Source organism: Cyanistes caeruleus, chromosome 20, assembly GCF_971803275.1.
Source record: "Cyanistes caeruleus chromosome 20, bCyaCae1.hap1.1, whole genome shotgun sequence".
Lineage (NCBI taxonomy): Eukaryota > Metazoa > Chordata > Aves > Passeriformes > Paridae > Cyanistes > Cyanistes caeruleus.
Window position 1 is genome coordinate 5,645,679 of NC_141720.1, and position 203,147 is coordinate 5,848,825.

Below are 203,147 nucleotides of genomic sequence, written 5' to 3' on the forward strand. Positions count from 1 at the left end.
GGGCGCCGTGGCTGCCCGGGGAATGCCTTCGGCGGCAGAGCTCCGGAGATACCGCAGCCTCCCCGGGGCCGGGCTCCGGCGCTGGGGGGACACGGCAGGGCATGGTTGTTATTGCAGGGAGACGGGGGATCCACGAGCGGCCCGCGATGCACACCCGGGCACGATTCCCACGGGGCTGTGGGGTTGGGGGCCCGGCGGGCTGGTGGCGGCAGCCGGGTGAGCCCTGCCTTGGGGTGAAGCGGGGATCGGCCCTGGGAGCGCGTCCCACCCAGCCCGTGCTTGGGGACCCTCTCCCGGCATTTGGGGGAGCAGCCCCGGAGCCTCCCGGTGCTGCCGGTCCCGGCCGAGGTGCGGGAGGCAGCGGGGAGCCGAGAACGGTCGGGGCCGGCTGCGGGAGGCTCAGCCCGTTCCCCCGGGGCTGCGGGGGCCAAACGCCGCCGGGCACCGGGAGCTGTCGGGCTCGAGGCCGCCGATTTCGTTGTGGTGCTCAGCGGCCCCAGAGCAGCGTTTCAGTCTCAAAACGAGCGCGGGGACCGGGTGGGGAGCGGAACCATGGCCAAAGGTGCGGCCCGTCCGTGGAACAGCGGCGGGGACAGCCGTGCCCGTTCCGCTGCTGTTCTGCCATGCCCGGGGACAGGTGCCCGCTTTGGGTTTGCCCGGGCCGGGAGGTGCGAGGGGCCGAGCCGGTGCGTGTGCGTGTGTATCCGAGTGTGTATATGTGTGTGTGTATCCTGTGTTTGTGTGTGTGTGTGTGTGTGTGTGTGTGTGCTCGCCGTGTCCCTCCCTCCCTCCAGCCACCCCACCCCCGGGAGGGGAGGGAAGGAGGAGATGGGAGGGGGGGGCTCCGACGGCTCGCCTCGCTCCGGCAGCCCCAGTCTCTCCGCCAACGTCAGGGAGGTCATTAATAACCAATTAGGAGGGTCAATGAAGCTCATATATAGCCGGGCGGGAGCCGGCGAGCCGAACGGAGCCCAGCCCGCCGCCCGCCGCCCGTCGCGCCCGGCCCCGTCGCGCCCGGCCCCGCCGCCTCGCCCCCATGATGGGCTCGGTGCTGCCCGCCGAGGCCCTGGTCCTCAAGCCTGGGCTGAAGCCGCAGGGGCTCTCGCTGGCCGAGGTGATCACCTCCGACATCCTGCACAGCTTCCTCTACGGCCGCTGGAGAAACGTCCTGGGCGAGCAGCTCTTCGAGGAGAAGAGCAGCCCCAAGACCGCCTTCACGGCCGAAGTCCTGGCTCAGTCCTTCTCCGGAGGTGAGTGACCCCCCCCGACCCTCCCGATCCGCTCGGTTTCCCCCATGGGCCCCGGGCCGGCTCCCGGTGCCCGGCGGCGGGATGCGGTCCCGGCGCCCCGCTCTCCCCAGGCGTGGGACTAAGGGAAAAGGGCTTTAAATTCATTTGGTTAACTTGGGCTTGACCTGAGAAAGTTCCCACTTAAACCGCGGGCTGGGGGGGCCGGGGCCGTCTCGCATTCAGCCGCCCGGGACAATATCTTTTCTCTCGCCCCGGCATCGCCGGGGCGTCCCAGCTCCCTTTTCCCCCTCTCGGATTTCTGTTCCTCTCTTAATTTACCATGAAGGCTAATTCCATTTCCATTCACGATATGTCAACCATCTCATCTCCCCATTTTGTAAGAGGAATTCCTGGGCCCTTTTAAACAAGCCCTCGCGCCATTCAGGCACAATGTACCGCTACAGCATTCCTAAAGGACTAATGAATTTAGAATTAGCAATTTCTTTCTAGTTGAGTTTAATGAATGCAGATCACTTTAACAGCATGACAAATTGCTGGATGGGCCGAAATAGACACCATTTAACCTCCTTTCCCAGCCCCGCTCCCTCGCCCAGCCCGGGATGCTTTTCCCAGGTACCTCCTCAATGCCCCGGGGGAACCTTGTACCGCTTTGTGGGAGCCCGGCTGGGCGTTTAAAAGGCTCAGCCCCGGGGTCTGCGCTGGGGCCGGGCTTGGGCGGGGTCCCCCCCCTCTCCCCCAGCCCTGTCCCTTTCTGAGCCATCTCCCCCCTCGCAGAGGTGCAGAAGCTCTCCAGCCTGGTGCTGCCGTCGGAAGTGATCATCGCCCAGAGCTCCATCCCCGGAGAAGGGCTCGGCATCTTCTCCAAGACTTGGATCAAGGCTGGCACCGAGATGGGGCCGTTCACGGGCAGGGTCATCTCCCCCGAACATGTGGACCTGTGCAAGAACAACAACCTCATGTGGGAGGTAACGACTCCCCTGAACCCCGAGCCCGGACTGGTCTGGAGAGAAGTAGGGACGGGGTGCCGGGGCTCTGTCCCGTGCCTGGGCACCATCGGGCACCATCCTCGTGCCTCAGTTTCCCCATTCATGCAAATATCTGGGCAGGTGGGTTTAGGAATACCTTGGAGGAAAAGGATGAGGTTTCCTCAGCCCTCGGGGTGCAGCCAGCCCACAGAGGAGCCCCGAAATGCTGTTTCTCGTGCCCCGTGCAGCCAGATCACACCCTGCCCTGCCCACCCTGTCCTGTTGAAACACCCGACTGGTTGCTGCCTGCACTGGCCACAGTAGGCAAAAACAGCTCTGCCCTGTCCCCTGCTCCCTGCTTTGCCCCAGCCCTGGTGAGGTCAATCCCAAATCAAACTGTGGAATTTGGGGGGATCTGAGGAGGACAGGATATTGTGCACTAATGCACAGACAATAGACAGGGTTTTCCTATTTTTTAATTTGTTTGACTCAGACTTGCACTTCTTAATTATTGTTAATTATTATTATAATTTTATGCCTAACAGAAACTTGCCTCATCTTTTCTGGCACCCTGCCAAGCATCATTCCAAGCCTGGCATGCACCTTCCCTCTCCACCCAGGGATTCTCCCTCTCCCACAGCAGCTGCAGGAACAGCCCCTTCCTCTGGGGCTGAGCTGCTGGTGGGGCTCTGATGAGAAGGGAGATTAAGAAAGGGAGCTGGGTTTTCCAGGGAGATAGGGGCTGGCAGGACCAGCCATGCCAGTGAGAGCTGAGCACATTCCTCAGCCCCGAAACAGTCCAGCACCATGAGAAGGAAGGGTTTGGCATCTCCTGGCTGCTGCCAGGATCTCAGCCCCGAGGCTGTACTGGCTTTGAGTTTGTCCCTGTCCAGGGGCTTTACCCCAGAGGCAGGAGGTGGAGGGGCTCAGCCCACTGGAGCATCGCTACCAAGTGCTCTCTCCCCTCGCAGGTGTTCAATGAGGACGGCACAGTGCGCTATTTCATCGACGCCAGCCAGGAGGATCACCGCAGCTGGATGACCTACATCAAATGTGCACGGAATGAGCAGGAGCAGAACCTCGAGGTGGTCCAGATTGGGAACAGCATCTTCTACAAGGCCATTGAGGTAAGTGGGGCTGAAGGGCAGCTGAGCACCTGCAATAGAGGAGCAGGGTGGTGGGATCCACCATCCTACAGACTCTCCCTCCCTTGTTCTTTGGGTTGTTGGTGGGGTGTCTGTGGAAGGACATGGCAGCTTTTCCATCCTTGGAGCTCAGATCCACCAGCAGAGGTAGAAACCACAGGGAAGGGTCATTGCATGGCCTTCAGGGCGTAATAAAGGTCCCTTCTCCTCTCTGCCCCCTTTCTGTGGGCTCATGGAGTGATGTGTGTTGAGCAGAGGGAGAGTAGATCCTTGTTTGGGGTGTAAAGCATGAAAAGAGCTGCAATTCTGGCCCATGTGGAGCTTTGGGCAAGGACAGGGCTTGCATGCTCTATTAAAAAAGTGGGATTTTGTGCAGAACCTTCTTCTTTATAGCAGGGTAAAGTTTGGGGGGGTCCTGTGAAACCCAGGTGCTGAGCACAGGCTGTGCCTGACTGCACTGCTTTGCCTGGGCATCACACTCCAGCTGTGCAGGGAACCACGGAGTGGGCAGGAAGTATCTTGTGCTCAGCACTGGATGAGGTGCTGGTCTGCGCTGGTGTGGCACAGGAGCAGGGTCCCAGGGGTGGTGCAGCTGCTGTGCAGTGGGGTGATGGCTGAAGGGTGCCCACATCTCCCTACAGGACACTCTGGGATGGAGGTGGGTGTCTGGCTCCCTGGCATTATTGATGACTAATCACACAGTGCCAGAGCAGGGGGAGGGTGGAGACCAGCCCTGCTTATGTGCAGTGTCCCCGTAACCCAACGCTATTGCAGGTGGAGAAAGGTGGTGGCTTGGGGAGGTGGCCCTGTGCAGCAGCTTTGGCTTAAAGAGTCACAAGAGGAAACACATCCCAATTCATCCCAGACCAGCACTGTGGGATTTTCCCCCTCCAGTATTGGGTTCAGAGTCTCACCTGAGGAGCATTTGCAGCTGGGAGAGGCTCTCAGCCGGGAATGACCGTGAGTGCCTGCTGGTTCCATGGGCATGGGCAGCTCCCAGATCTATCCAGGCTCCTGCACTGGTTTATGGAGGAGCACAAACTCAGGTGATCCATGGCACAGGACCACAGCACAAGCAGCAGGGCTGGGTTAGGGATTGCTGCCATGGGGGGGCAAAGGAGAATGGGTGGGTGGGAAGACAATCAGATATTCTCTCCTACTGCAGGAGACTCCTGTGTGCCCCTTGGGCTCTGCCACCTTTCCCAAGTGCTCCAAACACTTCCGTTGTTCTCATGCTGGACACCCCTTCACAGGCTTCAGATGTTTCTGGTTTTAAGACCTGATATTTTTGTGGACATCTGTGCCTATTGTGATAGCAGCTTAAGTGCTTTTACAATTGTTCTTAAATTATGTAAATGAGTAGAATAATTGCAGGTATCCATGGTGTACTTAGGAACATGACTGTGCTTTTTACACCTTGTGCAGGCATGGACAAGGAGGTGGGTGAGGGATATTTGGGTATAGCCATGATCCAGCTGTAGGCTTGTTCCTGGGGCTGAAGCAGTGAGCAGTGGAGCAGGATGAGTTTAATTCTCTTGGCACAAGCAGTGAATTTGAGATGCTGAGAGTGCTGAACCCCAAGTGATGTGTGGGAGGAGGTGGGCACAAAGGGTCCCTGCTGTCACGCTGCTCCCCAGGCTCAGCAGGACACGCACACACCGACCCGAACTTGAGCGCTGTCCTGCTCAGGTGTCCATGTGTGCCATTGTCACCCTCCATCCCCCACCAGCCCTGGTGGCTTCCCCACCTCCTGTCCCCCTGCACAGCCTCCTGCCCATGCCTGCTGTGCCCCTGTAGTGGTGGCACAGTGAACTGCCTGGTTCCTATTGCTCTGCACCCACCTCTGCTGAACCAGGGCTCCAAAAGCATCTCTTTGGATGTCTTTCTCACCTTCATGCCAAAAAGTCAGATTTATTTGGTGCTTTTTTTTCCTATTTACCTTTGATATTTTAATGTGCTTTGCCCATTCCTGCCCTAATTTGCTGGTTTGTTTTTCCGATCCCCTTTCTCAGCAATACCAAGTTGCTGCTGCTGCAAAATAAAGTGAGGGCAGGAAGTTTTGGCCTTTGAAGCTCACAAGATTCCTGGGGGGCAATTTGAATTTGCTTTGGGGTGTATGCACATGGGTGCTCACCTGCTGCTGGCTTGGCTGCAGCAGCTTCAGCAGAATAAAACACACACCCATGTATACACTCATGCAGGTTGTTTTATCCTTTCAACAATATTTTGTTTGCTTGTATTAAAAATTACTAATTTTCTGTTAAGAGTAAATAACCCCAAGAAACGGTGTCATCAATTTGTGATGCAAAAGGATATTGGCTTCCTCTGCCTCCCAAATTCCTCCTCTGCAGCCCAGTGAGGTCTTTATGCAGATGGACAAAGATAAGAAGACAGATTACTATTGATTTCAGATGCTTAAAATTCAACATATTTTTAGTGTTGAAATTGAACTTAGCATCTGTGTTTCATGTGGATGCTTTACTTGAATCTAGCATGCTCAGTGTACAGAAAACAAAAAATCCTCCGAAACGTAGGACATTCCTATTTCTAAATTAGGTTCTTAACAGTAGGAACTGCTAGGGAAAATATGTATTTTTTTATAAAGTGATGTTGTTATTAGTGTTGTTTGGACTGGTCTGAGAGGATCCATCTTCCCAGCCACGGCTGCTGCACGAGGGGAGCCTTGAGTGGTGTTTCCTGGCTGCTCGCCCCAGCCATGCGGGACCACGACAGGAACAGCAGGGACAGAAGTGCCATCGCTTCAGGGAAATGGGAGTGTGGATGATGCAAAACCCTGCCCTGCTCCTGTAACTGTCCTTGGGCTGTTGCAGGCACTGCAGCTCTGGTGGGAGATACAAGCAGTGTTTCACACCTGAGCCCTGGTCTCTGACAGCAGCCCCGAGCTCTCCTCTGCTCCACGGGCTGATAAGCCCTTTGCTGGTGGATCTGCATTTCCACCTTCTAAAAGCAGCCCTGGCAGGGGTGGGTGGGAGATGCTGCCTGTGCCCTGCAGCTGGAAGGTGCTGATGGCTCTGTCCAACAACAAAATGCTCTCCTGGAGCCCTGAGCAGGGACTCTGTGTCCCATTTGTGGTCTCTGTCACTTGTGCTGGTTGTGGCTCCACAAGTGGTTTATTTCTTCATGTCTCTGTGTTTTATCCTGTCCTGGTCTCCCTGCGCTGCTGGGACCTCTGGGTCCTGCACTCCAGAGACTCCAAATCTGTCCCTGTGCTCTCATGCTGGACACCCCTGCATATTTAGCTGCATATTTGCCCATAATCCCATTTGTGTCCCAGCTTGGGGGAGAGCCTGGAGTGGGTCTGTGCTGGTGCTGGGTGGTGCTGAGCTGTGCCATCACCTCCAGTGCTGCATCCTGGGCTGTTCCATGCCTGCCTGTGGGTGTTGGGGACTGCTAGACGGTCCCAGATGGCAGCAGAGTCTCACAGAAATGGGGCACAACCAGGGTAGGTCCAAATGGATCAGAGCAGGGATGGATGTTCATTGCCCCTCCCAACTACCCTTTTTCTATCTCTCTTTCTAGATGATTCCTCCAGACCAAGAACTGCTGGTCTGGTATGGGAACTCCCACAACACCTTCCTGGGCATCCCAGGTGTGCCAGGGCTGGAAGAGGAGCAGAAGAAGAACAAACATGGTAGGTAACATCAGAAAGAGTCAGGGGCACAACATCCCTGCCAGCTCATCCTGTGCCCAGCACTGAGGCCATTGGGTAGCCACAAGGCAGGGACACCCCAGGGGTATGGCAGATATCCCAGTACTCTGAGGACAAGCACAGAGATGATGAAATGATCCATACAGCTTGAACAGGTCCACAGTAATTCAGGGCGATGCCTCCAGGCCAGTTTGCCCATGGCTGCTGCTGGTGGGGTGTCTGGCAGTCACTGCCTGACCCAGCCAGGCAGGGAGGAGCAGGGCAGCGTGCGAGTGTAAGGCAACCCCAAAACTCCATGAAACACCAAGTGAATGCAGTCTCTACATCCTCACTCTGCATTTAAGGGATCTTAATCACCAACACAGGAGGCTTTTCTCTCCTTGGGCTTTTGCTCTCTGCTTGTCTCAGTGGCTCCCCGTGGTGCTTCTCTGTGGCACAGCACAGCTCAAGGCTGTGTTTGGAGCCACTTCTGTGATCCCCGACTCTGCTCCCCACTCTGAGAGAGCCATGTTTGAGCAGAGCAGAGTGAAGGGAGAAGCTGGGACCAGAGCAGGGGCTGGACAGTGTGGCTGGGGGTTCCTGAGAGTTCCTGCACCCACCCCCTCCAGCTCTGCTGCAGCTCAGGGAGGGGAAAATTGATTTCATGTCCATCTACAAGGGATTCATTCATATCAGCTTGAATGTTCCCCTTACCTAAATCTGGCTGAGCCCATTCCCAGCACTGGCTGCATCCCAAAATCCTATGAGCCAACCTGGATGCCAGTCTCTCCAGGATAGGTGACCTCAGCAGCAGGGAGCCAGTGAGAGGCACTGAGGGCTTTCCAGGGCACCCAGCACCCCAGGGATTTGGGGTGGGGTGAGCTGCTGTGCTGGAGGGCAGCATCTGACTGTCCCCTGTCATCCCCAGAGGATTTCCATGCGGTGGAGACGGGGGCCAGCACAACGGGCCGCATGCGCTGCGTCATCTGCCACCGCGGCTTCAACTCCCGCAGCAACCTGCGCTCCCACATGCGCATCCACACCCTGGACAAGCCCTTCGTGTGTCGCTTCTGCAACCGCCGCTTCAGCCAGTCCTCTACCCTCCGCAACCACGTCCGCTTGCACACGGGCGAGCGGCCCTACAAGTGCCAGGTTTGCCAAAGTGCCTATTCCCAGCTCGCAGGGCTGCGGGCGCACCAGAAAAGCGCCCGCCACCGGCCCCCCAACGCCTCCCTGCAGGCCCACTCGCCCGCCCTGCCCGTGCCCCACCCTGCCTCGCTGGCCCATCACATCCCCACCATGGTGCTGTGAAGTCCCGGTGCGGCAGCAGGATTTGGGACAGCAAAGACTGATGCTGAGACATGCAATGAACTTGGGGGGTGGCCCTTGGCTGAGCTGCTTTGTGTCTCGGAGGAGTGTTGGGTTGTTTTTGGGCATTGCTGACTTAGAGGGTTTGGCAGGAGGGGAACCCCCAGCTCTTCAGCTGAGTTGTGTGGGGTCATCCCCAAGGAGATGTGGCACAGGGTGGGCTGGTGGCCCCTGGGGTTGGCAGAGGAGAAGGGATGCAGTGGGATGTCCTGTGTGAGTTTGCCAGTGGACTGGGGAAGCCAAAAAGCTGGGCCTGGATCAGTTATGGCTGGGTTTTACAGATAATTTGGTAGAAAGAAAAATTCCTCTTATCCATCCTCCTCTGCTCTAGCAGGTATGTGCCCTATTGAAAGGTTGGCACAGCCCTGATGCGACCACCCCAGTCATACCTGTTTTCCCCGGGAGTGGCTTTGGCCACGGTGGCTCCTTCTAAGGGACACCTTTCCCTCCCTGGGAGACCTGAGTTGGTGCACATTTGCATTTTCCAGCACTTGAGCTCCCTCTGCCCACCCTGCCTCAGCCCGAGCCCTGTACTGGGGTCTGTCACAGCTCCAAGCGATGCTGTGGGCAGAGGGGATGAGCCATGTGCCATGGGGACACTGTGCCAGCTGGGAATGCCCATCCACAGGCAGGTTGTGCGGGGAGCCTGAGCTCTGCCGGGCTGTGCCTGTTCCAGCCCTGGCAGCTCTTCTCCCCATCCCTTTCCCAGCTGTGAAGGAACATTTTGGTTGGAACTGCTGCTGCCCTCTGGGGACAGAGAAAACCTGTCCCCGGGCCAGCTCTGTCCCCAAGGACAACTCTAAGCGCCCTCTGGAGTCGCCACATTGCGGAGGAGGGCTGTGTATCATAAATCTTAAAAGAAGGTATTCTAATATTAATTATAAGTCTGAGATGTATAAAGTTCTCACAAACCGTGTTTCACTTCCAGAAGAAAATAAACAAAAACAGAAGAAAAGAAAAAAAACCTGTCACTTTAACTTTGTAAATATTTATGTAAACATTATTTACAAGACTTTGATATTATATATTATTTGATTGTATATGTACACAGTGTAAATACATTTGTACCTCTCTTGTATTCTAAATAAAAATTACTTGGAACATTTATCATTTAGAAGAGGGATAGCATGGAAAGCTTTATTTTATGTACCAGGGCAATGATGTGGGTACTGGATGAGTGAAAGCCCTAACTGACACAACAGTCTGTGGGTGAGGAGATGCGGTGTCATCTGTTGGACCAAGAAGTGCATCTGGGAGGGGAAGAAACCCAGGTTTTAGCTAAAAAAGCCCTTTTTCAGGTCTGGAAGCTGGGCTAAATGCTGGCTCACTCTGGAGCGGGTGGTATCTACTAATTCTACCCTGCCAGTCCCTCTTCTTATGAACTTGTACAGTCCCTCTTTGAAGCCACAGCTACTGCTATCGTTTGATACATTCCATGAATTAGTGCCCATATTTTGGCTGTGATGCCATATAGGTGCAAGCCCTGCTGGAAGGAAGCATCATACATTCTGACTGTCATCACGAGCTGCTTTTCCCGTGGCATTTCCTCCGCAGCTCTGAGAGCCGAACCGGTGTGTGAGTGGATAAAACTTTCATGTATGTATCAGTTCCTGCTGGCACAGGTCGGCCGAGGGGAAGGGGTCAGTCCCGAGTCCCGCGGGGATGTTTAAGCCAAGCGTGAGCACCGGCCAGCTGAGGAGGGCATCAGAGGATTGCCCTCAGAGGGACACCTTGTGTGAGGGACACCCAAACTGGGGGTGCTGCTCCCCGCCTCGAGCGCGCGGGCTGCGGGGCCCGGTGAGCCCCGGGGCAGGCCCGTGGCGTCCCTCCGGTTTGCCGGCCGGGTTGTGAGGGAGCCGGGGGCTGCCCGAAGAGTGGCACACCTTGCCCGCACTAAAGATGGCCGCACCCTCCCCTTGGGCTCCGTCGGGGCGAAGCCAAACAGTCCCTTCGCTGCCAGAAACAACCATGGCTGCCCAGTCACCGCCCCCACCGCCCTCACTCAATATGGCGCCGGCGGCGGCCTCAGGCGCGCTCTCGCCAGCAGCCAATATGGCGGGCGGAAGGCGCGTGCGGCGGGGCCAAGATGGCGGCGGTCACCATGAGGCTGCCAGCGGTCCGCGCCCCTCTGGATTCCAGCGCGCCCCGGGGCGGCGAGAAGCACCTGGTGGCACCGGGGGACACGATCACCACGGACACGGGATATATGAGGTGCGGGCAGCGGCGGAGGCGAGGCGGCGGCGGGGTGGCGCGGCTTCGGGCTGTCCTTAGGTGGCCGCTGTGTCTCCGCAGGGGCCACGGTACTTATGTGGAGGACGAGAAGCTGATCGCCTCGGTGGCCGGCGTGGTAGAGAGGGTGAACAAGCTGGTGTGTGTCAGGGCGCTGAAGGCCAGGTGAGCGCGGCCGCGGCGGGTGCGGGGCCTGGCTGGGCAGGGTGAGGTGTGTGACCGCCGCTCTCTGTCCCAGGTACAACGGCGAGATCGGTGACATCGTGGTCGGGAGGATTACGGAGGTAAAGTCCCGTGATTGCCGCGGTGCCGAGGAGGAGGGTGGTCGTGGCTCCATCCGACTCTAAGCGCCCTCCTGGGATCCTAAAACATTGATACACATCAGTGTCCCCGCGCAGGGTACTGGGAGCGTGTTGATTTTAACCATGATGAGGCTCGGAGAAGCCACAAGAGCTGTCCCCTCTTGCAGCTTGGTGAGCTGCAGCTCCCATTCAATTTTTGAGTGTGTATCCATAAGTTTGGGTGGTTTTTTCCCCCTTAGGTTCAGCAGAAGCGATGGAAAGTGGAAACAAATTCCAGGCTGGATTCAGTCCTGTTACTATCATCTATAAATTTACCTGGTGGGGAGCTGGTGAGTGTAGCTGGTTGTTTTGCATGGCATCCTAAGGTCTCCCACAATCAGCTACTGATGTAACTTTTCTTGTGATGTTTCAGAGAAGGAAATCAGCAGAAGATGAGCTTGCAATGAGGGACTACCTGCAAGAAGGGGATCTCATCAGCGTATCCTTTTGCTGCTCCCATTGACAGATGAGCCAAGAGCATGGGAAGAACAGGGAGAGCTTGGCTGGCCTGGCTGGGGGTGAGAGCTATGGTGGGGTGGCACTGGGAAGCCTTAGGGACCCTGTTTCCTTAAGTGGCACCGACAGGCAGAGGTTCAGTCTATATTTGCTGATGGGGCTGTATCACTGCACACCCGGAGCCTGAAGTACGGGAAGGTGAGTTATTCCAAAGGCCTTGATCCTGGGTTAGTTCTGCACCACCTGACTTGTATAAGGCCTTTTGGTGGCTTTTTTAAGAAAAAAGCTCTGGAGTAGAGAAGGACGTTGTTATAACCCATTCCTGCAGGACGGGAAGACTCTCAGCATGAGAGCACCAGGTAGAGGTGGTGTCCTTGAGTTGCCCTTTGATCCACTGCTTCCCCTGACTGCAGTTTCAGCCTGCTAGATCTATTTTCCCCACTAACCACTTGGGAATTAAATCCTGGGGAGAGATCTCCTCACTCCTCTTCAACTGGCTGTTGCCCCTGTGACTTGTTCCTCTCCCCAGGGCTCTATTTTAGGCTTTGTGCAGTTGGCATTTATCTCTGGTTTTGTGCATTGAAATAAGCCAAGGGGCTGTTGGAGCGTAGGCTGCAGTTTGGGATTACCAGACCGAGGGTATTAGCACTTAAAAGATGAAAGGAAAGTGTGCTTATTGCACAAAGGGTGAAGGACAGTGATTGGATTACCAGGGAAAGTGTTCTGCTAAATTGGGCCACTGACTCCTCATTTTTCTGCAGGGATGGTTGATGTGTAGTTACAATCAAGATATTATTAACATTCATGCTAAGCACTTAGAGTATTCTTCATCTTCAAAGGGATGCATTAGCTAATCCTCCCAGCACTCCCAGAGGCAGACAGGTTTTATATTCACTGTTTCACAGGAAAAGATGTTAAAACAGAGTTGTTCCTAGGCCAGGAATGGAGTGAGTGTGTGTCAGTGACTTGGTGTTATCTGTGGTGGCTCATGATGTCTCTCATGCTGAGCCTCATGGTCTGTTCTCCAGCTTGGCCAGGGTGTGCTGGTTCAGGTCTCTCCCTCTCTTGTGAAACGCCAGAAGACTCATTTCCACGACCTGCCCTGTGGTGCATCCGTGATCCTCGGCAACAATGGCTTCATCTGGATCTACCCAACTCCGGAGCAGAAGGATGACGAGGCTGGAGGCTACACCGCCAACTTGGAGGTGAGTGTTCAGGAAGGTGAGCCTTCTTCTACCAGTGATGGTTTTCAGTCTGACAAATTCAGAGGCATGTGCGTAACCTGAGAGTCTCAGGATCTTGTAGGTTCACAGGAAGGCTTTTTTACTTATTTCCCTCTGCATTCATCCCTTTTCCTCTGTCCTTCCTCAGCCAGTTCCCTTGTCTGACCGGGAGGTGATCTCACGGCTCCGAAACTGCATCGTGGCTCTGGTTACTCACAAGATGATGCTCTTTGACACCAGCATCCTGTATTGCTATGAAGCATCCCTTCCTCATCAGGTATAGGAACCAGTAGTGTTTATTCCACACTGAGGGGAGGGAACAGAAAGGCTGCATCAGTTGCTGCTGAAGTCAGTTTCCTTTCAGCTTACCAAAACATCCTGTAGTAAGTGACAGTACAAACTCTCACCTTCTACATAACGTAAGTTGCCTTGCACAATTTCAGGGATAATTTGAAGGGTTCTGCCTCTGGCAAAGTCTAGCTATTCCTACAGAGAGATCAGTCCCTTTTTTGATAGATGTTGTGTATCCCTTGCTGGGATTATGGACCCTTAATTCCTGCGAAGACAGTGTTAAATTTGGTATTGTATGAGGGTACAGTGCATTTTATGAAGCAATGAAAAAGTAAATGTCATGTATTGTACAGAGTGCAGTCTCATGTCTGTATCCACTGCTGGAAGGCTGCCTCCAGCAGCCTTTGACCTCTTGCTGTACAGCTTTTCACTGTGATTCCTGCCAGCACAATCATGGGCAATTCTCTTCCCATAAATAAATGAGATCTGAATCGTCTTCCGCTCTCATTCTCAATGAGGTGTTCATTTGAACTATTACTGTGTTTAAATCATTTCTGCCCTTCCCAAATACAGTGTGTGTCCTTGAAGGAAGAGAGGAGGGTTAGTAGCCTCTTTTTTGATTTCCTCTGGTCTCTGTAAGAATTCCCAACTGGCAAAGTTAATTTTGCCTTGGACCTTCTGCCATAGGTCTTTTTTCACCACAACCCTCTAAAGTTCCTTGCTGGTCACTGCCATGTGTCAGGGAGCTTTGTTTCCCCACAGAGTGCAAAAACAGCAGTTGATTCCTGGTGCTCATATTGCTCTTCTTTCCACTGCAGATCAAGGACATCCTGAAACCAGAAGTGACAGAGGAGATCATTCTGGAAGCTCGACAGAGGTTGCTGGATTTGGAAGGATAGAGCATATGGCCAGAAGCAGTCATTTGAAATCCCAGCATGGCAGCTTTGAGTCTCAGTATTATATGTTTTTTCAGTGTTCTAGTTCCCAACATTCATTCCACACTTCAGAAACCACTGAAATTCCTCACTATTAGGATATCTCCTGTGTCCTTTTAATACAAAGTAGTACTTAAGTACAATGGCCTTTTAATGCAACGGCCTGAAAAATTGATATCTGACCTTTATAAAGATGCAGATGCAACTGGGACATGTCTCCTAGCACCTGTTGCTGTATCTAGTGCCCCAGAACTTTGTGCAGAATGACAGAGAGGAAGGGATATGTTTTGTAATGTTTCTCTCTCCCCAGAAGGTGATTTGGATTTTAATTTACTTGTGATACACATCTGCCAGTCTGTCCCCTGACTGAGAGCCCTCATTTTTCCAGGCACATGTGTTTAGAGAACAGGAGTATCCACACCCTTGCTAACCACAGTTTGGGTCTGGCTGTTCATGGCTTGAATATCTCAGGGGTATGAGATGGGATGTGGCTGTTGCTGTCCATATGAGCCAGGAGCTGTGAACATACAGTGTCCTGGTTTGTGTTATCCTGCTGGTCTTTTTTTTTTTTTAATGCCTCTTCTGAGGAGGCACCAATATGATTTTGTATTAAGTATTTTACATTTCAATAAATTTTTTGAAACAAATCAGTCCTTCAGCAGTGTGTGCATTAGCTTGTTTTCAGTCTAGCTTGAGAGCTGTGGTTGGCTCAAGTTTCCTTGTGCCAGGACACTTGGAATGGTTACACTGTCTTATCTCCCCTTCAGCTGCTGCCCTTCATCCCAGCAGGATCTGACCTTCGTCTTCAGCCCTTACAGGTTCATCTGTAAGGATTCCTGGTGTTCACAGTGCCTTTCCAAGCATTGCCTCCCTGCAGGATGCCTTGGAGAGGTGAGTCAAGCAGAGGTGACTCAAGTGACAGTGGTTAGAGGTGGACATTTTGAGCCAGGTGTTGGCAGGCAGTCAGTCACGTTCTCTGTCAGAATGTGATGCTTTCTCTGGAGAATCCTCTCAGCTCCAGGTGCTATATTGGAGCTGTTTTATTATATATGTTTTCTATGTGTATTGCAAATCTATCCTTGTACCGCAGCACTGTAATTCTTAGAAAGGATGATGAAACATCTGCCCCAATTGTTCCTGAATCCAATTGCACGTTACAAGTTCACACTCTCGCCTCAGGCACAAGGGAAAATTCTTTGCTGTGTGTTTTCCTGGGAAGTAGAAATTCCTTTTGTTGCTGTCCCTCCAGCTCGGGCTGCTTTCCCTGTGGTCTCGAGCAGGCACTAGATGGCACCTTTGGATCGTGTTTGTGGCACTTCCCTTCGCCAGCAGCTCCGCCTCGCTGCCCTGCCAAACAGCAGGGCCTGGATGGCTGCCACCAGCGCTGCTGCCCAAATCCTGAAGCATAACGGGGCTAAGGACAAGCAAGGACATGGCTAATCCGTTCTCTTGCTGCACAGCTGCCCGTGCTGCCTCTGAAAATAGTACTGAACTTGCTGGGGGTATCGCTGGAATGTTCCAGATGTGACCTGGGAATTGTTGAGTTTTAAGAGGATTTCCTAGTAAGTGTTGAAACAATCACATCCTCAAGATGACTGGGGAGAATTGAAAACCAAGGCTTAATGGTGACAATTTCAGGTCTCATGAGGCTTCTGGTGGCCACATAACACATACCTGCATGGACAAAACGGGTTCAAAAAGGCTAAAAAAGCTTTAACAGTCTGCATCTATTACTTAGAAAAGTACTTTTCTTTCCCCCCCGACCCTTACCCAAGTGCTGTAGTTTAGCAGCTTATTACCACAGGGGGAGATTCAGGGATTTCTGCTAAAAAAACAGCTCAAGGTCTGGACTGCTGCAGCTCTGAGCTTTCAGATTCCTCCTCCTTGCTGCAGGGTCCCTGATATTTTGACATTAACGATGTGTTAAATGGGGGAAGCATGTGACTCACTCAGTTCTCTTATTCCTGAATACTTCTGGTTTTAAACCCAAGAAGAAAACCATCTGGTGAGGTTTGGTTGTGGATCTCTCTGATGGGAGAGAACCAAAGGTCTCAGCATTTTTCCCTGTGACCATGCACATTCAGCCAGTGCTGTTCCAAGACCTAAATTCTGTAACAAGGCTTCAGCAAGGTCATTGCTGGCTGTTCCTGCAACTGCATCCAGCACAGCTCTGCAAACCAACAGGTAACAACAAACCAGCAACAGCAGTGTCCCTGTAAATTCTTCAAACAGTCTGTGGGATTTTGCTGGAAAAAATCTTCTAAGCAGGAAGGGTGAAAAGGAAGAAACTATGGCTTCTCTGGTTTAAGAAAAAAACCCCAAAACAGTAGTTGAAAGCAGGATGAGAAAAACCTAGTGAGTGTTCATTTTTATACGAGGAACTAAAAGGCCCATGCAGGCATTAAAACAGCTCAGACCAACCCGATTTCTTTGTTCACCAGTGTCTGACACTGTTTGTAAAGCAGCTGTAGCACCTCCTGTGCTGCTTACTCCAGGGCTGATACATGGTGCAGTTGTACTCAGAAGTGGAGTTGGTAACTAGTTCCCTTGCTGGTGAGTGTTGCCTGTAGGAACGAGAGCACATCACTCATCTGCAAAAAGAATTTTCTTGTTTCTTGGTGCCAGTGCTCATGCACTAATAGGAAGAATTCCTTTACTCCTAGGAATAACCACTGAGATTTAAAATTTGTGCTAATGGGTTATTAATCCAATTACTGCTGCTTATTGCATTACTTCTGTACCATCCGTGCAGAGTTTTGCTGTTCAGCTGAGAGTGGTACAAATAAAAAGCTTTGCACAGACCTGAGAAGAGACTGGAATCCCACTGAGATTAGAGACATCTTGAAATGGTTCTCAGGTTCCTAAGGACTGTTAATTAACATGCTAAGTTTTATTATTTGGAGAAGAGGTTGAAGCTTTTAAGATATTGTTATGGAGAAAACGTCACTGCAACTGTTGGGTGAGAAACCACACTTAATGGGAGGTAAACAGAAAAGTACTGAAGTATCTCTTAGGAAAAAAATAAATGGTAGGATGTATGCGGGTTTGATTGAAAAAACACTCTAGCTTTTTTTTTTTTTAACTTATTCTGTATTCCTACAACTTTTCTGTCTGTGTCTTCTCTAACAATTTCTGAATTTACTGGGCAACTTCCAAGTTTAACATGAGAGTCATGTTCACAAGAACTGGCAGCAGGGTTGGGAGCAGAAAATGTAATACCCTTCAGGAAGGGGAAGAAGGCAGGTATCTCACTATGACATTTGGGAGTGACCAGCTGACTCATCTGCCTGTGTATTGTCCCACATTAACTACAGCAGTGCTCTGGGAAACAGGAAATGCTTTTGGAGAAACTGCTGAGTGGAGAGGCTGGAAATTGCTGGCAAAGAACCTGTCCCACTTTGCTGCCTACAATTGCACAGCATCAGAAGGAAAAGCTGCCTGTTGGCCTGAATGATAAACTCATCTGGTTTGTTAAATAAAAAGTGCATTCATCTGCACAGTTCTGTGATTCTGTGAGGTCTTGCATATTTGCAATTACTTTTGCTTAATTTGGTGAAGGTTTTTCTGACTATTGTGGACCCACGGTTCTCTTCTGGAGTTTACTCTGCTTCAGCACTGCTGTGGTAGGAAAGATTATCCAGGATGCTCCATTCACACCCAGAAGAGAGTGACTTTTTCTGTGAAGAATGGTTGGTATTGGGTTTTGCAACAAATTTCTCTTGGGCTGCTTGGCCTGTGCTGACAGCTTCATTTCCTCACTTTCCTTCAATCCATGGGAGCAGAGTGGGGGTTATATCACCTTGGTGAGAAGCTGATCTCTGTTACTGAGATAAACCTGGAGAAATTCTGCAGAGTTCAAGAGATGTGACCCTGGATTTGTCTCAGCACAATGTACCAGAATTTCTCTCTCCTGTGTGGGTGTGTGTGCAGCACAACCAGCCACAATACCTGCAAATTGAGCCATTGATGGAGAAATCCAATAGAAATGGTTTGAGCTCAGTCTCCTGACTAAGAATCAGTGATGTAGCAGCAGCCTGGCACAGCAGAGATGGAGGATCCCACAGGGCTGTATGAAGTGCTACATTTTGGATGCTATTGTTAGAAGATGAAAAATTCAGGTCTGCCAGAGACCTTGAATATGGCATAGGAGACACAGAGTGTGTTTGGATTTGTCACAAGGGAGGAGTCAGTATAAACAAGCTGCTCTGTGTCCAGATGGTTTCCCTAAGCAGGAGGCTACAGCACAGAATTGCAATTGTGTGTTCTCCTGTTGTCGAGTGGGAGCAACCACAGACCTTTGACCAAAACACCCTGACCTCAAGCTGCTGCCTTGACCTTCTTCTATCCCCAAGGTGAACTGGAGAATGTATGAAAAACTAAATATCTTCAGCATCATGGTCTGCTCTTCAGCTCAGGGAACTCTCAGTGCCTGCCGAAGAATTCAGGGGTTTAACTCCATCTTTGTACCAAATGGTGCACAAAAATAGATCAATAAAATATTTTTTCAATTGTCACTGGCCTCTATAGCTGGTTTTGGTATCAAGTTCTGTGTATGCTGAGAGCATTCATAAAGAAGTGAAGTCCTTCGTGCAAGCAAAGGGTGACAGATTCCTGGCTGTGCACACAGCTGATCCACTAATCTCTTCTTCCCTGCCATCTCTGCAAGCATCCAGTCAGAGCTGGCCAGAGGCTCTGAGACCCCTGCAGTCAGATCTGCAGCCCTTCTAAAGAGGTGAAGGATTTCACATGAGCTTTTTGAGGCCTTTTCACAGTTTTTATTCACAAAATCACAGATTAATTGAGGTTGGAAGGGACCTCTGGAGATCAATGCAGGATCACCTGGAGCAGGTGACAAAGGAAGGTGCCCAGGTGGGTTTGGAATGTCTCCAGAGTGGGAGACTCCACGCCCTCCCTGGGCACCTGTTCCAGAGCTCTGCCACCCTCAACCTAAAGAAGTTCTTCCTCATGTTGAGGGGAAACTTTTTGTCTTTTAGTTTATGGCCATTGCTCCTCATCCTGTCACCGGGCACTGAAGAGAGTCTGACACCATCCTCAGACTCAGCGGGGAGATATTTCCATGGATTGCTGAGATCCCCCCTCAGCCTCCCCTTCTCCAGACATACCCGGCCCAGCTCCCGCAGTGTCTCCTCATCAGAGAGGTGCTGCAGCCCCCAGATCCTCCCTGTGGCCTCCGCAGGACCCTCTCCAGCAGCTCCTTGCCCATCCCGTCCTGAGGAGCCCAGCACTGGGCACAGCACTCCAGATGTGCCTCACCAGGGCCGAGTGAAGGGAGGATCCCCCACTCGCCCTGCCGGCCACGCTCCTCACAGGCTTCTCCCCGCCCGGCCGGTCCGTGAGGGGGAGCGGGGCCGGGATCGGGCAGCGCGGGGCGGGAGGCGGGGGCGGTGGAGGAGGAGGGGCCGGAAGGGGATGTGACCGCCCGCCCGCCGGCCCGGGGGTTCCGGGATCTCCCTCGCCGCCTCCGCCGCCCCCCGCCAGTCCCGCAGCTCCGGGGTACCCGCGGCCCCTCGCCCCGCTCCGCCCGCCCGGCCCCGCTCCCGCCGCCCGCCCGCCCGGGGATGCGGCCGGCGCGGTCCCCCCCGCCTGCCCTGGCCCGGCTGCTGGGCAGGAACCGGCCTCCCGGAGCTCCCCGGCCTCGCTGCTCCGCTCCCAGCTCCGCCTGAAGCAGCGGGCACGGGGCGCCGGCCCGGCCGCCCCAGCGCTGCTCCGACGCCGCCATGGCCCCGCCGGGCCCCCCGGCCCCGAGGTAGCGGCGGTGGAAGGAGCCGAAGCCCGGTGACCGAGGAGCCCCCGTCCCATCCCCCAAGGAGCGTACGGAGCTCGCCCGGAGCTGCTCCTGCTTCGCCTGGAGGGCTGACATGGTTCCACTGCACCTGACCCTGCTGGACTTCAGCGATACTTGAAGCCAAATCCGTGGCTTTTTGGCCTTTGCTAACTCAATGCTATGCAAAAGAAAAGGAGGAAAAAAAAAAGAAACCTTGACACTAGTTGTGGTGGGAATGGCTGTTTCCTGCCCTGGGTGAGCCCACGTGTGGTTTCTTGCTTGTGAGATGAACTAATTCTCCTTTACCCGGTGGAAGACACACTACATATGGCAACCTGAAACTTAGGTAATGCTTGGTCATTCCTGAGCGATTAGAACTTCTACTCCTTTGTTGTTTTGGGTTTTTTTGGTTTTGGTTTTTGTTTTTTTTTTCATAAAGACACCTAAGGAACCTTGTTGCTGTCTTCAGGAGCATTGGAGGAATTTGTCTTAATTCACCTCAAGTGACTTTATCCCCACTGTGAGTGCGGCCAGTGCACTCCCCTGAATACCTTCTCCTTCAAAACTCCTTCCCAGCCTGGAAGATCAGGGATCACAGGCTTCTTCGAAAACTTCTCATCCTGGGAAAGGCTGCCCATAGTTACTTTATGGGGCAACAGCCTGGAAAAGTTCTTGGGGACCAAAGGAGGCCAAGTCTGCCTGCCCTGCACTTCATCAAAGGAGCAGGGAAGAAGGAGTCATCGAGGCATGCGGGCCCACACTGCAATGTCTTTGTGGAACATGGTGAGAAGTTTCTATTGGTATTTGGTTGAATTTTGGTTTGCTGAGCTAGCTGCAATATGGATTTATTCAAGACCATGGAGCAGATACAGACATGTACTTTATGGAAGTCTTGTTTTCTTTCTTGCAGTCTTGCTGCTTAATGCAAATCTTCCGTGATTGTTTATTAAGAAAATAATTGGGTCAGATTTCAAGCAATCTGAGGAGAGGTTATTGTACACTTAAAGGTGAAATGCAAAGGAAGTAACTTCTTAACATTGTAAAAGTTTCTCATTTCTGCCTTGGTTATGTTCTGGTTTGCAGTCTGGGAAAGTGTCTGATCCTTTTTTAGTACAGACCAGCCTCTGTCAGTGGTGATGCTGTGGTCAGGGACAGGTATTCTTTAATTATCTTTTCCGAAGGGACTTTGCTACTTGGAAGAGAAAAAAAAACCCCAAAGCCCTTATTTTGGAAAGTTTATGCACTTTCTGCTGTTGTGAAAAGAGTTTATTGGTGCATTTGGAACACCTTTGCTTGGTGGTTTCTCAAAGCTGGTTAAACCTTCGTCCTGTGCTGTGATGGATTGAAGTGCTTAAGGCCAAAAGTGTGGGGTAGAGCAACCCTGTCACTTGCTGGGCTTCTGCAAAGTATGGGGGGAGTTCAGAGTCTCAGGAAAGAAGCCAGATGAAAGTCTCAGTAGGACTCAGAGGTAGCTTTGGTGTCTGCATCAAATTCTTCATTAAACAACAAAAACCAAACCAACAAACCCCAAAACCAAAGAAACTAAACTAAAGGCATTTCTACAGAAGTGAGGTGCAGAAATGCATTGTTGTGCTTAAACTCTTTGGAGTAATCCTTGTTTTTGCGCAACACTTTAAAAATTCTAATGTTCTTTGAGATGACGTGCTGCTGGCCGCTGTGGTTGGCTGGAGAATGTGATTTTGACAAAGCTTCTGCAACCGTTTTGTCATATAGAGGAAGTTTATCTATGAACAAAACAAAATTACATCTGTAATCTTCATATAACTAAAAATTGATATATTTGCTTTGTCTGAGAACACAGTCTAGTTAGAGGAAAAGTTTTGATTTGGTCTTTCTTTCTAAGGGCTTTGATTTCAAACTTTTTCTCATTCTGTGTTTTTAGAAGGGCCCAAGAAATTCTCTGCAGTGTTCAACATACACACAGAGATCCCGTGTTTGGTACTGCTCTGCTGAAATACTGTTTTGGGTTGCTTCAGTGTTTTATTTTCCCATACAATGTTTCTGCACTGAAGAAACTTGAGGTAATTAAGGGAAGGTTAGAGAATATCAGGGCTAACTTGGCCCTCTGATGTTAAACTTGCTGCTGGATTTTTCCTTGCTTTCTGTCCTGTGATATGCCCACTTCTTCGCCCCCAGTTTGTTTCCTGCTTTTACTGCTTTGGACAGAATTTCAAGGTCAGATGAGACACAGCCAGACCACTTGCTGCAAGCAATACAATAGTCTTAGTCCCTTTGGTGTTTTGCTGCAGCAGAAAAGCCAGAAACGTTCCTTTTTGATCATCTAACAGCAATAAGCAGATGGTAACTTCTTGCCAATGTGACCTGAGGTCAGCAGATCCCAACACATTCAGGAGGAAAAATGGCATCTCTAATGTCCCTGTGCCATATGTCCACGAGAGACCTTGGTGTCCTGATTTAGAAAAGAATAAACTTGAAAGAGGACATCAGAGCTAGGATGCCTGTTAAGAGAACTGCAAAAGATTGGCCTTGCTTATACACATGAGGAAAAGTTTCTTCCTTTGAGTGGATGAAAAGGTTCTTCCAAGTCCTGGCAGTAGAAGGCAGTACCACCATTGTTTATTTAGCTTTCTTCTGAGTTTGGGCTGCTTCTGTCCTGAAAAATGCCATATTAAAAACCTGAACAAATTAAGAGGGAACAAAGTTCATTTAAAAAGTTCTTCCTTTTCCTTTCAATAATTTGCCTTTCAAATACATAGACTGACATACTTTATAATTAATGAACAGATCAGTATTTAATACCTTCAGTCCTATTCAGTGATTGTGCCATGGGCTGTAGTTCACAGAAAAAAGATTGGTGTTTTTTCAGGGCTTAAATGTTTGCATGTTTCCCTTTCATAGCCATTACAGAGTTTCCTCTAAATACTAATCACTGTATCTGGTTTCTCTGTTGCACTGTGGGAACTAGTTTGTCCCAGGAAAATCATGTTTCTGGCTTTTCATAATTAAGAAATGCTTAAGGAGAAATTCCATGGTGGACCACTTAACCCCCTAGAGACAGGTGAATTCTTAAATGTGCTTCTCTGAAGTTCTTGTGTATTAAAGGCCATGATAAAGGAGACAAAAGAAGTGGAACTTTTGGTAGCAGGGCTCTCCTTTTAGGGTTGTGTTTTTATAAAGATATTCATGATCCTGTTTTGGTGGCACCATTACCCGTGAACTTCTGCTGAAGCTCATTCAGCAGGCATTTAGTGGAAGATCTGGATTGCTTCAGAAGTATCAGATTTTGGCTGAAAGGGTTAGTGAAGAATATCAGATACTAACAGTGTAAGGCAAAATAACTTTCAGGAAAGTAATTCCATTTCTCGGTCATCGCACTCTCCGTAGCACCCAAAGCAACACATCGAGAGGCTTCTGAAAAGCCAAGGAGGCAACTGGCCAGAAATCAGCTCTGCTGGTGCTCAAATGTTCTGTGAGAATAATGCAGAAAACCTCTAAATTTTGTCATGAGCTGACAATTGAGGAGTGCCTTAAGGGGAGAAAAGTAATCTATGGGCAAGTTTTGGGCTTCTCTCTTTGTGCTGTTACTTTCCCCACAGAGGGAGTTTCACAAGCTGGAGTTCGTGCTTGTGTCGTTACCCTGGGCAGCAAGAGTAGCCCTTGCTGGGATTTTACAAATTTCACCCTGCTGCAGATTACTCTAGCTCACAGTTTGCTTGCAAGCTTGAACTTGAGAGGAATTATAAAGGCAAAGTTTTCTTCTTTTTTTCTGCTTTTCTTGGTGAGAAATGAGTCTGTAGTCACTGCTTTTTGGGGATATCCAGCTGAGAAAAAGGTGTGGTCAGTAGATGGTTAAGGGGAAAGACTGTCCCTGCACCTTGAAATTTGCACACTAGTGTATCTTACGCCTTTCCAGAATGTTAATTTCAGCAAAACTCAAACTTCTGAAAAGAAAGGTGTGTTCTCAGAGGGCTCAGCTCTGATCCCAGAGTTGGCAGGAGTTGACTGGAGCGATTGGCAAACACCACACCTTCTCTGACTGTCTCTTGGAGGTGATGCTGTGCTGAATGATGAGCAGATCCCCTGAAGCATGTTGGTAGAACAGTATCTCCAAGCAAAAGCAGCACTCGAAGGCTTAAAAAATGAACTCTAATCATTACATACATGTAATGATGCAGAGATGAGGAAGAGATTGATAAAGCACTCAGTCAAAAATGGCATTTTCATAGTCTTTCTTAGTAAGATAAAATGCAGTTTTAGAGTTTCTCTTCCAGCAGGTGAGTGATAGGGAAGCTTAAATGAGCTGTTTACCTCACTGTAAAGAGAGATAAACTGCAGAACTGGATCCATTTTTCTTATACATTTAGTGCTGAATATAGCTGAAGTCAGCCAACTACAGTCTCTGTCATATTAGATCTGAATTCTTCTTACAAGGGTGCTGAAAGTTTTACTGCTTTAATTAGGAAGCAATTGTGCAAAATGGATCTATAGCACCAGCTTGCCACAGCTTCCAGTTGGAGATGTGCCCTATACAGTTCACTGTGAGGAAAAATCCCAACAATTAAAAGTTTCATTTCCTTTATTATTGATTAAAAATAAATTTTAAGGATCTTTATGTTTAATAATCTATCTTGTTTTATGCTGTTAAGTTTCATGTTTCAAGTACTTGAATTGCGAAAATTAATAAATGACATTATAATCAGTTCTAAGCATATCCTGGGCTCATCCCACAGTGTGGGCAGCAGGGCAAGGGGGCAGATTCTCCCCCCAGTACTCCTCTGTGCTGAGACCCAGACCTGCAGTGCTGTCTTCAGCATGGGAAGGACACAGAGCTGTTGGAAAGAGTCCAGAGGAGGCCATGGAGATGCTCCAAGGGCTAGAGCCCCTCTGCTCTGGAGCCAGCTGGGAGAGCTGGGGGTGTTTCGCTCAGAGGTGGCTCCAGGGAGACCTCAGAGCTCCTTCCGGTGCCTAAATGGGCTCCAAGAGAGCTGGAGAAGGACTTTGGAAAGGGTCTGGAGTGACAGGACTCAGGGAATGGCTTCAAACTGACTGAGGGTAGATTAGATATACAGAGAGTATCACACTGTGAAGAGTGGGGAGGCCCTGGCACAGGTTGCTCAGAGAAATTGTGGCTGCCCTGGGATCCCTGGAAGTGTCCATGGCCAGGTTGGATGGGGCTTGGAGAAACCTGGGGTCGTGGAAGGTTTTGGTACAAGATTATCTTCAAGGTCTGATTTTTGTACTCATTATCTTTTATCCTACAGGTGAGCTCAATATGTCTTCCTTATATGCAATATACATTTGTTAGATAGTCAATTGTCCATACATGGAAATGATTTAAATGAGACTCCTTCCATAGTAGAAGTGTTTCTTCAAACCCCTGTACTTAAAACCCCTGCATTTATCTCTTTCCATTGTACCTCAGGGCATTTTTATACTCTCTCTGCTTCACCAGCTGCAAAATCTGAGACTTCAGAGAAACTTCTTTACTACTCCTGACTCCACTTTAGACCATTCACCTGAAGTTGGGTCATTAGCACTGTCCTAATTGGAATTCATTTTTTAGAGTCTGCCTTCAGTATTTCAGGTTTTCATTCTGAACTGACAAAGGTTGGAGATTTGGCAGCTCCCAAATTTCAATTTCCATCTCTATTAGGAAAGACTTATCCCCAGCTTTTGGGATCATTGCTTATGTATCCAACTTCACTGTGCCTCAGTATTAGCCTGGTTAATGCTGACATCTGCTGCATGCTGAATGCAGATTTGTTTGCTGCTTCTGACTGTATCCCTTTTCATCATGAAAACCACTTGCTGTATTTTTTACTGCTCCAATTATCAAATACCACTGGGTTTTGCTAAGAAGCTCTTCCACAAAACTTGATCTATGGTTGGAGTATGTTTGGAAGGAGACCTAAGACTTTTTAAACTGCTTTTCCACAGGCCAAGGTGGATGATAATGATGATGATGGAGAAAGACTAATCCCTTTCCTGGGCAAAAGCAGTTCTGTTTTGTGCACTGAGTAATCTTTGATAACTTGCCATATTTAAGCTCTTGAGCTCCTTCATGACAAATAGGTAGCAGTTGCTCGTATGCCAGACTCGCATTAGCAGATTATGCTAGTTCTGCATTCTTATTTACAAATTTTAATAGGAAGGCTATGGTAGGAAATCAGGATAGGGGGAAGCAAGAGAAAGCTGTAGGGTATTAGCATAGAAATCTTTCCTTGTAGGCGATCATTTTCTTTCAGCACACTTCAACATTTACCATCAAACTCGCAGTATTTTACATTAAAAACTTTAAATCTTAAGCTTGAAAGTGAGGAGTTGACACAGTCCTGTTGCTGAGCGTTGAGAGTCCTGAGTTGCATCCCTGGTGCTCTCAGTGTCAGGCTCTGTGGCATGTGGCAAAGCATGAGGGTGCAGAAAGGTGAAAATGGCCTTGGAAAGCCTTGTCTTGTTGACTCTCACTTCAGGGTGGGGATGCTGTTGGGTTGTGCCTTGGAACAACAGGGATGTGTTTCCAGCTGTGCTTGTAGGAACTGTGATAAAGCAGACAAGAAATAATTGGGAAAGTGTTTTAATAGCCCTGGTGTGGATGGGACTGTAACCAGCGCTGTGGCAGGTGCCAGGTCAGGAACACTCTGAGCTGACACCAGGCAGTGGGCATGCAGAGCTGCAGGACTTAGTCCAGCTCTTAACACCCATCTGATACCAGTGTTGTGTTCAGTGAAGGTTCATAGCATCCTGCAGTGAGTTTTGGGCCTTGTTTGGAGTGTTTCAGCATTGCCAGGACATCCCTGCAGCTCCATCAGTGTACTTGATCCACCCTATAAAATTTAAAACCTGGCTGTGGCACTGTGTGGGTGGACATTGGGTGTGTTGCAGGTGCTACCTCTTTCAGCTGTATAAAACACTCTGATTTGCATTTACAAAGACTGAAAGCAGTTTTTGAAACACTAGTGACCTTCTGGGGTATTTTTGCACATGGACTTTCCTTTTTCTTTGGCGGGGGAAGGAGCTGCCTTCTCTCTGCAGTGTCTGTTAAGAGCCGTGTGAGGAGCACCAGTGTCTGCACCCAGCATCATTCTGTCAATTCAGAACAGAGCTGAGCTATTCTTGTGAGAAGCAGTCTCCTTATTAAAGGTCTGTTGTGAGTCCCAGAAGTCCTGTGCTGTAGGAACATCCAGAGTAGTTCCAGCAGAAGCAAGAGAGACTCTTGCTTCTTTGCATCCATGACTCTCTTATCAGTCAGCTCTTTCTCTGCTCTATGTTGATTGAAGATCAATCTAAACAATCTGTAGAGGTTATTAATCTCCTTTCCAGAGTGTCCATTTAATTGGTTTAAGGAGGATTCTTGGGCAAAAAGGTAATGCATGTTCAATTTTAGTGAGTAAAGCTACCTAAGTCAATGCCTTTCCTTAGTTCTTAACTAAATTAGTTCTTACTTAGCTCTTAACTTTGGTCTTTCTTTAAATGTCTGTGTTTAATGCCAGTGTTGCAGTTAGATATTAAGCATAATTTTTTGTGAGATGGCTGGAAGTTTTATTACGCTTGTGGCAAAATGTGATATAATTCTGCTAAAATGGTGTGCTGTACTCTGGGAGGAGTCCCTTTCTACACATCTCCTTGTAATGCCGAGGCAAGTGTGTCCTGAATACCAGCTTGCTTTAGTTTTTACTTAAGTACTTTCTGAAATTAGTGTTGAAATTAGATTTAGGGGGTTTTGTGAGTGTTTTCTTTTTCCCCAGCATTTTTTCCTGGCTGTTACCAGCTGGGTTGTGAAAAGCAGGAGCTTGCTTTTATGCAGAGTGATTGTTGCTAATTTACATGGATGCGAGCAAGCTCATCATTCTTTCATGAGTGAGGAGACTGCCTGATTTATGTTGTGTCATCTCTGAGCACTGTTTTTACCTAATGAATAGAGTTTCACAACAGATTATTAATCATTAAGACTTTGGTTTCATTGTGTGTATTAAAGAATCAATATTGCTACATGTTGCCTGCCTTGAGAAGCTGCTTATCCATTAGTGCCGCTTTTCTAAGGCATTTTGGTGCATTTATCATTTTGGCTGTCTTCAGTTCCTACCTTATTCCTGCCACGTCTTCCCAGGGCCTGAGCTGTGTCCAGTCTGCCTCTCTATAGATTCCTCCTTTGAAGTGCTGTCTGAGCAGCAGCAAATGTTGTTTGGTCCAGTCTCTCCTTAGAGCTCATAAAATAGTAAAATGCTGAACCTTCCTCTGCTGTGCTTTGCACTCCACATTTGCATCAAAGAGGGAGTGATGGCGTCAGAAACTGGGAATAATGTGGGATGAGAAGTATATTGAATTACATTATTGAATTACATCCTCTGCTGCCTGTTAAATGCCTGAGTTTTGGATGGCAAGGCTTGCTGGAGGACAGGATTCCCCATTCTCTGACCTGCTGTTTGTTCCCTGTCCAATGTCCATCTCTGTTGGAAGTACAGAGTGCCCTGGACATGTTCCCTGTGTTTCCCATCATGCTGATGCTGTAGAGGAGGAAATTTCCCTTGCTCTGTGCATCCAGAATCCAAAACACACTCACATGAGCTCTGTCAGGTTTGTTAGTGACCCCAGTGAGCTGATCTCCTGCCACTCCACACCTGGGGGAACTGATGGCTCTTTCATGACCTTTTTATTGTGTGTGTGTTCCCAGAATAAACAAGGCTGTTTTTCCAGGGGCTGAATGTGTGAATGGTAGTGGGATAAGGACATGGAAATTTTAAATAGGAAATTCCTTGGGCTTTCAGGAAATGTTTGCTCTGTCATTCGTGTTCAAGTTGCCCAAATTCAAAAGCTGCTTGTTAGGTTCTGCCTCATTTAACATACCTGGTGAAGGGCTGTTCCCAAGTTCTCAGTTCCTGGCCTGACCACAGAGGGTTATCACAGGGCTGTAATGCAGTAAACACAACTGTTTTCACTTGTGTTTTTGTGAATTAAATTATTTAATTAACTTAGTGTTAAAAAATATTTACTTAAATAAAATTTAAGCTTTATTACAAAGGTGTAAAGCAAATGAAATTGTCATTTGGTGCACTGGCCACCAGATGTCTTCTGTGACTCTTCACTAACTTGCTCCGATTAAAACAGTTCCCACAGTGAGAATCGTTTTGGAAATGAGTAAAAGTTTAATGGTGAGAACCAGGGTCAGAAGTGACAACTGCGAATTTCAGAAATGGTGGCTGCCAAGTCTTTTTAGATGCTATTAGAACCTGTAATCTTTGTGTGCTTGCTTCCTGATGAAAAAAAGGTTGGTAGGTGATGTTTGCTTTCACTGTTAATGGGAAAATCTTGCTCCCTCATCTCCTCAAGCTCCATTTCAGCCCTTTCTTTGTTTAAAAAAGAAAAGAAATAGTTCAGTTCTGCATTCCTTTTCACTTATTGATGTCTTCTGCATTTGATCTAATTCCTCTATTTCTTTTGTTATGATGCACGGACTTTTTAAAAATATAAATACTTTCCTAATATTAAATATTAGATTCTTCTCAGTATAGAAATTGATTTGGTAAATCCTCTTGTAGCATTGAGTTCAACATGTGTGAAAATGAGCTTTTTATGGCAGGGATGCTCAGGGAATATCTGGAAACAAATTCAGCCTGTGACCCTTATTTACACAGTTGTTATCTGAATGTCAGAATTGCTCTCACAAAGCTAATTGTGGAGTTAAATTGTTATGAAGTCATAACAATACTTACAAAAGCAAAGCCGCAATTTAATAATACTCCATTTTATTCAAATCTCTTTTGGGTGGGAGAATTTTACAATAATGAAGAAGATTTAGTATATCTAGCAAAATAGTTTAAGCTATAAATATGTATGTGAGAATGGGGTTTTATTTTTATTATTTTTATTTGCTCTAAGTTCTTTTCATTCCTGATATAAATCTGACAACACATAATGTTAATTTAAAAACTACATCCCATTTTAGCCTGAATAACTGGAACAGCTATTAGAGCTATTGTTGTCTGGCTACACCTCATGTTTGCAAATAACTTAGGAAAGCTCAAATGAAAAGTTTTGAATAAATGCCAAGCTGTTATTTCTTCTTTAATATATTTAGCTGGATGGATAAGAAGCTGCATTTAAAAGTCTCTGCAATCAAACTGTTACTTCTTAAAAGATTTATTGATGGATTGCACTAAACGTGTTTGCTGTATACATTCTTTTTTTTTTTTCTCAATATGCAGCTGTTTAATAGAAAATAAATGTCCTTTACAGGAAATGAGCTGGAGGGAAGACAAAGCTCTTCCCATCATTTGATACTGTTGATGTTCATATAGAAGCTGTAATTTCCCTGGGCTCTGCAGATTGTCTGTTATGTCTAAATAGTGCCTTCCACGCAGAGGGTTGGATGTCAAGGTGCTATCATGTTCCAGGTATTAAGTAGTAATTATTGTTATGAGGTGGTCACATAAGACAGTGTAAATGTTGCTCAACCTTTCAAGTTCCATGTCATTAGGAAAAAAAATGTGCTGGGGAAAAGTCAGTATAATTTAGCACTCCCTGTGAGAACTGCTGGTGGTTTTTACTTTGCTCTTGCTGAAAAGCGGGTTAAAAAAGGCTTTTCATGACCACGGGTACACCACCAGATGTGGTGTGGGTTGTTGTGCTTGTTAAATACAATTTGGAGACATAATCTGGGAGTTAATTCTGGACTTGCTGCAGCAGCGGGTCTGGAGAGGGCCAAATCCTGAAGGCTGTGGCTGGTTTGCAAAACATACTGAGCTACCTCTTAAGCAGGTAATATTTAAAGCCAAGAAAAAAAGAAGAATTAGAATAAAAAAGGTTGGATTTTTGGAGGCAAATGCTAGCTTGAAATGCTAATATAATCATCTTGGTGAGTGCAGTTTTTCCTCTGCAAAGCAAAGGCAACACATGACATTTCATTGAAGACCTGCTGCAGTGTTGATAAGCCGACCTCTCCTGAGAGGAATTGTGAACTTCACTGAGCAGCAGCGTGGCTTTGTAATGGTGGTTAAAAACACAGGATTTGAAAAACCTTAAATGAAAATAGATCAGTGTTGCATTTATTATCAGGTAAGGATTCAAAGAACCATGAAATGTTAACTCGAAACATTTGCATTCCACTCATAGGAATAAGCGGCACAAATCGAGTGAGGTGTTTTAGTTGTAATTTGTTAACTTGGGCTACTTTTCCCCAGAAAAGTGAGTATTGCATGGTGGTGGCCGTGTCCACATCATTTAGTCTTGCCTAACTACAGAGGCATTAAAAACGTGGAGGTGAAAATCACAGGCACCAACAGAGCAGTCGCTTTCCAGCTCAGCCATCGCTGTCATCTGCAGCGTTCCCAAATTAGGAAGCGGTGGAATTCAGCAGGACTGGGGAGTGGGATGATGTGGAGCCTCTGGAATGAGACACATTTCATGACCATGGACAGTCTTGAATCACCTGGTGCTGAGGGTGCCTCGTCACCCCCATGCCCTGAGTCAGGGCGGCTGTGGCAGAACTTTGCCGGGAGATAAAAGGGTGGATGTTGTGGCTGAAATGGGGAGATCACCAGTCAGCCACTTGTGAAATAACTACACTGTGTGCTAGCCAAAGTGCTTGGTTGGGCTGAAATATCTTGGCCATTCTACCTTTAAATTGCTCCATGGATGTCATGGTTTTTTAAATTCCAGTTTTGGAAGGAAGGTGGCTCTTCTGTGCTTATGAGGCTTTCGTCTGCTGAAGTTGTATTTCAGAAAGTTGATGTGCTGCTTGTGAAATGCTCCCCTAAGGCAAACAAGCCCTTTAGGGAGGGGGACTGAGGGGTGGAGTGAATCAAACAGGCATTTTACATTTCAATTATTAATACAGTACTTTTTATGATGCTCAAATTGGAATTGCTAGCAGCTGAATTTTAAAAATGTACTAACTTCTGAAATTTTTAGGAGTAAGACTAACCCTGTGCACTTAAAGGTGCTATCTTCTACTCCAAAACCTCTTTACTACAGCCTTGCACAATCAGACTTGGATTTGAGTTCTCTTTATCTTACTGCAGTGTGTTCTGTTTGTATCCATGGTCAGCCATGTGGAGGTGTCCATAAGGGATGAGTCGAGGGGAGCTCTGCAGCCTCCTCTGGAGGGTAAGGTCTTACCTGAGAGGACTCACACTCAAAAGGTAATTGCAGGGTGCATTCCTGACTTGTAATCAAATTCTGATTTATTGAAAATGGATCCAAATAAGCAGTGCTGTTAAAAATTAGTATCACAAGGATGCCGAATGCAAAGCTGAACAAATGGATTTCTTTAGACTACAAGAAATTGGATTAGAGTATGTTGGACGGTTCCCCTTGTGCCTCTCTCCCCATCAAAAAGGGTATTTAGAAAGCCAATCTGAGTGCAATGCTTTAGGCAAAAAAGGGATAGAGGAGGAGGTCTGTGAGAGAGCTTTTGCTGAGAAGTTCTGTCAGTGCACCTACACCTTAACTTCATGTCGTGGTGGGGATGAGCTGTGTGAATACAGCTCCAAACAGAGCCCCACAGCAGCCAGGGATGCTGGAGTTCACCTCCTTGTGCCATGCAGCACTTCCAGCTCGTCTGGAGTACAAATTCCCTGCCCTGACTCTTGATTTCAGAGGCTGACATGTCAATCTGAGCATCCAAGGTTTGCGGCTATGGTGAGGGAATTGCTTTTAGCCTGGGATCATACCTGGGATGTTTTATAAAGCTTTGGCTTGAGGAGCTGGCCTTGCCAGGGGTTGGCCTGGGGGTGTTTTATGAGATGCACAAGTAAAAGCAGATAGCAGGGATGGGGGGGTAGAGCCATGGAAATGTTCATGGCTTCTCCAGAGCTCTTCTGCCACGTCCTGCTGCAGGGGTAGCTGCAAGCCAACCTGGGTGACAGAGCTCCTGTTACTGTGAGACCACAGATAAACTGCAACAGGGACTTTGGATCCTGCTTTTCCTTGTGCCACCTCCACTTTTCCTTCCACATCTGGCCCTTGCACACAGTAGCCATGTGCTACCAAAAGCAGACCAAATAATGCAGAAAGAAAAGCAACTTTTTGTTTGCACCTGCCATCAGTGTTATGTTGCAAAGAATAACTGAAATTTTTTTCAATAATTTCTCCTCCCTGTTGGGGGTTGTCTGTGGATAAATAAAATGTATATTTTCAGGCTGGGTAATTGAGGTGTGTGTAGGCAGTGATTCCAGGGATGCACTGGTGCTGAGGCAGATAAAATCCTGCATTATTCCTTGTAGCAGGGAATAGCATCACAGTTAGTTAAGTACCTGCTTGGATTATTCCTAAGTCAAAACCAGATCCTTTATCTATGTTCTTTATTATCATAAACCTGCAACTTCTTGCTCTATAACCCATATAAATCAGTAATAAGATTTCTTCATAAGAGGGGAAGAGGGTTGAAAGTGTGGAAGTGTTTGAAGGTCCTCAGAGATGGAATAGTTTGTGTTTGCTGGTTTAAATGGGAAGCTCTGACTTTTGTACAGGTACTGATGCCAACATGGAATACTGTACACGTTTATTTGGTTTTGATTTATTCATTGGAGTGGGAGAAAGATTAAATTCTTCCTGGATAATGCCTCTAGTAGATGCCTATCCTATAGCCACCCAAATTTGATCCTTTTTGATCCTTGAGAATCTGTGTTGTATATCCCTGGTATTTCACACTCATCTTGTAAGTGCTCACCTTTTGTCTTCCAGTGTGCTAAAGCTGTTTACTTTTGTTTTGATTATTTTGGTGTTGTTTGTTTTCTTTGTCTCTATCAAATTGTTGATTTTTCTCTTTAAGAAATAGCTGTCCATTTTCAAATTGGATGCTCTTGCAAGGTTGAGTGATTGCTTTGTATTGTGTAAGACTATGGAAATCCTGCAGTTGAGCTGAAGCAACTGAAATCCTTGTTTAGAAAGGAAGTAATAATTTCTTACTGCCTGCTAGAAAAGCTTTTGGCCTGCTCCTGCAGGTGACCTGCCAAGGATTTAAGAAAGAAAAATTGGATTTTATCCTCTTTTTTCCTGGTTTTAAGATGGTCAAAGCTGGCATGAAAAATGGTGGTTTTCAGAGAGGGGCTTTGTCTGCCCAAAGCAGCAAAAAAGAGCAAACCTAATCTTGTTTTTCTTCTCAGGTCAGCTTTTAAGTTCTTGGATATATTAGCTTGCTATTGAAAATAGTATTTCTTTCTTTCTGCCCCTTTGAGTAAAGGGAGATGTCTGTTTTGCCCACTCAAATTGATATTTTGGCATCTTTCTATAGTTGTTCCTTCTTGTGTATTTTGGGAGGACAGTCCTTAGAGACTGGCAGTGTCCTTTATGGGACAGCTGGACTTGAAAGGCCGGTGGCATCCGGATAAGGTGACATCCAGATGTCCCTGACATCCCTGCTCTCCTCTCCCACCACAGCCTGTGACCCTTGAGCTATTGATCACTGCTTCTGTAATTAAACATGTGAGTTGGTGTAACTCCTGAACAGCCTGATGGTAGAGAACACTTTCGCAGTCTCTAAGGTGCAAACTACTACCTCCAACAGCTCAGTGGAATCAGAAAATCAGACGTGTTCTTGGGAAACTGGCTTTTCAGCTTTCTTGAGGAGATGGATCAAAGCTTTTAGCCAAACTCATCTGTATGACTGGATCACGCTGTCTGAACGAAGCCTGAAGGATTATGTGGACAGGAGGCTGTTGTGAGTTATAACAAGAAGCTTTGTTTTGAAAACCTGTGTTTTTCTTCTACATTGCAATTACAGGGGATGGGGCTTAGATTTCCACTTTGTTCTCACCAGTTGTTGAGGCCTGACCTGGAGCTTGCTGGGAGGTTGTTGGTGTGATTGCAGCACTTTGGAGCAGGACAGACACTTGGGACTTCCAGTTCAGACACTTCTTCTCATCCAGCCTGCAGATTTTTATCTCTTTTAACAAACAGTCGCAGAAATTGAGCAAACAATGCACAGGTTCACGTCTCAGCAATTTCTCTTCTTCCATGAACCCTGACCAACACAGCAATGGGAAGGAAGGAACATAATTGTAGCAAAATGTTATCTGTGTCTCCTTCATTCTGCAAAGCCTATATTTTAGGGAAGATTGTATTGCTGGACTCAATAGTCCAGAAACATTGTCCTTCCATTTCCTCTACATTGTCTCTTTCCTTCAAGTATTATTTTCATAAGATGCACTCTGAATTAATGCCTCTTTAAAAAATATATGTCTTTTCTGTGTCATAAGATAACCATTCCAGCTGAGATCGAGTTCATCCTTCAGCATCCATATTCAAAGGAAAAGTCTTAAGGATTATCAGAAAGCTAAAGCTGGAGGAGTCCATCTTGCCTTCATGATCCTTCGGGCTTTGAGATTTTGGTTCGGAGCATTTGGTATTTTTTTTACCTCATGTCTGGGGACATTTTATCATCCTCCTCTTTCCTGTTCCAAGCAATTACCATTTATTTTATCTTCAAGCAGCAGCCTGTGGCAATAAATTTTAGGAAATTCCTTCCCGCCCTTTATTAAGCCCTACATAATAGCTTCCGCTACTCACTCATACATTCATTAGGAAGAATTAAACGAGTGCTGGCGCCCATTAGCAGAACGTTTAATAACCTCTCCAAGGGAAGGTGCAGCAGATTGGAATAAATGAACAGGAGCAAAAACAAATGAAATAACTTCAGAGAATATGCTCAACTAATTTGTTCTTAGAAAAACTACTTATTTACATGAACGTAGCACTTCAAAAGGTGTCAGTCTGAAACCCCTGGCAGAAGAGTCCCTGAAGATCTACAGGCAGTGGCAGTGAGAGTGTGGCTGTGGTGCCTGAGGGAAGGGTTCTGGGTGTTTTAGGGAGAGAAAGGGCATTTTAGTGTGTCCTACCCCACTTCCCCAGCTGCTGATGCTGTCAGCAAGGCTGATGGCTGTGCTTATGGACTGCAGGGAGGACATCTGTCCTGTAGGAACTGGGCCATAACTAATAGCTCATCTCATCTGGTAGCAGCCACACCAGAGTCCTTGGATGCCTGTGATGGCTGATCCCTGCCAGGATGGGCTACGGGGAAAACACAGACCTTGTACCAGTAAGGAAATTACCCCTCCTCCACTGGTTCTTAATTATTGTTTTAAAGAACATTCATGCTCAGCTGACAGTTGGCATAGGAGAGATCAGGGTCTGAATACTCCAAAGTGGCTTTTCCAGAATAAAGACAGTATTGGAGGCATTGCTGTAGGGAATTTCCTTAGGAAATCTCAACTTGTAAAGCACCAGGACTACAGATAGACCTGGAGATGCATGTTACAGACAGAGCTTTTCCACTAATTCTAGTACTTTCTATTATTTGTCAGTATTTTAATTTTTATGTTTATGGTCTGATCCATGCAGATGAAGGAAAACTGCCTGGACTCATGTGGATCCAAGTGCTCTTTTGCTGGATATGCATTTCCTCTTGTCTTGGTGGAAAACAAGCAGAGCTTTAAGATCCACTCCTGTGTGTAACTTGTGATAGCTCCATACCCTGGTGTAAAACAAACATTGTACCCACGGTGGGCTTGCAGTGTCACAGCAAGTGTCTCTCAGCCGTGTTCAGCAGCCTTTCCTCCTCCAGGATCTGATACTGACACGTTGTTTTCACACACTTCAAAGCTTCAGACTGATTCTCTCTTGAAAAAAAAGAAAAATCCTAGTAAATAAAGCAAATGAAAACTCTACAGTAGCAGTTTTTATGGCTAACATTTCATAATGGTGGTGCTGACAACCTTATTTTCATTTTGCTCTTACCTGTTTTGGAGACAAAAATGTCATTGTTCAAATGTAATTCAGGTCTTGTGGATGACAGATTTTTTTTTGAGATTTTGTGTTGTTGGGTTTTTTTCTGCAGTCATTTCTGATCTCATTTGAGGAGCTCAACGAGTTGAGAACAGTGACACAATAATTGCTGTTATTGAACCAAAGATGCAGTTTAAGACTTTTACCTGGATCACTACATTTGATTGATATTTTAATTTGTTTTTCTGGCAGATGAAAGATAATGAGAATCAGCTTGCAGTTGGAAATGTTTGCACTGGAGAATTCCTAATTTTTTTTTAATTATTGCTTTTTCCCTGCTTATAGTACATGTGCAAGTTTCCTGTTTGAGACCCCTCATTATATTTCAAGCATCAACAGTATCTGAATGGAAGGAATCTGCACAAATCATTTCAATATGCTGCTAATACACTCAGAATATCTTTTTTTAGTCTCTGTGCTGGATAATAGCTCAGATAACAGCTTTCAGACACGTAAATAACATTGCAGAGACATGGTGCAGACTCCTTAATGGATAAATGTATTTATGAACCTGGTTATTTGCATTGCTTTTTAAATGGTCTGATCACCCTTCATCTGAGGGAAGAAGTAACTCCTGTAGATTTTGATCAGATTGGTTTTGGCTGTGTCTCCTGCTGTGATAGGTGGACAATGAAGTGTTACTTCGAGCAGAACTGTACCTGCAGAAGAGCAGGGTGAAATGCTGCTGATGAGCTGATTTATTCCTGCGGGGTCACTCCCCTGCTAGTAAATAGCAGTGTTGGTAATTCTTGCAATTTTCTTGCAAGTTTGCAGTATTTCTTAGTTGAGCTCTGGCTACTGAATAGAGGCAATAAAAGCACTGATCACAACCCTCCAGCAGTGCTCCCTCCACCTCCAGCTTTTCCTTTTCCCCCACTGCTTTCCTTGTGGTGCCAGTTGGTGATACTGGAGGAGATCTCTTTCCATTTTAATTACTCTGGGAGCTTTTGTCCCGCATTTGAGAAACTTGCTTAAAGGCATAAAGTAGATTGCAAATGGTTGACCTCATGCTAATATAAGCTAAAAATTGTAATAATATCTTTATCGCCTTGGAACAATTCCCTGCTCCTTCTGTCCTCTCGAGCAACAGAAGCCATTCAGCGCTGTGATATTTGATCAGGAGTTCAGGCAGAGAGGCAGCTTGGTAATGGATTTCTGATTGTTCTCCTGGTCCATTCTCCTGATGAATGGTGCTCTGGCAGTCCAGGGAGCTGATAGAAATGCTCTGCCATCATGTCAGTACCTTTTTCTGGGAGAGGACAAGAGCAGGTTTCCCCTCCTGTGGCTTGCTCTCCTGCTCAGTTAGAGAGATAGGGAGGAGCTGACTCCCTGTTCGAAGCTGAAATTAGTTTTACAGCTTATATTAGCTCTTTCCTGGGCACCTGGTGGAATACCTCTTTGCTCTGGGGAGGCTTGAGCAGGTTTTCCTATGGCTGTTCCACTCTGTGAATGCCTTAAAGCGCTGCTATTACAGAGCTGTATGTGAGAGGTGTGTTTTGGGTGGGGGTTTCTCTGCCTCCTGGACAAAACACCTTTTTATGCCAAACCTCTCCATTTCAGGCCAGGGAAGACAGGTTTGCCTGGGTCATGTCAACATGCAGGGCCCCCCTGCAGAACTGACTTCAATAGGGCTTTTATGCAAGGAGTTCTTAAATGTGCTGTGACTGTTGCTTTAATGACTCAGAGTGTGTGGTTTGAGATATCTGCTTGAGGGCCGGTGGGAAAATTCGGGGTGATCTCTTTATTTCAGTTGTTACAGGACAACAAACATTTTAAAAATAAAGTAACACTGTAGAAATAAAAAATTATACTTAGGAATGATTAATTAAAATGTTTTTATCGACTTAAAATCAGCATTTGTGGCCCCTTTAACAGCACCAAGAACCTGAACCAGCTCATTTCTTTCTCTTGAAGGATTGATTCCCTTCCAACAACTCCCAGAGAGCCATGAAAATGAATTTTGGGCTTTGTAATTAAGGTATCTTGAGTTATTTCTGATTTGTCGACATGACTGATGAAAGGGGTTATGCATTTCTTTTCCTTTCACTGATATACTCTTGCACATGGAGACATTTTGGGGGCTTTGTGGGTGTCAATCTGCAGAGTGCCAGCCTGCAGACTTCACTGCTGGAGCAATGGCACAGCTCTGCCTGGGGAGAAACCCTTCAGGCTGTGTACCCTCACATTTTGTTTTCTGGAAAACGCCAGGCTAATTCAGCCTGTTGAAGACAGCCAGTGATAAATGGTGTTATAACAGACCTACATAACAGACATTAATAGTACCTTGCAGGATGTTTTATTTCCTGTGCATCTGAGAAATACCTGCTGAGTGATCTAGATCACATTCCAGCAGAAATTCATCCCCCCTCCCTCCCCCACCAGTTTTAGAAAAATTAACTAATGAATTGTTGGCTTAGCTCAGTTTTGTGACTTAGAAGTTCAGGCTGTGCATTTCTTTCCATCACAATCTGATGGATATCCCACAGCTGCCTCTGGCCTAGTTCAGATAAACAGTATTAATTTGTATTTAACCCCAAACCCTGTGTGCATAGGCTGTGCTGCCTTTCCCTTGCTCAGGTGATTTGTACCAAGGTAAATCCTTTCCCTGCAGACAGCTGTCCCTTGGGAGAGCTGATGGGCAGTACAGGAGTGCCCCACCATCTGTGGGTTTTCAGGAGCAATTTTGATTGGACTCGTCTTCTTGTGAGGAGAATACGCTTTTCTTAGGACTTGCTGTCTTTTGGTAGCATTTTGAAATGATGCTCTCATAGTTCTAAGAAGCTTTTCACCAAGATCTTCCCGCTTCTCTAGGAAGGAGAAGGCCAGTTTATCCTCCTCTCTTTCTATTACTCACTTGTTTTGGCTGGTATTATCGCTCTTCCTGGTTGTTTTTCCTGTTTCCATGATCCTTCTGCCTCTTTGAAGTCCTGCAGACCTAGTAGAGCTTATGGATCTGTTTCAAAGCCATCAAGTATGGACCTCCTGGGCTCCTCACAGGAGGGCCAATGTTCAGGCCACAATACCTGACGATGTCACATTGCCCAGTCCTGTCCCTGCTGAGATGTGCAGCTGGAGCTCCCCTCTCTGCCCTTTTGTTTGACTCCTCCAGAAAAGCAAGTTGATTATTTAAACTTGTGATAGTTATACCCGTGTCCTGCAGAGACAGGCTAATACCAGGTATCTGTACAGGCTTCCATTATCTCTTCATTCATAGTGCAGAAAATGGGAAGAAATGTGTGGGGTTTTTCCTCCTGTCAATCTGTAGTGCTTTGGTTTAGTAACTAGTTTGGGGCCTTGTTTGCTGTTCAAACTACTCCATTTGGTTTTTTTAGTGTTTTTTTGAAAGCATGCCATCAGAACAGCGTAGTCAAGTGTTTCCAAACTTTCCCAATTACGTAGAGAATAATCACTGTGCCAGAACCACCAGGAATCTTTCTTATCATACATGTTTTTTTTCCTTTGATTACAGTCTTGCTGAAAGACAATGTTTAGGCAAACATTCCTCTTTGTGTTCCCTGGGAAGGGCTGTCAGTTTGTTAGGCTTCCAGCAGTCCTGTTTATTCACGTGTGCCTTTGGAAGAGTCGCGACACAGCAGGCCCATTTTGCCTTTGTTCACTGCTAAATAATTAGAAAATAATTTATGGCTTTGCTTTTGAATCTCCTAAGAAGATGATGGCATATTCTTACCCCAAGAGCTACAGCACTGAGCCCTTTGCATCAGAGAGAAGCTGTTCCTCATCTGCGTTGGCACAGCATTGGGGCACTCTGCTGATGATTGGGCCATTTGCCTGTTACTTAGAATTAAATGAATAATGAATTTTCCCATTCATCCAGAACCGGATAAGTGTTAGAAGTGATGTATGTGTTAGATCCCTGCCTGGGAGCAGCAGTGGCTGAAGAATTGAATGCAGTTCAAGCAGGCTGGACTATCCATGAGTATGTGTGATCATTAGTACTTTAGGGTCCATCTGCCCCCCACTCACAGGCAGTTGCTGTGTCTAACAAGCAACTGAGGTTTTATCCTAACCCAGGAAAACATTCACGTTGTGGGTATGGAATTAGCACCTCAGTTTATTGATCATCTAATAACGTTGTCTTGGGCTGTTCAACCTGTTGAAGGTTAATTAAAAAAAGGAATGGCCAGCACAGGGACCCGATTGTTAATCTGAGTATGACTGCGCAGAAGCAAGTTCTTTATGCACTGAAATTGGTTTATAAGCCTTTTCTAGATTGCTTTCCCTCCGCCTTCTGCTCTGTGCCTGGCATTTTTTTCCCAGCCTGACATAAATATTTGGCTAAGGCTAAAGGGATGAACAGAATTACGTACTATCAGCAGAATTAGAGGGGGAAAAAAGGTTATTCTGCCAATCACATCATGTGCTGGGTAGAGCAAAGACTTGACTTAATGCATCTTATTGTATTTGTCATATGCTAAGCAGGATGAGGATCCAGTGGGTGCAGGTCATCGCCCACTGCCAGTTTCCCAGGCTTTGGGAGAGCCCTTCATCCAGGAGTTTCAGGGAGCTGCGGGCTGGAACGAGTGGCATGTGTCGGTACCCGCTGTGCAATGTGACCTCTGCTGCATTCCCCAGGCTCATTCCTGGCATAACTTGGCTTCTCCATCCCCACCCCCTGTCCTGGCTGGTTCATGGCCAGGCTGGAGAACCACGGTAACCCCAGAGCCAGACGTGAGGCCTGCTTAACTGTGTGCCTGGAGCCTAGAGACCAGCTCAGGGTCTAAGCCCACCATGGCACAGCAGGAATGATGTGACAGGAGTGGTGGCACCTAGAAAAGACTCATCCTGTGACTGATGTGCTAAAACAGGCAGCCAGCACTGCTGTCCCAGCAACACAAGCTTTAGACATGTGTAGTCTTCGCCATACAAAGATACTTAACCTTGTTAAGGATAGGGTAACCTCTTCCAAAGTAATTTAAACAGAAAAAGAAATCTGTAATGCTGGAGTAAGTGTAAATTACTGGGTTATGTGTCTGTACGTGTGACCTTTGGATTATAGCAAAGTGTCTAACAGGCAAGACCTTTTGCCTTGGGTTTTCTTCTAGAGTGTGCTCATCAGTCTGAGAACAGCTGCAGGTACAAGATATAATTAAGGTTTAATTGGAGATGTCCACTAGGAGAATAGAGTGAGGAACACTGGGAGAAAATAAAGAGAATAAACTGTGAAGGTTGAAATGAAGAAGAAAGTTTAAAGAATACTAAACTGGGAAATGGGAGCTGATGCAACATTGGTGCAGTGGAGGAGAAAAGGAAAGGGCTGAGGAGCCACGCTGGAGCCAGAGGGCATTAGAACAGCTGAGCTGGCAGAGCAGATCTCAGAAGTACAATTGCCTGAATTATTCTGGGATAGAAGAGAAGAGGAGCTGAGGAACATCAGGGCATGAACTTGAAGAGCTCGAAAGTGAAAATAAGTGGGTTTTAGATGGCAGAAGTATAAATGTTGAAGGGCAGGAGGCCTGTTGGGGTGAAATGATGAAGTGGAAGGTCTTTTGCTGGAGGGCCCTGCAGTTCTTGGAGAATGGATTGTAATGGTTCTGCCCCAATGGATGAGAGTGGGTGTTGAATTACTAGCAAAATGCCTTTTCTTCAAAATATCATTGTTAGTCTCTCAGTATCAGTGCTGTGTTCAAATAGGAGTTTACAGCCCTTGCTTTTGTCTTGTCAGTGTTTCGGAGGGGGTTGTTTATGTCAAGCACTTTGGCAGTGGCACAAGGGAGGTGAATTGCTCTTCCAGTGGTTGGTGTCTCTGGGACAACACCACCAAACATCACAAATCAAAAGCTCTGCAGCCCATCCAATGCTTCAGAGCCCTGCTTAGCAGAGCAGTTTATCCACAGAGAGTGGAATTGTAGGGGTGGGAAAACCTCAGGGTGTAGTCACTACCTTCCTTATGGCTCTGCAGGATCAGAGGCCTCATTGGATTGTCCTTGGCTGTGCAGGGAATCCAGCCTGGGATGAATTGAAGGCTGATGGTCATTATGGAGTGCCTGGGATGTTTCACCCTATAAATTCTAGCCAAAATGAAAATAGTTCCTTTTAACAAAATATTTAGGCAAGCTCTATTTAAACATCCCCTGCAGTTCCCTTTCTTTTATATTGCTTGCCTAAGTAAGTTTGAAATTCTGTTGTTGAAAATGGAAAACTCCACATTGGCAGTTTCCACTGAATCTTCTAATTGTGAGCATGTGCACTTAGTGCTTTCAGATTTTCATCGTGCCCTTTAGCAGGGTTGCTTCAAACTCATTATGGAGGGAAATGCCTTTTCCTAAGAACCGGGGAATGTTTGAAATGTTGAGAACAGATTTAGTATCTTTTGATGAGAAGGTTAGCCTGGTGCTTAGAGCAAAGTCCTGGGAGCTGTAAAAGTGCGGGGCTATTACGCCAGCGGAGCCAACTGACTTTCCTCTCTACACGACCTCCAGCAAGTCCTCAGACCTCTTTGCATATCATTCAACCCAGCTGGAAAACCTAAGTAAACAGCAGGAACCTTGCTTCAAGCCAGAAGCCTCAACTGACTGAGTTATTCTGGGGAAATGGAATAAGTCATGAATTAGAATCAGGTAAATAACTTGGAGATTGGATTGCTTTAAAGAGAAAATAATTTTGTAAATGTCCAAAAACAATTTAATTTGGCTTAGTTTGAATGGGTGAAGTGATTGCTTTGTCCTACTTTACAGTAAAGGAAAAAAAAAATCCACTTACTTGCAGTTTCTGTTTTCATCAGACTGTTTACAGAGTCTAGAAATCGAGTTAATCAATATTTCTATTAGATACATCTTTGGGCCCTATGCCACATGCACACATTTTTTTATCCCTTCAATCTTGTATCATTTATGGAGATGGTATTGTCAGAAATAGTACTGTAAATAATTTATTCTGCTGCTAGTGCTTTTCTAAAGGTCTCTAGGCATGAGGCAAGATTTCCTTCAGGAGCTGTAAAGCTTCCAGATCAGTTTGCCATGGCAGAAGGATTTATTTTTTTGAGAGAGACAAGAAGGATGGTGGAAATGATGGGGTATTTTAGGGAGTGGCTGGCAGCTGTTTCTTTTGCATCATTTTTGGGATCTAGAATAGAGCAATTAGTAAAGTGGATTCATTGTTTTGTGGGTTCTGTGGGACAAGCTGGGTTCCTCGGTGCTCCCAACCTCCCAAATCCGCAGATGTCCCTGTCTTTGTCTGGAGTGTGGGTCTGATGGGTTCCCTGTGGCTGTGCCAGCCAACTGGTGCTGGAAGCAGCCAAGGGGCAGCTAAATGGACCTGTTTTCAGCCCTGCCATGAAGGTGTGCTGTGCTGTAACAAATACCAGGCTCAGCCTGGCAGACTGTGGTTTTCACTGCATTGTGCTGCTACAGCAGAAGCGCAGAGACTCCTGTTTGCAGATTTGATGTCTTCCTCTCTCAGGTGATGCTGTTTTTAACCACACTGCCAGTTGCAGGGGAAATGTGGCACTGTCTTCTCTTTGTACTGTTCAGAGCAATTCTTTTGTGGGCAGCTGGTAAATCCAGGCCCATTGCAGCTGGGCCTGCCAGCCTGGAACAGAAGATGGAAATCTGTCACACTTCTGTAACTTCTGAGAGACAGGAACCTTTGTTGATTGAAGAGAAAACCCTATAGCAGGCCTAAGTAAACATCAGCTATGTCCTGGGAGGATTGCAAAAGAGTCACTACCTCAAATTTACTCTTGAAAATCTCTGCAGATCTTTAACTGTTTTGGATTTCTGGGTAATGAACAGAGACTGCAAAGAAAATTTCATGTAAATTCACTTGGTTTACTTCCCAAATAAACTAGAAGGTGAGCTCGTAACAGGAAAGCAGGCACAGGTAGCCTAAATTATTTCCAAGCATTGTTCCAAGCTTGTTGACCCTTATGGGGCCCTTCCAATTCAGAATATTCTGTGATTTACTGCAAGTGTAGACCTAGAGAGATGATGTGGCTTTAATGATGGTGCATCAAAGCTCTTTCTGAAGCACTGACAGCAGTTGTCAAGAGACTACTTGGCTATCACGTGCTCCATCATTGTGCTCTGATGGTCTCTGCTCCCTGGATGTAGTTTGTATATAAGCAGTAACCCAGAAAGATTGGTTGTTGTTGTTGATGTAAATCTTGGTGGTTCCTGGCAATGCCCTTCCCTGTCTTTACTCACCTTCAGTTACACGTAGAGAAATCTACATCTTCAATTTAATTTAGCTTGGGAGCAATTTAAAAGAGGAACTGTGACATTTTGCTTGGAGGAGTAACAAAAATAACAGCCTGGCTACTGTTATAGTGCAGATGGCTACTCACAGGTATGGGATGAAACAAATCAATCCTGTACTTCTGTATGGATCACAAGGTGCCTGATGCAGCTGAGGAGTCTCCCATCCCCGTGGGTGCAGTGGTAATGCAGTTTGCTAACAGCTTCACCAGCCAGGCTCCAGCTTGATTAATAGATGAATCCTCAAATGCCTGCTTTGCGTAGATGTATGTACTCTTAAAAATTGCCTTTTTGTAGTACTTTGGGAAAACACTAAGTATAATAGTTAAAAATAACTTGTATCACTTCATGTCAGGTATAAAACATTGCATTTTGACTCAAACTGCAGATTCAAGTGGGAGGCTGTGTCTTTCCTTCTTTTTGTTTTACAGCCCCCAAGGTGGCTGTTTCACATGAAACAGTGTCATCAGGCTTTGTTGTCAGTGATTTTTGTGCTTCAAAGGAAAGGATCAGAAACTGAATCTACCAGGTTTTTTTACTGGCAGAACAAACCTCACAGTATTTGAAGTTTCCTTCTGTGACATTTTTTTTCCCATGGCTTATTTTAGTTTAGTTGCATGATCTATGCAAACATTTCCCTCAGTGTGCTGAGATGTCTTGGGACAGTGGATTTTTGGTTGTCTTGCGCTAGCTGATGGTGTGTTTGCAGCTCTGCTGACCTTGTGCAGCCGTTCAGAGCTCTGCCACTTGGTGACAGTCTTCTAAAATAAAATCATCACCACTAAAGGGAAGGTTTGAGTTCAACTGACCTGTGTGTGTTTCTCCACAGCAAATCTCAGAGTAAAGAAGGCTGGACTACAGGGATTTATTTGCATGTGAAGTAGAGTGCAGGGATTCAGCTCCTCAATGTCAGTTTGCTCTGAATGCCACGTTATCCCTTCTCATTAAATCACTGCCTGCAATATCACCTGCTGGTAGGACTTTCTGGAGCAGTCAGACGCAGTAAATGGCAGGTGTCCACCACTGCAATGTGTCTCAGGTTGTCACCAGGGGTGACACATATCCACACGTTCACACCTTGTGAGCAGCCTCTTAAAGGCTGTTCAGACTATGCTGCTCATCTTTCCATGGAAAAGCACAATCCTGGTGCTGCTGAGATTTTTGCTAATTTATTCTAGACAGTGAATCTGTTAGCTAGACTTTTTTCAAGTGAAGAAAATATGTTTCAGGCCGGTTTCCCGTGTAGTGTCTGTGTGGTAGCTGGTCCATATCTAATAACTTGCAGCCAAATTTAATCCAGGAATAGAGGGAGAAGCAGGGAAAGCTCATCTATCAATCTTCCTGCATAGTAGAAGCTGGTCAGACGACCACTTAATGTTGTACTGGACTAACTACAGAATATCTTCAATAAATCATTCCACTTTATCTTCTCTTTCCATTCAAATTTGGCAAAATGTTCCCAGAAAGTCAGGGCAGTAGAATAAAATAAAAAATTGTTTGCTCTTTTTGTGTTACTGTATGGCAACACTTCGCCTGTTGAAACATTCATGAACCCATCTAGTATTAAGCTATTTTAGTGGATTTCATGCTGCTGGTGCCAGGAGAACCTTTCTAGTAGCTATAGTCCTGAAGCAAATCAGTAATCTCAATAATTTGGGATCAGTTTTCTTGGGTTCTGAGTTCTGGTGTGCTGCAAAGTGAGATAATTGTTGTGTTCAGTTCAGTGCAGAACTGTGGAGGTACCTGGTAAAATCAAAGCACTGGTGCTTTTCACAGAATTACAGAATAGCTGAGGCTGGAAGAGCCCTCCAAGATCAAATGCAGCCATTAATCCTGCACTGCCAAGGCCACAACTAAACCATGTCCCTTTTAGTGGTTCTTTTATTAATTTGCAGCTATATCCCAGGATTATAAAACAGACAGAAAAATAAAAAAAAAGGTAAAGGCAAATTTCCTCTAGAATAAACCTGCTTCATGGGGTTGCTGAAGGCAACAGAGAGATTTTTGACATTGGGCCTGCTCCTCACCTAGTGCAAACTTAGAATAAAAAGTTTTGATTAAACATTACAGTGAAAGTTTCCTTATTGTATTTTGCTTGTTTCTTAAATTCCCATGGTGAGAGCATTGTTGTTACAGAAGATGATTTTCCATTTTCAGCATCATGATACCCCAGAGCTGTTTCTGAGCTGTGTGACCAGGGACTGCAGGTACTTGCACATCACTGGCTGGGTGAGCAAGATTTCCCTTAGCTGAGGGCAGGTGAGCAGGAGAAATCCGGATTTTGGAGCCATGACAGCAATCCCCTTATGTTTCCATCTTTTTTCCATCTCTCAGTTCCAGACAAAAAGTCATTCCCAAGACAAATTCTGAGGGATACTTGTTTTTGTGCAACCTGAGCTGCAGCAGCCTGTCCGGGTGGTGTCTGCTGACTGTCTCTGACACAGGAGGACAGCAGTCTCTCTAAGCCTTCTGTCTCCAGCAGCAGCAGATCCTCTGTCTGGGCAGAGGACCCTGTCTGCAGTGCTGCCTCAGCTGCTGCTTTCAGACAGTGTCAGCTCTCACCTTCTGATTCTTAATGGTCTGGAGAGGATGGAAGTGGGAGAAAGGGGCAGAAATCTTCAATATTCATAATTTTGACACAGCACAATTGGTAGAGCTTGCTTTTTTATGCTCTGTGTTTAAGGCAGGGCATGGTTCCCTTCTGTAAATTCTCTGATGCAAAGAGCAACACTCAGAAAATTCACCTTTCTTACTGCAGGTGTAGGATGCTTTAGGGTTACATTGTTAAGCTCCAAGTTTCCAACAGAATACAGTGTATTTCTGAGAGCTGTGGATCAGCAGCACCGAGGGTCTGACCCTCTTTCACTAGGCTGGTACCTAGTTTTGGATTATGTAAGTAATTAATTTGGGACCCATAGCAGAGAACCATAGCCAGAGGACAATATACTGAATTATTTAGATAGCTTGATGTGCCAGGGACATGAATTTTGACTTCATTCCTTTCAATCTTGCTCATACACTGGAGGAGCAGGGGAGCAGCTCCAGCAGCTCCAAGCTGGCCTGCTCCAGCTGCCCCAGAAGAGCTCTTGGTTGTGTCAACACTGGAGACTCAACTCTCTTGGAACCCAGGTCATGAAGGATAGCATGAGGCCTTTTTTTTCTGAGTTCTTTTCCTTTTCTGCAATTCCTGAAATATTAATCAGCCTTTTTGAAATAACTGCCGTCGTTTTCCAGCCTGGGGGTGTCTGTGAAGCAGTGCTCCATCACTGGCCACGATGACACTGCTTGGCATGAGTAGCTGCCAGGTGAGTGAAAGTTGATCTGGAGCTGTGGAGCAAGTGGAAATAATGTGGCTCGAGACATGTGTATACAATTTGTGCAGATGATTCAAGTGAGAGCCATGGCAACTGAGATAAACAAAGGGAAAGATACTGGGAAACCAGCAGTGGCTTCATTTTAATAGCACAGCCTCGAATCCAGACAGCTCAGATGTTTACTAGAAGAGCTCCATCTTCCTGCATCTCTTCCTCCCCACCGCCCCCACTGCTCTGCATGCACTTAGTCATGAGATCAGAGGGCTGCTTGGATGAAGCACTGCAGGCCAAATTCCGCTGTTCTTACTTGAGCAAAAAAAGCCATTGCCTGTCTTCAAATATGGACTGCAGAATTCCTCTCTGTTTGCACACCCCTGATTCAAAGCACCCTCATAAAAATGCGTCTTAGAGCTTCCCATGGGACAAAATGAACTTTCTGAAAGCGTTGCAGATTATTTGGGCGAGTGCTGAGTTTGGGATGTGCTTTTGCTTGATCTATAGCTGTTGGGCAAGCTCAAAGCCTGTTCTGTCTAAAGGTAATATCTAGAATGGAAAGAGTGGAGGACAGCAGGATTAAAGCACAGCAGTGCTGCTCTTCCCATGTGAAGTCAGAGTGAAGCTGGCTGATCTGTGGCTGTTGAATAACAAACAGCTCTTGAGAAGATCAAGTCCAACTTCCATGCCAGGGCTCCATCGCGTGCTTGGCAGCGGGGCTGTGCTGGTGTGTGGGCTTTGGGCAAGAGAAACCTCAGGCTGCAAGTGGAAACAACCCAGCGAGAGCAGCAGGCGCCTTGTGCTGTTCCGCCGGGAGAGGGTTGGGAACGAGGACCTGAGTTCTGTCTCCAAGTAAATGATCCTATGCTTGCTGCCCAGGGTTGTGTAATCTGGCATGGGGCTGCACTTTGGGTATGCTTATCCCAAATCCACCCCCCAGGGGAGCTGCTGGTGATTCACCTCTCTGAATCATAATTCCTGACGCTTTTCTAATCGCTGTCCTTAGTGTGTCCTTGGTTCATGGGCTGCCAATCCAGTCTGATTGGAAGAAAAGAGCTTTCAAGCAGTTTAAAAGTTTGCCAGCTTCCTACACCAATGCATTAATCCACGTCAAGACTCTGTGGCTCATTTCTTTTCTCTGTTGCTTTAAGAGTGAAGCAGAAGACGCAAAAAAATTAGAAAAAGAAATTTAGTTAGCTGTAGAAATGTGATAAATTACCAGTAATTTGATTGTGAGCAAAAGCATTCCTTGTATGCAGTTTTCAGTTCACAGTTTATAAAACAGAGTGTGTTTGTCTGTTTAGAAAATCTGCTCTTTTTGTTAAGAACTGGCAGGATCCTCAATCCTCTTTCCAAGACATTGCAAATACTAATTAAAAAAAATCTATATCTAAATAAAGTTGTTTGCATATATTAACACTAGATATCTTTTTCACATATGGTTCAGTATAAAACCCCCAATTCTGTTCAGAAAATATGAAGCTTTTCTTTTTATTCTTTTTTTTTAAATGAATGAATGACTGAAAATAAGGATTAAAGTAAATTTTGCAGGTGCCCTCCAAGTCCTCGTTTTGCAGTAGGAATGGAGCCAGGGCACTGATTTCTGAACTCTTGGCCTGTGTGAAGCCATCCTGCACTTAGCACATGCATGCTCCAGTCCATGTGCCTGCTCTTCTGCTGCTGGCTCCAAGCTCCTCATGTGCTCCAAATTGTTGGTGTGGGATATTGCAGTGTTTGTGGTAACATGTGTTACTCTGCAGTGTGAGGAAATGAATGTTAGGTGCTCCCCATGAGGCAGGAATCAGGAATCCTCTGCTAGCAAAAGGCTTCTGCCTTTCTGCTCTAGAGAGTGACTTGTGAACAGGTTTGTCCTAGACATTTATCTTCCTTAACTTGGCTTGAATGGAATGAGCAGGCTCTCCAGCAAGAAGGCCTTTTCCCTAAGATGTGTATTACCAATGTTAGTGGAGATGATAAAACAAGACACTCATCTTTCTCTCTGAATTTATTCTCCACTTCATTATTCAGTTTTACATTTTTATGTCACTTCCAGTTCTCTTATCATGGTGAAATCTTTCAGAGTGGATAAAAGCTGAAGGCTACAAGCAGAAACCAGAATTTTTCTATCAAGCTGCAAACATCAGTCAGAAGCCTGGTGTTTCTTTTGCTTTTGTTACCATTCCTGTATTAAAAGAAATGTACATAAAAGGGCTGTTTGCTGACTTGCAGTAATTGGGAGAACACAAAGAGCTGAGTGAAGGAATTCAGAAGGAAGAGAAACAGAGTTCAGTCTTGAGTCATGGCAAATGCTTTAACCAATCCAGTGTTTTTTGCATGCATCTCTCCCTGTGGTGGTTTCAGGTCCACCCACGAGCACGTGTGCATAACCTGTTGGAGTGTTCCTAAACATTCCCTCCTGGAATAGATTTTCTCTTCTTTTACCTGCCTGCCCTTGCTGGGAAGATAGAACCTGAGAAACTGGGAATCAGCTTGGAAAATATAGTGCGATTTTGAATCTTCGGGGTGTTCTGAAAAGGGTGCAGCTTGAGAGCAGAGGTTTGCACTCAATAATAGGGCTGGAACTATATGGGAGAAGAGGCTGAGCTGGATGGGTCAGAGGAAGTGGTAGACCAGTGCTCACAGGTGTTCTGTCAGGACCAAAATATGTTCTACAGGATTCAGAGTGGAAGCTTAAGCTTTCCTAGAAGTATTCCCAGGGAGAAGAAGTGCCAGTGATTATTGGAAACAGATTAAGGATAGGAACTGAAGTTTGCCCCCTGCTTCATGTGGTGATGCCTGTTCAGGAGGAGCACCTAATTTCCATGGTTCTTTGGTGGCCACTTTCTGCCTGGAAATGTTTGGAGCCTGTTTTGAAGCTGTGCAGAAGAGCATGCTTGCGTCATCCAGAGAATGCTGTGAGTCAGTGGAGTCCTGAGGGAGCTGTAATGGCTCAAACAGAAACTTGGAAAATGAAATGGAGATGGATTTAAAGATACAGCATTTGTGGCTGCTGCTCTGTTTAGAGATGGTCTGCACTCATCAGAGGCATTGGTGAGGAAGGGGTTCAGCAAGGACTTTGCTGCTGTAAAGTACAAGTGGAGCCTTATGAGTGATCCACCCGGGACAGGGTGTGGAACTTGGAAGAGGGTGTTAAGCAAGTTCTCCTTGTCATTATACTCAGTAATTTGGTATTCAGGGAATCTCTATGAATTCTTCATTGATATGTGTATTTTGGTATGTTAATGAATAACTTATGGGGATGGGCAGGAAGGAAGGTGGGGGCAGCCTCTTGGTTTGGCCCCCACTCCTCATTTTCCTTTACGTTTTCAACCGCCTTCAGATTTGGGATGGTTTCCACAGCATTACAAGCTGTGTGTTGCTGCAGTGCAGCTGTGTTGGGATTGCTCTTGGCCCAGCTCATCTGACCCAGGAGATGTCCCAGGTCCTGTCACAGAACCCAGTGTGGTTCATAAGGACGTGCCCAGGTCCTCGCTGGGCTGTGTCACCACCATGGTGACACATTTACTGTCAGTGCATGCTGCTCTTTCTTTTTGTGTCCACCCACAGCTGGACAAAGTGGATATGGGATCTCTCCTTCCTCCAAACCGAGCAGGGATCCACAGCAGGACATTTCAGAGATTAGGTGTACTTTCCTTAAAATGCTTTCGGTTCCTGTCATAGATGAAATAGCCAAGGTCTGTCCTGATACCATTGGTGTGTTGGTTGTTTTATTTGAAAGCTTTCAGGGGCGTGAACCACTGTAGTGTCTCCAACCCACAGATGAATTCATCTTTGTGGTCTGTTTCTGGAGGAAAAAAGTACAAAGAAAAGAGGGAGAATGGCCTAGCAGCAGTGAAAAATACAGTGTCTTGTGCTTACGTATTTCCTGTCGGTTCTGCTTCAGAATTGAGAGCTCGTTTTCCTCATTTACCAAACCAGCAGAATGAAGCTGTTCTTCCCAGCAGAAGTAGCAGAACACAGCAAAAATCCTGAAAAACTTCTCCTCCAGGTAGGCTCTTTCCCTGCTGGGACAGAGTAGCTGGAGATGCTGAACTTTGTTGGTTTATCTGAGCAGGGCAGAGAAAGAGGCATCAAAGTGAGCTGGCCCCTTACAGGTAAGGTGAACCTCTAGGTTTCTGTATATAAAAGAACCAATTTCTGGAGAGCCAAGAATGAAGAAAAATGAGAAAACCTGGCTTTTCCCATTTATTTGTGGTTTTTTGAGCAGGGGCAGCTCAGTCCCTGGGCACCCTCAGAGCTATTCTGACACTTTATTATCAAGAACAGAAAAGCACTTTGTGACTGTGATGTGTATGCACCTTAGCACTACAGTTTAGCTGTTTTATTCAGACCAGGAAAGCTTCATTAGTTCATGTTGATTGAAGTGATATGGTCCCCAGCCATCCTAATGCAAATTGATGACTCACTTATATCTTTAGAGTTTAATTTAAATTTCTATAAAATTTTAGACTTAGGCAAGTAATTGCATTACAGTTTTTTGTGGCTTCTATGAAAATTTTTATTTTTTTTTGCACCTAAGGCCATATTTCAAACCTGTGACCTCATTCCCATAAAGCAAAGCTATGTCATTACATCATAGCTGTGCAATTTGCCTTCTGATAACTGGCATATACATTTATGTTGGATCCATTAAACATGTCCACTTAAAGAGCTGTCAGGCATTAACGTGTTAGCATGTAAATACTAATTTTAAAAAAATTAAAACTGCTATTCTTTTGGCCTTCTTGCTGTCAGTTTTGTTGAAAACGAATGAAGTTTTCCCTTCCATCATCGTCGTTCTTGGTTCCCAGAAAAAATGATTAATGAGCTTTAGCCTTTGCAGCTGCAACACTTGATTGCAGTCTGACTTCACTAGTGATGAATACAGAAATATTTCTGCAGTTAATTGGATGTTATCAAATCCACAGCAGGTGACTAAGACCATACTCAGATGTAGTTGTTGCAAGGAGCAGGATCTTTGAGGGCAGGTTTCCCTCTATGGCATTTTACCCCTTGGCATAGTGATACCAGTTCACTTTATATGAAATAAATACTTGAGGAGCTTAGTGTCCAAGATTTGCTCCGTTCCCTTTACTTTGGAGGAGCTTAGTGCCCAAGATCTGCTCTGTTCCCTTTGCTTTGAGGCACTGAGGTTCCCCTGCTGCTCTGATTAAAGTTAAGTTTCAGGTAAGTTGGGTGGATTTAGGGTGGGAAGGGATCAACATGTATTTGAAACAGTACAATGTGTCAGTCTCATACAAGATGCCCATTTATAGGCTCCACGTAAATGTAGAATATTTTATCTTAGTATTTATCCTTAGCAATTGTTAACTATCTTTGAATCCCCCTGAATTCCATGCTCAAATGGTTTGAAACATATCTTTTGTAGCTCTGCAGCTTTAAATTGCTTTTTTTTGTTTGTTTTTCCTTCTCTGAGCCTCTTCTGTCACCTCTGTTTTGCCAACAAGTCTTGTGAAAGCAGCATCCGTTGTGATTCAGATCAAATGACTGTCTGGCAGCAGGATGAGGACCATCCTGTGGGGAGCAATCCAAGACCAGACCCCTGCCCTGGACCCCTCACTGCTTGGGGAGGATGCTCTGTACATGGAATTGAGCAAACCTTCCTCCCAGGACACTGGGAGAGGGTAGCACCAAGATTAACAGGAATATTTCCTTGGCACTGCCAGTTTGGGAGCTGTGGAGTTAAATTCCTTCCTCAAGCTTTCCCTCCTTGGTAACACCTCCAACACAGTGATGTTAAAAACAAAAACAACAAAGGGATAATTGCCCAAATTTTGTAAAATGGCTATTTATGCACATTCAGCCTCAGATGGCGTTTGACCCTTAATAACAGATGGTTTCACTTAATGTATTTTGTTTCAACAATCCTTGTTCCTGGAAGTGGTTTCAGAATAGGCTGTTCCTCATTGCTGTTCATGTTTGCTTTTTCTTATGATATTATAAGAAGCTTGAAGAGAGTGGATTCAGAAAAGGGCAGTAATCAGTGTTCACAGGCATTTGTGAAAGCCTCTGTATTTTCCAATTAATACAATGTTGACTCCTCAGGCTTTCAAGACTGGAGTGGTTTGGAGCACTTCTGTCCTCAGGCTGTCGAGCTCCCTGTGCTTCTGCTGTTCCTCTGTCTGTGCTAAGAGACCCCAGGGAGTCCCAGCACATTTCTGTGGAGCAGCTTTTCATCTGGGATGCCTGGTTTTCCTCCTAGAATAGGCTTCTTGGTGCTCCAACACATGAAAACCTCCTTTCTCTTGGATGCAAAAAAGTGTTTCTGTGCAAAGGGAGAAAAAATGTCTGTTGTGCTTGGAACTGTCTCCTTTTCATGTCTGTTAGAATTTCTGCATGTGCAGACATTTTGCAGGTGATGCAGGGTGTGTTGGTGATACTGAGCACACCCTGAGTGAGCTGTGAAAAGCCTCCATCAAATTCTACATCAGGAGTCTTAAAATCCTGCCCTGTGCCACAGCCATGAGAGGCAGCTCCACTTGATGGAAAGAATGTGAGTGCCCTTGAAGTACATGAGAAGTGTGGTTTCTAAGCTGGAAGTTGGTGTGATGGGTGTGTTACTGAATGTTTCACGTTTGTGTAGTACCTTCTAGCAGTGGATCCCAAGGCTGGGGTCTGATTTGTAGTTTGAAGGTTTGTAGTAGTTATATTTGGGAAAAAAAATTATATGCCAAGTCAGTTAATTGTTTATCCACAGTAATAGGAGAAGTTTAAAGAATAGTTGGAAATAAAATTATGGCATGTCTATTCATATGATGAAACAGAATAGTTAATTTTCCCTTATTATATTTCTTTATTTTTCCTAAAATTATTGTTTTCTTAAAGTCCAGGCTCTGCTTGAGGGGTTGACAGTGTAAGCAAAAGTGACCCAAGCTATCATCAGGTCTTTCCAAAACAATAACCTGCTAATCCTCCTGGTGACCTTATGATGTCCTTTATGAACACTTCAGGTAGAATTAACAAATGAGAGCTCACATGCTCTCTGGGGCTTTTCCATTTTATAAATGGTGTGTTTAATGGCTTAAAATCCTTTTGTGTCACCTTCTCAATATCATCTATTGTCCATGCAGTGCTCTTGCTTCATGCCCCTTGACTCCAGGGCTGCTGAAGATTTCTAGTCCTGATTCTTTCTATGAAGGTTCCTTCACTTTGAGATTAATTTTAAAATAGGTTCTCCTGGCACCCTGACTGCTGTATGTGTGGGAGGGAGGGATTAGGAGAACACAGCAGCTCTTTCACCATCTGAAAATCCTCCGGTCACGCTGGACTTGCAAAGACTGAGTTGAACCAAGGAAGGGAGGAAATCAGGATGTGCAGCCCAACAAAAAACAGTTGACTTTTGCTCTGGGTATTCCCACCTGATATCAGCTCAAGCCAGAGCCTTCCTTCTCTGATGTTCCAGGCTGCTTTTGTTATTTCTAGTCTTTATTGCAGTAACTCAGTATAATATCTCTAACTTGGCTGGGCAGGCCAAGTCCTTAAGCTTGCATATCACTGGCTTGAGACCTCAGTATGAACTGGCAATCAATAAGAAATAGGAAAAGCTGTGAGTTAAATTACAGAGTTGTGGTATCTTCTGTCTGGAGCTTCATGGAACAACCCAAGAATCAGGAGAGGCTTAGAGTGGAACTGCAGAGGAACTTCTTGCTCCAGAAAGTTTCTCACCAAGCTGTGTTTTCTGGGACTGTCTGTATTGCAGCACTACTGCATATCTGGGTATCTGTCAGCTCTCTAGGAATTCAAGGCATTGCATTCCCTAGATCCAGACTGGAGTGCAGCCAGTTACTTGAGGCTGGACAAAGTACTCGCATTTCAGGTGGAAGTATGTCTCCCAGCATGGAATAACTGTGGTCTGTTTGAGGGTCTGTGAATGATTGATGAAGTCCATCTATAGCTGGTCTAGTTCTATATTCACATTTGTTTTTTTGGGATTTGTTTGTAGCTCTCTCAGTAGGAAAGGTTGGTGAGATTAAGCTGTTTATGCAGCTTGTCAGTACAGATGGTTTACTCAATATTTTGAATTAAGGACCAGCTTTGCTGGCCCCCTCATGATGCCAGCACTGTTATTTGTGTGAACATAAACACTGATGAGACTCTTCACATTGCTGAACTGGGTCACCACATGGTTGTGTGAGCACCAGTGCCAGCAAGAGGGAGAAGATGGGAAAGGTGGGACCAGGGCACTGTGTGTTTAGATGGGGTTAACTGGCTGAAGACCCTCACTCAGTGTCAGCAGGATTTCTTTCCAGCTCATCTCCATGTTTGTCTGGAGCACTTTCCTGCTTCCTGCCCTGCTGCTCCATTGTTCAAGTTTTCAGAGCAGTCACAGGTGTTTTAGTTTTGTGTTTGCTTGTTTAAATATTTGTGCACATTGTCAAGATCCTCTTCTCTCCCTGAACAGTGAAGTGACTCAGCTGAGCCTGACATGGAAAAAGTATCTAGCTCACCCTTTGGAGCATGGCATGGCTTGGAAGGTGCCAGTGGTTGTTATTCCTTGATGCTTGGCACTCCTCCCTGTTTTCTGTCTGGTATGTGGGCAGACAGAATCAGAGGGAAACCTCAGACCACATGTTACCTATCTGCTCTGGGAATGGCTCCGATTAATGATGGGCAGGTAAAGAGGGAGTGAATACAAAGGAGCTTCTTCGGTTACTGGAGATGAGTAGCACTGATTTCTTTTTTACACCTTCCTTTATATTCCCACTTTTGCCTGGAAAGGCAGAAAACGTGCAGAGGTATTGCACAGTCTTGTGCTATTTTCTAAATCTAAATTCAGATATGACATGCTTGATTAAGCATACTAAAAAACCTCATCCTGAAAGAGCTTAGCTTAATAACTTTTGCCCCTTATGAATTCAGCACCAGTCTTTTCCTTTGTTTTAATGATGCAACCTAGGGAGAATGTTTCCTAGCTTTTCCAAAAAAGTCCAAATTAAAAAGCTTCTTTCAATGTGTTTTTATGTTTAGGAATTGAAAAAAGAGTGTTCAACCTTTGTGAGAGTTTAGCATTTGAACTGCATCCTTCTGTTCTCAGCAGTGCATGAGTAAACTAGAGATCCTTTTCCTGTATCCATGCTCCAATTGGACCAGGGCAGAGGTGTATATATACATTTTGCTTTTGCCTTTCTTCATGGTGAAGTAGCTTATTTCTGTCTGAAGTTTCTTCCTGTCGCCCCCAACCTTCACAGGAAAAAATACTGGTCCTGCCTTTGCGTCATAGTCCCAGAAGGACTCTTAAAACTTCTTATGTTGTGTCCTGACAACAAAATAAAATGCTGAACTGTTTGGAGGGAACCATTGCTGCAGGCAGTTCTAATTAACTGGAAGCTTTTCCTTTCTGGGAGCATATATTTACTTTCTTACACTGGGAATAATAAGCAATTAGTGCTATGGAGCACCAGGCACTTACCTGCACATCTGAGGGAGGCTGAGAGTAGATCCTGGGGGTGGATAAGTAGAGTAATTCAAATCAAGTGACTGTAGATGGCTTTATATAGTGGGTTTTATGCTTTTGTGGATGCTTTTTTATTTCTATAGTTACAAAGGGCTTCTACTGCTTTCTCAAAATAATATGTATTCCCCTGTGGATGAATTAGTGATGTCTGGAATTCCTGAGCAGAAGGCACTGGACTTTGGGGCTTTGGGTTGGTTTTTTGAGGGCTTGGTTTAATAAAAAAATAAATAAAAGAAGAGAATAAAGCACACTCATTGCAGTGTCAAAACATCTGTATGTTGTAAAGATTTCTGCCCATTGATATTGATAGTGTTCAAAGGCACTAACTGTCTAGGATTAGGTCCCTAGAGAAAAATGATCTCTGCAATCGAATTTATCCTATTTCCTTGTGGCTCTGTGTGTGTTACTTGAAATTTTCTACATTTCAGCAAATTAGGATAACCTTTGCTGAATTCAGTGCTGAAAAAGCTTAGATGAGTGAGTACAGAAATGATGTATGGCTGGGAAGGGAACCTTCATCTGCCCTGAAATGGCTGTGAAAATGTTAATACTGCTGCGAGACCTCCTTTGTGTGATCAACTTCAAGGCAAATTGCTTTGATGGATTATTTATTTGTGCATCATTATTTGCTCTGCATGGCTTTTATCCATTTGCTTTTCAAGTCCTTTGGTGATTCCCACACCTGTGGCCACAGCAGGACACTTTCATAGATCCATGCCCCAGACTAAACTCTCCAGCCAGGAGAGAAAATGCAGCACAACCATTTTGGGTGGAGAGAGGCAGCTGGAGAAAGGAATTCCAGCTGGTCCCATCACTGGAATTCCATAACTGATGCACTGAAGCTTTTCCATGCTGGCCAGGGCTCAGGACAGGGGAATGTTGAGGTGTGGGCATGGATCAGGCGTGTGTTTACAGCCAGTGCTGGATAAACCTCTCCTTCTCCATGTTTCTCCTGATCCCTGCTGGGTCTCATGCTGCAGTGGTTCAGTAATACTTGTTTTCTTTTCTTCTTCTCCCCTTCCACCCCCTCCTCATGTGTAATTTGATCTCCGAGGCCTGCTCTTCTGCTTTGGCAGTTTTTTCTGCTCTTGAATGGAAGAAATTAACCACTTAGTTACTGCCAGGACTAACCCCTGTTCACTGGTCCCTCTGGCTCTTCCTGTGGACCTGCTTGGACTTCCACAAGAAAAGCCCACAAAGTCATCAGCTCTGAGCTCCCCTTTTAACCTTTACTCTTACCTCTACTTTTTCATTTGCTTTTCCTTGCCTTTCATTTAAAAGAAATACGGAAATGCTCCCACTCAAGGTCTGAGTCAGTACTTGGCAAAGATATTTCTCTAGAATTTGTTTGCTGATCCTTTCCAGGCATGTATGTTTTCTGATTGTGTCCTGGCTGTGATTCCTCCTGTCCCTGGGCTGGGAGAAAATACGGAACTTAAGCAGGATCCCTGAACTGATGGAATTCTACCTAATGCACAGGAACTTCCAGTCCCTGCTACCTCTTTCACAACCTTAATAAATTGCCTGGACAATGGAAGTTTAGTCGTTAATAGTCAGTAGGATTTTATGCTATTTTTGTGTCTTTAAGGTACACTGCTATTTCTTTTCAGATCTGAAAAGTACAAGAAGCTGCTTTTTTTTTTTTTTTTTTCTTTTCTTTGCAGATGTTTCAAAAAGCATTCAGTGGAAGAGGCCCAAAACTTTTTCCGTGATGGCTGATGAGCCCCTTTGGACTTGAATTTAACCTTGCAGGCTTCAAATGCTAATACTCCAAGCAATTCCCTGCAGAGCTCATGACCTGTCTCGTGTTTTTACATGAGTACAGTGAATACAGATCACCATTGCAGGAATTTAGTAGTACCTTCTGCTTTGTTACTGCCTTAAAAAAATAAGGATTCTGCTCTGTTGCTTGAAAGGAATTTCAAATAGTTGAACATTCCATCTCTGAAATCCCACCACTTCCCAGCCACCTCCTTTGCTCGTGAAAATTGCAAATAACAAACATCTGTTAAATCAAGGAGAAAAACCAAGAAATGCACATGCTTTATTGCAAAATCCTTGGCTTTTCCGTTGATGTATACAGTGGACTTTCTGTAACCTGACTTTTCTTGGTTTTTTGAAGTTTGTACTGATAAGAGTGGGACTTAGTAAGTCCAAGTACCAGAAGTGTTTAGTATCTCCCTGTACATGCAGATACCTCTCTGTGCTCTTGCAGGACTATTCCAGTTGTGCTGGATGGTGACTGAAGGAAAAAAAACTCTCTTTGTCCTCAGGTGCTAACTTGCCTTTGTTCAAATTTATGTGTGGGTTTTTTTTAAAAATTTTATTTACAATAATACCTATTGTAGAATGGTCAGAGTAGTACCAAGAGGCTTTTGTTTTTAATATGCTGTTTTAACTAGCTGTTGTAAACATGTCAGCTGGATCTAGAGAAGAGCTTAAATAGAAAGATAGAACAGTGGTCTCTGAAAATGGTTTGTGTGTGAATTGGAAAAGGAGAGACAGAGGTTTCTACATAAAAAGCTGGACGAGAGACACTGGCAGCACTGGTGGAATTGTTCCAAGTCAGGGCAGCGGTGAAGAAAGGCTGGCATTTACACACATCTCTGGCACAAAGGTTCATCTGGGCAGAGTGGGAAAACCACTTGAGCCCTGTTTGTCTGGGTGTGCATTCCTAATGCCAGTGGTGTTACAGGTTCCTAGAGCTCACCAAATAAGCGTAGGTGTGGATCCCTCAGTACCCTGGTTGCTTGGGCTTTCTCCTGCAGTGTGTGAATACACTTGGAGATTTTACCAGGCTGATATAGAGCACGTTCTGTGTTCTCAGCCTCTCCTCATTACATAGCACATATTACAAATGAGTCCCAAATGTCATTGCCTTCTTGTTTAGTGCTATCATAGCCAAGAAGTGAAGAACCTTGGAGTATCCTGGAAGAATTAATTGTTTTCACTTGTCCTTTGGAGTAGCTACAAGGTATCTGAACAACCACTTGAGACTAAGAGGTGATGGACTCAGGAGACAGTTGTTTAAATCTGAGGTGGCTTTTAACTGGCTGGGTGTGGGATGTGCACTCAACTCTAACCCTGCCAACCTTGGGCTCACCTTCTGCTGTGCTTTCTTTGGCAGAAGGAATTTCTCTACCATAACAAAGCTCTCATGACTCAACGTGCTTGACTCGCTAAAGTTGTTGTATTCACTGTAAACAGTTCTGCAAGACTCCACCAGAGTTTTTGTGCTGCACGTGTCAAGAAGGTGGTCTCAAACATTTGGCACTTTTTGTCTGAGAGTGGATGAAGTTGTTTAAGGTGGAGGATCTGAAAATCCAAAGGAAAACTGGAACCTGTCAGACAAAGTGGGACTAACCCCCAGGAAAGCAGGCAATGCTGCATTTGCTGTCAGATCAAAACCCAGCTTTGTTGCAGCTGCATCTGTAGCCTGTGCTGTGGTCATTTATGGATTTCAACATAGGCATCTTTGATTATTTGCATATACACACATACACATTTTTTATCAGGTAATGGTGTTAAGGTGTGTTATTGCACTATGTGAAAAATGCCATCAGAAGAAAGCTGTGTAGCTGTGGGAGTGTTCTGTGGCATGGATGTATTTTTAATCCTAAAGACAGTGACTTATGAATGCCCCAAATCACATGGAATATTACCTAAGAAAAATACATCTCATAAATTCTGTGATTCTACATTTTACATTGCTCCAGAGACAGAAAATTCTGTTTTACAGCTGGCACTGAGTTAGTATTTATCACCTGTGTGGAAATTCTCAACTGCATTTATAGAAGAGAAAGGTAATGCACAGGTAATTGCAACTGTAAGCAATAATTTATTCTTTTTCTGGCACACTTCTTTAATCTTTTGCTTTAACCACTGGTTTGTGATGCTTCCATTTCAAGTGACTTTTTCCATCCCAAATCAGCTGAATGTGCCTATCAAAAATTGCCCACACTTTGGGACTTGAAACTTTCCATGTTTCAGAAGAGGATTTTAAACCAAAATTAAGCTCAGATTTTAAATGGGTGACAAACACTCAAGCTGTTTTTAACGGTATCGCAACAAAATTCACTCCAGCTGCTAACATGTGAGATCATGCCAAAACTCACTTGCTGTTCATGGAGTCCAGTTCTTTTGCTGCTGCTTTCATATGTCTGTGTGATCATTCTCTTTTGGATAAAAATCGTCCTCATATTCTGGGTGGCATTAAGAACATAAAGAATAAATATCTGTCTGCTAGAAGCAGTTCAAACACAAAGGCCATTGGCTAAATAGGTTTATGCTCTTGTAGGAGCATGAACAATAAAGGCTAATGGATACTGGATTGCATTAATGAGAGCAGAGCCAGCAGGTCGAGGGAAGTGATTATTTCCCTCTTTTTGGCTTTTGTGAAGCCACATCTGGAGCTCCTTCCCCTGCAGCAGATGCTGAGACCCTGGAGGGAGCTGGCAGGGGCTGGAGCCAGCACTGCCCCCAGGGGCCAAGGGAGAGAGGGGATGGAAGGGGTCCCAAAGCTTTCATAACCACCCAACTGGCGGCTGGAAAGACTCTTCTCAGATGTAAAAGAGATGCAAAATCTCAGATTTTGCACAGCAAAAGGAGGAGAAGCAACACTTAAAACTAGCAACAAGACAAAACTGGGTAGGTGTGAGAAGATAAAGTGTTTAACTGCCCAGCAGACTCAGTCAAAGTTTAGCTGCATAGAGCCTGGAAAATCCTGATGTAGGGAGACAGCCTCCCTCTGAGCAGGAGCTGGAACTGGAGGCCTTCTGAGCCTGCTCCCAACCAAACTATTTTGTCATTCTGCAGCAGAGAGCCTGAGCTGAAGGTTGCATCAGTCACTGCAGTCCAGAAATCTGCACATTTCATGACTGATCTTGTTTTGAGATGTGTATATGACCAACAAATGTGAGAGGGATTAATAGCTGACAGCAGTGAGAGTGGCAGAGGTTGTGTGACACTACTAGTATGGCTTTTATTTCTATATCACTAGTTAATTTCATGGCATTCAGGAATGGCAGAGGCTATTTGCTCAAAGTATTTACAGCCCAGTTTGCCATGACACAAAAGAGGAAATGTTGAAGGATGATGTTTGGAGCACAGGGACCACACAAGCGTGTCTGCCTGGAAGCATAAAGGGAATTAATTTGTTTATCTACAGAGGAAGTTATTCCGGATAGCTCTTTGTGTTTAACTCCCCAAGTGAATGTGTTTCTCCTGCAGTGAGGTTCTTCTGCAAGCGGGTTAATTTAATTTGAGATGAGGCATTCTTCTTCAGGAATAAGAACCCCAGGAGTTCATCAGAAATGTAATCCGCATTAATTCTGCTGGCACTCATTGTATTAACCTTGATTGTAATGGCTGGGTGGTGTTCATGGGGGGCAGCCTTTGTGCTGCAGGGAATGCTTTGGGGATACTGTGTTCCTAGAGCTGCAGGAGAAGCAGGCTTAGGGATGGGGATGCTTGTGTTTAAGGAAAAGAGTTGCTTTCAGGATGCTTGGTCTGCTCTTAAAACCTCATTTTATCCCAGTTCCCTAAACATGACACTGGGCTGAAACATGAGAGGACTGAGCTCCTCCTGTGATTTATGTAACCTTTTTCCTCCAAAACTGTGTTTAACTCCTCTTTTTTTTTCTGGTTGTTTTTGTTTGTTTGTTTTTTCTCTCTCCCAGTGCAGTTGCACACAAGTTCCCTGTTAGGCAGGCAAGGAACAAATGTTGTTTTTTCTTAAAACTCTGGGGCTTTCATAAAATATAAATTATCCAGAAGTGGAGAGAGGATAGGATAGAGTGGGAAGAACTGTATTGTTGTTTTCCCAATATCCATGAAGGCTGCCAACAGTGGGGATGGGAGCCTCAGCTCTTTGCTGAACTGTCTGAATTGAGGAAATGTTGAAGTTCTCTACCTGCTTTCTGGTGTATTAAATGGGAATATCCATGTTCATGTTTTCTGAGAGAAAGGTGAAAATGCTTCGAACATCACGCTGTCCTTATATTTCTTTGCTAGAAATGTGACTTGTGGTATTTAAAAAAACAAAAAAAAAAAGCAAGTTGTCTTATTGCAGTTCACTATAGGTTGAGAGATCAAGGATTTTTTCCCCAGTTGTCTTTCATGTTTTCACCCCATGGATCAGAAGACTGAGGCAAAGTGATGCTGTAAAATAATGTTTAAAGAGTCTGAGCAATGTTTGCTGTTTCGGAGGCACAGACCTCAGATGCTGGAAACATGCAGAGTTTCCCCTAAAGTATTCAATGTTTGAAAACGTTGGAGGGCAAAAGAGCACAAGCACTAGTCAGAAACCTTGCCAAAATAAACTGTCAGATGTGAAGGCAAGTTTTCAGGGACAAAAATGAAGATCTGCTGCTCTGTTGACTCTGTGTGTGACACACCAAGGGTTCCACACGTTGTGGTGTGCTTTGTGCTGGGATCAGCCTCTGATCTGTGTTTTGCACCCCTGTTGCTCCAAGCAGCAAAAGCAGCCAAGCTTTGGGAGGTGAAAGGGGATTTTTGAGTGGAAATAATGCAGTTGTATCCGTACCCAACATGATGCCTCCTTTGGAGATAGATAGGTAGATGGGTAATATGTGTCTATATAACAAAAATGATGCTTGTTTAAATGGGAAACACGCAATAATGCCAAATAATCATCTATAAAAATTGTATAAGCAGAGATCATTAATTGGTGTGTAGCCTTGAGAAACATGCAGGGGAAAAGGACACAGTTTGCAGGGGAAAGGAATACTGGGCGGTGGGAGAGTGAAAACTTGTGGGCCCTTGTGCCAAAGGAGCAGCAGTAACAGCATTAGCCGAAACCCGAATCCCTGTGCCTGTAATTAGCGCAGAGATGCTCAGACAGGATCCCTGGGCAGGAGCTGCGGCTCCCCCGCCGTTTTTATGCCGGGTTACAAATGGGCATCGCTCTCGGGTTGCCTGTCCCCGCCGCCGGCCGTGTTTGAGCAGCCCCGTGATGGGCTGTGAAATGACGCGCTCGGTGCAGTCCGCTTCCCCGGCCGCTGCATCCCCCCCTTTCCTCCGCTTGCCCAAAGCCGCTGCTTCCCCCTCGGCCTCGGCGGCGCCGGGAGAGGCTCAGGCAGGAGGAGGTTAAGGATGGAGGGCGTTGCTGGATGCCTGATGTCACGGAGGCCGGCGGCGGCTGAGCGAGGGGCCCTTTGTTGGCAGCGGAGCCCCAGCAGCGCCCGGCGGCTGCCGCGCACGGCCGGCTCCGCTGACTCTGCCCCAGCTTGCTTGCCTTCGCTTTCCCCACCCCATCCCACTTCTTACTGCTTTTATTCTTTTTTTTTCTTTAATCCCTCCACCCCCTTCCTCTCTCTCCCGCCAGAAGAGTTGGGAAGGAGGGAAGATGGCTGGAGTTAACTCCCCGGGAGAGGAGGCGCGGGGCCCCTGCATTTGCCGCCTCTCGGGCTCGTCCTTGTAGTGCTTTTCGGAACGCTGGATTTCGTCTCGTTTTCCTGGATATTTCGTTTTAGGCTTCTCCTGGATACGTTGTTTTAGACTTCTCATGGACTTTTTTTAGACTTTTACCGGATCTTTTTAGACTTTTTTGTTTTAGTCCTCTAACGGATAATTCCACATAGAAGAAGCTGAAGGAGGGGGGAAGGGAAAACAGACAGCCGAAGCCAAACTCTAACAAATGAAAATGTTGGAGATTTGCTTGAAATTGGTGGGTTGCAAATCGAAGAAGGGGCTTTCCTCCTCCTCCAGCTGCTACCTGGAAGGTGAGTACCCTCTTGGGCCGGGGTTGGGACGCGCTCCCGGGGGGCACTGCCCGATCCCATCACCAACACGAGTTTTATCCCTGGATTCCGAGCTGGGCCAGCTCTGGGGGGATGTTTGGAGCCGGCCGGGGTCAGATCCGTGAGGGGGTGCAGAGCCGAGCGGTGTCGGCGGTGTGCGGAGCCAGGTGCCTTTCATTGCTGCACTTCCTGAGGGAGCGCGGCTCTACCATTTATGGTTGTAAAATGTCAAGTGATCTTATTGCCGAGCCCCAGAAACAAACCCCTGTCTTCAGGCCTTTCTTTTTTCCGGGGGGGTAGGGAGAAATCTTCCTTATTTTGGACGTGAAAAAACCCAACTCCGTACTCAAGAAGAAAAATTAGATGAATACATCGGTAAAATACTTTCAACGTGTGTTAATATGTAACACTTTGGTTATTCCCCCTTAGTGTGCTTTCCACAGGCATTCGTTTAACTAAATTTTCCTGCACGTTTGCTTTTAAAAAGTGATTTTTGAGTCACATCCATGGTTACTTGTAGAGATGTTAAACATATGGACTCAACTGGTGTGGATGGAAAGCTTGGACAGGGGGGACTTTGGGTTGAGGTCTTGGAGTGACCTCAAGCAGGATTTACACCCTGCCGTGGCTTCACACCCTGCCTGTGGCACAGCCTTGTGCTCCCTCCGTTCATCCTCTTCTCTGCACTCCCAGCGCTCTGTCCATCCCACAGGTCCCCTTCAACTTTTTTTGTGTTGCTGGATGTTGTTTCAGTAAAAATAATCCTCCTGCCAGGAGGACCGTGCTAACTCATCAAATCAGAGGCACGAAAGGCAGCAGCTGATTTCCAGGGGCCTATCACAAGTCGCTGTTGCTCAACTCTCAAATATTCAGTGCAGAAAAAAATTCATAGGTTAGGAATCTCAAAATCTACAAATGGCTGCTTGAGGCAAACTCACTTGAAGAAGTTTTGGATCAAAAGTCTGTATTTATTGGATACATTCAGTGATTCTGAGGAATTTTCTGCTCTTTAAAACCAAAGAACAGTTTCCAGAGGACTTTTTCTGCTTATTTAAAGTTTCAGAAACCAAATGGTGGGCAGATGCACGAATAATTTCGATGTTTTTGTGCAACTGATCATTCTTCTGTAATCTCTTGAGTATAGAAAACCTCTGTCTGTGTCCCTGCCTCTGGTATTGCTCAGGGCACATGTGGAGAAGGAGCCCCAAGCTGTGCTGGGCCTCCTGTCTGTGCTGCTGGATCTTTCAACACAGCCCCGGGAGAGCAGGCAGAGCATCTGGGGCCTCATTTCCCTCTGCAGAAATGAATGCTGAAGGATGATGTTACAAGGGTGTTGCCCTGACTCTTTTTTGCAAGTTTTCTCTTTTGTGTTCATTTACAACCACTCCCCCCCCTCCCCAATTTGCAATGCAGTTTCACAATAGGATTAGAGCATAGTTTGACTTGGCAGTATAGGCAGTATGAGTTAAGAATGTCAGACACAATTGATATTGTAGTATTTCCACCTTCTGCTTCCCTGAGACTGTGGTTGCATATTTGTTTTTGATGATGGCATGGGAAATGCATGTTGAAATGACTTTTACTCAATCTCTCAAGGTAGCTGAGTCTCACTTCTCAACACAGCATGGGGCAAACCCAAAGCCAGTGTCAGAGTGGATGTACAAATGTGACAACTGCAACCTTAATGTGGCAGTCGTGACATAGTCCATAATTAGCCCAGAACCCCCACAATTGATTTGGGAACTCCTGGAGAGCAGGGTGAGATACTCATTTGAGGAGAAAGAAGTTTTTTTAAAAAAAAGGATTTTCTATTACTCCTTTCTAAAGCTGAATGTATTCCTAGGTAGCTTTCTTATAAACATTACTATGAGGTTGAAATCATTGTTGAGGACTCCTCCAAAAGAATGGTGGTGGCTTGTCCCAAACTCTTGAATTCCAAGAGCACAAGTGAAATCCATTTGCTTGTGTTGCCCTTAAGAATGTAACAAGTTTATGCATATGGATTTGTTATTTTAAGCTTGGCAGATCATGAGAAGGGGGTAGGGTTGTGTCAAGGGTCAGAAACTCTGGATCATTGCTCCTGGATCCCTGTGAAGAGCCTGTGATGGCCAGGCCATTTCCATGCACATCCCTCACCCTCTGTGAAGCTTCTAAAAGAATTAATGAGATGATGGTGATCACATTGGAGGATTTAACTCTGCTGTTGTCTGGAAAGCTGAAAGTTTCTTTACTGTAATAGAATAGGAAACGTCAAACATAACTGCTTAAAGGCAGAAAGGTTCCCTTAGGTGCTTGGAAAACCAGTTGCAACCAGAAGGATAGATGAAATTTTACTTAATTCCTTATTTTTGTATTCATATGCTAACAAATAATTCAGTTCTTGGTTAATAGGTAGCATGGGATGTAACAAAATCAAGTCACACCTTTTGAGAATACTGTGCTGCGTCTGGATTTGGTGTAAGGCTGATTTGGTGTCAGGCAAATGTGCAGATGGACGTGTCCTTTGACCAAGTAATCAGAAATGTGATTTTCTTTTCATGGTGGTCCCTTCTGAAAGGCTTTTATGGTCTATTAGTTTGCAGGAATGAGGGTTGTTTGGAGATGCTCTGTGTGTGGTGTGGAGGGCTGGCAGGTGCTGTGGCCCATGGCTGTGTGCTGCTGTGCAAGGGCAGACTGTCCTGCTCCCTGAAAAAAAAACTTCTCTTAACTTGATCAAAAATAAGTTTAAACTGCTTCTAACAATGACTGAGTTTTCATATTGATGTTTGAGCTGGGCATTTCTTTGCCCTCCTTTCTATTCCCACTAGTAAATATTATTTTAAAATGTGACAGATTTGAATTTTTCTCCTCTGCTTTCTCCTTTCTGCCTTTGCCAAAGTGAATAATTCCTCACCCACTTCACACCAAGAAAGGGTAAAGAGTAGAAGGGAAGAGGCACAGCAAGTACTGCTGCCAATCTGATCAGGAAAACAGAACGTGTCCATGTCCCAAATAGGGGCTGAAATAGTCTTGCTGCCTTTTTGGGCTTTGCTCTACCACTGAAAGGCAACAGCCTTGTTTAAAACCTGTCAGTGTTCTCTGTGAAGTTTAGAAACATTTTGGGGACACTAGTAAAGTCCTTTTGTTTACTGATTGAAAAGACTCCTGGTCCTGCCAGCTGTCAGACTGTCTATTTTTTTTTTCCCCACCCCCAAAATTTATTTCTTTTAGTGTCTCTTGTTACAGTCAGGGTAGACAAGCCTGGGGAGGAGTGGCAGCCTGTACCCATTGCCCTGTTCCTGGAGAGGGACTTTTGTAGTGCATTTGGGCAGATATTAAGCCAGACCTAAATTGGCAGCACAGCCACTCATCTGCCCCAGCTTCAGTGGGATCAGCAGGCAGGGGTTTGGTCACTCTGTTAGGGAGAGCAAGTGCATTAACCTGGAGTTGCTGCTTCCCTTCTGTTTGTTTCCTCTCTTCCCTGGCTATTTTCTGCTGCTCACCTCATGACCTCTCCTCTACCATCACTTAGTAGAATTCTTGCTGTTATCCACATTTCTGGATTTGTGGTGGCTTCTTAGTTTTGTGTTTGTTCCAGTGGTTCTTCTTTGTCCCATCTTTCTTTAAAAATCTGGTTCCTGGTGCTTGCTACAGTTTCCCATGGGATGTGGTGAGGAAAAATATTACCATTTCACAGGAAAAGTGGTAACTGTTTTCAGACCTGAAACAGATCATCCACAGATATGTCAGTCCTTCCCTGAGGAGTCTGTGGGACTGCTTAGCAAAACAAGGGAATATAACAGTAAATCTTGATGATTCTTGCTTGGTGCTTTCCCTGCCCAGGGCACAGAATCAGACAGACTTCCATACTTCAGCTTCTTCAGTAAGGAAACAAAACCAAAAGCTATAAAAGTAAAGTTGTCAGAAATACTGAAGTGTCATTGAAGTTCACTTGAATCTAGTTACTCTTCCCCCTTCCTCTCCCAGAGGTTATTGCCTAAGGTCAGGCAGAACTTAGTGGCAGATCTGGGAGTAAAGTTCAAATTTCTGTCTGCCATACGCACAGTTCCACTCCATCCATCTACAGCTATGATTAGCTGGCTGGAGAAAGATGTTTGCCATGTCACTAAGGGGTTATAAATGGAATAAATTCAGTGAATGAGCTCAGGTAGGTCCTACAGGTCTGTGTAAGAGTGAACTTGAAGATAAACCCAAAACAAAACAACCCACAAACAAACCAACAAAACAAAATACAACAGTAAAAGCCCCCAATTTATGGAATCATCTCTTGGAGGAGTGGGAGATGCCACATCACCAGGGATGCTCAGACAAGATGCAGCACTGCAGCTGATTGTGAGGGTCTGTTTGAGCCTGGACAAGGCAGCAGGAGCCATGGGTGCCCTTGTTCTCATGCTGGTATTCAGCAGTCTTTGGTTTTAGGAGCAGTGGAGATTCCTGGTGTTCCTGTGGAAGGAGCACAGCAGGAGGAAGGTGCCTCGCTGGAGGGGAAATAGGGCAGCACAGCTGGGGAGTGGGACTGGATCAGTTTCTGCACCACATCATCTCTGTGTATAAATACACAATGTTTAAAAAGTGGTATTTATCCTCATGTTGGCTCTAAGGTGGACTTTCTAAATATTAGCCAAGAGCAGAAAAACCAGCAACTGTCATTGTTGTAGAAGGATCTGTGGCCTGGGCTGTGGAGTGGATAATGGGAGAGGCTGAGCCTGATCTCACCAGAGAGATGAGTCTGAAATAAAACATGAGTCCTTCCTTCTATTTGGAAAGATCTGGTTTGCAGGTTCTTTAATTTTATATTTAAATCCATGTTCCATCCAGCACAGGGAATCTGTGAGAGCTGCTAAGGAAAAACACTGAAACAGAGAGGCAGCCTCTCCATCATATGTGCTCAGAGTTGGAAACATTTGGAAGTATTAAATCTGCATTGCAGTTCTGCCATTTATCTAAATTTCTTCCAGGAGAAGAGAAGAGGGAACCTAGAGAAAGGAGAATGCCTAGGTGGCATGTGCTGTGCCTCCAAAGAGATTACTAGATGTGTTCTGCACTCCTTTGCTCTCCAAACCTTGTGGAAAAAATGCCAGTACAGTTTGTAAGCCCACAGGATGTTTGTTTTGTAGGGAGACAGGAGGTCTCCTCCTTCCCTTGGGACTGCCTTGAAGTCAGCTATGGGGGAGCCAAGTGTAATTCTGTGCTTCTGCCTGTTTTCCAGCCCTTCCCTTGCACTGTGAGGGAAATATGCTTGCGTGGATCTGGACCAGAATTGTTCACATCTGAGAAGTTCTCACACAGCTCCTAACAATGATTCATGGCTCTGTATGAACAGTAATGAGCAGGAGATAGTTACAAAACCTTTTAGTGTGCAAGCATAAATACCTTCCGGTAAAAACTTAATTTAGGGGGGAAATGATGACATTCTTATGGCTAATGCCTCAAAATACAAGCTGCTGTTGTCTTATTTCAAAGTCTGCACCATTTTAATTAACAGTAATCATTTAGTTGATGTTAGTGGAAAACTGAATTACAGTCCTGCTTTAGGACTTCTATCAGGAACCCAGGTGTTATCCAGAGCACGGTATGATCAGAGTAATAAATTGCAGCCTTGCTGGGATGCAGCATAAAACAAAGTGGATGTGTGGAAGGAACAACAGTGCAGCGATAACAGATTGAATTACACTCGCTTCCTGCCCCATCACCATGCCAGGATGGCCTCCTGTAGGTACAGCAGCCAAGGTTGATTTATTAGGAGGAATCTGGCCCACTGAAGATCTCTGCAGTGCTGTAAAACTGTAGTTAAAACCAGCAGTAGGAGGTGAAGAAGCTGTGTTGTATTGAAAAAGACCCTCGATAGGTAGGAACAGCAACATCTAATTCCTGCTCCGAAGGACTGGAATGTCTGGGCAGATTTGCTGGAGAATTGCTCAGAGGGATAAATGCTGCTGACAGCTGGCTGTACATGGCTCCCAGATGGACATGTCCTGACTGCTTCTCTCGCTTCATGGTTTTGTGTCCTCAGTCTGCTGACAGTCTCCTCTTGGGGCCCAGACCTTTAAAAGTGTGTTTTGTCACGGTCCATCAAGCTTCTGCTACACTCGGGTCACCACAATTCTGCTCTTTCCTTTATGCTCTTCTCTGTGTTGACTCAGGGCCTCATCCTCCCTTTCTGGACACTCTTCAAGCTTCATTCACCAGTTTCCCCACCCCAGTTCTTAGCTTGGGGTTCTTACCTTCTGGAAAAACTAGTCCCTCTCAGCCCAAGGGTTGTGTCTGGCATCTCCCCATCGTGCTCTCCTGCCCAGCACGTTCACACACAGCCCACACCTCTGTTGTGGCTGCACAGGAGGGTCAAACTGGGAGAGACAGAGGGTACGAGCATCCTCTGATTTCACTGGGAGACTGGTGTGGTTTTCCAGCTTAGCAAATTCTCATGTGTGTGTTGAACAGCCCTTGCTCTTGGTGGTTTTTGGTTCTGCAGGCGTTATCACTGAGTCAGTGTCTGTAGGAATGTCATCGAGCAAGAGCAGCCTTCCCTGACTCCCGTACCGCAGCTCGTGGGTGTTGTTGGTGGCTGGCACGGTGTTGTCTCACAGCTGAATCGGAGCACATACCTTGGCATCCGTGGGTAGTGAGTCAGTCCCAGCCTCGCCACAGCCTGGGCACGAGGGAGGGATTCTTATGGAGCTCTTGGCTTTGCTCCCACATCCCCATCCCTGTCTGTGCCTGAGCCATCCTCCACGAGTTGGAGGGGAGCCTGCCTTGGATTTCCTGCCTTCCTGTCGAATCAGTGCCCCGTGTGGGAGGCATTTTCCTTCCTAACAGAGGTTATGGTCTATCCCACGGAGCAGGGGGTGCTGCTTTGTCCAATATTTGGAGGAGAGCATCACAGCATTGCTGCTTGCTGAGGTTGTGTGTCTGCCGCTTGCAGCTCTGCTGTGTGTCTGTTCCAGGTGTTCACTGATGGTTTCACTCCTTGGAGTATCACCAGTCACTGCAGTGCCCTGTGTTTGATAAGGGAGCTTAATGAGCTTGACAGGATCAAAGCATTTTCATGGTAAAATGATTATAGCTTAATTTCTGAAAGTGGATTTTCTGTTCCTTTTTTCATTGTCATTCTCAAGGGAAACCCAGGCTATTAAAATATATTCTCCTGTGGGACACAGGAAGAAGAAGCCAGGATGTCAAGGTGCTTTAAAATAACCACCCAACACACTACCACATTTTCTGACTGTGGATTCATCTAGAAAGTGGAATTATTTAACTGCTCTGATTCACTATGGAAATATATCTCCCTGCAGTTACAGTTCGGCTAGGAAAAAAGGCCCAGCAGCCCAGCAGCCTCTGTATTTTCTATTTTGCTCACATACATGATATACATTTTCCAACAAATACAATAGTACTCATGTACATAAATGACCACCCAGAGAGCCTTTACCAGTGGCTCTATGTGTGAACCAGCACAGCAAGGATGCCAGATTGTCTTTGGGTAATTAGTGGCCACCACTACTATTCACACTTTCGCTATCAAAGAAAATATTAGAAAATAATGTGTATTGTTATGATTTGTAGGGTTGAATTTTGGGGGGTTGGTGGGATTTTTTTTTTAGCATTTCCCCATTGGGAGATAAAATATTTCCCAGTCCACACTAAACTTCCATGTCTCTTCTGGTGCCAGTTGCATCAGTTCTTCACAGTTTACTGGTACAGCTTGTACTGAGTTTCTAAGCCAAACAAATGGTAGCATTAAAACCATTATTTGACGGGATTGCATCTGTATAGCAGCACAGTGCTACTGAGTATTGCAGGTATAAAAAGAGTACTGTGCTCCCAGGTGACCTGACAGTCTAGAAAACACTTGGCATGGGATTTCTGTGACCAAAGCCCTGTCTGTGCAGAGGAGAGGTTCAGCAGACAGGGGATGATGCTGTGTAAGGTAGGGCAGTTCTGTGGCGCAAGGGGCTGCTGTGACAGTGCTGTGTTTCCTGCTCCCAGAGCCACACTGACACAGTGGTTTTTGTGCAACACTGTGACCTCACTCAACAAACTCATCCAGATGGAGAATGACCCTTCAAAATACGAGAGTTTCACAGCTTATTGTCCTGGCTCTGTGCCACTGCAGTCAGACATGGTGCTGCCAGCCCATTTGGGGGTAGTGTGGTAAAGAGTGAGGGGGCACAATTATCTGGAGCATTTCTGCTCCAAACTCCACAATCATTCACTCCAAAGTGAAGGACTTGCAGGAACAACTGCAGTAGAATTCCCTGAGGTATTGGGACTTGCCTGCTACTTACTGAATATTACATGCCTATTGTGCTGCAGTGTACAAAAAACTTTGGAGGTTGGTTTTTACTCATCTATTAAGCTCAGTTTTCAGGAATCTGTGTCTTTAGAGGTGTCTCAGGGTTCCTAAAATGTATGAAGTATGCTCAACACTGCTGTGGTTTGAGAGTGATGGGCAGGAGAGAGGGCAACAAAAAAGACACTGCCTTGTCCTCAAATAAGAAGAGAAATGATTAAAAATACGGTGAAGAGCAGAAAGACCTAACTCTTTAAATACCATGTCTTATAAATCTTGCCCTGCTTGGCTCCATTTGCTGCACATTCTGGCCATTTCATTTATAGGATAATTAAGGGATTTACCTTTTAACGGTCCTGGGTTTGTTTTCAGATCTAACCATTCCAGCAGTTAGGTATGAGCCAAAGGATTTACAGGCAGCAAACAGCCTACGTGAGCTGCATTTACTGGAGGGATGGAGAGGGGCTTTCCCTTTCTTGCATTTCTTGAAAGGCAGGAGCTGGGGGCTCTAGGAGGGCTGGGGACAGCTCTGGAACAAGAGTGTCCTGCCTTTGTGGCAGGATCTGCATTAAGGCACTGTCCGTATCTGTCCTGTGATGCACGAGGAGCACACGTGTCACAAAACAATGCAACTTAGGAAGTCGGAGTGCGTGGGCTGGCCAGATGGATTTTATCAGCCAAAATGAACCTGCTTTTTCCTTTCTCTCCCTCTTTCTCCTCCAGAAGCCCTTCAGAGACCAGTAGTGTCAGACTTTGAGCCGCAGGGTCTGAGCGAAGCAGCTCGCTGGAACTCCAAGGAAAACCTTCTCTCCTGCCCTAGTGAAAATGACCCCCATCTCTTTGTTGCACTGTATGATTTTGTGGCGAGTGGGGACAACACTCTCAGCATAACTAAAGGTAAGGTCACTGGCCAGAAATCCACTGGGAGTGTGGGAGAAGGTGTAGGAAGGAAAGTCGTTGTGAAATAATTAAGTTTTACACCAAACCCTATTGATTTTTTTACTGTGGGAAATTATCTTAAACAAATACAAACATTTCACAAAGTCATGAACTTTTTAGAGGTTATAACTGTCTTTTTTTATTGAATTGGGCAAGAAAATTTGTCAAAACTAAAGTGTCCATTAGGAGCAAGAATTTGAACTGAGAGATTAAGCTGATTTTGGAGGCTGGCCTCTTATTTTCACAGTTCTCCAAAACACAGTCCCTTTATGAAAAATGACTGTACAGATATAAGGACCAGAAAGATTGAGTAAGAAAACACTGTATGTACTCCAAGTCACATCTACTTACCATCCTAATTGAAATTATTTTTTTTTTTATTGTTTATCCACTCTAGTTCTTTCCTAGCTCCAAAAAAGCCAGCTCAGTTCAAATAAAATTTGCTGGATTCATTTTTTAAACTCAAGCAGTATTGGAGCTGGTGCAGAACTGCAGGAGAGCCTAAAAATCTAAAGCATGTGACTTTATTTGGCTTGGAGAGGTCCACTCAAGCTTGAAGAGAAACACATGCTCCCTGCTGAGTCAGATACCTATTCTTACAGGAGATTATTTAATGATCTGTTAGGCAGAAAGAACTTATCTTTGTCCTCAGCTCCCAGGCTTGCCATGTCTAAATACATTCTCTTTTCCCCAAGGTGAAAAGCTGCGTGTGCTGGGCTACAATCACAATGGGGAGTGGTGCGAGGCGCAGACCAAGAACGGGCAGGGCTGGGTCCCCAGTAACTACATCACCCCGGTGAACAGCTTGGAGAAGCACTCGTGGTACCACGGGCCGGTGTCCCGGAACGCCGCCGAGTACCTGCTGAGCAGCGGCATCAACGGCAGCTTCCTGGTGCGGGAGAGCGAGAGCAGCCCCGGCCAGAGATCCATCTCCCTGCGCTACGAGGGGAGGGTCTACCACTACAGGATCAACACCGCCTCCGACGGCAAGGTGAGCCCCAGGCTGTGCAAAACCTTGCTCCGGGGTTGTTTGGTCTGCACGAGGTCAAGCGGTAGCAGTCGAACTGAGCGGTTCTGAGCTCTGCTCGTGGGGCTCGTCATCTGTAGTTACAGTAAAACATGAGATTGTGACATGGGCTGGGACAAAGCAGTTCTATTCCTTTAGCAAACTATGTAATCCAGATCAGCAGTGAAACACTTTAAGGGAGAAAATAGTACAGATAGAGCGGAATCTAATAGATCATTAATAAGAGATTCTGAGAATTCTTGTCCCTTATGTTCAAAAGATAATCTCTTTGACTGTCAAATCAGAAAAGTTAGAGCCTGTTGCTAATAATCCTATAAGTATTAGGGACAGAATGCTTTCTGAGGTATTCTGCAGTATTTTTAACTACTATTTTGATTTCTCTACAGTATTTCAGCGTGATCATTGGAGACGGGTAGGCACTTTCACTTTTATATGGGCTTTGTCCCCAGTTCCTTCATTTTTTCCCTAGATTGTTGTGTGCTGTAGCAGTGTTGCAATGCTGTGCTTTGTGGATGCTGCAGAGAAATGTTAGCATAAAAGTGTAGTTTTCCAGAGATTTTTGCTATAATTTCATGGAAACATTTCTTCTGGCATTGGATTTCGGAAAATGTTGTGTTTTAACAAATCTATTTTAAGCAGTGTCTCTTTAGATCCTGTGCAGAAGTTGAAGTGTGAGTCTGGAGCATGGCTGCTGAGGCTCTTCTTGCCAGCATCTAATAGATGACAGATTCTGTGCCATTAAATTTCTTCAAAAGAAAAAAATAAAAGTAATCAAGCATAGTAGCAGCCCACTGTGCCAAATTTTCCTTTGTCCTGTGAGAGCTTTACTCTTCTTGCAGCAATACTGACAGCAAAACCTTTGGTATGAAAACACAGGGAACCAGTACACTGTGTTTCCTATCTATCAGATTCAGCACTCTAAAACACCCAATAAGATAACCAGATTTTGTTCAGTGATGAAATACTTTTAGTCTGCTTTAGCAAACGTGTTATAATTGAGACAATTCTGACTGTGTCATTTAAGGTAACATATTTCCAGCTTATGGCATTTTGATTCTTCCTTCTCCCTCCCATGTAGACACTCTGTGGTCAGCACCAGCTCTGTGAAGTGCTGACATGCAGCATACTTGAAGGACTACATGGCAGTCTGGAATATTATTCCTCCTCCTGTCTCTGCAGTGGATATTCCTTCTATTCCCATAGATGCTGGCAGATGAGCAGTGCTCACACATGAATGTTTTGAACCGAAGGCTCCTTGGGTTGGTGTAAATAAGCATGTGTCCGTGAGGAGATAGCACATGTTCTCCATTTGAGCTGTAATAGAGTTTGGCATATGAAGGCTTTCATCCCAGCAGAGCTGTTTTTATCCCAGAAAAACAGTTCTGCAGAGCTCCAGTAAGCCATTCAGGTCTCTGTTAGCCAGGTTAACTGTTTGTTTTCCACAAAGTTGCCTGCATTGGTGTTTTTGAGAAAAAGTGCAGGTTGGAACAATTCACTAAAGCAGATTTGCAGCTCACAGTAGTTGTAAATACAAAACTGAGCAGCAGTGACCTAGACCTGTGGCTTTTGGGCATTGCAGGATCAAGCAAAGACCTGTGCCAAGTGCCAGCATCCTTGCAGAAGGGGCAGTTTGCCATGTCCATGCATCATGTGCTGCAGTTGGCAGCCTGGCTGTTAAACCTCATCGGTTTCAATTTGCGTTAATGAGCTGGGCAGTGAATTGCGACATCTTAGCGGCAGATGTGCTGCTGGGCTGGGAACACTGTGCTCTCCCAGCACCCTGTCCCTGGCTGTCGAAGCTGAGGAGCTGGGAAGAGAAACAGCCAATATCCCAGTTTGTCCCTCTGTGGAATGGAGACTGCCGGAGCAGGTCCTGCTCTGAGCTGCTCGCGTTGCGCTCTGTTTATTGCCGGCTTCACAGCAGATCATGGCTGTGCTGGAGGAAAGCTCTTACCTTCACTGCCTTGAGCACCTGGGGCCCTCTCAGCCTGCTGTATCATTAGTCAGCCTGTCCAGGGAATTTAATATCTCCCAGTGCTGCAGTAAGGATGAATGGCTTTGGTGGGATCATATCCTGTGCCTGACAGAACACGCTTCAGGAGGAAAAGGTATTAGAGGAACATGTGGAGCAGCTGCTGCTCAGCATGGTGGTGTGTCCTGCATTGCAAAGCCTTACCCAGACTTCTCCCTGGGGGAAACCTGAAAGGACTAGAGAGATCAGAGGTTTGTACATCTTAATTTTAGTACAAATTATATTGTACTAAATTCCATTGGCGTTCAACAACTTTAAAAAAATTTTCTCTTTATTTCCCACTTAAATATGTCATATTTTTCTGGACCACCCTCTAATGTTTTGTTTTGTTGGTTGGGGTTTTTTTGAGGCAGGTATTAAAAGTGACCTTTCTTGATTTGGCTGGCACAGTTCAGCCAGTCATCTGGTAAACCACTTCTGTGGTACAGAGGACTTGGTTTTCCTGACTTGATAGTACTTGAGGGAAAACCTCCTATTGAGTAACCCAAATGAATAAACACCCTTGTCCAGACAGTTCTTCAAATTCTGCTGTCCTCAGCAGGAAGGAAGCAGGACTGGGGTCCTGCTTGGGTCTCTTGGATCCTCCGGTGACTGAATTGGATGCAGACTTGAACCTTCATGGATTTTTTGTTGTGGATGTTCAGTTTTCCCTGCTGAGTGAGGAGTGGGACTGCCATAGGATTCAGAATTGTGTTGAGATTAGCATGGGCCAGTTTAACACCTGTATAAAATACCCCAGCCAGGAAAAAGAGATGTGGGCTGGTGGCAGAAGTGCAGATGAGCCGCCCATTTGTGCAAGCAGAGCCCATTGGAGCAGAGCTGGTGTTTATGGTTTGTTTGATACACAAAAATTGACCAAATAATGTCTCAACAACATAGCCAGGAAGCAAACTTGAGTCACTGTAAAACTCAGGTGCTGGGTCTGTCACCTCTGTGGGGAGTACAAGTCAGCAGCACTACATGATTTTCTTGTTGGGTATCATCAGTGAGAGGTTAGAAAAAAACCTGCTGACAAAATAAGCACGTTTACTTACTGGTGGAATTTTATCTTAATGTAAATGGAAAACTTCATGAGTGTTAAGGCATGGAGTGTTGTTTTTGTGGCCTGGACAGGGCAGTCCTGTCCTCATCCTGCTGCAGGTTTTCTCTGAAATCTTTGGCCATTTATTTAGCTTCTTTCTCTTTCTATAACAGGATCATACAATCTGTCACACTAAATACAGATAGCTCTAATTTTCATGAGATATAAGTTGTCATAAAACCATGGGGGAGCTTCCTTCTCCATGCTTCTCTAATGCTTCCAAGTAATCCTGGAGTTCAGCTTTTTCTACATCTGTATTTTTAGATTTCAGTTCTCAGTGTAGCATGGGAACTGCTCATACCACTGCAAGTACTTCAAGTCATTCCCAGACAGGCATGGCTTGTTTTAAATTTTGATTGTACTGGCAAATGCTTGGTCACTCACACCAAGCAGTTGTAACAGCCTCTTATGTTGTCACTTTTCTGTTCCTGTAACATCTGCTTTTAAGGTGATTTCATCTGTCTGATCATGAAGAGTGTTGTAGGTTTTTATAGGGATTTTTTTTTATTTTGAGAGGTTTTAGCCGTAGTGTTGAAATGAGATTTGATCCAGTTACTTTACCAATGAATATCTGATTAATTTTGATAGAGAGTTGTGAACATGCTCCCCAGGAGGTTGCCATTATTTTCTAGTCTTCATTAAAAAGACTTCAATCAAGTTTGAGGGTATTTTTTTCCCTTCCTGCAAATGTTTTTTTCTCTTGCAAACACAGCTCCCTTTTTTTGCTGGGGATACTCTCTTATTGCTGGAGCTTCAAAGATGCATTTTCTTTTTCCATCCACAAATTCTGTCTAGGTAGAAGAAGCAGAATTTGATTTTAAGGCTGGGATTTTTGGATGCCTGGCAGCCCTATTAACTTCCCAGCCTCCTGAAATCCCAAACAGATGGCCACTGCACATGCAGAAACTGTTGAGTACACATCCAGTGTGTCCGAAACATTTGGGAAGTTTGATCATATCTGTTGGCATGTGCTGTGAGCAGTAGGACTAGTGTGTGGACTGGACAGGAATTTGGGCAGCCTAACATGGTGCTGCTCTTCCTGCAAGCTTGTCCCTTACCAAACTTTGGTCCTTTGTGAGAAATGGAACTCTTCTGTGTTTTAGGCTAGACTAGGATGCAAAATGTGCATTGATACAAAATGTCTCCTTGTCCTTCAAATGTAACCAGGACTTTTCAAATAATGAAATTTCTAGCTTTTTTCATCTTGCCTGGCAGAAGACTGGGCTTGAGGATGAAAACTGGAAACACACAACTCTGGTGGGAGGCAGTCAGATGTCCGTTATCTTTAGCAGGATTTTAGGCTTAAAATGGATCTTCTGTAGAAGTGTTAAGAAGGTAACAAATATGGGTTATCATGCCTCGCAGCAGGTTTTCATTCAGTGGTAATGATTTTCCTTCTGTGCTATTGATCAGTGCCCATCACAGGGATGGAGCAGACCAGCTCCTGACTTCAAGCCAAACCTCTGCAGAAGCTCAGGCCTAAAGCAGGGAAAACTCTGCTTTGCCCATTGATGCTTCAAGGAGAAACTAGGCAGGTGAAAATATCATAACCCAAATAGTGATAGTGAAGTTGAGACACTGAGGCTGACAAACCCCCCCATACTCTCCAGGAAATGTCCCACAGTCTCTAATACCAGACTTTTGAAAAAAGACATCTCAAGCAACAGCATGTCAGTCTAGTGCTATTTGCAGCAATTTCTGCCCTGTTGTTTTGGCAAAGTGCATGTATTTTCTCCTGAATCCATGCCTTTCCTATGTAAGCATTGATTGTTCTGGGCTCTGGAGCTGGGTACAGAGCTTGTGAAGCTCACAGTTCCATGGCTTCAGTAGAAGCAGCACCACACTTCGCTTTCACAATTTTATGATTCAGTTCCTGTGTACAAGCTCTCCAGGGACATTACCTGAACGAGCTTTTCCCTTCCCCTTTGGTTCCCAGCTCTATGTGTCTTCAGAGAGCCGCTTCAACACCTTGGCAGAGCTGGTCCATCACCATTCCACCGTGGCAGATGGGCTCATCACCACGCTGCACTACCCGGCACCCAAGCGCAACAAGCCCACCATCTACGGCGTGTCCCCCAACTACGACAAGTGGGAGATCGAGCGCACCGACATCACCATGAAGCACAAGCTGGGTGGAGGCCAGTATGGAGAGGTGTATGAAGGAGTTTGGAAGAAGTACAACCTGACAGTGGCTGTGAAGACTCTCAAGGTAGGTCTCAAGCTCGAAGCGTTCCCCATTCAGCTGAGAGCAAGTTCACGCTGGCTGCGTGCCCTCAGCTCTAGTGAGGTATTTGATGGCAGCCCTCCCTTTGAGTGCTGTATGCTGGAAATAGAGTGTTTTAAAAAGAGCTTGATCCTCTTATTGTTTATGTGATACCTGTAACTCTCATATCTAAACAAAGGAGGATGTTAACAGCACAGTTTTTATTGGAGAATGGATGAAAACTTAGAAAAGTAAATAGTGCTGTGGTGTCTCATGTTCAGGGTGTGGTAAAGGTGAGCTGTTTGTGGATGAACACACTAGCACAAAATGCTTTATTAAGGAAAACTGTGGATTGTGAGTCAGTCAACATAAAATTCAAAGGCTGTGCTTCAGGGAGGCTTTACATGTTTTGATTTTCTGTCTTATGTGGCATCTTTCCCGAAAGACAAGCTCCCTGTGTACCTGGAAGTCTTAAGCAACTGTTCTCAGCTGCTTCTTATCAAAAGACACAAGAGGAGGAAAAATGGTATGCAAGCAAAGGTATATTAAAATTCATAAGTGGCTTTAATGAAGAACTGGATAATCAGTTCTGTTTCTGGCACTGCTCCCTGATTTCTGCATCTTGGTTTCCTTGTCTCTTGAAATGCAAATAGTGCTCTGTGAGTTCATAAGGTCATTGCTTAATTCATCTATGTTTATAAAACTGTCTTGAGATCTTCTGGCACCATCTGCACACATTGCATTTGATTGCTTAATAGGAGTTTATGTGAACTTGACACCATGTTCTCAGTCCTCGAATGGGGACGTGGTTTGGTTTTGCAGACAAACAGAACCAAGGGTTTAATTTATTTCTTTTTTGATTTTTTTGCAATGGAAATTTTGAAGTGGAGAGAACTGTATAGATGCTTCGGTGTCAGGGGAAGAACCTTTCCTTGATTTGGGAAAAATATTTCTTCCTTGCTCTCCGAGCAGCAGCTGCCTCAGTACTTCTGGGTTGCCATGGCTGCAGAAAGTATTTTCATTTTGGCCTTTTCTGTACTCTGGAGGTTCCTGCTGCTACTCCCAGCGGGGGAGTCCAAGTGCTGCTTGCACAGGGAGCGAGTGACATCTAGTGTTGTCCCTGCTCGGGATCGCTCGGAGCGCTGCGGTGCAGGTGAGCTGGGATGTGACCAGGTTCAGCAAAACACCTGCTCAGACTGAGGAGAGCTCAGCTCTTTCCTGGAGCATGGCTTGCAGAAACATCTTCCTGCTGCTGGTTGCAGTGTGAGGATTCCTGATGCTTTCAGACTTCTCATCTTGCTCCAAAATGAAGTTGTTGCTGTCGTTCTCTTCTCCCTAAAACCCATCAAGAAAGACAAATTGCATGTTATCCCATCAAATCTGCTTGTGCAGAGGAGAAACCTTAATACAGACCATGGCTGTTTCAAATAAATAAATATTTAATGAAACATGACTAAAAGTGGTTCATAATGTAGTATGGAGCAGCATGTTCCACTGGGGAGTGTAAGAACAAGAACTAAGAAGAGAGTTGAGAAACACTTCAACCTGCAATTATGCACGCTAAAACCATCCTTAAAAGCAAATTTATAATCCACCTTCTTTAAATCCATTAGGCTACTTCCTGACAGGTGGGATTATAGCTTTCTTCAAAGTTTTGGGAAACATTTTAAAATTGCATTTATATCCCAGTTCTACTGGGAAAAACAAGCCTTTTGCAGCTTCTGCCCAAATCTTCGGATGACTCATTTTATTTTCCTCTGAGAGAATGTTTTTCAAAACTTGGTATGATTCTTCTCGCTCCTTCCCCATCTGCCTCAGATACCTCTGTAGGAAAGATAAAGGAGAGTGAAGACTAAAAGAGAGGAGGAGAAAATTCCTTCCAGCATCTTTTTGAATAATGGTGCTTACGAACACCCATTTGTTGTTCAGTTTTCAATCAAGTGTCTAAAGATAGCTCATGGCTGGCACAGAACTGGAGGAGAAGCGATTCACATGCTGCTCCTCAGTGTTTACCTGGAGAGGGCAAGACTATGTTTTGGTTATGAGAGATGTTGCCTGTTAAAATCCATCCCTGGCAGCTCTGTGAGTTGCACAGGACACAGCATTTATCAGGGGCTGTTATAACAGGACACACTGTGAATTTGTGTTTTTACCCCCAAATTGGACAGGAGCACGAGGCAGTGGCTGCAGAGCTCTGTGACCTGCACTGGACCAAGTGTAGCAGTCGTGACTGGCCACAGCTGGTTCTCCTGAGGGCCATTTAATATCTGAGCTGCTGTGAGCTGGTCAGCTCAGCACATTTCTTACTGCTCACTTTGCCTCTGCTGCCCCTAGGACTGCCTCTGCTTTTTCTTTTGTTGGTTTTTTTTTCCTCCCTCCTTTATTTTTCCCCCAGCAGAGAAGCCTGTGTTTTAAATTAGGCAGCATGTAACCCTGGTGTCCCTTAATGCCATGGCATGGCTCTGTGCTGTGCTGGGAAAATGCTGTACAGACAGAATGGTTTTATTTTTGCCATGGTTTAGTATAGTGGGAGCTGGAAGCCAGTTAAAGCTTGGTCCTTTCCACGATATCAGGTTTTCAGAGAGGTCATTGCTACAGTGGTTCTCTGTATGTGTCCTTCCTATTAATATGGTCACTGAGGGGTAAGAAATTTCAAACTGTGGAGCAGCTATGCAAAGGACAAACCTTCCAAGGTTTGTGTAGCATGAATAAGACAAAGGCATATTTAGGATAATTTTGCAACCTGGATTATTAACCCAGTTTCCTTTGCCAAAGAGAACAGTTTAAGGTTCTGCTCACAAGGACCTTTGGACTATTAGCTTTGACAGTGTGTTGAGCAAATCGCAGCTGTCAATCAAGCTAATTGGCAATGAATAGTAAATGATTGAATGGAAGTGTTGGAAAAATGTTCTCAGTGCTAAGTGCAGAGCAGGGAGCTGGCTGGATCTCACAGTGGCAGCCCACTGTTATCGTTCTCACCAGGAGCAGTAAATCCTTTCCAATCCTTCCCTAAAACACTTTGTCCATGTAACCTGTCAGCATTAATCCATCATTGAAAAAAATATGGATATGGAAAGAAACATTGCTTTAGGAATAGATCTGTATTTTTGCACCGCTCTGAAATGACCTTCTGGCCATTTGGGGCATATCTGCTTCAGAAAAATATGTCTTTTGAGCAAGATCGTATCTTCCTTGGTTTTGTGCTGTGCCAAGTAACTTTTTGGCACCCAACAAATTGGTAGAGACACGTCTGCCCAGAATGGATACGTCATGGGTCAGGCTCTAAATGCCAGAAATGAATCTGTGAAACCTTAGGCTTTCATTCACACAGCGGCTGCTGTCGGTCGTGCCTCCCTGACTCAGAGAGGGGATTTCTTGTTCCTGCCCAGTGAACCCAAGGGCCTGCCTTTCAGCAGCCTCTCAAGCATTTGATTGTGGTGTATCCTTTCTTTTATGTTCATTCTTGTTCCTTTTCTGTACTTTTTATTTTGTGTTATCTTTTTTTTTTCCCCTGTTAGGAACAAGCTTGTTTTTCCTTTTCAGCTCCCAAGCGTTCTGTGAGAGACCCTTCACAAAAGGGATATGGATTTTCTTGCCCCAGAAAGCTCAGCTAGTATGAAAATACAAAAATGTGTATTTTTAAAATCATACAAAAAATTAATGTTTGTAACTCCCTGTCTTTGTGTTGTGGCTACAGGGGAAAATGACTGTGTGAGAACTGTGGCTTATGTTGTCAGTTTGCAGTTCTTTTTGTGTTCTCATACAAAAATCTGTTCCTCCTTTGTGTACACTGCCTTTGCCAAAGCTTTGCCATTGTTCTGCAGGAGGATACCATGGAGGTGGAAGAGTTCTTAAAAGAAGCCGCAGTAATGAAGGAGATCAAGCATCCGAACTTGGTGCAATTATTAGGTAAGTGATAAATACCAAGCAGAGGGATTTGAACTAAACCCTTGTGCAGTGATATGGATGTTAAGGAGCAGATAAGCAGCTTACCATACCAAGGCTTTAAATACAGACACTTATTGTCTGGCAAAATTCACAATTTGTACCACTAATACATGATTTTTAATGATCTCGTCTCCCTAATGTTTAATTTGCCAGAGCCTGAAGCAGAAAATTAAACCCCTCTATTAACCACTTCCAAGCAGAATCCATTCTTTCCATGAGCCAGATTTTTCTGCCTTCTGGAGGTACAAATTGCCTTCGAGGATGAAACCTGAAGGTTCACTGATATTGTCCAACATTCATTGTGGATTTTATGTTGTTCCCCAGGGGTGTGCACACGGGAGCCTCCTTTCTACATCATCACAGAGTTCATGACGTATGGGAACCTGCTGGATTACCTGCGGGAGTGTAACAGGCAGGAGGTGAATGCTGTGGTGCTGCTGTACATGGCAACTCAGATCTCCTCAGCCATGGAGTACCTGGAGAAGAAAAACTTCATCCACAGGTAGGAAGGACAATGAGCACCCTTAAATCTCAAGCACAGAACAATCCCTGATGTATTTTCCTCCCTTTCAGGCAATCCCAGCATTGATTGGTGTCATATATTTGACACACTAGTGCAAATCTGGCACAGTCCATTAACCTGTCCAAAGGATGGGTTTTCTCTCGGGGTTTTTCTCTTGCCTTTGAAGTAGATGCAGGTGAAAGACACATCAGTACTTATATATTTCGGGCAAGGCCTTAAATGTGAATTTAAGCCCGTAGTAATGGACTTCTAATGGACCAGATAAGCCACTTCCTTGTTTCTAACAGCCTTTCAAAGCAGCTGCAGTTGGTGATGCTGATGGTGTGGGTCCCCACAGCAGAATCACCCTCTGAGCGCCGCCTCAGCCCGTTCTTATTTGATTCACTTTGTTTTCCACCGCAGGGATTGTTCCATGCTATCGTCCAGATTGTGTATTCACTTTAATAAGCATCTCTGCTGTCTTAAAAGTCTCAGGGACTCTGACCTTTAAAGTGTGCTGCAATTATGGCTGGAGCTTTGCGTTCCTTGTCTGCAGAAATGGGCTCCTGGCAATGTAATGACACATCCTGTGCCAGGGCTCAAGAGTGCCTGAGCTTTGTACAAGATGCTCTCGGTGTCGTAGCGTGACCTTTCCTGCCCAATTAACTGGAATGTGGAATTAGCACGTGTTTTTTTCATAGAGACAAATATGAAGATCGTGTGTAAAGTTCTAGGTGCTCTTCTAAGCCATGAGTTGCCTTTGCTGCTTGAAAGGCCTGGTTAAATGCTGCCATCAGTCAATAAATTGAACAGTGATGCTGCCAATTAAAATTTCCAGCCTTTGATTTGCTCTGTTGAAAGGATTTTGTCCCTTCAGCCTGCAGGAAGTAAACTTTAAAAAACTCCTTTGTGTGAATCTCATTTGTCTTCTCTGCCGTTCATTTAATTTCCTCTTACTTCTGATGACCCATTTATCTAAAATAAATAGTAGCGTTTTTCCTTATCAGCCACCCCCATAACCACCTACCCAATTATTTGAAGAGTGTTGTCACAATTCACATCCATGGATTCAAATGCTGTGCTCTGACCTCATTTAATGAATCAGGAAGGAGGAGGAATTTGATTATGGAGAGGAGCTTTTATTTAGATACACATTGTAGTAATCAGAATTGATAAGAAGGTACATTCAAAAACATTATGAAATTTAAATGGGCATCTAGTAAGATTTACTTTTTTTTCCTGGTTTTTAATTTATTCCAATTGAGCCGAAAAAGCAACAGAAACAGCAGTGTCTGCCTCATATCTAAAGATCTCACAGGAGCTTCCTGGTACAATCAATTTTTAGTTCAATGTGACATACTCTGGAAAAGTGTTTTTAACAAAACCTAATATTAGGAGAAATGTACTTCTGTGCTTTGTTTTTATCCTCCTGAAGCATTTCCAAGGATGCAAACAGCATGTACAAGCCAGGGAAGTGGCAAATGCAATGTGCACATCTCTCACCTGCCAGGGTGAGGCCAGTGGTGGAAAAAAATGTGGGGAAAAACTTAAATCTGCTCATTGCCCAATCCTTTGAAAATGGCAGCACTGACAGCAGAGGCTCCAGCAGGTTTGCAAAGGCTAAATGCTGTGTTGTAAAAAGTGGCACACCTGGGAGGAGGAAGAGCAGGGCTGAGGGCACTCATCCTGGTGCTTAAGCAAGGACTGGAAAAGGAGTTCTGGAGAATGACTGGTGTTGGCTGGGGTGAGTGAAGCACTACAGAGGTGGGCAAGAAGTGAGGAATTGAGACTCAGTTTATTCAGTGCTCATCCCCAGCTATTGATAACTGACATTTCTTTGAAATATTTTTATCCTGAGGGTGGCAGCTTTTATTGAAAGTGAGGGGGCTTCTTGAAGCTCTCACTTCAAATTAGAAGAGAAAAAAAAAAAACTTTGGATGACAGTCTTACGAAGACGGACTGGAAAATAACTTTCCCTCTTGTGTGTGTGCGTGTAACTCCAGAATTTCTGTGTAATATTTGGATCAAAATAATCACACAGGCCCAGGTTTCTTCAGGAACAGCAGGCTTCCTTGCTATCGCTAAAAGTGAGATGGTAAAGACTTCTCATTGCCTATTTTTGGTCTTCTTTTTAGGGACCTTGCTGCCAGGAACTGCCTTGTAGGGGAGAACCACTTGGTGAAGGTGGCGGACTTTGGCCTGAGCAGGTTAATGACAGGTGACACCTACACAGCCCATGCCGGAGCAAAATTCCCCATCAAGTGGACTGCACCAGAAAGCCTGGCCTACAACAAGTTCTCCATTAAATCCGACGTCTGGGGTAAGAATTTGCATGGACAGATGAATGCAGATGATAGTCTTCTTCTCCAGAGCTGTGAGACAAGGCCGGTGTGGAACATTTCAGGAGGGAGCAGCAGGTTCCCTGGTTTGAGCCACGTTGTTCTGTGAGCTTGTCAGAGTGCAGGAACTAGTCTCTTGGGCAGTCTCAGAGCAGAGCACAGAGAATTTGTTCCACGTGATTTTAAATATTTGAGTTGTTGGCAAATATGAAAAATAAGGGATACTGTAGTGTTTATAGAAATGTATGAAATGGGGCTGAAGGGCACCAGTGCTGCTGCCTTGACAGAGGTCTGGCACAGAACTATGAAGTGATGCACTATTATATAGAAAAAAACTTTCTAACTACTTCAAGGAGTAAAGAATCTGGTTCTTTTTATGTTAAAAAAAATAATTATGTGTATATCTGTCTAGTGATAGCTCCAAGCTTGTCTTTCTGCATTTTAAAAGAATAATCTTTGGAATGAGATGAGGAGAAGTAGAGGGAAAATTTGATGACAAATGGTTATTGAAGAGCCCTGAAGTGCTGGTGATAAGAGCAGGCTTAGCTAAATGGAGCTCTATTGTATCAAATCTGACCACAGAAAATCTCACTACTTTTATCAGCCTTTCTTTGGGTTTTATATCTCTGCCATAGCTGTTGGTCAAATTCTCAGAAGTGCCCAGTGACATGAGATAGAAGTTTTTGGAATGTGGTCCCAAAGGCATTTGGAAAATGATATCCTGAGTGTCTTCTATGTATAAACCAAGACAGTAGTGAGGCAGAGATGAAGTTTTCTGCAGTCTGGGGGGAAAATGTATAGAGAAAGTTTTTATGTTGAAGAAACTTTTAGGTAGATGGCTGATGTAAAATGTTTTGTAGATGGAGGAGGAAAAGCCAAAACAGCCTTCCAAGGAGTGTGTGATTGCTGACCAAGGTGTTTCTGCTGATTTGGGTTTCCCTGTGGTGTTGGCTGCTGAGTATCTGCCACAGTCTTAGGATGTTGCTGTACTGCTGTGGTGGCAGCAGGATCCCTGGTGCCTTTCAGTAGCAGAGTACTTGGGGGAGGAAAGATCCCAAAGGAATATGGGGTATCTTTAGTTAGGGTTAATGTAACCTCAGGAAGCAGAATTGGGGCAGTGGACTTTGAGACCTCATCAGAGATCAGCTGTCCCCTCAGGCCAGGGCTGCTGCTGGGCACACTGGGGTTTAGATGTTTTCACCTCACTGCCTCAAGACAGCAATCAAAGAAAATTGTGCACAGAAATGTCTAATGTAAATTGCCCTTGGTGGTGTTGCCATGTAATGTGATGTGATTTCCTTACTTATGCAGAATTGTAATCGCTTTCTCTTCAGGTTAAGAACAGAATAGGGTGACTGAACTAATTACATGCAGGTTGTTGAACTGGTGTTGGGTATATTCTGTGTGCCTGACTCCTGGGTTAGCTGCCTGACCCCGCTGCTGACCTGCATCCCCACTGACTGCTGCCACTTGAATGCCTGTTTCAACACCCTTTTTGTGCTCTCCCTTTTCCTATTCAGCTTTCCCTGGGACCAAAATGTCTCACCCTCACCATATCTCATTGGTACCAGCTGCTGAAACTTCCCTCTCACTGCTGCCTCCCAGATTCCCCTTGCAGACCACACTGCAGCTAAACAAGGGCACCCCAAAAACACTGAGCTATTAAAATGTGTGAGTCCTCCAGGGAGAGGTTGCAAATGAGAGGAGCTGTCACACTGAGGGAGCGACTGCAGTACAGCAGTGAAGCGGTTTCAGCTAATCCACTGTGAAGTCTCTTAATTGTGCCTCTAATAGGACTTGAAGGATCTCAAGGCATTCAGGTTTGAGACAACTGATACATTGAAAATTAGTCTAATTCTACCCTGTCATATCGCAGGAGACTTGTCTGTGCTGACGGAGAAGCTTGTTATGCTTCTTTAACATTTAAGCTGCTGCTGAGCATGGGATCTGAGCCACCCAGGGCTGGTCTAAGTGTGCAGCACTGTTTAGTGACTACTCCCACTAAACATCCTCACAAATTCAAGATGAAAACAAAGCTTATTGATTTTTTTTTCCCTCCCCCTCCTTTTTTTTTTTGTTTCCCTCTTGTTCTCTACTGCAGCCTTTGGTGTTCTGCTGTGGGAAATTGCAACCTACGGTATGTCCCCTTACCCTGGGATTGACCTGTCTCAAGTCTATGAGCTGTTGGAGAAGGACTACCGTATGGAGCGTCCTGAAGGCTGTCCTGAGAAAGTTTATGAGCTCATGAGAGCATGTAAGTGTTTCTCAGCCCTGCAAGGGTGCAGTAAAAGTGCAGGGGTCTGGCTGTGTACCTCAAGGCATGAGAATGCCCTGCCAGTTGCAGGGAAGGTGCAGTGCTGTGTGGAAGTGTTTGGTTAAAACTGCTTTCTCTAGAAGATGAATATGCTATGAAACCAGCTGTTCATCTCTACTGGGAGCCCACAGGCCCAGAGAGGAGATTTGTTCTCTTCAATGCTTCCCTTGTCTCCTTTTGCCTGACAACTTAAAGAAAAGCTTGTGCTCCAAGGATGAAGCTGGAGCTTTATTTGGCTTCTTGCAGGACTGACTGTGACTCTTCACTGTGGCCTTTTGGTACGTGACTCAGTGCTCTGCACTTTTCCCCAGCACTGCTCAGCACCTACTGTCACACACTGACACCAAAACCTGATTTAGGGAGTGCTGGGTGTCTGCAGCTGTCACTGAGCCAAAGTGGTTGCAGACACTCAGCACCCTGTAAATCAGATTTTTATGTCAGTATTTTATCTCAGTGTACTGGAAGGGAACTGTGATTTCTGGCTCCTCCTGGTGTAGGGTATTGAGTGTCTGCTGCTGGAGGGAAGTTTTGAGTGGTGGTGTGCTTTTTTTCAGGCTGGCAGTGGAGTCCTTCTGATAGACCTTCCTTTGCTGAGATCCATCAGGCCTTTGAAACGATGTTTCAGGAATCCAGCATATCGGATGGTAGGTCTGGGTCGCTGTTGGACCAGCAATTCCAGGGGTGAGGAAAGGGCTGACTGCATCCTTAACTCTGTCTGTTATTCATAGACTGCTTTGCAGTGAAACTGCAGTTTTCACAGTCCTGTGTTATACTACCTGTGTAAATTATGTAGAAAGCAGTTATTGGCTTACATGTGGGTATTTTTTTTCTGGGCAAACATCTCATTTTAATGGGCCAAATGGCTAAATAACCCCAAGGAACCCCTGTTTTTCATTATTTGCTTTTCTTTTGTGCTATTAATTCCAAATTGAGCAATAGTTTTTTATCTTTAATAGTTGATTGCAGTGATTGTTTTTCTTCTGTGCATTGCAGAGGTGGAGAAGGAGCTAGGAAAGAAGGGCATGAAGAGTGTAGTGAGCAATTTCCTCCAAGCCCCAGAGTTGCCAACCAAAACGCGAACATCGAGGAGAGCTGCCGAAAGCAAAGATGCCAACGAGGGCTTGGAGACTGCACATGCTCGAGGCCAGGGGGAATGTGGTAGGTTTTAATTAAAGTCATTATTCCTTCAGGAAATACAGGGGGAAACAAAATGCACATCTAGCTCCAGGCCCTCACGTAGGCAAAGGCTGTGCCTAATAACAGGTGCCATCTCTCTGTACCAGCGCTGTGTTTCTGGGTGACAGGCTGCTGAGTTTGCTGTCCTGGGTCCAGAACTCCTTTTATTAGTTTTTGCAAAGGTTGTTAGGTTGTTAATTCTGGAGCCAGATATACACAGCAGCTGGGAGTGTGAATCCTTAGCTAGCTGAGGGACTGGTGATCTCCCTGCTGTTGCTTAGAGAAGCCCTTGGAGTTCTTTTAACTTAATGGCTGTTGCCTGCAGCTCCCTAAAGACCAGAGCCTGAGCACAGAGCTCTCTGATCATATCCTCTTCCCATTCCCTGGCAGGAGCTATCAGTGGGATCTCCCACTGCATCTGAGTGCTGGGTAATCTGCTGTGTTCAAGCCACTTTACACTACCACACTGCATAATTTAAAGCAGGGTGATAGCTTGGGTTTAGCAAGCCCCATAAGGGAGGTTTCTTCACTGTTCCATCCTACCAAATTCGTGCTTGCAGCACAGAAGAGTATTACTCTTGGCAGGCACCAAATATAATTTCAGCGAGGGACAAAGAGGTATTTACAGACTCTTCCATAAAATTAAACTTCCAATCAGTTTTTTCAGGCACTTACCTTCCATTCCAAGGTAATAAAAGCAGTGGTAAAAGACCGAATGAGTACAGGAGATTTGTATCTAGCTCTGTGTTTGAAAAACAAGAATGTCAAATGAAATACAGTGGGGTTTTTTCCAGCTCCTGTTGAGGCTGCCTCTTCTGATCATTTGTGTGACAGACCTCTTTTGTGTAATGTCAGATTCACCCAGTAGTACGTGTTTCAGTAACCAATGTACATCTGGGGGGTGGGGGAAGAGGGGATTTAAAATACTGGCAAAAGAAAGTACCAGTGACTCAGGAAGGAAGGTTATTTACCATATATAGGAAATATAATTGCCTATTATTACAAGCATTTGAAGTTAAAATAATTTCATTTTAATACTTGAGAGCTTTGAGAAATTCAAGTACAGCAGGCATAATATGATTTTAACATTATGCTGGGAATCATTTCACTCTTTACTGTGGAAGAAATTTTTTCACAATAAAGTTTTATTACGGTTTCCCTTCCAATTGTCAGTGTTTCCATAGCAAGTTCAGCAGCTGGAAGCTGATCCTAGCTGCTAGTTTTCTCTGGATTTCTGCACCTTTACTGTGTCTATACTCTGTGAGGCCGTGGTCTGGCTCTTCTGGCTGTCCAGGTCCCCCTGAGTCCCATGGGAATGGTGTAACTGCAGTGTTTCTGTGCAAACATGTCCTCTCTAATATTTTTTTTTTTTTTCCCAAATTCTCTCCCCTCAACCAAAATCCATTCCTCTGCCAAAATCCTACCCGTAGCATGATGATCACCAATTAGTGACTAAGAAGCATCCTTCCTTATGACTCTGCTTCATCTCTCTTCTTGCTGCCTAGTCAAGCTGTAAATGTATATGCTGCCCTGCAGGCATTCCTCCTTTGGATTAGAATGCCACTGGAGTGCCTGGCCTGGGAAGGAGTCCCTCTGTCAGTCAAACACAGAGACTTCCAGGACTCTGTATGAATTTATTATAAACCATTATTCATTTTTAAGTACCGCTTGTAAGTGGAGAGAGGGTCACCCCATCACTTCCCTCTGCAGCTGAAGGAGGCTGGTACTGCCCCTTTTCTCTGTTGCTGTACAAAGCTGAGCATCTTCGCAGTGGTACGACCTGAAGTGTCATATCTTGTTCCTGATTTCTGCTCATGAAACAGTTCTTTCCATTCCCCACAAAGGATGACATCAGGAAAATGAACAAGGAGCCTGGGGATGGAGGTGGGTTACAGAGGTGCCTTAGTAATTCAGGGGTCAGCAATTCAAAAGACAGCAATAGCACAGGGACTAAAGCAAAGGCCTCTTTGCTTAGGAAGAATTTATCTTCTTCATGGTGTGAAGTTTAGACAGGTCTCCAGATGTGAGGAGGGGAATCTGAACACAAACTTTACATGTCTGTGTGTCAGAAACCCACAGGGAAAGTAGTTTGGCAGCCACCTCAGGAATGGATGGATGCAGGATCATGGACCACGTTCAGTGCAGGCTTGGGTGTGGCTGCACTTACTTTATATCTGCTCTGAAGTCGTGTCTGTTTAGAGGACCTGCACCTTTTGGAGGAGCTGCACTGGTTTGATCCTGTAAGAAAATGGTTTATTCTGGCTCTCTGAGAAATGCTCAGAAAACTTTCCTTTTCCCTTGCAGACCCCCTGGATCATGAACCTGCTGTTTCTCCCTTGCTCCCACGGAAGGAGAGGGTGGCCCTGGAGACCAGTTTGAATGAAGATGAGCGGCTGCTTCCAAAAGACAAAAAGCACAACCTCTTCAGTGCCCTGATCAAGAAGAAGAAGAAAACTGCCCCTACCCCTCCGAAACGGAGCAGCTCCTTCAGGGAGATGGATGGACACTTGGAGCGCAGGGCAGGCGGGGAGGAGGAGTGCAGGGATGCTGGCAACGGAGCTTTCATTGCCCCCCCTGCAGACACAGCTGACCCCTCCAAGTTCCAGAGCCCAAGCAATGGGGCAGGTGTCACCAACGGGGTTGTGACTGGGAACTCTGGGTTCTTATCTCCCCACTTACGGAAGAAGTCCAGCACGATGAGCAGCAGTCGAGGGGTGGCTGGTGAGGAGGAGAGCAGTTCCAACTCCAGCAAGCGTTTCTTGAGGTCCTGCTCAGCCTCCTGTGTGCCCCATGGAGCGAAGGACACAGAGTGGAAATCCGTGACGCTGCCTCGGGATTTGCAGTCCACGGGGCGCCAGTTTGATTCCTCCACTTTCGGGGGGCACAAAAGTGAGAAGCCAGCGCTGCCTCGGAAGCGGGCAAACGAGGCCAAGGCTGACATTGCTGTCAGGGGAACAGTGACCCCTCCTCCACGGCTGCTTAAGAAGAATGAAGAGACTGCTGATGATGTGTTCAAAGATGCAGAGTCAAGCCCTGGTTCCAGCCCTCCCACCCTGACGCCAAAACTTGGCCGTAGGCAACCTGCTGCCCTTCCTTCCTCCAGCGGGCTCCACAAGGATGATGGAGTCAAATCCAGTGCCTTAGGTACCACTGTGATGATGGACCAAGGTTCTGCTGCCAAACCCAACCCTGCTGGGTTCGTGGGGACCAGCAAAGCTTCCTCTGAGGAGCCACGCCTGAGGAGGCTCAAGCAGACCTCGGAGTCGGCAGGGAAGGACAAAGGGAAATTATCGAAGCTGAAACCAGCCCCTCCACTCCCACTGTCTTCATCCTCCATTGCCAAGCCTGGGAAGGTTTCTCACAGTCCCAGCCATGAAGCAGCAGCAGATGTGGTGTCTGGGCCGAAATCCAAACAGTTGACTCAGGTTGGAGAGGCTGCAGGCGGTGATGCTGTCAAGCCAAACCAGTCAGGGGAAAGTGTGAAAAAGCTGGGGATCCCCTCTGTACCAAAGCCACAGTCCTCTACAAAGCTGCTGCTGAGCACAGCAACCCCAGCTGCCTCTTCCTCATCCGTACCCTCTGCCCCAGGCGGGGACCAGACATCATCCACAGCCTTCATTCCCCTCATATCCACCAGGGTCTCTCTGCGGAAGACCCGGCAGCCCCCGGAGAGGATTGCCAGTGGCACCATCACCAAAGGGGTGGTGTTGGAAAGCACCGAGGCTCTCCGGCTCGCCATCAGCAAGAACTCCGAGCAAATGGCCAGCCACAGCGCCGTCCTGGAGGCTGGCAAGAACCTCTACACCTTCTGTGTGAGCTACGTGGACTCCATTCAGCAGATGAGGAACAAATTTGCCTTTCGGGAGGCCATCAATAAGCTGGAGAACAACCTACGGGAGCTTCAGATCTGCCCAGCGACCGCTGGCAGCGGCCCCGCGGCCACCCAGGACTTTAGCAAACTGCTCAGCTCTGTGAAAGAAATCAGCGACATTGTTCAGAGGTAGCAAGAAACCAGGCTGAAAAACAAACAAGTGAATCAATCAATCACAATGGGCCAAAGCCAGCTGTGGAGAGAGTAACGTGTGGACTGACAAAGGAGTGGGGCGTTCAGGTCAGGACTGTGCCAAGGACACAGACTGTGAATGGATGCCCCAGCTCTGAAGGCAGGGCCGTGTTCAAGAGGCACTTCCCACCCTCTGAACTCAGATTCCCTGTGTTTCATATACTTGTAATCATTTTATCTGTGGAGTTCTTGCCTTGTGGACTACAAGTCTAAATGCTGATGTCACACCATGCCTTTTTATTAATATTTTATTGTTTGGGACAGACCATTAAGACTGAAGCCAGACTGGTGGACACTGAGATACCATCCTCCTCAGGAGGATTTTGTACTGCATTTTTGTCCCCTTCCCCTGCCCCCATGAGGATGAGTGTTTGGATAGCAATATACCCACTGCATTTCTTGGGAGAGTTTGCCCAGCACATGGCCCTGGCCCAAGTCTGACATTTACCTGACACTAATGCAACAGATTTGGTGCTTGGGAGGGAAGGGGGAAAAGTTATTAATGTAAGGGTTTTTTAATGACAGAATGCTACAAGTGATGATTGCCCAAATTCTTCCTCTGATTCCACCTGCTACCTTTTGTTTCTGTGTTTTCAGTAGTTTCTCAGTGTTGTTGAGCTCCAGTGAATTGCTTGGGCTTGCTGTGTTGGAGGCAGCACCCGCTGATGTCACAGCCCAGGAGCCTTTGTGGATCTCCCTCGGCAGCAGAACAGGCCTGGAGAGGGTCTGGAGGAGGCTGTGCTGTGGTGATGTGTGACTCTAACCAGGCTGTGTTTGGGGTGGGGGATCACAGAGCTTGGGCAGTGGGAAGAGACAGCTCGGGGTGAGCTCTGAGACACTGCTGAGCCTCCAGCCCTGGCTGAGCCTGCACATCTCAGTGAGTGAGAGCTGCTGAATTTCCAGCTTTTTGTTTTGTGAAGGAAGATGGAGCCTGGCCCCTGCCCTCCTGCAGAGCCCTGTGCTTTGAGGGGCTGTGGTGCCTGCCATTCTGTGCCACTGGAACCCCCTGGGAGGAGCTCCAGTGCCTGTACCATGGGGTTAAAGGCATTTCTACCTTCATGCCAGCATGGTTCCATCCAGCATCAAACAAGGATCTGTGGAGACTGCAGACACTTCTCTGGGGTGCATCTCCCAAGGAAACTGCCACAACATGCTGACAGCAAGACTCCTGGCCTTCCTTGCCAAGGTCCTGTGACCTGCCCAATTAATGCTGGGAACTAACTGTGACTCGTGACAATAGTGAAAGAACAAGGTTTAGGGCTATTAACAGTGCAATTTAACTCCTCTTAACAGTTCAAAACATGAGAAAAACACATTTTCCATTTTCTGTTCCCCTGTAACTCATGACCCCTCTTGTGTATCTTAAACACTAATTGCCTTCAATTGTATTTTATGCTGTTCTCTTTGGAACTGTTTGTTTTGTATATGATTTCTAGTAGTTCACTCTTGTGTGTTCATGCCACTTCTCACCCTCACAAACAGCCATGACTTAACACGTGACAAATGTTCAAAAGAAAATACACATTTCTGCCACAGGCTGCCTTTAAAAATGTAAGAAAAAACCCAACCCTTGAATCGTCTCTTTCCTGGAGGTACTGTTTTTACTTTGATAACATATTGTGCCACTATATTATACATTTGTATCTTGTTATTACACACTTTTGTAGACTTGTCTTTTTTTACAGTGTGTAAATAGCTCTGTCCTTCATCTCTGTGATACTTAAGGGGGTCGTTTCCCCTTTAATTTAGTCCAGTACAGATTGTTTCTGTACGTGACTTTCTATTCTTCTCTCTTTCTCTATTTCCATTTTTTTGATTTGTTTTTTATTCCAGTCTCTCTTGCGTAGTGTATTTAAAAATAAATCAATGTTGAGGAAAACTTGTGTTTGTCTGTTAGTCTTTTCCAACCCATTTGGCTCCCCTGAGACTCTTCATCCAAAACCAGGAGTTCCCTGTTTGGGTGGTTCAGTGTGACCCTTCAGCACAGTGGGATGGTCAGAGCCAGGCCAGCAGCCCCTTCCCATGTTCCTTTGATCTGACTCTGAAAAGTCAGGAGAGAAAAGAGATGCACAGAGTAAGACTGTGTCATCACCTCTTCTGAATCAAAGACTGCTGTTGTCTTCAAGGAGATTTATATCAGAGGTTTGACTAAACTTCTCCTCTGTTAATGGTTTGTATTCTGTAATTCTGCTGTTGTGTTTTGCTTCTCCTCTGCTGTGAAATGACCCATGAGTTTCTCTCCTTATACAGTTCCCTTCATTTCTGGTTGCCCATTCTTATTTTCTGTTTCCCTTCAGCCTTTCTAGTAAACCTTGAGGGAGGGACATTTCCAGGTACTGAGCAGCCTCTAAAATGAGCCACTGCCTTGATATAATGAAGATGCTAAAGACTAAAAAAGGGTTGAGAAGGAAACAGGGCAGTGACAGTGTGTGGTGTGTCTGAGGTCCCACACTTCCACTGTGATGTTTTAGGTTGTCCCTGGTGAAATCTGTGAGTCCTGGCACCGGGATCTGCTCACTCCTGGGTTGGGAGAACAAGGCTCATGGGGAACCTTGGCCTGCTGTGACAACAACTGCATTGGGCTGCTGCTGGTGAGGCTGAAGAAGATGAAGGAGAAGCAGGAGGATGTGCTGAATATAAACAAAATTAGTGGCCTGCACTTGGCAAGGCACAGGCACAGCAAAGGGGTCTGCAGTGAGCAGAGCTGCAGCACCCTGGGGGAGTTCTGGGTGGGATTGTGACCCTGGCAAAGGTCAGTGTCCAAACCTGAGTTTGGTGAGTAACTGTGGAAGATGGAGAAGCTACACCTGCCCCTAAGAGCAATCACTCCTGGTGGTTTCCATCTCTGCTGCCTTTGGCACTGCTCCGTGGTGTCGTGGGAAGGCAGAGGCCAGCTGACCTGGCTGGGGAAAGCCCCCAGATCTGCAGTGTTGGGAGTGAGAGAGAGGGGATTAAGGGCTAAATTTAGCTGAGTACAGTAGGAGTTGATTTAACAGATCGATGCATTTAACAGTTTGATTGCTCCAATTTTCAAGGCTATTGAGCTTGAAAGTGAGAGTGCTCTGGGGGAAAAATAGCTGTGTTTGTGGTTTTGTTTTGGTTTTCATGTCTTTTGAAATTACAATGTTCACTCTTTTAAGTTTTCCTTTAATGTCATCTTGCTTTTTGTTGAGAAGTTGCTTGTCAGAGATGTAAAATGTGGTCAGTGTTTTACGCTCGCTCTTTTTCTTACAAGCCCCACGTTTTTATGGTCAGGCTGGGCCAGAGGTGTTTTCAGGTGTGCCAGACCACTGCCCCAGCATGGTCAGGGACAGCCCACAGCCTCTCCCTTGGCTGGTGTTCATCCTTCCACTACTGAAAAGAGGGGAAAGTTACACCTAAGCACAGCATCACCTCTGAGGAGAGGCTTCCTGTCATCACCTGTGCCTCTAAAAGCAGGCTGGCAGCAGAGTGGGACACACTCCTCGTCCGAGGGTGAGACCTGGCCTGGGTGGGCTGCTGAGAATGATGCTCCTGGATCAATTCCTCGTCAGTCCTGATGCCTTGGCAGTGCCAATGCCCCTAAAGCTGTGGGTGAGGGACAGCCCTCGGTCATTTCAGTGTTGAGGCCGTGTCCTCCCTGGCAGTGCTGCTGCTCAGTGCTCAATGGTAGATGCACTCAGCAGAAAGCTGACCTGTAAACCAGGCTGTGCTGAACGTCTTCCCAGCAATCCTCAACCCCTGTTGAGGGTTCTGTGTTTGTCCTACCATCTATTCTGCTGGTAAAAGTCCCACCTGTGCTCCTGCAGCCTGCATGACCCAGTTATGATACACAGAGCCTCTTCATGAGTCCCTCGGACACAATTAAACCAGGCTCTTCCTCTGCAGAGGGTCCTGTGGGTTTCTGAGATTTTCTGTTCTTGTTGTGTGTGTTTGTAGTGCTGCAGGTGTGCCCAGGGTGGAGGAACCTTGAGGGGCAGCCCATGGATGGGGGCAGAGGCCAGGGGAGGGAAGGTTAGTGGGGTGTTCCATGGAGAGTGCCAGCAGTGGTGGCATTGCCTGCATTGCTGTCTGCTGGCTGTTTGATCCAGCTCCTTTTGGATTGATGGGTGGGTTCTGAGCTCTCCACCTCTCAAAGGAGTTTGGGGTCTGGGTGTCCCCTCAGGAGCTGCTCCCCACATCAGGAGCAGAGGAGCTGGGAAGGGGTGTAGCTTCCTGTGGGAGGTGGGTGGGAGATAACCGTGTCCAGTGTGCAGGGATGGGCTTTCCAGCCCCTCAGGGGACCTTCTTGGCATCTTCCTCCCTCCTTTCTCCCAGCCACACCCCCAGGCTCCAGGCAGTTATTTTCCATTCACTTTTACCTCCCCTCCCCAGCATTAATCACCAAGGAGCAGCAATCAAGAGCCTGGAATGCTGCCTCTTCCCAGGCACCCTAAGATGTTCTCAGGGGAGTTCAGGGATGCCATGGCCCCACAACTGCCCCGTGTCACGGCCTGGCAGGAGCCCCTTTCCTGACAGAGGGTGAGGATGGTGATGGCATTGCCCTGGTGGCACCGAGCTGCCCATCAAGGAGCCCTGAGGTGTGGGGGCTGAGCTCAACTCTGTCCCACCTGCCAAATAAGTGCTCCAATTTTCAGTGAGTTCTACAGAGGTTATTGCACATCAATCAAAGCCTCGTTATGTGTGAGCTTTTATGAGGCTGTTCTGAGCCTGTTCCTCTCTGGGACTTGAGTGCAGGAGTCGAGGCATCCCCGCAGCCACAGCATTGCCCAGCAGGTTTCCTTTCCCTTTCCCCAGCAGTCAGTGCCACTTTCCCCTGCAATGATCCATCACAGAAAAGCCAGGGATTTACCAGCCCTCACTAACCCAGAGTTACTCCAAAACTCTTCCCCTTCCTCCCTTCCGTCCCTCCCCCCGACTCCAGCGCAGGGTAAAATTGATCAGTGCGTGTTTATTGATGGTTTGAACACTCGGAAGAAAGGGGTGGGGGAGTCGTTGCCATGGAAACATCGATAAAGCTTCATCTCCTCTGTGCGATGCGAGCGCGGCGCCTGCGTCCCGATCCGAACAGGAGGCCTTTGCTGGGGCAGGAATCTGAGAGGATGGGGATGGGTTTGGGGGTGCCCGGGGCCTGTGTGGGCTCAGCCACCCTGAGTGCTGCCGGGGGTCGCTGCTGTGCTCCCCAGTGTGGGATGGTCAGGGCTGCAGGGGAGGAAATGCCCTTCCTCACCTTCGCAGCCATCGCCATCCTCGCGTGAGGGACAAATCCTGGCGCTGTGTCCCTGCGAGCCTGGGGTCCCTCCCGTTCTGCAGCATCCCGGGATGAGCCTGGTCCTGCTCCTCCATGGCTCCCTGGACCTGCTGCCCCACGACTGTTTTCCCCTGGGTTCCAGCTCCTCCATTCAGCCACTGCTCCTGCTGTCAGAACGACTCACGCAGCACTGCATTAAGTGCTCTGTCTGCTTGATGGATATTACAATGCACCTCTTGCAGCCTGATTTAGGGGTTTTTTTTAAATCTTTTTACTCCCCCAACCAAGTCCTGCCACGGTCTCTGATTTTTGAGGGTGCAATTTAGCGCTTGCAAATCATCTCCCGGCTCATTTTTGTGCCTGCAATGAAATATCAGCAGTGGCTCTGTGTGTAAGTTGCTGTTAGTGCCTGCAGCAGGTAGTTAGAGCTCTGATTGCTGGTACCTCTGGCAGGCACAGAGAAAACTGGGATTGGCAGGGCTAAATCTGCCCAAAAACGAGGAGGGCAGTGGCTGGGCAGCGGGGCTCTTGCTGTGCTGGCTTTTGAGGCTAATGGCTCCCAAAGCTGCACCACAAGTGACTGGAGCACCAGTGACACCGAGCACCTCCCAGTGGTCCTGGTAGGTGCAGGAGTTCTTGTTTCAGTCCTTCTGCACCCCAGTTCCTCAGTGGCTAGGGCTGGGGTTAGGTGGTGAGGAGGGAAGGCATCGGGAAGGGCCAGGCTGTCAGGCAGGAGCTGGGGTGGTGTGACAAGGGCACTGAAGGTCAGGCATTGCCATCCCACCCTGGTGAGGAGTCTGGGGGCTGGGGCATGAGGGGGCACTGGGACTGTGGCAGGACTGCTGGTGCCAGGGCAGGTTCCGTGCTCGCACCAGGGGCTGCTAAGGACAAGATTTTCTCGAACCCCGCTGCTCTGCCCTGGTTTTGCAGGCAGGAGCTGCCTCGTGTAAGAGGCATCTTGACACTAAGCAGAATTTGCTGCCGGAGGGACTTTTCCTTAATAGGCAGGAGAGCAGCAACTCGGTGGAGAGCTCTGAAGGACCCTCTCCTCCCTGACGGCTGGCCCTGGACTACAGGCAGTCCCTGGGGACTGTCACCACCGGGACTATCCTGCTGTAACCCTCCAGCCTCGCTGCCTGGCCCTAGTGGCACTGGCCATCCCCTTGTGCCATCCCTGCTCTCTGCCAGCGCTGAGAGCAGCACCAGGCCCGGCAGAAGCTGTGCGTGATCAGGGAAGGGATTTGGTGATTTCTCCTCAAGGCACCCTCCTCTTCTTACATTGCATGGGTCGGGAGCAGGGATGGGAGATTGAGAGCAGAGCTGGGAGTGGAACAAACGCAGAGTTCCCCCCTCCCCAAGGCAACCCCAGCAGCAAACCCCCCCCACCCTTTTGTCCGAGCAAACCCAAGGGAGACGGAAGGGAAGGAGGGACGGGGTGACCCGCAGGAGGTGGGGAATCAAGTCCAAGCTCTCATCTCCCAAAGCGGAAGGTGAAGCCCCCTTTTTTCCTGTTGTAGCCGTTGAGTTCCTCTGCCAGGTTCCCCAGGGCGCCGCTGCGCTTCTCCCCTGCCATGGGCAGCAGCTCGGGGTCCCCCCGCCTGCCCGGCCCCGCTCCGTATCCCCGCAGCTCCCGGGCGATGCTCAGCAGCGCATCCAGCTCCTCGCTTCTCCTCCGCTTTGCCCCTGCCCTCCAGCCGGGAGCCCGGCCCTCCGCCGCCGTTTGCCAGCCGGGAGCGAGCGGAGCCCCTTCCCCGGGGGCTCCCGGCTCCCAGCGCTCGCCTGGAGGGAAGCAGGCTCCCAGGCTCAGGAGGAAGAGGCAGGACAGCGAGTAGGGCGCTCTCATCTGGGGGAAGCACAGGGAGGAGAAGGAATGTCAGTGAAGCATCCCGGGCAGCGGCGGAGGCGGCAGCAGGGGCTGCCCTCGGCAGTTCCCCATCCCTGCTGCAGCACCCCCAAAGCAGCCCTGCGGCCCCGCTAGAACCCCCCGAGCACCCACTGCTCCTTCCGCAGCCTCCAGCACCAGCTGGGGCTCTGAGCTCCCCCAGAGCTGCTGCCCTTCATCGGCACAAATTCCGCCGGGCTGGGCCGGGCTGGGCCGAGCCGGGCTGGGCCGGGCCGGGCTGGGCTGGGCCGGGCTGGGCTGGGCTGGGGGCTCCGGAGCTGCCCGCTCCTCCTGGAGGCGCCACCCTGATGGTCCCCACGAGCGGGTCCTGCCCGCTGTGCCTGGCTGGGACAGGGAAAGGTGCTCGGCATCCCTCGGCCTCGCGGGGCTCGGACCTGCACTGGCAGAGGGGTCTGAGCAGAGCAGAAGGGAGTGAAGTCCTGGGCCTCGTGCGATGCCACAGGCAGTGGGTGACCTTCAGCAGGGCTGCTCTGCCTCCCTTCCTCCTCCCACAAAGGCTCAGGAAGAGAAAACGGGTTGTACTACTACTACTATTATTATTATTATTATTATTATTTATTATTATTATTATCATTATCATTATTATTATTAATAATAATAATAATAATAATAATAATAATAACATTATTGTTACTATTCCCTGGAGATTTTGCCTTAAAAGCTGCTGCAGGTGCTGGGGGCCAGGCTGGCTGCTCCACGCTTGCCCGAGGGGGCTTTCTCACTGAGTTTCTCACTCCTGTGCCAGACCCAGGTGCACTCAAGCTCCTGCCTGCCCTTCCCAACACCCCACAGCCCGGAGGCTTCACTTCGGGCTCATCCCCAGGTTCTGCACACCTCGCCTCTGCTCTGCTCTCCCCCCTTTCTGCACCCCCTTGCCCATCGCGGAGCCGAATTGCTGAGTCCCGTTCTGGGGGGGCTGGTGGGTCCCCAGCTGCTTCCCCCAGCCTTTGGCTCCTGCCTGCCTGTGCTGCCCATCGAGGCAGGGGTGTAAAGCAGGGACAGACAGACAGACAGACAGACAGCAGTCACGTACCTCTGCACCTCGGTGCTGCCACCCCTGGCACCTCTCCTGTGTCGGGATGAGCGGGCAGCCCGCCCTGGGCCATTAAATAGCCACAAGCGCTGATTGCCATGTCAGCCCTTGGACGTGTGGCCACAGAGAGAAGAGGGTGGGATCCTCGGGGAGGGAGCTGAGGGGGATGGAGGGGACCGGGGTTGGTGGAGCTGCCACAGTGGGAACACAGCAACACCACTCATTAACGCACCGCCTTCATTAGCTGCCTCATTTGGAGGAGCAGCTGGGAGCCGGCCTTGTGTCCCTGGCAGTCGTCAGGGAGGCTGCTGGGATGGAGGGTCTCATCTGGGGACCCAGGTGTGTCCCCTTCATCTGCCTGCTGTGCCCTTGGGGGTCCCACACACAGATTTGTGTGTACAGGCACCACTGGAGACTCCAAACCCAAACTGGAGACCCCTGCACCCCCAAACCTGCCTGGGCCTGGCCCCACATGGACATACCCAAGTGCTCCCACCCTCCCTGGTCAACACATGCAGCCACCAGTGCTGGAACTTGGTCCCCAAAGGCACCCTGCTGTCCCCTCCAGGTCTGTCCCGGGCCGTGGCAGTGGAATGTGAAGTGGGCAGCAGAGAGGGGCTGGGGGCATCGCTCGGTGCTCTGTCCATCGGAGCAGGACCCCTTGGCACAGACACCTGCCACCCTCCCCATCCCAGCCCCAGGGCCACCCCAAGGCCCTGCAGGGACTGGTTTGGGCTGGAGCCCTGGGAAGCCCCCCCAGCCCCCTGGGTCTCCCCAGCTCTTGTGTTGCAGAGCGGTTTCAGTGCGGTGGGCAAGTTCCCAAGGATGCCGTGCCACGAGCCCTGGCACAGGGAAGGAGCACCAGCACCATCCCCCAGCACTGGAGCTGCAGTGATTCAGTGCCACTCCCTTTGCTGTCACCAGAGCAGGTCCCCCAGCCATGTCCCCACGCTGCAGCACGGCTGTCACACGGTGGGTAACGATGAGATCCTTTTATTAAGGAGTTTAGAAAGTCCACATGTACAGCATTGGACACACTCACACACGACCTAGACTTCACAGCACTGCTACACACCATGGCCTGGCCCAGGGCTTCTCTGGGAAGGTTCATGGCCACACCCCAGACCCCTGGTCACCCCTGCCCACCCCTTTCCAGGGAGGTGTCACCACGGGTGGGTTTAACCTAATCCGTGGCCGTGGAGCAATGCATGAGCTCTTGGGAATAATCCTGGGAAATCCTGCATCTTGGCATGGATTAAATACCTCTCGTGCAAGTCAAAACAAAGTCTCTGGGGGGTCCTGGGTGACACAGGCAGTTACACTGGGGTGTGCTACCGACAAACCAACACACAACGTTCCCACCCCAGCATGGCACAACGCCAGTGGAGGGGTCTGGGGGGATGAGCCTTCCCACCCAACACGTGGTTCCATGTGCATTCCTGCCCAAAGCATCAGAAAACCCAGCTACAGCTAATCCACCAAAATAACTGATTGAAAAGTAACGATGGGTGCAGGCAGGACCCTTTCCAGAAAGGTCCAGTGGAATACAGGAAGCTCCTTGGAAGCTGTGCTGAGAAATGCCACTGCTGAGTTCCCCCAGGTCCCATCGTTCCAGAGAGCCAGCCTGGCCAGCTGCTCTGGGCATGGATGGAGTGCACAGAGCTGAGTGCCCTTCTCAGAGCTCATCCCCACCTGAGGGCTCTGAAGAATCTCTCTGGCAGAGTAAAAAGCTGTGGTGATCCCAGTGCATCTTTTGTCCATTTCTCTGTCAGGGCAGACAGACAGGGACTCACCCAGTAGGTGTGAGGGCTTGTCCAGCACAAGATCCGAGGTGGGGAAGGCTTCATAAAAAGAATCACAGAGGGAAGTACAAACCTGGCGCAGTTGGGAAGCTGAGCCTTTGATCTCCTTGTGCTTTAAGCTCCCCTGGAAATGGAGACAGTGGGAGTTTTCCTCCCCTCCTCAGTCCATCTGTATGTCTGATGGTGTTTCTTGGGGCCAGGGCTCTGCTGTAGCACAGGCAGAAAATGATGTAAAGAGTGGCAGGGTTCTGTCTGTCCCTTCCCCTCCTGGTCCAGAGTCTGCTCACATTTGGTTCTCTTTTTTTTTTGGACAAAATCCCCCGTGTGAGTCCTTCCAGGGAGCCAGCAGGAGACATCAGTCCCACACCCCATGGCAGCTCCTGCTTGGGCTGGCTGCTGCTGCTGCCCGGTTATCAGGGCCCTGCAGATGCTAAGCCCCACTCAGGGCTTCTTTTTTGCAAAACCTTAACGGGATTTGAGGAAATGAAAGGCTTTGGATATCTGCAGGTGCCGAGCCAATGCTGCAGCTCGGGCAGGATGAAAATGAAAGCGGGTGCCCAGGCCAAGAGTGAGCGGAGAGGGCTCACTGGGAGATGTGGCTGAGCTGCCCAAAGGGTTTGGGGGAAGGTCACAGCTTTTGGATGGTCAAAATCCGATGTGAATCTGAGCAGGTCTGGTTGGGAGGGAGGGGCTGTGAAATGCAGGAAGAGCTGTGCTGGGAAGTGAGCCTTCCTCACCTCCTCCTCTTCCTTGTGCTCCCCGTTTCCCCAGCACCGCCAAAACAGCTCCATGCTGTGCTCAGTTCTGGGTGTGTGTCCTTGCAGCACACTGTTGTTGTGTTCTGGCTGACTTTGGGGTGTCCTGACTTGCTGGGAGACTCCAGGGGTCAGGATAGGGACAACAGGAACTAAAGAGCTGGTGGTCATCCTTCCCCAGCTGCGTTGCTCTCACAGGGGCAGAAGAGAGCGTTCTGCAGTCCAGAGAAGGAATTGCTGGCATGGTCACAGCTGACCCAGCTGAGCCCTCCCCATCACCAGTAGCACCATGGGGGGAGCTGGAGCTGTGGAGCCGCAGCCTCATCCCAGTCCTGGGGGTTTGGGGGGCCTGGGGTTCCCCATGACAAGTGTCCCCAGTCCCTTGCCAGCTTGGCAAGCCCACTGCCAGGTGTCAGTGCCCAGAGCAGAGGTGACCAGAAGTGCTCAGCCTGCCTTGACTGCTGCATCCTTCCCTCCATCCCTCCCTCCTTCCTTCCCTCCAGGCAGCCCCTTTCCTCCCTTGTGTGTCCCTGCTGGGCACCTCTGCCCAAATACCTGCATCCTCTCACGAGCACAGGCCATGGGTCACACTCTGGCCAGGACACCTCTTCTGGCTGCAGGGGAGCCACAGCAGCGGGAAGCAAAGGTCTGGCAATGTTTGTGGGTGCCCAGGAGCCAAAGTCACTGTCACTGGTGACAGCTGCTCCCCAGGGGCCCCTCAGAGGTGGGCAAGCCCTCAGAGAGGATGGAGAGGATGGCAGCTGAGGGAATGGGTCTGCAGGGTGGTGGGGAAGGGCAGGGGGCTGGGCACGGTGGCAGGGAGGGGCTCATGCCATCAGCTAATTCTCCTCCCGGACGGGCCGGATCTTCATCTCGGTGAACTTGAGGGAATACTGCCAGCCGGTCCAGGAGGACCACTCGATGCCGTCGGCGTAGGAGCTGTGGTGGCCCTTGAGGTACTGCCCGTTGAGGTTGGAGGTGTGGCAGTTGCGGTACCACCAGGCGCCGTGGTAGAAAGCGGCGCAGTTGTTCTCCGAGTGGTCGTTGTCCAGGTCCTTGGTGGTGAACTTCATCCCGTTGTGCTTCAGGAAGGAGTCACCTGTCCCAAGGGAAAGGAGTCCTGATGGGCTCTTCCTGCCCTTGGGCCGGGTCCCTGCCCCGTGGGGCTCCCCTGGGCACCCCGGTGCGGCTCCTACAATGGGGCTCCTCCAGCAGAGGCCCAACCTCAGCCCACCTCCAGCTCCCCGAGGTCGCAGGGATGCAGCCGGTGCCAGAGGACACTGGAACACCCCAGCAAAGGGGTTTGGTGGCTGTGGGCTCCCCATGGGCCCATGTGTGTCCCCCCATCCTGCTGCCCTACCTGCTGTCCCTGAGTAGTCAGCGATGGTGATGGGGTACCCGTCCTCCTCGGGGTCGACAGAGAAGAGCCCCACCCCGAAGCTGCCGTAGTGGGCGAAGGCGGTGCCGTTGTCAAAGTCCTCCAGGTCGATGCGGAGCTCGTAGCTGCCCTGCACCGTCAGCAGGTGGATCCTCTTCAGCCCTGGCAGAGGGAAAGTGTGCGGATGGAGAGGCCAGGGGTCCAGCCCCTCCCTGCCTGCTCAGACCATCACTCCCAGGACATCAGCGCTGTCCAGGGGGGTCTCAGTGTCCCCTCCATTGCAAAGGAAACCCCAGGCCTCCCCAGGATGGAGCACTGCCAGCCCCACACACCTAGCCAGTGCTCTCCTGTCAGCTTCCCAAAGCCATCCCGGTAGGCTTCCCAGCCACGGAAAAAGTTCACGGAGCCATCCTCCCGCCGCTGAAACACCTGGGGAGACACAGAGAGCATCAGCCGTGGGGCTGCTCCCAGCCTGCATGCCCCAGGCAGCCCCTCTGCTCCCCAGTGTGCTGCCCACCTCTCCCCACCACCGCCTAATTAGACACCAGCGCAAATTAAACCCTGTGGGCTTAGTGATGAGCCAGGGATGCTGGGGAGAGGTCACCGGGGAAACGCTGGATCATTGTCTGCCGGCTCCTAGGGGTGGGTGAGCCGCTTCAGGTAAAACCCTTCACAGGATCCTCCGTCTGGAAACGTGAGCAGAGCTCAGGAAAGCTGAAGCTCCTTGGGAAGTGGTGGGGGATCTCTGGAGCTGTGGACACCCAAACAGCCGGGGTGTGGTGCCCATGGGAGCAGAGACACGGACGGCGTGAGCCTCACTCAGCTCTCCTGCCAACACTGGGTGCTCACAGCTGTGTAAAAACCCAGAGACAGATTTCTTCACCCTGGATCTCCCTGCTCTCCTGGGCAGGCACCCCATCATAATTCATCGACTCTGTGACCACCTCATTAGTCTCCCAGAGAAATAATCTGTGAGGCACTGACTGCCCTGAGTCCTGCAGAGCCCCCAGATCCCAGCCAGATCCCAGGGCTCAATGCAGCTTTCCTGCTCGGAGCCTTTCCCTTTTCCTCTCCCATCTGCTCATTGGTGTGTGTGCCCTGTGTGTTTCATCCCCTTTTATCCATAGTTTTGGGTTTGATTTATTGACAGTGATCCAGAAAATGCTGCTTCATGCCCGACCATTTGAACTTAATTAAGCCTCCAGCCCTGCATTAATTGCATTAAAGTTGGCTGAGCAGGCCTGCCCCACTCCCGCCGAGCTCCGTGCTCCCAGGGCCATGGTGGGGACAGCTGGGGCACTCAGTGATTTAGGCAGAACCCTCCCAGGCTCTGGCAGCCCAGGGGCCAGAGGACCCCATCTTCAGAGCTGGGCTGTGTTGCTGAGCTGAGCTTCCAGCATCCCAGGACTGGGGAATGTGGATGAGCCCTGAAGTCAGCTGGGAAGCCACCATGCTTTGCTCCCCCTGGCTCTTTCTGCTTTCCTGCACAGAGTTTCATGCTGGCATGTGAAGCAGAACCACCTTGTGAACCTCTCTCTTTGCCCTTCCCCAGACAGGCATTTCTGGGGCTGTGTGTGCTGGCCGAGGCTCCGGCACACTCTGATCCTGCTGTACTTACCTTCTAGAATTAGAGCCTTAATTTTTATCCCCACGTTGAGCACTTGAGAAGCTGTGGTTAAGCCCATTTAAAGGGGCTTTCTTCAGGCTTGCTGGGAAAGGGGGACAGTGTGGCTGGACAGGGGCCTGAAGCTGATTTTCCCCGGCCAACATCGGCTCCGTGGCTGGCGCGTGGGGAAGGCGGCGGATGCAGCACCAGCGCTCCCTCTTAATCGGCTTTGAGCCACAGCTGTAAATAGGCCAATTGCCTGAGTGGTGCCCAGGGAAGCATGTGGGACAGGGCTCCACCTCCTGAGCCTTGGCACGGCTCAGGAATCACCCCAGGAGAAACCTTCAGTGCCCCACTGCCCACCAGGCTCAGCTCCAGGGGGGCTTGAAACCAGGTTGGTGAGTGCTGCCTCCCGAGTCTCCTGCTCCATCCTCATCATCTCTCATGCACAGGCCTTTCTGTGCCTCTTCTGTGCACCCACCACGTGCAGGCAGGGCTGTGGGAGCCTCCTGATCACCCTCTGCAAATGCTGGGAATGCAGGGGTGCAGCAGTGACCTGCAGTGCTCCCAGCCCTGCCTCGCTGCTCTTTTCCTCCTCATCAAATATGCCTCTTAAGCAAAAAGGATTTCCCTCCCTTCTTTAAAGGCAAGGCTGAAATATTTATCTCCCTCATTCTCTGCCTCCCCCAGTTGCCCTTGTGGGGCAGGGACAGGCTTCTGCAAAGCCACAAACACAGAAAAATGGGTTAAAAGCTGAGAAAAATGGGAGCAGCAAGCTGTGCCTGCCATAGCAGTGGCATCTTCATCTCCCTCAGCTCCACCAAACTCCTGGTGGCCTTGAAACTCCCCGGTCTGGGGACATGCTCAGCCATCACTTCTCCACCACCACAGTGCTCCAGCTCCTGGTCCAGTTTTGGCAGCCATGGCACAGACCCCACAGCCCTGTCCCCAGGGTGTCCTCTGAGCCCTGTCACAGCAGGGAGACGGGAGAAAACTCAGAGCAGAGCAGAGGCAGTCCCCAGGAAATGCCCATCCCGTGGGGCAGCCTGTGAACACCACAGCAGGCAGCGCTGCCCATCCCAGGAGCTGCTCCTGCCTCGCCCTGCCGGCAGAATTGTCCCCATTTGTGCTGACACATAAAACACATCCTTTGGGAACAGCACGTGTTTCTCCAGGCTCCTCTCACCCCCTGTGCTTTACCCCAGCCCAGTGTCAATGCACCAGTGTCTGCTCAGCCCCATCCCTCCCCAGGACCCCTCCAGCTGGTGAAACTGTCCCCAGCAGTGTCCCAGCACGGCAGGTACCCCTGGAGCTGGAAGCTGTCAATGTAACCACGGCTCTCATCCTGCTAGCACAGGCTTTTCTCCTGCATTCTTTGGCTTTCCCACCATTTCCCAATAACTGCTGTCCGTGGAGATGGAGCTGAGGCACACAGAGCACTGCTGCCCATGGAACTGAGCTGCTGATCCCAGCGGATTTTGCCCCAGTCGAGGAGCAATGGAGGCTCAGGGGCACTGTGAGGAGCATGGGGCACTTGCAGAGACATTCAGAACACCACATCACAGGAAAAGGCAACTTTGTGAGCCCTCCTGGGATGCTGAGCCTCCCTTGAGCTCCATCATCACATTGTTACTTTAATAAAGTGCCAGGGAAGGGAAGGGAAGGGAAGGGAAGGGAAGGGAAGGGAAGGGAAGGGAAGGGAAGGGAAGGGAAGGGAAGGGAAGGGAAGGGAAGGGAAGGGAAGGGAAGGGAAGGGAAGGGAAGGGAAGGGAAGGGAAGGGAAGGGAAGGGAAGGGAAGGGAAGGGAAGGGAAGGGAAGGGAAGGGAAGGGAAGGGAAGGGAAGGGAAGGCTGGGGTTGCACCCTCCAGCCAGCTCTGGCTGTCTCTGGACTGCTGGGATCCAGCACCTGGTTTGGCTCCTCGCCCCATCAAGGCAGAGCAGAGCTGAGGTGTCTGTGCCACTCCTCTCCCAGATCCTCCGGTGCTGCCGGGCTTAGAATCACTCGCTGTGCCCCCTCCCCAGCCCAGCCCGAGCCCTCCCGGCTGCAGCAGCTTTGAATAAGCCTCTGAGTGTCTCGCTAATCACCTTGGGCTGCTCTTCAGGCTTGGCTGGGGCTGGTGGAGGCTGTGCAAACTGTCCACGGGGTTTGCAAGGACCCTCCACACTCTGAGGAGACAGAAGGGTCCCCTCTCCCCTCTCCCCAAGAGCTGAGGTCCCCGGGCCGTGCTGTGCCTCAGTTTCCCCACTGGAGCTGCTGGTACCACCCGGACACCGCAGTTTCCTGCGGCCCAGGGTGGGCTCTCGGAGGTTGAAGGCTCATCAGCCCCTGAGGGCAGGGGGGCTAAGCTCCCTCCTGGCCCTGCTCAAAGCTGCTTAGGGGAATCAGATCGTGGGGATTTGTTTCCTAGAGCGCCCAGCTGGAGGGGTTCTGGCCAACTCGGCTCACCCAGGGTGTTCTCAGGGCAAAGGCTGCCTGCCCACCCCTCCTGGTGAGACCCCTTCCCTGTCCTACTGGCACCACAAGTGATGCCCTCCAGGGCAGGGGGAGCTGCTCGCACCTGAGGGTCCGTGGGGCAGTGGGGGGCTCTGGGCTGGGGGCTGGCAGAGCCGTGTCCCCCCGTCCCCCTGCTCCCTGCCCCCATTACTGTGATTACGGGGCCGTCGCAGCTGCCGTGGCAAAGTGAATCGGACAGGGAGTGAATCAGCACAGCATCCCAGGCGCCCCAGGCACCCTGGCCTCAGATAAGGCCAAACATGCTGGGTCTGGGGTCCGCCCTGAGCCCCAGCACCGGCTCAGTGGGAGCACGAGGCAAAGCCACATGCCCCATGGCACAGCCACATCCAGGCTGTGCCCCAGCCATACCCCAGCACTGCTGAGAAGGACAAATTCCAGTGGTGGCATCCAGTTCCCTGCCTGAAACCCCCCTCCAGCTCCAGCCAAGCTCCCCAGTCCAGGGCACGCACTGGGCTCCAGCTCAGGGTTCTGGCTGGCACCACTGGGAAGCTCTGGGTGCTCAGACAGGACCCCTTGACATTTATTGCCCTTCCTGATGACACATCCAAGTGTCAAAAGTGACATCTCCCACCCCCAGCACCCCGGCACAGGGCCAGCCCGTGGCCGGTGGTGGCATCAGCCGTTGTCCCCAGCATGGTGGCAGCTCACCGTCCAGCCGCCCCCGTCCGTCGTCATGTCACAGTAGACCTGGAAGCCATCAGGGTAGTGTGTGGGGAAGATGGAGTAAATCCCATCCTCTTGCTGTCCACTTGCATAGATGTCAAAGCAGTCTCGGGGCCGGGAGCCTGGAGTGTGGCATTGGGATGGGGTGGGATGAGGGGAAAGCTGGTTAATTCATCATCTAATTTAATGTCTTGCCATTTCTTCCATGCTCCCAACCTTGCTTCCAGCTCTAGCTGCCAGCTTGGGGCTGCTTTGCTCTTTCCCTCCCTTCTCCACCGAAGCTCAGGGTGAGCAGTGCCAAGGGGGTGCCACCACCATGGGGAGTCCCCAGCAGCTGGTAGGGACCGACCCCATGTCCCTGGGCAAGCTGGGAGCCAGCTGGGGACATGGGAGAGCCAATGCCCAGGGAGGGTGTGGGCATGTGCTCCCAGCTCCAGGACAGACTCAGCTTCATCTCAGCCCTGAGCTCAGGAATGGGACTGTTCATGTTGTTTATGTGCAGGGCCACCCTCCACACCCGATGGATGTCAGTGCTCTCCCTGTGTCCCTGCTATGCTCCGTGGGGACCACATGGGTTTGCAGGGGTGTGAAGGGGATTTGGGGCTGGTTTGTGGACAACTGGGAGCTGCAGGGTGAGAACATCCCTTTCCAGGACACACCTTCCCATCTCCCTCCTTCGCCATCTCTTTGCCAGCCCCTGCATTGTATTAAATCAAGCGTTTGCTCCATCCTGGGCTGTTTTCTCCCTCCCATGGGATTCCCAGGCACACCCCTCTCCCCAGGGGCTGACAGGGGTGCAGGCTCACCGTTGGAGCAGCCCCGGGGCCGCGCTCCCCTGGCCGGTGCGCGCTGCAGGTCAGCCTTGAGCCGGGGCCGGGCCCCGCCGCGCTCCTTCTGCAGCGTGTCCAGGACATCACTGACAGAGCTCACCAGCCGAGCCATGTTGGTCTGGCTCTCCGAGAGCAGCTGCGGGCAGGGGACACGGAATTGTGGTTAAATGGTTAAATCCCTTCCCCATCCCAGCCCCTTGGCCATTCTGCCTGCTCCCACTGCTCCGCAGTGCCGGGCTGTGGGCTGGTGGGGACATAAATCCTCAGCAGATCCCATAAAATACCTCTGCTGCTTTTTGGCATGGGTTGAGGCCTAGATAATTGCCAGCAGGGAGGAGAATTCCCCAAACCTGGGTGCACTGGTGCTGCCACCCCACGGGATAAAGAGCATCTCTGGGCAAAGGACAGGATGACGGAGGAGGCAGGAATAGCCGTGTCCTGAGGCAGCCGCCAGCTCTTCATCGTCCCCCGAGGTGACCCAGGCTGGGACAGTGACACGGCGTGGCCGTGGCAGAGCAGCAGGATGGGGACTGAAGGGAAGCAGCAAGAAACAAGCAGCTCTGGGCAGAAGGAGTTGAGTACCAGGAGGGTCAGGCATGGAGCACCCAGCCATACCCTGGATCTTGCTACAACACCTGGCACATCCCTGGAATACTCAGGTAAGCATTTCAACACAGCTCATTGGCTGGGAAATTTGGGGACTGCAAAGAGGGGGGGCTGAATGCTGCAAGAACTGCCCTTGAGAAGGTTCTGTGTGTTGTGTTTGGCTCTGACTGGAGCTCCCAAACTGGATCTGGAGCTGGGACACCCACAGTGTGGGAGGCTGCACACCTGGCTTACTGGCACTGGGGCAGTTTGGCAGGGAGACGCTTCCCAGCTTCCAATTCCCAAACACTTGCCTTCAACCCCAGCTCCTTCTCCTGGCAAGCAGCCATGCCCCCAGGGACAGGGACAGGGAGTTCCATCCCCAGGGAGCCCTGCCTGGCACTGCCAGCCCCAGCTCACCTGGATCAGCCTGCCCTGCTCTCCCTGCAGGGCGCTGAGCTCCTGCCCCATGGCGCTGTGCCCCTTCTTGAGGCCGTCGCAGTCGGCACGCAGCTGCACAGCGTGGGTCAGCAGCTTGGCCACCTCGTCCGCCACTGTGACCAGCAGGGCCTTCTGCTGGCTCTTGGTGGCCTTGGCCTCGGCGTCGTGGTCGGTGACGGCGCGCAGCAGGGAGGTCTGCAGCCCCTCCATGCGCCCCAGGGTGCCGGCAGCGCTGGGGCAGTTGGGGTCGATGAAGATGTTGATGCGGGAGCTGTCGGCTTTCTCGATGGTCACCAGGGCATTGGCCTCCTCGGGGTTGGTGCTGATGACGGGGGGCGACTCGGTGACGGGCGTGTGGTAGTGGTTCATGAAGAGGATGGCCCCCGTGACCGTCACTGCCAGGAGGACGGCCACCGAGAGCAGGACGGTACACAGGATGTACCCACAGCTCATCCTCTGTAGGCAGAGACACAGACACACCATCAGCATCCCTCTGGACAGCCCCAGACACCCCACAGGTAGGCTCAAAGCCGCACGGGCTTTGGGGGCCTGGCAGTGACATTGGGTGGCAGAGGAGGGAGGGTGGGGACCCCAGGGAGCCCTGTGGCTCTGCAGGGGCTGGGAGGCCACGGGCAAACGCAGAGTGAGCAGAGCAGCTAAACCCGCCTGGGAGCGGGCTATGAAATAATAACGAGAGCGAAGGCACGGCAGCCGCCAGCTCCCGCTGGCATGTTTTATTTACAGCGTGATCCTTGGCTGGAGCAGCCCTGGCTCCCCAGGAGATGTGTGTGGGGCTCCCCTTCTCCTGTGGGGAGAAAAAGGGAAAGCACCTCGTGTCCCTCACAGCAGGGACCACAGGGAGAGCAATTGGAGTAGCTGTGGGTTAGTGCTGGGGTCACGTTCCCCTGAGGATCGTGGGGACCTGCTCTGCACAGGGCATGGCAGGCAACGTATCTCCATCCCCCTTGTCACCTCGTTTCTCGATGGAGGGGACAGAGCTGCACCCAAAGCCTTTGGATCAGTCCCAGAGCTTCCCAGCAAGGGAGAGTTACTGTGGGAAAGGTCTGTGACCCCTCCAGCCCCTCTGGCAGCTCTGCTGCTGTTCAGACCCACTGGCTCAGCCCGTGGCACCTGCTCCATGCCCACCAAGAGCTTTATTCCCTGCAAAGCCCGAAGTGCCAGCACAGTCAGTGTGGAGCGAGTGAGCTGCCACCCGATCCCATCAGCTGCCAGTCCCCCTCCACCTCCCCTCCCGCTGCACCTGCAGGACAGAGGCTGTGATTTTCCCCTGACCCTGGCCGCGGCTGTCACAAGGAATTGCGGGGCTGGCAGCAAACTGCAGATTCAGAGAGACAAAGACTACTTTCCCCAGAAACGAGGGGAAAATTGCTGCATCTGCAAAGATTTCCCAGGCCCTGTCCCCTCCCGTGCACATCTATCTGGAGTGACACCTTCCTTCAAGCACCCTTCATTTCATTCCCACTCACGCAACCATTTGCATTAAGGTGACCCCAGCTGCAGTGGGGCTGCCTGGGGGACCAAGGATGCCCCACCAGCCCCAGGGTGTGCTCTGGGATTCTCCCCCTCTCCACGGAGTGAGGCTGCAGATGCAAACAGCACTGGACTGAATGGGAAGCCACCTGCAGGGACCTCTGTGAGGAGACAGCCCCAGGCTCAGCCCCTGAGCGCAGGTTAAAAGGAGGTATCAAAGGCAGTAAGGGAAACCCTGGCCAAGCAGGGGGTTGAGGAGTTTGCCTGGTGTGTGTAGACACAGAGCCCTGGCTTGGGGGCACAGGGGACACCCAGGAGCAGCAGGATGGTGGCAGGATGGTGTGAGATGCCCATTGCTCAGATCCTTATGTGGATACCCAGGACCTGGGCTCAGCTGGGCCCCCCAGCACCCTGCAAGCACAGAAGTGACAGGAGGGGTGCTGCTGGCCAAAGGTGGTTTGGGATCTACAAGGTGAGCAGAGACCCTGTGTCCCTGTGGTTGTCCTGGCTGTGACAGCACCCTCATCTCCAGGACTTTGTGCCCTCCCATCTTGCTGCTGCTGCTCCCCACGATGCTGACATGGCCAGCTCGAGGGGCACATGGAGGAGCTGCAAAGGCTGAGGGTCCCCTCTGAGCAGTAAGAGCTCCCAGAAGAGAGCCATGAATGGATAATGCTCCGCTTCCCATGGCCACACAAATCCCAACTGGGCTGTAGCACACCAAAATCTCACAGCTCTGCCTGGCTGTACCGCCACACCGGGAGCTGTAGCCAGCTGTTTACCAGCCTTCAAGCCCCAGAATCACTGTCCTCCCACTGGCAACAGGATTTGGGGACCAATTCCCTTCCAAAATGTTCCCCTCTGCTTGCGACTGTGAGATCCTGAGTGGCAGCAGCTTCATGAGTCCCTTGGCATTTTGCTGGCAGGTTGTGTTACCTGGCAACCTGCAGTGGGGAGGGGAGGGAAACTCAGCCAGTGGCACCAACAGCACTCCCAACTGGGGTGGGGGTCCCCGAAACCCCTCCAGGAAAGCAACACTGCAGCAACATGCCCAGCTGCTGGCTTGGGACCCTGCAGACATCCCCTGCCACACGCTCCTGTCTCACCACGACCACAGCTCTCATCACCCCTAGGGTTCCTCCTGTCTGTTCCATGACCTCAAGCTCCTGGAATTCTTGCCAAGACTTTTGGACAGCTGTAGAACATCCCCATGCTCTGGTTATTGATGTTCCCCTGAGGACATCCATTGGGCTGAAGGTCCCAGTGTCTTCAAATCACTCCTTCCTAAGGAGAGCAGAAGCTGTGAGACTGAGCGGTGCTTGGGCTGAGCAGATCTTCACTTGCAAAACTGCTCTGGAGCCTGGGAGGGAGCCCCAGGCAGTATCTAAGGGATGGCTGTGTCCTTGGTACAAAGCTGAGTTGGGCTCTCCATGCCCTGCACTGGCACAGGCAGTAGATCTATGTTTGGTCACCCATGGGGACCAGGTCCTTGGTGACCCAGACTCACTTCAGGAGCAGCTCTGGACTCCATTAGGCCCCTCAAAGCAGCCCCCAGCCCACTCAGCCAGCCAGACTGGCTGTGCTGGGGATGGGGACAAGCAGCTCCAGCACGTGCAGCCTGCAGGAAGGGAAGGACACGAGCTGCCTTGTCCTCAGGGCACCCAGAGGTGGCTGGTCCCTGGAGAGCATGGAATGGAGAGTGGTGCCAGGAGAGGCTGAGCTCTGCCCTGGGAGATGCTCTAAGATGAGGAGGTCCCCTTTGCTCCTGCCAAAATCCCTGCTCCTCTCCAGCTCACCAGACAAGCGCTGCTGTGGGATGGCAGGCAGCGGTCCGGCAGTGGCTGCCCTGCCCCTGGGCTGTGCCCTCAGCCAGGAACGAACCAAACCCGTGCTCAGCTTCCGAGGCAAGTGGACATTGTGGTTTACACCAGGCTCAGCTGCTGGTCCAAACTTTAGTCCAGGTACCCCCACCTTCCTGCCGGGGTCCACCCAGCGCTGCAGGCGCCCCAGTACAGCGAGGGTCAGTCCCGCACTCCGAACCCATCGCTCCTTCCGAGCTGCCTGAGGAGCTCAGTTTGCATCCTTGCTCTGCTCCACTGCCCCGTCCCTCTCCCATCCCTGCCCATCCCGCCTGGCTCCGGGCTGCAGCCCCCGTCCCCTGGCCGGGTCTGTGTCCCAGCCGCCCCCCGCGGGCACCGAGCAGGTGAACTGAGCCCCGCTCCCGTTTTCCTGCTCTCCTCCGACCCCCAGAGCCCGCCTGGCACCGCTCCCCCGGCACGCCACGCTCTGCGGATCGGGAGCAGGAGAGGAGAGAGGAGGGGAGGGATGGCGAGCAGAGCCGGCTCTGTGGCTGAGCACGCAGGAGGGCTGGGATGGGATTCCACTGGAGCTTGCGGGAGCTGGGATAGCAGCACCGGCTGCACGGCAAACTCTGCGCATCCTTTGAAAGCCACCGTGAACCATCCAGCCCCGCGCTGGGTTCTGTGGTGGGGCTCGATCCGCGCTGCCCCGCTCGCCCTCGGGGCCACGGGGCCACAAACCCGGGGGATGGCAACTCCAGACGGATGGCGCTGCTCAAATCCCTGCGTGCAGGGGCTGAGCACAGCGAGGGAGCTCTGCCAGGGAGGGGAGGACAGGCTGCTTTCTCTCTCGGAGGGTTTAGGGCTCTCCCGGGGTGCGCAGCCCCTCTCCAGTGGGGTCAGAAGCTGCTCGGCACGGAGGGGCTGACGGGGAGAGGGGGGCGCGGGGAAGGCTGAGCACAAGGGAGAAGTCAGGCAGGAGCCCCTCTCTTGCCTTGCTGGGGGTGTCAGGGGACAGGGAAGTGACGGAGCTGGGGTCGAGCGTGTCTCACGGCTGCTCCCCTCACCCTTGCCCAGCTCCTGGGTGCCGAGGAAGGGCAGCACTGCCAGCTCTTGGCTCTTTCCCTTCACTCACAGGCTCGCTGGAGATTCGCTGTCCTCCAGCTTTTCCCAGACACGTTTGCCCATACTCCGCACTCCTTCCCACCCTGCCTGCACTCAGCGCACATCCATCCATGCCTGTGCCTATCCCTAGAAGCGTCCAGGGCCGGGCTGGATGGGGATTTGAGCAACCCGGTCTAGTGGAAGGTGCCCGTGCCCGTGGCAGCGGGGTTGGAACTGGATAATCTTTAATGTCCCTTCCAAAGCCGAACCATCCTGGTCCTCTCGGGCTCTCCACCTGCTCGGCCGTGCTCTGTGGCTGGCGGAGCTGGCACACGTGCAGCGGGATGTGCAAACAGGCTCCGGCACGTGCCGGATCCCCCGCGTGTCCCCGCAGGCTCTGTCACCGCTCCACCGCCCCCCGCCGCAGCGCCGGCCTGCCCCCAAAACCCAGCGGGGCTCGGGGGGTGAGGAGCGGGCCGAAGCGGGAGGGATGGCTCGGGCAGCAGCGCGGAGCTGAGATGCCAAATCCCTTCCGAAGGGTTATTTAAGCAGTTTAGAGCGTGTAGCGGTTCGGCAGAGGCGTGTGGCAGCCCCGGAGCATCGCCGGCCGGCCGGGGCAGCCCCGGGGCGGGGTGGGAGCCCTGGCTGCAGGTCAATAACACATGGATTTGGGAGGGGGCTGAGGAGGTGCAGCCCGGGGGGCTTCGCACTGGGAGCACTGGGAGGCGGCTCGTCACGCTGGGCTGCGCCGGGAGAAAAGCTTTCTGGGGACACTGGGTGGTCGCTGGGACCCCCGGGCTGGCTGACACCCCCGTGCCCCCCGCCGCCCCCCGCCCCGTACCTGTGATTTCTCCTGCTGCCCATCCTCAAGTTGCGAGGCTCCTCCCACGGTTTTCCAACGCTCGTTCCCCATCGCGCAGCCAACTTCCAGCCCAAGTAAGTGCCCGGACCCCCCCAAGCCCCCCCAAACCTCCTCCCCGGCGGCGCAGCCCCCGGCCCGCCCGCGCTGCCCGGCTGGCCGCGACGGAGGACGGGCGGCGGCGGCGGCGGTGGAGGAGGAGGAGGAGGAGGGAGGGAGGAAGAGGAGGGAGGGAGGACACGGGCACGGACACGGGGGTGGATCTTCCCTCCCCGCCCGCCCCGATCCCCCCCGGGGCTCCCCCGGCCCCGCTCCGGGCACCCCGCCCGGTGATGCCCTGGGGGATCTCCCCGCCCCCCCCAGCACCGCCCGCCGCTCCCCGGCCGCCCCAGTCATTCCGGACCCGGAGCCGAACCCCCCTCTCCAGTCCCGGGGTCCGCAGCTGCCCAGATGTGGCAGCACAGCTGGAGGAGCGGCAGCAGGTAAGGCGGGGGCTGGTGCCAGCGGGATCGGGGGTGCTACAGGGGAGCGGGGGGGAGAGCGGGGGATGCCCCCGGAACCCGCTCAGCCCTTTCCCAAAGCTACGCCCCTACATCCTCCCGTGGAACACCCCAAGCTGGTGGGGCTCAGTCCCATCGGTGGGCAGGGATGGGCAGGGTGCTGGGCGGGGGAGCGGAGAGGGTGGCACTGGCATCGCCACCCCCCCAAACCTTTGTGCCCAAGGGTAGCCAAAGCGCTGGGAGCCTCTCGGAGCAAATCCCAGCGCACTGTGGGAAACTGGAGCTGGCGGGGAGAGGCAGCAGCCGTCCCCATCCCCTCAGGGTCACCGCGATGCCCCAACCCCAGCGTTCCCAGCCCAAAGCTGTGGTGCTGCCCTGCGTGCCAGGGCTCCCTCCCGGCCTCATGTGCCGCTGCTCCCGTGTGGATGTGGTTTTCCTTCCCATAGCTTTGCCGCACCTCCCGTAAATCTTTTATTTGCCACTTGTCTGACCTGCGGGCAGGAGCGTTGCTGAGAGGTTCAGAGGAGCGTAGTGAGAGCAGCAATGGCTCAGCGCTGCTTCAATCCTGCTGAGGGGAAGGCTGAGTTCTCTCTCCAGGCTGAGAATCCCCTGGGAAACCTCCTGGGCAGCCCTGCAGCCCCTTGTCCTGCAGCATGAGGCTGTCCCCTGGGCAGGTGGTTTCTCCAAATCCCCCTGCGTTTCTGTCCCTGGAGCTCAGCCCCAGTCGGGACCTCCCAGCAGCTCCCGTGTGGCTTCCCTGGGGTGGGGGCTGCCTCTCTGTGGGGGCAGGTGTGGCACAGGGGCTGCAGGTTGGATGTGTGGGGGACGAGGGGCCCAGGCAGCTTCTCTCCAGGGCACACACCCTATTTTGGGAAGAGCTGGATGAGTGCTGGACCGGCAGATATTCCCAGGGAGCTCTCTGGGGCGGGGAGGGGAGCACAGGCTTTGCTCCAAGCCATTGGTGCCCGTGGGTGCGTGGGGTGTGTGGGGTGTGTGCATTGTCTCCCGGCCAGGTGCAAATCCTGCCTTTGGCTGCAGAGATGTTTTGTGTGGATTTACCGAGCGATGCTCGTGGCTGGCAGCCCAGCTCCTTCCCCATGGACGGTTTTCAAGGACTTCCCTTTCCAGCTCGTGCCGCTGGTGCTCGGGGTGCCCGCGGGCACCAGCCGGGCTCAGCTCCCCGCTCCGCTCGCCCGTGCTGGAAGCAGGAGGCGCTGCCCCCCGGGGAAGCTGTTTAAGCTGAACTCCAAACAATAAAAACTTATCATTAAAAAGAAATGCATCTTGGCTTCGTGTGGCCTGGCAGCGCGGGGAGGAGTGATTCAGTGGCTTGTCAGCCCTGGGCGTTAGGCACGCCGAGCTGCACAACTGGACACTCTCCAAGTCCAGCAACTCATTTTCTGCAGATGGAGCCGGGACCGCGCAGCGGGCTGATGGTTAATTTGCAATCCAACATACCTTGACATAACCCACAGCCGAATTGTGGAGGTGGTGCAGGATGGGATGCCTGGGAGCCTGCTGTGCCCGCAGGGCTGGCCCCTCGCAGCCCTGCCATGTGAGGGGTGTCCCCCTGCACCCTGACACAGGAATCCTGCGGGGCTGCAGCTGCAGGGTCCGGCTCGCTCCGCTCCCAGCGCTGCTCCAGTTGCGGCTCCTCAAGCTGTGCGGTGAGTGGGATGGAGGTTGCCTCCCTGGCAGAGGGGTCCGTGTTTTTGGGAACTTCAATGACGCTCAAGGTGAGCCCTGCCCGGGCCAGGGGCCAGCGGGGACACCGGCCTGGCTCATCACTGCCCTAGGCTGAGCCGTGTCACCTCCTGTTACCTGCCACAGGGTCCGGCTGTGGGACCGGGGAATGGGTAGGGGCGTCCATGGCCAGCTGAGACCCACGGCCCCACAGCCCCAGCTCCACAGGCTGTGTCGGGAGGGGTTGGGTGCTCAGGGTGCACCTTGTCTTGGGCTCACGGTGGCGGCCGGGCACCGATGGGCACGGACCCTCCTCCCGGGGCTGACAGGGGTGAGGAGGGGTTCTGCCAGCAGCCCAGCCCGGGTCGATAGGCATCGGAGAGGATGATTCATGTCTCAGGCTGTGGCCCGAGGGCAAAGACGGGAGAGGTTTGATGTGAGGATGGCGGGAGGCTGCGGGTCCTGCTGGGAGCTGCGGCTCCTGGCAGCGTTCCCCCTCCCGAAGCCGGCTGTACCCGCACTGCCCCGGGGTCCCGGCTTGGCCTGGGGGAAGAAAACGACTGAAAGCAACACAGGATCAGACCCAAGCTCTAAACCGAGTCTCTTTAAAACATTTCAGACACTGTCTTCTACGTTGTGGTCTAAGACAGCGGGTAGAGCTGCAGTGGGGGTGTCGGGCAGAGGCTGGGCTCGGGTCAGCTCTGTGCCACCGCGGGGACAGGACACTACAGAGACTGGGACACCACAAGACAGAGCTCTTTACCCTCCTTGTTGTGTCCAGCCACACTTGGTGTGCATCCCCAGGTGCCAGGGATGGCGAAAGCACCGATGTGCCGTGGGTGCAGCCCAGAGCGGCTGTGCGGGGCAGGAGTGCCCGAGACGCGGGGCTGGGGAAAGGCTGGGGGGGCACCGAGCCCTCCCCCAGGAACAGCGAGTGCTTTCCTTGGCAGGGAGCCACGGGAGGCAGAGCTGTCGCTGCACACGCTCGGCGTCAGACATCATCACCATATTAATAATGAAAGGGCAGCTCCTTCAAAGCTCTTCGTCCCCGCGCCGGCGAGAGCGCAGAATGCAGAGGAGGAGCGTGAGCCTCATCCCAAGCAGCCCTGGGTGCCCGGATGGTTCTTTGCTGCTCCTTGCCCAGGCCACTGACCCGGAGAGACAAAGCTGGGCCCGGTTCCCCCTGGGTGCTCTCCCTGCCGGGGTTTGGCTGCTCTGGGGGTCCGTGCATAGGAGCAGGGCAGCCCAGGGCGTCCCCAGCTCCTGCTCCCAGCGCTGCCCTGGGCAGGCTCCCCTGTCCCCTCGTTCTGCAGGAAAGGCCATTTTGGCTGCCAGGGAAGGAGTCTCTCTGCCAGGGGCTGAGTGCTCTGTCCGTCGCTGAGTGACACGGCAGGACACAGCTCGCTGTGTCAGGGACCTTTTCTTCCATGGGAGGAATCGATGGCTCAGACAGTGAGACAAACCACCCACAAAGAGGTCTTGGGCTGCAGCTTGCACGGGGTCAGTGACATCGCTTCTACACTTCTCCCTGCAAGATATTTGGGTTTCCAAAAACCCTCCTTTAACACCCCCATTTTGTCTGGAGCATCCCCAAGCCTGGCTGTACTTTGTGACGGTCTCAGCAAGACCAGACCAGGGGCTGAACATCTTTTCCCCTCTCTCCCCTCTGCCAAACCCTCTTCTCCACTTTTGCCCCTCTTGGGAAGGATTTGCTGAAGTTTCCCTGGTCTGGGGAGGAAAGAATCAAACCCTCTGTGCCAGGTGGAGATAGAACACCCCACACCCACCCTGTACCCATCCCATCCCCACCCCACATGCTCTCCCTGGCACCCCGAGTGTTTCAGAAAGTCCCACCCTGCAGCAGTGTCCCACAGGGGTGGGTGTTGCTCTGTCCCCCCCAGCTTTTCTTTCCCAGCCCTTTCTCAAGCTTTTTTTTCCCCCCTCCCTCCAAACACAACAAAAGCCCCAAATCTCCCACAAATGAGAAACCTCTTTTTGTTCCTGTTTTCCCTTTGCTTTCTGCCACGGCAGAGTATTGATTGGAGCTGATGTGCTGTAATCCGCTGTTTCTGTGAGAAGTTGGCATCCCAGGGTCCCTGGAGAGGCCAGATCCTGCCCTGGTGCAGGTCTTGCTCCTCTGCCTGGCTTGTGGATGGCAGGAAAGATGCATCCATCCCCATCCCATCCCATCCCATCCCATCTCATCCCACCCCACTCTCCCATCCTGTCCCATCTCTGCAAATCCAGGGACTATACACTTGGTGAGAGGCTCATCATGAGCAGCTGATGGCTCAGAAAAGGCTCTGGTTTGGAGCAGAGCCAGGTCAGATCCCACTGGGATGGATATCCAGAGTGCTGGGCTTCTGAAGGAGCCCTCCTGCCCTTTTGGCAGCGGGGACATTATCAGGTGCTGATGAGAGGGGCTGGTTGGGGGTGTCAGCAGGGATCTCCAGAAAGGAACAATTCCATTTCCTGACAGCCAAGGAGGGCTGTGGAGAGACAGGGCTGAGCCCAGGCTGACAGGCTCACTGTGGGGTGCCCTGGCTGGAGACCCCCCTGTGCCCACCCACCCACCCAGCTCCACCATGCTGCCACTCCATCTACACTTAATGATGGCAAATGGGCCAGAGAGCTGAAAAGTGAGGGGAAAGAAACCCAGCCAAAAATTGCCAAAAACCACAGGGAAGATTTTAATTTAAAACCTTTTCCCACATGGAGAGCAGCAGCCTGGGCCATCTGGAGGAGCATATGCAGGTGAGGGGGGGCAGTGGGGCCTCCTTCAGCTCCCTCACTCTCAGCAGCCCCTAGAAAAGGCTTTGGGCTGGTGAAAACTAACCCTGGGAGGGGGGCCTGTGTACCCCAATCCCAAACATCAGCCTGGGGGAGCCCAGCTTTCCCTCCTGAGCTACCAAGACCTCTCTGTTTAATTGCTGCATTTGCTGCAAAAGTGATGATGAATCCCAAAGCAAACTACAATAGCAGCTGAGTTTATTGCGGGAGATTAATTCAGCGGTTTAATTGAAACCACAGGAGCAGGACGGGAAAGCATCGGGGTGGGGCTGGGAGGAGGGGGTCAGGGTCAGCTCTGCTCAGCACCCACATCCACCCCTAGCCCTGGCAGTCAACGATGCCCAAATTAGCAGATTTACTGCTCAGAGGACTCCTCCATTGGCTGAGCATCACATCCAGCATCCCAAAGCCCCAAGTCTCCTAGCAACTCCCCAGCGCTGCCTGTGCCCACCCATTAACCCCTTCCCAAGCCCCCCACGCTGTGTGGAACTCACGGTGCTTTGAAGGCGTCGCTGCCACACGGGGTGGGAGCGGGGATTTATGCAGCAAATAAATCTGCAGGATGCTGGGAGGAAGCTCAGGATACTCGGCTGGCTGGGAGAACCGAGCTGGGGCTGGTTAGCCAGGACTGTTTGATTCCAGATGGCACAGAGAAACCCTCAGGTCTATGGATTGGTGGTTTGGGTTTGAAATATCATGTTAGTTTGGAAGGTTTGATCCTCCTGACTAGTGGAGAAAAGGTCAGGGAACCCCCAAATCATGGCCAGCCCATGCAGCTCCCAGCTGGCACTGGCATCAGGAGAGGCTGAGCACGAGCCAGCCTCCTCCTCCAATTTCAACAGTAAATCAATGACACAGTTTCTTTGAGGGTAGGATGGAAGGGAAATTTCCAAGAAAAATGGTCTTGAAAGTGTAAAATCACAGCAGGACATGGTGTGATGGCCAGGCCTGGGCTGAAGGAAGTGGGGCTGCTCTGTGATGCTTTTTTCAGATAGGATGTCCAATACTTACCTGGTTTTGCCTTTAGAGATCAAAAAGCAGGAAAGCAGGGTTGGAAAAAATAGTAGGGTTTATAGTTGAAAAATAACATTTGATGTGGAAAAGAAACCAAACAAGTTTGTTTGTTTTGGGTTTTTTTTTAACTGTCTCAATATATATGGAGTGGGAAATGTGTCCAAAGATCATGTGCCACTGAAAAGGATACATCACTTCCCTCACTTTAACGTGCTTTGTTGGGTTTTATCAGAAACATTGTCATAAAATTACCAAATTGAAATTTTAAGTGGGGGGAGAGAGGGGATATCTTGAGGGTTTGTTCTTGCTTCTCTTTCCTTATTGCCAAATAAAATACAATTAAAGCGAAATTTTGTATGCCAGCCAGCATAGCTAACATCGCTTTTCTGACAACACTTTTTCTGTCAGCCAATGGAAACAAATGATGCAGGATTACCAGGGAGCATCCAGCCTCCGTGGCTGGAGGGGGATGCGGAGCAGCAGGCATTCCAGTTCGAAACAGAAGGATTTTATCCCCACGGTAAGTGGAAATCTCCAGGGATGTTTCCCACAGAGCTCTCTGCTGCCGCCTGGAGCGAGGCTTCGCCTTTCCTTTGCTCTCCCAGTTGCCACCAGTGCTTCCCAGTATGACCCAGTCCTTGGCACAGCCGCTATCTGGGAGTGCCGAATTAACTCGGGATGCCCTGCAGCACTTTTGGGGTGACCCCAGTGAGGTCACCGTGGGCTGGGTCCCCCGTGGGGCTCATCCCTGTGCCAGGGGCTCATCCCTGGGCTGGGGGCTCATCCCTGTGCCAGGGGCTCATCCCTGGGCCAGGGGCTCATCCCTGTGCCAGGGGCTACCGGTGGCTCAGCTGCTGCCTGCACCCAAATCCCCGTGGTAATTGGATGAGGGCACCGGTTTCCATGAGAATATTAAATCAGAGCCCCAGCCCCAATCCAGGGCGACACGCTTGGGAATATAAAGACACGGTAGATCACGTTACAGAGGAGTTATTTCTACTGCTTTAAAGTCAAAGGTATCACAACAACTTCTTATTTGTCACAGAGTATATTGGGGCATCTCTGATTGATGGGAGTGGGAGGGAGGGGGGAGGCAGAGGGGCTGAGCACTCACCACTCATCACAGCAATGGGCTCTGGGGGACTGTGGAAAAGCAGGCTCAAAAAGTTCTTAAGTGCTTTCCAAGCCTGATTTTCCAAAGCCCTCTGAGAAAGCATCTCTGTGATGAGGTGTGAGTGCTCAGCCACTCTCAGGGGACAGCCCGACCTGTGGCTGTGGCCACAAACCTTTGTGCCAGTGCCAGTGCAGGTGTTCCAGTGCTGCAAAGGTCCTGGAGGCTTTGTGGGCAGCAGCTCAGTGCCACCATCCCAAGCTCACTCCCCCTGGCACCAGTACAGGGAGTCACCCACCAAATGAGGCCTCCAGTGTCCTCCCAGTTACCGGTTTAGCCAGGTCTCTCCTTGTGGTGACCATCTGGTGGCATCTGCTCTGCTCAGCTGTCATCCACCCTCCTGGGGAAGGGGAAATCCGGGCCCCTGATGGATGGGGTAGGCAGGGGACATGTCTCAAATCCAGCAGAGGGCTAGGAGCAGCCATGGCAGGAATATCCCTGCAGGAATGGCTCCTGCCACGGTGGGGATGGATGGAGGGATGGATGGATGGATGGATGGATGGATGATGGATGGATGGATGGATGGATGGATGATGGATGGATGGATGGATGGATGGATGGATGATGGATGGATGGATGATGGATGGATGGATGGATGGATGATGGATGGATGGATGATGGATGGATGGATGATGGATGATGGATGGATGATGGATGGATGGATGGATGGATGGATGGATGGATGGATGGACAAACAGACATTTCCCCACCCACAGCATGGAGGCAGGGAGGGTCAGACAGACAGACAGACAGACGTGCCTTGTTAGCCAATGGGGTGGCCTCAGGCGATGCTGACAAGCCCATTAAAGGGGTTTATCAAGGGGACTGGGGCTGGCAGGAGGCTGCTGGTTTTATCTGAGATGATGCTTTTGGGCTGGGAGAGCCTAAGCCTCTGCTTGTTAATTAGAAAGGCTTCGAGGAGGTTTGTACTGGTTGGCCTCACTTGTGAGCAGCCGTAATATGATGAGCGATTAGGGACTCTGGAGCTTTTTAGCCAGTGCCATTAAGCTGCTGATGAGCTCAGGCAAGAAAAGGTCCTTTTTGGCTGTGCCTGAAACCGGCTGGTCCTGCTCTGACCTGGTGCTCCCTCCTGTCGTGGTCCCCGACCTCCTGAGCAGCACAATGGGTGAAATGTGTGTCCTGGGGACAGTGATGGCTTTGCTGTCACCCTGTGTCCTTGAGTGGGGTCAGATCTGGAGTAGTTCAGCTCATCAGTGAGATGATGAGCTTGTGGTCATGCACGAGTGAAGCTGAGATGTTCCTATTTTCACTGTCTGCCAGGTATTGAGAGAATTTGGGGATGATTATCTGTGAAAAGGTGACTTTAGACCATTTGTGCATCAGGGAAGAGGACGGTGATGTGTATCCTGACAATTGCTTTGGGAGAGAGCTCCTTTCCCCATTATGAGGCTTCTTGTCTGGGCACTGGTGGTGAAGCCTTTTTGCTCAGAGGACATCCTGACAATGTCACTGTCCCATCCTCCCCTTGCCCCTTGAGGACCCCCAAGGGCTGTGGCAAGGCAGGAAGCAAAATCTACTGGATTTTCTCTGCCCTCCCTCATCTTTTCCTTTCTGCCTTGGCAAAACTTCCCACAGCTCAGCAGCAATCATGCCCCGCCGTGGTCTGCCTGGCATCTCTAGCGCTGTATTTACGGCAGTGTTAATTAAATACTTTCCGCAATCAGCGCCACACATGACCTCGCTCCCGAGCCGGGCTGGGCTGTAATGTACCATCATCGAGCGAGAACATGACTGCTGCCATCCCAGGGAATTTCTAATAGAGATTTACTCATCCCAGGCCTCTCGTTTCTCCATTTTGTGACATTTTGCAAAGTTCAGGTTTACAAAATAAGCCAGTGCACATGAGAGATGCTCCAGCCATTATTTTCACCGCATGTTCAGTTTCCCACTACGCTGAAGATGGGGGTCTTCACTTTGTGGTCAGCAGAGTTTTGGGGTGCACTGGCAGCTACCCTTTCCTCCTCTCTGCCCAAGGGGCTGCTGTTTGTGACAAAGATCACCCCAGCTGTCCCCCCTCGCAGGGCTGTGTGTGCTGGGAGAGCAGCAGAGGGTTGTCTGTGCTCATTGAAATGCTCGTGGCATCCTGCAGCTCAAGCTACCTCCAACCCCTGCTCCAGTCCCAGGGCGAGGGATGGAGTGGGAGAGGGAACCAGCCACAGTGTCAGGGAGGGCCAGGTAGGGCTGCTGTAGTTTTGGGCTGTGATTTGGGATGTTTAATTGCTCTGCTTTAAAAATAAGCCTGTGCTGAAAGCTGGAGGAGAGTGTGCAGGCAGCAGGCTGCCAGGAGAGCCCTGTTCCTGTGCCACAGCCTCCAGGTCTCAGCTACGGGCAGAAAAGCCATTTTTGGCAAATCAGTGGTCATAGGAGCTGCCTGTTCCTGGAAGGTGAGGCTGTATGTGTGCTGAAACACAGGCAGGTGTCCATCCCAGAGGCTTCTCCCTCCATGGCACAGGGTGGTGGTCAGTGCCTTTCTGACCCTCTCCCATTTAACCCATGGCCAGCTCCTGTTTGTGGTGGAACCTGGGACAAACCACCAAGCTGGGTGACCAAAGCTTCTCCTTCTCTTCCTCAGTCTGGAGTTGGCCATCCTGTCTTCCCCATCCTCCAGCAAGGTCAGCTCATCCCTTTGGGAGAAGGTCCTGCTGGAAACTGAGGGGTGTCCATCTCACAGTACCACTCCAGGAGTGCAGTGGAGCTGCACTGGGCAGTGACCCAGCTCTCACCCCAGCTCCTGGGGATGGATGGGGCCACCCTCAGCCTCATGGGTGCTGGAGGCAGGTGAGTGGCACCCAGTCCCATGCACCCTGTCAAAACCTGGCCGTGCTGCCAGCCTGGAGCTGGGCTGTGGGGCATGAGGGGCTGTGGGCTCTGGCACACCTCGCTCCTGCCCCGTGCCTGCCTTGTCAGGTCTGATCAGAAGGAGGATCAGTCAGCCCCCTTCCTCGCTCTCCAGATTTAATTAACGGGCCTTTCATCTCTACCCTGAAGGAATCTGCTATCTTCTGTCTTCTTAATTAACGTTCATTAAGCAAATCAGAAGAACATTTTCTTCTCTCCGCCTCCATGGCTTTTAACCCTTGAGGGGTTCCAGGTCTGTATTGGGGCAGAAGAAGGCTCCTGGGCAGGTTGGTGTCATCACAACCTTGGTCACCACATGCCAGAAGTGCTTGGACCAAAGTCCTGGAACAGTGGCTGAAGTCTCTCCAAGCACAGAGGACTTCAGGTGAGGTTGGGCTTTGCTACCAGTGGACCACAGCAAGTGTAAGGTATCTCCTTTGGCAAGGGGAAAACTTGTGCCCCTCACCTGGCAGGAGCCTGGTGAGGGGCTCATCCAATCTGGGGTGCAGCTGAAACCCTGGGAATGTGCAGTTCCTACTTCAGCTGCAGCATCCCCACCGCTGAGCACAGCAGTGTCACCACCAATTCCCATCAAGCTCTGGCCCTGTGGGCCATCCCCCCACACCTGGTGGGCTGTGCTGGAGGAGGAGGAGGTGACTTTGGGATACTCCAGCTTTGCCCGAATCCTACTGCATTCTGAGCCCTGGTTGTGTGGTGTCATCACTCCCTAACGTGGAGCCCTCTGTAACAGGGGCAGGGAAATCCTCTCATGGATGTGTGTTGCATCCCAAGGAGGAGGAGGCAAACCCATGACACAAAAGATTTTTGGTTAGAGCATGGTGTTGATAGTCCCAAGGTCATGGGTTCAGTCCCCATGTGGGTCATTCACTTAAGAGTTGTGCTCAGTGGTCCTTTTGGGTCCCTTCCCACTCAGAGTATTTTATGATTCTGTCTCCTGTCTGGAGCTTACAGCCTCAGCACCACGGGAAAAGCAAAACACCTGCAAAACCTCATCTCTGCAGGATGCAAATCCCCTTAAAACTGGTGGTGGAAACGTGCGGGGCAATTATTGAGCTGTAAACCCTTCTGTTTCTCCCTGGAGGTTTGACAGTGGGCCGCCCACACCCAGGCAGCTGCTGCACAGCTCCTCGATGCTGGGAAATTCACCCTTCCCAGAGGAGCTGGCTCTGGCTGTCAGAGCCTGGGTCAATATATGATAATGGGGCTTTGAAACGGCGCTGCTGCGGGAGCTGCTGCCCAGGACTCTGATTCACAGCTCCCCTCTGGTGCTTTCTCCCGCAGTGTGTATGGGGAAGGAGAATAAAATAAATAAGAGTAGAAGGGAAGGGGGGGGAAGGGAGCTTAAATTATAAATGAGTACTAAGTTTCCAGAGCCCCTGTGGGCAGCTCAGTGAAGCGCTGTGGGGGTCAGAGTTCCCCTGTGCATCCCACTTTTGCAAATACAGGCCTGAGAGGTGTGGGTCAGGGTTTGCCCAGGGGCATGGCATCGTGCCAGGCTGCCTCTCTCCCTGCTTGCTGTCACCCTCCTGCCCCCATGGGCCAAATCTGGAGGGTGCCGTGGTCCCCAGAGGGATTCCACTGGCACAGACTATAATTAGCATTACCTGAGAGCTGCTGATGGGGTCTGGTAATGATCTGGTTTTGCCACCCCATGGAGATACCTCCACAGGAATGTGCCCTCACTTGGGTCCAGGGGACTGGGCTGGCTCATGGCAACAGGCATGGATGGGACCCCCACTGGGTGTGGAGGCATTGGGGTGTCACAGGCCCACAACCCAGGCACGCTGGTGTAAGTGGGTGAGCAGTCAATGCTTCATAAATCAGTGTGGGGAGAAGAAGGTGCTGAATCTGTTTCAAAGCCTTTCCTTAATCCCCTCTTGATTTTGGGGCTGCAAGAAAAGTGGTGAGCCCCACCAATTGAAGGAAAAAGCCTCATGTGAGATATGTACCACCACAAGCTCATTCCCAGGGCTGAGAAATGGAGGAACTCGGCTGTATCTACGCAGCTAGAGATGCAAATCCCCAATCCACAAAACAATGGAGATGTCTTGGGGATGGAGCACTGGATGGTCCCATCCCCACGACCTGGGGACTAAGATATCCTGCAGAGATCCCAAACTCCACAGCTCTGTCTCACATACGAATATTTCGACATTCCCAGCAGCTTCCACAAGATGGACCTCGGAGCGAGAGGAGGTGCCGGGTAGGGGGACCCGTCCCATCCCATCCCATCCCATCCCACCCCGTCCCATCCCGTCCCGCCTGCTGCCGCCCTGCCATCCAGAGGAGGCTCAGAGTCGGGCCAGGAGAGCGGCGGCATGGCACGGCCTGCCGGGCTCTGCCTGCTGGCCCTGCTGGCCCTGCTGGCCCTGCTGGCCCTGGGGACGGGGGGCTCCTCCTCCTGCTGGGACCCTCGGGGGCAGCCCCGCCGCTGCATGCCCGTCTTCGAGAACGCCGCCTTCGGCCGGGCCGTGCTGGCCACCAACACGTGCGGCTCGCCCCCGGAGGACTACTGCCTGCACATGGGAGCCCAGCACGGCAGCGCCCTGTGCCACCGCTGCGACGCCAGCGACCCCCGGCAGCACCACAACGCCTCCTTCCTCACCGACTTCCACAGCCAGGAGGAGAGCACCTGGTGGCAGAGCCAGTCCATGGCCTTTGGCATCCAGTACCCCAACTCCGTCAACATCACCCTGCACCTGGGTAAGTGCCCGCAGGAGCCCTGGCCGTGTCGGCGGAGGGTGCATCGAGTGCAGGGGGAAGAAGAGGGGGGTAGATGCTCCTGCATCCTGTAGCTCTTGCTGCCAGTGCTGGATTAAGAACAGGAGCCTCCCCATGGCTTTTTAGGGGGTGCATGGAGGGAGCTGCCCCCTGCACAGCGCTGAAAGACCTCGGGGAGGGTCTGCCCTGCCCATCAGCCCAGCCCCAGGATGCCAGGAGCTGTGCCTGCCTGTGCTGCTCCCCAGCCAGCCATGCCCGGAGCGCCTGCTCTCCCCTTCACCCCAGGCTGCTTTTTACTGATGATGGAAGCCTGCGGAGCAGAAGGCAGATGGTTCCTACCCTGGGAGAGCTTTGCCCGGGGAGGATGACTACCATGGGTGCCAAGCCCCTCCTGTTTCACCCCCGTGCGTTGCTCAGGGTGCCGGCTATGTCTCAGGGTGCCAAGCTCCAGACACATCGTGCAACCCCAGTAGGTTTCCCCAGCTGGCATCCGAGCCTCTGTGTTTTAAATACCGTGCAAGCCGCCCACTTGGAGGGTACTTAAACCCAAGGGGCATGCCTGGCATTTTAAAAAGGTTTTATAACATTTTCCTGCCATCTAAACTCTCCTGGCTGTTGGCCAGCGCTGTAAAATCTTCATTCTCTGCAGTCTCCTGCCATCTGCATGCCGAAGGCGGGTAGTGGAGGAGCTGCGGCTGGAGCTGCTGAGGGGATAGCTGGGTGTCGGTGCTGGGACCCAGGCTGCTCGGGGTGACGCTGGAGGGTCCGTGCCAGCCCCGGCAGTGACTCGGGAGCAGCTCGGCTGGCTGGAGGTCGCTGCTTTCCCAGCGCCCTGCGAGCTGGAGGACATCTGGTCCTGTCCCCTGGCTGGGGCTGGGCTCCCCGCCGGGCAAAAAGAGCAGGGCTGGAGGAGTCTGCCATCCTCACTCCCTGCTCCTGCCAGCCCTGACAGAGGGGATTTGCCGGCCTCTTGTCCACCTAACGCAGGTTGTCAGATTGTCCCGAATCCGTTCGTGGGTGACCCGGGGCACAGACCACCCGAATGCAGCCTGTGTGGCTGAGCCAGCTGCTGCCGGGCAACTTTGTGACCACCAGTCCCAGCTCGGCACAGCCGCATGTGTGGGCTCTGCAAGCCCCGGGGCTTCCTTTCCATTCTCTGTCCTTCTTCCAGCTCTTCCCTGGCTCCTCGGTGGTCCTTCTTGGAGCCCACACTCGGGTTTCCTGTGGGGTCCAGTCCCTGGGGCTGCCCTGCTGTGTGGGTCTATGTTTACACAGCCAAGGTTAAAGCACTGCACCAAGCTCATCCTCAGGCCTGTCCCTATAGCTCTCTGTGAGCTGGAGCATCCTCTGCACTTGTACCCTTCTTCCTGCATGGCTCCTGTATCTTGCCAGGCTAAAAAGTACCATCTTGGTGCTTGGCACATCATCGTCTGACCTTTCCCACAGTGTCTGGGCCCTCTTCTTGTCCCAGCCATGAACGTTTTTATTGCTGCCTTAATGATTTCACTTGGGTTAAGCAGGAAAAGCCCAGCTGGCCCTGGCAGTCCCCTGGAATGCAGCTTGGGCTGAATCCTTGCTCCTGAGCTCCAGTGAGTAATTGGGTGTTTCAACCCATGTAGTGTGTCCCCCCAGCCTGCCTGTCTTGCTCAGTCACACCTCTTGCATGTTCTCTAGCGTGGTTACCTGGGGAGCTTATTAAATAAGACATGGGATGACTTGGACAAGACCCGTGTTTACCTGCATGTTGTTGATTGGCGTTAATTAGATTATGCTCCTTTAAATCTCTCCTCCCTGTGAAGATCCAGCCATGCTGTTATGGTGCATTGGGCTTGCATCTGGTCGATCATCCCAGGTGTCCATAGCTCTTGCATTTGCCCTGTCAGACGTCAGGAAGGAACCCAAAATATCCACGGCTTGCAAAGGCAGCAGACACCAGGGCTCCTCAGGAAACAATCTGAATGCCAATGGCTCATTTTGGAGTGTCTAGATCAGGAGCTATCTGTGTCTGTGACTGACTCTGATTTTCCTGTGGGATGAGAGCCCGGAGCTGAGGTTTGGCAGGGACTAGAGATGACAGGACATGTAGGTGACATGACTGTCCCACATTCTCCTTTCCTCCTTTCCAGAATTCTCTTCTTGGAGCCCCAGAGCAGTACAAGCTGCAGTTTGGGCTCAGGAGAAGGCAGGTGCACATTTTGTTCAGGTGACAGCACAGCTGGGAGAGCACCCAGGGGGGCCCTGGTGCTTCCTGTGCACCCTTTCCAGCATCACTGTCCTGCAGCTTTGGGACATGTCACACCTGAGCAGCAAAGAGGAGACAACTGGCCTGGCTTATTTTCTGAATATTTTTCCTAAGGAGAAATTGGCTGATTAAAAAGCCTCTGGACTTTTAAAAAGTCTGGGAAAAGCACACGCTCTCTCATAAAAATTTCTCAGAAAAGTGAATCTCCTCCACCCCAGCTGGAGGCACCAAAATGGGGCTCCCCCAGCATGGTCATCCCCTCCCCTCGCACGGGGCCATTTGGGGCAGGGGAGGTTTATTGACACAGCACTGCGTTCCCTTCCTCTCCCAGAGGAAGCTGCTCCGGGAGGTGATGGCCCTGACCTCGCTGTTTTGGTAGACAACCCCTTGGGACCGCTCTGCCTGGAAACCGGCGCCCGCCAGGCGTTCCCCCTGCATGGGGTGCAGGACAGGGGCACCCTGCTGCCTCCAGCCCGGAGCGGTCCCAGAGGGAAGGGGAGAGGCACAAGGCGAGGGTGGGACAGCCCCGCTGCAGCCCCTTCTTGGCCCTCGTCACCTCCGGGTGGGCTGGGAGTGGGTCTGTCCTCCTCTCCAGGCTCTCTGCCGGGCGCTTCCCGCATCCCTGATGGGATGCAGCTGCTTTTCCCAGCGCTGGTAGCCGGCTGCCTCAGCTCCCCCGCAGCAAAGTCGCGGCACATACGCGACAGTATTCATATGGGCCCAATTAAAGGCTTGTTTTCCTAGTCCCGGAATAACCCCTCTAACATTCCCAACTCATTATCTTTTCAAATAAAGCCAAAACCTTGCAGCTAATTGTTTTGTGCTGTCAGGAGTGGTGCTGTTATGGAGCAATCCGGGCTTTGAGCTCATCCTTCATCTCTGGCAATTAAGTGGGTCTGATGTTCACTTTGGTGTTTTCTCTTTTCCTTTCTGCTAATCCTTTCAAGCTCTTTCAGAGCTTGCTGGACGCCCCAGGGATTGGTGGCCTCTCTTTGTCTCAGTAAAGATGGAAGTGAGGCTGGGTCCTGGCATGCAGCTCCCTGGGAAGGGATTGGCCTTGACCCTTTCCAACTCTCCATCCCTAAAGCACCGCTGTCCTGGGGATGCTTTCAGTGCTGTGGGCCTAACTCTTCCTCCACAGCTGCTGGATAGAGCCTGGATTGGAACTGCCCTTTGCCCATGCAGCCCACCCAGTGCACCCACACAAGGAGTGGGTACTGCACTGGGGAGAGAGCCAGCTTGGATCTGGACAGGGCTTGGGCTGCACCAAGGAGCACCAAGGCTGCACCCCTGGTTAAGGGCAGCAGGGTGGTGATTTGTCCATTTTTAGCTGTGGTGGGTGCAGCAGGAAGCTGTTGGGATAATTCAGGCTGTGGTGCCCATCGGGTGGCTGGCAGAGGGTCGCAGCATGGTGGGTCTGTCCCCAGGCAAAGCCTACGAGATCACCTACGTGAGGCTGAAGTTCCACACCAGCCGCCCCGAGAGCTTCGCCATCTACAAGCGCAGCCGTGCTGAGGGGCCCTGGGTGCCCTTCCAGTTCTACAGCGCGTCCTGCCAGAAGACCTACGGGAAGCGGCCGCGGCAGTACCTGCGGCCCGGCGAGGACGAGCAGGTGGCCTTCTGCAGCGACGAGTTCAGTGACATCTCCCCCCTGAGCGGGGGCAACGTGGCCTTCTCCACCCTGGAGGGACGGCCCAGCGCCTACAATTTTGATGGAAGCCCCGCACTGCAGGTGCCACCAGGGTGGGAGGGGGAATGGTGCAGGGACCCTTGGGATCAAGGGCAGTATTGTACTCAGCTGCAGTAAAAGTGCTGGCAATGCACTGCATCCCTGCTTGAAAAGCCGCAGGATGTGTCCTGGTTGGGGTGGGTGCTGGTGGCCCAGATCTCTCCACCAAGGTGCCTTCCCCATGTCCCCTGCAGGAGTGGGTGACAGTCACTGACCTGCTCATCTCCTTGAACCGGCTCAACACATTTGGGGATGACATCTTCAAGGACCCCAAGGTGTTGCAGTCATACTACTATGCCATATCTGACTTCTCCGTTGGTGGCAGGTGAGGGGCAGCAAGGCAGAAATTTGGGGACCTCCTTGGGGCTGTGGGACTGGGGCAGCTGCTCCCCACCTCAGTCTTGTCTGAACTGTGATTCTGAGGCAAGTTGCTCACATGTGGCTTCCTTGTGTAAACTGGAGCTGGAAGTGCTGAGAGGGGTGATTAAACCTGGAGACCTCCCAGCAGTTGTCATTTTCCCACTGGCCCACTCCATGTGCTCTATTTGCTTTGTTCCCTCCCATCCTAATGGCTTTTAATGACACTGGGGCTCGTGTTGCTCCTTCTGTGACCCTGCTGGTCCCTGGGCACTCCAAAAGTGGAGCCCTTGGCCTGTGACCTCCTGACTGGCCATGCTGGGAGAGCCTCGGGGACACGATGGGCGGCTTCAAGGCCATCTGAGCTGCTCTCACCCCACAGCCAGCCCAGCAGCAGGGTCACACACTGCACAGCCTGGGCACCGTCCCACGGCCGCTGCTGCCCACACCGGTGCTCAGAGCGGCTCCCCCGCGAGGGGGTCTCTCCGCAGGTGCAAATGCAATGGCCACGCCAGCGAGTGCGCGCCGGACGAGGCCGGGCAGCTGGTGTGTGTGTGCCAGCACCACACGGCCGGCACCGACTGCCAGCGCTGCCAGCCCTTCTACCAGGACCGGCCCTGGGCACGCGGCACGGCCGAGGCTGCCAATGAATGTCTCCGTGAGTATCGCCCGGCCTGGACCGTGGCTGGCCCCGGTGGGCTGCTCTGCTGCTGCATCAGCTCGTCCGGCACCTCCTGCCCTTCCTGCACCTGCTCCGTTTTGGGAGGGAGGAGGATTTGTACCCGGGGTTCCCTTTGGCAGCAGCAGCAGCCCGAGTATTCCTGTTCCCTTTACCCCACGAGTGCAGCCACCTGCTCCTTGTGCTGCTGCACCCATCTCTGCTTCCGAGGGCAGGCAGGCACCGCCGAAAGCTCTCGCTGCTGAACCAAGAGGTCCCTCTGGCTCATCCGACCCCACCGGAGCCTCCAGTGCCCGCCAGGTGCTCACTCGTCCTCCCCCCTCTCCCCCAGCTTGCAACTGCAGCGGCCGCTCCGAGGAGTGTTTCTACGACCGAGAGCTGTTCCGGCTCAGCGGCCACGGGGGACACTGCCTCAATTGCCGCGACAACACGGCCGGGCCCCGCTGCGAGAGCTGCAGGCAAAACTACTACCGCTGGGAGCCGCAGGGAGCCTGCCAGCCCTGCCACTGCCACCCCGCAGGTGCGTGGGGCTGCGCCCGGCCGGGCTCCGGCTGCAAAACCCCTGCCCCAGGGAGGGTGCTGGGAGGGATGGGTTCGCTGGATTGTCTCTTGCTCGGGGTTTCCCCATTTCCCCGTCCTGTGTCTCTCCCCGGCTGGGGCTGAGCCTCAGGGCTGGCCGGGGTCCCCACAGGCTCCCTGCAGCCCCAGTGCGACCACTCGGGGACCTGCGTCTGCAAAGCCAATGTGACGGGCTGGAAGTGTGAGCGCTGCAAGGACGGCTACCACAGCCTCAGCGAGGGCGGCTGCAGGTGAGGAGGAACCCGGCCCTGGGCAGGAGCAGCAGGATGGGACCGGGACTCACCTCCTGCCTTTATCTCACCCCGACCAGACCCTGCACCTGTGACCCCGCGGGCAGCGTGGGCACCTGCGACCCCAACACGGGGCACTGCACCTGCAAGGAGAGGGTGGAGGGGCACCTGTGCAACAGGTAAGCACCGTGGCCCTGCCAGGGGGACAAGAATACGGTCCCTTTCCAGGCTTGGACTTAGTGGCAATACTTTGGGGCTGCGTTCCTCTGGACCACTGTGACACAAGGAGCTGTCACCAGTGTCTCACACAGAGACATTGCCCTGGTGCCCTCCCCTGCTCTGCTCTGTGCCACATTCTCCTGTTTCCTCGCTGTGTCCAGGTGCCAGCCGGGCTGGTTTAACCTGCAGCCCCACAACGCCATCGGCTGCACCAGCTGCTTCTGTTACGGCCACTCCAGCGCCTGCAGGGCGGCAGATGGCTACGAGGAGACTCACATCCTCTCCGACTTCAGCCAGGGTAACCACCCCCCCTGCCCCGGGTGAAACGGAGGGCACTGCTCTGCCAATTTCAGCCAAAAACTGTTTGGGAAGGATGTGGCTGAGCGCCCCTTTTTGGGGCTGAGCATCCCCCTCTGAGCTAACTGGTGGTGATGGGTGCAGAGGGTTTTTTCTGGCTTGCCCCTGTTTTACAGTTAAACCTCTGTCTCTGCCCCCAACTCCACGGGGACAGGCTCTCCGTGACTCCCCGTGGAACCCCTCCATGCCAACCTGCTCCTGGGACTGTGCGTGGCTCAGGAAGGGCTGTGAGGACAGGCATGGACATCCCACCACACCAGGGACTGCAGGAGCGCTAAAAATCAGCTCAGAAGGATTAAAAAAAAAAAAAAAAATATAGGATGGAGCCTGCTGGGAACTCTCCCAATTATTCCCTTCTCTCCTCATGCTCGGCTGGGATGTGACAGCACGGAGGGGCGGGAGGGATGGCGTGCTTTTGCAGGGCTGTTGGCAGGGCTGGAAGCGTGCGGGATGCTCGGGGAAGCCCTGCCATCTGCTGTGTGTCCCGGCGTGTGCAGCCCCGCTGCGGGGACACCGCAGGGATGGGCACCCACTGCCGTTCCCATTGGGAACGGCGATAAAGAACGACACAAACTCTCAAGGGAGCCTCAACAGGAGAATTCCTCTAGTTTATTGCTTCAGGCCTGTCTTATAGACAGATACGTGGAAAGTACAGAAAGGAAACTCTTATTGGTTAACAAAGTGCTACATTACCATCATTGGTCAGGGGCACACTGCCCCCCTGACTTTCTCCTGCAAGGGAAAACAAGAGGACAGACAAACAGCACCTGGCAGTTGTTTTCTGTCTCTGAGGATTGTTTTGAAATCCTCCTATGAATTTCTCAGGCTAGCTTCTCAGGCAGGACTGAGAGGCCATGGGCCTGCAGTTTCTGCAGCTCCCTGCAGCCTGCTCCAAAGCTAGCATCCATACACCCACGGCAGGCACCCTGCTCTGCCCTGCCTGTTCCCAGATGGATACGAACGCGCCAGGCACGGGTGGATCTTAATTGCCTTTAAACCGAGCTGCAAATTGCTGTGCTGCTGAAATGTGTTCCACGGCCTTGAAACTGAGCCAGGCTTTAAACCGAGCCTTTTTTTCCACCCTTCACAAAGCCAATTTGGGGCTGCTCCTTTGGGAACTGGTTTGGCAGTCTCCGAGCTGAGATGCAACCACAGCACCCTCCTGAAGCCTCGCTCCCCAAAACATTCCCCAGTCCACAGTGGAGGGGGATCAGATGGAATTTTCTTATACTAGGTGAAAATATAATTTGGGATGTTTTGATAATAGAGCACAGCCCACTTGAGAGATTTCCAAGTGTTTGTCCTGCAGGGCTGGAAGAAATAACTAACCCTGCGGAGCAGGGAGGAGTTTAACTGGTTTCTTAAGGAAACCGACTTAATGCAATTACACCCCGTCTCTTCTGGGCTTCTCCAGCATTTCTCCTCAGGCTTCCTGTGCTCACCAGCCCACAGTAATGTCAGAATGGCAGCATAGGCAGTGGGGCAAAAGTGAAAAGATAATAATTTCTTTCAAATCTAAGAAAATAAATAGATGAGGGGTGGTTAAGGCCACCCTCGAGTGCATGACAGCACAGAGCCCGAGTGGAGCAGGGTGTTACAAAGTGCTGTCCCTTTCCAAAACTCGAGAGAGTGCTGGGAGGAGGGACAGAGTCCCTGAAAGCAGCACCCTGCTGTTGCTGTGCTGGCAAGGACTCACTGCTCCCTTAGCTGTGCACTGTCACTGTGTCCTGACACACAGGGCTGGAGGGCTGGACTGCCACATCTCCAGGCACCACAGACCTGCCTCTGCGCTGGGCTGGCCAGGAGATCTTCACTGAGTGGGATGGAGAGGAGCCAGTGGATTTTCTTGCACCAGGTATTGTGTGTGCTGAGTCCCTGGGGGGCTGCTCTGCTGTCAGGACCCCTGGAGCTCTCATCCCACTGCTGGTGCAGGAGGCAGTGTGCTCTGCTCCAGAGCTTGGCATGTTTCTGTAGCAGAAGACAGTGGGGGGTACTGGAGCAGTGGACCAGGACCCCAGGAGGGAAGGTTGGAGCTAGCACCACCCTAGGAGTGTGGCTGTGGCTCTTGATGATGCTGGTGGGACTAAGACTGCACTGGCAGTCCTGGCAGAGCTGGTGCCTCCATGTCCTACAGGCTTTGCTTCTCTCTCCCCTCGCAGAGAAATTTCTGCAGAACCAGCGTCTCAGTTATGGGCAGCTCCTGTCCGTGCTGCTGGGAGTGGAGAATGGGACAAGAACAAAAACCGGGGTGCCCCTGCTGCATGTTCAGTTGCTGCTGGAGGGTGAGGGGATGAAAATCACCATGTCCAGCAGCAAGAGCCAGCCCCAGCATGGGAAGCAGGCTGTCACCTTCAGGTATCCATCACGGTGTTTTGGGGAGCCTCAGCGGGTCTTAGGGCTCATTTGTCTGGGCTGCCCTGTACCTGGGGGTTCAGCCCTGCTCTCTGCCCCCCTCAGGGATTTAACTTGGCCAGGAGCCAAGCTGTCCTGCAGCACCTGGCTCAGGCTGACCCTGTCCTGCCTCCCACACTCTCTTTCCAACAGGCTGCACGAGGCAGAGGAGGGTGTGGAGCCTTTGCTGTCAGCCTTCAGCTTCCAGCGCCTGCTCTCCAACCTGACCGCTCTGCACCTCCGTGTGAGCCCCAGCCCTGTGCGAGGTGGGTGGCTCCACAAAACATCCCCATGGGGACCAAACTGGGGTGGGACTGGAGACATCAAAGCAGCATCAGGCTCTCAAGGATGAGAGGGACTGTAGGGGTTGTTTTGGAGCAGGGGCTGCCTCCTCCCTGTGGACACCCCTAGGCTCTCAAGGAGGTATTTTGGGGTCTGTCTGGAGCATTTCAGAGCAAAGCAGGGGATGCACCATCCCATTCCTACACTGCTCTCCTCTCTCACAGGCAGGTTGTCCCTGAGCAAGGTCCAGCTCACATCTGCTCGGCCCGGGCCGGGCACACGGGCTGGCTGGGTGGAGGAGTGCACGTGTCCCGTGGGATACACCGGGCAGTTCTGCCAGTCCTGCGCACCTGGATTCAAGAGGGAGATCCCATTTGGTGGCCCCTTTGTCAGCTGCGTGCCCTGCACCTGCAACCAGCACGGGGACTGCCACCCCCTCACAGGTGTGTGCCTCCCGGCCCCTCCACTCACCTGTCACTCCATGCATGGGTGACAAATCCATGCCTGTGCTTGTTCTGAGGGAACTGGAAACCATTGGTGAGGTTGTGGTTCCCAAAATTTGCAAGTTGAATTGCTTGGGAAGGTTCTAGGGACAGGGCTTGTAACTGCAAAGATAGAGATTAATTATAATGAAGTGCAAGAATGCTGGTGATTTGTAATTCCAGAAGCATTTTTCATGATACCTTTAAGGAGGAGAAGGGAAGGGTGCTGGTTCTCAGAGAAGCAGGGAGTAGGGGTCAGGGCAGCAGAAAGAGCTTTGCTAGGCTGGGTCTCACAGGCAACATCACTGCCCGATGAGAGGAGCAGGACTGGGCACAGCTTTGGAATCTGCAGACTGAGGGTTAGCCTGAGCAGAGAAACAAGGATAATGCAGGAAAACACGGAGGTGCTAGGCTCGAGGGAAGCCAGCAGAAGAGCCAACTCTTGTGCTGCCAGCCCAGCCCCTCGGTGGCTGGTTCTCTTCAGTGGGGAGTAACAATGATGTGCGGCCGGGATGGAGAGGGTTGGGGGAGGCAGAGTGTTGGATGAATGCCCCTGCCCTGCCCACGAAAACACGGCGGCAGCTCTGGAAACCTGCCCTCATCCCGCAGAGCCGGGGCTGGCACCGCCGACTGCACAAACCCCAGCAATGGGGCCAGCCTTTTGATGTTCCGGCCTGGGCGCTGCCAGCCCGCGCACTTCCTTTAGTTTATTTTTCCACTTCTTCCTGCCACCCGCTTTTTCTTTCTTTTCCATCGTCTGAGTCTGCCTGGATGTGTGGAAAATGGAATAACACCCCCTCCTGCGCAGCCTTCCTGGTATGACCCGACCCCAGAACACACGGGGGAAAATCCTCCCCCTGCCTCGTCTCTCTCCAGTGAAGCAGAGCATCTGCTGGAGCCAGGGGCTTCCTTGAGCACTCCTCCTCCTCCTCCTCTTCTTCCTCCCTCTCCTCCTCACAGCCGCTTTCGGAAGGCTGACTCACCGGCTGGGCTCGCTCTGGGGATGCTCCCCGGTGGGTGCCGGCCCGGCTGTTTGTGTTTTCCAAGGCAGGAGGGAAAGGACTCGATTTTGGGAAATGTGTTGTGGATTACGGCAGGCGCCGGCAGCCTCCGCTCACACTGATGGTGCTGTCTGCGCCAGCGCTGCCCCGTCCCTGCCTCGCTGTGGCCTCCGTGTCCTCTCCAAAACCTCCTCCCTTGACAGGGCAAGGAAGGAAAATGTCCCGAGTACTGGTTGGGGATGTGCAGCTCCTCGGTTGGAGCTGCACATCCCTCTCGCCACGCTCAGCGCTGGGCTCTCCATCCCTCCCGCATCCCTGCCGTCATTCGGGGCTGGGTTTTCACAGACCCTCAGCTCCATTTTCCTCCCCGCAGGGCACTGCCGGTGCTTGCACAACACAGAGGGTCCCTCCTGCGAGCGCTGCAGCCCCGGCTTTTACGGCAACCCCTTCCAGGGCCGCTCTGATGATTGCAAGCCGTGCCCCTGCCCCGGCCGCTCGCCCTGCACCGAGGTGCCCAGCAGTGGGGAGGTGGTCTGCACCCACTGCCCCCCGGGCCAGAGAGGTGAGGCTGCGGCTGGGTGGGCACAGGGGCTGTGGGCAGCATCGGTCCTCCTCACCTTTCCATCTTCCCCAGGAAAACGCTGTGAGCTCTGTGATGACGGGTTTTTCGGGGACCCCCTGGGGCAGAGAGGTCCCGTGCATCCCTGTGAACCCTGCCAGTGTCATGGGAACGTGGATCTCAATGCCGTGGGGAATTGTGACCCTGTGTCTGGCCGATGCCTGCGCTGCCTGTACAACACCATGGGCGACCACTGTGAGCGGTGTCAGCCGGGCTTCTTCGGGGATGCGCTGGCTCCCAGCCCTGCTGGGAAGTGTGCACGTATGTACAGCCCTGGGCACAGCTCACTTGCAGCCAAAATACTCCCTGCAGTGAAGGCAGAAGGTGGAAGGGGGTGCCCAGTAGGTTTAGGGATGATGGATGGTCCAGGTTACCCCAAGTGTTCCAGAATGTCCTTCGCCCTCTTGCTGCACTGTCATCCCTCCCCAGAGATACTCTGGCCTGCAGGGGCTCTTTCTCTTGGAGCCCTGGTTGATAGGAGAACGTGACTCTCCGCGTTGTCAGGAGCTCAGCCCCAGTACCCCGTTCCTACAATCCTATTCCCCAGCCCCAAGCTGGGGTTTAGGAGTTATTTTGTTTTCCCATAGCTTGTGATTGCAACCCCAATGGCTCAGACCCGAGGCTGGAGGGCTGTGATCCTGGCACAGGCCAGTGCCACTGCCTCCCACACGTGACAGGCAGAACCTGTAGGCAGTGCCAGCCTGGCTACTACGGCCTGGAGCCCACCGTAGGGTGCAAGAGGTATGTGGGGCATGGCATGGGGCTGCCAGGGGACAGCAGTGGCTCCAGGTTCCCCGCTCTGCTCTCTGCATTGGTTGCCTGCTCATGACCCTCCACTTCTTGTGCCAGCTGTGAGTGCCACCCAACAGGGTCACGGGAGAGCGGGTGCCACGTGCTGACGGGGCAGTGCTCCTGCCAACCTGGTGTCACAGGGAAGAAATGTGATCGATGCCAGCACGGCTTCTTTGGCTTCTCTGCCAGGGGCTGCCGAGGTAATGGGAATGGGGACTGCATCTTTGTCCCTAAAGCAGGGCTGGCAGCCACAGTGTGATGCCTTTCTGCCACCACTGCAGCCTGCAACTGCTCCCCGCTGGGCTCCGTCACCCCGCAGTGCCACGAGAACAGCACCTGCCTCTGCCACCCTGGCTTTGTGGGCTACAAGTGTGACCGCTGCCAGGCCAACTTCTTCCTTGACCCACTGAGCTCCCGCTGCCAGCAGTGTCCTGCCTGCTACGGGCTGGTGAAGGATGAGGTACAGCCTGTGCACTGCTGAGACAGGCACAGCACTCCAGCCCTGCACTGCCTCACTGTCCCCCACGTCCCCCTGTCTTGCCACCAGGCTGACCGGCTGAAGGCCAGGCTGCAGGAGATGGAGGAATGGCTGCAGAAACCAGGCTGTGACGCCCACCTGGGCCAGTCTGCCATGCTGGGAGATGCACCCCGTGGAGATGGACTGCCCAGCCCACAACTCCTGAGAGGTACAAGGGACTCTCCTTCCTTCCACCCATTTCACCCTCTGCTCCCTCAGGGTGCTGTGACATGCTGGGTGGGTTCAAGGAGGTCCCAGGTAAGCGCTGGGCTCAGTGTGGTGTGACCTAGGGGGGAGGGCAGTGGAGGGGACATGCCTTTTTGGGATGACAGAGCACTGCAGGGATGCTCACACCCCTGAGGTCTTGGAGCAGGTAGTGATGGCAATTATCTCATGTACTCTTGTACACATGGATACCCTTTGGGTGCTGAACTCCTGGGTCCCTCCTGAGCACCCAGAGGGACTTTCTTCCCCTTTCATTAGTAAGTGTGAGGCAGGGGCTGGGGCATGGGGCCGCTCCACAGGGAAGCAGGGAGCCCCAAGCTACCACAGTGGCAACGAGATGCTTGTGCTGCCCACAGGTGCCTGGGCCACTCTCTTGGTACAGATGGGGCAGCTGGCAGGGGCACTGAACACTGCACAAGGCCGTCTCACCAATGCCAGCCGGGCCTCCAGCTGCTCCCATCATGGCCCCCCCAAGACCTGCATCCTGCTGTCGGAGATTGGGGCCCTGCTGCAGTCGGCACAGCAGGAGATGCTGCATGCTGCGGACACCCTGGCTACCACGGTGTGGGCTCTCAGCGGCCCTGGGCTCCTGAGGGGCTGGTGGCAATCCTGGGGGGCACTGGGATGTGCCTTCCACGACTGATGGGGTGGGATGTGACCAGCAGAGTGGGTGAGGGGGAAAGCCTGGGGTCCATGTGGGTATAGTCTTCCTTGCAGCTTAGTCAAGAGGAGATATTTTCCTTGCTCTTGCCCCATGTTCTTGGTGGTGCTGGGCTGGCTGGCTCCAGGGGTGCCTGCTCTCTGTCAGGGTCTCAGTGCTGCTGTTTGCGTTTCAAGGAGATTCTCCAGGAAATCCCATGGCAGCCCACAAACTGGAGCCGCTGGGCACTGGAGGCTCAAGCTCTGTCCAAGAGGTAAGATTTGAATAGGCAGAGGAGGCTGTCAACCCAGCTGGGGATGCAGGGGGCCCACTCATTTGCCAGGAAGCTAATCCTGATATCCTCTCTCTGTGTATCCTTGTCCCTGCAGCCACAAGAACTCCATGGCACAGGTGCAGGCAGTGGTTGGGAGAGCACTGCGTGCCTCCAACACCAGCTCTGAGCTCCTGCGGATCCTGCTGGAGGGGAATGCAACACGGGACACGCAGGGCGAGCTGGAGGCCGGGTGAGGGGCTGGCAGCAAGGAGGGCTGGCAGGGCACCATGACCCCTTTCCTCTGGCCAGGTCCCTGTTACAGAACTCGGTCATGGTGATTTGGCACCTGCTCAATGGGCACGTGCTGAGCACCTTCAAACTCATTGCACTGCAATGCCCTAAAGCAGAGGGACAGGGTGCTGTGTGCTGGGGGATTTCAGGAAAAACCCCAATGCTATGTCCAGAGCCTGGTATCAAGTCCCTTAAGGGACCAGAGGGCCCCAGCTGACAGCAGTGTCTTGTCCATGTAGGTATGAGGAAATCCAGCGGGCGCAGGAGGAGCTGGGTGCTGGCATGGCAGAGGTGGCAGTGGAGGCCAGGAGAGCTTTGACAGCCGTGGAACAGGCACATGCTGACCTGGCTGAGAGACTTCTGCAGGTGGCTGCTCTGAGGCAGGTGAGCAGCACCCAAGCTACAGCTCCTGCTGGCATCCCTACCTCCTGCTTTACCACTGCTGACTCCTGAGCTGGGAGATGATCTCATGGAGCTTTTGGCACTCCTGATCCTGCAGCAGGTGCTGCCAATGGAGGCTGGAAACCTGGCACAGGACCTGGCAGTGCTGGAGCAGGCAGCAGCGGCCCAGGAGCCATTGGCTCAGCAGGCTGTGGAGGCATCCCGTGCACTGGCAGCTGGATTGGGCCTGGAGCTGCAAAGGATTCGTGGCTTTGAGCAGGTAATGGCTGCTCACATGAATGGGGAGCCCCATCCCTGCTGTTCGAGCAGCAGGAGGGACCATGCCTGCAGCCAGGGAGCTGGGAGAGGGTGTTTTGAGAGACATCTTCCATTGGGCTTCCAGATGTCCCTAGGAATTCACCTGTCACATGGGAGTAGGCTGAATCCCACATTCCCCAGCTGGATGCAGCTCTTCACCCACTCCCCAGCCTCATTTCTCCTCTCCTCTCCTCTCCCAGCTGCGGGGCCGGGCTGGCTCTGCCCATGACATGGCCACCACGGCTGTCTCCCGAGGAAAAGCTGTGCTCTCTGATGCTGAGTCCCTCCTGGCCAGCTTGGAAGGTAAAAGGCAGCAGTCAGAGCATCTCCAGCCACAACTTGCCTCTCACCAGGTGACAAAGGGAGAAGTGGACAGTTTGGTAAGGCCAGGTTGCTCCCATAGGTATGAAGAAGGTGCTGGGGCATCAGAAGAGTCAGGCTGCCCTGAGGATGAGGATGGCCACTGTGCGGGACAGAGTGATGGTGGATGCTCAGAAGAAGATCAGACAGGCAGGGAAGACTCTGGGAAATTCCCTGTCCATCTCCATCACAGCCCAGAAGACAGCTAGGGAGGCTGAGCAAGTCTCTGAGGAGAGTGCCAAGGTCTGAGCTGAGGGATTTGGGGTGGAGCTGTTGGGCATGGCCAGGCTGGCAGCCATCCCCTACAGAGCCCAGGCTGCTGCAGGCAGGTCTGTGTGTCCCCAGGTGACTGTTCCCATCTCTGTCCCTTTGCAGAGGGCACGGGCTGTGCTGCAGGAGAGCAAACAGGCCCTCAAACATGCCAGCCAGCTCACCACACGTGCCAATGAGACCCAGAAGGAGCTCTCCTGGCAGGAGCACATGGCTGAGAAGCTCAGGGGAGACCTGGAGGAAGTTCAGCAGGTCAGATGGGTCCCCTTGGGCAGGCTGTGTCTTCCAGAACCTGGAAGCAGCTTTGCCCACAGCCCAAAGCATAGGGAACAAACTGGCTTGGGAGATCCATTGTAGGGACAATGCCTTGGGGATGTTCCTGGGATCTCCTGTATCATCCAGCCAAGGGTCAATGGTGTCCCTGATCTATGTGTCTGTCTCTGTTGGAAGGTGGGGTCAGAGGTGAATGAGATGGCAAAAACTCTCCAGGAAGCCCAGGGCTCGCTCATGTCGGACATCGAGACCCTGAACAACCTGCTGAACAGCCTAGGTGAGACCTGGGGGGAATGGAGTGCGGGTTCCAGGGAAAGGGCTGGGCTCTCAGCCACCAGGGCACTCATGCTCACTGGTACTCCTGCTTGATGGCCATCCAGGCTGAGCTGGGTACCCCTGGGCTGAGATCATCCATGGTCTCAGCAAAGCTTCTTTAAGGCTTGTGTCTTGAGGAAAACCCTCAGGAAGAATGAACTGGGGTTTGCTGAATGTGTGTGCTCACATCTGCTCTGGGTACACTGATCTCCCTTGGGATCCTCAGGGTGAGCAAGGCTGGCATAGTCCCTTTGGAACTGAGGGCTGTGCTAGACTGGGTATGTTCCTTGTTGCTGGTTGGTTTTGCTCCAGCTCCTGTTTTTATCACCTGGGTATATTTCTGAGCACCCAAGAAATTTTGTGAAAGGGTGGAAACCACGACCCATTTGTAAGAGAGAGAGAAGTGCCCAGGCCCTGCCTGGAGCCACAGTTCTGTTTGCTTATCTGTGATTACTGAGAAGCTGCAAAGCCTCCATGCCCTGCTGCACCCACTCCCTATAGTTTATGGTGCCATGGAGTACATCCAGAACATCTCCTGTGCAGGTCTCTGCTCTCATCCATTTCCTCTCCCCCCTTGCCCAGGTAACCTGGAGCAGGACACGGAGGTGGACGCAGTGCTGAGCGCCGGGAGGCTGCAGCTGGAGCAGCTGTGGCTGCGCCTGGCCACACCGGGACCCCTGGCCAGCCAGCTCAGCCAGCTGCAGCAGGAGGCAGCACAGCAGCAGGAGAAGATCCAAGCATTTGAGAGCGACTTGGCTGAGATCCGGGCCGACAAGCAGAACTTGGAGGACATTTTACGGAGCCTCCCCGAGAGCTGCTCTCAGTGAAAGGTCGCTGGCTGCTGCCACATGCCTTCTGTGCCCACCCTGCACAGGGAATGGCAGAGGAAAGGACTCTGCATTCACCAGCATCAATCCTTCCCACCACTCCCCACACTGCCCTCCATACAGTATCACACCCCAGGTCCTTTTCCATACCCGTTCCGGCTCTGCATGCCCAGCACTCTGCAGCATGACTCCAGCCACCACCTCTGCCCTTGGGATGGGGGGACACCCGCCTACCAGGGACCACCAATGTTTCTGTGCAGGATATGGAGCCATTCCAGGGTCAGTCTCTCACTGGAGAGTGAACAAAGAATCCTCACACATCTCCTCCATCCCTCCTTTCCCATCACAGCACGGCACACTGGGCAAGGACAGCTTCCCAAGTATGTAATGTACCCAGGCTGTACTGCTCAGCACTCCCTCCTGCCCCAGGAGAAGAGAGCAGCTCTCACACACGTGCTGGAAGATGATCCTGCTTCACAGCACTCTGCAGTGTCATGCTCATGGGCTGTGGTCACAGAGAGGAATCCTGCTGAAGCCAGGCAGAGAGCTGCTTGCCGGAGGACACACAGCTTGCCTGCTTCCCAGGGGAAGTGAGCTCACAGCAGGGAGGGCTAAATTAATGAGCAGAAGCAAAAAAGCAAAGATGGATCCTCACCCAGCTCCTGGAAGGTGGGTGGGACATCCTCAGCCTGCTTCAGTATGAGAGGAGCTCAGGTCTTGCTGTTCCCTCACTCCAGGGTAACATAAGGCCACAGCCAGCTCTGCTTGGCTCACCAAATGTCACCAGGCATGGCTATAAACCAGGCAATTGCCACCAGTCCCAGGGACTGGGTGGCAGAGATGCAGGCAAGGGAGTTGTCAGAGCAGCAGCGGCCACAGCCCCACATTAGCACCTGTACCCCACTGGAGAGGAGCTGGCTGGTGGTAGCAGGCTGTGCTGGACTGGATGGGGAACAGCTGGACACCCGCTCCTTCCTGTGTCACTCCCACGGGGTGGCAGAGGTCAGTGGCTGTATTGCCTTTAAAGGAAAGGCATTTATATTCCCCTGTGCTCCCATGTGGGCTGGGCTGCAGGACAAGCCAGGTCCTGGCTCAGCCCATCTTGTGCTGGCTGTACCGTGACTTCAGGTAGCTGAAGTCATTCCCATAAGACCAGAAATGAGTCCCCAGGCTGGAGCTTGCTTCATTTTTTTAACCGGTTTAACCTATGTTTTTCTGCTCACAGTGCTGCAAATCAGGTTTGCTAAAGTCTTGTGTAACTTACGTAAAATTGCTGCCATCGATGTTGAATTTCCCCAGCAATATCTCTGGTGGGTCCAGTGGAACCTGGAAGGAACACAGAATTTTCCTACTGAGAACAAAGCCATCGCCCTTCTAATTCTGCACAAAAGCTGCCCAAGGAGTGGGGTGCCAGAGCTGCAGTGCTGTGGGGGTGTGATAGCAGGGGCTCCCCTGCTGCTGCCCAAGGACAGCTCTGGGAAGGCAAAACCATGGAACAAGGAGAGCACAGCGTGATCTGGCTTGGCCAGAGGCAGGGAGCCATGGCCACTTACTATCTCTCTGGGAGAACAATTATACATCTCCAGTGAACACACAAATCTGCTGCTCTTACAGAAATGTCAAGCCTCTGCTGTGTGCCTGCTGCTGAAGATGTGGTTCACGCTGCCTCCTGCTCTTCCTGGAACTCTTGTGTTTTTAGCTGGTGCCACCTGCCTAGAGCTGTATCCATTAAAAATTCTTAATATAACACACTGCTATCCATCCAGGATGTGTGGCAGCAGGAGAGCACACTGTACCTGAGGTTGCTGCTTTTAAAGAGCAGGGATTGAAATGCGGCTGCATTTGGGGTGGTGAGGGGCAAATGTCTGAGACTTCCCACTAAGCTCCACGTTAGTACATGATTTTAACATAAGGTGTCAGGCTGCCACCGCGGGGCGTGCGAACCTGGCCGGGACACGCATGGCCGGGACACGCATCACCTCGGCCGTGACCGTCCCTCGGCCTTATCCCTTATCTCGTCCCTTATCCCGCTGCTCGCGCTCCAGGGTTTACCCAGCGCCCCTACCATCCCGCCCGTGTCCCTCTGCCGTCGGTACCGGCGGGGCGATCCCCGCTGTCCCGGAGCCGCTCCCGGCGGGTGCCGCGGGCAGAGGGAGCCGGTCCCTTCCCTCCTGCGGGAAGCCCAGAGGCGGCGATGCCTCTCCCCGTGCCGGGCCACCTCGAGCCCACCGCGGGTAGCACCTCGCGGGGCGGGGAATGGGTTAAGGGCGGGGGGCGGAGGGCCCGGCCCGGCCCTGCCCGCCCCTATTTAAGGCGGCGGCGGGCGCGGGGAGGGCTCGGTGCGATGGCGGCTCCGCGCCGGCCGAGCGGCGGGGGGCTGCGCAGGGCCCCGCAGGACGGGCGGCTGGAGGAGATCAACAAGGTGGGGCTGGGGCCGCCTCCCGAGCCGACCCCCGCGGGGAGTGGGGAGGGGGTTGCGGGCAAGAGGAACAGGAGGAGGGGGGCGGTGGGTGCAGGAGGAGCCGCCGACCCCTCTGCCCAAACCCCTTCGGAGAAGGGATCCTGCCGCGGGAGGAAGCGGGGTTTCTGCGGGGATCGCTCTGTATCCCCTCCGCTCCTGGTGTTGCCCTCTCAGGCGGCTCTGTCCTCCCCGTGTGTCGCATATCGGCGGCTCCGAGCGGGCTGCTGGGCGCCCGGGGGCTGGCTGCTGTGAAATTCCCTTTGGGAACGCGCTCCAGCAAGAATGGGGGCTATTGTTCTCCTGGAGGACTAAAACCTCCCCTCCGCTATATCGAGCGCTTCAACTTTTTCTTGCCGGAATGAGAAGTTTCTGCTGCTCAGAGCTGACTCCAGCCTTCCTAGCTTTTCATTACAGTGGGTGAATGGGTTGCCCAGCGTGGCTGGAAGTCCCACAATCTTTGGGCAGGGGGAATGGCACCTCCTGGATTAGTGCAAAGTGCACTGGGCTTCGTGCCCTTCATGCCAGGGTCAGGCAAGGTCCTCTCCCCCGAGCTTCAGGCTTACCCTGTCCCTTGCTTGGCATGGTTGTGGGGGCAGTTCTGTTGGCATCCCTCCCAGCTAAGAGCAGTTCTGAGGGTCAAAAGAAGGTTTTAACCTTGAAGCAAACAGTGCTGGGATTTCTAGCACTTCTAGGTGCTCCTTTAGTCAGTGGCACCTTGGTGTTATGAGTGCAGAAATCAAATCACTCTACAAAATTAGAGCCTGGAGGAGATGGGCTCACCTTACCCTCACACTGACTAAACTATGAAAAGTGGCAATATGCTCCACCAAACAGCATGCTGTACCAGTGAGACAGTAGAGGTGAAGTTTAGGTCACTGGAGAGGGAATTAAGTCATTAGAAATTACTCAATTAACTAGAAATTAGGATGAATTAGGATATAGAGAATAAGAGTGGAAAAAGAGGTGTCATGGCATATGGTGTAGAATAAAAGCACTTGGTTAAAAAGGAGCCTTTGTAACCTGCTGCTGGAAGGCAGACACATCACACCCTGCACCAAGGCGTGTATTTCCCGTAGCCAAGGTGGTGTTGGCCCTTAGGCTGAGGATGAAGGGATTGTGTTGTAGCTCCTGCTGCAGTTTCTGCTTCTGCAGAGCCATCCTCCAGCATCACACAGACACAAGGGGGATACACGATCCTTAAGCTGTTAGGAGCTGTAGGAGTCTGGGATGCTGCTGGTGTGCCACTGCTGTGTCCCAGGGCTCAGGGCTGTTCCCACACAGGGGACAGGTTCCTATCTCTCCCCTAAGCTGCCATCACTCTGGCCTTTTCTTTAGCTGAGGTTTGGATGACAATAATGAAACAAACTACGTGACTTCCCACTGACAGAGCTGCTTGTTTGCGTCCTTGCTGCCCTTCGTGCTGCCTCAGCGCTACGAGATGGGGGTTTGAGCAGCTCAAAACCAAGCTGCAGATAGCACGGGTGGCAGATGCCCATGGATCCTCAGAAGCCATTGTGCTCTGGGCAGCAACCCCCACGCTGCTGTGCTTTGCCAGCTCTATGTGGCAATGGGGGAGTGCAGCAAACAGCCTCACACCTCCCTGACAAACAGCTGATACAGAAACTTGGGCTGATACTGTGGCTGGAGCCAAGGAGGGGGTTTCCCCAGCACTGAAGAGCTCTAAGACTGTAAAAACAGTCAAGTGCTCCTAATAGAACCTATCAGGCCAAATTCCTATCAGGCTTAATCTCATTGTCTCATCCTAACACTTAGCTCCCTCCAGCCCTGTTTTCCTGGCTGGTTTCTATCCCAGAGCTCTCGATGGGATACGGGTCTGGCAGGCAGTACACTGAGTGCACGTGTGCTGCTGAAGGATAGCCCAGTCCTAGTGCTGACTCCTCTCTTCCAGTCTGAAACACTCTTCTGGCCTCCCCTCTTGGTTGTTCCCCTCTTTTTGGGTACCATAATCACATTGTCCAGCCTCGTGCATCAAGGTGGCAGGTCTAATCCAGCACAGATTAGTTTCAACCTTGTTTTACCCTGTAATGCGCTGGGCTTTGGGGAAGGAATTCAGCCTGTTAGAGAGCAGGTGCCTGCTTCTCATCGTGCCTGTTTCTCTCATCCAGGCAGGCACAAGCATCCCTCAGCCCTTCCCAGCCCCTGCAGGCAGGGTGGCTGGCATTCAGCACTTGAACATCCCAGTGAGAGCTGGGATGCCAGCTGGAGTCTCCTTTTTGGGGAGCAAGGACAGATCTGGCTTTGTTCAGGTTGTCTTGCAGGTAGCTGGCACTTGTCTGGCTCAGTTTATTGGCTTAGAAAAGTCTCTCAACAGCTCAAGAAAGGCTGTTCAGGGCAGAAGCGGGGGAGAGGCTTTTAAAGCAGTTCTTATTAATAGAACATGCCCCTTAAAATGGGAACTTTAGCAAAGGGCTCTAGGTGGAACTTCAGCCACTGTGAGTTTGAGTCACAGGCCCTGGGGACTGAATTCCTGTGTGCCATTGTGATTGTTTTCCTTATCAAAGTCACAGCTCAGCTCACACACAATGTGAAGAGTGGAATGCCTTTCAAATACAGCCCCTTATTGCTTCCTTGCACCTGGAGCAGAGCTGTGGTGCTGGTGGGCTCTCCAGCCCCCCTCCAGTTGAAACAAAAGGGAACTGAGTCCCAAACCTGTGTGCAGGGTCACCTGTGCTGCTCTTGTGTCATGCTGGTGGGGGCTGGTGGGCTCCTAGACACGTGTCACTCAGCCATCACACATAGATGCATTCCCTTCAGTCTTTACCATTTCTGTGTTGCTTCTTGCTCCCAGAGAGATGCTGTGCTCTGCCATCACATACCCTGTCCTTCTGGGAGGTGGAAGCTGCTTGCTGTTCCTGCAGGGCAGGAATGAAGCTGTGACCTGGTGGCCAGGAGGTGTTTTGGCCCTGTTTTGGTTTTCGGTGATGTTTGCCTTCTCCAGAGGCTATTCAGTGATGATGGCAGCAGGTAACACTACTCTGGTCTCTGGTGACTCCTGCTGCTGCCTGAGCCCAGGTCTCAAAGCTGAATTGGGCCCTTTGTGTTGGGCTGGAAAATGATACCCCTGGGTAGAAATAACTGAGCTAAATGAAGCTGAGTTGGCAAAGGAGAGCAAAAGAAGGAACTGGGAATGTTGCTTTTCACCACAGCTCTCAATTTGAGTTGGTGACCATGGTGATGACGGAAGCCAGTGTCACACTGGTTTGGTGGCCATGGTCTGTGGTGTCCCATCTGGAGTTTCTGGGGTGGGAGGAGGGGGTGGCAGTCACTTATGTCCTAGTGGGCTTCCTACAAAAGCCTAGTTCAGCTGCAGGTAAAAGACTGACCATAGCAGTGGTTAACTGGCAGTGAAGGTTTGAGGACTCCCTGAGCAGTCCAAGCTCCCCTGTACCAATGAAGAAGGAGGGAGCAGCTTCAGGTGTGTGGAACCCAGAGCACAGGAGCACAGTTAGGATGACCAACAGTGATCAGCACACAAGGCTCTTGGTGACCCATTCCTGCCTTCCCCATGAGCATGGGGAGCAGTGGTGAGGAACACATTTCCAGAGTAGAGAACAGCCTCAGCCCTCCATCCACTAACCCCTCAAGGGGTTTGTCCTGGACAGGCCATGCATAAACTGTGCAGATGTTAATGATTTCTACACTGAAGAATGTGGTGTTGTTGCTGAACACAGATCAAGTCATTAAGCTGTGCTGGGCTGGAGCTGGGCGGTGTGGGAGGGCAGGGACAGGAGCAAGACCCTGCTGCTCACAGCTGAGGGGAGTGTTGCTGGCAGGGCACAGCAGGAGAGCTGGCTCTGCAAGTTGTGATCTGTTCCCTTGTGTATCTGAAGGTTTTTGAGGTGGGGCTAAGGACAAGTGACCAGAAGTGATCCAGGGTTTCGTCTTCAGCCTGAGCAGGGTAGAGGGAGAAAATGGATATGAGAGAGTTCCTAAGCCCAAAATACCCGTCCTCTTGGGCATATGACATTCTACAAACTTTGCCTGCTTTATTTGCAAAGCCCTCTGAGTTTATCTAAGAGTTTGAGATAAGAGTGTTTTTTTGCAAGGACTAGGAGCCCTTGCTGGAAATAAGTGCTGAATCCATATGCTAAGTGTGCTTAAGCAGAGATGTGGGGAGCTGAAACCTTGGGTGAGCAAGAACAGGGGGTTTCATGCAGTTAAGGCAGATGGAGTCCAGTCCTCCCTCAAGCTGCAGGTGGGAAATCTGAGACATCAGAGGGATTCCCCTTGCACTGGAGTGTTAATGACAAGGTGTGGAGGGATTCAGCCCAATTTCAAGTCTCTTGGTGCTGTTGCTCATCTATGGCTCTCTGGGAATTGTGTGAGTCTTCTGCCTAATGCTGACTTTGGAGGTGCCCTCTAGGGTGCTTTCCTTTGCATCTTTAACCTTGAGGATATATTTTTTTTCTGTTTTAGGAGTTTCTCTGTGACCCAAAGTTCAGTAATGAAAAAGACCTGGAGGAGAAGTTGGCAGTGTTCAAAGGTGAGAACTGGAGGATTTCCCTGTCCTTTGAGCCTTACTGTTTGCTCTGAACTAGATTATTTTCCTCAGCACTTGGATCTCACCAGCCTGAGATTATCTGCCAAATACAAGTGACTGAGCTGGGATGGATGCCTTCCCCCTTGCTTGTGGACTTGGTGAAACTCTCTGGAGAGGTGCTTTCCACTTGTGCTTCTCCCACTTGCAGGGCAGGGGCATGTCACCCTACAGACATCCTGCCTGGCAGCTGCTGTTACTGCAAAACCTGCTGTGCAGGCAGAACTCTGGGGAGCAGCAAAGGAGGGTGGTTTCTATCTAGTTACCCAGCAAGCTAACTGGCATAATGGACCATGCAATAGCTGGACTCTATTTTTTTATTTTTTTTTTCAAAAGTAGGAGGGCCTCATTCAACAAAGCAGAAATGTCAGCTGCTTTCTGGAGGAGTTGGGGACTTTCTCTCTCCAAAAGTTTCTTTAGTCCTTTCCCAGCCCCTTGACACCAGAGGGAACAGCGCTGATATGTCTAGTTCTGGCCAAAGCCTGACTCCAGTGGGTCAGCAGATCTAGGGCTTAGGTTTGGGCCTTTTTCTGGGACAGGGATAGAGAAACAGCTCAAAAGCATGGAGTCCTCTGGAGCTTGTCCCCAGACTGGTTACAGGACTAGATCTGGCAGGGTTATTCTGGTGTACCCACTTTCTTTCTAAGCAGTGGCTGAAGACAGTTGAGAAAACATGCCTGCATCACATGTGCCCAACCTGGCTCTAACCTAATAAAACCTGACCTTGCTTCCATTTCAGACATTGTCTGCTATTTCCCTTTGAATTTTGGCTTTGCAATCCAGCAAGGAAGAAGCTGGCTGCCGTTTTGTGATCCCTTACACTGCTGGGCACAGAGGAGCCTCCTGTGCTCCCCGATCTCTTTGTGTTGCCTTTTGTGTAGCTTTGGCTTTTGGCTGCAGCCCCGCATTATATTTTCCCATCACAATTGGGGCTCTTCAAACATTGCAACTGTAGGTCACAGGCGCAGAATTCCCTGTAACGAGAGCCTTTGGCATCTCTTCCTGCTGCCTCGTGAGTTTGTCTCCATGGCCTGTCCCTCTCTCCAAGGCCTCCTCCAGCTCCCCCAACAATCAGCTCATTGTGTGATGATGGGGGGAATATTTCTTCTCTGCTGTCCTTCCCACTCCCCCACCTCCCTTCCTGCCTGGGGGAGGCTAAGATGGAGCCCCCATGCAGTATTTGTGTCAATGTATTTGTGAGGGAGGGATCATGCATGGTTTTTGCCCCACTATATCCCTGCTGGTGGCATGGGGGGGGAAACATAAATGTGTGAGCTGAGGCTGATGTAAAGCTGCCTCTGTTCTTTGCACTGCTGGCTAAGTGTCAGCTCAGAAGAAAACGTGTGCTGGGCATAGACATGGCAGAGCAGGGTTTGTGCCCCAGGCACATGCAGGGGTGCCTGACCCTGGTAAGATGCACAAGATCATTCTGGTGAGGCAGAGTGTGGGGAGAGGCAGTCCCACATCAAGCATCAGTCTGGCACCTAAGCATGTGTGTTACAGCTCCAAATTCTTCTAGGACTGGTAGCATGATGCTTGAAGGAAGACATTTACTCCTGCCTGAAGCGTGGACAGCTTTGGTTTGTACATGGTATTTCCGTAGGTCTGTCCCGGTCACCTCATGGCAGCTGAGACTGAGGTGAAGACATGCCAAGCCATTCCTTTGCCTCCTGCCCTTCAGTCCAGTTAACCCAACAATTTCCTTTGGAAGCACAGGTCCTGGGAAGACTCTGATGTGTGAAATAACAACTCTTCCCTTTGGTTCCTTAAATTAGCCTGCCACTTCTCTGTTCATGCTCATAGTGCTTGCTGGTGTCCCTGGAGCAGAGGCAAAAGGTCTTTTCCATTTTCCTTCCTGGGGCAAAGGAGCAGCCTGGAAGGGCTTGGTTCTCCAAGGCTGGAGGTGAGGAGCGACTGCTCACTGTAGGGAGATTTCTCCAGCTCAGCATGGGTGGATGGTGCCAGCAGGCATCTTGCTCTTTCCATTTAGTAGAGCTGAGGTGATGAGGGGCCTCCTGCGGCACCAGGAGCTGTATGGTCTGTAAGACAGACAAATCCTTGCCTGAAGAGCTTAAAGTCTAAATGGGGAACAGCTAGCAAGGGGTGGGGGTGTGTAGGAGGCTCAGGTGTGCCACTTCAAAGGGCAGAAACTGCACAGGACTGAATTCCTGAATTTTCTAACTCAAATCACTGCTCTGCCTGTTACAGCATGTGAGTTTTTGTCCTGCAAAGCTAACCAGACCTTCTGGAGCAGGCTCTGCCTCTCTCTGACAATGCTGGAGTTGCTCAAGTCAGCAGTGTTTGACAGCAGGCTGGAAGGGCAAACAACTTGCTCCAGCATCACTGTGCCCAGGCATGTTCTTGGCTTTGCCCTCTTGATGTGGTCCTTGAGCATCTCTCCTGGCAGGTGTTGCTCTGGGAGTGAGCACAGCAACGGGAGCACTGTGGAGTCTGTCCCTCGTTACTGCAGGCAACTGCGTCATTTAATCCCCCTTCTAATCCGATCAAGCCTCATCTAGGGAGTGCTCAGGGGTTTGTTTTCCTTGCTACTCCTTCTGGGAGGCTGTTCCAGAGCTTTGTTTTTCTGGCTGGAAACCTTTTAACGCTGTTCATAGCCAGCTGATACCTTGTTCTCATGCCAGTGTTTTCCTTCAGCTTAAATGAAAAGCAGCCACAATTACAGAGCACTTAACTCTAGAGCCCTAGAGTTGAGATAAGGGTGCTAAAACCAGGCCTTTAGATGGTCTCCCCCTCTGAACTTTGCATTCAGCACTATATCAATCTTATCCCCAAATGCTTTATTTCAGTGCTGTAAGCAGGCAGTGTTCCAAAGCACTGCACACCCCATTGCTCTAGACTCCTGCTGACTTAATTCTGTGTCTCTTCCAGAGAAATACATGGAGTTTGACCTGAACAACCAAGGCGAGATTGGTGAGTGATTCTGAGGGATGCTGGGCTGGAAGAGCCACAGCCTGTCTGCTGCTGAATCTACTGCTTCTCTCTGCATTCATGGTGTTGTGGGCTTTTCCTATGTACAGCCTTTCTTGGAATTTGATTGCCAGCCAGGGGTTTCCTTGGCTCTCCAGCCCTTGCCTCTCAGCTTCTTCAGTCTCTCCTTACTTATTTCAAGATCTAAGCTCTTCTCAGTGCTGTTCCCCTGAAGTTTTTTATCTCCTCCACTTATTTCTGCTCTAAATGCTTTTTCTTTCTTCTCCATTTTTCTCCACTGAGGCCTTCTTCTCAATCCTCTGCTGTGAAGGTGGGAATTCAGAGGTGGGAAGCTGCAGGACGTAGACAATCCTAGGGCTTGCCTGGCTTGAGGCAGGAGCTGTATAAATTCATGAGCACTTGTGGTGCAGAGAAGCTCTTTGCTTTGCAAGGAAGGGAGCAGAAGGAAGCAAAGGTCTTGGGTGTGAGCCTGGCTCGGCTGAGCAGCCCTGCTTTGGGTCCAGAAAGCACCAGTTACATAAAGTTCCAGCCTCCTGCAGGCTTGGAGCTGACACTGAAGTGTAATCACTTGTGTGCTGTGCCCTTCCAGGAGGCTGCTGCCTTGCTCCCCTCCTCCACAAGTCCTCCATCTGAAGTGAAGCCTGTGGGGAACTGGAAGAGGCCTGACTCAGGGCTTCCGGGAGGGAAGGGGCTCGCAGGTCTCAGCAGGCAGCATTGAAATGGGAGGAAATGGCCTGTGGCGATGGGCAGGGGCGTCTGCTCTCCACGGCTTGTTTGTCTCCAGCTTTAACCCCAGTGTTGCTTCCCTCCTCCCCATCCTTGTGACTCTTGGCACCACAATCCAAGCTAGAGAGCACTATCCCCACATGTCTCTGGAGCACTTGGAGAGTTGTCACTCTTCTCTGAGTGTGTGGTATTTTATCTTGAGCTGCACAACTGGGAAGTGATGCTCTGTACTGGGTGGAGTGGCAGTGAGCTCTTCTGGAAGGCTTCTAGTGGCTTTTGGCAACAGCTTAATGCTGTCACCCACAAATCCATGGCTGAGGTGGTCTCAGGAGGGAACTCATGGCTCTGTCCCTAAGGTTGGTTTGTGCTCAGAGGGGTTACGCCCTTGACAGCAGTGATTGCCTTGCTCTTGTAGATTTGATGTCTGTCAAAAGGATGATGGAGAAGCTGGGGGCTCCAAAGACCCACCTAGAACTGAAGAGGATGATCTCTGAGGTGACTGGAGGGGTCAGCGACACCATTTCGTACCAGGACTTTGTCAATGTGATGCTTGGGAAACGCTCTGCTGTGCTGAAACTGTGAGTGTCCTGAGATGGAGCCGGGGAGATCAGCAGCACCCGAGCTGCTCTGTTGGGAAGCTGGGAAGCACAAGCTGTTCTGTCTGGTAGAGCTGGAGCTATGCACACTCAGTGTTCATGGAGGGAGGATCCTTGTGCAGGGGGGTCTGCAGGGTGCATGAGGGGGTGCATAAGCCCATGCTGAGGCTGAGCAGTGGCCAGTGCTCCCAGCAGAGCTGCCTGCTGTGTGTTAGCACAGGCTTCCTCCCATGTGCTTCATGGCATTCAGCACTGCAGGACTGCTTTCCATCTCTTCCCTGAGGATCCTGCTGGCTTTAGGGACACAGACTTCCCCTGTGGATGGTGGTAGGACTTGAGTGAATGATGGTCCTGCCAGCACCAGTAGTGCTGGCTCCTGTTTCCCACAGGATGCTCCATCCCTGCCTGATCTCAGAGGGACAGGAAGTAGATGGAGATGGGACACATACTTAAAACAACTGGCTCATGCTGGGAGAGGCTTTCTGTGGTACAGGCTGCCAGCACTAGCCTCCCACGGCCCCCTCTGCCCTCTCAACAGGACTCTGAAAGCACTGCTCTAACAAATGGCTTCCAAACACTTGCTTGGCTCCATCTCCATCCCATTGAAGCCTGGTGTTTCCTTTCACAGCTCAGAGGCTGGCCCTGCTTTAGTGTCTGAAACTGCCATGAATAGGAGCTGATCCTCTCTATCCTCCTTACCCCTTTTTGGAGGCAGCTTTAGAAACACAGCCAGCTTTCCTGGCAGGTTGGGAGGAAGGATCTTGCACACACCTCTCATGTGATTTCTCTAAGCTGGGACATGTTTGCTGGCAGAATCTCTCTACTGTGTGCTGTGTCTGTATTGTGATGCTCCTCTTCCAAGCAGACACAGATTTCTGATGTCCCTGTTCCTCCTTTTTCTCCACAGAACCAGACTGAGCCCGCAGCCTGTCCCATATCTTCCATCCCTTCTCTCAGCTGCTGCAGCAGTTTTCACAAACAGGTCCCTTCTCTTGCTAACAGACACCCCATTGTCTGTTGGACCCTGTAGAAAAGGAGCAGAAATGTAAAACTTGTCCTAAGAGCAGTACAGCCCTTTGATCCACCCGAGGCAGCTGGCATTCCCAGCGTAGCTGCAGTCCTCAGGGAGGAAGACAGTGCTAGTGGTTGCAAAATGCTTGAGATTCCTACAGCCAGTGCCTTGCTCCTTGTTTTTGCTCTCTCCCCCAGCTGTAATTGCTGTTGCTTGCTTGGTGTTGGCTTCTGAATGTTCTGCTGTGTGGTTAGATGCAAGGTGGGCCAGGAGTGGTATTTGCTTTTACGCATCAGGAACACTTGGCATGCAGTATGTGCCCAGGGGATTTCGGAAGTGCCTGTCTAAATAAAATGTGCTAATCCTCTGGCCTCTGAGAGGAAAACCGGCAGAGACTTTGGGAGCTCACTCCTGATAGCTGCTGGAAAAGCCAGCCTGGCAGCACTGCCCTCTGTTGGCTTTCCCTGCTTTGTTTATTATCGAGTGCTCTTTCTAGGCAAGCCAGATGCTCTTTTTCAGGAGAGAAAGCCACCCCCAATGATGGATAAATATGCATTTGCTTTTTTTTTTTAAGTTGGAAATATCTGTTGTGTTTTGCAGGGTCATGATGTTTGAAGGAAAAGCCAATGAAAGCAACCCAAAACCTTCTGGTCCACCTCCAGAGAGAGACATAGCCAGCCTCCCTTGAAGAGGACGGGCTGTAAAATGGGCACTGTTTGCTTTGCTGGTCTGTAACAGAGGTTACCTGTGCTTTGTAACTCTTTACTGTGCACAGTCCTAGTTTTCCACTAACCTGCCTTAGAGGAACAGCAAGGGAAGCTGGAGACCCCCAGCTCGTGTCTTTCTACTGCATCCCTTAACCAACTTGATCTGTTAGACAGAAGCTGTAGCACCAACTGTAATGTGAGACCAAAAAGAACAAAAAAATATCCTGTGATTTTACTCTCTCCTCTGCCCTTCCTGCATTTCTCAGACGAGGAGCTATGTTGTTCCCAGTGTATGGATTCAGAGCTGTGCTTGTCATGACAGGTTCCTAATGATCCTTGCTGCCAGACATGGACAAAGCCCCTGCGAGCAGCTTCATGGGTGCAAAGAAATAAGTGCCTTCTCTGCTCCATCCTCCTGTCCCTTCTTTGGACTTAGTTCTTTCCCTCCTGATCTCCCCAAAATGCAAATCAGGCTCCCACGTCTGTCTGATCATAAGGGGAATGTGGAATGTGCTTGGACACAGAGATCTGCCTGCACAACCTATTGGAGTGGCACAGGTGCCTGCAGAGACAATTTCTGTCTGTTCTGGCGCCTCATCCTGCGGGCAGATCTCAGGGCCCAACACCAACCATTGCGAGTGATGGTTAAAGCCACCCTGGGGAGCCCCTTCCTGATAAATCGTGACTTGGGTCCGACCAGGAGCGTAACCTCTGGATAGGTGATTGTCTGTCCCATCCATGGAGTCCAGAAACAAGCTGTGATGCCTTTGCAGCCCAACAGGGCACCTCCAGGTAAAAGGAAGCTGAGTGACCAAATTGAGCCCGGCCAGACCAGCTGCAGATGAGGATCTGTCCTCAGGCAGCTGCTCGTCCTTCTGATTTTTGCAGACCTCCCTGTATGTGTTTCAGCCCTGTCCCCTGGGACTATACATTTCCCTGATGGATAAGCCCTCAAATCTGCAAAATAAGAAGGGCTGTAAGTATGGAATATGAACTGGGACTGTGCTATCCACACTCTGGGTACTGTGGTGATTCTTGTTCCATACACAATTTCTGGAATCCAGGTGTTTGCTCTTTGCCCTTTCCCTACTCTTTTCTTAAAATGTTCTTGACAGCTTTTAACTTTTTTAAAATCATTATTTAGTAAGTACATTTTTTAAAGGAAATACAGATAATTAACTCTACTAGGCTGATTGTTCCTGCCAAAGGCTGCACTTTTAAATAATTAAATAAAACAACAAAAACATTCTCACTACTGTTTGTGTGAAAACCAAAATTGTAACAGAGACAAAAATTTTGAGCAAAAGCAGCACCAGTCTACTTCAAGGACTGAAAATAAATCTTTTGAAACTACACAGTATGTCAGTGTTTATTGTTATCTCCTCTGAAGCTTGGTCCATATGATTGGTTGCAGATTAAGGGAGCTGGTTTCCAAGTCTGTTAATATAAACTCTTAAACAGATCCTGGAGATAGGTTTGGACGGTCTTGATCTGATCTTTATCTGTAATAACTGACTGAAAGCTATGGAGTTTGTGTGATGAAATGCAGAGGCCACCTCTTGAAAGCTGATGCTTTTTTTGACTTACTGAAAAAGAGCAGGTGCCAGTGCTTATTTTAAGGAATAACTTGTTGATTGAAAGCAGACACTTGCAATGCTTTTCTTGAAGGAGGGTTTTTTTAATTATTCTCTCTGCTCTTGAAGCAATTGCCCAAGGTTCTTCTCTGATGTGAATTATCAGAAGGGGAGACACGGTTTCCTGGGGAATTACTGGGTGCACTTTTTCCATGTGTTTCTCAAAAGGACAGAATTTCCCTGAGATCACAGCCCCATGTCTGCCTCCTGCTGCCTTGTAGCCTCTGGAAATGCACCTGCTTTTCTTGGCTGTGTGTTGAAGCTGTTGTTCAGTTAGAAAATAAAGGAAGCATATTACATGAGGGAAACTTGGATGTGGTTTGCCACAGGTTCAGGTCACTGCCCAAAGCCATTGCTTGTCTTTGTGGAAATCCTTTTCTTTTTTGATCCTGGAAACAGCCCTTCTCAAAGTGTCCCCATAGGGCTGAGCACTGGCATTCTGTCTGAGTGGGAGCTGAACCCCTCAAAACTTGAACAAGTAAAGGAATTGAGGACCTGGTGTGATCAAGCCCCCACATTCTACTTTTGTGTGGTCTTGGAGCACAATAAGGCTGCTCCAGCTCACAGAGCTTCTGTGTTTGCAGCTCAGCCACCCCACACAGGGGCTGGCCCAGAGCATCATTGTGCTCCCACTGCAGCCCATGCCAAGGGAACAAGATTTTACCTGAGGGAAAGGCATGAAACTGTCAGGGTTGGGTTAGGCTGGAATTAGGAAAAGGTTCTTCCCCCAAATGGTGCCTGGCCCCGACCAGACTCCCCAGGGACTGGGCATGGCCCCGAGGCTGCCAGAGCTCCAGGAGTGTTTGGACATGGCTCTCGGGGACATGGTGAGATTGTTGGGGTGTCCTGTGCAGGGTCGGGAGTTCAATTTAACAATCTTTGAACGTCCCTTCCAGCTAGGGAGTTTCCGTGATTCCTTAGACCTGAAGGAACACTGGATCTCAGATATGGGAAAAGCATCCAAGCCCCTCACCAAAGGCTGGTGGCCGGGGTGGAGCAGCCGCCTGCCAGGCTCCACCGTGGCTTGGCAGGGACAGCAGAGCCCATCCGTGCTGTCAGCGGGGTCTGTCTGTCCCCTCAGGGGCTGCTCCAGCACTGGCTCCCCTCAGGACGGAGCAGGGCACGGGCGGCTCAGAACGTGTGGAAAAACCAGGGCCAGAGCACACATCCTTTAAGCTGCACCAGGGGAAGTTCAGGTTGGACATTGCGAGGAATTTCTTCACAGAAAGGGTGATTAGATATCGGAACAGGCTCCCCAACGGGGTGGTGGAATCACTGTCCCTGGAGGTCTTCAGGGAACGACACTCAGTGCTGTGGGCTGCTTGACAAGATGATGATCAGCCATAGATTTGACTCGATTATCTCAGAGATATTTTCCAATCGAATTGACTGTGCAAAGAGGGTTTATTAAGGGCAGCCGTTTAGAGGTGCGAGGGCCCGGAGCAGCGAGAGCCGCGGCCAGAGCGGCCCCGCCGGAAGCGGAAGCGGCGCGGGGCTCTCCCGGCGGGACCGCGGCGGCGGGGCCGCCATGGGGGACGATATGGACGTGATCCCCGAGCGGGAGATGAAGGTGAGGCACGGGAGAGCGGGGAGCGTGAGGGGCAGTCCGGCGGGGGGAAGGGTTGGCAGGCTGTTTTACTCGGGGCTTTGGCTTGGAGCCGGAGGGGAACGGGGCTTGGAGAAGGCTTGGCCTGGGCTGTGAGTGGTGGTGGGTTCTGGGGGAGGCTTGGTTGGGACCGTGGGGCTGACAAACCGCGGGGCTCGGCTCGCGTTATGGAGACATCCTTGAAGTGTTTGTAAAACAGAATCCCAGGAATGGTCAGGCTGGAAGGGACCGCAGACCATCTGATCAAACCTCCCTGCTCAGACTGGTTTGTCCCAAAGCACAGGATTTTGTCCAAACGTGTCTGGGATATCTCCAGTTAGGGACACTCCACACCCTTTCTGGGCAATCTTGAGAACTTTCAAATACTTGAGGACTTTCCAGCGTAGTGTGGTTACAAGCCTGTGGGGTGGAAAAGGCAAGGCTGGCATGGCCTTGGTGTAGGGGGGTGTTTAATACCTGGAGGAAATCACAGAATGGTTTAGGTTGGAAGGAACTGTGAAGCCCATCTCGTTCCAACCTCTGCCATGGGCAGGGGTACCTTTCACCAGACCAGGTTGCTCCAAGCCTCATCCAGCCTGGCCTGGAGTAGCTTCAGGGATGAAGGAGAGTTGGAGGAACCTTATTCTGGAAGAAGAGTAATATGTTTCTAAACCTTTCTGTCAGCATGCCTTGTGCTGGGAATCTCCTGGTTTGGGGATGTGGAGCAGTGTGAGCTGAAGTCTTGCTGTGTGCTGCTAGCCTAGCCTGCCCTGTGTCACCCAGTGTTACTGTGAGGCTGGGTAAGAAGGGACGTGGGGGAACATATTCCTGAAGTGATTATAGGTCTATGTACAGCTGCCTTCTGCCCTCAAAAACAGGGTAGTTAGGCTGTTTGTTTTGCTGAAGTTTCTGAGTTCCTACATCCTCCTAAGATTGCTGGAATGTACTTATTTAGTGGCAGTTATTTGAGAATATCTCAGGTGCGTGACTGGAGTTATTGGCATGTAGGTTAGCAAATGTGTGCCTTGTAGAAACAAGTTTTGTTCAGTCCTGTCCCATCTTTTCTTTATTCCTTTCTGTTTTCCTCTGTATCCTTTGGCTGGTTTTGGTGTGCACCTGAAAAGATCAGATGTCTCAGGCAGATTTTATGAACACAGGCACTGGGTACAAGTGAGATTTAACCAATGGAAAAAAAAAAGTGGTGTGATCTCAGTCTTTAATGGATGAGACAGAAAATGTGGTGGAATGGCCAGAGACTGCCTGGGTGTGTGTCAGGGATTTGCAGCTCTCATGGAGAGGCTCCTGAACTGTCTGTCTTAGAGAAGCCAAAGTAAAATGTTTCTCTTGGGCAGCATGTGAATAGTTACTTCCCATCTCTCACAAACAGGATTTTCAGTTCAGAGCACTGAAGAAGGTTCGCATCTTTGATGCTCCTGATGATCTTCCCAAAGAGCGCTCCAGCCTCCTCGCAGTGTCCAACAAATATGGGCTGGTCTTTGCTGGTGGAGGAACCAGCCTGCAAATCTACCACACCAGAGATCTTCTCATGCAGAAACAGATGGGAGAAGATCCCAATAAAATTGGTAAGACACTTAAATCTCATGGGTTTGGCAGAGAAAGGTTTATATGGGATTTATGACATGGAGCTCTTGGTTTCTGATACATATTACAGTCCTTGCTATTCTCTGTCAGGAATTGCCACGTTTTCTTGTGTGGGAAGGCAGAGCAATGGTTTGTAGCCATTCTTTGCTGGGTTGGTAACCATTCTTTGAGCTGTGAGCCTGTGTACATGTCAGGGATGTGTGTGAGTGGAGGGACCCACTGAGGGAGATTTCACACTGGGTTACCCACTCTGTCTAAATGACAGTCCAGGAGAGGGGAAGCAGCCACCCTTCCACCACCTGAGTACAAAATGGTTTTCATTCTCCTTAGTAACTGTTCTACTTTGTACACACAAAAGCAAAGCCAAAAATCTTTCCATTTTCTATTACTTCTGTTACTGAGGGAGAAAAGTGGCATTTTCTTTTCTTAGAAATTTGGCAGTTCTCAAGATTGTATTGATAGATGTGAAGGGATTTGCTTTCATTCAGTTTTCTACGTGTTACCTTTGATAGCTACTGTTAATGGAACTTACTGCATTAATTTGTTGTATTGATTTACAAGAACAATTCTTGCTATTTAAATTTGTCCCTTTCATTCCATCTTCCTTTCCTTTTGTGTTTTAAGTGGAGAATATTCAGAGTACTGTGGTTCCCATGAAGTTTCCTATGCAGCACCTGGCTCTGAGCTGTGACAATCTCACCCTGTCTGTCTGTATGATGTCCAGTGACATCGGGTCCTTCATCAGCTTTTTTGATGTCCGCACATTCCTAAATCAGGTACCGTGTATGCCAAGTGGGTTTGGGGATTTTTTCAGAATACAGCTGAGGAGAGGTATAGCTGGGGTGGGATTTTCTGTCTCTGTGAGGGCTGTCTTGTAAAGGAGTTGCTCAGTAAACTCAAAATCTGCTTGTTTTTATCAGTCATTAATTTATAGGAAAGTCAAAACTGCTTTGGACTGTGACTTCAGGAGAGTTTGGTTTTGTGCTCCACTTTGACTATCTCATGTATTTGTCTTTCCTAAAAGGCAAAACAGCAGAAACATGCATTTGCTTGTCACAAACTGGCCAAGGACTCAGGAAGTGCAGCCATGGTCAACGACCTGAAATGGAACCCTGCCAGTCCAACCATGGTGGCCGTCTGTCTGTCCGATGGCAGCATCTCTGTCCTGCAGGTCACCGACTCTGTGAAGGTCTATGCCACACTCCCATCCTCTGCTGCTGTCACATCTGGTGAGTGGCACCCTTGGAGGGCACTCAGAATTGGACACGGGAGAGTACACACCAACTGAGAGGTGTATAAACACAGGTTCCTTATCTCAGGAGGAGGTTTCTTAAAATTCTTCACAAAAAGGAAGGGTTTAAACTCTGAGACTCAGAAAATGTGTTGCAATGGAATTATTCTTTCCCAGTTGATTGTAGCAGCTGAGTCTTGTGAGTTATCAAATATGTCCACCTGTGGTTTGTGCTGTCTCTGGCTTCACTCATTTCCAGGAAAACATGCAAATAAGCATCATCACCTGTTGGGTTTTTACCTGTGTAGTCTTGCCTTCTCTGTGACTGGATGACTCCTGGTTTGAGTCAGATTCATGATTTTTTTCAGTGGAAAAATTAGCAGTTTTCATTTATTAGTCCTGTTTTTGTGAGGCCTTGTAACTCTTCAGTTCCTTAGTGCTAATGAAATTCTCTTTTTTCTTTCTATTTTTTTTTTTTATTTCCTAAGTATGTTGGAGCCCAAAGGGAAAACAACTGGCTGCAGGGAGGCAAAATGGCACTGTGGTGCAATATCTGCCTGTAAGTATTGATGGTGTTAAGGCCTTTATGACTTTTCAGGAGTTTGATGAAAAATGGTATTTTGTTGGTTTGGCTTGTTGGTTTGGTTTTTTTAGGTTGGTTGGTTGGTTTTTGTATCACAAACTACAGAATTTGGCTAGGATGCACATGATGTGAGCCATGTGATGCTACCCAAGTGCTTCAGTCATGTTCAAGTGTCTTAGGCCAATATTTGGTTTAGTTTAAGGTTTGCACTTGTCACTGAAGTCATGATTTCAGAGTGGCCCATGACGAATGTTAAAGAACGAGTGAGTTGCTGTAAACCAGTTTTCTGGGCTTTCTGCAAAAGTTGCAGTTAGATTTGTTCATTGCCTTATCTGTGTATTTATGAGTTGTTTTATTTGCAGAATCTGCAGGAGAAGAAAGTAATCCCTTGTCCTCCTTTTTATGACTCAGATAATCCTGTTAAAGGTACATATTTTTATTACTTTTTAACTTGTTTTCTCTTTAAAAGTATTTTAGTCATTCTTCCCCCTGTTGTCTTGGTTGTAGCAACTGTGTGGCACTGGTTATGAAATTACATTGTGATTTTCTGTGATTCTTAAGCTTGGTAGTTTAGGAGTTGGTTGCCATTTGTTTGTCATTCCCTTCTGTGTGCTGTGCACAGTTAAAATCAACAAGAAGGTATTATGGTAAAGTGTTTCTGGCTGAGGTATTTGCTTTCTTTTTCAGTTTTGGATGTACTTTGGATTGGCACATATGTCTTTGCTATCGTGTATGCAGAGGCTGATGGAACACTGGAAATGTCTCCACAAGTGGTCATAGCCATATTGCCTGTAAGTACCAGCAGTCACAACACAAGTGTCTGTTCCTGACTTGTTCATGACAGTGGCAAGTTGCTTTTGTTATCAACATTAGCACCACATAGAATCTGAGTTTGGTACTGCTGTAAATCATGGGACTGAGGTTGGGGGGATTAAGTGGAAGAAGTAGGATCCACCTGAAAATCAATGAATAATCTGTTCTCTGCTCTCTGAGATCCAATTATAATATTGTTGTTGTGCCCTGATACTGCCAAATTTAAGGGAGGTTACTTGGTTTGTGCATGGAAAGATAAATTATCAATGTTGATTTTTTTTTACAGAAAAAGGAAGAGAAGCGACCAGAGAAGTTTGTGAATTTCATGGAGCCGTGCTACACGAGCTGCACTGAGAGGCAGCATCATTACTTCCTCAATTTTGTTGAGGAATGGTGAGTGGCAGGAATCATGGCACGGTCCTTCCCTTGGTGTGTATGTCTGAGGGGTCAGTGTTTCTCCTTAGATTATGTTCCTCCTTTTTGTAGATCTGGCAGTGGACTGTCATGTTAATTTTAACCTGTTTGTGTTCATGCTTACAGGGATCTAGTTCTGGCAGCTTCAGCAGCTTCCACAGAAGTCAGCATTCTTGCCAGGCAGGGGGACCAGGTAATATTTTTATTCCATTTGTGGAATATATTTTGTGTTGCATCTGTGCAAATGTACATTTTCCTTCCCTAAGTATAATCTATATAAGACCTGAAATACAATGAAATGATGATTTTTAAAAGACATCCCAAAACAAAACAAGCTTCTAAATTGTACAGAATCTTAAGGTAATTCTTAGATGAACAAGAGATAAGTATTGTGAACTAAGCACCAGAAGTCTGTTTTTCATTATTCACTTTTCAGTCTAAAAATTTGGTCAAACTCACTATAATAAAGTGATTGATGTGAGGTCATCAGGTGAAGTTAAGCATTAAAAATGTCTGACCTCTGATGTGCAGTAATACATGAGAGATCACACATAAATCTGTGAAGGACCCCGATTTTTCTGGCATTTGTTAATCTGACAAATTTTAGTAGATACTCTGGCTGGTGTTTCAGCTGGTGTAGGCTGGAGTGCTGAAGAAGGCTGGTCATAGGAAAGCAGTAGTTGGTATAACAATAATGTTGCTTTTTGCAGAACTGGGAATCATGGGTTTTGGAGGACTCAAGCAGAGCAGAACTTCCTGTGACAGATAAAAGTGATGACACTCTGCCTGTTGGTGTTGCTGTAGACTACACCAGTAACATGCCCATTGTGATCAGTAAGTCTTGTTAGTCTTTCTTGTGGAGAAGTCCAAAAATCTCAGTCTGTTTGATATTTTTGAGGGGCAACCTTGTGCTCAGAGTTCTGGGAGATCATTCTGAAAGGCAGACTGACAAACCTCCTGCTGTTTTTATACCAAACCCACAGCACATGGCTTTACTTCTGTATAAGGGTTTAGGGGCAAAATGTTAAATACAGTTCTTTCCTGGAGCTTTCAGCATCCGGGGATATGACACCAACAGACATGGCAAACAAAGCTCCTGAGTTACATCTGTGTTCTCCAGAATTGGGATTTTAGTGAGTTTAAAGTAGTCACGTTCTTAACACCAGGGATTTCAGGCTACCCGTGAGGTGTTCTTTATTCTTGTCACTTACGTCCTTTTGCAGAACTGTTTTGTATCAAGTACATTTGCACGGATCTAAAGGAAAAGTGGGTTGGTTTCAAAGCCAGAAACAGCAAAGATTGCTGAGGTGAATGTGTAGGTTTTAATTCTGCATTAAAGTGCAGGGTCTGTACTGCCTAAACCCTGCTGTGCTCTACATCTCAGCTGCATTATTGCTGTACATCCTGTGCTGACTAAAGGCCCTTCAGAATACCTTGTCAAAGTCTGAAGCTACATCTGAGGGTTGTATCTTAGTGAATTCTGAGAATTCTTCTTGAAGGCCAGAGACAGATGGAAATAGAAATGCCTTCAGGCAGAGTGGAAGGTACTGCAGTCAGGAGTTCCTGGAGAGCACAGGAGGGTGCCAGTTAACTGAGACCTTTACCTGAAAGAAAACCTACAGTAGGGAATTGAGGTCAAACATTGTACTTGAATGCCAAATTGAATTTGAAGCCTTTTCTCTGTTAATCTATACAGTTACTGGATTAAGAAATCTGTCAGGAGAGATGTTTTTAAAGCCTGTATTGTGCTGCCTCAGAGTTTTTATAAAGGTTTTTGGATAAGCTTTTTGCTAACACATTCTCTGTGTTCTGACACAAGAGTTTGGCTGTATATTAACTGGCTTTGCAGTTCACAGCAAGTTTAAGTTGCAGAAAAACCTGATGTGTCCTAGAGCTTGTTCCCAAGTGGAAACTGCCCTTCCCTAGCATGCTTTCCCTCAAGAACCAATAGTAAAGAAAAATGGCCCTCCACTGCACTGCCTGACAAGCAAAGCACCATGATTATAGCAGATTTTTCCTGCACTGTAGATGTGTTTGGTTTGGATTTTTATGTTTAATTAAGAACAGTTAAAACATTACAGAATTTAAGAAATACAGTAAGTGTTCTGGGGCCTTTAACTGTGCTGAGAATTTTTGTGCTGAAGCAGACTCACAAAGCAGCTGCATAAAACACAAGGATTTTATATCAGTGGTTCAGATCACGAGGGTATTTATTTGATGTTGGCTTTCTTTAAAGTTAAAAAGCTTCCTATGTAACAATTCAGTTTTGTAGTTTATGCATATGAATGCTAATGAGGTGACAGGGCCCAATGGAATGCGGGGATTGCTGAAAGGAATTGAAGGAGGGAGCAGAGTATCAGTGAGGAAAAATGATTGCTTCAAAATCTGACAAAGCTTGACACGGGAATTGATGGGTGAAAGTTGGGCTTTGTCATTCAGGAGATGACATTCAATTGTCAAAATAACCCTTCTATGAAACATGAAGTCAGGAACAGAAAGGAATATGAAAGGATAAAGGAGAGCTGAGCACTGACAGAGAAGCAAAAGACCAAGATGCAAATAAAAGCAAGAAGGGAGAAATGTAAGAAATACTGTGTGAAAAAAAAAGTCACATGAAGGTGGCAATTCGAGTAGGAACAGAATAGGAAGCTTTGACTGCAGGACTTATATGTGTGGTCTCTGGCAGGTGAAGAGAAGATCCTTGGTCCAGCTCCAGTTCTGATCCTGCTCTCTACGGATGGTGTGCTTTGCCCGTTTTACATGAGCAACCAAAACCCAGGAGTCAGGTCACTTACTGTGACCCCAGAGCCGCTGCAGTTGGCAGGGGAAAGAGTTCCAAAGTCAGCAGGTGAGTGCTCCAGGGGCTTAGGGAAACACTTAGATCCACTTTGTGGATCTTTGTCATGCTGATCTGTAAGTTCAGTAGCCAAACACATGTGGTCACAGAAAACAAATATTTTCTTTATAATGATAATGGGGAGCAGGTTTGGGCTCCCAGGACTGTTCTCTGTCTTCTGTGCATCAGTGTGAAATTAACTACTCCTGTTCACCACATCACAGAATCATTTAGTTTGGAAAAGACCTCTAAGCTCATTGAGTCCAACCTTTAAACCTGTTTGTGGGATCTCAAGTGCTTTGCAGGCTGTGCATTTAGACTTCCCTGTGCAATCAGCCTTTGGAGAATAGGATCAAACCAGTCTTAGGAGGCTTGAGCATGGCTGCCAGAGAGGTGATGGTTTTCCTCTATAGTTTTACCACACAAGGTCATGATATGAACTAAGGTGTTTGCAGAAAAATCCTATTTAAACAAAATTCTATTTAAATCATATTTAAAGCTTTCCTCAGCACTGTGAAAATGGTGTCATCAGGTGATGAGGAGTAATTTTGTTTGAGTAACAGACGTGTTGCCCTGCGTAGTGTGACGTATGCAGGTAAGATGATTGTTCTGCTTGTCTGCATTCATGGAGAAATAATTGCAAATACACCGTTTTCTTCCTTTTGCCCAAATTTTCTGCTTCTTCCCCAGCCAGAGTGCTGTTGTTTGGCAGCCTGCCTTCCTCCACTGCTGGATAACTTGTGTGCTGCCTGTTTTATTTGAGGTGGCAGGAACCTCATCAAAATCAATGGAGGAATGTGAAGTTTTTTCACAGGAAACTGCAGACAACATTAATCAGAACAGATTGTTGTACTAATTGTCACTTTGTACAGTTTCTGTATCACTGGGATTGGAGACTGCAAGCCCAGCTCTGCCATCTCCCTTCCTCACTGTCCAGTGAGAGAGAAGCAGTGCTGAGCTGTCCCTATCAAATAGATTTGGCCTTGCAATACCTTCTGCCATTAGTGCAGCCAAATGAGCCTCCTCCTTTCCCATTTGGTTTTCTGCAGGAAGTACTGCCACAAGTCCAACTACTCCTCCAACTTCTCTGAAGCCTGACACAGCACCAGCTGTTGCTCCCACTATGCCCACCTCAAGTCAGCCTCCAGCAGGGAGTGGAGCAGCTGTTTTTTCCTTCATGCCCTCTGCTGTGAAGACTCCTGGCTCCACAGGCAGTGATCCTCCACTGTATTCTTTTGCCACTGATGCCTCCAAGCAAGCCCAGACTCCTGCTCTGACTGGAGCAGCAACATTCTCCTTCTCTGCCTCTTCCAAGGCATCCGTGACTCCTGCTTCCATAGGCAGCACTACAGCAGCTCCTGCCACCTCTTTTCCTTTTGGGTCCATGAACTTTAAACCAGCTGCAGACAGTTCATCTGGGCCATCGCTCTCCACAGCACCTGCTGCACAGAAGTCATCTTTTGCATCTTCAGCTTCTTCAGTCAAAGTGAACCTCAATGAGAAGTAAATAGATTCAGCACTGAATGCAGGGACTGGATACTTGTTAAATTGCTGCAGGCATGGATAATGTATGGTAGTTGGTGAAGATGGTGTCTGGCTCTTTGCTCGGACAGGAGTTGCCCACGTCCCCAGGAAAGCACTGAGGAAGCCCCTCTTTATCCAAGAGTACTGTGGCTGTGGAAACCCTCAGTGCTTCCCATGCCAGAGGCTATCTTCGTGGGCATGGTACTAGTCAAGCAACAATGCCAAAAATTTAGACTGATAAATTGCCAGAGACTTGGTTGGGGGAAGAGATTATATCTTTGTTTCATAGGCATTAAACAGTGATTCCATGCTTTGGTTTCAGGCAAATCATGGCTAAGGACTGCTTTAGTGGGGATAGCACAATTTTCTCTGACAGTTTGTTGAAGGTTCCTTATCCCCAGCCTGAGAGGAAGCTGGAGCCACAGCTGATGGATTGCTTTGCCACTCTGTGTTCAGCAGAGAAGGTGCCAGACCTCTTGGTTCTGTTCTTAAATGGGCACTTGCTCACTAAGCACAGGATCTGGAATCTTCAAAGCTTGTTCACACCGACTTAAAAAAAACTAATATTGATTAGAAACTATGCAAAATGTGTTTGAGTGAGTGTTCTCAGATGTCATACTCACTCTTCCCTCCAGCTCCTGAGACTTGCTCTTTATTTTTAGAAAAAGTGGTTTAAACCACAGAGCTATGTTAATTGGACCTGCTTTTTAAGGAGAAGAACTTTAATGTAAATGCATCGTAAGAAATTTCTGATTTTTCAAATGATTATTTTTAAATTAGAAAAATCTTTACTGCACCAGAATCTGATGGGAGCTCTTAGGGCTTTTTATATTTTGTGTATAAAACAAATGATACACCAGTGAATTGGCTGAATATTTAAATTGGCTGCCTTGAGGAGCTGAGTTTGCAAATTAAGAGAAATTCATATTTTCTTGCAGAATTTCTGTTTGAGCCTTACTCTGAGGATAACACTGAAGGGCAGCTCAGATTTGTTATGGTTGGAACAAAATGACGAGGTGCATTTGAAGCAGGGTAGTACTTTTTGCTGGCATTTAGCTTTTGCTCATGGGAGAATCTAAGATAGAAGTCTCTGTAGTTCCATGTATTCAGAAATTATCCTGAATGGCTCCTTCCCACTATCTCCAGAAGCTACACTCATGATTTTGTATCTGGAGCTTGAGTTGTTGCTGATCCCAGGGGATACTCATTCATTTATTCATTCATTCATTCACTCATTCATTTATTCATTCATTCACTCATTCATTTATTCATTTATTTGTTCTGTTGCAGGTTCAGTGCTGTAGACACCTCTTCTCCCACGAACAGCAGTGGTCAATGCACTTCCACAATGTTTTCCTTCTCAACCAGTTCCAAAACTGCTCCTGGAGGTTCTCTGAGTCAGTCCACGCCTGTTGCAGCCCCTCCTACCACACCATTGAAGACTTCATCCCCTGTGTCTGCCACAGGTAGGAGTCTGATCCCTATTGTTAGGAATAATGCATTATAAAAAAACATTCTAAAAGTTTTAGGACACAGGGACCTTAATTTGGCTTCTTTCTTGTTTTTCCTGCTGCTTTTCCTGCTCCAGAGGTCCCACTGATTGGCACACCATCATGATGTGTATCACTTTGTCTTAAAACTGTGTGGTTTTTCCATTTGTGCTCTATTTCTCAGAGAGCCATATGTGAAATAATTACATTCAGCTGCTTAAGTTTGCCCAGAAGTTCTGGCATTTTCAGTGCTCTGATTATGAATGTTTCTGGGCTGCCACACAAATCAGTGCCTTACCTTCCAGCTGCATTGACTAGAGTTCAAAGTAGTCACTGAGAAGTTGGATGGAAGTGAAAAGGCACCTGAGGAAGGTGTGTTCTTACATTGGGGCCCACAGAACTACTGCTTTTGGATTTGATAGTGATTGTTTCTGGTCACAGCCTGTTTCCTCAAGCTTTATGTAAGTTCATTAATTACTGTTGTTATTAAATTCCAGTAGCTCGTCCTGCTCAAAATACTCCTTCAGCTTCCTTGGTACAGAAGACACCAAAAATCACACCGTCAGCAGCAAAGCCAAGCTCTACTCAGGTAACAGGAACTTGACTGGGTTCTTTGGAGAGTAGATCTTTTTCATGGCCCATGAATTGCTTAGAATTCCTTGGACTGAACTAGTGTTCTTAGGTCAGAGAATTAGCTAATTTCTGATTTTGAAACAGTAGCAAATCTGTGGTTCTAAACAATGTTCTCTGCATGTCTTTAGAGAGCTGTATTTTGACCTATGTTATAATCAGAGTTATAATGTCTGGTGTCTGAATGGAGTTTCTAACACCAGGCCTTTTTTGAAATTCTAAGCTCTCCATTGCAATGGATATAGCCTTAATATTTGTTTTGGTTTACTGTTTGGTTTGGGGTTTTTTTTTCCCCAGAGCAAATCAGCACTCCCCAGCACAGCTTTAGAGAAACAGACCCACCAGTGGAAGGAGTCAGACCCTGTCATAGCAGGAATCAGGGAGGAGGTGAGATTTTTTAAGCAGTTTTCTTCATAATGCGACACAAACATTTCAGCTCAGCTGTGTTCTTATGGTGTCTGTAAATAGTTCAGAAATCAGAATGGAAATTTTTCCTGAGATGATCTGCCTTGTTTGTAGTTCTTATTTGTGTGTCCTCTTCAGTCACTGTGTTGAGAAGATGGAATATTCTTTTGTGTTAATGCTCAAGAAGAATTTCCTGCTTTGGCTGCAAAGTGACCGGTGTTTATGGTGTAGTTGAGGCATGATCCAGGAGCTGAGACATTTGTTCCAGACCTTGCTGTGTTTTCAGTGGCTGCCCTTTCTTCTGCTTGGCTTTTTGCAGATTGCACATTTTCAAAAGGAGATGGAGGAGCTGAAGGCCCGGACTTCCAAAGCCTGTTTCCAAGTTGGAACTCCAGAGGAAATGAAAATGTTGCGAACTGAGTCAGATGATCTTCACACCTTCCTCTTGGAAATTAAAGAGACAACAGAGGTGAGCAGAGTATCTTCAACCTGTGAATCAGCAGTGACTTCCTCACCTGATGTTCCTCCTTAACCTGCTACAGCTGAACTGTAGATGGAACATTTGACTGCAGTGTTGATGAGGGGGTGACATTTTCCTTTGTGCTTTCAGGCAGATGCTTCTAGAAGCCCTTGTGCTAGAGATGGCAATAGAAAATGTTACTTTGAACCTTGTCCCATCTGTTCTATTTCACTTTGCAGTCACTTCATGGAGATATCAGTATTCTGAAGACAACCCTGCTGGAGGGATTTGCAGGGGTAGAAGAAGCTAAAGAACAGAATGAACAGAATCGTAGCTCTGGGTATTTACACTTGCTCTATAAGAAACCTTTGGATCCCAAGAGTGAAGCACAGCTTCAGGTATGAATCATGTCAGCCAACTTCTGATAGAAAGCATTAAATAAAATAAAACTTAGGTTGGTGTGTGCAAGTGCCCAAAAACTACTCTAAGTATTTTCTGTTTCAGTAAATAGTCTAGTAAATGTATGGTGAGCTTTGGTTTCCATGAGTTTGCAAGAGATGCTGGAAATCCTCTCCTGAAGCTCCCCTCTGTGTTACCATTTGCAGTGATGATTCAAAACTCCTTCTAAAGGGATGTAGTTCACCTGAGATCCAAGTCTGTTCTAATCTTAGAATATGACTTTTGACATCCTGTTCCTTCTCAGCCTGTAGTGTTTGCTCAGGGATTTCAGTTAAAAGAATGTTGGGTTTTTTCCTACACTTTATAGAAGAGTTCTTGGAATTATTTTTATCTTCAGCAAGTGCCTTATGGAACAATTTGATGATTTATTATGACTTAGAGAATTGTGTGGTTAATTCCATGGATGGTGAAGCATGAAGCTTAATGATATTCTAAAAGCTGGGGCACAAAGGAAAATAACCAGCAGTACATAAAGAGGCTTTCAAAGACCAGAAAGAAAGTAGGGGTGAAGCACTTTTTGTTGCAGCTCTGGTGATGAAGGCTATTTAACCCTAAGCAAAATAGAGTGAATGTGCCCTACAAATGATACTTGCTCTTTTATGCACTGATAAGTTCCCCTCAAGAGGTTTAACTGGCAGGTTGAAAGCATAATTGAATGTCATCTTTGTGGTAGTAGCATGCAGTTATTAGAAATCAGCAGACACAAAGTAATTTCTTTTAGGTCTGATCTCTAATCTTCACCTGGATTCTGTTGATTGATTTGCAGTCTTAATTGCATGCCTGCTTTGATGTCCAGCATGTGTCTGTGACATTTAAAGCTTATGCTTGTGACTTCAGAGAGATGATAATGTTGAAGTATGTGTTTCACTGTATAGGGAAAGGACCATGAGGAAAGAATAACACAGTAGGAGAGAAGTGGATTGGAATGGAAGGACAGAGCTCTTGGGTCAACTTCGTGAAAGTTTGCTTTGAGAAAGCTCTGTGCTAACTCTGAAATTTTGCTCAGTCTACATCATCCCCATTCTCCTGGGTGAGAAAAGCTTCCTTAGGCAGCTTTGTGTCTTAGTTTCCAATGACGTTTTCAAAACCCTGAGACTTTTCTTATGTCCAGCTGCATCAATTTGGTATCCAGAGAGTTACTGCCATGTAGGTGCTGGAGACAGGAAACCTGGGCTTGGCAATGTTTAGCACTAAGCCCACAGCAGGACTGGATTTGCTTTCAGGTTGGCGATGTCCCAGTAGAATTCTGTGCTGTATCTTGAAAGCATTTGCAGTGGAATTCTTCCCAAGCTGTGTTCCTTGCCTGCTTCATCATATTTAGGTGAACGTGCTGTTGAGATGAGCTGAAACCAACTGCAGTTCCCATTTCTGTTTTACATGGTTGGAGTTCAAGCCATGGCCATGCCAGGCAGGAGGGATCACAGGAATGAGACTGAGTTCTGGGTTTGTTTAGCAAGCAGAACTTGGGACTAGAAGCTTTGGTGTAGCTGCTGCAGTTGTGCAGCTGTATGGTCATGGATGAGTCACTTTACTCTCTGTCCTTGCTTTTTCTTTATTTTTATTTTCCTACCTATAAAAGTCAAATTCCTTGCCTTAATGTGAGATTTGTGAGTGCTTTCATGAATCATAGTCTGTGAATGCTAATATTCTAGAGCTGTGTGAGTAGCCTGCAAAGCTTTGATCACTTATAATTGTTAGAAGTTTCAGCGTTGTAAGATGGGAACAAATGACTCATGTTCTGGAAGTGTCATTTGAAATAAGGATTGTTTTGTATAATGCCTGGTGTTTGTAAAATCCTTTTTGTAAAGACCTGGCAGTGTTTTGCAAATATTATGGACAGTATTACTCTTAGTTGAGAGCTGAGGTAAAATGTCCAGGCCAAACCCTGTGTGCACCCCATTGAATGTTATGTAAATTTTCACCATGTTGGGTTCTGTTGTGCTGGTAAAACTTTCCAGGCAAAAATATAGGCAAGTGTTCTATAGCTTGGACTGAATGAGCCTGAAGAGTCTTCATCTTCTCCAACTGAAACTGAGATTTCTGAAGTGAATTTATAACTCACTTTATTTTGCCTGGCAGGAAATCCGGCGCTTGCATCAGTACGTGAAGTTTGCTGTTCAGGATGTGAACGATGTTCTGGATTTGGAGTGGGATCGGCACCTGGAACAGAAGAGAAAGCAGAAGTAAGTAGTTGAAACTGGAGTACGGAACTAGTGCAAAGAGCATCAGTGCATCAGTGATCTGGGAATTAGTCTTTAATCAACAAGGACCTTTTTCTGTTTAACAATACAATCTTTTTTGAGAGATCTGGGAGCAGATCTTCTCTCAGACACCTAATGTGATCCATGGGTTCAGACTCTTCAGCCTCATGCATGTCACATGCTTGTAGTATCTCTGTGTACAGTGCAAATAATGCTTATAGAAAAAAAAAACCTGTAAGTTTTGCAGAAATTCATTGATGGCAGTTAATGAAACCTTTCTAATAGATAAAACATCTTGAAGCAGATGAGCTAAACGAATAAACTGGAGACATATTCAAAGGAGAAATCTGTATTTGAGATGGACTGAACTTCTTTGGTGTTTGACCTCCTAGAGTTTCAGTAGCCAGAACTACTAAACCATTGGTGTTTGCTTGCCTGCCTGTGACCCAGATGCACAGAATGTCCCTGTCCCTTGATGTGATCTCTGCAGGCGTCTGATAGTCCCTGAGCGAGAGACTTTGTTCAACACCCTGGCAAATAACCGAGAAATCATCAACCAGCAGAGGAAGAGACTGAACCACCTGGTGAACAGCCTGCAGCAGCTCCGCCTCTACAACCAGACATCTCAGTGGAGTGTTCCCAGTGATACATCTCTAAACAGCGCTCAGAGGTATGTGGAACGTGAATTCCTCCTTCTCTCTTGCCCCCAGCAATGTGCAGGGGTGCATCCTCCAGAGAATGATGTTTTGTGGGCATGGTATGGGAGGACAGGACATCCTAAAAATTATACTAATCCATGCCCAGGTAATAGAGAAGCTCATTGGTTGTGTTCTTGGACACTGTTTGATGCTTAGCAGAAATTTCCCCTAAAAGTTTAAGGAGTTTTATAATAAATGGGATAATAGAGCCTCCAGGCTGAGATACTGCTGGTTATCTGTCTGACTTCAGGGAAAGAAGTGTGAAGGGCTCCTGAAGTTTTCAAAATAGTTAAAAAAGCATCACACGGTATCTAGAGGAGCCAATTGTTTGTTCTGCCAGCTGCGTCAGTGGTTCTAGTGGCTACTTTGGCCCAATTTTGTTCCTGCTTTGGTTGATTTCTTTCTGCTGCTGATGTTTTTCACTGCTCTGCCTTGTCCCAGTTTTGACAGTGACCTTGAAAGCCTGCGCAATGATTTGATGAAAACTACTTTGAAATCACATGCCAAACCTCTGCCCAAAGCACCTGGTAATTTATTCTTTCTTCCTGACATAATTGTGAATTTCCTTTTTTTTTTTTTACTTGGAGTTTGACTGTAGACTAATAACTGTCTTCCATTTTCCAGCTAAGTTATCACCAGTGAAGCAGGCACAGTTGAGGAATTTTCTAGCTAAGAGGAAAACTCCACCGATTAGGTCTACAGCTCCAGGTAAACCTTTAGTTACCATAGAAGTCTGAAATGCTTTCCAGGAGGATAACTTACCTGCTGTGGGACTGAAACCTGAAATTAGCTTTTGACTTCTTAACCCTTACTTCTCCTTTCCTGTTCTCCCATCTGCTCTCAGGAGGACTTGCCTTCAGTTACTGTCTGGTTGAAGGCTGCCTTTTCAGGCAGTTAGGAAGTCATATCCTATCAATTCAGGATTAAAACAAGCCAATAGGAGAGTATCCTAAAATAGGCTGCATTTGTCATGGCTGTTACACTGGATGGTTCCCTCAACTTAATACTGAATTTGTTTTTTGATGTTGCAGCAAGTTTGTCCCGATCTGCCTTCTTGTCCACGAGATATTATGAAGATTTGGATGAAGTCAGCTCAACATCCTCAGTTTCCCAGTCACTGGAGAATGATGATTCCCAAGCAGTGGATCAGGAAGAAGAGGCTGCCCCAGTCCAAGTCCCTCGTCATGCTCCTGTGGTCCGAACTCCCTCAATCCAGCCTGGTTTGATGGCTCAATCTCCTTCCTTTGGGAAACAGCACCTCTCCCTGGGTACTTTGTGTGAGTTGTGTTTGCACTGTGTCTTCTCAATGTGGTCTTGTGGGTAGCTTTAACTACTGTGCTATCCATTGCAGTGCTTCCTGTCCTGGAGAAATGAGACTGCAGGATAGAGATTTACATTGCCAGGTTCCCATGAGCACTACCAAAGTGGCTTTGTAGCTTGTGAACTCGAGCTAAAAGCACTAAAACACCTTGACTCACTGACTGTTTTTGTGATAGCCTGGTTTTTTCAGATTGCAGTGACCTAAAGTTATTGCCCGAAGACTAAGAAACTGGAGTTCTTCTGCATTTGGTTGATGTGACCAAGGTTAGGAGTTCTGAGCCCAGCAAGTCTCAGTAAAAACTGCATTTGCATACACTGAGTTTTCCTTGTGCAAGAGAGGTTTCTTTAATCTGCAGCCAGAGAGAAAAATAAGGTGTCAGCAGAAGTGTCTGTTACAGCAAGCTGAAAGTCCTCTAATGCATTGAAATGACATCTATTGAGACTTACTAAATTCCTTGGGATATACCAGAACTGCCAGAGTCAGATTGTGTTGATTGATTGAATGGCCTGCACACCACTCCTGTCAGAAGGAAGCTGTGTACTTAGAGGAAGAACTGCAGTGCAGCAAAGGCTTTCAAAGACTCCCTGATTTATAGAGAAACATTTAACTAATACTTTTGTTAATTCGGTTTTTTTTTCAGTGCCTACAACTTCAAACAGAATCATCCCACAAGGGGCAGACAGTACAATGCTTGCAACAAAGACTGTGAAACACGGGGCCCCTGCTCCCACTGTCACTGTTCCAGCACCACAAGCAGCTGCTGCTGCAGCTCTGCAGAGGCAGATGGCTGCTAACCAGTCCCCAGGTAAAAGGATGGCTAATTCCTCAAGTGACCTCTGAGCAGCTGAATGGGACTTTCACAAGGGTTTAGTGCTCTCAAAGGAGGAGATCATCAAACAAATTGGGGTGCACATCTGTAATTGTTGCACCTCTGAGCTATCCAATGCTCCTTTGTCTTCCTTTTTCCTGCAAGCTGCTAGTACAAAATATCTGAGAAACTCCCATTTCTGTTAACAGAAAATGTTACAACACTGTTAGAGAGAGTTCATAATAATTAGATTTGGTCAGCAAGCAACAGAAAATGTACCAACTATATAGATTGCTGTGACTACTTTTGTCCTTAATGAAGTCTGAGTTTCCAAATGTTTCAGGACATATGTTTTAGAATCTTGGATGGATCTTTTTGGAATTATTCAGGCCATATTGAATGAAATGAAATACTTAATAGGGAGATTGTGTTTACTTTTTTTTTTTTCCTTCTGTTTTTTTTCTGTTCCTTAAAGCTGTGAGCACCTCCTTGACTGAATCAACTCTGAAGAACGTTCCTCAGGTGGTGAATGTTCGAGAACTCAATTCTGGGGCATTGACTTCAGCAGTCTCTGCGGTAATAGGGTGAGTGCTGCCCTTCTTTCTGGTGGCTTTTGATTGCATTTGCACTGGAGCACATCTGCCAGTGGGGAGCAGTAGCAGTGTTTTGCTGAGTCTGGCTGTGTAAGAACTAAAGTGGGTGCATTTAGACAAGAATATTTGGTTTGTATATTGAAAGAAGGAAGGAAAGAAAGACAGAAAGAAAGAGAGAATGACAGAAAGATTGATCAGTCGATCTTTCCAGATCATTCAAGGATTTTCTAATGGCTTGTCCTGAACAAATGGTGAGACAAGTATTAACCTTCTCTGTTTGTCTGTGAAATGCATTTATGTGCATCCTCTTCTTTTGGTTTTACTGCTAATATGAAATTTGGCCCTTGTATCTCTCCAATCACTGCCTCTGTTCTACCTCTTTCACAGCCCTCTGTCACTGAGTGTGGTCTGTGACTTCAGGTTGTCCAGATGTTTTCCTTCTACTTTGCCATCCTTTGCAGAGAGAGCCTTCTCTGGAGTTATGCCTCTTCTGTCTGTTCCCAGATTCACCCCCTGAAGGGAGGGAGAACTGTGCTCTGGCTTTTCTGGAAACTTGTCTCAAGTGTTTTGACATCAGAATTTTGACTGAAGGGTTGGGTGTCAGTAGGGGTCAGTCACTTTGGAACACCACCAAGCTGCAAGGCTCTTCTTCATGACTAAACTATGAATGTTGACTTCTGGTATTTAACCTTGAATTTGTTACCATTTCTTGTGGGTTAGCTGTAACACTTGGCTTCCCTACCCTGCTTCCTACAGACAACAGCCAGCTCAGCTCATTCCAGAGATTTCTGTCTTATCACCAGGCTCTGTCACCAGCCTAGGACCAGATTTTTCCCTGTCATTGTAATGACCTTGAAACTGTCTTTGCTTGAAGTTCCTGCTGTCAGTTAAGATGAGAACAGTGCGTGGCCAGATATGGGCTGGGGAGGCAAGGGCATTACTGAAAAGTCTGTGCAAAGTTTGGTTTACTGCACAAAGAGGGATAAATTCACCACATATCTCTGATTATATGTTCATATGGAGTTGCAAATGCTTTATCCATATAACTGTGAGCTGTACATGCAGCTTCTGGAGCAATTGCTGTTGTTGCATCACCACTGGCTTTCACACTTTTGTGTGTACTCTTCACTGTCAAAGAAAAAAGGTGAGATGAGATTCCTTTGATTCAACTTTTCAAAAAGGGAAAAGTCTCACAGTGATGGTACTCAGCTGCTGGCCTTGACATTTACTTCATAGTTTCTTTTACATTTTAATTGAGAAACAGCTCGGGCACTTTTTTCTATTTAATTTCTTCCTAAAAATGATAAACTGGAATGGGGAGGGGAATTGCTACATCTTGTGAAAATCAAATTTGCAGACAGCTCCACATGGGAATTTTTTGGCTAAAAGTAGTATTGTAACCAGGAAGTTTTTTGCCCTCTGTTTCATCAGAACTATGATGAAAAAGGTAGAAAGTACTGGCTATGCATAGAGAAGGTTGTGAGTGAGCAATAGGTAGTGAGATAGGTTTTCACTTGAACTGTAGTTAAAGACCTGTCTTACTTTCAAGTAGTTTTAGACTGACAGTATTGATTAATCTCTCTAATTTATAGAGCACCAGCTAGCTTGATATCTTGGAGGCTTTCTACAGTCTTACTTTATAGCTGACCTCATAAAAATGTACTTTATAGAAATTCTACCCAAATGAACCGTGCTTGCCTGTCAGATTCAGCACTAAAATGAAGAACATTCACCCAGCAAAGTTAATTCATCAGTTTTTGCCACTTCTGACATCCTGGCTCCTTAAGCTTCTGAAATCTTCAGTATTGGCTAGTGAAGTTTCTGAACCTGGTGGGGCACAGACTTGAGGAGATGCTAAAATTGGTTGGCAGTTCCCAACTTACAGTGATTTGGTGCCCCACAGTGCCAAGGTCAGATGCTGCACCACATGAGATTCTGCCATTCTGCAGCAATTGTCTGGGGGTTTTTATTTTGTGGTCAAAGATACTAAACCTACCATGTAGAACACAGGTTAATTTTATCATAGATCTTGCCATGACTTTGTCAATGTTTATAGTACACTTCAAAGATAGGAAATATTCCCTCCACCCCCTCCCAATTTTGTCTCCTTACTCAGTATTTCTTAGCATTGCATGTACATGTCTGGACTCTACATTGTGAAGGAAGCTGCTTAAATTTGTTATCCACTAGGCATAAAATTGTAATCCCCTTACCTGCTGATTTTTCATCAACTCCCTGTAAAATAGAAAGCCTTGACTCTCTTCAGAGACAAGAGTGTCTGGAGAAGACTTCATCATTTAAGTCTAGAGGTTTAAACACATTTATAGACTTCCTTTGTTAAATGTGGCTGATTCATTTAAGAGGTTTATTCTCTAATCAGATTTGTTCGTTTGGAGTTGTGTGTGGAATCTTTAATAGCGGCTGTTGTGCAAGTCTTCTGAGAGCTGTGCTTTTTGAGATGAGAGGAAATCCTCTTTCAGACTAGTTATTCATATAATTGTTTAATTTTTCTTTTGAAGATCATCTGTACCTCACTCTGCAGCCCAGGCAGTCCATCAGGTTTTGGCAACTGTTGCTACAAATCAAGCTAAACAGGTATTTTGATATAGAACCCTTTCCCTGTGGAATATTTACCTGGGTGTGCTCAGCAGAGTTTGGGAGTTTAATTTTCATAGCTTGCCTTGCTTTCTTGACAAACCATTTCTGTATCTGTGACCTTGATAGTGTGATGCCAGGCATATCTATGTTATGTCTTGCCTTTTCTCTCTTCTGAAGATGTGCAGCTTTCTAATGGCCCCAGCCTTGCTGCAGTGAGGGTTGCAGCTAACAGCAAAGGAAGCTGTATTTGGTAGATACAAATAAATTTCACACCAAAAAACCACAAAGTTACAGGCAGTCAAGGGAGAGAGTTTGTTACCTTGCCTGTTATTCTGCTGAAAATATTGCTTAATGGTTGAGAAGCTGTTGGGTTTTATATCTGTGCATCAAAATACCCATGCAGCAGTCTCTGTGCTCTGGAGTCATTGAGCTGCTGCCCACGGAGGCTTGCTGGCTTGTTGAAAAGGTTGAGGTCTGACCCTGTATTTAAGTGTCAAGACATAATGGGCCCAAGATTGCAGAGCTCTGCTAAGTGCTTCAACCACCCACCTCTATTTTATTCTTAAGTCACTGCATGACATTGATAATACCAAACCAATGTCAGAAGGACCTTTGTTAATGGACAGACTGCACTGACCTGAAGTGGTGCTGTGTTTTTAGACACCTCTGACAAGCTCAATGAAGGGCCAGACTCCACCTTCCTCTGTGTGTGTACCCCCTCCTATGGCATCCACAGCTGCTCCAACATCATCTGGCAACAAGATCTCAGGTAAGTTGTCTTTGTGGAAATAAGGCCTGGATGTCTCTCGCAACATGTCAGGGTACACAGTCCAGAGAATGAGGACACAGAGGAGAAAAGATTTGCCTCCACTGAGAGGTTGCTGTGCCAGTCTTGAGGGGGAGAATTTGTAAAATGAAGATACAGAAGTGCAGGAGAGTGGTTTTCTGTGCTCCCTGTGTTTTGTCTGTTCCTGCATCTAGAATTCAATGACACATTTCCTTGTTCAGAGTGCACTCAGGACTCGTAACTCTTGTCAGGAAATCCTGAAAACACATCTTCCACAAGGCTACTGTGGTTTAACAGCATATTGAAAGCAGCTCTTTTATTTTTAAAACATTAAAATCCTGTGTTGCTAGAGGACATGAAATGATTCACATGAACACCACCTCTCAGTGTCAGAACAGAGAAAACAGTGCCTTTATTCTCTGACTCCAGTATTTATAGATTCTTATAGGCCAGGGATTGGATAATAAAGTTACCACCTTCCCAAGCACATTGGTCATGAGAAACGTCCATCAAAAGATGTTTCTTAGAAGGACTGTGATAAACAACTTACATTTATAGAACTTTCATGGGAAAGTAACTAAAACTATGAAAACATTATCAGAAGGCTTCAATTTCCAGGGTGACAATCCTGCTGATTTAAAACATTTTAAATGTTCTGATTTGATTTTTAGACACACAGCATTTCAGGAGTACCTGAACAAGCTTGAAGTGAACTAATTCCTGTGCAGGATCTATTGAGTTTTGAGCTGTAGGACCAAGTCCAGAGCCAGTTCAGACACACAGATCAGTCTCATAGAGTTGAGAAGCTTCTAAAGAAAGGAATGCTCAGTTTTCAACTTAACAGGGAAAGAGGAAACATTAAGAGAAGGAAGCAATTGATTTTTAATGTGTATTAGATAATAATGCTTGCATTGGACAGGGTTTTGTAAGCCTCTCACATAAATGTCTGAGATTCATCTCTGTTGGTCTTTTGCCTTTAATCTGTGCATGTAGGTTGCCTCTTAGCCAGGGGTAAGAAGCAGTAAAAATAGCTAGGAATCATATTTAGCTTGGCAAATGCTTCTTAAATTTGGTTTATTGAAAATGTCAGCTCCTGAATTTGATAGCACTTCCTTTTTATTTGAAATTTATTAAATTACCAACTGTGTGTGCAAGCTAATATCTCCTTTTCCAATAGATGGATGTCAGGGTACTTTGTTTATTTTTTTATTTGTAAATATATTTTAAAAGTATATTTATTTGTTGTTCTTGTAACTTACAGGACAAGGGACAGTAAAAACAGTTACAGCTGTTTCTTCTACTGTGACATCAGTACAAGCAACAACTTCACAGCTTAACAAAACGTTCTCGTTTTCTTCTGCGGGGTCTGTATGAACATTAAGACTTCTTTGTAGTTGACATTAAATACAAGTACTAGCTGTTACAGCAGGTGTTGCCTACAAGCTGTGCAATACTGTAAAATGGCACCTGCAAATGTTAGACTGGGAGGGCAGGAGTTGTAGCAGAGTCCTTTGAAGACCTTCTTTGTGGAAGTCTGGGTGAGGTCTGAAGTTCTGTGAGACTGACACAATATCCTGCTGCTTTGAGATTTTTCAGTGTGCAATTAATCAAGAGTAGAGGATGACTGGTTTGCTTTTGGGGTTTATCTACAGTGGACTGTTGAAGAAGTTCCTGATTAGGACTTGAAATGTGTACTGACGGTCACACTTGCTGAATTATTTATTTTAATACAGCAGAACAAATTTTGTATTTTGGCTTGAAAAGTAATTGGCTCACAAAGGTGACATGAGGGGCCCCAAGGCATCTGGTAATTTCTGTTAGATAACAGTAACACAAAGCAAGGCACATTTTATGAGCATATAGTTACTGTGAAACCTCTCTTATGGAATGTTGTTTCAGGGATGGCAAAAATCTTTATTTGATTATATCTTCTTCTTAGGGGAGAGGGATAATTCCCTAGGAATGACTGTTTGAAATTCTGCATGTTTACTGGTATAACACTCAAGTGAATTTCTCTATGAAGTGGGCAACATTAAGTAATTCAGAATACACACATATTCAAATGGCTGGGTTTTTTCAGTCTTACCCATTTCTCTGCATGTTTTTTAAGTGGATGCTACCCAAACGCCTTGTTGGGCTCTTCAGAGGGCTAAAAGGGTCCTTTCAAATGATGGAAATTCAGATTTGAAAAGCAGACAGCCCTGCCTTTGTCCCATGTGCAGTGCCTCAGTGTGTAAACCATATGCTAAATACAGCGCTGTTGTCAGTGATGTCTTAGTCCCATGGCCTGACTTCTATATCAGCAGCTGGTCTTTGAGAATCAGAGACAGCCTAAAAAGCCTCAGGGAATGAAGATCTCTGCAAGACTCATTATGAAAGATCACAGTATTTTTGCAAGACAAAATATTTTCAGTGTAAAATAGTCATGATAACTTTTCATTTCTGTCTTGCTATGATTGATCTCCTTTTTGATGGATGGCTGTATCCAGTTATTCCCTCTGCACATGCACTGACTCTTCCCTTTTTGCTCTTTTAAACTCTATTTGCCCCTGTGGTTTCTCATCTCACCAGTCTCCCCAAACTCATCAGGTTTTGGTGCATGGGGAAGAAATACACAGCAGAAAGGAAGGATGGGAGGACGAGGGGTGTCAAAAGAACTTTGAACCCTGACTCTTTAACCCTATAGAAGCCTTTCAGAGAGGGAACAAATGGAGCACAGTGTGTGTGCTTCTCTCTTCCTGTTTAATTCTTGGAGAAACTGTTCCTGTGTGCCTGGCTTTGTGCAATTCTGTACTGGAAATTTGGGTCTCAGAGTTGTGCTCATCATATGGTTGGAAATTTCAGCACTTTGAGCTAAGTCATTCTTTCCCTTTCTCCTCTTTCCTTCTAGGTCTGTATTTAATTTTAGTGGTGTCACATCAGCTGCTTCATCACAGATGCTGCCCAGCCTCACTCCCTCACAAGGTTAGTAGAGAGTGTGCAAACAGCATCTCTTCCTTCTTGGCAGAGTGTTTTCCTAATTTGTGTGGCTCTTGTTGTATGTTGCAGCTCTATTACTAAAATTGCAATAACATTTCATACATACACTGGGTTCTCCCCTGTAATACACAGAAATCTGGGCCACCCACCTACCAATTAAGCAAAATATTTGTTGCCAAGAATATTTAGGAGGGACTAGTTTATGAAAAGGGTAACATCTGTAGTCATTTCCTCTGTTGTCATTAATTTCTAGATTTAAAGTTGCTGAGGTAGACTGACATAGAACTGTTATCCAGTGATTGTTTAGTAATCAGAGGGAAATGCTTGGAATGGCTTTGTGTTGCTTCTAGAATTGAAGTGACAGTATTCACTTGGGCTGTCTTTCCATGTCAGAGGTAGACTCTACTTGCCCAGTCTCATAAAAGGAATCTGATAAAATCTGCTTTGTAACATTTTTGAAGCTTTCTGCCTTTAATTTCAGTCTTGCAGATGAGATCATACAGTCAAAAAATTTGCTCCCAATGTTATTGGTTCCTTTGATAAAAGATAGCACATCTTCTTACAAATCTTGGCTTGTTTTTATCATTAAACCATCACAGCTACAGTAATGCTACTGATACTCTTGATGTTAAGCAGAGAGAATGAATTTGGCTTAAAATTTGAAGATTAACATAAAAGCTTAGGTAAAGAACACAAGTAAAGGAGGAGTGGGAGGTACAGGAGATTTGTAAACCACAGCATTGTGTGAGGGCAGGTACTGCACTCTGTTCTGTGAACTGGTAGAAGCACCTTTGTCTCTGTAATTGGTAATGGAAGAACTGCAGAATGTAATTTCAGGACCTCAGGAGGAAAAAAAAGCTACATTATTGAGTGTCAGTTACTTAAATATACTTCATAGAGGGGGAAAAAGCAAGGATAATGCCAGAACTGCTAAGAATCTTTTGACATTTATTGTTGATCTCCATACAGATTTCCTGTACTCCAAACAACAATGCAGTGTTTTCAAGTGACAATTTGTTTGATGCTCAGAAATGATGTGACAGTACATTAAATAAAACTAGCCCAGTCTCCCTTAAAACTTCAGCAGTTTCACATTGTTGGACAGCAGTGTATGTTAAAAGTGGAGTTGCTTTGGCAATTAGATTTGAGAGTTTGTCTCTAGTTTTCCAAAGCTGAAAACAGGCTGTATAGAAACTGGTTGGTGGTCTATAAATAGCTAAATTTGTAAAGCAATATTTGAGTTTGTAGAAGACTCTTCAAGTGTCAGAAAGTATTTTTATGACCTTAACTGTTCTGAGCCATTGGTTTAAAAAGAAAGTGCTGTAGTAAATGTCAGGAATTTTTGACCTGAACCAAGTAAGAGGAGGTGAAAGTGGTGTCAGTAGAAAATCATCTGTAATAACCAGGTCTTTCATACTTTTATCAAACTGCTGAAAAAGAAATAGGAGCAAAAGACTGGAGTTGTCTGTACTTAAAGAGAAGGATGGTCAAGTGGAGGCTATGATATAACAGTAACAATGTTTGTCACTGCCACCCTGGCCATGAAGGCTTCAGGTGTCACTGTTGTGTCCTGAATGGATATGAAGGTTGCAGTTACCTGATGGACAGTGGCTTTGTAGTTTTGAGGCAAGAACACTGACAGTCTGTGAAGCACTAAAATGGACCATTATTGCAAGAATGATAAATGAGCTTTGCATACCCTAACTTGATTTGTTATCTGTCTCTCTCACTGACAGCCCCTGCAAAAGAATCTGCCCAGCCAGATTCATTTTCGTTTGCTGGGAGCTCCAAACTTGGAGCAATTCCTGAGGCCTCTTTTGCTTTTGGATCCCACAAATCAGCAGGTGCTCCAGGAGGTGTAGTAGGAGGTAGCACCTCAACAGATGGCACCCAGTCAAGCAAAGCTGCTGCAACATCATCTTCTGCTCCCCCCACAACCTCTGGCAAATTGGATATTGCTCCATCCAAACCAGGAGATCACTTGTTCCAGGGCAATCTAGCTGGGGAAACTCTTGGGAGCTTCTCAGGACTACGAGTTGGTCAAGTAGATGATAATGCCAAGACCACCAGTAAAGCACCATCTACCAGTGTTGCAGGAACACAGTCAACTAAAGTGTCTACAGTACCTTCTGGATTTAATTTTGCTGCTCCCCTGACATTAGGAAAAGCTGGAGAAGCTGCTTCAACGTCAGTCACGTCAGCTGGCACAGCATCCCTGTCCATCAGCACTAGTGCCACAGGCAGTCTCTTTGGCAATGTCCAGTTAACCAACACAGGGTCTTCTGGGGTGTTTAATCTTGGAGGCTCTGGTGGCAACAAACCCACCTTTTCATTTGGTATTCAGCAAACAAGCAGTATGAGCACATCCACCTCTGTCCCTTCTACTCTCCCTGCTTCAACCTCCCTCTCGTTTGGAGGTTTCTCAAGTTCATCACAAACTGCTGTCCCTGCTGCAACTTCCAGTAAGTCTGCAGGGGATGCCAAATTACCACCTGGGTCAGAAAAACCATCTGAAGATGAAGCTGTAGCAGCTGGGTCTTCACCTCCAGTGCCACAGCCTCAAGCACAGCTCTCAGAGCCTCTTAAAGAACCCACCTTACCCCAGGCCACGGCTGGGGACACTGTCCCAGGGGGCTCTGGGACCACAGTGGCACCCCCTCCCCCTGACCCCATGGCTGCTCCCACCTCCACCAGCGATCTGAAGGCCCTGGTGCCTCCTGCTGTCTCCACAGGTGCCCCACCAGATCAGAATGTCTCAGCAACAACCTCCACAGCAAGTGTTGCTTCTCCTGCGGAAGCCACAAGTGCTCTGGCTGCTACCTCTGATGTTACTACAGGTGTGCAGAGTCCAGCTGTTGGAGCCTCTGTGTTTGCCCCCACTTCTGCAGGCTCCCTGGTGTTCTCTCAGCCACCAAGTTCCAGCTCTTCCAGCTCAGCATTTACCCAGCCTGCCGGGGAAGCAGCTGCCACTCCTTCCACACCACCCGTGTTTGGACAGCTCCCAGCAGGTACCACAGCATCCTCTCCGTTTGGGCAGCTCACCACCAGCACTCTGTCCACAGCCACTGCCACCACCCAGGCTGCCACCTCAGGCTTTGGTACTTCTGCTTTTGGCACCACCACCACGGGAGGCTTTGGCCAGCCAGCCTTTGGGCAAGCACCAGTCTTTGGACAACCTGCAAGCAGTTCTTCAAGTGGCTTTACTTTCAGCCAGTCTGGGTTTGGGACAATGCCAGCCTTTGGCCAGCCAGCAGCTTCCACAGCAGCCTCGAGCAGTGGGAATGTTTTTGGAGCCCCGGCCAGCACCAACAGCGCCAGCTCCTTCTCCTTCGGCCAGCCGGCCAGCACGAGCGGGGTGCTCTTTGGGCAGAGCAGCCCTCCTGTGTTTGGGCAGAGCACTGGCTTTGGGCAAGGAGCATCTGTGTTTGGTGGCACTGCTGCTGTCACCACCACCACTTCCTCTGCTGGGTTCAGCTTCTGCCAGGCCTCAGGTAAGAGCAGAGCGTTGTCCCAGTGGCATTGTCTGGCTTGGAGTGTATCACTGGGGAAAGCAGGATGGCATTAATCCCTTTTTTCCCCCTGTGGCACCTGATGGGCTTCATTTTTTGGTTTGGTTTTGTTCTGTTTTGTTTTCAATTAGTAAGAAGAACTGCAGTGTATGTGAGAAGCAGACTAATGTTTGAGACAAAAGAAGCTTTTGCTCTGCTTCAGTATTCATCAGCAGGCCTCTGAATGTAGCCTTGTCATCCAGTCCTGCCTTCATTTTATGTTTACAAGTCCACCTTGATTTAATTTTGAGTTACATATTGTCATGCCTGTTGCACAATAACTGGAAGTGTTGTAAATTGTTGCACCAAAGGGGCAGAGCATCTCTGAGACCAAGGCAATGAATAAACACAGATGCAGCACTTCCTTCAGTGGCGTGCACTAAGCACATACAACAGTGGATGAACAGCTGGGTGTAGATACTGTGTCATCAGCTGGGGTGGCCAGAAAAAATTTAAGCCCTCAAAGTGATGGGCTTGCAGGGAAAAATCTGTTAAATCCACTTTTGCATTTGGAAACATCTCAAAATTAAATATAGCAGTAACATGAGCATCAACTACCTGTCCACACAGTTAAATTGGATTTTTGCACAGACCAAACCTCCTTGATCAGTCCCTTTTTGTTCTCATGTATCCTCGTGTATCTCCTCATGCTCAGTGTATTGTTTGGGCTTTTCCAAAGGTTTGTCTGTACAATCTTCAGAGAGCTCCCAGGGAAAGTGACAAGTGCATAGTAATAATAGAGAGTATGTATTTCCAAGGAAGAAAAACTAATTAGGTTCATTTAATTAAAAATTACGGCACTGCAGGCAGCTGCTTGCTCATTTTAACTACAGTAGCACAGAACAGTTAAATTGTGGGAAGTGAACTCTGCTCGAGAAAGGTGTTCCTAATTATAGAAATGCAAGTTTTATTACAAAAGGCACATTTAAGTGAACTGGGAAATGGAAAGGGGAGTTCTTTTTTTAATCAAAACATTTCATTATCTTTATCAGGAGTCTTCAGATAACAAAGCTCAGATCCTCTTTACACAAGGGCAATCAGAATGCTCCAGTGCTTGTGCACGACTTGCAGTATTATTGTAGCCATGTTAACAGAAATCCAATTTTCTTAGTGTTAGCAACAATCCCACAAGTGATAAGGCCTTCTATTGTGTGTTTTTTAAGTTGGCCAAAGAGATAATGAGAATGGTTTTCATATAAACTTTCAATGTAATTTATTATTTGTGTGTTGGCACATGCTTTGTATTTGTCCAGCCTAAATACATTTGGTAACATCATTTGTATCCCTGTGTTTTGGCATGGAAGAGCTGTCCTTATCCTGTCCTGGTCTAGTGTCACCTCCCAGAATGTCTTACACTCTGGTAGTAATTCTGGAGGTTAATTTTTCTTTTTTCTCTTAGGTTTTGGATCTAGTAACACAGGTTCTGTGTTTGGGCAAGCAACAAATACTGGAGGCACTGTCTTTGGCCAGGCAAGTATTTATGGCTTTTTATAGAACAAAGGGCTGCTTATTTCTGATATATTTTTTAAAAATACAGTTTGATGTGTTTACTAAAATCTTTCCCAGTCCATATCACCATATTGGTCATATTTGCATCTGCATGAATACTCCAGGGGGTATGGAGACAGAAACATTTTATCACATGCAAGATAAGATAGATGCAGTAAGTCTCCTGCTTTTATTCCATGCTAAGTGGAAAGTAGGGCAAGTGTAGGTCAAGTCTCAAAGGCATCATTCTGTGCTGTGGACAAGATTTAATACAGACTTAAATAAAATCTCATGGCGTTCCATTTTGGAAGGTGATTGCTGGCTGGTTTGTCAGCCTCCTCAGACATCCGGAGAAAAGGCCCAGGCAGAGGAGCCTTGAGTTCTTCTTTGCCTTTGCTTAAATCTCTTTTTTGTCCTTTTTGTGTTCTAGCAGCCATCTTCTTCCACTGGAAGCTTGTTTGGAGCTGGAAGTGGAGGGAGAGGTGGAGGCTTCTTCAGTGGTTTGGGAGGAAAGCCAAGCCAGGATGCAGCCAATAAGAATCCCTTCAGTTCCTCCAGTGGAGGATTTGGATCCGCAGCTTCCCAGAGTAAGTGAACAAAACAAGAATACAAAATGTGCTGTGATTTCCATCTGCCTTTGTGATCCCATCTGCTTTTCTGCTGCTAATTATTTTTTGAGTAAATTATGTGTTAATATGAAAGACTTTGAGGGGATAACCAGAGTATGTGTGATGTGTAATCCAGAATTTTTCTCCAAGATTTATGGAAAACAAGTAGGGAAACCATTGAAACAAACAAGCAGATGCAGGAAGTGTGAATAATATCTATATTCTGTAGAGAATTCTTGACTAAATCTTTCCTTAAAATGAAATACTCTAAATTCTTGTCACTGAATTTCTGCCTCCCAACTTGGCTGGAAGTTAGAAAGCTTTGATCATCTCTCATTGCCCTAAGACTGTCTAAATTGCAAAGAATCAATATGTGAGGGATAGAATTTTTGTTAACCTCTGCCTAAAAATTAATGTCTTTATGCAGCACATGCAAGGTACTTTACCAAAATTTGCTGTGACATATGGATAGGCTGGTAGAAAGCACAAAGAAGGGGAAGCAGTGGCTAAACATGAAAGTCAGGAAATAAAGGAAAGCTGTAAAATTAGTGCTGCAAGTGGCACTTCAAGCCTTAAGAGAGAAAATCCATTTATTTTATTAAATCTTTAATAATCCATTGGGATTAATGATTGAGGTCAGTTTTCTAACCTTGCTAATTTAATCACTTAATGCAGTTCTGGGTTTTGTGATGAAACAAAACAGATGGTCCACCAGAAAAAAGCCTTGGTTGTTCTGTGTCCTGCCTCTAGATGCAAAACTCCCTGTAGGCTTATGAAGGATGAAAAAATGAGTTATTTCTCAGTAATGCTGGAAAAGTTTGGCTCCTACTTTAAGGTCCACTGTTAGATAATCTTGTGTAGAAATACTGAGCATTGCCAAAACAGCTCAGAAGCTTTAATTTGTGGTTTGCTGATATTTGTCTGCAGAGACTGATTGTAGCTGCTGGGATTTCTCACTTGAGGAGTTGTCTTCTACTGACTGGGGCACAGGATGCATCTAAACAAATTATCCCTCCTGGTGATTTACTAGAGTGCAGCAATAAAGGGTTGTTAGTGGTCCCATCAGATCCAGAAAGAATCTTGGTGCAACTACAAACTACAACTGTAGAAATAAGGGAAGACTTAACTTCTCCCTGTGTTGTTTTCAGTGTGATGTTCATTGTGTGCTTGGGGGTTGGGGAGAAAAAAGTCATTTTCCTTTCTCTTGCTTCAGCTAATGAAGTGCAGTGTAGAATATTGTCTGCTATGATATTGGCTGTTTATAAATATTCTTCATCTCCACAGATTCTTCGAGCTTATTTGGAAACAGCGGAGCAAAGACTTTTGGCTTTGGCAGCTCCTCCTTTGGAGAGCAGAAGCCTACAGGCACTTTCAGCTCTGGTGGTGGAAGTGTGGCCTCCCAAGGCTTCGGGTTCTCCAGTCCAAACAAAGCAGGTACTTTGGAAATGCACCCACTAGGACAAACCTCATCATTTGGGAGATGCTTGCTGTTCTGCCACTTAGCTGTCCACAGCCCAGACTCAGTGCACAGACAAGAATTGTCTCTGAACAATAAATAAAAAATAACTAAAGGCTGAGTGAATGCTGCTTTAACTAGTGGGTCCAAGGCAGAATTTTACTCTCTCTTATGCAGCATCCAGAGAACCACATCCTCAGGTGTTCATTCCAAAAATTCCCGTTGCAATTTAAGAGCTGAGAGCTGTATAAGTTCTGGTCTTCTGTTTCGAACAGTCAAGAGTACAGAACATGGAACTGAATACATTTTTCCTATTTTAGATACCTCCTTGAAATATAATCTTACAAATTTCTCTCGGTTTTGTCACCTCTTTTATCCCATTTCACTACTTAAAATAGTGGAAAAAGGAAAGTGAAACATGTTAATATGCGTTGCTAAAGAGAGCGTCTGCTGACCAAAGCTTGAGCCCCTGGGATAAATGCTCTTAATTTCTTAGAGGTAGAGGTAACAAAATATCTGATCTGTGTTTAAATAATTCAGGCCTAGCATTTACTTTTTTTCCAGACCTTTTGTGTTTACAGCCAAACAGTATCCATTACCTTGGCATGGACTGGAATTTCACCCTGGGTATTAAAATGTGCAGTGGTATCCCATCCTCGTCCCTGGTCAAATAAAAGAGCAGGTGTCCTTCATGTTCCACTGTGAAACAGGCCAATAATACCGATAAGCAGATGAACATAGAATGAAATAATCTGGGTCGAAATCCATTCAGAGCTGCAGGAGGCAGCTAAACCCTGAACAGAAATTGCCAAGAGCACAGATAAGTTCTTGACTCCCTGCAGGCAGTTCCACTGACCTGGCATTTAATCCTTCCATTTTAGTTTCCACCACTTCAACCAGAATTAGATCACACCCTACCTCCCAAATCTTTGCATCACTGAAGCACCTAAAACCCAAGTTTGCATCTACCCTTTGGTTTTAAGAGGCGAGGAAGACTTGCCAGTTGCAGTTTTCTTTAATGCACTCAGGCACTTCTCTTACCCATATCTTTTGCAACAAAACACCCCTCAGATTGGAATTGATTCTGTAAATGCTTTGGTGTCCATATGATAGGATGAACACCCCGTTATCTACTTGGAAAGCTGCTCTTTGTTTTCTCTCGCTGCATTATTGTTTATGTGATGTTCTTGTCCCCTTTTTTGCCTCTGTTTTGCTCAGGTGGCTTCGGTGCTGCTCCAGTGTTTGGCAGCCCTCCCACTTTCGGGGGATCCCCTGGGTTTGGAGGGGTGCCAGCATTCGGTTCAGCCCCAACCTTTTCAAGCCCTCTGGGCTCAACGGGAGGCAAAGTGTTCGGCGAGGGGACGGCAGCAGCCAGCGCTGGAGGATTTGGGTAAGCCAGGGACAACAACCTTCTTGCAATACAAGGTGATGCTTGGTTGCCTCTGCTTTTACATGAAGAATATTTTCTGTCATTGATTGGTAAGCTTGATGTGTCCTTGGCTTGTTTGTTTAAAAGACAAAAACAATTAAGGTATAAAACTAAAACGCACACGCCAAAGGAAAGAATGTGTGTGATCATTTTAATGCTGATAACTCCTGTGTTGAGTCTTTAGCTTTAGAGATGTCAGCTTGCAACTGTGTGAGGAAATGTGGGGCTGTTTTCTCTGTGTGCATTTAATGAGTGCAAATCTAGGACTACAAACTATGCTTAGCTAAGAAAATAATTACTGTTATGTGTTACTCTGTGCAGACACTATCCTCTGGTTAGATTTGGGCTAGAGATGCTAATGAGAATTCAGGCTGTTCTCTCACCTGTGGAATGAGGCACTTGTAACAGTCTGTGTTCCCAGAGAGCTTTATATTTATCCCTCACTGATTGTTTTTACCTGTTCCTGTACCCCCTAAGCCTGTGCTTGGCACCAGAGCAGACAGCACATCATTCCTTGCTTTGTTCAGCAAATACAAAATTCCAGACCTTGCCAAGCAGCTACTGCAGGAGGCAGCAAATGCAGTTCTTCAGCATTGTGCTACCAGCCAGCAACACTCCTTTGTGTCCTGCAGTTACAGTCAGACTGGACAGAGCCAATTAAAAAGAGAGTAACTTCCAGTGAGGAGAGGAAACCGGATGTCTCCCCAGTCTTGGTGTTTATATATTTGACAAGTGTTTGTCTCTTTGTCTGGTTTCAGGAGGAACTGCCTTTACATAGGCACAGGGCGACATCCAGAAGTGTGACTTGTTAATTCCCTGTGAGGTGTGGGCAGATACCCCTGAACTGGGGGAGGCTTCAGCCAGCTTCTCCTGATGTCCAGAATGTGCAGCAGATCGAGGAATCCCTTTGGAAAGGGTGAAAATACAGGCTGCTTAATTAAATCTCCACAAAGAAGGATGTGTCTGTAGGGATGACTTACCTTAAATCAACTGGTAGTTTGTTCAGCTCCAACATCCAGCCATTGTGCTGCAGGATTTTGTACTGAGACTGGATGTGCTCAGTGACAAAATGGAGAGCTTAAAGATAAAATGGAATTCAGAACAAGCAGCATATTGATAGGAAAGAGGTCTTGCATAAGCAGTCTGCAGACTCAAGAAAGATAATTCAGTGACTTAACTTGTGGGAAGCTTTGACAATTTCTTCTCTACTAGAAAGGTACAGAATTGGTCTGATATTTTCAGAGTTCCCTGAGAATGTTGATTTTTAAAACTTTTAAAGAGTGTGCAGAATTCCCAGGCAGCTTTACAAAAATCCAAATCTTACCACAAAACGTTGAGCAATAATTTAATTCTGCAGTATAATGTAGCATCTGTGCAGGACTTCCTTTCTGCCTTTCTCTTGAAGTGAAACTTGAAAAATGCCTATTCTGAAGAAGTTACTTGCAAGTACACGGTGTTGTATTAGCTCCAAGTTCCTGAGAATACTCCGCTGACTTAAATACATGTGATTCATACTGCTTCAATTCTGAAAAATCTGCATCACTCAATAAATGATGGGGGTGTCAGAAATAGAAACCACTGCACTTCTTCAGAGCCTGCAGTTCCAACTGTTGGTGGGCAAATAATGTTTTGCTCTTATAAACTGGCCTCGAGTGCATCTCAGTTGTGTTTTGCACAGCAGCTTTACAAAAGACCTGAAAATCTGGGCAAGATAGGTTGGATTAAATTCTTACTAGGCAATGACTGCATTTCATGTCTTTTAGATGTCTGGAAAAAAATCTGTCCATATTAAGCTGTTTCTTACTTACATTGTGTGCAGCCAACAGACCTCTTCTGGTTGCAGCTGAAAGGAGCAGTTTGAACCACAAGTTTTCTTGTCACTATTTTCAGCTCCTCTTCCCTACCCAAGATCGACAGGATTCATGTGTTGTAGCAAGGTCCTGAGAAGATGGAGCACTCTAAAACCTCTTGCTCTAAACACATCACCCAGGCTTGCTTTTTTTTAAAAAAAAAAAAAAAAAAAAAAAAAAAATCTATTCTGCTTTTCCTGAGAAGAGCACACTCGTGGTTCTGAGTGCTGCCTGCAAGTACAGAGGTGAGGAGCCAAAGCAGGGCCAGAGATGCCAAGTTCCTGAACTGCTGCTGTCTGTGCAGTGTGCACACTTGGCAGGGTCTTGGGAGAGGAGAGGTGATGTCCTTTGCCAGGTGAATTGCTTGTCACATTGGGACAAGGGCTGTCTTTTATCTGGAGAGATAGCTTTTGATGTGGGTCTGTGTTTTGGGTTTTTTAAAGTCTCCTAGATGTGGATGGATGGAGAGGTGGGTTAACACGCTGTCAGGTCATGTTTTAAGTGAGAAATGACAGGAGCTTGTGTGAGGCCCAGCCTTGCAGAGCTGGCACAGTGTGATGTGACCAGCTCTGCTCAGGCTGCTGCTGGGTTTTAGGATTGTTGTGCACTTGAAGAGCTCTAGCAGAGCTTGTCATTTGGAAATCTTGTATCTGCACTTTGCCTAGTTTGGTTTAAACTTGAAGGTCGTTCTTTGAGAATATTTCTTATATTCAGGATGGGAAAAACGGGCAGAGAACCATACTGCATGTCATGGTCTCATTAGTGTGTCACACTGAGAGCTTTTTGCTGCCTGGTTGGACAGAGTGGGTGGAGAAAGACACATTTCCATATATAAAAGTGTTTCTCATTTCAGTCCCCAAAAGCAATTAGGAAAATGATTAGTTTGTGGTGGTGGGGAGAAGTGCCAGGTTGGTGCAGATCTTCAGGGAAGCACTGGAACCTTGTGTGGTTCAAAATGGGCTGGGAAGAGAAAGGAATTGAGAAACCTGCAGATTTCTCTGGGTGATGGGGACGGTACCCTCTGAGATTTGGGAATCTGGATTCTGTATCTGGGCTCTGCTTTGTGCTCTGGCTTTGAGCACCTTACACCAGTTCTGTGTTTGCTGCCCTGTTTGCAGTGAAATGATGCTGTACTTTTGGTGAAAACCACACACAGGGGTGAATTAAAATATTCTATTTGATGGCTGGAGTTGGTATTTCCAAGCACTTGAAGACATACCCTGTGTAAGTGTGAACATATTTGCCTTCCTGCTCAGCGTGTGTCAAGAATGGAAGCGGAACAGACCTTTCTATGTACAATAGTCTCACCCAAACCAGGAAATCCCTTTCTGAAATGGACAATTATTCATATCAGCTGATCTCACCTTTTGATGTATCCTCGTTTAAGGAGTGCACTGTTACTACAGGTATGGGGACAATCTTCCAGTGTAAGTGAGAAGATGTTTGCAAACTCAGATTTTCTCTTTGAAACCTGCAGGTTTGGTGGTACCAGTAACAACACGGCGTCATTTGGCACCTTGGCAAACCAAAACACACCCACGTTTGGTTCCCTGTCCCAGCAGAGTACAGGCTTTGGCACACAAAGCAGCGGATTCTCGGCTTTTGGGACAGGTGGAGGAGGTAGGAGAGGCTAAAATCACCCTAACAGCCCCCATGTTTCTGGTTTTCCCTGGAAATTGTGTGGGACTCCTCAGTTCCCTGCCAGAAATCTGCCTGGTGGTGCTGTAGGGGAGGCACCATGTCCAGGAGAGCTGGGGTGTGTAGCACCTTCTCAGCCTTCAGCTTCAAATTCCATTGCTGATCTGCTGTGTGCAATGTCAGCACATCACTACTTCTCTGCACACCTCATCTGATTATTGCTTTTCACCCCTTTTTGTGGAGCTGCTCTTTATCCTCAGGGGAGAATACTGAGAAATAAGGAATATTTCTTCAGTACCACATGCTTGGGTATCTGTGCTGTAACTACTTAGTATCAGAGGAATATATGCACGGGAAAATTGAGCTGGAGCTCCAATAGCTGAATGTTTTTCTGCTGCAGTTCAGTGAAGCCACAGTGATTTAGCCAGGGCTCAGAGCAAAGCCCGTGCAAGGCCACATTCCCTGGTGGCTGCCTGGTACCAGGGGCCTGCATTAAGCACAAACCACCTCCAGAAAGCAGCTGAGAGAGGAGCAAACCAGGCACATTGTCTGCAGGGCTGCTAATGAATGACCTGGCTGATGAGCAGTGAAAGCCAAACCCTCTTAGGAGCCAGGCAAGTCACTTCTCTTGTAGATGGAGATTTGACTTTCATTGTTCACTTTCTTCCTGGCCTAAGGCAGGAAAGAAGTATTTTTCAATCTCTGTGTGTGTGAGGGGGCATTTATTACAAATCCTATGAATTTATTTTCCCTTTCACCAACTATTTTTCTATCTTGCTTTTCTTTCAGGGTTTGGGTTTGGATCGCCTAACACGTAAGTACCATTTTTTGTGTCTCAGCTCTTCCTTAAAAATACAAATGGAATCAGAATTGAAGAGTGGAGTGGTTTACAAGAGCAAACTCTGAAAATAGCATTTAAATACTAGTTCTGATTTCCATTTTGGTGATGTTGCAGAGCTCAAAGTACAAGCTCTGGAAGTGAGCTTTCCAGTGAGGTTTACCTGTCTCTTTAGAGAAAATTTTCACTTGGATCATGCTTCTCCTCCACCTCTCAGGGACATGATGTGTGTGCTCAAGCTGTGTGTGTGAATCAGGAGTCTGCTCCATTTATCAGATTGAAACAAGGAATGAAAGAAATTGGTACTTTTGTGGCTGAAGTGAGGTGATGATTTACAGTTAAAGGTTAACTCTATCATCTGCTCTGCCTTTGCCTGGCTAGATCCCTTCCAGCAAGTTTCTTAAACTTTTTTTCCCTGTCAGATAGAGAGAACATGGATCTCTACAGTTGACAGGCTCTAGAATAAGCACAATTATATCTAGTCAGTGTGTGTTGCTGCAGGCTCAGGTAAAAGAGGCTGGAAATACTCATGTGTTCTCACAAAAAGCTCCTGATACTAGGGAGACTGAAGGTTTGATTGAGGGATCTGCTGAATTAATGCTGCCTGAGGGAGGCTCTAGCACTCACTGCTGTGGTTTTCTTTTTATCTTGCTCCACAGATCTTCCTCTGGATTTAGTGGATGGAGAAGCTAGGAACATCCTGAACTCTTCCTGTAGCTCCTGCATTCATGACTCACCCACATGATCGATACCCAACCAGCTTTTCTCCTGAGTATGAGTTCTCAGACTTTTTTTTTTTAAGGAAAAGATTTTGCTTATTTTTATGCAATACTTGTTCTCGCTCTATATTAAACTATTTTATCTGGCTTGATGTTTTTTTTGTGTTGGAATCATTTATTATCTCCCTGCATCAAGAGGAGATGGATGTGTGCTGGACTTATCAGCCCCGTGCTGGGCTCAGCTTTCTCTTGTCCATCCCTTGCCTACACAAGGGAGTAGCTCCAGTTGGTTCCTGACATAAACCAGCACATTTTTCATTAATAGAATGTCTGATTATCCCAGGCTCTGAAGAAGGGGCTGAGGTTTGCCCTGCTAATTTTAAGTCTAGGATGGGGCACATGCTTATCTCAGTGAAGTGCTGAAACTGAGTCATGTGTGAG

General features: G+C 48.9%; 8 protein-coding genes and 4 long non-coding RNA genes across 23 annotated transcripts; 9 read left to right on the plus strand and 3 right to left on the minus strand.

Moving 5' to 3' along the window:
- The first annotated feature begins 924 nt into the window (after positions 1-924).
- PRDM12 (PR/SET domain 12) lies at positions 925-9,481 on the plus strand. Of its 2 annotated transcripts, XM_086857825.1 has the most exons (6): positions 925-982; positions 1,020-1,250; positions 2,025-2,215; positions 3,187-3,342; positions 6,901-7,012; positions 7,938-9,341. In XM_086857825.1, exons 1-6 carry the CDS (start codon positions 925-927, stop codon positions 8,318-8,320), a joined length of 1,131 nt encoding a protein of 376 aa, XP_086713951.1. In that variant the 3' UTR covers positions 8,321-9,341. The 2 variants fall into 2 exon arrangements, with proteins under 2 accessions (XP_086713951.1, XP_023793722.2); XM_023937954.2 differs by having other exon boundaries at positions 969-1,250; positions 7,938-9,481.
- Positions 9,482-9,565: 84 nt separating this feature from the next.
- Positions 9,566-14,499, plus strand: EXOSC2 (exosome component 2). Its single transcript, XM_086857826.1, has 9 exons — positions 9,566-10,588; positions 10,670-10,771; positions 10,845-10,890; positions 11,148-11,237; positions 11,321-11,386; positions 11,533-11,601; positions 12,432-12,608; positions 12,775-12,903; positions 13,736-14,499. The coding sequence occupies exons 1-9, from the start codon at positions 10,464-10,466 to the stop codon at positions 13,814-13,816; spliced, it is 885 nt and encodes a 294-aa protein (XP_086713952.1). The 5' UTR covers positions 9,566-10,463; the 3' UTR covers positions 13,817-14,499.
- On the minus strand, positions 14,455-19,207 carry LOC147649701 (uncharacterized). Its single transcript, XR_015278106.1, has 2 exons — positions 18,976-19,207; positions 14,455-15,526 (listed from the first exon to the last, which is right to left on the minus strand). It is a non-coding gene; the product is annotated as an uncharacterized LOC147649701 (long non-coding RNA).
- Positions 19,208-19,444: 237 nt separating this feature from the next.
- On the plus strand, positions 19,445-96,947 carry ABL1 (ABL proto-oncogene 1, non-receptor tyrosine kinase). Of its 2 annotated transcripts, none has more exons than XM_023938201.2 (11): positions 19,445-20,420; positions 74,168-74,341; positions 75,079-75,374; positions 80,460-80,732; positions 84,551-84,635; positions 84,999-85,176; positions 87,312-87,496; positions 89,617-89,769; positions 90,384-90,473; positions 90,823-90,987; positions 93,310-96,947. In XM_023938201.2, exons 1-11 carry the CDS (start codon positions 20,285-20,287, stop codon positions 95,007-95,009), a joined length of 3,435 nt encoding a protein of 1,144 aa, XP_023793969.1. In that variant the 5' UTR covers positions 19,445-20,284; the 3' UTR covers positions 95,010-96,947. The 2 variants fall into 2 exon arrangements, with proteins under 2 accessions (XP_023793969.1, XP_023793970.1); XM_023938202.2 differs by lacking the exon at positions 19,445-20,420 and adding an exon at positions 64,355-65,136.
- LOC147649702 (uncharacterized) lies at positions 22,819-29,867 on the plus strand. Its single transcript, XR_015278107.1, has 2 exons — positions 22,819-26,245; positions 26,308-29,867. It is a non-coding gene; the product is annotated as an uncharacterized LOC147649702 (long non-coding RNA).
- Positions 38,447-46,113, plus strand: LOC147649703 (uncharacterized). Its single transcript, XR_015278105.1, has 2 exons — positions 38,447-43,550; positions 43,599-46,113. It is a non-coding gene; the product is annotated as an uncharacterized LOC147649703 (long non-coding RNA).
- A 3,031-nt stretch (positions 96,948-99,978) lies between the features above and the next one.
- Positions 99,979-102,141, minus strand: QRFP (pyroglutamylated RFamide peptide). Its single transcript, XM_086858240.1, has one exon. It carries the CDS (start codon positions 102,139-102,141, stop codon positions 101,770-101,772), a length of 372 nt encoding a protein of 123 aa, XP_086714366.1. The 3' UTR covers positions 99,979-101,769.
- A 2,070-nt stretch (positions 102,142-104,211) lies between these two features.
- On the minus strand, positions 104,212-120,602 carry FIBCD1 (fibrinogen C domain containing 1). Of its 2 annotated transcripts, none has more exons than XM_023938204.2 (7): positions 120,055-120,602; positions 113,790-114,266; positions 112,761-112,920; positions 111,940-112,076; positions 107,502-107,598; positions 107,152-107,331; positions 104,212-106,890 (listed from the first exon to the last, which is right to left on the minus strand). In XM_023938204.2, exons 2-7 carry the CDS (start codon positions 114,261-114,263, stop codon positions 106,631-106,633), a joined length of 1,308 nt encoding a protein of 435 aa, XP_023793972.1. In that variant the 5' UTR covers positions 114,264-114,266; positions 120,055-120,602; the 3' UTR covers positions 104,212-106,630. The 2 variants fall into 2 exon arrangements, with proteins under 2 accessions (XP_023793972.1, XP_086714362.1); XM_086858236.1 differs by lacking the exon at positions 120,055-120,602 and adding an exon at positions 119,046-119,157.
- Positions 119,436-120,841, plus strand: LOC147649705 (uncharacterized). Its single transcript, XR_015278184.1, has 2 exons — positions 119,436-119,545; positions 120,602-120,841. It is a non-coding gene; the product is annotated as an uncharacterized LOC147649705 (long non-coding RNA).
- A 10,413-nt stretch (positions 120,842-131,254) lies between these two features.
- Positions 131,255-150,219, plus strand: LAMC3 (laminin subunit gamma 3). Of its 5 annotated transcripts, none has more exons than XR_015278109.1 (29): positions 131,353-131,804; positions 135,492-135,796; positions 135,988-136,118; positions 136,642-136,808; positions 137,161-137,349; positions 137,521-137,638; positions 137,719-137,817; positions 138,019-138,155; positions 139,953-140,069; positions 140,374-140,569; positions 140,759-140,871; positions 141,112-141,330; positions 142,744-142,932; positions 143,005-143,250; positions 143,577-143,730; positions 143,839-143,981; positions 144,063-144,241; positions 144,329-144,467; positions 144,880-145,085; positions 145,361-145,437; positions 145,553-145,687; positions 145,968-146,112; positions 146,228-146,389; positions 146,628-146,730; positions 146,831-147,030; positions 147,163-147,309; positions 147,508-147,607; positions 148,228-149,474; positions 149,698-150,219. XR_015278109.1 is itself a non-coding variant. In XM_086857827.1 (29 exons), the coding sequence occupies exons 1-28, from the start codon at positions 131,420-131,422 to the stop codon at positions 148,470-148,472; spliced, it is 4,746 nt and encodes a 1,581-aa protein (XP_086713953.1). In that variant the 5' UTR covers positions 131,353-131,419; the 3' UTR covers positions 148,473-148,475; positions 148,733-150,219. The 5 variants fall into 5 exon arrangements, 3 of the variants coding, with proteins under 3 accessions (XP_023793973.2, XP_086713953.1, XP_086713954.1); XR_015278110.1 differs by having other exon boundaries at positions 146,231-146,389; XM_086857827.1 differs by having other exon boundaries at positions 148,228-148,475; positions 148,733-150,219.
- Positions 150,220-150,784: 565 nt separating this feature from the next.
- On the plus strand, positions 150,785-162,836 carry AIF1L (allograft inflammatory factor 1 like). 2 transcript variants are annotated; one of them, XM_023938208.2, is made up of 5 exons: positions 150,785-150,894; positions 155,371-155,437; positions 158,381-158,422; positions 159,582-159,744; positions 161,375-162,836. In XM_023938208.2, the coding sequence occupies exons 1-5, from the start codon at positions 150,817-150,819 to the stop codon at positions 161,460-161,462; spliced, it is 438 nt and encodes a 145-aa protein (XP_023793976.2). In that variant the 5' UTR covers positions 150,785-150,816; the 3' UTR covers positions 161,463-162,836. The 2 variants fall into 2 exon arrangements, with proteins under 2 accessions (XP_023793976.2, XP_023793974.1); XM_023938206.2 differs by lacking the exon at positions 150,785-150,894 and adding an exon at positions 155,055-155,275.
- A 1,318-nt stretch (positions 162,837-164,154) lies between these two features.
- NUP214 (nucleoporin 214) lies at positions 164,155-202,858 on the plus strand. Of its 4 annotated transcripts, none has more exons than XM_023938209.2 (36): positions 164,155-164,685; positions 166,088-166,283; positions 166,927-167,078; positions 167,327-167,531; positions 168,022-168,092; positions 168,479-168,542; positions 168,804-168,907; positions 169,216-169,322; positions 169,470-169,536; positions 170,054-170,177; positions 172,030-172,191; positions 173,229-173,682; positions 174,994-175,169; positions 175,691-175,782; positions 176,121-176,210; positions 176,548-176,697; positions 176,928-177,086; positions 179,227-179,330; positions 179,839-180,018; positions 180,488-180,573; positions 180,671-180,754; positions 181,078-181,323; positions 182,008-182,172; positions 182,651-182,759; positions 185,288-185,363; positions 186,027-186,135; positions 187,415-187,517; positions 189,044-189,117; positions 190,869-192,623; positions 194,080-194,150; positions 194,599-194,755; positions 196,061-196,210; positions 197,451-197,622; positions 200,989-201,131; positions 201,939-201,963; positions 202,647-202,858. In XM_023938209.2, exons 1-36 carry the CDS (start codon positions 164,644-164,646, stop codon positions 202,678-202,680), a joined length of 6,258 nt encoding a protein of 2,085 aa, XP_023793977.2. In that variant the 5' UTR covers positions 164,155-164,643; the 3' UTR covers positions 202,681-202,858. The 4 variants fall into 4 exon arrangements, with proteins under 4 accessions (XP_023793977.2, XP_023793979.2, XP_023793978.2 ...); XM_023938211.2 differs by having other exon boundaries at positions 164,167-164,685; positions 175,694-175,782; XM_023938210.2 differs by having other exon boundaries at positions 164,170-164,685; positions 194,602-194,755.
- Positions 202,859-203,147: the final 289 nt, after the last annotated feature.

Excerpts from the sequence above, each read along its gene's own strand:
- PRDM12 (XM_086857825.1), top strand. The coding sequence starts at position 925 with ATGAAGCTCATATATAGCCGGGCGGGAGCCGGCGAGCCGAACGGAGCC. Across the intron at positions 1,251-2,024 it reads GGCTCAGTCCTTCTCCGGAG|AGGTGCAGAAGCTCTCCAGC; the intron begins GTGAGTGACCCC and ends CCCCCCTCGCAG. Across the intron at positions 7,013-7,937 it reads GCAGAAGAAGAACAAACATG|AGGATTTCCATGCGGTGGAG; the intron begins GTAGGTAACATC and ends TGTCATCCCCAG.
- EXOSC2 (XM_086857826.1), top strand. The coding sequence starts at position 10,464 with ATGGCGGCGGTCACCATGAGGCTGCCAGCGGTCCGCGCCCCTCTGGAT. Across the intron at positions 10,589-10,669 it reads ACGGACACGGGATATATGAG|GGGCCACGGTACTTATGTGG; the intron begins GTGCGGGCAGCG and ends GTGTCTCCGCAG. Across the intron at positions 10,891-11,147 it reads TGGTCGGGAGGATTACGGAG|GTTCAGCAGAAGCGATGGAA; the intron begins GTAAAGTCCCGT and ends TTTCCCCCTTAG.
- AIF1L (XM_023938208.2), top strand. The coding sequence starts at position 150,817 with ATGGCGGCTCCGCGCCGGCCGAGCGGCGGGGGGCTGCGCAGGGCCCCG. Across the intron at positions 150,895-155,370 it reads GGCTGGAGGAGATCAACAAG|GAGTTTCTCTGTGACCCAAA; the intron begins GTGGGGCTGGGG and ends TTTCTGTTTTAG. Across the intron at positions 159,745-161,374 it reads CGCTCTGCTGTGCTGAAACT|GGTCATGATGTTTGAAGGAA; the intron begins GTGAGTGTCCTG and ends TGTGTTTTGCAG.
- ABL1 (XM_023938201.2), top strand. The coding sequence starts at position 20,285 with ATGGGGCAACAGCCTGGAAAAGTTCTTGGGGACCAAAGGAGGCCAAGT. Across the intron at positions 74,342-75,078 it reads CACTCTCAGCATAACTAAAG|GTGAAAAGCTGCGTGTGCTG; the intron begins GTAAGGTCACTG and ends CTTTTCCCCAAG. Across the intron at positions 89,770-90,383 it reads TTATGAGCTCATGAGAGCAT|GCTGGCAGTGGAGTCCTTCT; the intron begins GTAAGTGTTTCT and ends GCTTTTTTTCAG.
- QRFP (XM_086858240.1), bottom strand. The coding sequence starts at position 102,141 with ATGAGAGCGCCCTACTCGCTGTCCTGCCTCTTCCTCCTGAGCCTGGGA.
- FIBCD1 (XM_086858236.1), bottom strand. The coding sequence starts at position 119,117 with ATGGGGAACGAGCGTTGGAAAACCGTGGGAGGAGCCTCGCAACTTGAG. Across the intron at positions 112,077-112,760 it reads GCCCCGGGGCTGCTCCAACG|GCTCCCGGCCCCGAGACTGC; the intron begins GTGAGCCTGCAC and ends GCCACACTCCAG. Across the intron at positions 107,332-107,501 it reads GACAGGAGAGCACTGGCTAG|GGCTGAAGAGGATCCACCTG; the intron begins GTGTGTGGGGCT and ends TCCCTCTGCCAG.
- NUP214 (XM_023938209.2), top strand. The coding sequence starts at position 164,644 with ATGGGGGACGATATGGACGTGATCCCCGAGCGGGAGATGAAG. Across the intron at positions 168,093-168,478 it reads CTGTGGTGCAATATCTGCCT|AATCTGCAGGAGAAGAAAGT; the intron begins GTAAGTATTGAT and ends TTTTATTTGCAG. Across the intron at positions 201,132-201,938 it reads TTTTGGGACAGGTGGAGGAG|GGTTTGGGTTTGGATCGCCT; the intron begins GTAGGAGAGGCT and ends CTTTTCTTTCAG.
- LAMC3 (XM_023938205.2), top strand. The coding sequence starts at position 131,420 with ATGGCACGGCCTGCCGGGCTCTGCCTGCTGGCCCTGCTGGCCCTGCTG. Across the intron at positions 131,805-135,491 it reads CAACATCACCCTGCACCTGG|GCAAAGCCTACGAGATCACC; the intron begins GTAAGTGCCCGC and ends GTCTGTCCCCAG. Across the intron at positions 136,119-136,641 it reads GACTTCTCCGTTGGTGGCAG|GTGCAAATGCAATGGCCACG; the intron begins GTGAGGGGCAGC and ends GTCTCTCCGCAG.